The sequence below is a fragment of the Octopus sinensis genome, linkage group LG17 (genome assembly GCF_006345805.1).
Source record: "Octopus sinensis linkage group LG17, ASM634580v1, whole genome shotgun sequence".
In the NCBI taxonomy this organism is placed as follows: Eukaryota; Metazoa; Mollusca; class Cephalopoda; order Octopoda; family Octopodidae; genus Octopus; species Octopus sinensis.
In genome coordinates, this window is record NC_043013.1 from 25,528,747 (window position 1) to 25,795,659 (window position 266,913).

The 266,913-nt window shown below is 38.8% G+C and overlaps 3 protein-coding genes and 1 long non-coding RNA gene across 6 annotated transcripts; 2 read left to right on the forward strand and 2 right to left on the reverse strand.

The window, feature by feature from the left end:
- The first annotated feature begins 35,476 nt into the window (after positions 1 to 35,476).
- On the forward strand, positions 35,477 to 146,199 carry LOC115220779 (protein virilizer homolog). 2 transcript variants are annotated; one of them, XM_036510461.1, is made up of 42 exons: positions 35,477 to 35,628; positions 47,263 to 47,375; positions 52,802 to 52,888; positions 72,625 to 72,673; positions 76,568 to 76,712; positions 77,837 to 78,868; positions 82,365 to 82,453; positions 83,900 to 83,980; positions 86,225 to 86,314; positions 94,862 to 95,010; positions 96,846 to 96,925; positions 99,486 to 99,646; positions 101,840 to 102,184; positions 102,971 to 103,059; positions 103,404 to 103,647; positions 104,273 to 104,370; positions 106,686 to 106,866; positions 107,763 to 107,880; positions 109,418 to 109,573; positions 111,192 to 111,368; positions 112,434 to 112,637; positions 114,643 to 114,728; positions 115,434 to 115,580; positions 118,942 to 119,037; positions 119,836 to 119,902; positions 120,424 to 120,560; positions 121,219 to 121,327; positions 123,517 to 123,607; positions 125,288 to 125,494; positions 127,716 to 127,827; positions 128,659 to 128,733; positions 131,432 to 131,592; positions 132,133 to 132,391; positions 133,469 to 133,571; positions 134,694 to 134,973; positions 135,779 to 135,846; positions 137,215 to 137,396; positions 138,603 to 138,723; positions 140,923 to 141,039; positions 141,097 to 141,181; positions 144,808 to 145,062; positions 145,977 to 146,199. In XM_036510461.1, exons 1-42 carry the CDS (start codon positions 35,566 to 35,568, stop codon positions 146,038 to 146,040), a joined length of 6,573 nt encoding a protein of 2,190 aa, XP_036366354.1. In that variant the 5' UTR covers positions 35,477 to 35,565; the 3' UTR covers positions 146,041 to 146,199. The 2 variants fall into 2 exon arrangements, with proteins under 2 accessions (XP_036366354.1, XP_029646787.1); XM_029790927.2 differs by having other exon boundaries at positions 140,923 to 141,181.
- On the reverse strand, positions 66,571 to 77,750 carry LOC118766757. The gene is made up of 3 exons (XR_005002670.1): positions 77,736 to 77,750; positions 69,477 to 69,481; positions 66,571 to 66,746 (listed from the first exon to the last, which is right to left on the reverse strand). It is a non-coding gene; the product is annotated as an uncharacterized LOC118766757 (long non-coding RNA).
- A 1,525-nt stretch (positions 146,200 to 147,724) lies between the features above and the next one.
- On the reverse strand, positions 147,725 to 215,505 carry LOC115220842 (GPI ethanolamine phosphate transferase 1-like). Its single transcript, XM_029791021.2, has 30 exons — positions 215,316 to 215,505; positions 212,905 to 213,171; positions 207,688 to 207,809; positions 205,852 to 205,950; positions 203,860 to 203,966; positions 200,158 to 200,282; positions 191,921 to 192,051; positions 190,822 to 190,941; positions 187,501 to 187,541; positions 184,189 to 184,248; positions 182,742 to 182,834; positions 181,560 to 181,615; positions 180,481 to 180,502; positions 177,912 to 177,968; positions 175,445 to 175,524; positions 173,435 to 173,622; positions 171,041 to 171,113; positions 170,102 to 170,204; positions 168,742 to 168,834; positions 166,322 to 166,413; positions 165,108 to 165,158; positions 163,662 to 163,713; positions 162,129 to 162,237; positions 159,954 to 160,056; positions 158,282 to 158,381; positions 156,255 to 156,344; positions 155,592 to 155,647; positions 153,748 to 153,823; positions 151,251 to 151,367; positions 147,725 to 148,477 (listed from the first exon to the last, which is right to left on the reverse strand). Exons 2-30 carry the CDS (start codon positions 213,126 to 213,128, stop codon positions 148,310 to 148,312), a joined length of 2,808 nt encoding a protein of 935 aa, XP_029646881.1. The 5' UTR covers positions 213,129 to 213,171; positions 215,316 to 215,505; the 3' UTR covers positions 147,725 to 148,309.
- Positions 215,506 to 215,703: 198 nt separating this feature from the next.
- LOC115220970 (cytochrome b-245 light chain) lies at positions 215,704 to 235,721 on the forward strand. Of its 2 annotated transcripts, XM_029791180.2 has the most exons (6): positions 215,704 to 215,851; positions 223,275 to 223,344; positions 227,331 to 227,405; positions 230,595 to 230,678; positions 232,876 to 232,957; positions 235,064 to 235,721. In XM_029791180.2, exons 1-6 carry the CDS (start codon positions 215,794 to 215,796, stop codon positions 235,199 to 235,201), a joined length of 507 nt encoding a protein of 168 aa, XP_029647040.1. In that variant the 5' UTR covers positions 215,704 to 215,793; the 3' UTR covers positions 235,202 to 235,721. The 2 variants fall into 2 exon arrangements, with proteins under 2 accessions (XP_029647040.1, XP_036366355.1); XM_036510462.1 differs by lacking the exon at positions 230,595 to 230,678.
- The last annotated feature ends 31,192 nt before the right edge of the window (positions 235,722 to 266,913 follow it).

The following is a 266,913-nucleotide window of genomic DNA, read 5'->3' on the forward strand; positions in this document are numbered from 1 at the left end:
AATAAAGTACTCGGATTTTGTATAATCCGTTTTGCTGAACCGCTAAGTTATGGGAGGGCATACACAATTTAGTACGGGTAATTAAGCAGTGATGCGAGACGAACATACATAATCACATACACACGCATATACATGCACACACACACGTACATACACACACACATACATACATACATATATCATTATCATCATCATCATCATCATCATCATCATCATCATTTAACGTCCGTTGTCCATGCTGGCATGGGTTGGATGGTTTAACCAGAGCTGGTAAGCTGAGGGGCTGCATCAGACTCTTGTATGATTTGGTGTGGTTTCTATGGCTGGATGCCCTTCCTAATGCTAACCACTCTGAGAGTGTAATGGATGCTTTTACATGCCAGTTGTGTGACACCATTATCTGCCATGACTACAATTTCACTCGGCTTCATGAGTCTTCCACTTAAGCATGGCATATTGCCAAAGGCCTTGGTCACTAGTCATTGCTTCTGTGAGGCCCAACAGTTGAAGATCATGCTTCACCACCTCGTCCCATGTCTACCTCATCCAAAGGTTCCCTCCACAGTTAGAGATTAGCACTTCTTTATGCATCTGTCCTCATCCATACACATCACATGACCATAATGTGTCTCTCAGGCACATTATGTCTGATGCCTCTTATGCCTAATCTTTCTCTGAAGATGCTTACACTCTGTTGTACATGCACAATGACATTGCCCATCCAGCGAAGCATCCTAGCTTCATTTTTTGCAAGCCTACGCATGCCCTCGGCAGTTACAGCCCATGTTTCACTGCCATGTAGCATAGCTGTTCACACACAGGCATCATGCAGTCTGCCTTTCAGTCTGAGGAGAGACCCTTTGTTGTCAATAAAGGCAGGAGTTCTCTGAACTTTGCCCAACCTATTCTTATTCTTGCAGCTATTCTCTTAGAGCATCCACCTCCACTACTGACTTGGTCATTTAGATAATGGAAGCTATCAACTACTTCTAGCTTACCCCACCTGGCAGTTGATGGAGTCTATTTTCTGTACTCTTTTAGTATTTAATGTACCTGTGCACCTTCCACACATGAAAATTATTTTTCCAGTTAACCTTCCTCTGATATTAATGCATCTCTTGTGTGTCCATAGCTTGCACTGGGCACATTTATATAATTTCTACCTAGACCTTTCCTACAGATAGAGCAGAGCCATCTACCTGGTGGCATTTGTGATTTGTCTGCTTTCCTACTTACTAAAACTTTGGTTTTTGCTAGGTTAACTCTAAGGTTCTTCTATTCTAGACCTTGCTTCCACACCTGAAACTTCTTCTCTAATTCTGGTAGTGATTCAGCTACAAGAACAAGGTCATTAGCATAAAGGAGCTCCCAGAAGTAGCCTATCCTAATTTACTCGGTTATTGCATGGAGGACTATGATGAACAAGAGGGTGCTGAGGACTGATCCTTGGTGAACACCTACTTGTACCCTGAATTCATTGCTATAATTGTTGCCAACCCTCACCTGACTGACTGCATCCCGGTACATGACTTGTACAGCTCTCACCAACCACATGTCTATCTCTAGTTTCTGCACTGATCTCTAGATAAGGGAACAGGGAATCCTTTCAAAGGCTTTCTCCATGTCAGCATGCCTCACTAGAAATATAGCATCAGTGGTGCTTCCACCTGGCACAAAACCAAACTGCATCTCATCTAGACTAACTCTCTCCCTAATTAGTTGGGCTACGACCTTCTCCATGACTTTCATCACCTGATCCAACAATCTGATACCTCTGTAATTATTTCTATCTAAGGCTTCACCTTTACCTTTGTAGCAGTTCACTGTTATACCAGTCATTGTGTATGACTCCTTTGTATACAACCTGATAGACTGTACAGGGAATGAGACCATAACCTGCACCACCAGATATTTTAAGCATCTCAGGGGTTATTCCTGATGGGTTGGGGCTTTCCCCATCTTCATATCTCTCCTGGCTTTGTCTACCAAGCTACTGTCTTCAGATAGCTGGTCCCTCTGATGGTTCTACCTTGGGCAGACTCTCCTTCTCCCATGTGTTCTCAACATTTAGTAGCCTTTCATAGTGGAATTTTCAAGACTATTTCTTTGCAGAATCACTAGTGAACCATCATCCATGTGAACACACTTCTCTCCCACAACATCACAATTTTCCCTGACACATTGTCTTGCAAATCAAAATACTTCAAGTCACTGGTCCTCATGCTGCAGAACATTTGCAAACTTCATCCTTTCTGTTTTACCCCTGGCTAAGTATACCTGCTTCCTAGCTTCCCTTCTAGCTGCCTGATACAGCTCCTTGCTACCTGGACACTTCCATTCTTTCCAAGCCTGTTTCTTTGCTCTACTGGCCTTGCCAACTACATTGTTCTACCGCCAATGTCATCCTAGGCCTGAGTGGGGCCTTGCACCAACCACAAATTTAGTCTGTAGCTCTTAGCAAGTTGTCTCTTACAAACTTCCAGTTATCCTCTTTATTGCAAGTCTGTAACACCCCCCCGCTTCTCATCAAATACTTCAGTTAGGAAGTCCCTAAACCTCTGGCTATTTGAAGGATCCTTAAGCTTCCAGATCCTTCTTTTCCAAACTGGCTTGCTTCTTGGGTTCTTTGTGCCTTTAGCTTGAAGTCATTAATGAGTAAGTTATGCTGAGGGGTACATTCTTCATTAGAAAAGGGCTTTGCATTTAAGAGTAATAATGAATCCTGTTTTCTGGTGAGAATGTAGTCAATTTGACTTGAATGGTCACTGGATTTGTAGGTTATCAGGTTACTGGCTGGCTTTCTGAAGTTGGTGTGACACATCATAAGGTCATTTGCTTCACTGAACTCCAGCAACCTTGTTCCCTCCTCATTTCAGGAACCAATTCCATGGTCCCCATGCACCTCATGAAATATATATATATATATACATATATATATAAAAATTAAAAATGAGTTATGAGTATCATAGGATAAAATCCTATATAAATCCAACTAAGAGTTTAAAAATGGAGAAGAGAAGATGTTAAAAGTTTTTATAAATTTTTAATCCATACGATCGTTTCGAATGATAATACTGACATGTAAGAAAGCATGGAAAAAATTAAATTAATCATAATAATAATCAAATTAGATTAATTTAATTGTGTTTTACCATTCTCTTCAGTGGAAGAAATTAATAAAACACCAAAAAAAAGGTATTAACAAAAGAATATTATAATAAAACTACAGAGAGCCTGTGTTGGATAAAGTTGATTGGATATTCATAACAGGAATGTGAAAGAGGAAAAAGGAGAGATAGGAGCATGTTAATGTTAGTTGGGTTTATTTAGAATTTTATCCTATAATACTCGTAACTCATTTTTAATTGTCATATTTTCATATTTTAAATACTTGCAATAATAATACCAAGTTACTACTTTGATATGAAGAATCTTTATTAGAAATCTAACTTTTTGGGACCCCCCCCCCCAAGTTCAAAATGTTCTACTTGAACTAATTTTTCTCTCTCTCTCACACACACACACACACACACACACACACACACACACACATATATATATACTTACAAAGGCTGTAGTGGGAAACATTTGCTCAAGGTACCATGCAGTGAGACTGAACCCAGAACCATATGGTTAAGAAGCACATTTCTTACCACACAGTCACATCTGTGCCTAATTCTAATAGAAACAAGAAAAGGATGACAGGGGAAAAAGAGGAATAAATTATCTTATAGGAAAAGACATGGTTGTGTGGTTTCAAGGTTCCAGGTTCAGTCCCACTGCATGGCACCTTGAACAGAAATCTACTATAGCCCTAAGCTAACCAAAGCCTAGTGAGTGGATTTGATGGAAGGAAACTGAAAGCCCATTATATATAAGTTTTTATCCAAAATAGAGACAAACATCCTTCTTCCATGTGATCCTCTTGAAAAATTGTTAAGGTATTAAGATATTTTCCTTAACATGAAACCATTGGTAGCCTTAAAATATAAATAAATAAATTCTGTCCACCAATACAGTGTTGAGCATTCATTTTTATAGTTTGACATTTACGTGTATGTATATATATATATATATATTATATATATATATGTAAATGTAATATGTGACAATTATTCCGTAGCCAAGATAAAACTCAGAGTTTTGGATGCTGAGGTGGAAATCCACACCACCATCTCTTCAGTTATCCGGCCATCTACCGAATAATTGTCACATATTTACAGATAAATTCCTCTATTTATAATATTGAGGTCTCTTTCTTTCTTTTGTTATCTTACCGTTTTTACCAATATATATATATATATATGTATGTATGTATGTATGTATGTATGTACATCATCATCATCATTGTCATGCTGGTGGTATGTAATAAGCACCATTCAATTGTGGGTCGATGCCAGTCCCCCTCTGACTGGTTCCTGTGCTTGTGGCACATAAAAAGCACCCGGTACACTCTCGGAGTGGTTGGCATTAGGAAGAGCATCCAGCTGTAGAAACCTTGCCAGATCAGATTGGGGCCTGGTGCAGTCTCCTGGCTTACCAGTCCTCAATCAAATCGTCCAACCCATACCAGCATGAAAAGCAGGCATTAAACGATGATGATGATGATGTATGTATCTACTGTGTATGTTTTTGTCAATCACCATCACTTGATATGTGGTGTTGGTTGGTTTGTGTCCCTGTAACTTAGCAGTTTGGTATAAGCGATTGATTAAATAAGTTTGCTTCTATGTTTCTAGGATCATGGTTACATATAATGATAAAGGGGTGGATGTATGGTTAAGGAGTTCACTTGACAACCACATGGTTTTGGATTCAATCCCACTGCTTGGCACCATGGTAAATGTCTTCTACCATGGCCCCTTGGCCAACCAATATCTTGTGAGTGGATTTGGTAGACGGAAACGGAAAGAAGCCCATCGTGAATATGTGTGCATGCATATGTGTGTGTGTGTGTGTGCACATATGTGTGTGCATGTGTGTGTGTATGTTTTCCCCTCCCATCACCACTTGACACCCAGTGTTGGTTTGTTTACTCTCTTGAACTTAGCAGTTCAGCAAAACACACTGATAGAATAAGTAACAGTCTTAAAAATAAGTCTTGCTCAACTAAAACCCTTCAAGGCAGTGCCCCAGCATGGCCACACTCCAATGACTGAAACATGCACAAAATAAAAAACATTTACCATTTTCCAAAAGGATTAAGAAATGTGATTAAATTTTCTCTCAAGACTAAAAGAATTCTTCAATATAGTGCCCCAGCATGGCCACAGGCTAATGACTGAAACGAGTAAAGGACAAAATATAAAAGACAATCAGAATTCTTTCTTCTCCACTGAAGAATGATATTGATTGCAGCTCAAGAAGCCTACAAGCTGGTGACAGTTACTTATGAGATGCATTCCAGAAATTTTGAGACCCAATTAGGAGAGGCAGAAGCTGTTACAACTGTCCCTGGATTTTTGCAATTTTAGTACAACATTACTATACATCTAATAAGCTAACCTACCAACTTTTGTTATTCCAGGGTGGAAGGAACAGCTGTAACAGCATTTTGAACACACCCTGCAGAAAACAGCTTGTTACAGCTGACTTGTTTGCAGAATGCAGTTAAGCGTGAAGACAATTTGGAAGCTTGCTATGCTGTAAAGTTTTGTTCTTTTAACCATATCATTACTGTATTTCTGTTGAGATGCTCTGTGTTTCTTTCAATTAATTTTAAATATAACAAAGAATTTAGTAAAATAACTTAGTTATCATTAAGCTAGTGTTAGGAACATAAATTGTGACTAAGCTTTGGTGGAAGATTTTAATTCAAAACTTATGAAAACAAGATATTTGTATTACAGAGCCAAAGCTTGTTTCAGACGAGTTGGTAACAGAGTTAAACTGGGCAGAAATGCTGCAAGAACTTGTGAAATGCTCCAGACTACTTATGGATTAACTTGTATGAGCTAAGCAATTGCTTTTCATTAGCACAAGAAGCCAGATAAAACAAGTCCACCAGAAAGCTCATGATGATCCCCTTTTTTGACAGCAAGGGCATCATCTACATCCACCAGGTCCCTTCTTGTCAGACAGTCAACAGCAAGTACATCATGAAAGTTTTGAGGGAGTTCAGGAACAAATTTCATCACAAAAGGCCAGAGCACTATTCGACAGTCAAAATCCCATCCTGGTAACCAACTACTTGACAGAAATGGGTGTGGAAACTGTCCCCTCATCCTCCCCACAGTCCAGACCATGCTCCTTGTGCCTTTTGGTTGTTCCCCAAGCTGAAGGAGAAGATGAAGAAGGCTGTGGCAAGGGTCCTGGACTCCTTCACTGTGGAGGACTTCCATGGGTCCTTCACTAGTGGGTGAGAGTGCTACAATGAGTGCGTTGAGGTCAGAGGATCCTACTTTGTATTTCTTTGGAATTAATGAATGTCTCTCCTGAGAAAGTCTCAAAATTTCTGGAATGCACTTTGTAAAATGTTATTTACAGAAAGAGAATATTTCATAAATTATTAAAATCTACCACAGAGAATAGATAATAAAAGAATCTTTTATTGTTATTTAATGAGGATTTTGGACAGTAAAATGGCAGAGATAGATGTGTGACCTTCTTTGTTTAATTTGTGTATTTGTGTGTGTGTCTAATTGTTAGTGTTTGTCTGCCATAACTGCTTAATCTGAATATTATTTTCTACTCTATGCAGAAGGCTCAAAATTTTTGGGGAGGTGGGGGCCAGTTGATTAGATTGACCCCAGTATGAAACTGGTACTTAATTTAACTGCTTAATCTGAATATTATTTTCTACTCTATGCAGAAGGCTCAAAATTTTTTTGGGGGGCGGCAGTCTATTAGATTGACCCCAGTATGAAACTGGTACTTAATTTAACTGCTTAAATCTGAATATTAAAGGGTTAATCACATCCCTTTGCCTGTTTTAAGTTCAAATACCACAGAGGTCAACCATCCATTAGAGGAATGATTGGAATGGGTTGAGAAAATAAAAAGAAAGCACAAATCAAAATTGACCAACCTTTTACCCCCAGAACCTGAGACCAATTGGTGTTGTGCCAAAATTAACAGAATAAATTCATACATACTAAAGACATTTTTTATGTGTACCACTGAGAGACTTGGTAGTGTCAATTTCATTATTAATCATGTCCTTTTGCACAGTGAGAGCAAGTTAAATGGAGTGAGCTTCCTAACCTATACAAGCTTTTGTTACATGTGGAAAAGTTGGTCTTTTTTCTCTTGATTATGTTTAGCTGTATGTCTTGCTGACATACTTACTTTCTTTTAAAAGCATTTCAATTTGAGCTTTGCATTTCAACACTCTGTCACCAAAAAATGATCTATGGTCTATCATACATTGGTTTTGTGCATTTCATTTCATTTGCAGTTACATTAAAAAAAAGAAACAAACTTATGTTTAGAGAAGAGAGAATGTCAACCAGTGTACAAACCAAGGAAAGTAAAATATGGAACTGATGTCACTCAACCATCATATTTAATTATTAAGAACAAGATTTACTTGCAAGTAAGAAACAAAACAAAATTTGAGGTAAATTATCTAATGAGGAAAAAACAACAAAAAATAAACAAAAAACAGTAAATCTTTCATTTAATGTTTGTTTAATCACCTGTTTAAAAAAAAACTCTTTATGCTCTTACAGACATGTAGATGTGCATGCACAGACGTATACACCAGAGTATATATTAGTTGTTATTGGTTATATTTCTATACATATGCACATATGGAGGCACAATGGCCCAGTGGTTAGGGCAGCAGACTAAGTCACAGGATCACGGTCATGAGTGTTTATTGAGGCTCCAACAGGGAGTGGTGGTGAACCCTATTGTATTCTTTCACTACAACTTTCTCTCACTCTTTCTTCCTGTTTCTGTTGTACCTGTATTTCAAAGGGCCAGCCTTGTCACACTGAATCTCCCCGAGAACTACATTAGGGTAGATGTGTCTGTGGAGTGCTCAGCCACTTGCATGTTAATTTCATGAGCAGGCTGTTCCGTTGATTCCCAGACCAGGCGTTGTGAGTGTTTATTGAGTGAAAACACCTAAAGCTCCACAAGCTCCGGCAGGGGGGGGGGGTGATGAACCCTGCTGTACTCTTTCACCACAACTTTCTCTCACTCTTTCTTCCTGTTCCTGTTGTACCTGTATTTCAAAGGGCCAGCCTTGTCACACACTGTGTCATACTGAATCTGCCCGAGAACTACGTTAAGGGTACACGTGTCTGTGGAGTGCTTAGTCCACATGCATGTTAATAAATGAGCAAGCTGTTCCGTTGATTGGATTAACTGGAACACTCATCATCATAACCAATAGAGTGCCATAGTACATATACACATACATACATAATACACACACAATGGCTGAAAACTCATGTTTGAGTATTGCCATTGCCTAATCAAAAGTCCCACACATGCAAAGACTATCACCAGCCATTTTTATGATAGGTCTTACTTTTTTTTTCAAGTGATGCCTGTGCATGATGACTTTTTTATAGTGGGGAAAGGATTTTCACAAATCCAATCCCACTCTATACATTTGGACAATACAAACTCGAAAAGAAGAACTAGTCTACATCATCGAATATTGTCAGTGTCGCAGGTTTTCTCTCTGAGTTTCCCTCTACTAGAGAGATGATATGACAACAACAGAGGGGCCTTCCACTCCCAGTGGGCCAACTGCATACCCAGATATTTCCGTGTCTCTCCGCATAAACACATGCATACATACATGAAGGCTGGAGGGTATATCAGCCAAAACGTTGTGTTAACAATAAAACAAGATGAGGACAAATATCCATCAAATGTAAATAATGCAGATGTTTTTTGTTTTGTTTAGAAGAGGAGAAATTTTTTTGTTTTTTTTTTGGAGAAAAGGAGAAAGAGAGAAAAATAAGGAGCAGGACAATCAAGAAAGAAAAGCAAAGAGGGGGAAAAAAGATAGACAGAGAGAGAGAGAGAGAGTTTCTTTTCAATTATATTGTTTGTTTAGAAGGGGAGAAAATTTTGGTTTTTGAAGAAAAGAGACAAACAAGAAAAAAGAAAGCATATTTTTGGGAGCAGGACAATCGAAAAAGGAGAAGAAAAGCAAAGTGGGGGCAGGGGATAGATAGAGAGAGGTTTCTTTTTCTTCTCTTTTCTTATTTTTCCCATCCTACTTTCTAAAATTGACATCTTGAAAAAATTTATTTAGCCATTTCTTCCTACTATGAGAAAAATGCATATATTTACAAATATGTCGAAAGGTATACAATAAGAAGGGAAAAAGGAGAAAGAGAAAGAGAAAAAATACTTTGTAATGATATTTCAATGGGTTGATCACATCAAATTGAAAAGAAACCTCTCTCTCGCTCCTTCTTTCTCATTATCTATCCTCACCCACCCCACCTTTGATTTTCTTCCTCTTTCTGACTAAAATCTTCAATGCAGTGCTACAGCATGGCCACAGTCCAATGACAAAACAAGTAAAAGATAAAAGATACAGATATCGGTACAGGCTTGGATGTGTGATGTTTGGGGTTCAATCCCACTGTGTGGCAGTGTGGCACCTTGGGACGATCAAAGATTTGTGAACGGATTTGGTTGATGGAAACTGAAAAAAGCCTGTTGTATATATATGTTTAGGTGTGTATATATTTGAGTCTGAGTTTGTCCCCCACTACCATTTGACAACTGGTGTTGGTGTGTTTACATCCTTGTAACTTAGCAGTTTGGCAATAGGAGCCAACAGATTAAGTACCAGTCTTTAAAAAATAAGTTCTGGGGTTGATTCATTTGACTAAACATTCTTCAAGGCGGTGCCCCAGCATGACTGCAGTCAAATGACCTGAACCAAGTAAAAGATAGAAAAACCGACAGATAATATATTCTAAATAGCCCTAGACATGAGGGTAATAGCTGCAAAGCCTGTAACTTCTAAGTCTGTTACATCACAATTGAGTAGGAGCTAAACAATAGCATCATCCTCATCACCATCATCAAAATTCTCATGAAAAGACTTCCCTGTAAAACCTTGTCTACGTCATACCAAACCTGCATGACACAATGGATTTTTTTTTTATTCTTTAATCCTTTCTTTCAAATGCATTTCTAAAATTCCCAAATGAAGGTTTCTCCATCTGAGAAATGTGGAGGACTTTTTACTGTATTTTTAATCAAATGCTTTATAGTAAATACATTGAAAAGATTATTCTGAAGGTTGTGGTTGTTCTTGTTGCTTGTGTGGTTGTTGCTTTACATGGATTTACTTTTAATGAATAGACATTCTCACGATCACCTTCTCATGTGTATTTTTCTAGCAGCTGTTGTTCCTTAAATTACGGGGTGTTCACAAATTTCCTGTGTACAGCAGCTATTATAATAATGTATTCTTTCACTTTCTATCTAAAATTCCAGTTTACCTTTTCAAAGAAGAGAAGCCGGATCTATTCACCTTTTAATAAAAGCATAAATGCTAAGCAGAAAATTTTGATTGGTCCAAAGGAAAAGTTAATATAAATATTACAACTGTTTCCACAAAAGATATTTGTATACATGTACATCTATCTATTTCTATATGTATATTTTTATGAATATATATGAATATGTGTGTTTATATATCGCCAAAACATTGTTTTATTTCTGATCCCCCCCCCCAATCATGTGGTTCTGGGTTCAGTCCCGCTGTGTGACACTTTGGGTAAAAGTCCTCTAATATAGCTTCGGGCCAACCAAAGCCTTGTGAGTGGATTTGATAGATGGAAACTGAAAGAAGCCTGTTGTTTATATCTATATAAATAAAAGAGAGTTTGTGTGTGTGCACGCACATATGTTCCTTATGCATTCGAAAACTGAGTTGACGATTTTGATGTATGAGGTATAAAAAGATTCAATAATCTTTTGGGTACCAAATAAACTTTATTTTCACTTACACATGTGTGTGTGTGTGTGTGTGTGTGTGTGTGTTTGTGTGTGTGTGTGTGCATGTACCTATTTTCCTTATGGATTCGAAAACTGTGTTGCCGATTTTAACATATGAGGTATCAAAATATTCAGTAATCTTTCTGCTACCAAATAAACTATGTTTTTGGCATAAAAATTCTTTTTTACTACTAAAATAATCTTGGAAATGAGGTCGGGTTGCACAATTTTGAGGTCATTTTTGGGCAATATTTCAATTTGCTTCTAATGTTTCACATGTACGTATAATTCTACCCAGACAAACATTTATGGAAATGCACATAAAAATATTGTATTAAAATAAGCCACAAGCAAAAAACATTTCATTAAAAGATATCCATTTCTGTATATGGTATGAGAAATTACAGTCCCTCACTCTCTCTCTCTCTCTCTCTCTCTCACATGCACACACACACACACACACACACACACACACACATAAATACAAGAAAGATATATGCATATGTATTTATGTACGTGTATATGACAGATGTTTGTCAGAGAGAGAGAGAGAGAGTGAGTGCCACTTACACATGCATGCAAAAAAATACATATATAACACACACCTTCACTCATGCACTCTTTCTCTTTCTCTCCCTCTCAAACGCACGCACAAACGTGTACTGCACACACACACACACACACATCCATTTCATATACACGTACATACAGCTTTCACTTTCTCCTCTCTTTCATTTTCTGTTCTCTTCAAAGCATAAACAAATAAAGAATTTTTGTGGAAATTAAGAAACGATGCCGACGACCGCTCGGTTCAAAGTTAATCTTGACCAGAAATGGCCTGAACTCTTTGCATGAACACCACCCTGTACATAACTCCATGTCCCCCTACATGGCCTTGCTTTTTGCTTTTTGAGCCGAAAAATTAACTTAACTTAACTTATATGATCCTGTGGGATGACGTCAGCAGCCGGACGTCAGCAGCGGGGTGCGTCGACCGGAAGCTGGGGCAAGCGGAAGGGGTCAGCCGTCAAGCGTGCGCAGGGGGCGGAAGTTGACCTTTCCAACGTGGGTCGTGTGAGCGACTTCCTCGCACGTCTTGTCGCCCGCACGACCCACGTTGGAAAGGTCAACTTCCGCCCCCTGCGCACGCTTGACGGCTGACCCCTTCCGCTTGCCCCAGCTTCCGGTCGACGCACCCCGCTGCTGACGTCCGGCTGCTGACGTCATCCCACAGGATCATATAAGTTAAGTTAAGTTAAGTTAATTTTTCGGCTCAAAAAGCAAAAAGCAAGGCCATGTAGGGGGACATGGAGTTATGTACAGGGTGGTGTTCATGCAGATCCAATATGAATTACCATATGATTGAGTTGACAACTTTGCTGCTTCAAACGAAAGAATGCCATAACATAACTTTCTTTGGCACATACATGCTCACACACACACACACACACACACACATGCATACACACACACACACACGCATGCATACACATACTCACACACACTCTCTCTCTCTCTCTAGGTAAAACTTATGTACAAATTATGTTATTTCTTGCTATGTGTATACGCAAAATTACAGCTCAAATCCAATTGAAATAATCTTTTTCTATTCTGTAAATTGTGTTTGCGATGAGTATATTTAAAAACTTGATCTTCAATATGAAGTTAAAAAGAAATTTTCCCAGAAATCCTATCCTTTACCTGTTGTTTCCAGCATATCTGAAGTGACATTTGCACCACCACCACCTTATTTTTTTCCTAAATTTCCTCCAATTCCCATGCTTTCCAAAAGGATATCAGCCAAAAAACACGTTTTCAATAATTTTCTCCCTCCCTGCCCTAATTTCATTTCTTACTTTTTTCCAAATATTTTTCTTGGTATTCCATGGAGAAAAAAAAAAAAGAGAGAGTATGAATCTTTAAGAATTCTCTTCTTTTTTCTTAAAGAAACACTAAAATCTCATTCCCAAACATCTATCCATCACCTCACCACTTTCAAAAAGCTACAAACACCCAATGTTTCACTTTTAGGTTTTTGGAAAGTGGGGAAGTTTCTTCAGAAATAATGTTGTTTACCTGTTATTTCTAGTATATCGGGCTTTCTGGTAATGGTCTGATTATTTTTTACGTCTGCTATTTCAGTACAATTCTATGCATACGTGAAACATCAGACAAAAGTGAAACATTGGGAGGTTTTAGCTTTTTGAAAGCAGGTAGGGGGTGGGTAGGCAAGGTAGGGGAAGGGGTACTGAGTTTCTTTAAGAAAAATTAGATTTAAAAATATATATTTTTCCCAGATTCGTGGATAAAAACAAATTTGATAAAAAGTTACAAATTAAGAAATTGCAGAGGGGACAGGAAGAAAATATGATTTCTGGGCAAAAGCGTATTAATCCCCTTTTATATGATGAAACAATACATAGTTTGTGATTCTTCTCAAGAACAAAAAGCACTTTCATGCAAACCAATGCAAATTGTACCCTCCCCCCCCCATTTCATTTTTAAACAAACAGTAACTTCCATTACACTAGTAATCCAGTTTACTAAATGTTAGCTGTGCCAAATATGCTCCATAAGAAAGGAACAAATAATTCAATGTGGCTGTGGGTCATAACACCCAGGCAAAGCCAGGATGCATTGCTAGTGTGTGTGTGTGTGTGTGTGTGTGCATGTGTGTGTGTTTGTCCCTCACCACCACTTGACAACTGTGTTGGTGTGTTTATAAGTCCTAGGTGTGATTTATTTGGCTAAAATAACCACTAAAACAGTGTCCCAGCATGGCCACAGTCTAATGACTGAAATAAGTAAAAGATAAAAGATACGTATGTAGACTTTCAACAATATTACTTTAATCCTTTGAAGATTGATAGAAATGGTTGAATTTTTAGAAAATGTGTAATACCCAATTAACTGATTCCCATGTTTAATTAATTAAAACAAGGCAAGTGATAGCTTTCTCTGTGTTGTTTCTATATTTCTAACTTTGACTTGAAGTTATTTTTAACTTTCTGTGTGAAATGAGTCAGTAATATTTTCTTTGATCTCCAGTGGCCTACCATGTCAAAAAGAATTGAAAATTACAGATTTATAGTATATATATGTGGATTTATGAGTCCATATGTACTCTCACAGATATATCATGACAACAACTTTCCCCTTTCACTGGTGTAACTCACTCAAATCTGGGGGTAGAGTGTCAAGGTGGATGTAACTTGAAACATTTTTATATCCCACCCCAGCACCCACCGCTAAAAACACAATTACAGATTTAAGTGATGAATGATATTTAGCTTGCAAAATCCTGGGAAATTCTCTTCAACACATGACTGTTTCAACATATTGGTTCTTCACTTCCATTCTACATACCTACACCATTCGTCCTAAACCATGATGGATGAATGCCACTGCCTGAATGGTCTCAGTGAAAAATGACCTCTGGAATGGAATACTATTTCTGTGTAAAGTGTGGAGAAAAGATCTGATGACAAATGAGAATTATACACAACCCCACCGTTAATAAGGAAAATTTAATGTTTTTAAGAACCAGCCAAAAATTTTCTACATGACCTCATGATTTCTTGCTGGGAATCTCATTTCCAAAATCTTCATTATTATAATACATCATTAGTGGTAAGCTGGCAGAATCGCTAACACATCAGGTAAAAAGCTTAGTGGCATTTTGCCTGTCTTTGTGTTCTGAGTTCAAATTTCGCAGAAGTCGACTTTGTTTTCCATCCTTTTGGGATCGATGAAATAAGTACCAGTTGAAAACTGGGGTTGATGTAGTCGATTTAACAGCTATCCTCCAAATTGTTAGCCTTGTGCCAACATTTGAAACTAATATTATAATAAACTTTTCAGGTGGTAGTGAGCTAGCAAAATGCTTAACAGCATTTCATCCATCTTCATGTTCTGAGTCCAAATACTACCAAGGTTGGCTTTCATTTGCAGCTTTTTTGGCGGGTGGTGGGGGTGATTGAGTAAGTACCAGTTGGAAACTGGAGGGAGGTCGATGTAATTGACTACCCCTCCCACCAAACTGATGGCCTCATGACAGAATTTGAAGAAAAAGGACATTTGGTAGTGTTGTTTAAGCTATACTCACTATGCCAGATAAAAAGTTGGGATGTTCATGGTTAGAAGGCTTTTTTCTCACAGATCAACTAGATCAGAGTTGACCAGGAACTAAACAACAATATCATATCTCTGGTATTTTGGATAAGGTTTTTCAAACAAGTCTTGCAATACATTATTGAAGAATTCTTTTTATATCAGCAATCTAAAACCAAAGTTCTAATAAGTAGGAAGGTAGACAAATCACAAACACCCTCAGGTAGATGGCCCTGCTCGATCTGTAGAAAAGGCGTAGGTAGAAACTCTATAAGATGCACCAAGTGTAAGCTATGGACACATAAGAGGTGCAGCAATGTCAAAGGAAGGCTAACTAGGAAAATAGTTTTTGTATGTGGCAGATGCTCAGAAGTAATAAACACTGAAAATACACAGAGACCATCTTCCGCCACATTCCAGGGAGAAAAACTAGAAATAGTTGATAGCTTTCGTTACCTAGGTGACCAAGTCAGCAGCGGGGGCGGGTACACTGAAAGTGTAACTGCTAGAGTAAGAATAGCCTGGGCAAAGTTCAGAGAGCTCTTATCTCTGCTGGTGACAAAAGGCCTCTCGCTCAGAACAAAAGGCAGATTGTATGACACATGCGTACGAACAGCTATGCTACATGGCAGTGAAACATGGGCCGTGATAGCTGAGGATATGCGTAAGCTTGCAAGAAATGAAGCCAGTATGCTCCGATGGATGTGTAATGTCAGTGTTCATACTCGACAGAGTGTAAGTACTTTGAGAGAAAAGTTGGACCTAAGAAGCATCAGTTGTGGTGTGCAAGAGAGACGTTTGCGCTGGTATGGTCATGTGGCGAGAATGGATGAAGATAGTTGTGTGAAAAAGTGCCACACCCTAGTGGTTGAGGGAACCTGTGGAAGAGGTAGACCCAGGAAAACCTGGGACGAGGTGGTAAAGCACGACCTTCAAACTTTAGGTCTCACCGAGGAAATGACTAGGGACCGAGACCTATGGAAGTATGCTGTGCATGAGAAGACCCGTCAGGACAAGTGAGGCCATAATCCCGTGGCCTACACCTGGGATGTAGCCAGCCCACTTATGCATTCCCTTCCTTCTTGGGACACAAAACTCCACTTGTTAAGACCCGTTGAGGCAAGTGAAAATCAAAATCATAATCTATCAACATCAATGGAATTTGTAGCTGTGATATCAGTGCCGGTGGCACGTAAAAGCACCATCTGACCGTGGCTGTTGCCAGCTTCGTCTGATCCCCGTGCCGGTGGCACATAAAAAGCACCATCTGATTGTGGCCATTTGCCAGCCTCGTCTGGCATCTGTGCCGGTGGCACGTAAAAAGCACCCACTTCACTCACGGAGTAGTTGGCGTTAGGAAGGGCATCTAGCTGTAGAAACACTGCCAGATCAGACTGGGCCTGGTGCAGCCTTCTGGCTTCCCAGACCCCAGTTGAACCGTCCAACCCATGCCAGCATGGAAAGTGGACGTTAAACGATGATGATGATGATGATGATGAATCCCCAACCACTTTTGCATCATGGACTGTTTTCATGTCAGACAATTCCATGTGCATAACAAAAATTTAATAAATTATTTATCATATAATACATTTTATAATACATATATATTATATATATATTACATATATCATAGCATCATAATATCAACCAGACCATCAGATGCTGTAATACACCACTGGTCACAAAGCGCTTCCAATTCTGTCTTGATTGCATCATTCTTTTCTATCTTGACCCAAACTGATTGACTGAATCATCTTCCCATCATAGGGGCCTTCTAAGTGCCCTTTTTCCAATCTCTTGGTTACCAATTGGCAACTGCATGGGTCCACCAGTTGCCTGTGAACCTTGCAGCATGCCTGGCCCAGTGGAACCCTTACTTTTGGTATTCTGTGATTACATTATTCATTCCACTCCATTCTCAATTATCTCATTTTGAATACAATCTCTTAATGATGATCCTAGCATGGATCTTTCTGTGGCCCTTTGCATCATAGCTAATCAATGTTCTGTCCTTCTCAAAGAGGATATACTATATATACAGGGTGCATAAGATATTTGAGGACAGACTTATGTTTATAAAAAAAACCCAGATATATATAATAACAGATAACTTTATTTATCAAAAAATGCTATAAGGATAAAAATAAACTTTCTTTTCTATAAATCTATTCAACAAAGCCACTTTCAGCTTCAACGACTGCTTTTATATGAGATCTAAATCATCTACATGCTCAAATCAATTGGTCCTGGTTCATTTTGGACATTACTCTGACCATGGCAGCTTTCATAAAATTTTTGGTGTTATGGGCATGTTCATTGACCTCTCTCTCAACAACACTCCACATGTAATAGTCCAATGGATTGAAATCTGGGGAATTAGGAGGCAAATATTAAGGGCTATGTGATCATGAAAATTTTCAGCCAACCATTCCTGTGCAGAGTCTTACTGAAACACATATAGCCTTCCATTGCATACACTGTCTATCCAGGGCTTAATTATTTCCAGGACCTCAATGCAGGTGGCAGAGTTAACTCTAAGACCTTGTGATAAGAAGTAAGGAGGTGTTACATGTCCTTCATTGCTGACAACCCCTAAAATCATGACAGTTGCAGGAAATTTTGTATGCATAAGACTTGGAACTTCAGAAGGGTCTGCACATAACCATCTATCATTTATTCTGTTAACTTTTTGATCTTGGTTGAAGTTTTTCTTGTTTGAGAAAAACCAAATCAAATATTCTTCTGCTGGATTTTTCAGTTTGTTTAAGAACCTTTTAGATCTGATGTAGTGATTCTTTTTTGCTTTTTCTGACAAATTGACCTTTCTTCCTCATATAAGATGTCTTCGTGGACAACATTTCTGACTGTTCTTTCTGACACATGGAGATCTTTTGCAATTGACCTCATGGACTTTCTGGGATTGTAATCAATGGCATGTTGAACTTGTTGGATAAATTTAGGTGTTCTGATGATTTCAGAGCGTTTAGAATGCTTTTTATGCTTTGATAATGGTGATACATTTCCATCTTCAGTCTCTGGCACCTTACAAACTTTGTAGATGAAAGATCTGGCAACTTTTAAAAATTGAGATATTTCTAAATTGCTATGCTCAGCCTTTATAATCACAACAACAGCATGCCTTTTCATTTTTTGAGCAAGCTGAGGGTCTGTCATTATTATTTTCTGAAACAAAGATTATACAGAGTTAATAAAAAATGCAGTAATGACCCAAAAAGGTATGTCCTCAAATACCTTATACACGCTGTATGTTATACATATATAACACATATATATCACATGTATGATACATATATTTTATTACAAAAATAATGCACACACACACATATATGTATGTATGTACGTATGTATATTATTGTTCAGTTTTATTTCAAGATTTCTTGCCAATAGAGAAAGAGCTGGTTTCTAACCTAAATTCAAGGCTCCTTCATAGGAATTTCAACATCAACAACAGGGTATTTTTATTTGTATGTATGTATATGTGCAGATTTGTATGCTTTGCTTTATGTATGTATTCTCATGCATATAGTTGCATATCTAGACTTGCTCATATATATTTAAATGATAAACTTCTGGAAAGTTTTACAGATTTTACAGTTCCAGTGATGGATTGGATCTGTAGTCTTTGAATTAGATTTCTCCTTTCTGGTTTTGAGAAGTCTAATTTCTCAAGATTGGTATTTAGGCAGTGTGTTACATATCCCAGGACACCAATAATTACAGGTATAAACCTGAACTTGGAATTTGGATAAAGTAACTGCAGATTTCTCAATAGTTCAGCATAGGTGTTCTCTTTTTCACTGATCTTCAGCTTTATGTTACCATCTGCTGGACAGCTAATTTCCACACCTGTGCACAGTTTCTCTTCTCTATCTCAAACCATTATATCAGGTCTGTTGTGCTTACATTTTATTGAGGTCTTCACTGGTACATTCCACCAGTATTCCTTTTTATTATGAGTGGCTATGGCTTCTTCCATACTGTGGGTTTATATTTCTTTGTCCTTGGGATTATCCTTCTAACGGATTTCATTATAGAGTGTCCTAGCTTCAACTTCATATCTCATTGGTAGATAATACCGTGATGACATTTTCAGATGCTGTTTTTAGTGTGGGTGATATCTTCAGAGTGAACTCCACAAAGTCAACATCAGTTGTCACATTTTTACGGCTTTTCCCGCATCTCTATCCCTTTTGTGCATCAGGTACTCAGTTGATATTTCCTGTTCCTGGATTGCAAACACATACTCTTCAAAGTGGGAGGTAGTAATCCTGCTACTGGCCCAAGATAAACTGCTTTGATGACTGATGTTACTATCATCATGGAGCTTTCTACTAACAGATCCATGCATAGTCTTCTGCTTATATAAGTCCATCTTTTCATCTGATGATATGTTGTGGTAGAGTTGTGCAGCTTCTATGGGCGTGTATTCTAGGTTATTGAACAAGGAGTGTTGCTCAAGGAGCTGCCTTCCAAGTCTTATGATGTTATCAGTCTCATGTATGCAAACTTGGTCAAGGGATGTTTGTATGTATATAAGTATGTATCGAGATTGAGAGAATCAACCAATCTAAATTAGGGATAGGAATAAACGTAACAGTACAGGGTTTAGTAAATTGATTTGCGATCTAAAAGACCACAATAAACAGTTTAATTTAGATTGGTTGATTCTCTCAATCTTGATACCTTATGACAAAGGCAAGGAATTCTGTCTTCTCTGTAATTCTGAACTATTTTTTATTCTTTTTTTCTAAAAATCCCCTAGTAAACACAGTTATAGAGTGTGCATACCGTTGTAAACATTGGCAAAAACACACCTTTAGTTCATATAAGTGATATCTATCAATATATATCATTTAAACATTAAATTTCTTACATTTCAAATTCACTAGATATATCTTTTTCCAAGTCTATATAGTTTTATTTAATATACATATAGTTATATACTTCTCATTTATTTAGTTTTTCTTTACTTTATCCCTCCTCTTTCTATAGGCTACCTCTGACATTATATCCTATAACGTTTTTTTGAAACAATATTAATAGCATTCAGTTAATCACTACACATATCCATCATTTTCTGTTAAAATGTCTTATTGACAAGTTTCATTTCTTCACTTCCCTGAAGAGAAGATTACATTGTTTTACACCATTTTATTCCTTAGGAATAATATCAGTGATATCTTCGAAACATGTGTCAGAAGTAAAAGAATTTGAATAACACCTGCGATAAACTCCATTTATTTATATATGTATATATATATATATATCCAGCTGTAAAAACTCTGCCAGATCAAGACTGGAGCCTGGTGCAGCCATCTGGTTGCCAGCCCTCAGTCAAAACCGTCCAACCCATGCTAGCATGGAAAACGGACGTTAAACGATGATGATGATGATGATATATATGTGTGTGTGTGTGTGTGTGCGTATGTGTGTGTGTGTGTGTATGTGTGTGTAAGTGTTTGTGTGTTTTTGCTAATGCTTGGTAAAATAGATTAATCCCCCAAATTTAAAATATTCCAAAGGCCATTGTTGTGGCTGCTTTTGTTGCTGATGTTATTGCTGTCGTTTTTGTTACTTAACACAGGTTGGACAAGGAAAAGCAGTCATATGCCCAAGACTATCCCTAGTCACTGTGACTATCCCTAATTTTGTTTTCCTGCGGAAATTGTTGAAAGAACCTATTCATCAAAGGATGTTAACATTTTAGCTGTATAGTGTCAATGTCATGATAATACAATCAAACACTTTCCAATTGTGTATTTAAAAATTTATATTCACCTTAGACTAGAGTGGGATATAGAGAAACAGATGTACACACCTTTTGGTGTATAAAAGAGGTGAAGTTAAAAATTTGATTGGACAGGAGAAAGAAATAATATGAATGTGGTTTTATAAGTTTCTACAAAAGGAAGATGAAGAAAAGAAAATAAAAGTGGAAAAAAAGAGTACAGGAAAAAGAGTAAAAAGAGAAGAAAGAGAAAAATACGTCAATGCAGCATAAAGTGCTTCAATTGGTTGCACACCACAAAGTTCAACGGAATCTACTGAAGCGAGTCAACATGCTTGTGGCATTACGATGGATGATGGCAAGACTAAGGCATTGGAAAAGCCAAGCACCCTCACGGGTATCACCTGACACATTTGTGAGGCGAACTGCCTACAATGACAGGAACTTCAGTTAGTAGCCCAGTCACTCCAAATGTCTCAAATGCCACAGGCTAGAAGAGAGAGTTCGTTGCCAAATCCCGATACTTCAGAGTTCTGTTCCATTTGGCTATGGATGCAGTGACCCTCACATTTACCGCCGAGTCACAGACTGTGGTGTCCCAGACGAGGCACCTACTTCTAACACAAGGACAGAAGGTAAGACCATCTGGTCTCTTTCCATCACTTCTGGATAATCCTGCTGGCTCCAGAACTGAGGGGATATTAATCTGAGCCATGGCCTGCTTAATAATTAAGGTTATGTCAGTGTGATGACCATAAAGATCTGTGGGATCAAGGGATCTAACACAGTAACATCTCAGTCCCCTATAGACTTCAGCTCCCACTCTGAGTGCAATGGAGATACAGAGCTCATGTAGACTGAGTTGCCCTGTAATGTTTACCATAGGCAGGGAATCAATCCAGTCCCCCGAGAATTTTGCACTTGCTGAAAGTAGACGACATCTTGAAAATTGATCAAATTGATTAAGGAGAGAGTTGAAAGTGGGACCTGAATGCAGATTGTCCCATGCTCTCTGCTTCTGTCTGTCCTCAATTGACAAACCCAGCTCTCTCCACAGTAGAGCAGAGAGGATGTTGTCCACCAAAGGAGAGCAAGCATGGATGGAGGAAAGAAAACAAACAGGGAAGAGATAGAGACATGCACTTACGCAGACTTTGACCCCCAAACCATTTGAGCAAGGTCGCAGGACTCCTGGGGGAGAGTTTGACATTGACCAAGCATTCAAGTTTCCTGAAGATTAGGTCATGAAAGCATTGGAGAGATGACAGGAATCTATAAGAGGGACTAACTCTCAGAAAATACAATAGCTTAGGAATTGACAATTCCTAAGTATAAAAAAAACCTTGTGGTGTGGGACTCAATTACCACAAGGTTTTTTAAAAGCTGTTCCGTAATAATTTTAGCAAAATTTCTATGTATGTGTATATGTGTGAACATGTGTCTATTTATATATACATGTCAGTGTGAATATACATGTAAATCTATCTGTGCACCTTTTATGCTTTATCTTTAACCTTTTTGATATCAACCTGGCTGAGACCACTTCTGGCTTTGTAGGACAAATATCTTATTTTCCTAAGTTTTGAATTAAAATCTTCCACCAAACCTTAATCACAATTTATGTTCCTAACACTAGCTTAATAACTAAATTATTTTACTAAATTCTTTGTTATATTTAAAGTAATTGAAAGAAACACAGAGCATCTCAACAGAAATATGGTAACAAAGGGGTTAAAATATATAATAGAGAAACAATTCTTAGCTCTTTTGATACAACCTGGCTGAAACCACTTCTGGCTCTATAGTACAAATGTCTTGTTTTCAAAAGTTTTGAATCAAAATCTTCCACCAAACCTTAGTCACAATTTACATTTCTAACACTAGCTGAATGATAACTAAGTTATTTTACTAAATTTTTTGTTATATTTAAAATAATTGAAAGAAACACAGAGAATCTCAACCGAAATATGGCTACAAAAGGGTTAACTTGTTCCTGTCATTGCACTGTGGCAATTCTGGAGCAGTGTCTTGAAGGGTTTAGTTGAACAAATCTATCCCAGTAATAAATTATAAGTCTCTTTGGCTAAACCCTTAAGACACGTACAGAAATAGCTAAATAAATTGATACATGCATATCTACACACACACACACACATGATGGGCTTCTTTCAGTTTCTGTTTAATGAATCTATTCAAAAGGCTTTGGTGGGTAGGAAGCTATAGTAGAAGACACTTGACCAAGTTGCCATGTAATGGGACTGAACCCAGGACCATGAGGCTGGGAAGCGATCTTCTTAACTATACAATCACACCTGTACTTCACAGCTGTGCCTACATCTACATGTGTGTGTGTGTGTGTGTGTGTGTGTGTGTGTGTGTGTGTGTGTGGTGTGTGTGTGTATCGACCTTGTTAGCCCAAATGGCCAAGTGTGTTTTAACTGACCTCAATGCATAACACATTATAATTAGCATTTATCAAATAATATTTTACTAAAACAACACATGTGGAAATCTTGTACAGGACTTCTTTATTTTCCCTTTACAGACAAGTTTTAAAACCACACACACACACGTGCTGTTACACAGCTGTTGTTGGATATTAATATAGTGAAATGCTCAGCAATTAGCAGCTGATACTAATGCACAGAAATAATTGTAGTGATTTACATTAAATCCTGTTTGTTCCATCTTCTTGTATTATAGATTTTTTGGAATGAATTTTGTAGATATTAAAGATTTCCATATGTGTATCATGTAAAAGGAGAATTCCTGCTTTATAATGACTTATGGTAGCCAACACCTGTTGAGGAGATTTGCAAAGCACACTGTAAGGTTATTATCCAGATGATGTTATATATATATAGCCATGAGCTTTTACATATATATTACATATATTACAAATGAGTTATGATCTTCCAATTGACTCCATGAATACAGAGGAAACCCTGGAGTAGCATGAGATATACGGGAGCAAAATAAAACTGTACTTTCTACCAGGGTATTGAGTACTCCTGTTCTGACACTCAAGACTACATGAATATATGTAATATGTGTATACCTACATATAGCCACAGTGACAACAGCCAAAGCAATGTCACTGGGCCCACGATGGTAGCGCCAGCAACACTGGTGGCAACAACAACCTCTCCAGGCCCAAAGCCAACTGAAGATGTGCCAATAATGTGATCACAACTAACATCCAAGCCTGAAAATACATTGGGTCAGCCAAGCTAGCCTTCAAGCAATGCCTGCACAACCACAGGTCCTCTTTCAGGATTCAGGAAAGACAATTCATCACATTCTTAGCTAGCCATGTGTGGAGCCTCAGACATGAAGGGGCCCCATACAATATCAAGTGGAAGATCTTAGAGAGGTCAGGATCCTACATTAACAGGAGTGAACACTGCAAGCAAGGATACTCAAAGAATCCCCGAAACCTGGATAACTGAACACTCACCAGGAAATTTACAGTCCTTGCATCCATTTCAAGTGCTACCTGCTGCAAGAATGGGATTCTCTATCCACTGATTAAACCCAGAAGGGTCCTTACAATCCATAAGCCGCCCAAGGGATAAATCCCTTGTTCCCGCCTTTTCTGACCCACAGAAAACTCGTCTAAGGGAGTTAACCCATCCTAACTGAACCCCAGATTATTTATTCTTTGGTGACAACTGACCAAATGACTGTATTGAATTTCTGCCTCCCAGAGGTGAAGAATTAGATTTATCTGTAGCTTTAGAGCCTGAAGAGACGTCCATGAGGCTAAGGCCTTTGTGGATGCAAAAGCATTGGTTAATCTATGACTGTACATAAGCTTAATTACTTTTAATATATATATATATATATATATATATATTGGCAAAAACGGTAAGATAACAACAGAAAGAAAGAGACCTCAATATTATGTAAATAGAGGAAATTTATCTATAAAATAATATGTTACATTTACTCAATAGTCAAGATAAAACTCTGAGTTTCAGATGCCGAAGTGGAAATCCACAACACCATCTCTTCGGTTATCTGGCCATCTGAAAAATACTATGAAAAATACAGTGGCCAGATAACCGAAGAGATGGTGTTTTGGATTTCCACTTCGGCATCTGAAACTCAGAGTTTTATCTTGACTATTGAGTAAATGTAACATATTATTATATATATATATATATATATATATATATATATATATATATATATATATATAAATGTGTAAATAATTAAGATTCAGTTGAATAGGTATTTTTTCATAGCGTTTTTCAGATGGCCAGATAACCGAAGAGATGGTGTTGTGGATTTCCACTTTGGCATCAGAAACACAGAGTTTTATCTTGACTATTGAGTAAATGCAACATATTATTTTATATATATATATATATATATATATATAAATGTGTAAATAAATTAAGATTCAGTTGAATAAGGTACTTAAGTTGAAGCACCAAGCCAGTCTGGTTTTATCCACAGTAAGATGAATGAAAAGCAAATTAGTAACAAGATGTAAAGGTGGTAAAGATTGTTTGCCAACATAACACGGCAGTCCTGGTTTAGGACAAATGTTGCTATAATTTAGCCCCAGCTGGCTATATGACACGATCTGTGTCCTTATATTTTTGCAGAAGGGAATCTAGCACCTCCCTCCACTCAGCTCTTGTTTCAAAGTGAGAGGAGAAAGTGAAAGATGTATGAATGTGTATATAAATGGACATGTGTGTGTATGTTCTACCTTATAATAATAATAATGAAATTATTGTATACAGTGCTCAGGTATGTGAGAGAGAGAGAGAGACAGAGAGATGAAGTGTGCCACTTGCACATACATAAGAACATACACATTCACTCACTCACACATTCTCTGTTTCCCTCTCTCTCTCATACACACACACACATGCACACGTACATACAAAAAAGATGTACACATATGTATTGATGTATGTACATATACATGACAACACACCTCTTCACTCACTTTCTCTCTCTTTTCTCTCTCTCCCTCTTTCACAAACACAGGTCCATTTCATATATATGTACATGCATCTTTCACTTTCTCTTCTCTTTCACTTTAAAACAAAACTAAAAAGACAAAATTTTTTTACAGAAATTAACAAAATCTACATGATGAAATCATATTCTGTTAAATATATTTCTAAATGATTAAAATATTGTGTATGTCAAAATGTCAACGTTTTTTTTCCTTAGAGAGCACGAAGACAATGTGTGTGTATATGTCACAGATGGTGAATGTGTGTTTGTGTTGATTGACATGCCATGACATTCATTATATGTGTGTATGTGTGTATGTATGTTGACATAAACTTGGCGGACATGCATCTCATACCCAAATCTTCAGTGAAAATGGAGTGAACTAAACTAATTAATCTGCACATCCTCTGATAACTCATGGATGGTGATTCAATGATTTCTCCTTATGGAGCCTGGTGCAGCCAGACCTCAGTCAAATCGTCCACCCATGCTAGCATGGAAAGTGGATGTTAAACGATGATGATTATGATGAGGTGCACACACATCTGCAATGTTGTTCTTAGTTCTGCTTGTTGCAGGTCTCCAATGACATTCGCCAATAGCGACATTTTTTCAGCCATCTTAGAAATGTTTGAACCATTCATTCGCTTGTATGCATCTCATACACTCCTCTCCATACACTTTCTGCAATGTTGACACAATTGAGGAGCCAGCTACCCGAAATGACAGTACCCTGTAGATAAGGCAATTAAGGATATGAAGACAAGGAATGACCCCCGGCTCATGAGGAATCACTGCTGAGATGTTTAAAATATCTGATGGTGTGGGTTATGGTCTAGTCACTCATATTGTAAATCAGGTAGTTCACGAAGGAGTCACACCCAATGACTGGTGTAGCAGTACCATAGTCAACTGCTACAAAGGTAAAGGAGATGCTGGATAGAAGTGGAGGTTCACTAAGGATTAGTCCTCAGCTCCCTCTTATTCATCATACTCCTCCAGGCAATAACAGAGGACTTCAAGACAGGTTGCCCCTGAGAGCTCCTCTATGCTAATGACCTTGCTCTAATAGCTGAGTACTACCAGATCTAGAGATGAAGTTTCAAGTGTGGAAGCAAGGTCTAGAATTGAAGGGTCTTAGAGTCAATGTAGCAAAAACCAAAATCCTAGTAAATAGGAAGGCAGACAAATCACAAACCCCTTCAGGTAGATGGCCCTGCTCAATCTGTAGAAAAGGTGTAGGTAGAAACTCCATAAGATGTACCCGGTGTGAGCTATGGACACATAAGAAGTGCAGCAATATAAAAGGTTAACAGGGAAGATAGTTTTTGCAGATGCACAGGGCAATAAACACTGAATAATGATGATAATGATGATATATATATGTGTGTGCGTGCACGCACACATACTCACACACACATACTCACACACACACACACACACTCACACACACACACACACACACACACACACACACACACACACACACACACACACAAGTGCAAAGCTCAAGTTGTGGAGGGAACATGTGGAAAGAGTAGACTCAGGAAGAGTGGGATGAAGTGGTGAAAAAATTCTTCAGATGTTGGGCCTCACAGAGGAGACAACAAAACTTCTGGTGCTTTGCTGTACTTAATTTACTTGTCAAGATAAGTAAATACATGGCCATCCTTACATATAGGCATGTCTCCTGCATTCCTCTTTGGCTGAGTGTTCCTAATCTTGCAGGCTCATGGGTGCCTGTGCCATGTAAAACACCTGTGCTGGTGCCACAGAGAAGCATCCAGTGCACTCTGTAAAGGGGTTGGCATTAGGGAGGGCATCCAGCTGTGGAAACCATGCCAAAACAAACATGGAACCTGGGTAGCTTTCCAGTTGGCCAGCTCCTGTCTAACTGTCCAACCCATGCCAGCATGAACAAAGGACATTAAATGAAGCTGATGATGATATATATGTATAAATATGTGTGTATATGTGTGTGTATGCATACATACACATATACATGTATATATATATGTGTATAAATATATATATATTTCTTTTATTTGTTTCAGTCATTTGACTGTGGCCATGCTGGAGTACCACCTTTAGTTGAAGAAATCGACCCCAGGACTTATTGTTTCTAAGTCTAGTAGTTATTCTATCGGTCTCTTTTGCCGAACCGCTAAGTTACGGAGACATAATCACACCAACATCGGTTGTTGAGTGATGGTGGGGGATAAACCCAGACACACAAACATACACACACACACACATATATATATATACGACGGGCTTCTTTCAGTTTCCATCTACCAAATCCACTCACAAGGTTTTGGTTGGTCTGAGGCTATAGTAGATGACACTTGCCCAAGGTACCATGCAACAGGACTGAACCTGGAACCATGTCGTTGGTAAGCAAGCTACTTACCACACAGCCACTCTTGCACTTATATATACACACATACATATACATGCATGTGTATGGTGTGTATATATGAATATCTATGCATATATGTATCTGTGTGGGTTTGTGCATATGTGTGTGTGTATACGCATGCATATGTTTTGTGTGTGTGTGTGGTGTGTGTGTGTGTGTGTGTGTGTGTGTGTGTGTGTGCGTGTGTGTGTGTGTGTGTGTAAGTAAATGTCACAGTCACAACTTTCCACCTTTCCCTGTCATAACTCACTCAAAGCTGAGGTGGAGGGTTTGGGGTGAGTGTCACTCAACACATTTTAATACTGAAATACAACAGTAAAGTGATGAATGACATTTAACTTGCAAAAAGCTGGGAAATTCTCTGGAATTCTCTTCTGTTTCAACTTATTGATTTGTCTCTTCCTTCATACTTAGCCGTACTTTTCCTCCTAAGTCCATGACCTGTCATGGCATGAATGGTTTGAATGAAAGATGACCTCTGCTATGGAATAATGCTGCCTTGTATGGTGTGGAGAATAAATTTGATGACAAATGACCTATTCTCTCCCTACCATCACCACCACCATCAACAGCCCTCTATAAACCACCACCACCTCCAACAACAAATAAAAGAATTCAACAACGTAGTATGAACTGGCTAGGGTCTCTAAATATTGATCTGCTAGAAATAACAGCCAAAACCTCCAGCAAATTTCACCCTCACTACTAATTGGGGAGTAAAGGTGATTGGATGTTGTAGTCCAAAGTAAACACACTATCATCATCATTATCATTTAGCGTATATTTTCGATGCTGACATGGGTCAGACAGTTTGACCAGAACTGGTAAACTGGAGAACTGTACCAGGTTTCAGTTTGATTTTGGCTTGGTTTCTATGGCTGGATGCCCTTCCTAGTGCCAACCAGTCCAAGAGTGTCACAGTCACAAGTGCCATTTATGTGTCACCATCATGGGTGCCATTTACTTGTCACTGGCACTGTTTGCAAATATGATTTTACTTGGCTTGATGAGCAATACATACACATACATGCAACTTTTAGAAGGGTGAGGAAAGGAATGGAAGGTGGTTGATCATTTGTCATCACCTCTGTGATACCCAGCATCCGAAGATCATGTTTCACCACCTCGTCTCATGTCTTTCTGGGTCTATCCTGGTTCAATCTGTCCTTTAGTCTAAATATAGCAATAAATGTAATAAGCTAACCCTGTCATGAATGGACAAACAATTCCCACTTGATCATAAATAGCAAACTATTCACTTGCAACAGCACAAAATTTTACCTACAGCTGCATAATAAATGTAAAGTGTATTATAAATAAACTAAATCAATGTCTTAGAAAACATACAACATATAACTGAAAGCAATGCAACTCCAGTGGACAAAGACCTTGGCCATTAAGAAGAAATTGCCTAAAAAATATAGCCTATAAAGGAAGAAAGAAATAAAAAAAAAAAACTTCGACATAGATGCAAGAAATAGAACCTTTAAAAACAGATATAGACAACACATGCTTACATTCTGGAATGCAAACAGAAGAAATACAACTTCTGGGATTTGAAGGAAAATAACAAACATAAATATTCTTTTCTACTCTAGGCAAAAGGCTCGAAATTTTGTGGGAAGGGACTAGTCGATTAGATCAACCCCAGTACACAACTCGTACTTAATTTATTGATCCTGAAAGGACGAAGGGCAAAGTCAACCTTGGCAGAATTTGAACTCAGAACGTAAAGACAGATGAAATACCACTAAGAATTTTGCCCAGTGTGCTAACATTTCTGCCAGCTTGCCGCCTTAGATATAGACACAGATATTCTTTTCTTTTCTACTCTGGGCCTGAAATTTTTTGGGAGGGGACCAGTTGATTAGACTGATCCCAGTATGCAACTTGTAGGCAAAGTCGACCGTAGTGGAATTTGAACTCAGAACATAAAGACAAACAAAATACCACTAAGAATTTTGCCCTGCGTGCTAACATTTCTTATTTCTTCATTGCCCACAAGGGGCTAAACATAGAGGGGACAAACAAGGACAGACCAAGGGATTAAGTTGATTACATCAACCCCAGTGCGTAACTGGTACTTAATTTATTGACCCCAAAAGGATGAAAGGCAGTCGACCTTGGCGGAATTTGAACTCACAACGTAACGGCAGATGAAATACTGCTAAACATTTTGCCTGGCGTGCTAACATTTCTATCAGCTCGCCACCTTAGATATAAACACAAATATTCTTTTCTACTCTAGGAACAAGGCCTGAAATTTTGGGGGAGGGGACTAGTCAATTAGATTTACCCCAGTATGCAACTAGTACTTAATTTATTGACCCTGAAAAGATAAAAGACAAAGTTGACCTTGGTGGAATTTGAACTCAGAACATAAACACAGACGAAATACTGCTAAGAATTTTGCTCAGCATGCTAACGTTTCTGCCAGCTTGCTGCTTTAGGTATAAACACAAATATTAAATGGAAAATTATAACCCTGTGCCCTGTATATAAATGCTTCTTGAATTTGACCCTTTATGGTGGTGGCTGCCCCCTCGTTATCGAGTATGGCCATTGCACGAAGCTTAATCAATGTTGTTATCATGCAATGCCTGTGCAAGAAGATTTTTTTTTAAAGTGAGGAAAGGCTGTGCACTGAGTCAATCCCACTCACTAAGCAACAGTAGCCCTAATCTGAAAAGAAGAACAAGTCAACATCATCGGTAACCACTGAGCTGCAGGTTTTATGTCGGAGTTATCCCAGTTACCTGAGTTACCTTCTCCTAGAAAGATGCCCTAACAAAGGCTTGGAGTCCTTCGCTCCCAATGGTTTAACCGCGTGATCGGGTATTCAGTCCAATTATTTCTATGTCCCCGCGCATGATACAGCCTTAAGACATTTATTGTAACCCAGTACAACCTGTTGCATGGTCGGGTTGTCGGCGACTAAAATGGCAACCCTACCAAGCTTGCTTGGAGAGGAGGGTGCTTATTGGACACCCTGCAGGATGAAAAACAAATCCCATCAAAGGGCAGAGGAACTCTTGAGAATCAACGGCCATCCAATAAATGTCTTAAGGCTGTACCCTTTATACATCACAGAAAAATACACCATAATTAACACCAATCATACAATTGCTAAATGCTAGACATTATAATAAATTCCACTTCAAAAAATGGTCTGAATTAAAAATGATAGGATAAACAAGCAAGAATGCAAAAAGGATTTCTGCCTTTCGAGCCAGGGTCATTGAGGTGTTAAGACGGGTGAACACGTTGCTAAGGTTGGGTGAAGCAGCTGCTATCTCTAGCGTTCGGGTCGGGCTGTGTCGAAGGATCTGTTACCACTGAAGGGTCTCCATCAGAGCGAAGAGAAGGTCGGTGCCTTTATTTCAAATCTCTCGCACACACCACAGTGACATCACTGGTGCCAAGCTGTATTGGCCTTTGCCTTTCTCTTGGATAACATCAGTGGTGTGGAGAGGAGATGCTGGTATGCATGAGTGACTGCTTGTCTTCCTTAAACAACCTTGCCCGGGCTTGTGCCTCGGAGGGTAACTTTCTAGGTGCAATCCCACAGTCATTCATGACCGAAGGGGGGCACCCAATTAACAAGTGCATCAAGGTGGTGGTGAACTGCCAGAATCATTAGGATGCAGGGCATCTTTATGTTCTTGAGTTCAGTGCCACTGAGGTTGACTTTGCCTTTCATCCGTTTGGGGTCAATGAAAAAATACCAGTTGAAAACTGGAGTCAATATAATCAACTCAGCCCCTCCCCCAAAGTTGCTGGCCATCTACCAATATTGGAAACCAATAATTCACAGGTATTTCACCTGTTTCTAAATAACTTTGCCAGTTGGCAAAAAGGAAACCAAACACTAAACATTAATTCTGTATGTCAGGTATGGATGTGAGGCTAAGAAGCTTGCTTTCCAACCATGTGGTCTCAAGTTCAGTCCTAGTGCATAGTACCTTGGATAAATGTCTTCTGCTATTGCTCTTGTGAGTGGATTTGGCAGATAGAAACTGAAAGAAGCCCATTGTATGAGTGTGTGTGTGTTACTGCTCCATTTGCCTTGACATCACATGATAGCTGTAAATAAACTTTGCCATCATCTAAGCAGAATCCTTTGTTACTAAATTTCCATAAAAACATGTCTAGCCTTAGTGAAGTATTACCTTACTTGGAAACAGGTGAGTGGTAGAAACAGGCAGAGCATCCAGCTGTAAAAATCTGCCCCAGGAAAGTTATGCCTGTCCTATGCAAGCATGGAGAAGTGAACATTAAAATGATGATGATGATGATAATGATTGTTATTAACCCAAACTGGAATGTCTTAAGTTTAAAAGGTTTTAATCAACTAAAAATACAGTAATCTGCAATACAAAGATTGTTAAATTGTAAGTAAGACACAACGCAATAACAGTTTTATGCAGAGAGTTGCTACAGTTTCGAGTAACTGAAAACTAACACTGAACATGTTGTGCCGTAAACAGAACTCTACACAGTTGCACTGCAGGCAAATAACAGCAATCAAGACAATCAAAGTCACGTGATCAAAACTAAAATCACAACAATAATAGTGACAATAACTAACTTCTTGTTTGAAATAGAAATTTTGGTGTATTTTATGTAGGTTCATTTTGTATAGACCAATGCATAATTATGTTAATTTTCAAGCACTAATTCTCAGTGCCAGGATGGATAATCACCAGCTGCTCATTAACAACGAATTTACCGTGTAAAAACTATTAAATATTGGTTTCAAATTTAGGCACAAGGCCAGCAATTTCGGGGTAGGAGGTAAATCAATTACATCAACCCCCAGGTTCAACTGGTACTTATTTTATCAACCTCTAAAGGATGAACAATAAAGTCAGCCTTGGTGGAATCTGAACTCAGAAGCTAAAAACAGATGAAATGCAGCCAGGCACTTTGACATGTCATGCTAATGATTCTATCAGCTCACTGTCTTAACCGTTTTTGTTACTGCATTTTTGTTGAGATGTTCTGTGTTTCTTTCAATTAGTTTTTAAATATAACAAAGAATTTAGTTGTATGCACCCTGGCTGAGAATCTCTCATACACAAAGGGGTAAGGCTGAGAAGTTCCTAGCTTTGGGTAAAAGAAAATATAGGAGGATCAATTAATTATGATTTTATTCAATACATTCCCCTCTCAGATTACAGTGGTCCTTAATTTTTTGTAAGCCCTGTGAAAGAACTCGAAAGTTTGAGCCTCCAATAAGGCCTTTTGTGATACTCTTAAAGCCAGGAACATTTCAGCAGCCCCTTGTAGTGCAAGATATGCAATACCTGTAAGAAGGACAAGATGGTCATGACTGAAATACCTTTGATTATAGTTCTGTTCAATCTGACTTACAATAAGCAAGAATAACAGAAATACTCTATGGTGTTCCTTACAGGAATCATCATCATCGTCATTATCATCATTGTTTAACATCCATTTTCCATGCTGGCATGGGTTGGATGGTTTGATTGAGGTCTGGAAAGCCAGCAGCTGCACCAGGCTCCAATCTGATCTGGTATTGTTTCTACAGCTGGATGCCCTTCCTAACGCCAACCACTCTGAGAGTGTAGTGGGTGCTTTTTAACAAGGAAGTAGAACTGGTTGTAGTATATTAGTGAAGGGTAGCAATACTGGTGCTCTGTCAGTTATGAGGACAAGGATTCCAATTGATCTGATCAGGAGAGAAGCCTGTTTGTGAAATTAATTTACAAGTGGTTGAGCACTCCACAGTCATGCATCCCCTTAATGTAGTTCTCAGGAAGATTCAACATGATGTGGAATGTGGCAAGGCCAGCCCTTTTTATTACAGGTACAACTCATTTTTGTCAGGTGAGTGGACTGGAGCAACATGAAATAAAGTGTTTTGCTCAAGGACAGAATGCACCACTGGGAACTGAACTCATGGCCTAATGGTCCTGAGTCGAACATCCTAACCCAGTGGTTCACAACTTGTGATCTGTGGACCCCTGGTGGTCTGCAAAGGTAGAAGTGGGCGGGGTTGTGGGGGGTCCGTGAACATGTTAAGCTGACAGACCTTTCAATATCCTGGGGTGCTAGGGAAAACTCATTTAAATAAAAGGGGTCCTTGGTAGGGAAAATGGTGACAAAGAAAGGACACACCTACGCTTTTGATGAACATTAGGCTTGAACTCAGAGAGCTGATCAAATGTTGAAGGGAAATAAAATTCTTGAATTTTAAAAGATATTATATTCTCTTCTACTCTAGGCACAAGGTCCTGGGGTCTCAATGCTTTCAATGGAGTTTTCTATGTCACAACCTATTGGGTCAGACTGCTTGCTTTTGATGATTTTCAGCAAATGTTCAGACTGAGCACTGATCACATTCATCTCAACAACTGAGAGAATCTGCAAAAATCATGGATGCTGCTCATCTTTCTCCTTTGACTGACTCATTGAAAAAAAAATTGTATAACAAGTTGCTATTTTATTATTAGCATAACCTTAAACAATTGCATGTCAAATTGGTTTCACATTTTGGTGTAAGGCCAGCAATTTTGAGTGAGAAGTGGGAGTGGGGAGAGTCAATTACATTGACCCCTTAGTATTCAACTGGTACTTATTTTATTGACCTTGAAAAGCTGAAAGGCAAAGTCAACCTCGGCAGAATTTGAACTGAGAACGTAAAGACATGAAATGCTGCTAAGCATGTTGCTTCTAACAATTCAGGCAGCCCACTCCACCACCACCACCAGCAGCAGCAGCAACAGCATTGCCACAGTCTAATGATTGAAATAAGTAAAAAGTGAAAAAAGTGTTAAAAATAATTGAAAAATATAACTGTGAGGCTTTTGTCCACTTTCACACTTTAACTATGAGGCTTTTGTCCGAGGGGCTTTTGTCCTAGAGGGATTTTGTCCTAGGGGGCTTTTGTGCTACACTCATGCCTATTTAGAACTCTTTATGTAGATCTCTCTCTCATGAGGTAATTTTCCTCAGCTGTATTGTTGATATTTATAATGAATATTTCTAAATTACCGCGATTTCTCTCTCCATACACATTGGATAATCTTAGTCTCAGTGACTAGGCAGAATATACTTTACCAAAAAAATCTAGTGAAGCTTAAAATACGTCCGTTGCTTTTATGGGCTTCAAAGGACAGATTCACTACAATTGTCTACATTATCCAAATATTTCTGTTAAACTATATTAAATTTATCACAAGCACTTGTCATTTTCAGGTTTTAAACACGGCCAGAGGGCATTTTTGCATAGTTATTGTTAGGATAACCTCAGGTGCACGCAGTTATTTTAAACCCTGTTTTACGTATTTGGAACAATATAAAACAGTAGAATCCTATTCCTTTGGCACCGTTTACAAAGGGAGATAACTTTATATTAAAAATGGCGGATTCTACTCAAGTGGAGTTGCTGTTTTTTGATACATTTTCTCATGAAAATATCGAGGTAGGATATTTTCTCGGGTGTAAATTAGCTTTTCATATGTTGTCTAAATAATTTTTTCCGATATTGTAACATGTTCTTTCTCCAACTGAGAAAAACATTTAGTTTTATATTCGTTTTAAACAATTAGACAAATGTCATATACACTTTACAGTCTCGTATTTAACAATTTGAAGACAATGTTTATTATCAGAAAATTTATTCAGATATAGTGCTTGTTCGGACTCAATATGTATTGTATGATGTATTTATTCTCTTTGCATTTTAAATGCTATGTTATATTATGTTTTCAAAACATCTATTCGCAATATTTGACATCTTACTTTGCTTAATTTTTCGAAACGTGCATCTTCCTTTTGTTTTGGTTTTTACGAAATATAAACATTTTGCAACGATTATATAAGCTACCTAATAAATAATAATAACAATGTTATTGTATTCTGATATCGAAAAAGCAATTATAGCATAATGTTCAATAGATTTTAACAGAAACAAACATAAACAACATATGCAATTAACCGATACAACTTAGAAAACCAATAACTTAAACAATATATTGTTTCTAATAATTTCTGGCATAGGTACAATACTTTTTTGTGGAGAGAAGACAGTCCATTATATTAACCCCTGTATTAAACTGGTATTTTATTTTAATCAATCTCGGAAAAATGAAAGGTGAAGTGGACAGCGATGAGATTTGAACTAGGAATGTAAAGAACTAGAATGAATACTACAAAGGTTCTTCCGTGAGAGCTGTAGTTTGCAGAGACAGTAAAAGCCTGGACTAAATGCCCTCCTAGTATTTGTAGTTAGTTTCACTCGCTTCCGCAGCAGCATATCTACAATTGCTTCGGACTTGTTTTCTTTTTGCACCGGTGAAATTAGAAGAGGCGTGTTTCCGGTGTCGAACAAGTAGATTAATATTTACTTCCTTCATTTGGAGGAGAGAAAGTTTGTTTAATTGCTTAGTAACAATTTCAGATTCTTTCACATAACCTGATGTCTTTTTATTTACCTTTTTATTCCTTCATGCACAGCACAAAACCATAGTGTGTGTTAGTTAATTGACAGGTGGGGGCGAGGAGGCTAAACTTCGTTAGATATAAGATAGGTGTCAACAACAACATTAATATCTAGTACTGAACTCTCCCGTCGAAAACATCATATAGATCCTCATTAAAAGGAGCACTCCATCGGTTACGACGACGAGGGTTCCAGTTGATACAATCAACGGAAAAGCCTGCTCGTGAAATTAATGTGCAAGTGGCTGAGCATTCCACAGACATGTGTACCGTTAACGTAGTTCCCAGGGGAGGTTCAGTGTGACAAGGCTGGCCCTTTGATATACAAGTGTTACTCATTTTTGCCAGCTGAGTGGACTGGAGCAACGTAAAATAAAGTGTCTTGCTCAAGGACACAACGCCTCGCTGGGAATTGAACTCACGACCTTACAATCGTGAGCCTAATGCCCCTAACCATTAAGCCACACGTCTTCACAAATCCTCATTAATAAAGGATAAAATATATTGGCATAAGGCCAGCAAATTAGGTGGCGGGGCAGAAGAACAAGCTGATTATGTTAGTCCCGCTACTTAGCTGGTACTTATTTTATTGACCCCAAAAGGATGAAAGGAATTTGAACTTAGAATGTAAAGACGAACGAAATGCTACTAAGCATTTTTTCCCAGCATGCTAACCATTCTGCCAGATTACCGCCTTGAGAAATCATCATCATCATCGTTTAACGTCCGTTTTCCATGCTAGCATGGGTTGGACGGTTCAAATGGGATCTGGGAAGCTAGAAGGCTGCGCCAGGCCCAGTCTGATCTGGCAGTGTTTCTACAGCTGGATGCCCTTCCTAACGCCAACCACTCTAAGAGTGTAGTGGGTGCTTTTTATGTGCCACCTGTGCAGGTGCCAGATTGGCCTCCGTGCCATCGGCACGGAGGCCAATCGGGGCGGCACTGGCAACGGCCACATTCGGATGGTTCTCTTACGTGCCACCGGCACTGGTATCTCAGCTACAATTTCCATTGATGTTGAAAGATTTCGATTTCGATTTTCACTTGTCTCAACAGGTCTTCACAAGTAGGGTTTGTGTCACACGAAGGAAAGGTATGCATAAGTGGGCTGGCTACGTCCCAGGTAGAGGCCATGGGTTATGGTCTCACTTGTCCTGCCGGGTCTTCCCACGCACAGCATACTTCCAAAGGTCTCGGTCTCTGGTCATTTCCTCAGTGAGTCCTAAAGTTCGAAGGTCATTCTTCACCACTTCGTCCCAGGTTTTCCTGGGTCTACCTCTTCCACAAGTTCCCTCAACTGCCAGGGTGTGGTACGTTTCACACAACTATCTTCATCCATTCTCACTACATGACCATACCAGCACAAACGTCTCTCTTGCACACCACAACTGATGCTTCTTAGATCCAACTTTTCTCTCAAGGTACTTACACTCTGTCGAGTATGAACACTGACATTACACATCCATCGGAGCATACTGGCTTCATTTCTTGTGAGCTTACGCATATCCTCAGCAGTCACGACACATGTTTCACTGCCATGTAGCATGGCTGTTCATACACATGCGTCATACAGTCTGCCTTTTGTTCTGAGCTAGAGGCCTTTTGTCACCAGCAGAGGTAAGAGCTCTCTGAACTTTACCCAGGCTATTCTTACTCTAGCAGTTACACTTTCAGCACACCCGTCCCCGCTACTGACTTGGTCACCTAGGTAACAGAAGCTATCAACTACTTCTAGTTTTTCTCCCTGGAATGTGACAGAAGTTGGTCTCTGAGCATTTTCAGTGTTTATTGCTCCTGAGCATCTGCCACATACAAAGACTATCTTCCCAGTTAGTTTTCCTTTGACATTGCTGCACCTCTTATGTGTCCATAGCTTACACTGGGTACATCTTATAGAGTTTCTACCTACACCTTTTCTACAGATTGAGCAGGGCCATCTACCTGGAGGCGTTTGTGATTTGCCTGCCTTCCTACATATTAAGACTTTGGTTTTAGCTAGGTTGATTTTAAGGCCCTTCGATTCTAATCCTTGTCTCCACACTTGAAACTTTGCCTCTAGTTCTGATAGTGACTCAGCAATTAGAGCAAGGTCACCAGCATATAGGAGCTCCCAGGGGCATCCTGTCTTGAATTCCTCCGTTATTGTCTGGAGGACTGTGATAAATTGGTGGACCCCTACCTCTACTTTGAATTCTTTAGTGTACTTGTTGCCAACCCTCACCTTACTTACAGCGTCTCTGTACATGGCTTGCACAGCTCTCACTAACCATTCATCTATCCCTAGTTTCCTCATTGACCACCAGATAAGGGATCGGGGGACCCTGTCAAAAGCTTTCTCCATGTCAACGAAAGCCAGGTACAGGGGCTTATCCTTGGCTAGGTATTTCTCCTGCAGCTGTCTCACCAGAAATATGGCATCAGTGGTGCTTTTTCCTGGCATGAAACCAAACTGCATCTCATCCAAGCAGACTCTCTCCCTAATCAGTTGGGCTATGACCCTCCCTGTAACCTTCATTACCTGATCTAACAGCTTGATACCTCTGTAATTATTTGTATCTAAAGTGTCACCCTTACCTTTGTAGCAGTTGACTATTATGCTGGGTATGACTCCTTTGTGTATCACCTGGTTAACTATACGAGTGACTAGGCTATAGCCAACACTGCCAGATATTTTGAGCATTTCTGCAGTAATTCCTGATGGGCCCGGGCTTTCCCTGTCTTCGTGCTACTAATTGCCTTAACTACTAAGGAACTGTCAACTCGGATAGCTGGTCCCTCTGTTGGGTCGACATTTGGCAGACTCTCTTTATCCCATTCATTTTCCTTATTTAGCAGCCTCTCATAATGATGTCTCCAAACCTCTCTCTTTGCATCCTCATTTAGCACAAGTGAACCATCATCCACGCGAACACATTTCTCTCCTACCACATCACGATTCTCTCTCACACACTGTCTTGCAACACGGAATACCTCAAGTCTTTGGTCCTCACGGCGCAGAACATTGGCAAATTTGTTCTTATCTTCTTCCCCTCTAGCTAAATAAACCTGTCTCCTAGCTTCTCTTTTAGTAGTCTGATACAATTCCCTGCTACCACCATTTTTCCAGTCCTTCCAAGCCTGTCTCTTTTCTCTAATGGCCCTGTCTACAACATTGTTCCACCACCACGTTATTTTGGGTCGAGAGGGGACTTTGCACCAGCCACAGATCTGGTCTGTGGCTCTCAGCAGGTTGTCCCATAGAGACCTCCAGTTATCTTCTATCCCATGTGAAGCTATATCCCCTTCTACTTTGTCAAAGGCTTCAAGTAATATGTCCCTAAGTCTCTGTCCATTCGCAGGATCTTTAAGCTTCCAGATCCTTCTTCTCCATGTTGGTCGTCTTCTGGTCGTCCTCTTAGTCCTGATCCTAAAGTCACTAACTACCAGTTTATGTTGTGGGGTACATTCTTCACCTGGGAAGGTTTTGGCATTTATAAGCAGCCATCTTTCCCTTTTCCTGGCAAGGATGTAGTCAATTTGGCTGGTATGTCGGCCCGATCGGTAGGTGACTAGGTGGCTGGTAGGTTTCCTGAAGTTAGTGTTGCAAACCATAAGATCATTTGCATCACAGAACTCCAGCAGCCTGGTTCCCTCCTCGTTGCGGGAACCATAACCATAGCCCCCATGTACACCATGGAAGCCCCCGTCCAACATGACTGTTAAAGTCACCAGCCACAAAGAGAAGGTCTCTGTCGTTCGTCAACGAGGTAGTCTGCAGTAGGGTGTCATAGAATCGGTCTTTCTGTCCATCGGGTAGCCCCGGCTGAGGGGCATAGGCTGATATAATGGTTGCTAATCCATGATGTAGCACTAATCTAATCTTAAGTATTCTGTCACTTACTCTGATTACCTCTATTACCTTATCTACCCATTTTTCAGCTAGAAGTATACCCACGCCCCCAAACACGTCAGTGTTCCCTGTCCAGAAAATCTTGTACCTGTGTTCTAAAATATATTCTTTTCTACTCTAGACAAATTGGGAATTTTGGTGGGTGGGGGTGGGTGAGGGGCAGTCGATTAGATTGACTCCAGTACACAACTGGCACTTAATTTATCGACCCTGAAAAGATGAAAGGCAAAGTCGATCTTGGTGGAATTTAAACTCTAGGCAGACGAAATAACTCTAAGACTAAAATATATAGAAAAAGGAAGGAACACCTACACAAAGCATTTGTTTTAAGAGGAGTAAGTTTGTGTAGAGATTATCTCATTTCCTCCTAATTGAGGACAGCTGTATAAAGAAGTGCTGATCTCTAACTGTGGAGGAAACCTGTAAAAGATATAGACCCAGGAAGACATGGGACAAGGTGGTGAAGCATGATCTTTGAAATATTGGGCCTCACAGAAGTAATGACAAATGACAGAGCCATAGCAATATGTCATGCTTGAGAAGACTTGTCAAGCCAAGTGAAATCGTAGTCATGGCCAATGCCAGTGTCTTGTAATTGGCACCAGTGCTAGTGGCATGTGAAAGACATCCATTACGCTCTTGGGGTAGTTGGTATTAGGAAGGGCATCCAGCCATAGAAACCATACCAAATCAAACTGGAATTTAGTGCAGCTTTCTGGCTAACCAGTATCAGTCAAACTGTCCATCCCATGCCTGCATGGAAAGCAGACACTTATGATGATAATAATGTGTAACTTGAACTGGTGCACAATATGCACCAGGCACAGAACAACGTATTAAAGGGAAATTAGTTATGCATAATCCAAACAGATCGATGCTGATCTGTCCCTTACTATTGTTGTGCATATCGTATGGAAAGCTGAACTAATATTGCTACCAAGCAGATTGCAGGCAGAGCCTGGAACACACAGAATATCCACAATGCAACTTATCAAACTGCATGCTGACATTTTTGAGATTTTTCCTGCTTTGCTCTCGTCTACTGCGAAATGGTCATCTATCTTTTCTGACAGGTCAGATTTTCACCTTGTTAAGTGTTTAGCAACCCTCCTCACCAGGTCAACCTCCTGGTCAGGATGCCAGTATAGTTGCTGATGGCATGTAGGTGACAAGTTCAATTGGATTGTGTTACAAGTTGCATTCAGAGTGACCTGGTGTATGATCTATGTACATATTGTTTTTTTTAATCTCTTTCTTGTTTCAGGCATTTTGCTGGGGCATTGTCTTGAAAGGTTTTAGTTGAACAAATTGACCTGTAGATTTATTTTTTTAAGCTTAGTGCTTATTCTATTGGTCTCTTTTACTGAACCACTAAGTTATAGGGATGTAAAAACATCAACACTAGTTGTCAAATGGTGGTGAGAAACAAACACTGACACAAAAACATACATATATATATATAATATATATATATATATATATATATATATATATATATATATATATATATATATTATCATCATCATCATCGTTTAACGTCCGCTTTCCATGCTGGCATGGGTTGGGCGATTTGAGTGAGGACTGGTGAACCAGATGGCTGCACCAGGCTCCAATCTGATCTGGCAGAATTTCTACAGCTGGATGCCCTTCCTAACGCCAACCACTCCGAGAGTGTAGTCGGTACTTTTACATGCCACCGGCACGAGGGCCAGTCAGGCAGTACTGGCAACGGCCATGCTCAAATGGTGTTTGTTACGTGCCACTTACACAGGAGCCAGTCCAGCGGCACTGGCAACAACCTCGCTTGAATGTTTTTTCACATGCCACTAGCGCAAATGCCAGTAAGGTGATGCATATATATATATATGTATGTATATAAGCACCATGAGCATGGCTGTTGCCAGTACTGCCTGACTGGCCCTCGTACCAGTGGCACGTAAAAGCACCCACTACACTCTTGGAGTGGTTGATATTAGGAAGGACATCCAGCTGTAGAAACTCTGCCAGATCAGATTCGAACCTGGTGCAGCCATCTGGCTTGCCAGTCCTCAGTCAAACCGTCTAACCCATGCCAGCATGGAAAGCGGATGTTAAATGATAATGATATATATATATCTCATCATTTAATGCCCACTCGCCATACTGGCATGGGTCAGACAGTCTGACTGCATCTGATAAGCCCCAGAGCTTATCAGATGCAGTTTGATTTGGCATGGTTTCTGTGGCTGGATACCCTTCCTAAAGCCAATTACTCCAAGAGTGTAATGTGCGTTTTTATGTGCCACCAGCATGAGTGCCATTTGCATGACATCAGCAACGGCCATGACTATGATTCACAGGTGCCATTTACATGGCACTGGCAACAACATATCTACATCTATCTATCTATCTATCTATCTATCTATCTATATATATATATATATATAATATATATATATATATACACACACATATATATATATATATGACAGGCTTCTTTCAGTTTCCATCTAGCAAATACTCTAACAAGGTTTTGGCTTGCCCAAGGCTATAGAACATACTTGCCCAAGGTGCCATGCAGTGGGTCTAAGCCCGAAACCATGTGGTTGGGAAGCAAGCTTCTTACCACACAGCCACACCTACACCTATATGAGTGTTGGTTGAAAAGTTAATAGGCTGACCAAGATACTTTCTTGGAATGTGACGAAATGAGGTTTGTTTTTCAACACAGTCCCCGTTGCAGTCTGCACACTCCTTCCATCGGTGTTACAGTGGTTGGATGCCATTGGCGAACAACCCTTCATCAACAACAGATATGTCATCTTCACTGTGATACTGGTTCCTAGCCAAACGATTTTTCATGTTGGGAGTCAGATGATGTAATCAGATATGGACAAATCCGAAGAATAGCAGCCATTGAAACCAAGGGTTTGGGTGCTGGAACATTGTACTGATGAAATAAGATCCCTTTTGTTTGTTTTCCTGGGCAGTTGATCCTGATAGCCTTTTGTAACTGCCTCAGCAAGTTGGCGAAGCACTTTCCATTTGAAGACATTCAGAAAACGCAATGCCTTTTGCATTAAAAAAGTACAGGGGCTATCATTTTCCCAGTAGATGAAATGAACTCAGCCTTCTTTAGAGCAGATGAGGAATGGCATTTCCACTGAATAGATTGTCTCTTTGTCTCTGGTTCAAAGTGATGAGCCCAACACTCATCTTGGGTTAGGAAACATTCAAGGAAACCAACTGTATTTGCCTCAAATAATGCTAATGTTATCAGCCTGATGCACTTTTGATTAGGTATCAGAAGACACAGTACCCACCAAACAAAAACCTTCCTTATGCCAAGTTCATTGCACAGAATATTCTCCACTCTCTCATGGGATATGCTTATAGCATTCGCTATTTGATTTATCGTCAGTCACCTGTTATCCATCACCATGTAGTGAACACTATGTTTTCCTTGGTGATGTCAGTTGCACGATGTCCAAACTTTGGCTGATCTTCAAGACTCTCCCTTCCACTCCTAAATTCAGCTGCCCACTTTTTTGCTCAGTTGATAAAGCTGGAATGTTATTCCCTAATATAGCAACTGTGTCAGCCTGAATGTCCTTAGGGGCTAAACCCTTTTTCTGCAGGGACTTGATAACACTGCAATGCCAAATTTTGTTCCATTTTCAAGAGAAGTTACTACTAGTTACTTTTTGAAGTCTTCTTAATAAGAAGAGGTGAAGTTAATGTATGCAAGATTTCACAGCTCTAGCATCACTCATTCATAGCCAGCTTATGAGCTTTTCAGCCCACCCTTGTAGAACATACACGAATACATGTATACACAAGGACATGAGCATACATATACACATTACCATCTGTACATCTATATATATGCATGTATAGAGGGACACACACACACAAATGTCATCGTTTAACATCCGCTTTCCATGCTGGCATGGGTTGAACAGTCTGACAGAGGGCTGGCAAGCCAGGGGGCTGCACCAGGCTCCAATCTGATCTGGCAAGATTTCTACAGCTGGATGCCTTTCCTATATATGTGCATATATATCCTTTCTATTACAGGCACAAGGCCTGAAGTTCTGGGGGAGAGGACTAGTTGATTACATCGACCCCAGAATTTCACTGGTACTTTATTTATCGACCCCAAAAGGGTGAAAAGCAAAATCGACCTGGGTGGAATTCGAACTCAGAACATTACGATAGGCAAAATACTGCTAAGCATTTCATCCAGCGTGCTTACGACTCTGCCAACTCACCACCTCAATAAGTGCATATATATATCAATACAATAAATGGTAACACACTGAATAAAGCTGCATGGATATGTAACCTTGGATGAACTTATAATGCATTTAAACTGACAGGATGCAATATCTTTGGATACCTATGCAGTAGAAACACAGAGATTTAAATGTATTGTATAAAATACTGTAACAAGCAAGCTTTTGAGGATGTATAATTCTCCATTCTTTTGCTGCGTGGCAAGTAGATTGCTTCCCAACCACATGGTTCTGGGTTCAGTCCCACTGCATGGCACCATGGGCCAGTGTCTTCTATTGGGTTGGTGCATAATTATTGTGGATTTTTTTCAACAACTTTTATTCAACAAAATAAATAGCTATATTTAACAAAAACAATCTTTAAATGACGTATTTGAAGTAGATGGTGAATATGCTCTGGAATAATGATTTAAAGATGTTTTTGTTACACATTGTTGTTTTTGTTGAATAAAATTTGTTGGAAAAAAGCCACAATAATTATGCACCAACCCAATACTATAGCCTCGGGCCGACTAAAGCCTTGTGAGTGGATTTGGTAGACGGAAACTGAAAGATGCCTGTCGTGTGTGTGTGTGTATACATAATATATATATATATATCAGGCCCACTGCCAAATCTGACTGGGCCTGATGAAGCCTTCCAGCTTCACAGACCCCAGTTAAACCGTCCAACCCATGCTAGCATGGATAACGGACGCTAAATGATGATGATATATATATATATATATATATGTGTGTGTGTGTGTCTGTGTTTGTACCCCTACCATTACTTGACAACTGATGTTGGTGTGTTTACATCTCTAACTTAGCGATGCAGTAAAAGAGATGGATAGAATAAGTGCTGGGGTCGATTTGTTTGACTAAAGGCAGTGCTCCAGCATGGCCGCAGTCAAATGACTGAAACAAATAAAAGAATATACTTATATGTACACTTGTTCTCACGTGTGTGTGTGTGTGTATTTATATATCATCATCATCATCGTTTAACGTCCGTTTTCCATGCTAGCATGGGTTGGACAGTTCGACTGGGGTCTGGGAAGCCAGGAGGCTACACCAGGCTCCAGTCTGGTCTGGTAGTGTTTCTATAGCCGGATGCCCTTCCTAACGCCAACCACTCCATGAGTATAGTTTGTGCTTTTTATGTGCCACTGGCACAGGTGCCATGGGAGGCTGGCAACGGCCATGATCGGTTGGTGAATTTTACGTGCCACCGGCATGGAAGCCAGTCAAGATGGCACTGGCATTGGCCACGTTCGGATGGTGCTTTTTACATGCCACCAGCACAGGTATCACATCTTCTCAATGAATCTCACATTACTATATTCGCTGAGGAGGTCTAAAAAGACTGAAATATGTCGAGTTGTTGCAGTTGCTGAAGTATTTAAAATTGTATTAGTCATTTAGCTAATACCGTTTCTTCACTGCATAATTATGTCTAATTATATTTTTGATGTATATAAATATGTGATGGACTAAACAAAAAATAAATTAGTGAAGTTTGTCATAAGCAAAACATTAGACAATTCAAGTTCTCTGGTTGGGAGATTGGAGGAGATATTCTGAAAGATATGTCAAATGCAATTTCATGAATAATAATGATGAGGATAATAACATTTTGAAGAATAATGATAAAAATATTAATCTAATATTGCTGTGCTTGAGAAGGCCTGTTGAGTCAAGTGCAGTCGTTGTCGTGGCCAATGCCAGTACAGCCTGCCTAGCACCCGTGCTGGTGGCATGTAAAAAGCACCATTTGAGTGTGGTCAATGCCAGTGCCACCTGACTGGCTCCCACTCCAGTAACACGTTAAAAGCACCCACTGTGCTCTCGGAATGGTTGGCGTTAGGAAGGGCACCCAGCTGTAGAAACTTTGCCAGTCGTCAGTCAAACTGTTCAACTCATGCCAGCATGGAAAGCGGATGTCAAACGATGATGAATAAACTCCAATTTAGGGGCAAGGCCAGCAATTTTAGAGGGTGGGGATGGGTTGATTGCATTGATTCCAGTACTTGACTGATACCTTATTTTATTGGTCCTGGAAACATGAACGGTAAAGTTTACTTCAGCAAGATTTGAACTCAGATTATAAAGAGCCAGAATAAACATTGCAGAGCATTTTTTCCAACACTAATAATAATAATAATAATTTTAAATTTTGGCACAGGGCCAACAGTTTTTGAAGGAAGGAGGAAGTTGATTACATTGACCCCTGTTCCTATTTTATTGACCCCAAAGCAATGAAAGGCAAAGTCAACCTCGGCTTCGTCTTTCATAATATCAAAATAGACAGAATGCCATTAGGCATTTTGTCCAGTATGCTAATAATTTTGCTGCCTTTATTATAATGATGATGATAATCTATTTCTACTAAAGGCACAAGGCCTCTAGTAGAATAGTAATAACAACAACAACCACATCACTAAAATATTTCGATTCATTTTAAACTGTTTTAGGAACTAAATCTAGATCTTGTGAAGTTTTCCCGTCCAGCTGTTCTCCATGAAGTTCATGTCGTTCCACTTGGCACCAAAGTTCAGGCTGAAGTACCCGGAGGTACTCGTCTTGGGTATGTTAGAAAACAATTTCTGTTCTGTGTTACTGTTTCAGATTTAGTTTGTATTCATTAACACCATTGTTTTACATCTGCTTTCCATGTCAGCATGAACAGGACAATCTGTCATGGTTCAAATCGCTTTTTATTCAAAGCTATTCCCATCGGAGATAGGATGGAAACCCACACTTTTATTCTACTTTCCATATTTGTCATGATTTCTTCAGCTGGATGATTTTATTAATACTAATCACTTTAGAGGTTGTACTGGGTGCATTTTATCATGACATCATCACTAAAATGGCTGTTGAGTCCTTGGGAAGACTGATGGGTCTTCTCAACCATGTATTGTGTCTTTTCATTGCCAGCTTCTTTACTGAGTGTTCTAGGTGCAGAATTTTATTGAGCACCATGGCACTAGTGAAGCTGCCTTGCACACAAGTCGAAAGAGATTGCATATATTTGATAGTATCTCCATTTAAAGTGAAAAAAAAACCCATTAAAAATATAAAAGATTCTGCTTGATTTGAGCTGATCCTTAGTCACTACATCCCCACTATATTCAAATAATTTTTGTTTTTTCTCCAGATACATACATTACATGCATGCACACACACACACAATCTTTCTCTCTCTCTCTCTCATATATATATATATATATCAACATCATTATCGTTTAACGTCTGCTTTCCATGCTAGCATGGGTTGGACGATTTGACTGAAGTCTGGCAAACCAGATGGTCTGCACCAGACTCCAATCTTACCTGGCAGAGTTTCTATAGCTGGATGCCCTTTCTAACGCCTACCACTCCGAGAGTGTAGTGGGTGCTTTTACATGCCACTGGCATGAGGGCCAGTCAGGCGGTACTGGCAACGGCTACGCTTGAATGTTTTTTCATGTGCCACCAGCACTAGTGCCAGTAAGGCGATGCAGGTAATGATCATGCTCAAATGGTGTTTTTTATGTGCCATCGGCATGGAGGCCAGCTTCTTGCTCTGGCAACGATCATGCTCGTATGGTACTGTTAGCGCTCCTATAGCATGGATGCCAGTCATCGAATTTGATTTCGATTTCATTTCCCTCAACAGGTCTTCGCAAGTAGAGTTTAGTGTCCAATGAAGGAAAGGTATGCATAAGTGGGCTGGTTACACCCCTGGCATAGGCCACAAGGTTATGGTCTCACTTGAGCTTGCCGAGTCTTCTCAAGCACAGCATATTTCCAAAGGTTCTGGTCACTAGTCATTGCTTCAGTGAGGCCCAATGTTTGAAGGTCATGCTTCACCACCTCATTCCAGGTCTTCCTGGGTCTACCTCTTCCACAGAGGTGACTAGGCTACCGCTAGGGTGTGGCACTTTTTCACACAGCTATCTACATCCATTCTTGCCACATGGCCATACCAGCGCAGTCGTCTCTCTTGCACACCACATCTGATGCTTCTTAGGTCCAACTTTTCTCTCAAGGCACTAACACTCTGTCGAGTATGCTCACTGACATTACACATCCATCGGAGCATACTGGCTTCATTCCTTGTAAGCTTATGCATGTCCTCGGCAGTCATGGCACATGTTTCGCTACCATATAGCATGGCTGTTTGTACACATGCGTCGTACAGGCTACCGTTTACTCTGAGCGAGAGGCCCTTTGTCACTAGCAGAGGTAAGAGTTCTCTGAACTTTGCCCAGGCTATTCTTATTCTACACTTTCAGCGCACCCTCCCCCACTACTGACTTGTTCACCTAGGTAACGGAAGCTATCAACTACTTCTAGTTTTTCTCCCTGGAATGTGGCGGAAGTTGTTCTCTGCACATTTTCAGTGTTATTTATTGCTCCTGAGCATCTGCCACATACAAAAACTATCTTCCCAGTTAGCCTTCCTTTGATAATGCTGCACTTCTTATGTGTCCATCGCTTATACTGGGTACATCTTATAGAGTTTCTACCTACGCCTTTTCTACAGATTGAGCAGGGCCATCTACCTGAAGGGATTTGAGGTTTGCCTGCTTTCCAACTTATTAGGACTTTGGTTTTAGCTAGGTTGACTCTAAGGCCCTTCGATTCTAATCCTTGTTTCCACATTTGAAACTTCTCCTCTAGTTCTGTTAGTGACTCAGCAATTAGAGCAAGGTCACCAGCATAGAGGAGCTCCCAGGGGCAGCCTGTTTTGAATTCCTCTGTTATTGCCTGGAGGTCTATGAATAAGAGGGGGCTGGGGACTGAACCTTGGTGGACCCCTACCTCTACCTGGAATCCTTCACTGTACTTGTTGCCAACACTCACCTTAGCATCCCTGTACATGGCTTGCACAGCTCTCACTAACCATTCATCTATCCCTAGTTTCCTCATTGACCACCAGATAAGGGATCGGGGGACCCTGTCAAAGGCTTTTCCCATGTCAACGAAAGCCAGGTACAGAGATTTATCTTTGGTTAGGTATTTCTCCTGCAGCTGTCTTACCAGGAATATAGCATCACTGATGCTTTTACCTGGCATGAACCCAAACTGCCTCTCATCTAAACTGACTCTCTCCCTAATTAGTTGGACTATGACCCTCTCTGTGACCTTCATTACCTGATCCAACAACTTGATACCTCTGTAATTATTTGTATCTAAAGCATCACCTTTACCTTTGTAGCATTTGACTATTATGCTGCTACACCAGTCATTGGGTATGACTCCTTCGTGTATCACCTGGTTAACTATATGGGTGACTAGGCTATAGCCGACACTGCCAGATATTTTGAGCATCTATGCAGTAATTCCTGATGGGCCTGGGGCTTTCCCTGTCTTCATACTCTTAATTGCTTTACCAAGGTACTGTCAACTCGGATAGCTGGTAGCTCTGTTGGGTCGACATTTAGCAAACTCTCTTTCTTCCATTCATTTTCTTTATTGAGCAACCTTTCATAGTGGCATCTCCAAACCTCTCTCTTTGCAGCCTTATTTAGTGCAAGAGAACCATCATCCATGCAGACAAATTTCTCTCCTACAACATCATGATTCTCTCTCACACACTGTCTTGCAACACAAAATACCTCACTATAAATAAAATATATATATGCATATATACATACATATATGTACATACTTACATCTATATATATATATATGCATATGTGGGCACAGGACATCACGATATGTGTACAACAAAAAAGTACGGAGCATGAGTACATGGAACATGAACTATTCTTTCGAACAACAAGACACAAATGGAAAACAAAACAAACAGCATAAAGAACGATCCTCCATCAGTTGTTGGCTGTTTTTCTTGTCTCATACATACATACATATATATATATATATATGCATGCATGCATGTATGTATGCATGCATGTATGCATGCATGTATGCATGCATGCATGCATGTATGCATATATGCATGCATGTATGTATACATACATACATACATACACACACACACACACACACATGCAAAGAGTTATGTGACGAAGCACAAAAGAGAACAGACTGTCACTAGATCTGTAGAAATGTGATCTCAAGATTCTGGATTTATTATAATATTCACTCAGACATAAATTGTTGGGTAGAGAAAGATTTGGAGAAATTAATAGTCCAGAAAGTAATTAATCAAACCAAGAGTGAATGAAAGTTCATGTCAAGTAGAGACTTGTACAAAGTTGGTAAGGACAGCAGTTACAAATGAAATCAAAGAAGAAGTAAAGCATTGACATTCTTCAAGTGTACTGAGGTGTGAAACAGCTGAAATGTAGAGAAGAAGAATGAAAAGAAAGATACTTAGAAAAACAACCAATTATATTAACCACATGCTAAAATGTGTTCACACAGGATAAATATGTACCCACAACATGCTCTGGTGCCTTTGCATGTGCACATGTGTGAGCCGGTCATTATGTGCACCTACACTATTGCATACAAAATATACCCATACATTTGTGCATATACACAATTACATACACGGCTATGCAACTATTCCTCATCCCATCTGTCTGTCTGGCTCCCTTCCTCTCTCCGCCCATCTATATATATGTGTCAGCATGGAAAGCAGATGTTCAGTGATGATGTACACAAATATATAAATAAATATAAATGTACCGGTGGCATGTAAAAAAAAACACCAAATGAACGTGGCCGATGCCAGTACCCACTGACTAGTCCCCATGCCAATGGCACGTAAAAAGCACTATCTGAACCTGATCGATGCTAGGCCCACCTGACTGGCTCCTGTGCTAGTGGAATGTAAAAAGCACCCACTATACATATGAAGTGGTTGGCATTAGGAAGGGCATACAGATTGGAGCCTGGTACAGCTGCTGGCTCTCTGGTCCTTAGTCAAACTGTCCAACCCATGCCAGCATGGAAAACGGACGTTAAATGATGAATATGATGATGATGTAACATGTATACATATATATCTATATATGTGTATGTGTATACATATATATCTATATATATATATATATATATATATATATATGTGTATGTATGTGTGTGTGTGTATACATATATATATATATAATATATATATATATATATGTATACACACCATCATTATGTGGCACCATCACCAGTGCTAATGCATATATATATATATTATATATATATATATATATATATATATATATGCATTAGCACTGGTGATGGTGCCACATAAAAAGCATCCAGTACACTATAAAGTTGTTGGCATTAGGAAGGGCATCCAACTGTAGAAACTAAATCAAAACAGACAATGGAACCTGTTGTGGATCTTTCCAGCTCCTTTGAAACCATCCAATGGATGCCAGGAATGAAAACAGACATTAAATGATGATGGTATTGAGGCAATGTGACTTGCAGAAAATGCCAATTCTATTTTTTGGCAGATATTGAAGTTCATTCTGGAATCATTATTTACTGTCTGCTTTCCATGCTGGCATGGGTTGGATGGTTTGACTGAGGACTGGCAAGCCAAGAGGCTGCACCAGGCTTGAATCTGTTCTAGCAAGGTTTCTACAGCTGGATGCCCTTCCTAATGCCAACCACTCTGAGTGTAGTGGGTGCTTTTTATGTTCCACTGGCACTTGCATTGCCCATGCTTGAATGGTGCCTTTTACATGCCACCGGCATGGGTGCCAGTCAGGCAGCACTGGCATCAACCACGCTTGGATGGTTGCTTTTTATGCACCACTGGCACAAGAGCCAGTCAAGTGGCACTGGCATCAGCCACACTTCAATGGAACCTTTTTATGTGCCACCGCATGAGTATCAGTCAGGTGACACTGGCATCGGCCATGACAACAATTTCACTTGACTCAACAGGTTTTCTCAAGCATGATATCTAATTCCACTGTTAAAAGGTTAAAATATAAAACAGCAGGGTTTGTGTTTTGCATGTAGCCTTTAACCTTTTTCAACTCAACTTGAACACTCCATCCTTAAAATGATTTATAAAATAATTTATCTGTAATTTTCTTTTACTTTCAGAGCAACAAACCCATCATCTTTCAAACTCGAGTTTTTCGTCAATAATCTGCGCAAACCAAATGCTGCTACATTTGAAAAGTTGGGAATGTAAGTGATTTTCCTTCTATTTTTCATGTTATTTCATTCACTTAAAAAAAAAAAAAAAAGAAAAGGCTATAGGTTCAGGTCTGGCTGTGTGGTAAGAAGTTTACTTCCCAACAATATGCTTCTGGGTTCAATCCTGCTCAGGTCAACCAAGATTGAAAAAAAAACACCCATCATATATATCAGCTTAACAGTTTCCAGTCAAACTGCCCAACCCATGCCAGCATGGAAAACAGACGTTAAATGATGATGATGATATATCATAATCATCATCTGTTTTCCATGCTGGCATGAGTTGGATGGTTTGACAGGAGTTGGTCAGTTGGAGAGCTGCTTGGGCCCCATGACTGTTTTGGCATGGTTTCTATGGCTGGATGCCTTTCCTAATATCGAATGAAGCAACCTCTTCAATGCTGTAGTGATTCCACCAGTCTACAACCCTTGGGTGGTTTTTCATTTATTGACCCCAGAATGATGAAGGACAAAGTTGACCTCAGTAGGAATTGAACTCAGAACACAAAAGAAGCCAAAATAAATACTTCAAAGTATTTTGTCTAATGCTTTCGTACTTCTACCACAAAATATTTACTTGCAAATATACAGCATTATCATCATCATCATGAAATGTCACTTGACCATGCTTGCATGGGTCAGATAGAGTTTATTTGAAGCAAATTTCCTATGGCTGGATGCCCTTGCTGTTGCCAACCCTCACCTGTTTCCAAGCATGGTAATATTTCCCCATGGGTAGGAATGTTTTTCATAGAAATAAATCAATAACATTGCATGGATGATAATAATGATGATGATGATCAGTTACTTTATAACCATCACATGATATCAAGACAAGGGCACACATGGAAGGTGGACATTAAACAATGATGATAATGATGGTGATATATATATATAATAATATTAGGGAGTATAACTCCAAACTTACAAGGAAAAATTCAATTTAGTATTAAATCAAATTCCACAATATAAATAATATATAAATTAGAGAAAACCCCCACTATTATGCAATTCAAACAATGATAGACATAAAGCAAATCATAAATAGAAAATGAAATATATTTTTATAAAACATATAACTTGATCACAAAATGTATAAAAATGAATAATCAATATATAATAAGTAAAAAACTATGGCTATAATTAAATTCAAATTACAATTAAATTTAAATTTAATTGAAAATCAATTCAATTTAAAATTATAGTCACTCTTCAGGTTAACAATAATAGTTAAATAAATAAGCAAATAGAGTTAAACAATATTTATTAAAAAATAAAATAATGATTTTTCTTATAGAAGAAACTCCATTAACTAAATTTGAAACTTAAAACATTAGGATCAGTTGCCTACAATACATTTATTATGTTAAATATTTAAGGTAAAAAAATAGAGTAAATAGATAGAAAAATGTATTTATCTGTGAAGATATAATTTAGCTTAATAAAAAAACATTAATAAACTATAGAATATCTTTAACCTGGTTATACTGTAATATTTAATTACCAAACTATTTTACAAAACAATCACTCTTAATATTATTAGATTTTAGTTCACATATAATAATTATAAAATAATAAATATATAAAAAATAAGTATCTAAATTATAATCAACAAATATAGTAGTTAAAAATATATATTTTTTCTATCAATAAACATATAAACAATAAATAAATTAGTCCATTATTACTTACATAAATATTATAGATATCTTTTGAAAATATTTATGAAATAAAAAATAAGAATAGGAAAATTCCAAAGTAAAAACGTATAACTTTTTATTAACCCTTTAGTGTTCAGAATACTCTGTTAAATATAATACTTTTTTTCTCAAATTGTTTTGAATTAATCATGCATTATCTTATAGCTTTGAGGTTTCAATGATGTGATTGTTTATTTTCAGAATGGCATTGTAGGTTAGGAGTGAGAGGCTAGATATCGCCAGTTTGAATATAAAACATGTAGAATATATTGGGCCAGATTTGGCCGGTTTAAACATTAAAGGGTTAAACGTATAACTTATTATAAAATACTTATTATTACTATTATTATAATAGGACTAGAAATATAATAAGAACTTTTATTTAAATTAAAACATTTTAACGATCTAGATCCCAAAGTGACTAACTAATATTCTAAAATGTATGTTCAGGTATAATAATTATAAAATAATAATAAAAATTAAATAAATATACATATCTAAATTATCATTAACAAATAAAAAAATTTAAAATTCATATTTAACAATTAATACTTATTTAGTAAAAATTGTAAAAATTGCAAATAATAATCATGGTTGTGATCCAGCATGACTGCAGCTGCATGGCTGAAACGAGTAAAAAAATAAACGAATAAAATATGAGAAATCAGACTAAGTTGAAATTTCATTGATTAATATCTTCTTCTATAGACAACCATACAAACTTGATATATATGTGTATATGAGGGAGAGTCAAACCTTATACGCACTCTTATTTTTCAATGTCATCATCATCATCATCATTGTTTAATGTCTGCTTTCCATGTTGGAATGGGTTGGACGGTTTGACTGAGGACTGGTGAGCCAGAAGGCTGCACCAGATTCAATGAGATCTGGCAAAGTTTCTACAGCTGGATGCCCTTTCTAACGCCAACCACTCCGAGAGTGTAGTGGGTGCTTTTACGTGCCACTGGCATGAGGGTCAGTCAGGCAGTTCTGGCAATGACCATGCAGAAAAGGTGTTTTTTATGTGCTACCTGCATGGGAGCAAGTCCGGCGGCACTGGTAATGACTACACTCGAATGTTGTTTTTCACGTGCCACCGGCACATGTGCCAGTAAGGCGACACTGGCATTTGAATGCTGCTTTTTCATGCTACCGGCACGGGAGCCAATCTGTGGCCCTGGCAACGATCACTGTTGGATGTGCTTTTAACATCCACTCACATGAGTGCCAATCAGGCGGTACCGTCATCGGCCATGTCAGTGATTTTGATTTGATTTCACTTGCCTCAGTAGGTCTTCAAAAGCAAAGTTTATTGTCCAATGAATGAGGGGTACTCATAAGTGGGCTGGTTACACCTGAGTGCCAATCAGGCGGTGCATGAGCGCCGATCAAGCGGTGAACGAGTGCCGATCAAGCGGTGAACGAGTGCCGATTAAGTGGTGAACGAGTGCCGATCAAGCGGTGCACGAGCGCAGATCAGGTGGTGAACGAGCGCCGATCAGGCGGTGCGCGAGCGCCGATCAGGGGGTACATGAGCGCTGATCAGGCGTTGTGCCAGGGAATAAACAAGTATGTAATTTTTCTATATAGTCTCCTTCCTTTTCAATGCACTTGTTGCAGCAATCCACAAGCTTGTGTATTCCCTCCAAGAAGAAGGTTTACTGTATGTCATGCAACCATTTATGCACTGCTTTCTTCACATCTTCATCTGTAGGAAATAGACAACCTCATAAACCATCTTTGAGCTGTCCTTGGGTGTTCCAGCACCTCAAAACCCAAATGCTTAATGGTTTCAACAGTCTGGGTAGCCATGTGGTGGCACGTTGTGCAATAACAAAGCTTTCTTCGGCAATTGTGTATATACAACGGGCTTTTTTCAGTTATATGTTTAAATTCATTCACAAGGCTTTAGTTGGCCTGGAGCTTGAGCAGAGGGCAATTGCCCAATTGTGTCATGCAGTGGGACTGAACCAGTGATGACATGGTTGGGAAACATATTCCATCTGACCTATACAAACATGGAAAAGTGGACACTAAAACGATGATGATGAGGGTATATACATACATACATACACACAACATCTGTGTGGACACGTGGGAGGTAACAGCTGCTGACCGCTCTGCCTGGTGTCGGACAGTGAGGAAAGGCGTTTCCATGGCTGAGGAAAGGAGAGCACAGCTGTGGTCGGACAGGCGGGACAGGAGGAGGACAACTGCAGCAACACCCCACACGTACCCATCGATGTTCGTGTGCAGCAACTGTACCAGGGACTGCCACTCTAGAATTGGACTGTTCAGTCACAGCAGACGCTGCTCATCATCAAAGTAGGCCCCACCCTTGGCGCGACCCATTGTCTATCAAGACAGACGGGATAAAAGAAAAAGAAAAGAAGATACATACATATGTACGTCATTCTTAAAATATCATTCTTAATCAATCACATAAACTTGAACCTATGAGATAATGGTTGACAAAACAATGTGGATATATAAGGATTACATTTGTCAAATAATCTGGATGATAAAGGGATAATTATGGATATTCCTGCCAAGTTTCAGTATAACAAAAGTAGTTCTTGAAAAATTTCAGCATATATTATAGGCGCAGGAGTGGCTGTGTGGTAAGAGCTTGCTTACTGCGCATGTGTCATTGTTAGTGTTTTCTTTGCACTGCTAGGAGTCACGTTGCTGTACACTAATGTTGTGAATTATTGAACAAGTGAAGCACAACTACCAGGTAAGACTTTTGGGTTTTTTTTGGGATTCAGTGGGGGTTTGTTGCTCGTGTTTGATTATTTTGTCGAACAAGAAACCTCCACTGAGTTCCACGCATTTGTCTGCCTGTAGTTGTGTTTAAAGTCTCACTTGGGGGTGAAAAGTGTGTTTTGGGGCGTATCCCTCCTCCTATAATTGTGCTTATTTTTTACCATTTTTGTGTGACTGTTTTGTGCCCTTACCAAGAGGCTTACCGAGTTGGCCAGGAGTACCAGGATGGCCAGAATAGTTTGCTGTGTTTTGGAACTGTTTCTTGTCTTCTTCCTTCCTTCCTGCATTGTTTTTTGTGAACCTTTTTAAAAAAAAAAAACATGGCAAAAAAGACAAACAATACCGCATTGGAGTGGGAGATTGCCCCACCTAAACTGTGGATGAAAAATTTTGAAGAGAGGACAGTGGTGTTAAGGACTTACTCAAATTTGCTCAACACCATCGCCCTCTTTCAAAAGACTCAGATTTTAAAAGAGTTGGCAGAGTATTTGCCAACTATTAAATTCATCTCTAGCGGGGTCAAATATGTAACGGTGAGGTTGCTATTTGACACCCCTGAGGAGGCTCGCAAATTTGCGAGCCAGCCCTTAGAGGGCAAAGAGATTTTGTTTCTTCCCATGTATGGTGGGAAGAAGTTTACAAGAGCTTGGGTCTGCAGGTTGCCACCCGGGATAGAACCCAAGTGGATAGAGGACACTATCCGCCAGGGTCTGGGTAGCAGCGGATCTAAGCTGCTTAATGTTAAAATTTTGCCAGTGTCTGATTGGGTTGGGTCAAAAGCTGTTTTGACCCTGTGGACCCAATCAGCCAAGAACCTGGTTTTTCTGAATTTTTTGAAAATGGCTGGTTGCAGGTACCTGGTGATTCTTGAGGGACATCCCCCACCCCCAAGTATCACCTGTGTCTGGAACCAGGCCACATCAAAAAGAACTGTACCCAGGACGAGAGTAGGGTTCTGGAACAGTTGGTTGTGGAAGAGCCCCCACCTCCTCCTCTGGAGGGAGAGATGGAGGTAGTCGAGGAGGTAGGGACCTCCCCGGAAAAAAAGTGGGCAACAATGGTTGCTCACCAAAGGACTCTAAAACTTGGGAGGGAGTGATGATCCTCCAGTTAAAGTGAAGGAACCACCCCCTCCTGTATCAAAGACAAAAAAAAAAGAAAAAGAATGGGACAGTGCTGGCAGTTTGCAGTACACTGCCAGCATGTTCCAGAACCTCATCGGTGGGAATTGTGCCACCAATGAAGGAAACTGTGGCTCCTCCCAGTGTAATAAATGAGGAATTTGTGATTTTCTTTCTTAAGGGAGGGGCTGTAGAGAACTTTGAGGAATTTTGAAGGTCGGGGAACAGTCAGTCCTAACCTGCATCGAAATCCCAGATTGGCTGCGGAGGTCATAGAGGAAAATTACTTCTATAGGGTGATGGATTCCTTTACTAAGGAAGAATATAATTATCTTTTTTGGGACCCTGGCTTGCGACTGCAGGATTGCCTGCAGGTGGCAAGAGACTTAATCGGGGAGGCAGAGTAAGAGGTCTTAGTGCCTCGATTAGAACTTGGAGATTGGTAAGAGGCTTAGCGCCTCAAGTTGAATATTTGCTGAACTTTTTCAATTGCTTAAGAGGCTCAGTGCCTCAATTTGTAATTATTGTATGAGATTCAACACCTCATTTGTGTTTTAAAAAGGAACAATGTTATCGGGAAGTAACAATTGGCGGGCGTTGGCTGCTTCCCCCCACCAACCATCTCTTTTTTTCATTTCATCATCATCATTGTGTCTGTGTCCAGCCCGCAAAGCTTCATCTGTATTATGCCTTTATGACAAATATAATGAAATAAAGAAGTTTCATTCCCACTGTGTACCACCTCGGGCAAGTGTCTCCTACTATAGTCTCAGGCTGACCAAAGCTTTGTGAGTGGATTTGGTAGATGGAAACTGAAAAAAGCCCATCTCTCTCTATACACACACACACAGATACATTGTGTGCCTGTGTTTGTTACCCCACCATTGCTTGACAACCGATGCTGGTGTGTTTACGTCTTTGTAACTAAGCAGTTTGGCAGAAGAGACTAATACATTAAGTACTAGGCTTACAAAGAATAATTTGTTTGACTGAAGGCAGTGCTCCAGCATGGCTGCAATCAAATGACTGAAACAAGTAAAAGAATAAAAGACTATAAAAAGGTAAAAAAAATTTTTAGATTGTGTGTATTTGATGGCGTCATCACAAAAATGCTAATGTCAGCTATTATATTGTTAAAAGTATTTAGAATTTTTTTCTCTGCAGTACCTATGTCCATGGTCACAGCCTCAGAGGTACTGGAAAAATTTTAAACACTATAAAAGTACTAGATTTTCTAGGATAAAATGATGACATCAGCGACATCTTTGTAATGTAGAAATGTTTGCTTATTAATGTGCCAAGTTTCATTGTCATAGTATTACTGGTCCCGTAATAAAGTGGCGATAGGAGGATCTGAAAGCTCCACCACCCATGCTTATGGAGCACTAAAACTACCTGGTTTTACAGAGTTAAGATCTACTACCCATAAAATATAAATGAAATATAAGTAGAAATTTAATCCAGTTTTGTCAAGTGCCATTACAAAGTGGAAATGCGCGTGGATGTAACTTTGCAAGTGTGTCTGCCACATGTTATTCAGCTTGTTTTAAAAGCTATTATTTTGTGCAAGCATATCAAATGTTATTAAAGATTATGCAAATTAGGGCTTTGTATATGTACATATGTTGAGTATTACATATTTCCACAATGCTTCTATTAATGACAATAGACCACAAAAGAACTCAATGCAAAGCTAATTTGGTATGAGCAGAAATTTGCTGTCTACATGATAATAATGTTATAGAAATAAACAACTGAAATTAATTGCACTGTCATTAAATATAATACAATTAAATACGCTTGCACACACACATACGTTTTTGGGTTTTTTATTTTTTATTTTTTGTAAAGTGTTTCTTTTTTTAAAGCCAAAACAATGGAAGTTGAAAAAAAATGTTAAATACTGGTTAACAGTTAGTATTGTTCTGCAGTATTTCACTATTTCAGGGTAAGGACTCCTTCTTCAGGAAATCTAAGAAAAAAAGGTGTTGGTAGCCAACTTCTCTGAAACATTGAAATACTGGGTAACACTATTAACCAATGACCTGTATTTTGAGGTTTTAATTTGTTTTGGCTTTAAAAGAAAACATGTACAACAGTTGACAGGAGCCAACCAGGTAGAAAATCTACCCTGGGTTACTGTGCCAGTTTTTGTGGGGATTTTATGACTGGATTCCCTCCTTAACACCAACCACCATTACTCCCAGGTCTGTTTTGGCCCAGAACAGTGTTACTGCCATTTTTTGTTAAATAATAGTAACTATTGGAGCCTTATATATTGTAAATATGAATTTCACAAATTGGATTGAAAAGATAGTGGCATATGTAGGAATAAAGCATCTTCTATAGTAAGCAATATTGCTTCAAACAGCACATCCTCTGTAGGGTTCTCAAAATTTGAAGGAAGTGTGTTACCTTAGTCCACTGATCATGGACAGCTGACACTTTGCAACCTTCTCCAGGGAAGTTGATATGATAAAATAATAATAATCATAATGTTTCATTCATCATCCTTAAACAAATCTTATTCAGGAATCTTTTGAGCAAAATGGGCTACTCAACCTGACACAAGACTTTGATAATGTACTTTACTTTAAAGAGTTGAGAGAAACTTCATAGTCTCCAGCTGACAACACATGGTCTGTCGTATAGCCAGCTGGAGATGATGCCTCCTGGGGCTAAATTACAGCAACATTCATCCTAAACCAGGACTGCCATGTTATGTTGGCAAAAATCTTTACTCCAAAGTACTGTTGCTGAACATCTTGTTGTGAGATTTAAAAATAGTAATTTTCTAACTTAGTAACCATTAAGCTTGTGTTAGGAACATAAATTGTGACTAAGGTTTGGTGGAAGATTTTAATTCAAAACTTATGAAAACAAGACATTTGTACATTATTTACATTTGATGGATATTTGTCTTCCTCTTGAATGTTGTTAACACAACATTTTGGCTGATATACCCTCCAGCCTTTATCAGGTGTCTTGGGGAAATTTTGAACCTGGGTTCTCATTCCTAAGGTATTTTTCGATGTTGTTATTATTATTATTATTATTGTGGCTTATGGCATATTGGTTAAGAGCGTGAGCTACTAACCCCAAGATTCTGAGTTCAATTCCAAGTAGTGACCTGAATAATAATAATGATAATTTTGAAAAAAACCTTAGGAATGAGAACCCAGGTTTGAAATTTCCCCAAGACACCTGATGAAGGCTGGAGAGTATATCAGCCGAAATGTTGTGTTAACAACAAACAAAATGAGGACAAATATCCTTCAAATGTAAATAATGTACATAATTCCTCATCTCTTAAATATAGAACTGTAAGATATTTATACTCAGAGCCAGAGCCGGTTTCAGCCGGGTTGGTAACGAAAGGGTTAAGCCAGCATGGAAGAGTGTGGCTGATGAAACAAGCATGAGGTACACTAGCCATTAACATTGATTCATATAATGGAGACAATTGTCTCATGTAAGTGTGCCATCTTCCGCAGGTGGAGAGAGAGGGTGGGAAATGAAGACGAATTACTATTCATTGTTTTAGTTTGGGTAGCCACTATGTACCTAGCATGTTAGGCAATGTACCCCTGATCTGGTTACACCTCCATCAGGTGTCCTTTTGTTTCGTATCTCTTACTTGTCTCAGTCATTAGACTGCGACCATGCTGGGGCACTGCCTTGAAGAATTTTAGTCAAATCAATTTGATCCCCAGTAGATTTTTGTTTAAGCCTGGTACTTATTCTGTTGGTCTCTTTTGATGAACTGCTAAGTTATGGGGAAATAAACACACCAACACTGGTTGTCAAGCAGTGGTCACATACAAACACACACAAATACAATGGGCTTCTTTCTGTTTCTGTCTCCCAAGTTCTCTTGCAAAGCTTTGGTTGATTGAGGCTGTAGTAGAAGACACTTGCCCAAGGTGCCACACAGTGGGACTGAACCAGGAACCATTTGGTTGTGAAGCAACCACTTCTGAATCTACATTATGTGTGCTTCTCATTACTTAAGCCCTTGACCATCAAACACAAAACTAATTAAGTTCTGGAAATACTGTTTGTTTATTTATTCTTTTGAGTGGGGAGGATCATTTCAAAAGGTTAATAAACAGCAAGTAGATAATAATTTTTTTATTTGACTAGATATATTTTATTGTGTAATATAAATGATAATAGCAGTGCATTTTCAGTTGACAATTAACACGATTTTTGACACTAAATACAATTAAACTAGTTTTATATTACCTTTTTATTATAATTTATTTAATTTTGTTTTGAATACAAAAGTTAGGATGTTTATACAGGATATTCATCCACTTTTCTTAAGTTGTGTAATTCTTTCCGATCATTTCTAATTACCTTGATTTTGAGTTTCTTTTGTTATATTTCTGCTCTAATTCGCACCAATTGCCAACCACCAGCCTATTAACATCCTCATTTTTCATTCTCATTCAAAGTATGTAAATTCCACACCCCACTTATTACCATCACATCATCATGTAATATATTATGTTCAGTTTTAGTTCTTCTTTCATGTCAAAACACAATTTATTTATTACTAAATATAAAATCAACAACATAATAGGTTAAATGGATATTTTAAAATCCTGGTTGAGTTAACCAAATTTTCTTTTCAAATACTTATGATATTAAAAATTGTTAAGTAGACTTCACCTTTTCTAGTTTCTTTTATACTCCTTCAATCCTATTGATAATGGGAGTGCATTTCCAGTTGACTATTTACACAATTTTTGACAATAAATACAATAAAATTAGTTTTATCTTACCTTTATTTAAGCCATTGAAACATCACTGAAGTTTAAGAATGGAGTGCAGAAAACATTCAACTTCAAAACTTTCAGGAATTATAATTAGATTCCAAGTTCTGATAGATGAGTATAGAAATCTTCTGTCCAAAAACTGTGCATCTTGGTATTGATAAGTTATACACAGGCAGAAATACGTTGGCCTTTGGGAATGGTGACTTTTATACTGTAGCAGAAGCATTCCTTTCAGTTTTGATAGCCTGTAGCTTCTGTGCATTTTGTGGAGCAGTGTCACTTCAGCAACATGTCTCCTGTGTTGAAGGAGGCAAAGAGGGAGTTATTGTATGGTCACTTGAACTGCTAGAGATAGCAGCCATTTAAAAATAAGTAGGACACATTGGATAGTGTAGTTCTGGACATATCTGTACAAAGATGGGATTGTTATGGCTAGAATATCTTTGATCATAGGTTTGCTTGAGCTGGGGCTAAATGACAAAATATCTTAAAAGTAGTGCTGTGGAGTTGGTACACAAAAACTTCAGTTCAATCTCAGACTTCTCAATTTATTACAATAGCATCACAGACTGCAATTCTGATTGTTCTATTTGTAATTAGACTAACTTGTTGGGTATGGCTGTGTGGATAGGCACAGGCATAGCTGTGTGTTTAGGCACAGGTATAGCTGCGTGGGTAGGCACAGGTATAGCTGTGTGCGTAGGCACAGGTATGGCTCTGTTGAGAGGCACAGGTATGGCTCTGTGGTTAAGAAGCTTGCTTCTCAACCAAGCAGTCTTGGGTTCAGTCCCATTGTGTGTGGGACCTTGGGCAAGTGGCTTCTATTATAGCCCTAGACTGACCATCTCATTGATGGAAAGCACATACAAGGTGTGTAAGATATTTGAGGATAGATTTATGTTTATAAAAAACACATGATAACAGATAATAACTTTATCTATCAAAAAATGCTATGAGGATAAAAATAAAACTTCTTTTCTGTAATGTTATTCAATAAAGCCACTTTCAGCTTCAACATCTGCTTCTATATGAGATCTAAATCATCTACATGCTCAAATCAAGTGGTCCTGATTCATTTTGGACATTACTCTGACCATGGCAGCTTTCAAAGAATCTTTGGTGTTATAGGTGTGTTCGTTGACCTCTCTCTCAACAATGCTCCACATGTAATAGTCTAATGGATTGAGATCTGGGGAATTAGGAGGCCAAATGTTAGGAGTTATGTGATCATGAAAATTTTGAGCCATCCATTCCTGTGTTACTAGAGTCATGTATGATAGTGATGAGTCTTACTGAAACACATATGGCCTTCCATTGCATACACTGTCTATCCAGGGTTTAATTATTTCTAAGACCTAAATGTAGGCGGCAGAGTTAACTCTAAGGCCTTGTGGCAAGAAGTAAGGAGGCATCACATGTTATTCATTGTTGATAACCCCTAAAACCTTGACAGTTGCATAAAAGTTGGTATGCATAACACTTGGAACTTCAGAAGAGTCTACACATAACCATCTGTTATTTCTTCTGTTAACTTTTTGATCTTGGTCAAGGTTTTTCTTGTCTAAGAAAAACCAAATCAAATCTTCTTCTGTTGGATTTTTCAGTCGGTTTATGAGCCCTTTAGATGTTGTGATTTTCTTTTGCTTTTTCTGACAAATTGACCTTTCTTCATCATATAAGGTGTCTTCATGGACAATATTTCTGACTGTTCCTCCTGAAATATGGAGATCTTTTACAATTGACCTCATGGACTTTCTGGGATTGTAATCAATGGTCTGTTGAACTTGTTGGATAAATTCAAGTGTTCTGATGATTTCAGAGCATTTGGAATGCTTTTTATGCTTTGATACTGGTGATACATTTCCATCTTCAGTTTCTAGCTCCTTGCAAACTTTGTAGACGAAGAATCTGGCAACTTTTAAAAGTTGAGATATTTCTAAATTGCTATGCTCAGCCTTTATAACCACAACAACAGCATGCCTTTTCATTTTTTGAGCAAGCTGAGGGTCTGTCATTATTATTTTCTGAAACAAAGATTATACAGAGTTAGCAAAAAATGCAGCAATGACCCCAAAAAGGTATGTCCTCAAATACTTTATGCACCCTGTATACTCAAGCAATATGAACCATCAGGCTATTTTTTAAGCACCCTTACCTGTTAAAGTTTAGGCTTATGGCCCTGACAATTACCTTAACATAGTTCTTAGGGAGATTCAGCATGACACAGAGTGTGTCATAGTTGAACCTTTGAAATACAGGTACAACACATTTTTGCCATCTGAGTGGAGTGGATCAATGTGAAATAAAATGCCTTGCTCAAGGGGCTTAAACTCCTGATCTTATATGTGTGAGCCAAATAACCACTGAGCCATGCACCTTCACTCTTGGTTTACCATTTTCTGTATCACAACTGATGGAAGGACTTGATTAACTGAGCAACAAAACCTAGTAAACTGAAAGTTAGAACACAAAAGAAGCTGCAAACTCTTGAATGCCTAAACATATTTCTGTCATTAACTAACAAGCCTGTCTAATATAGCGGAAAAGTATTTACAAATTCCTTGCTCTTCTATATTCTTTTACTGGTTTCCTTCATTGGCTTGCGGTTAGGCACCATCTCCAGAGGTTTTTAGAGGGTGATATTGCTCTCCACTACTTGTTTCAGTCATCATCTTACTCATCGTTCATGTTGGACAAGTTTGATAGGAACCAGCAAAAAGCCAAAAGACTGCATCACCAAACTGCAGTGTTGGTGATGGCATGGCTTCTGCAGCTGGATGTCCTTTCTAATGCCAGCCACTTTACAATGTGGACTGGATGATTTATATGTGACACCAGCTCCAGTGAGGTTACATAGCAATTTGCAGGACAAGACCCCATCCTCAACTAAGGGGGAGAGAGAGAGAGAGAGAGAGTATTGTTCATCCAAAATATTCCTGTCAGAATTTGTATGAACTGTGGTACATTTTGAGATATAAACAACACCTCAGCTTCATAACCAGGTCATAGATAATCCTGTGGTACATCCCTTCTATAATGGTTCATTTTCACAAGGCCGAAACTCCCTTATTATTGTGTTGTTATTCCCATTCAAACCTTCAGGCCAATAAATGAAGTCCTGATGAACTGAAAAATATTGACTACATGAAAAGGGCTATAAGAGAAGAAACTTGCCTAAGGTACTGCACAATGGAATTGAACCATGGTTGGGAAGTGAACATACTTGTACATTTGTATATATTTGTATATGCACTTATGTATGAGGGTGTGCTGTGAAAAACCTGTTTGGAGGCCCAACCTTCTGAGTTCTTTTACAAGGCTTAGAAAAACTGAAGGACTATTGCAGTATGTGAGTGAATCAGAGAGGGGAATATGTTGAATAAAATCATAATTAACTGATCCTCCTCTATTTTTTTTTACCCACAGCCACAAACTTTTCAACACTCCCTCGTATGTATGTGTTGGTGTATTTGTATGTCTGTATAATTATCATTGCTGTCTCCCTGTTACTGCATCTCCTCATTATTTTTCTGAGTGCATTGGGTGTTTCATCCAGTGTTGTTTATGGTAGCTGTTGACTTAGTGAGTGTGTTTCTCACGCTGCCCAAAGAAGTGACTGACATCACTCATGAGCAATTAACAGAAGATTTTATTGTTGCACTTAGAATTTAAACTGTGTTGGTCTCTTGCGAATAATGACAGCAATAATTACAGACTTGGGGAGATGGGAAAACTGAACTACATTTGAAGGGTGTTAGGACAATTCTTTCATTGTTGGTTAATTTGTCCCTGGTCAATTCGTCGTTGATCAAGTCATCCCCAGGTCAGTTCACCACTGGCCAATTTGTCCCAAAATTATCTTAAATGTAATTTTCGAGGTGAAGTTTAGAACAGTGACTTTAGAATTGAAATTGTTGTTGGACAGTTTTAGGTAATCTTTTTCCCTTCTTTAACTCCCTCCCCCCCACTCTCTCTCAAGTATCTGTACTGAACAGTTTACGAACAAAGATTTTCAAGCAAATCAAATTAAATTTATTGAATACGCCCACATGACTACCTGCAAGATCATAACTTCAGAGAAAGGAAAAAAATCAAAGTGGTCGATCAAGAAAATTATATATACACAAAAAGTAAGCAGAATGCAGATGGATTGAAGATATATTGGAGGTGCGAAAATTGTGTGTGCAAGGCGAGACTTCAAACAGATGAAAATTATAAAGAGCTTAAGAAGACTTGGATCCATAATCATGCTTCAACTGCTGCAGAGGTAAATGCAAGGATAATAGTTTCAAATATTAAAGTAAAGTCTGTTTCATCGCGTGATGCCCCTCACTCAATTATCGCTAGTGAAGTTCAGAATTTAAATGACTGTACATTGTTGCAAATAGCTCTGTTTGCACAGCTTCATAAGAATATTAGACGTTGGAGGCAAGCTGATTCCAACTATCCTGCCACCCCTTTTACAAATGTTGGGTTTTCCATTGGGTGAATACTCCTACCTTGACAACGATGAAACATTTTTACAGTATGACAGCAGGATGGAAGATTCAAAATGAATACTAATATTTGCAAGTGACGAAGCACTTCAGCAGTTAAAACAGCACAAGAACTGGGCAACAGATGGAACATTTAGGTGCTGCTGTAATTGCACACAGTCTTAAATTTTAAGAAAAATATAAATACGTAATACAGCAAACCTTAAAATAAACGTTTTTTAATTCAGATATTTGTTTGTCCATTTTCCTTGTGATCTTGACTAGCTGACCTGGGGACTAATTTACCAACGATGAATTGTCTGGGGACAAATTGCCGTCAACGAATTGACCGTACACCATTTAAAGAAGTTACTTATGAGATATTGTGTGACTGTTTAGTTTGGTCTGTCCAAGAATCTGGAGATGTCTGCACAAATGTTTGGCAGGATTGGAGCTGCATTTTGCTCCACAGCCTTCCAACATTCTGCTTGGCAAGAAGTGAGATGTCTGGCGGAGTTGGCTGGTCTCAACGCTCTGCAAAGAGTTAAGGCACCAAAAAGCAGCTTTATATAGGGTTCAGACAGAAGATTCTAGAAGATTGAATCCTGCAATTGCTTGACATTGACTGGCTTATGTGAAACTATTGTGGTTTGGTCATGATGTCTGACCAGGTAGCCAGAGATTTAGTTTCAAATCTCAGTAACACTATCGATGTCTCTTATATTTCACCTTCCTTTTATACACCATCAGCCCAGCCATTCTTCTTGTGATACTCTCTTTCCTTTCTTCTGCTCAGTCTACTTCATTGTCTGCAGTCGTGTCTCCCTTCTACTCACTCTTGCTCATCATTATCCTAAAACAATGGAGACAAAGTAGATGCAGGAAGGAGTCCTTCCTATCATTCTGAGTGCAAGGCAATTTCACTCATCCTTTATTATGGCCAGGTTCCAACCCAGGCCACAGCAACAAAGTCCACCCACCACACTTCTCTGGCCAACATCATTATCTCGAGGTCCTGGATACATTCTTGGCCAGTGTCTGCAATTAAGTTGTTGATGTGTGTCAACATTTTCCTCTTCTTACATCACCATGAAATGGGTTCCAGAAGACTAATTTGGATGCTTCCAGTCCAGGGTGGTGCATGCAGTGACCAGATATTCGCAAGTGTCTTTGTTTGATCTTCTTGCTAACTTTCAGCAGGTCTCCATAAAGGCATACATTTGTGATATGTTGCTGCCACTTCACATTTCAGGCATCTTTGCACGATGATAAAATGTACAAGGGTTATTGAATGAGCTAAGATATCACTGGGTTGAGCGGATCTTAGTCTTGTCTTGTCAAGGATACGACAACCTTTCTAGTTCTGGTGCTATAATAAAATGCATCCAACATACTCTGTAAACAGGTTAGTGAATGACTGGAGATAGCATAGGGTTGGTGGTATAACTCTTTAATCTTGTCTTGTTGAGGATTGTAACTCAACTCCAGTGGTCGAGGTATCATGATAAAATACACCCAGCACACTTTGAAGTGGTTGGTGTTAAGAAGGGCATCCACCTGTAGAAACCATGCTACAGTGAAACATATGAGTGAGTTGTGGTCTGGAGATTACTTTCAAAGTGGAAAAACAGATATAATATATTTCTGGGTATGTGTGTATTGTGAACAATTACCTGTCTACATATCATCATCATACATCGTTTTCCATGCTGGCATAAGTTGGACAGTTTGACAGGAGCTGGCAAGCCAGAAGACTTTTGCAAGCTCTACTGTCTGTTTTGGCATGGTCTCTTACAGTTGGGTGCTTTTTACATGGCACCAGCACCAATGCTTTTTATGCAATAGCCAGTCACTAAAATTTGTAGCTAAGCAATTTTAATTACAAATTCACACTAAAAAAGCAAAAATGTGACTCTTTTGATGTTTAAATATACACAAACCAATGTTCCCAGACGTAACATGGCATGTGTTACACTGTGAGGACAGAGTGACATAACCCTTTGAAGTTCTGCAAACAAATATTCATGTTTATTGAAGTTTTATTACCTTTGGAATATAAACTTGATTCATTCCATATTTATTCAACAATGTATATGCTCTCAGTATGCGGCTAAATAATTGTTATGCATACTTTGGAAGCAAACCTAGAAACTTATTTATCATATTAAAAAATTGTCTGTTCAGTTAATGTTTAATGTCTGTCTTTGTTTGTTTGTTTCTTTCTTTCTCTTTTTTACTGACTGTATTGAGACACCCTAGAGTTTTAAAATTCAAATCCTGTTGGAGTCAGTTGTTACCTTTTGTCACTGCAGGTTTAAAATGTTAAAAACCAGTAATGCACAACATTACTGGTTTTTCACATGCCTTGCTTAAACATTCTGACTGAAAATGCAAGTGAAGAAAACACAAAGTCTTGTATGTGAGCGTTGTTCAAATAAATAACTATTGTTTACATAGGTACAACATTTATGTTCTACATACTGATGGTTCAGGGCCCCTTACAATCTGCAATAATTCCTCTTGTTGCCAGACTAGTTTACTAGTACCTTACACAGTACAGCATTAATAAATTTGTATCATCATCATCATCATCATATGTTTGCTTTCCATGCTGGCATGGGTTGGATTGTAACTCAAATGACTCCACCAAACTCTATTGTCTGTTTTGGATTGATTTCTACAGCTGGATGCCCTTCCAAATGCCAACCACTTTACAGAGTGCACTTGATGCTTTTTATGTGACACCATCACCAGTGCTTTTTACATGGCACTGGCACAGCTTATGTGGCACCATCACCAGTGCTTCTTACATGGCACTATCACCAGTGCTTTTTACCTGGTACTATCATCAGTGATTTTTACATGACACCATCACCTGTGCTTTTTATGTGACACCAGCACTAACAGGGTCACCAAACAACTTCCTTTTAATGCCCAAGGACATGTATTTCATTTAATTATTTAAATGAAATTTAAGATTTGCTTAATTTAGAGTGTGTTGAAAATCTATGTTGTACCTGTATAAGAATCTCTGCTACTTGTTTTTCTTTTTCCTTTTTTCTCCATTCACTTAAACAAGGGGCTGTGTTATAAATAAATCATTGAAACCCTTACTAAATATTAAGGTTTTGAACTAAAACTTCCTTGAAAGACTATGTTGCTCTTTCACCCCAGACTGGCCTCATTGATCAAACCTTTTAGCAAAAGCAATCCAGATCTGACCATCTTTTATAGTTTATCTTTCTCTTTTACTTATTGTGGCCATGCTGGAGCACCACCTGGAAGAACTTTTAGTCAAATGAATCAACCCCAACACTTTTTTATTTTGAAGCTACTTATTCTATCGGTTTCTTTTGCTGAACCACTAAGTTACAGGGACATAAACATACCAACAATGATTGTCTGCTGATGGTGGGGACTAACAGACACAAAGATACCCCCCCCCCACCACACACATGATGGGCTTCTTTCAGTTTTTGTCTACCATATCCACTCACAAAGTTTTGGTTGACCTATAGCTATAGTAGAAGATACTTGTCCAAGGTACCATGCAGTGGGACTGAACCTGGAACCATGTGTTTGGGAAGCAAACTTCTTCCCACACAACTATGTCATATTGTATTGTTTTTGGAGAAGCAGGGCACTATTCAATGTATTTCTCTTTCTTAACGCCATTAATTGTGAGATGAAGGAGACTTGGCTACTATTTCTACCATGTCAGTTAATTTCATAGAGCAAGTGTCAGCAACCTCTTGCCTACTGGTAAAATTTTAGTTCTGTTTAAATTTGAAACTAAAATCTTTAAAATATTTAAAAATAAAATTAAAAAAGCTTTTCAGTTTTAAAAGCAAAGTAGTAAGACCAACCATATTTGGCCCAAGTATTCTACCTGTTTTATGTTTAAACCAGCCAGATCTGGCCTCTCCTACTGATTTTACAATGTTGTTCTAAGGTCATCGTCAAAATCTTGATGCTATTGATGGATTTGGTTAACTGAAACCGAAAAGAACTTATGTGCATGTTTTTTTTTTTGTGTCTCCTTGAAAATTGTAAATGAGAATCACTGTCTTACAAGCAGTGTCACTCATTTCCAATATTCTGTGTAAACATGTTTGACCATCAGGAAATATTACCTTGCTTGGAAATTGATGAGAGTGAATGACAGGATGGATATCTGCCATAGGAAATCTATTTCAGTCAACCCTGTTTGACTCATGCGAGCATGAAAATGTTGATGGACATGAAAATGTTGATGATGAGTCGTATCTCATACTAAAAAGTTTCCGCTTCTCCCCTGTGAAGTGGCTCTTTCATTGGTTTATTAAGGCTTTTATAGTTAAGGAATATGTTGGTGAACTTGTACTTTTTTTTGTTTGTTTTTGTGTCCTTTATTTCATGCTAGCCTGAGTTAGATGAACATATTGAAGCGTTCTTGTCATTAACCTTTTTTATATTTTCCATGTGAAGGATCCTTTATTTCACATGTTTTTGAAGGTGCAAAGCCAGCAGATGGTTTGTTGACAGGAGAAAGGACAGCAGTGTCATTGCTTGTGGGTCAGTGATTTTTGGAAGCGTACAAATGTAAACAAACATAGACACGCACATGTGCATGCCCACACACACACACACACATACTCTTTCTCATACATGCATATGCGCATACATTCACATACACACACATTTTTACGATTAGCTCCTCTTAGTTTCAATCTACCAAATCCGCTGACAAGGCTTTGGGTAGATCTGAGACTATAGAAATCACCTGCCCAGTGAAATTGAACCCCACTAATGATGTGTAGGGACACAAACTTCTTAACCATGTCCACAATCACTTTAGTAATGTACCATGTTAAAATTGTTTTTTGTTTATTCTTGGATTAGGTTGGAATACAAAGATAATAAAGACGTCATGTTCCTTGCTGAAGAGTTGGTGAGTTGCTTTTCTTTATGTTTTCTTTTATTGCTTGTTATGATATATTCTATGCAATAAACCTGGCACTGCATGTTTGAACTAATTAAAATTAATTTAATGCACTGAACATCCATAAATGCTTGTTTGTTTATTTAATCACACTGTGGATGCTGTAATTTCGGTCATCATTATGATCTCATCAGCAGCTGTTATTTCTTTATCTTAACTGTTTACAACAAAACTGTATTTATAGTTTCTGTCAATTAAATCAGATGTACCAATTTATCTTGCAACTGATATGCTTTCGGTAAACACTTAAATGATTGCATGCAAACTTTGGAAACAGACAGAAAAACAATCTTTATCGTGTAATGGTCAGCTGCTGTTCAATGACATTTTTTTTCCCACTTTCAAATCATAATCTGTTTCCTTACAGCTTTAGGGCTGTCCTATGGGATGCCCTAGATGAAACACAGTTTTTAGTCTTGTCCTGTTTTGAATTAAAATCCTTTTATTCGGTTTGGTACACTGACTGCTTTCATAAATATTAGTTATAATGTTATTTATTTAATAATCATCATCATTGCAGGAGTGGCTGTGTGGTAAGTAGCTTTCTTCCCAACCACATGGTTCCAGGTTCAGTTCCACTGCATGACTCCTTGGGCAAATGTCTTCTACTATAGCCTTTGACCAAGCAAAGCCTTGTGAGGTGATTTGGTTGACGGAAACTGAAAGAAGCCCATCGTGTATATATATAATATATATATATATATATATATATATATATATATATATACATACATATATATATATATATATATATCCGAATGTGGCCGATGCCAGCGCCGCCCTGACTGGCTTCTGTGCCGGTGGCACATAAAAAGCACCATCCGAACGTGGCCGATGCCAGCGCTGCCTCGACTGGCTCCGGTAGCACATAAAAAGCACCATCCGAACGTGGCCGTTGCCAGCGACGCCTTGGCTGGCTTCCGTGCCGGTGGCATGTTAAAAGCTCCAACCGATCGTGGCCGATGCCGGACCCCCCTGGCACCTGTGCAGGTGGCACGTAAAAAGCACCCACTACACTCGCGGAGTGTTTGGCGTTAGGAAGGGCATCCAGCTGTAGAAACTCTGCCAGATCAGACTGGAGCCTGGTGCAGCCCCTGGCTTCCCAGACCCCGGTCAAACCGTCCAACTCGTGCTAGCGCGGAAAACGGATGTTAAACGATGATGATGATGATATATATATATATATATATATATATATATATATATCTATCTATCTATCTATATATATATATATATATATCTATCTATCTATCTATATATATATATATAATATATATATATCTATCTATCTATCTATCTATCTATATATATATATATATATATATAAGTAATACTAAGCAATAAGGGTTTAGCAACGAGTTGCCTTACCACATACCGAATTTAGAAATAGCAGTCAAAGGGTTATAGCTATTTCTTCTACTAAAAAGGGAGATCTCAGTAAAAACAGCATTTGGAAGGCACAAACAGGTAAGAGAGAATGAATTGACTGCAATCTATCATACATTTTTTTAGTTATCCACGGACGTACGTTTCGAAATCAAGTTTTAAGGAAAGCATACGAATTAAATATTAAATATTAAATAATAAATAATTCTATCTTACCGAAACTTCTTTTCTCTTCAGCGTAGAATACTATAATCATAAATGATTATATATTGAATTTTGAGATACCAGAAGGCACCAACTCCACTCAGTATCAGAGCGAGCTAAAACCCGCAACTGGTATCACCGAATTCAATTTGTGAATGAAACGATTGTGTCAACAGCCCCTTCCCACCCGCGTGTAGCCAAAATAAGATGCTGTGGTCATCTACTGAGATAAAATATGGTTATCCGTAATAATGAAGGGTGAAATTAATTAATTTGGAAAAATTATCAATTACACCAAGTAGTCTTCGGCATGTAAAAGCCTCATTCGAGGAAAATTTAAGTAATACTAAGCAATAAGGGTTTAGCAACGAGTTGCCTTACCACATACCGAATTTAGAAATAGCAGTCAAAGGGTTATAGCTATTTCTTCTACTAAAAAGGGAGATCTCAGTAAAAACAGCATTTGGAAGGCACAAACGGTAAGAGAGAATGAATTGACTGCAATCTATCATACATTTTTTTAGTTATCCACGGACGTACGTTTCGAAATCAAGTTTTAAGGAAAGCATACGAATTAAATATTAAATATTAAATAATAAATAATTCTATCTTACCGAAACTTCTTTTCTCTTCAGCGTAGAATACTATAATCATAATGATTATATATTGAATTTTGAGATACCAGAAGGCACCAACTCCACTCAGTATCAGAGCGAGCTAAAACCCGCAACTGGTATCACCGAATTCAATTTGTGAATGAAACGATTGTGTCAACAGCCCCTTCCCACCCGCGTGTAGCCAAAATAAGATGCTGTGGTCATCTACTGAGATAAAATATGGTTATCCGTAATAATGAAGGGTGAAATTAATTAATTTGGAAAAATTATCAATTACACCAAGTAGTCTTCGGCATGTAAAAGCCTCATTCGAGGAAAATTTAAGTAATACTAAGCAATAAGGGTTTAGCAACGAGTTGCCTTACCACATACGAATTTAGAAATAGCAGTCAAAGGGTTATAGCTATTTCTTCTACTATATATATATATATATATATATCTATCTATCTATCTATATATATATATATATATATATATATATATATTATATATATATATATACATACATACATATTTGTTTGTTTGTTTGTGTGTGTGTGTTTGTCCCCCAACATTGTTTGACAACCGATGCTGGTGTGTTTACATCCCAGTAACATAGCAATTTGGCAAAAGAGGCTGATAGAATAAGTACTACACTTACGAAGAATAATTCCTAGGGTTGATTTGCTCAACTAAAGGCGGTGCTCCAGTATGGCCACAGTCAAATTGCTGAAACAAATAAATGAATAAAAGAAATTAGTGTCCGTTGTCCATGCTGGCATGGTTGGACAGTTTGACCAGGGCTGGCAAGCTGGAAGACTGCACCAGACTCCAGTCTGATTTGGCATGTTTTCTATGGCTGGATGCCCTTCCTAACGCCAACCATTTTATGGCACATAATGGATACTTATACATGCCACTGGCATGAGTGCCATTTGCGTGACACTTGTATCTGCCATGACCGGGATTTTACTTGGCTTAATGGGTCTTCTTCTCAAGCAGAACATAATGCCATGGTCTTGGTCATTACCTCTGTGAAGCTAAATAAATAATATAATAATGTGAGATGCTTGACCTAATTATTAAATTGTTGTACTCAAAATCACAAGTGCTGACATTTTGCTCTAACGGCTCAAGCATGGCTGTGTGGTTAGAAGTATACTTCCCAGCCACTGACTTTTGGGTTCAGTCTCACTGCATAGTACCTTGGACAAATGACTTTTACTGTATCATTGGTCCGACCAAATCCTTGTGAGTAGATGTGGTTGATTGAAACCGAAAGAAACCCGACATGTGTGTATGTGTGTTTGTATCTCCTTGTCATTTCCAATATTCTACAAAATCATGTCTGGCCATGGGGGAAATATTATCTTGCTTGGAAACAAGGTATGGGTTGGTGACAGGAAAAGCATCCAGCTGTTGAAAAATCAGCCTTGATAAACTGTCTGACCCATCCAGGCATGGAAATGTGAAATTTCAAATGATGACAATGATGGTGGTAGTAACAATGATGAACTAATTTATGCCATTAATTTCTACTCTTTGTTTATGAATTTCTGAAATAATCAAAGTATAAAACTGCTTTCTTTTGAGTATCTGTTGGTTGCCAGGGTTAAATTTTACCATGTAATCTTATGTTTGAATGCTTCTTTTCCAGGTGCCAACCAATGGTCTCATTCTTAAAGGATGGTATACAACTATCACCATCGCTGCTTTTGGAAATGTGGCAACAATTGAAACCATATCCCCACCACCTCCACCGCCTCCTCCACAGCAATCTGTGCATCGTATAAAAGGACCTGGTAGGTTTCAGATGAATCATTTCACTTTCCCTCTCCCCCTCATCTCTTGATTAATTTATCATACAGCTGCTGTCCTAGCTGTATGAAGAACATTATCACAGGTAAACATCACCAAGAGACCACTTCCAATTGTAACTGTTGAAACCCTAAAGCTTGCCCACTTGACTAAGTGTGTATGATAAACTCCATCGTAAATGTGACAGAAGTAGCAGCAATGTTTCAAGATAACCTAATTCAAAAGGATGATTACATTGGGTTGTGCAAAAAGGACTTTAAAAAATGTTATGTAAACCACGTATCATCTTCTTTCCGGTGCATCAACAAATGTAATGCCTCTAAATTGGTCAGCCACGTATGTAGTTTGAAAACCAACTCCATACCATATACAATGAAATGGAGGATCATGGAGAAATCTAAGCCATAGGTTAATGGATCTAAAAAATGCAACTTATGTGTAGCAGAAAGATTGCATATTCTTTTTAGATCCCAAAATTCCACCACACTGCTTAATTCCAGATCTGAATCTTTTAGCATGTTCAGGTTTCTTTTGTTGAACTGGAGGACACCAACCACTCCAAATTGGGTAGCTGTCTTGCCTGCTTTGGTCTCCTTTCTGTTTTATTGTTCTGCATCAGTTACATTAATTATGGTTTCTACTATCAAAATGGACAAAAATATTGGTTTTCTAACTTTTCTTTTTTTTTTGTCCACCAGCTGAGTGGAGTGGAGCAACATGAAGTGTTTTGCTCAAGGACACAATGAATTTCCCAGTTCAGGAATCAAAACCATAATCTTAGAATCATGAGTCCAGCACCTTAACCACTAAACTATGCCCCCTCCTCTGCATACATACATGTTTTTCAACATGTATCTTGAGATACTTTTGAGTTTTTCTCTCCTTATCCTTTCTGTAGAAGAGCAAATGCTTGAAATGTAAAATGCTTTTCCTTCTATTTTTTCCTTAGCATAAACCTAATACACTGATTTTTTTAATCTTGTCTTCTTGTTTTTTTTTCTCTCTACTACATGTGTGTGTGTGTGTTTGTATTTTCCAACTTTGCCAGCTTTGATTAATATTTGTTTGTTGTATATTAATGTTTCTGCTTGTATTTTTACATGTTCAGCATTGGAGAACCATTCACAGTCAGACAAACAGTCAGAATGGGAACCTAGGCAACAACATCCTTTGGATTACATCCAACAACAGGTGGAACAACAGATGCAGCATCTTCAACAACAGCAGCATGCACAGCAGCAAGCACAACAGGCTCAGCAGCAGCAAGCACAAGCACAACAGAAGCAGCAGAAACAACAAATGGTGCAGCCAAGCCAACAGTCTAAAGCAGTTCAACAAGTGGGCCAACAAAGTGGGCAAGGGCAAACTCAAGTGCCACCGCCGTCATCTCAGCAACCGAGCTCCCAGGTACAGCCGAGCAAGCAACCACAACAGCAACAACAACAGCAGCAACAAGTGGCATCATCTCAGCAGCAGCAACAGCAGCAGCAGAAGACACAGCAGTCGAGTACAGTTGTCCACCCTCCATCCCAGTCACATACTGCACCCACCCAAACCCCTCTCTTACCCCTTCCTCACAGATCTTCAGATGTCTATCATCAAACTGAAGAACTCTTTGATCACAGACCTTCCTCTTCACAAGATATTCCAACACAGGAATACTCAGCCAGCCAAAGGGAATTTACTGGAGACAGCCACAAGGCTTTTAGTCAAAGAGATTCTACAGCTGATCAGACTGACAGAACCTACCGAGGAGACTTCAACGAACTCTGTTCTGAATCGAAAGAACCCATTGACACATCTGATTTCTTTGAAGAGCAGCATCGTAGCAGAAGTTCATATGAGCGTGAGGTACATCATCGTGATGGGCGTGGCACAAGAGAAGCGGACACTGCACGGGAGTTTGATAACCAACGTGATGGCTCTCGAGAGAAGAATGATAAAGATCCTTGTTCTCGGTCTCCCACACGTGAACGTGACTGGGACCAGTTTAAGGAGAGAGACCAAAGCAGGGACTTAAGTGATCGAGAAACTCGTGACCGAACAAAGTCTCCTCGTTGTCGTTCTCGTTCACCAACAAGATCACGGTCTCCACCTGCAGAGTCTCCAAGACAGGATAGAATTGAAGATCCTGATTCTGGTAGGTTCTTTTTATTGATAAATCTCGTATCAAATATTTAATTTGATTTATTTGATTTTTAAAATTCATCTACATTTGAATATAAAATGCATTTTTAAAATTGAATATGGGTATGTATTTAAGGTCTACTTCAAAAAGAAGCAAGAGTCAGTACCCAGAAGGTCTTCATTTTTGGTTCTATTGGTTGGTGCGTAATTATTGCGGCTTTTTTCAACAAAAACAATAACAATATTTAACAAAAACATCTTTAAATGATGGTCTGACCATCTGCCAAGCAAATGAGAAGCAGTAATTGAGGTAGATGGTGAATATGCTCCGGAATAATCATTTAAAGATGTTTTTGTTAAATCTTGTTTTTGTTGAATAAAATTTTATTAAAAGAAAGCTGGAATAATTATGCACCAACCTAATATTTCACGTTTCCTCTGTGTGTATATACATCATCATCATCATCATCATCTTTTAACGTCCGCTTTCCATGTTGGCATTTGGTGGACAGTTTGACTGATAACTGGTAAGCTGGGGCTGCACCAGGTTCCAATCTGATTTGGCAAGGTTTCTACAGCTGTATGCCCTTCCTAACGTCAACCACTCTAAGAGTGCAGTAGGTGCCTGTTATGTACCATTGACCTAACATCAGCCAAGTAAGACTACAGTCTTATTTGGCTTCATAGGTCAACACAAGCACAGTTTATCTCCAAGGGTCTTGGTGCCTGTCACTGCCTTTATGAGGCCCAACGCTTTTTATGTGGCATTGGCCACGACTACAATTTCACTCGGTTCAACAGGTCTTCACAAGCACAGCATATTGTCCAATGATTGAAGGGTGCTCTTAATGGGCCAGTTACGCAACACTGGCATCGGCCATGACTATGATCTCACCTGGTTTGACGTTACTGCCTCCATGAGGCTCAACGCATGAACGATGTGTGTTCACTATTTCCTGTGGGTAGCCCCTTCCCCATCACTGTCTTTCACTCCAAATCATTTCTATCTTTCTCTCTAACTCTCTCCCACCTCCCTCCCCTTCCTTGCCCTACTTGGGTAGCCAAATATCTCCTCTGTAGTAAGACTGCTATTCCTGTTCCTCTATCATACTCCAACCTTTTGCCTGGCACACGGCCACTTCTTTTGGATGCTCTCCCTCTTACAGATGAGAGGTCCTTTTCTTGCAAGCTACCTTAGTGACCTTGCAGGTGCTGGTTCCGCATAAAAAAGCACCTATGCTGGTGCCATATAATGAAGCACCCAATAAACTCTGTAAAGTGGTTGGCATCAGGAATGGCACCCAGCTGTAGAAACCAAGCCAAAACATGTGACTGGATCCTGGAGCAGCCCTCTGGCCTTGTCAGCTCCTGTCAAACTGTTCAACCCATGCCAGAATCAAAAATGTATGTTAAATGAATGTGATGATAATGATGTTCTCATCATCATCATCATTGTTTAACGTCTGTTTTCCATGCTAGCATAGGTTGGACGGTTTGATTAAGGGCTAGCGAGCCAGATGGCTGCACCAGGCTCCCAATCTGATCTGGCAAGGTTTCTACAGCTGGATGCCCTTCCTAATGCCAACCACTCCGAGAGTGTAGTGGGTGCTTGTTACGTGCCACTGGCATGGGAGCCAGTCAGGTGGCACAGGCATTGGCCACATTTGAGTGGTGCTTTTTACGTGCCCCTGGCCAGTTGGAATGAGAGCGCTGGCATTGGCCATGTTCAGATGGTGCTTTTTACATGCCACCGGCACAGGAGCCAGTTGGGGCGAGGGGACTGGCATTGAACACATTTGGATGGTGCTTCTTATGCACCACCGGCGTAGTGAATTTCATTGCAGATGATAGTAAATGAGATCCAATGATTGTGTGAAGATAAAGTACCTCACTAATAGCCGTTGGTGTTTATCATTTGGGGAAAAGTTGGCTGCAGTGCCAACACCTTGATGGTTGTTGAAGAGTTTAAACAAACTCTTTTTACTTTTTTTTTTGTTGATTTGAAATTAAGAAGGAGATTATATGTTTAACATTGTCTGATATTCTGTAGTGGAATAACTCAGATTTGCTTTCAGAATGTGTTTTGACAAAATCCCTCCCTGTTGTTAATCCTGATTGTAGTAGTCTCTTTTGTTTTTGTCCTGTATCAACAATTCCTCTCAAGTTATTTGGACTAATCGCTCATTAATGGCTGCATGATACTGGTTGTCTCGATTTCCCCCTGCCTCATGCCAATAACATTACATCTGTCCTCAGTATAACAGTGAAACGGTTATGTGCCTAAGGAACTCAACTACAAGCCTAAACATCTTTGCATCAAATATATTACAGAGATTTCATTGTATATTTAGGCAAGTACACTTAATTCTCCTTCCTACTGAATTCTTAGGAATAATTTTAAGGTGCTCTGGCAGTGTTGCTTGCATTATAGACTGGCATTTTGTCCAAGAGGAGATTGATCACTCATCAAAACTGTGAAACTAGAAGCGAGCTGGTTTTTAAATCCCAATTGGACTCAGGAGACATAATTGCAAACACTCACTCACTGTTCCTATCTACAGGGACACTGTCACTTCACTTTCACTCTACAGCAGGTGGCATTGGCACTACCATCTCCATATCCAATTAGTAAAACCACCACTGTTAGAGATTTGTCTGCAAGCCTACCTCTTGATGGTTTGTCTTGCTAGAAATAACAGTCAACTCCCTCTCAGATGACACTTTACTATCTTAAAGAGCAGAATACAATGGCTAGTGTGATGAGATGATCTTGGCTAGAATACTTTTCGATCAGAGATGACTTTCAGGTAAGCAACAGCTTCTCTACACTGTTGTGGTTAGAGTTTTTCATCTTATCACCTAGCTGCGTACCACCTCCTCTCCATCTGGCAAATCCGTCTCTGCTTTCATTTTGTCTTCTGTTTTGTCTTCCACAAACTATGATTCCTTTTTTCCAGTCTTTCTTCCACAAAGTGTCAACCCACTGGAATTCCCTTCTTGGCCACATTTAATCCTGTTAGACATCAATTTACACATGTTCAAACTAAAGATCAACCGAGTCAATCTCATTAGTATTGAAGGGTCTGTAAAGATCAAAGTTATACCCTTTCTTCCTGACTAACTCCTAAAAACAGAATTGTAGAGGAGACAGGAAGGCATATTTATTTCACTGGTGCCACATAAATAGCACTGGCTCTAGTGCCTAGTAAAAAGCATCTAGTACACTCTGTAAAGTAGTTGGCATTAGGTTGGGCATCTGGCTCTAGAAATTGATTTCTAAAACAGACTATGGAACCTAGTGTGGTCCCTGGTCTTGCTGATTCCTGTCAAGTCATCCAATCCATGCCAGCATGGAAAACAGACATTAAATGATGATGATGATTCTTTTCCCTTGCATTGTGTTGAATTCACTTATGTATTGAGGCCTTGTGGTGATGTTTCTAACAGATTTTTCATTATTTTGCCTAACACTTATTTCTTACAATAGATTGGTTTATTTCTTACTCTAGAAACCTTACCTATGAACCAAGATGACCTGTATTGCCTCACACCTGTCCACTCTCCAAATGTGATATTTCTTTCAGATGCTGAGAATCAGGTAAGATTTCAATAACTCCTCTTAATCTGTTCAGTGTTTTGTCTCTCCATCATTATTTACATGTCATTTAATGAGGTGGGTTCGTCTGATTGGTAGGTGGCTGGAAGTGGCATCAGCTGTCACGGGGCCCTCCTGCTATGTGTTTTACCTGTTGATTTTATCATTTCTTTCTTTCTCACAACAAAGTGGAACACACTACCATTGATTAAATACAGAGTGTGGCAGAATTAATGCCCTCTTTTATTTAGTAATTTTAATAGTACAAAAATTGTTTTCTTTATAAATTCTATTATATAAAAATTTATTACAGGAGTTAACAAAATGGAAAAAAAAACAATTAATGAAAATCAATAGTTGCAGTAGTTTTATGAAATTTATAAAGTATTGTTCCATGAAAACAACGTAATTCCTTATGATAAAAAAAAATTAAATTAATATGTTCAAAAGGCTCCCCTTTGTTTTCAGTACAATGCTGAACACTACCAGCAACATTACTACACACATTTCAACATATTTTTCCATTAATCATAGAAAATTTAACAGAAATTGCTTGTTTTAATTCAGGAATTGTTTTTGGTTTCAGGGAGTAAAGAAGATTTTCCAATACACCCCACAAGATAAAGTCAGATGGTGTTAAGTCTGGTGATTGTGATGGCCACTTAGTTGCTCCACGTCGTCTTATATATACCTCCCCTCAAAATTAAGATTTAACCATTCCCAAACGTTTAGCCCACCATGAGGCCATGCACCATCCTGTACAATGTAGAAAACTATAAAAAAATACAAATAAGAAAAGGCATTACTTCTGCTGCACCCTGTATAAAGTCTGTATACGAGAGAATGTGTAACCTGGTTGTTAGAGTGTTGCACTTGTGATTGCTAGATCACATGTTCAATTCCCAGACCGAGCAGCACATTGTGTTTCCTTGTGTAAAACATTTCATTTCACATTACCCCAGTCCACTCAACTGTAAACGGGTCCATCCTGCAATGGATTAGTCTTCTGACCATGGGGGAATGTTGGCCTGCTCGCCTAGCCAGAAAGGTGGCTAAAACAATGCAAAGTGTGTTGTAATCAGCGATGTATAACAACATCTGATAGTCTGATCGATCCTGTAATCATGTGATCTGATAATATATTTAGTGTCACTGTAAAGGAATTTAGAGGTGAAAGCCTAGAGAGAGAGAGAGAGAGAGAGAGAGAGAGGGTGGGTGGGTGGGTGGAGAAGTGTGTGAGTCAGTCATTGAGTGAAAGAGAGCAATTGGTCAGTAATAAGAAAATTCTGATTTCAGTTTGGAATCAAAAGTTTGGTAAGAGCTCAAGTGGAACCATGTTGTGTTGATAAGGATTCTTGTGAAACGTAATGCTAAATAGATATTTCTTATTTTTTCTTTTCTTTTTTTTTGTTAAACTTATTGAATTACTCTGCTTTCCTTTAATTACAGGATGCTGATGATGGTTATGAAGACATCAGTTCTGATGATGACGATGATGGACTTATATGTGGTGATGACAGTGATATGCAGGTATTATATGTTCTTGTCATTATTTCTCAGCTTTCTCTAGTAAATGTCGAGGTGTCTGGTAAATAATAAAAATATCTTGGAGGGAACCTGTGGAAGAGGTAGGCCCAGGAAGACAGGGGACGAGGTGATGAAGCCTGATCTTCAAATATTGGGGCCTCACAGGGGCAATGACAAGTGACTGAGACCTTTAGTGATATGCTATGCTTGAAGAATCATCAATCCATGTGAAATTGTAATCATGGGTGATGCTGGTGCCACGTGACTGGCACCTGTTCCAGTGGCACATAAACGTACCCATGCTGGTGGCACGTTAAAAGCATCCATTACATTCTTGGAATGATTGGCATTAGGAAGGGCATCCAACTCTAGAAACCATGACAAACCAGACTGGAAGCTGGTGCAGCTCTCCGGCTTACCAGTTCCAGTCAAACTGTCTAACCCATGCCAGCATGGAAAGCAGATGCCAAATGATGATGATGATGAGGAGGATTTATTATGCTATTTAGAGAAGCTTTTCGTTATCATCATAATCATTGTTTAACGTCCTCCTTCCATGCTAGCATGGGTGGAATGGTTTCACAAGAGCCAGCCAGGCAGAAACCTGCACCAGACTTCTGTGACTGTTTTGGCAGGATTTTTACAGCTGGATGCCCTAGTCACGTCAAAACCATGAACAGTCTTAGTCATGGCGACTGACTGCATTGAAATTCGTATCATATCTCAGTATCCTGTTGGTATGGTTACAAGAATTTCAAGAAATCTGCAGTAGAATCTTCTTTTTAAATGTTACCAAACAACCAGCAGTTATTGTTTAGTGCCACTGTGTCATTCTTGTGTGGGCAGGCATAGAACTAAAAATGTTTCTTTGTGTTTTTCATATAATTTAGCCCTTTTGATACCAATCTGTGTGAGATCACCCCAGTTCTATGATGCAAATATACTGTTTCAAATGATATTATTATATATAATTATATAATCTTAATATAAATTTGAGCAATGTTTCTCTGTCTGTTACATTTTTATGTTAACTCCTCCTAGACTGTTGGTGCAAGGACAACGAAATTCAAACCAGCAACTCCCCTAATCCCATGGAATATTCTAAGGGGTACTATTTTTTTAAGGGTCACCTAATTAGGGCCCCATTGATTCTCCCTCCTTATTTTTACTGCATTTTAAACTAAATACATGGCATTGGTGACCAAATTTTATACCATGAACTCCCAGAGAGTATTGTAAGGAGGTTCAATTTCTGAAGGGCAGCTTAAATGGGGCCCCACTGCCCCACTATTTTTACTGCATTTTCCTCGCTCCTACACTTATTGATTAAACTATGATCAGGATCAGTGCTAAGTACATTTGCAGAAATAAGTTCCATTACACAAGGGTAGAGAGCCATGAAGCGGCCCGATAGTGGAGCTGAAGGCCACAAAGGTGCCCTCCACAGGAGCTAGCCTGAATGCTGCCTAAAGGGTGACTTCAAGGCTAGTAGATAATATTTTTATATATTATATATTATATTTTTTTAATGATATTTGGCTGGAGCACCAGAATGACTTGAGGGCCAAAGTTTCGTGTGTTAGCACTTATGAAACTTGTTACAAATCATAAGGTTATAAATTTATATGCTGGTGATAATGGTATTTCCCTTCATAGTTCTAGAACAAATTATTAAAAACAATTACAAGGTTATGTGGATAATTTGTATTTTTCAAATAGTTTGCCTGTTATACCATTCAGTAAATAAATTCTAATGTAATGCTTACATGCAATGATGTTTAAAAATTAAAAATCATTTCGGCTTCCCCGTCTTTTCAATTTTGTTGCTTTCTTCTCATAAAAGCATAGCATTTGAAATCATCATCATCATTCAGTGACCATTTACTATGCTGGCATGGGTTGGATAAGTTAACAGGAGTTGACAAAACCAAAAGACTGCACCAGGCTTCATTGTCTGTTTTGGCATGGTTTTTATGGCTGGATGCCCTTCCTAACACCAACCATCTTATCAAGAATTATTGATTAAAGGTGTTATACTGCAAATAAATTAAATAAACAGTTGGTGTTATTAAATAAAGTATGCTTTGTTTTTAATTAATTTAATAAGAATAGTTTTTTTTTCTTCTGTTTTACTTTCTCCTTCAATTAATTTGTTTTTTAACGTTATTTCATTGGACAACCACATAACATTTACAACTGATTCTAGAATCTTGCCTCTGATGTCTTGATACTTTTGTGTTCTTCCAGAATGTTGAATTCTTTGATGTCGCTGATGATTCCTGGAATTTTGCCACATCAAGTTTCAACCCTTTTCAGTGTTATCTTGCTCCGCTTGCTGTAAGTATTGGTCTCATTTCTTTTTTGTGGTACAGTGTGATTATTATTTGTTTTAGTGGGTATTTTAAAAAAAAAATTAACTTGATGTAATGATTCCAGTAAATTTGAAGAATATGGCTAAATTCCTCCTTCCCAAATTATTATGAGAATAATAAATCTGGATGCTGTGTTATTTCATCGCATGGCAAGACAGATAACATGACAATTTTCTTGTTCTCTGGTTGTAGGCCCCTTATCTGGGATACCATATTTTGTGACACTTTCTGCAGCAGCAACCTGATGTATTCAGCTTGCCACCCTAAGCTTTGCTACTCGCCAGGCTGGGAAGGGCAAACTGTCGAAGTATTGACCTCCCTCTGATAGATTTGAGGTTGATCCTCTGGCAGTGGAGACCTCCAGTGTCCTTGACCCTGCTCACTGTTGTTGGAGTGGGCATGATTATCCCCAAGTCTGAACACTGTGAGTCTGGTTGTTCCCGCATGTATCCTTTGCCGCCTTCTAGGGCAACACTTTTTCCATTTTGGCTGCCAGGACCATGAGAAGGACTGACCAGTTCATAAGGGCAAAGTAAAATAAGAAGTATTTCTTGTATAGAGGTAGAGGCACAGCTGTGTGGTTCAGGAGCTTGCTTTGCAATCATGTGGTTTGCCCAAAAATCATGTTTGAAAAATTTTAATCCCCATCGTCCCAGGTTTCTTAATTTAAAACATTTTTTTAGAATTATTTTTTTTAATAAAAGTACAGAGATAATGAATCTCGGAATTTTTTGTTTTTTAAATTTCAATTTTTCTTTGGGCCTTACAGAGGCAATGACCAAGACCTTTGGCATTAATGTCATGCTTGAGAAGAAGACCCATCATGCCGAGCAAAATCAGTCGTTGCAGACCGGTTTCATGCAAATTGGCACCTGTGCCAGTGGCACATAAAAGCACCCATTACACTCTCAGAGTGGTTGGCATTAGGAAGGGCATCCAGCTGTAGAAAACATGTGCCAAATCAGACTGGAGCCTGGCACAACTTACCAGCCCAGTCAAACCGTCCAACCCATGCCAGCGTGGACAACGGATGTTAGATGATGATGATGATGGTGAAACACTGAAGGCCCTTTCCCCCCACTGTGGCCCACCCATCACCTCCCTACTTTCAAAAAGCTAAAAATGCCAGATGTTTTACTTTCGTCTGATGCATGGTGTGCACACGCTTCACCTTCGACCTTTTCACTTCTGGTTATATTTGCTAGTTTTGTTATAAATGTATTGCTTTTCTTCTTGGATATTTAAATTCTTTGTTGCAAGTTTATTTGCTGTTGCTTAGCCCCAGGTTAATTTGGGTCAAACGACCCCTACAATTGGTTGAATTTCCAGCCATGGCCATCCTGTCTTTTATTTTCAGCTACAGTGTATTCTAGGATTACATATTTTTAAATATGCTGGTGTGTTGAGAGAGAGTGTTATCATCATCATCATTGTCATCATCATTGTTGTCATCATCGTCATCATTGTCATCATCACCATCTTCATCATCACCATCACTATCATCATCGTTGTAATCATCATTTAATGTCCATTGTCCCTGCTAGTATGGAATGTCTAGTGATATTTGTAGTGAAGGCATGTGGCACAGTGGTTAGGGTATTCGGCTCACAGTTGTAAGGTTAATTTTTGGCAGTATCTTGTATCCTTGATTAAGACACTTTATTTCACATTGCTTCAGTCCACTCAACTGGCAAAAACAACATGTACCTGTAATTTAAAAGGGGACTGCCTTGTCACACTGAATCTCCTTGAGAACTGCATTAAAGATATGTGTGTCTGTGGAGTACTCAGCCGCTTACACATTAATTTCACGAGCAGGCTGTTCCATTAATTGGATCAACTGGAACCCTAGCCATAACTGAATAAGTGCCAGGCCATATTTGTACATGTTAGATAACTAAGGGTTTTCCTTATGGGCTTATTTATTCATTCTTTTTACTATAGAGTAAGATCTTTCCTATCTCGTGGCTCATTGATCATTCACCTTTCAACTCTCCCCAAATTTTACCGTCACAGCCTGCTTCCCCATCCCCTCATCTCTTCCTTGTACAATCTTGCAAACCGCCTACTCACCTACATCAGCTCACCTTCAGCCTTGAGGAGTCACCTGGGTACCTCGTCACCATCATCTGTCTCTTTGTAGCTCCTACTGACCATCTGTCTCTTCTCTTTCTCCCCGTCTCCTATCAAATGTGTGTAGCCATGCAGATTGTCTACAAGAACCTGTCCTGACCCCTCTACCTCTCTTATTCTTTGAACCCTTCATCCCCTAGCATGAAGCTGACCTGCCCTTGTTTTTGTAGTCCTGTGAGCTGCATGCCCCCCCCCCCACATTAGTGCTGATGGCATGAAAAAATAAAAACCTGTACACACTGTTATGTGGTTGGTGTTAGGAAGGCCATCGGAGTGTAGAAACCATACCAAGGCAGACACTGGAGCACAATGCAGTCCTTGGGCCCATCAGGTCTTGTCAAACTGTCCAACACATGCCAACATAGACATTAACTGGTGGTGATGGCAGTGGTAGTACTGAAGTTAAAGACATTGCAATATCTACTACATGCTCATGTTTTCAAATTCAATGCAGACATTGTGTTAAGTTCTCAGACAAAGCAAATATCTTTATCCTCTGTAACTACCAAGCTGAGAATAAAATGTCAGTGCTTCGTCATTCTTAAGTCATTAATATTAGGGCAGCAAAATGGATGTAAAACAATAAGAAGATAAAACTCCATATTAATAAGTTATTGTTTTTATATACAGGTTTTAGTGCAGTCTGCTATTATAAAAGTTTATGGCCATAGGTGCAAGCGTGGTTGTGTGGAAAGAAGTTTGCTTCCCAATCACAAGGATATAAGTTCCATCCCACTCTGTAGCACCTTAGGCAAGTGTCTTTTGCTATAGAAGTTTCTGCTTTCAAAAAACAAATTTTTTTGGTAATTAGATGTATTCAAGCTGTTTTTATCACAGCTAACACCATCTTTCATTTCATTTTTGTACCATGGACCGGAGAAGATTTATTTACAAACAAACAATGATTTCAGCTACAAGTCCTCCTGGCCATCCCTCTGTTTTCACATTGACCATTAGATAAGTTGTCAGGAAGTAGCATTCCTGAACGCAATTGTCTGTCATCACCAGTGACATTGTCACTTCATTGTCAATGACCTGATTATCAGTCTTGATAGAGATGTTTGTTTGCAATTTACAAGGTGATTTGATGATGATAGAGAGAGAGATTAGGTATTCACTACAATATGATTCATATTCATGATTCATATTGTTTATAAAAAAAATACTTATCACCATCATCACCATCACCATGATTTAACGTTCACCTGGTTGGATGGTTTGGAAGGAACTGGTATCAAACCCTGCTGACTCCTTTGCCATACTTTCAACAGACGGATGTCTGAGTGTGTTCTCTGTGCCATTTTCATGGCACCAGCAGCTGTGAGGTCACCTGGTAACTTGCAAGGTGAGGGAGTGGTACGGGGGGACAGAAAAGGTTTCTTGCATTAGAGGAAAAACATGGTTACCTCCAATGGAGAGAAAAAGAGAGAGAGAAGGGGATGTTTAAGATGTTACGGTGGTGGTGGGGTGTCCATCCAAGTTAGGGGTGGGTGGATATAGTGATGTGGGTTGGGGATTGAAGTGGGTGGATGAGTTCATAAGATTGCTAAGGAGAATGGTAGGTGAAGGGTGAGGGATGTAACGAGTGGGGATAGGAGAGAGGGAGGGGAGTATTAGGAAGATATGGTGTGGGAAGAGATTCAATGGAGGACATACTAAGTGCAGTAGGTATGTGAGGGAGAATGGAGGGGATGTTGGGAGGATGGGTTGTTGGGGAGGTTTGTAGTGGGGGGTCATGGACATAAACAGCACACCTTTACAGCCATAATTTTACATAGCTGGATAGGCCTTCTCAAACACAACAGATTGCCCAATTGCCTCAGGCCTTCATCATTCCCTCTCCAAGGTTCAGCATCTGAAGATCATTTCTCACCACTTCATCCAGCATCTTCCTAGGTCTTCCTCTTTCAGATGTTTCCTCCACATTTAGAGATCAGCATTTCTTGATGCAGCTGTCCTCATCCATACCCATCAAATCACTATACCAGCCCAGCTTTCTCTCTAGTACACTTCTGTCCTGCCATCCATTTTCATTTTTATGATGGGAATTATAATGTGAAAGGAAGAGTAATTGACAACAACAGGTGAGCAAAGGTGAGGTGGGGTAGGGTTAATATCAAGGTAAGAATTGGTGTTGGCTGATAGTAGAGGTAATCCAGAGGAGAATGGGCACTGAGTGGTAGCGCATCATCAACATCATTTTAATGTCTGCTTTTCCAATGCCAGCATGAATTTATACGGCTGGATGCCCTTCCTGTTGCTAACCCTCACCTGTTTCCAAACATGGTTAAACATGCTTTTATGGAAGACTGGAAATAAAGGACATCATTTGTATAACAGTTTGTATGACACTCATTTGCAACTACCATGCAATATCAGAATAGAGGGACAAACACATACATGCACACTCATGCATACACACCCTCCCCGTGTGTGTGTGCACGAATATATATATATATATATATATACAAGGGGTATGAGAGGTATTGGTGCCTAGAAAACCCAAAGAGTGTTGGGTAACGCTAAATAAGTGTTATGGACAGACTGGTTAAACTCTTGGTTTGATAATGATATGAGTGAGGAGTGTAATGTGGGTCTTGTATTAGCATACATATATATATATATATATATATATTATAGTCAGAATGAGATAAAAAAAGCCAAGGCTGTGAGGAGTTTTCAAGACATTTATAATGAAATAGTCTTACAGCTGTTTGTGGGATATTATGGAGATTAGTATTAGGCTTTAAGAAATTAAGTCCTGGGCTCGATTTACTCAACTAAAAATTCTTGAAGGTGGTGCCCCAGCATGGCCCCAGTCTAGTGACTGAAACGCATAAAAGAAACTTCAGGCTGACCAAAGCCTTGTGAGTGGATTTGGTAGATGGAAACTGTGTATTTGTGTTTGTCCCTCTCCACAACTTGACAACTGGTGTTGGTTTGTTTACATCCCTGTTAAGTAGCAGTTCAGCAAAAGAGACTGACAGAATAAGTACCAGACTTGAAAATAAGCTGTAGGGTCAGTTTGTTCCACCAAAACTCTTCCAAGTGGTGCCTTAGCATGGCCACTATCCAATAACTGAAACAAGAGAAAGATAAAAGAGAATTTCATTTAACTCTTTACCATTCGGATTTCTGTGTCAGATGTAATCCTTATCTATTCACATTGTTTTTAGTTAATCCTAGATTATCTCTCATAGCTTCAAGATTTCTACAATGTCTTTTTACTCTTTTATTTGTTTCAGTCACTTGACTGCAGCCATGCTGGAGCACCACCTTTAGTCGAGTAAATCGACCCCAGGACTTACTCTTTGTAAGCCTAGTACTTATTCTATCGGTCTCTTTTGCCGAACCGCTAATTTACAGGGGCGTAAGCACACCAGCATCGGTTGTCAAGCAATGTTGAGGGGACAAACACACACACACACATTTAAAATTAATATAGGGTAGGAAAAATTATAGAAATTTTTTCTTCCAGTGGCCTAGCATGTATACAAAGTCAATAGACATATTTTCATATAAAATTTAGTGTACATTTAGTGTAAATTTAGTGTACATTTATACACAAAGAGGCAAGCCATAACAGGTTGCCTAACATACTAGAAAGAACAGTGAAAAAGTCCAAACTACAATTAAGAGCAATTTCAAAGGGAATGAAAATAACAACCGTGTTTTACAGCCGGACCTCAAGTTTCGAACTTTAATTAGCAAATAAAATAATTTGCAAGGCAAAGTTCTCATCAGCGGATACGCCAAAATATTAACATAGAAATTAGAGACCAAATAACATGTGTCTCATCCTTATATATTATAATTTTTCAAATCTACCACACAAGCACAGTTTCAATCGGCAGCAAATAAAAATTCCGATTAAACTTCAGAAATTGCTAAAATCATTTCTTAAAATTAATACTGGGTAGGAAAAATTATCCGCCGATGAAGACTTCTCCTTGCAAATTATTTTATTTGCTAATTAAAGTTCGAAACCTGAGGTCTGACTGTAGAACATGGTAAATGTTTTTATTTTTCATTCCCTTCGAAATTGCTCTTAACTGTGGTTTGGACTTTTTGACTGTTCTTTCTAGTATGTTAGGCAACCTGTTAAGGCTCTCCTCTTTGTGTATAAATGTACACTAATTTATATATATATATATATATATATATATATATATATATACACACACAACACACACACACACATTTAAAATTAATATAGGGTAGGAAAAATTATAGAAATTTTTTCTTCCAGTGGCCTAGCATGTATACAAAGTCAATAGACATATTTTCATATAAAATTTAGTGTACATTTAGTGTAAATTTAGTGTACATTTATACACAAAGAGGCAAGCCATAACAGGTTGCCTAACATACTAGAAAGAACAGTGAAAAAGTCCAAACTACAATTAAGAGCAATTTCAAAGGGAATGAAAATAACAACCGTGTTTTACAGCCGGACCTCAAGTTTCGAACTTTAATTAGCAAATAAAATAATTTGCAAGGCAAAGTTCTCATCAGCGGATACGCCAAAATATTAACATAGAAATTAGAGACCAAATAACATGTGTCTCATCCTTATATATTATAATTTTTCAAATCTACCACACAAGCACAGTTTCAATCGGCAGCAAATAAAAATTCCGATTAAACTTCAGAAATTGCTAAAATCATTTCTTAAAATTAATACTGGGTAGGAAAAATTATCCGCCGATGAAGACTTCTCCTTGCAAATTATTTTATTTGCTAATTAAAGTTCGAAACCTGAGGTCTGACTGTAGAACATGGTAAATGTTTTTATTTTTCATTCCCTTCGAAATTGCTCTTAACTGTGGTTTGGACTTTTTGACTGTTCTTTCTAGTATGTTAGGCAACCTGTTAAGGCTCTCCTCTTTGTGTATAAATGTACACTAATTTATATATATATATATATATATATATATATATATATATATATATATATATACACACACACACACACACACACATACAATGAGCTTCTTTCAGTTTCCATCTATGAAATCCACTCACAAAGGCTTTGGTCAGTCCGAGGCCATAAGTAGAAGACACATGCCCAAGGTGTCACACAGTGGGACTGAACCCGGAACCATGTGGTTGTTAAGCAATCTACTTACCACACAGGCACTCCTGCGCCTAAAAGAACAAAGTAAAATTAAGTGTTGGGCTCGTCTGGGATTTGAACATAGAACATCTCGCACCTTAAGCGAAAATCATACGCCTAGACCAAAGGGCATTGTAGGGTAGATGTGAGAGGCCAGATCTGGTCAGTTTGAACATAAAACAGGTAGGATATTTGGGCTGAATATGACTGGTTTCAATGCTAAATGGTTAATGCAGTCATTGTATGAATCCCAGTTTCAAAAGATCGGGGAAGATGCAATGGGAAGTGGGGTGGGTTTCAATAAAATAAATTGTTTACATTCCAGTCAGGTATTAGAGATGGTTTTGCATCTCCATCAATGGAAACTGCTGAAGTTAGAGCAAGCAAGACTCTCTGTGCTCACTGAACATGCTAAAAATAACATTGAAATCTCCCTCAGATTCCATCTTAACCATTTATTGGTCAGTGTAGTCATAAATTATGAAATGTCTCTGGCCTCATAGTGTAGGTAGGGGTGGTGATGGTGGTGATACCAGCACCACCACCCAACAGCAACAACAAAATCTACAATTTCAAAACTGTTGCATTCTTGAAGAATTAATGTGTCTAGACTGGTCTGTTATGTCTTGTGTAGTTCTTTGCAAGGTTTACTGGAATATTAGCGAAACATTGTCAGTGAAAAACGAAAGATGATTGTGTTGGTGGATGTGAAATGAAGATGATTGTGGTGAAGAGAAGTAGGAGGAGGATAGCAGCTATTCTTCTTCCTCTTCCTACAACACCACCACCACCACAACCACCACTATCATCATCATGACCATCTTCATTGCTGCCGCCGCCACCACCACCACCATCTCCACCACCACGATCATCATCTTTCCTTAGAATCTCTTTAGAATTGTTCTTGTTGAAATTTTGCCAGTGTAAATGAAACAACAGATCCCAGAATGTTGATAATGGCTGCTGTAGTAGCAGCTTATTTGCATATTTATTTATTCACTCATTAATTTACGGTAGACAAATGTTAGGAAAACTCTATTTTAATCAACAAGCCAAGGTTTTTTTTCTACCTCTTAATTTTTGTGGGGGTTTAAGGAAAATTGATAATATACTTGTGAGCTTTTAGGTCCATTTGTTGATATTTTTGTATTCCAGACTTTCTTTTTCTTAATTTTTCTTATTAGTTCAAGGGTATTGCAAAACATGGAATTTTGTTTTGTAATTGATTTTAAATTCTCATCTATTTTGTCTTCCATTTCACAGCATTTCTTGGATCCATCCCTAACTCCATTTGAAGTTGAAAAAGCCCAGTGGCAGCAATCGGAGTCCGGAGCCAACGCTGAGATGTGCCAAGAAGCGAAGACATTGCTTGAATATATAGAGACGTTTGCTAATGCTGAACACCAAAGAAAGTAAGTTTTTCAGTTTCATTTAGGAAATAAAAATTTTCACAAAATTTTGACAAGGTGCCAGATAGTAATCTTGGTTTTTTGTTTTGTTCTGCATAATTCCTGTCTGCTACTTCATATAATTCTCTTGATGATTTGGCTTGCCAACAGTTTTATTGTTTTCATTTTATGTAACTTTATTAAAATATTGAGAGAATGTCAATATTTGGAGCAGGCATGGCTGTGTGGTAAGAAGCTTGCTTTCCAACCACATGGTTCCGGGTTCAGTCCCACTGTGTGGCACCATGGGCAAGTGTCTTCTACTATAACCTTAGCCAACCATGGATTTTGTAGATGGAAACTGAGAGAAGCCTGTTGTGTGTGCATATGTGTCGTACCCAATAAAATCTTTTACTCATTCCATCCATTTTCCTGCAATAAATCTACAGATAACAACAGGTAATCGAAACTGTGCCAGTGCTTTAATCATCATCTATTTATACATTTTGTATAATTTCTCCATTTTATATATATATATTTATATATATATATATATATATATATACACACACACACATGTATGTATATATCTGTGTGTTTGTGTTTCTTTGTCCCTCACCACCACTTGAGAACCAGTGTCAGTGTATTTACATCTCCATAACTTTAACGGTTCAGTAAAAATGATTGATAGAATAAATTGCAGGCTTAACAAAAAAAAAAAAGTACTGGTGTTGTTTCACTCGATTAAAAATTCTTCACGGCAGTGTCCCAGCATGGCTTGGGTCTAATGGCTGATACAAATAAAAGATAAAACATTTCTCCAGTAGGTTCCTGTTGTCATGTCTATAAAACTATTCTTATTGACTTTGAACTGTTGGAGCATTGGACAAAATGCTTTGCAGAATTTCTTACGTGGTTTTACAGTGTGAGTTCAAATCCTCCCAAGGTTAATGTTACCTTTCATTTACACAGTATATATATGCAGGCGTGGCTGTGTGGTAAGAAGTTAGCTTCCCAATCACTTAGTTCTGGGTTCAGTCTCACTGCATGGTACTTTGGGCAGATGTCTTCTACTATAGCCTCAAGCCAACTTAAAGCCTTGTGAGTGGATTTTGTAGGTGGATACTGAAAGAAACCTGATGTGTGTGGGCGTGTGTGTCCTTGTGTCAGTGTTTGTCCTCCCCACTACCACTTAACAACCAGTGTTGGTGTATTTACATCACCATAACTTAGTGGGTTGGCAAAAGGGACCAATTAAATAAGTCTTTTGAAAAATTTAAGTACTGGAGATGATTTATTTAACTGAAATTCTTTGAGGTGGTACCCTAGTATGGCCACAGTTTAATGAGTGAAACAAGTAAAAGATACATCAAATCAAGTGCTGGGTTTTATTTACTTGAGGAACCTGTGCCTCAAATTGTATCTTTGTCAGAATTGATTACTCAATTAAAAAAAAATAATTTCTAGAATAAACTTTCTTCTGTTAGTCTCTGTTTCTTTTTTTTTTTTTTTTTTTTTATAGTTAAGAACACATTCTGATCATTCTTGTAGAATAGAAAACCAATTTTGTTTCTGTTTCTACAAAACTGATACAAAACTTCATCAACATCTTATGGTGAATAACTCTCTAGTACTTAGTACAATTGGTTCCTCTACCAATTAGTTGTATTTCAACACTATCACAGTTGACTAATTAATACACAGGATATTATGAATTCAGTTTTAAATATTTCTTTCTCGTACAAGACCTGGAAGAAATAATGTTGAAAGCTAGTTTCAACTGATAACCAGTGTATTCAGATTTGACTGTGAAATATGTTCAGTAAACTTAAAATATCAGATTGGTTATTTATTTTCAGATGGATAGAAGCTGTTGAAATAATACCTTCCCTTCTGGATAAAGGCCTTAGCTATCTTCTCTATAAAGAAAATCGAGAAGGTAAGTCATTTTCCTTTTATTTCTGAATTTAAAGATAATTTAAATATAGAGTAATTAAATTTAAAAATCAATAAAGTCTCTAATTATTTCAGTTACCGAAGTAGTTTTAGCAAAGAGTTTGTATGATTCATTGTAAGTTGATTAGCTTCAAGTATTTTTACACCATAGCTTTGTTACTGATTTCTTTATGCTGCGTTCTGTGAAGAATAGTGCACAGAAAGGGTGATCTATTTTTTGTGATCTAGATTTCAGGTCTTTCTCGAGACTGGGACTTAAAGATAATTGTAATTTCAACCAAAATAAGCAAAATTGGTTTCACTGACATTGTTGATATCCTTTTATGAGTGAAATTAGATCACATAAATCTAGTTCAACTCTAAATGACTGAATACAATCAATAAATGATGAGATACAAATTGATGATGCTTCAGCCAAGTGACCAGTAGCTTAACCATTCCACTGCTGATGCTTCAGCCAAGTGACCAGTAGCTTAGCCATTCCACTGATGACACTTCAGCCAAGTGACCAGTAGCTTAGCCATTCCACTGATGATGCTTCAGCCAAGTGACCAGTAGCTTAGCCATTCCACTGATGATGCTTCAGCCAAGTGGCCAGTAGCTTAGCCATTCCACTGATGATGCTTCAGCCAAGTGACCAGTAGCTTAGCCATTCCACTGATGACACTTCAGCCAAGTGACCAGTAGCTTAGCCATTCCACTGATGATGCTTCAGCCAAGTGACCAGTAGCTTAGCCATTCCACTGATGACACTTCAGCCAAGTGACCAGTAGCTTAGCCATTCCACTGATGACACTTCAGCCAAGTGACCAGTAGCTTAGCCATTCCACTGATGACGCTTCAGCCAAGTGGCCAATAGCTTAGCCATTCCACTGATGACACTTCAGCCAAGTGACCAGTAGCTTAGCCATTCCACTGATGATGCTTCAGCCAAGTGGCCAGTAGCTTAGCCATTCCACTGATGACGCTTCAGCCAAGTGACCAGTAGCTTAGCCATTCCACTGATGATGCTTCAGCCAAGTGGCCAGTAGCTTAGCCATTCCACTGATGACGCTTCAGCCAAGTGACCAGTAGCTTAGCCATTCCACTGATGATGCTTCAGCCAAGTGGCCAGTAGCTTAGCCATTCCACTGATGACGCTTCAGCCAAGTGACCAGTAGCTTAGCCATTCCACTGATGACGCTTCAGCCAAGTGGCCAATAGCTTAGCCATTCCACTGATGACACTTCAGCCAAGTGACCAGTAGCTTAGCCATTCCACTGATGATGCTTCAGCCAAGTGGCCAGTAGCTTAGCCATTCCACTGATGACGCTTCAGCCAAGTGACCAGTAGCTTAGCCATTCCACTGATGATGCTTCAGCCAAGTGGCCAATAGCTTAGCCATTCCACTGATGACACTTCAGCCAAGTGACCAGTAGCTTAGCCATTCCACTGATGATGCTTCAGCCAAGTGGCCAGTAGCTTAGCCATTCCACTGATGACGCTTCAGCCAAGTGACCAGTAGCTTAGCCATTCCACTGATGACGCTTCAGCCAAGTGGCCAATAGCTTAGCCATTCCACTGATGACACTTCAGCCAAGTGACCAGTAGCTTAGCCATTCCACTGATGATGCTTCAGCCAAGTGGCCAGTAGCTTAGCCATTCCACTGATGACGCTTCAGCCAAGTGACCAGTAGCTTAGCCATTCCACTGATGATGCTTCAGCCAAGTGGCCAATAGCTTAGCCATTCCACTGATGACACTTCAGCCAAGTGACCAGTAGCTTAGCCATTCCACTGATGATGCTTCAGCCAAGTGGCCAGTAGCTTAGCCATTCCACTGATGACGCTTCAGCCAAGTGACCAGTAGCTTAGCCATTCCACTGATGACGCTTCAGCCAAGTGGCCAATAGCTTAGCCATTCCACTGATGACACTTCAGCCAAGTGACCAGTAGCTTAGCCATTCCACTGATGATGCTTCAGCCAAGTGGCCAGTAGCTTAGCCATTCCACTGATGACGCTTCAGCCAAGTGGCCAGTAGCTTAGCCATTCCACTGATGACGCTTCAGCCAAGTGACCAGTAGCTTAGCCATTCCCCTATACTGCAGTTCCTTATTTTCTGGATTAAACATTCAATTTGTAGCATTTAATTTACCTGCTAAAACCTCATCATTGCCAGTGTTAACAAGCCATGCCAAAAAAATTAATAATATTTCATTGCCACAAGAGGCGAGCTGGCAGAATCATTAGCATGCTGGGCAAAATGCTTAGCAGTATTTTGTCTGCTGCTACATTCTGAGTTCAAATTCTGCCGAGGTTGACTTAGCCTTTCATCCTTTTGGGGTCAATTAAATAAGTACCAGTTACACACTGGAGTCGATGTAATCGACTTAATCCCTTTGTCTGTCCTTGTTTGTCCCCTCTATGTTTAGCCCTCTGTGAGCAATAAACAAATTAATATTTCATTACCACATAATCTAGCAACCAGACTAATCTTCACTTTGTAACCATAAAACACATTGATTTTTTTTGTTTCATTCTTTGTCTCTGTTCATTTTTTGCAGATGTTCTGACAACGTTATTGGATTGGTGTATCGAAGGGTTGGATTTAAAGAAAGCTATTACTCAACAAGAAACAGCTTTCAAAGTACGGTATCTGAAGATGGGAATCCGTCTTGCTAGCAGTCTCTGTTGCTGTGATTCGTTTGTTGCATCAAAAGCAGTTGTAAGTTGATTAGCTTCAAATATTTTCACACCATAGCGTTGTTACTGATTTGTATATGCTACATTCTGTGAAGAATATTGCACAGAAACTGGCGATCTATTTCTTGAGATTGGGACTTAAAGATAATTGTAAATTCAGTCAAAATAAGCAAAATGCATGATAACAGCTAAAGTGGTTCTGTTTCTGTTCTTTTGTAGCTCTCATATCCTTTGGTGCAACATGCATTCTCCAAACATCCCAACTGTTCGCTTTCCTCTTAGCTCCACTTGGGCCAACTCCCATCACTATTTTGTCATCCCAGAATGTACTGTACCACATCTTTCTTGGTCTTCCACTCGGTCTCTTTCCTCCTTCTGACATCCACTCCATTACAATGGCAGCATATCTCTTCTGCAGTAACGGAAGCTCATGACCAGTAAACCCTACCCACTGCTTAGTCACCATGTCCTGCAAACTTACCGTGCCTGTTCTTCTCATCACCTCCTTGTTTCTCACTCTATCCCAGTAAAAGATACATTCTCTACTGATCAGTAAATGAATTCAACTGTTACACTCTATATCAACTGCTATAAATCATCATCATTTACTGTCTGTTTTCCCTGCTGGCATGGGTTGGACGGTTTGACTGGAGCTAGAGGCTTCATTTTTGGTTTCAAAGATACAACACATTCACACACACACACACACACACACACACACATACACACACACACACACACACACACGCACACATACAAAGATGAATATTAGATTTGATAAACAAAATGTTGCTCTAATTGATTGGATTGAAAAGTGAGGTAGGTCACAGCTGTTTCTTGCTGTTACCATGAACCTTCTGCTGCTCTTATTGAAGTTGCGTCACCGGCATTTGTTTCAGGAATTAATGACCTACAGAAGTATTGGTGCCAGCTGGTATAAGGGTGGATTTGGTCATCAACAAATTTGTGGATTTATGTTTACATTATTAGCAGGCCACTAATATAACTTATATGTTACACCTGCTTCAACTATCTTTCTTCTGTCTGTCCATTGCCACCCTTTGTTCCTGGGAGGGTTACAGGAGTAGAGTCCTTAAGCACTTCTTCCATAAGATCCTGTCAGAAGTAACCCTCATTACGTTTTCTGATTGGATTTCCAAATGTGATCTACTGAAAAATGGATATTATCCAACCAACCACCACTTGGTCTACCCTTAGGTTTCAGCTTGAAGAATCCATCTTGAGATTCTTTCCTGTGACATTGTAATCACATGTCCGTAGTACCAGAACCGTGACCTCTCAAAGTAGAGGAATAGCTGCTTGACCTGGAGAGGTTCAAATTATCTTGATCCGCTAAATAAAAATGCTCAACTTGTCAGATCTCTTAGATATGTGGAAAATGTTTATATAAAATGAATGGACTAAACTTTAAGACTGTTTCCTTAAAGGGAGACTTCTAGAATGTTTAAATTCTTGTGGCCTCATTTGCTAGGTACATATTAAATAAAAATAAACTCAAATATCAAACACCATTTAAGCGTGGTCAATGTCAGTGCCGCCTGACTAGCTCTTGTGCTGGTGGCATGTAAAAAGCACCCACTACACTCTTGGAGTGGTTGGTGTTAGGAAGTGCTTCCAGCTGTAGAAACCTTGCCAGATCAGATTGGAAGTCTGGTGCAGCCTCCTGGCTTGCCAGTCTTCTGTCAAACCGTCCAACCCATGCCAGCATGGAAAGTGGACGTTAAATGATGATGATAATCAAACAATAATGTTCCATAATTTATTTAAGCCATGACAACGGTTTTCATCAGGCAACTAGGCTGCACCAATGGTAATTGTATCAGCTGAGGTCAATACTCAGTGTATGACGATGGTTTGGCATATATTTATGTCAACTGTTACAAAAACTGGTATGGATAAGACTGTTCATAATTATACCATCTTATTTAAAGTAAATACGCAGCAGGTGTAAATTTATGTCAACCAATGCTATTCTGCAGTTTGTTCACATGCATGTTATAAGCAAATAGTCTTACTGTGGAATATAGTTTAGATATGCTGTTCCAAATCCTTGGCAGTACAGCAAGAAATTCCACAACTGTTTAAAGGATTATAAAGCTCATCTTAATTCATGCATTTGTTTGCCAACAATCTCATTATGGTTTCGTATTTATGTTTAGCAGAATTATTTGATGGCTTTGGTTTCTTCTTTCAGGAACGGAATATCCAACATTACTTACTTGATTTGTATATTTCCCCCAATATGTCTATGTCTCTGAAATTACAAATTTTGCGTACCCTGGACCAAACAACTCGTCTCCAAGAAGGCTTGCTGTGGTTCACTGCCAGTCATCCATCAAAACAGAAACGGCAGAGGCTGCGACGCAGGCTGGTCAGTGCAAAACAAAACGAAGAGAACGAAGACACAACTGAAAAGAAAATGTATGACATTGATGAATATCTCCAAGACATTGATGAACAGGAGAGAGACAAGTTAGATGGCATGAGTGAAGGATGGAGTTGTTACCAGAGATTGCTCGACATAATGATGACAAAGCAGGTTTGTTTGTTCAATATTTCTCAATCATCTTGCAACACCTTCATTGTAAAACCTGTTTTATGGCTGACATCTATAGCATTCCTTCGCCTGTTCTAGACCATTTCTTACTCTTTTATGTTCTCTGTGTACATTTTAATTGTTTATATAGTAGTTACGTGTACAGGTGCAGGAGTGGCGGTGTGGTTAACAAACTTGCTTTACAACTATGTGATCTTGAGTTCAGTCCCACTGCATGGCACCTTTGGCAAGTGTATTTTACTATAGCTCCAGGATCACCAATGCCTTATGAGTGGATTTTGTAGATGGAGATTGTGTGGAAGCCTGTCATGTGTGTGTCTCCTTGTGGTTGTCCCCTTCCCACTATCATTTGACACCTGGTGTTGGTTTGTTTACATCACCCATAACTTAGTGGTTTGGCAAAAGAGCCCAATAGAATAGGTGCCAGGGAGTGGTGGGGATGGTGCGAGTTGTTCAAATGAAAGCCTTGAAGCTGGTGCCCTAGCATGGCTGCAATTCAATGACTGAAACAAAAGATAAAAAGTAAAGGGACCAGTTAAACCACCACCTCCACTCACTTTAAACCTCCATCACCATCGTCATCATCATTTTGTTCACTTCTATCATTGCTGACATTGGTCTGACGAGACTTACTGAAGAAGCTGTATTCTATGACTGGATGCACTTCTCTGATGCCAGTCACTCCTAACCATTGTCTTTCAAGTAAAATATTCTTATTCCGTTGATTGTTGAAATCATTATCAAATGTTTTTTTACTTAATTCTTCAGATTGTCCGAGTTGCAGTTGCTGGAACGGCTTTATTACGTAAAATCCATACATTCGAGGTTCTTCAAAACTTCTACCTGATAGTTGAGCAGTAAGTATATGCATTTTATTTTGCTTTGGATTTGTTAGGTGTTTTGCTAGCAGGATTAACAACAACACCATTGAGTCTGTGGTGTTAATGTTGAATCTGTCATGTAGCTCGAGTCAGTGCTGTTACAAATCCAACCCTGGTGTACTTTACCTTTCATATTTCGGTGGCTGATAACAAATACCAACGGATAAAATCTACCAGGGTTGATGCAAGTGACTTGAACTTAGAAAGTACTGCTCCAGCATGGCCAGAGTTTAATGATGGACGCTGGTAAAAGAATGAAAAGCAATTATTAAGATTGTCCGTTACTTCAATTATATTCATAGTTTTGTTTTCATTTTCAGGTTGATTGAGAATATGCCTTGCTTTGAGGAAGGTGACTTGAAGAGCGGCCAAGAGGATGTTGTCAATGGTGGTGGAGGAGGAAGTAATAATAATAATGGAAGCGGTGGAGCAGGAGGGACTGAAGACAGTGATGTTGATCCTGTTGCGTCAGGTGTTGCAAGCATCAGTGATGTCAATGCAGACCTCTTGATCACTTATTTAGAAGAAATAACCAAAGTTATGACACAAGCACCGTTCTTGATAGTATGTTTTAATTGATATCTCTCTCTTTCTGCTTCTCTCTCTCTCTCCCCCTACCTGTCTCTCTTTCCCTCTGCTCCTCTCTCTTCTCTCTCACTCTTTCCTATTCTCTCATGTGCACACACACACCATCTTCATTTCCACTGCACCCTACATGTGCATGCAGATGCAGTTGGTGATCAATACAAGCAAGATAGATCCAAAGGCACTCAAGACATGAACAAAGAACTGCATTATTGATCTTCAATGATTGAATTCCGCTATGGTGAATGGTTTGTTCACTCTATTGCCTGCTGCACTCGGCTTCAAACTGTCATACACCCTTTTAGATAACTTTTTGCTGCAAGTCTTTTAAGATCTTGGTAAGAATCGCATAAGCAGTGAGGATATGCTTCAGTTGATTTCTCTTAAACCTCAACTTGTAAACGGAAACTAGTCTCACCTGGTAAGTCTCAAGACAGACCAACCTAGTTCTGATTTTCATAAAAGAAGCTCACTCCTAATGCGTAGATCATAAATTACAAAAATGCATGCATGCTACAATTTCCAATTTTCTCCTTTTCCTCTGAAATTTCAGCACAGACAGAAACCAATATCTCAAAGAGTGCTTTGACTTTTGTTTTTCTAGGCTCAGCCACGCCGATCCTTACCTGGCAAAGTGATATTCGAACTACGTCAACAGCCCCTTGATATTTATCCAAATCTTTTTGCCATTTGTTACTCTTGGTGAGTGATTTTTAAGTTTGTTTCATGTTGTTTTTAAGACAAATATCTAATGTCATCTTCATCATCATCAACATGTCCAGTGCTCACACCAGGCTCCATAGTCTGTTTTAGCTTGGTTTCTACAGCTGGATGCCCATCCTAACTCCAGCCAATCCACAGTGTACTGGGTGCTTTTTATGTGGTACCAGCACCCAGATCAATGCTTTTTAACAGGTACCTTACGTAACCAGATTTTCCAACATACATGTTAATGTCTTATATAATGTAAACATCAAAACATTGTCACCATCTCTTCAAATCTTGCTGCATTTCACATGGAATTTGTGGTCCTTTAAAGTTGTCTTTTATAGTACCAGCCACAAAATTGATTTTATAACTGGTACTGTATTGATTAGCATTTCTTGGCTCTGATGAGGGGCTCTTTGTACCCAAAATTTATAAAGCTTATTAAACTTCTTCCTTATCACACTGTTAGAAGTTCTTCGTTTACTATTTTATTTCTTTTTTTTAACCCTTTAACATTCAAATTATTTGATCAAGTTTAATGCTTATTTATTCATATTGTTTCAAATTAATCATGCTTTTTCTCATAGCTTTGAAATTTCAGTGTGATTATTTTTAGAATGATATTGTAGAGTAGGTGTGAGAGACCAAACCTATCCTGTTGAACGTAAAACAAGTAGAATATTTGGGATGGATTTGGCTAGTTTAACTGCTAAAGGTTTAAATTGATTTCAGTTAATTAAAATTTTGAGGGTTTCTCCTTTTTTTCTTCTCCAGAATTGATCATTAAGCTTATAATGATTCTTTCTTGTTACTGTGTCTACAAAGCTAATTCATTAAAATTTCATTGCTTACAACATTAAGTATGTTTGCACTGACCTTACCATTAGGTATACAGTGTCTGCATACAAAGTTGGGAGGATCACCTATTTTTTCTATCAGAGCTCATCTTGATCAGACTTGATCTTATCATCCCCCTCTCTCCCCGTCCCTCACCACCATTGTTGACAATAAGTTGCTAGAAATGGTATTGCATTTGAATGAATACATCATCATCATCATTTAATGTTGGTTGTCCATGCTGTCATGGGTTGGGCAGTTTGACCAGGGTTGGCAAGCGGGAAGGCTGCACCAGGCTCCACTCTGTTTTGGCATGGTTTTCTATTGCTGGATGCCCTTCCTAATGCCAACTGCCATGACCTTAGTTTGACTCGCCTTGGTGGGTCTTCTCAAGCACAGCATAATGCCAAATGGTCTCAGTCCTTGTCTCCGTGTGGCCCAACTCAAGCACCACAGTCATCATTTAATGTCCATATTTAATGCATGCCTGGGTTGGACAGTTTGACAGGATCCCATAGGTCCAAGGGACTGCATCCTGCTCCAATGTCTACTTTGCCAAGTTCTTCCTAACATCAACCACTTTACAGTGTGTATTGAGTGCATTTTCTGTGCCACCATCACCATGAAGCTGTCATTACAGCTCACAAGGTTATGGACCCTGGTGAGAGGTGGTGGTTAGCCTTATGCTACGAGAAAAAGGGTTGAGGTATGAGAGTGTGGAGGCAGAGTAGGTTCTTCCATTGGGATTTGCATGGGGGAGGGGAATAAAGAGAACGAGAAATGATTAGTAGGAGCTGCAGAGATATAAAGTATTTATATTTAAGCTTCTCTCTATATTTGGAATTCTCCATCCATGTTCTACTGGCGTTCAAAATTCCCTGATCTTGAAATATTCAAGAGTCTTATTCTGGTAAGTTTGGCAGAAATGACCGAGAAAATGAAAAAAAGAATATTGATTTCAAATTTTGGCACAAGGCCAGCAATTTTTGGGAGGGGCTAAGTCAATTACATTGATCCCAGTGTTCAACTGGTATTTATTTTATCAATCCCTGAAAGGTGTTCTAACAATTCTGCCAGCTTACTACCTTCAGAAGAACACAATATTAAATGCATTTAGGGTCACCTCTCTGAACTTCACGTTCAAATCCTGCACAGAATCCTACTTACTGGGGATTGAATTAATCACTTGTATTTTCGTATTTGCATTTGAATGACAGTGCATCACTTGTTTACATCTTCTGTAAACAATCTGTTTTGTAACTTGGCCATTTCATGCATAGACCTATGAAATAAAAGTACCTTACTTGGAAAAACAAGTAAGGGCAGGCAATAAGGTGGGCATAGACGACTGCCTCTGCAAGTGTTGTCAAACCATGCTTACATAGAAGCTGATGTCAAAATGATGATGATGATGATCTCAATCAAAATATTGTTTTGCTTTTATTAATTTTTGGTGTTATGTTTTCTTTCAGCCAACTGTTAGAATGTTTGTTTGTTCTGCTGTCATCTCCAGCTACCATAAACAACTTTGGCTTGTTTGTAGCGATTAGAGATTTTTTACAGCAACTTCTGGAGACCCAGAAAGGACTTCTCTTTCTTAGTGCCAAACCAGATGCAACAAATGGAATTCTCCGAGCTCTTGTTCAAATGGGTGTAAGTGTTTCTGCTTCCTTCTCTTGCTTCATTATTACCATTTTACTCTTGAAGTATTCCATTTCCCTACATTTTACAAATGTCGTAGATTTCAAATGTAATCTGATTATTGTAATTATATCCAATTTTGTTTTATTACTACTTAATTATTTGTTAGCTTTTATTATTGCTGTTGAAAAATTATCAGTTTAAATATTTTAAAATTCAATTTCACTTTCATTTCATTTCAATTGAAGTCGCCAAATTAGAATAATTCCTGTTTCATGCCATTTAGTCTATCTTGAATTAATATTCAAGTATATTTTTAATTATTCATTTCAGTGTACAGAACTGTAATATTTCGTTAAAAAAATAATTCCTTCAGTGTATTATTTCTCTTATGTTCTAAGCTGTTGTGCATGATGCAGTCTTGTTTGTATTTCAAAAAGTAACTCTTTGCTAGTGTCAATCGAGAGCTTTGAATAAGCAAAATTTCATGTAGTATAGAGACAGTGAAACCAGTCAGTTTTATTCTAATTTTACAGCAAAATGTAAATACATACATTATAGACATGCTTTTGATGATGAAATATATATTTAACTTTGACCACCTGATAATGGTTAAGGAACAAGCCAGGTGAAATATAGTGTAAGCCAGTGGTTCCCAACCTGTGGTCCACAGGCCCCTGGTGATCTGCAAAGGTAGTGCTGGGGGCCCATAATCATGTTAAGCTGACAGACCTTTCAATATCCTGGGCATCTCTGGGTAAACTCATTTGAATAAAAGAGGCCCTTGGTGGTGAAAAGGTTTGGAACCATTGGTGCAGATGTTCATGTTTATCAATAACAATTAGGTTAATTGCCTGTAAAGTTTTAATTGTTTTAACAGTAACTCATCTTAGCTATTTAAACTTCAGGATTATAACCGTGAAGAAAATAGTGAAGAAAACCCTGCCCAGCTGCTAGGGTTACAGCTGACCTATCATCTTCAGACATTGCAGTATGTTGACCAACTGGCTGACTATCACAAGAAAAGTAAGTTTGTCTCTTCATTAAGCATGTAATTACATTTAAATTTTAATTTGATACAAAGAATTAGGTGCAGGTGTGGTTGTGTGGTAAGAAGTTTGCTTCCCAACTACTTGGTTCTGGGTTCAGACCCATTACGTGTTACCATGGGCAAGTGTTCTGCTATAGCCTCAGGCCAACCAAAGCCTTATGAGTGGATTTGGTAGATGGAAACTGAAAGAAGCACATTGTATCATCATCATCATGTAATGTCTGTTTTCCATGCTGGCATGGATTGGATAGTTTTACTAGGGATTGGCAAACCAGGAGGCTGCACCAAGCTCCAATCTGATCTGGCAATGTTTCTACACCTGGTTGCCCTTCCTAAAGCCAACCACTATCAGAGTGTAGTGGGTGCTTTTTACATGCCACTGGCATGGGAAGCCAGTCAGGTGGCACTGGCATTGGCCATGTTCGAATGGTGCTTTTTACGTGCTACTGGCACAGGGGCCAGTCGGGGTGGTGGGGGCTGGCGTCGACCACGTTTGGATGGTGCTTTCTATGTGCCACCGGCACGGGGAGCCAGTCAGGTGGGACTGGCAACAACCCACGCATGAATGGTGCTTATTGTGTGTGTATATATATATATATATATATATATATATAAATGTGTGTGTGTTTGTCCCACACCAACACCTGATAACCAGTGTTGGTGTGTTTATGTCCCCCATAATTTAACAGTTCAGCAGAAGAGACCAACAGAATAAGTACCAGGCTTAAAAAGAATAAGTACTGGAGTTGTTTCATTTGACTCGAGGCTATGCCCCAGCATGGCCACAGTCAAAATGACTGAGACAAGTAAAAGATAAAAGATAGAATTGCGTAATTAATGTCATTAGCTTTGTTGTCATCACTGTTGTCTTTTCATCTTGTCCTCTATCTTCCTCTCCATTGGTTGATGAACTCTGTGAATATGCTGCTACATATTCTAGCATTTGAAATAATTGCTACATTTAAGGTGAACCAGCATGTTCACCATCTTATACCACAATTTCTTAACCTGCAAAATCATTCAACAACATCTTAGCATGAAACCAGCAATTGTTTAATTCAAAACTAACTACGGAATTCTGGTACCTTTCCACAACCCTCTTGGTATCAACCTGCCTGAAACTACCCCTGGTTCTACAATACAAACTCTCTGTTTTAAAATGGTCTTATTTAAAGTCATCATCTAGAATTTCATATTTTACATTTCAAACAGCTTAATAACAACAAAGTTATTTTCAAAAATTCTTAATCATTTTCAAAATTAATTGTAATATGGTAACGAAAGAGTTAACGAGCTATTGACACTTTTCCTTCTTCCTTTATCATTATAGCTAAGTGAAGGATGCTGACTGATACGATGTATCAGTGAAATGGTTTATTTATTATTATAAAGTTTCTCATAATGTACAAATAAAATATCTTCGCAGCATCAACAGAATTATGAATTCTTGTTTTTTTTTCTTCTTTAGCCTTTTTTACTTAATTTACCTTGATTTCATTTTTTGCTGTTCAGATTCTTCAGAAAAGGACATCGATGAAGCTGAACCCCTTGGCGTATTACACAGCATGTACTCTATGACAATTAACCCCCTGGGAAGAGAGGCTGTCGTCCATGTCCTTGGTTTGGATGAAAACCTTGGAGTTCTTCTACCATTTGTAGAATCAGTGGGTAAGTACAGTTCTTTTATTTTTTTTGCAGTTATTTCACCATATTAGCATGGATAGGAATTTTTTTACCATAAATGCATGCTGACAAACTGAGTCTGTGATGATGATTGAATTTCTGGTTTAGTAATTTTCTTCTTGCTTCTTCCTGTCTGTGAATTTGCAACTTTTAACCCTTTCTGTATTTACTTTTGAAATATTTTCAGTATAAATAAAAGGGTGATCTCCCAAATCTACCTTTTCCAATCTGCTCAGGGGTTAGAATTCAATGAACAACTAAAGTAGACATTGCATTAACCCTTTCATTTACTGTATTTCTGTTGAGACGCTCTGTGTTTCTTTCAATTGATTTTAAATATAACAAAGAGTTATCATTCAGCTAATGTTAGGAACATAAATTGTGACTAAAGTTTGGTGGAAGATTTTAATTTCTGAACTTTTGAAAACAAGGTATTTGTACTCAGCCAATTTCAGCCGGGTTGGTAATGAGAGGGTTAATCAATAATATTTTCCTTGACACTTTGTATAAAAAGAAATAATTGATGTATCTCAGTGGTCTTTGACAATTACATGTTTTCATTTTGTTTCTTTCCATTAAATGTGGATACGAAGAACATTGAAGTAATAAAAGACAGTGGGTTATAAGCTTCACCATCTTTTATCATTTGTTGTTGCTCAACATGAAAACCGACAAATTCTAATGAAATTTATATTAATATTTCTTATTTATAAAATGCACAACTTACTGAATTGGTGAGATGATGAATAGTCCACAATCTGGTTTTCCTTTTTGTTACTGTCTGATAATTCATGGCTGAGATATTCAAATGTCCTCATATATTAAGTAGTTGTATTGTAATGGGTGTACTGTTTGTTTGAAGTTTAAACTTTAATTCATCCTACACATGTAGCTTGAAAGGTTTCATTAGGTTGGCTTGATTAAAATATACTAAATGAAAACTATTCATGTGGTACCTGAGCAATCTAGTGGACTATTGGATTAACTCTGAGATCAATTTTTCATTATTTTCAAAATTAATTGAAACAAAGGCAGGGTATTTCAACAGAAATTATATTAAGAAAAGGATTAATTAATTTGCCTGTTTATTGACAACCAAAGAGGAATGTTTTTTTGTTTAAGGCAATAAATTTGCGAGAAATTTGATATGTTAAAATGTGTTGGATATAAGGGTTGACTATACTTTATATGGTATTGTCCAATGCTTGTATGCAAAGATTGATTGCGGTAGCATTAGCATAAGCGATATTTGAGAATTGGAAGATATTTGAATGAAGTTTGAAACCACTTCAAGAGTATGGATAAAAATATTATCATTTATGGTAATTCTGTAGCCTTTTATAGCTATAATTTTTAGAAATTGCAGCATTAGCTTATAAATAATATTTAATGGGAATTTATGCAAATATAAATTTATGCAAATATAAATCCTAGACTTACATTTGAAATTAAAAATTGAATATTTAAAAATGTTTTTATTGAATTTAAAAGCCTGCTCATAGTTTGAACTGTTTCAAAGAAAATGTGAGAAAACATATTTTGAAAATGTTTATTTAAACAAGAATTTGATGAATACTATTTCTTTTCTATATCATTGCTACAGGTGATGAGGTGAAAGATGCCCGTGTGAAGAAGTCAGTGTGTGCTGGCTATGTTTCTGAGTTATTGCTTCTAGTCATTCGCCAATCAGACAACATGGAAATGCTGCAACACTTTGCTCCACAACTGCTTACAATGAGTGAAGATGGCAAATACATTGTCACCCCCTCCGCATCAGATCGTAAGTGGTTGGCACATGATGGCTTTCATTCCCATATTTTTAAGAAGGAACAAACCTTTAATAAACTGGGATGCCTAATGTTTGTTAGACAGGTAATGTGTGTGTGTATATAAATGAGTAGTATAAGGTGTGAGTTCAGAGAGTTGAATGGTTGGTGTAACCATGATGTCCCAGTAATCTGATAAGCTAGCTTTTTTTATTCCCATTAATTTGTGAATTTCCAATTGCAATGTATAATGGTAAGCGTGCATGGTAATGTAAACATGTATGCATAATTTATTCCCTTCTGAAATTAATGAAATACACGAACATGGTTGTGAAACAAATAGATATAGATTCACCTCTCATACCTCCTGATTTTATGGATTGTGCCGGTGGCACGTAAAAAGCACCATCCAATCGTGGCTGTTGCCAGCCTTGCCTGGCCTCCGTGCCGGTGGCACGTAAAAAGCACCATCCGACCGTGGCCGTTTGCCAGACTTGTCTGGCACCTGTGCAGGTGGCACGTAAAAAGCACCCACTACACTCATGGAGTGGTTGGCGTTAGGAAGGGCATCCAGCCGTAGAAACATTGCCAGATCAGACTGGGCCTGGTGCAGCCTTCTGGCTTCCCAGACCCCAGTTGCACCGTCCAACCAATGCCAGCATGGAAAGCGGACGCTAAACGATGATGATATACATATACAGGGTGGCCCAAAAGTAGGTTTACAGTTATCACGTAGGCACTTTAAATTTTTTTTTAAACATTTTATTACATTTAAGTTTCTATCTTACAAACTGAAAAGGGAGCTTGACAAAATTAACTAAATTAGCATAGAATAATAGTTTCATAATTTTTATATAATTAAGATCTAAACTGTTATTATAATTATAATGAATGCGAAAGAGATAGTTAAATAACCGTAAACCCACTTTTGTGTCACCCTGTGTATATTTGTGTGTATTTTATTTTTTAGATCATTTCAAAATTAATTTCAGTCTAATTATTATCTTGTATATTACTTTACCAAAATTGATTATACTTTGTGGTTTTTGTCCTCTGAGCTGTTGCATTCTTTTATTCAGAAATGGCTACAAAAATGCAAGAAATACAAGAATGGTTGTGCCCAATTAAAAAAATTACAGCCTTCTCTCATGAGGTTCTGCAGTCTTTAATCTTACAGTTGAAAATGTATGCTGATGACGTGTTGAAGTTACCACGAGGGTTAATTACAATCCTGAGAGTGCTCAACTTCTTGGCAGTTCCACCTAAAACTAAATATGCTGAAGGTAAGTTGTTTCCATCAACTAAAAATCTATTGTATTGTTGTGTGTGATATGCTTTGCTCTTATGTACCTCTAGTTTGCTCTCTCATAGGAACTACCACAGCAACTAGCAACTGGCTCTCTGTTGGAACGATGAGGGTTCCAGTTAGTCTGATCAATTGAATGGCTTGCTCGTGAAATTATCTTGCAAGTGGCTGAGCACTCCAGACACTTGTACCCTTAATGTAGTTCTCAGGGAGATTTAATGTGACAAGGACGGTCCTTTGAAAGACAGGTACAACACATTTTTGCCAGCCGAGTGGACTGGAGCAGTGGGAAATTGAGTGTCTTGTTCAAGGATACAATGCATTGCTGGGAATTGAACTCACGACCTTACGATTGTGAGCCAAAGAACCCTAACCATTAGGCCATACATCTTTACGGAATGACCAGATCACTTCTTCACTTGAAGATCCATTTTCCATCAATGTTTGTTGTGTTTATTAGAATTCACTGGACACTATTAATTCCACCTACTCATCTTCATCTGTCCGTGTAAATAAGCCTTCTAAATTTGAGTTAATAACAAAAATACCTTTACCTGGCTATGTGGTAAGAAGCTTGCTTCCCAACCACATGGTTCCAGATTCAGTCCCACTGTGTGGCACCTTGGGCAGGTGTCTCCCACTATGGCCTCAGGCTGACCATAGCCTTATGAGTGGATTTTATAAAGAGAAACTGAAAGAAGCCCATTGTGTGTGTGTGTCTTTTTGTTTCTGTGTTTGGCAGCTCAGCAAAAGAGATTGATAGAACAAGTACTAGACTTACAAAGAATAAGTCCTGTGGTTGATTTGCTCTACTAAAGGTGGTGCTCCAGCATGGCCACAGTCAAATGACTGAAACAAATTAAAAAAAAGAAAATGGTTACTAGAACCGCCAGTCATCAGGGTTGGTCATATGTCTGTCTTTTTTTGCTCAAATCTTGGCAAAGTTTTTATGTAAGGCCAACAGCTGTCAATGTATGCAAGCTTATCTTTTTTACAACATTTGTGTTAAATAAGGGATAGGCTTTTCTTAAAGGCATCAGTGTCAGCACAGGTATTGCCATCAGAATGCCAAGAACAAGTAAAAATGTCCCAAGGCATCTTTATCTGGTGTTCTGACACTTCCACTAATCCATTATCCTGGATTGGGATTTTTTTCTTGATCCCCAGAAAGGATAAAGTGCAACATTGCCTTCAATGGGATTTGAACTCTGAGTATCATGAATCGAGGTAAATGCCATGAATCAGCCTGTCCAGTGCTCGCCCGCTCACTTGTCCACTCACTCGTCCACTCACTCACTCACTCTCTCTCTCATGTATATATATATATATGCAAGTTTCTCATTGAAGATGGAAGGAAGGGTCTATAGGAGTTCTGTGAGAGCTGCAATACTGTATGGGAGTGAGACATGGTATTTGAGGGAGAGATGGCAATTTTGATAAGAACTGAGAGCAATGGTGAGAGAAATGTGTGGCGTGAGGCTGTTTGATAAGAAGAGGACTGAGGACTTGATGGGGATGCTGAGGCTGGAGGAATCAGTGGAACAGTTCGCAAAGGTGATTGGAGTGCGGTGGTATGGGCATGTGTTGAGGAGGGACGAGGAGCATGTTCTGAAGAGGGTGCTAGAATTTGAGGTAAATGGACAACGAAAGCAAGGTAGATGGAGGAAAATGTGGAGGGGACAGGTGGAGGAGGAGGAAATTGGGAGGGTTGGCTTGGCTTAATAAGCAAGGACATTCAAAACTGGGCAAGATGGTGAGATGGTATGAGAGCAGTTGCTATGGCATTGGGCTAGATCCGGCCATCCCAATTTACAGAGACAAAACCCAGATTCAAAATGGTGGATGATGATGATGATACACCCACATATCCATTTATACACATGTACAGATAGCACATGTGGCTCTATATATTTAGTAATTATATAAGAATATTTGGTTTTAGTTTTTGTTCTAATTCTTTTGGTATTCTCTCTCTCTCTCAGAACGGCCAGTAGAACTGAAGTACAGTTATATCATTATTGAACTTCTCAGTGCCGACTGCTTCCGTCTTTTTGTCGTCTTCTTACAGGTATGTTGTTCACTTTTAATGATTTCTTTCCTATAACATTTCAGTATTTCTTTTTGTCCCTCTTGTTTTCTGTGTTTCAATCCCTGTCCAATTCGACTACTGCTTTAATTTGCTTCTTTACCAAAATCAGTTCCAGTAAAATTCTGATGTCGATTTGCTAGAGTCTGTGTATCCTTTTGGCTGTGTGGTAAGAAGTTTGCTTCCCAACTACGTGGTTCCAGGTTCAGTCATGCTGGAAGACACTTGGGCAAGTGTCTTTTTCTATAGCCTCAGGCTGACCAAAGCTTTGTAAGTGGATTTGGTCGACAGAAACTGAAAGAAGCCCATCATATTTGTGAGTGTGTGCACGTATGACATAAGGAAATCTTACCTTATTGGACAAAGATGATGGTTAATTACAAGTGCATCCAGCTGTAGAAAAGTCGACATTTCTGTCCGACTCAGGTGAGCATGGAAAAGATGCTGTACAGTGGGACTGAACCTGAAACCATGAGGTTGCAAATTGAGTTTCTTAACTACCCTGCTATGCCTGCACCTATGCGGGAAAAAAAAGAAAGGAAAACCCACATAATGCAGAATGAGAGGAAAAGCAAACAAAATTATAAAATTAGTCCAACCCATGCCAGCATGGAAAACTGACATTAAATGGTGATAATGATGATGGTTAAAACTCTAATTTTTGGTTGTTTCTTTTCTTTTCTACAGAGACTTGCAGATCGGATGCAGCGGCCATGGCAACAAGGAATCCCACAAAGCAGCAGCCAGTTATCAATTGTTTTGTCTATTGTGAAACCCGCACTAAGCATTATCAATACAACATTATCATTTCTGATCATGTCAAGGGGGTCAGAGGTAAGCAGTGAGCTGAATTCTTTCTCTTTCAATCTCAAATTCTTCACGGATGTTTAGGGTTCAACAACAATACATACCTTTGGGAGAAGAAGAATATAGATTTTTATTCTTTTACTTGTTTCACTCATTTTCACTGTGGCCATGCTGCAGCACTACCTTTTAGTCAAAGAAAGTGACCCCAGGACTTATTCTTTGTAAGCCTGGTACTTATTCTACCAGTCTCTTTTTGCCAAATTGCTAAGTTACAGGGCCATAAACACACCAACATCAGTTGTCAAGTAATGGTGGGGGGGGGGGACAAACACAGATGTTTGTGTGTGTGTGTGTGTGTGTGTATATATATATATATTATATATATATATATATATATATATATATATATATATACACACATACACACACAACGGGTGTCTTTCTGTTTCTGTCTACCAAATCCACTCACAAGGCTTTTTTGGCATGAGGCTATAGTAGAAGACACTTGCCCCTGGTGCTATGCAGTGGGACTGAACCCAGAACCATGTGGTTGGGAAGGAAGCGTCTTATCACACACCCATGCCTCCACCTATATATATTTACAAAATATTTGATAGTGACAAACAATTTTAATACCAAAAGGTAGTATTTTATCCCCACTTAAGGCCAAGGAAGGTCAAAACCAGTTGATCTGGTAGTCCCGGCAGCAGCAGTGGTGGTTGAGTATCTCCTGCTAGCAATATAAACAAGAGTGCTTATATGCACCTCAAATCCACATGAGAGGTTCTCTCGTGGTAACTATCACAGTATTCTGTGTTCTAAAACAACATTCATTTTTAAGCGAGGAGAAATATTACCTTTTATCATCATCATCTTTGTCGTTTAACATCTGCTTTCCATGCTGGCATGGGTTGGATGATTTGACTGAAGGCTGCACCAGGCTCCAATCTGATCTGGCAGTGTTTCTACAGCCTGATGCCCTTCTTAATGTCAACCACTCCAAGAGTGTAGTGTGTGCTTTAATGTGCTACCAGCATGAGGGCCAGTCAGGCGGTACTGGCATTGACCATGCTCAAATGGTGCTTTTTACGTGTCACCTGCACAGGAGCCAGTCAGGCGATGCTGGCAATGAACACACTTGAATGGTACTTTTAACATTCCACTAGCATGGGTGCTAGTCAGGCAGTACTGTCATTGGCCATGACAACAATTTCACTTCACAAGGGAGATTATTGCCCAATGCTTGAAGAGTACTCTTAAATGGGCTGGTTATGCAACACTGGTATAGGTTGTGGTTATGGTTTCACTTGGCTTTCTGAGTCTTCTCAAGCACAGCATATCTCCAAAGGTCTCGGTCACTTGTCATTGCCTCGGAGAGGCCCAGTGTATTTACATTTTCTTGGTAGTCTCTCGTAGTCTGAGAATTACGGTCCTGTAGTTTCTTGCCGAACAATCTACACAGATGACTAGCGGCTTAAAGCAATTGGATGTCTTTTGCTGTGCATTAGCTCACTCCCTCTGTCAAATCAACATTGCCTACACAGGTGCATGGTGTGCCACATATCGTGTTGAAGTGATTGTAGTGTAATGTGAAATAGCGTTTTACTCAGGTGTACAATGCACTGCCTGGCCTAGGAATGGAAACCACAATCTCATGATATTTGCATTTATAGTATTTCTTATGTTAAATGGGAGTGAATGTCATTATCATCATTGTTTAACATCCGCTTTCCATGCTGGCATGGGTTGGATGGTTTGACTGAGGACTGGCAAGCCAGGAGGCTGTGCCAGGCTCCAATCTGTTTTGGCAAGGTTTCTATAGCTGGATGCTCTTCCTAATGCCAACCACTCTGAGAGTGTAGTGGGTGCTTTTTATGTGCTTCAAGCATGGGGGCCAGTCAGGTGGTACTGGCATCGACCACGCTTGAATGGTGCTTTTTACGTACCACCAGCACGGAAGCCAGTCAGGCAGTACTGGCATCGACCACTCTGAATGGTGCTTTTTACATGCCACCGGTTAAATAAAACTCATTTAGAGAAACGTTTCGAGTTGGCTAAAATACTCTTAGTTGTTTGATCATCTCTGAGGCTACATAAAAAATGGTAATATTCACCACACTTAACAGATTAAAAGTAAATAAACCCACATTGGCATCGAATGATTGTGGAATTACCATAATTATTATTATCATCAACATGATGGATTGGCTGAAGCATTAGAGCATCACACAGAAGATGCCTGTCGTATTTACCTACAACTCTTTATATTCTGAGTTTGACTTTACCTTTCATCCTTTCAGGGTCAATAAAAATAAGTACCAGTTGTGTACTGGGATTGATGTAATCAACTTATCCTTTACCCCTAAATTGCTGGCCTTATACCAAAATTTGAAGCCATTATTATTATTATTATTATTAGTAGTAGTAGTAGTAGATCTGGCAAGCCAAGTGAGACCGTAACCGTGGCCTATGGTTGTACAGCATAACTGGCCCATTTTAGAGTACTCTTCAACCATTGGGCAATAAACTGCACTTGCGAAAACCTGTTGAGGCAAGTGAAGTCATTGTCATGGCTGCTGACAGTACCACCTGATTGTCACCCATGCCAGTGGCACATTAAAAGCACCATTCAAGTTGATGCCAGTACTGCCTGACTGGCCCTCGTACCGCACATGAAAAGCACCCACTACACTCTAGGAATGGTTGGCATTAGGAAGGGCATCCAGCTGTAAAAATTTGCCAGATTGGACTGGAGCCTGGTGCAGCCTTCTGGTTTGCCAGCCCTCAGTCAAACCGTCCAACCCATGCCAGTATGAAAAGCAGGCATTAAACAATGATGATGATTATTATTAGTAGTATTATTAAGAAGGCGGCAAACTGGCAGAAATGTTAGCACACCGGACAAAATGCTTAGCGGTATTTCATCCATCTTCACATTCAGAGTTCAAATTCCACTGGGGTCAACTTTGCCTTCTCATCCTTTCAGGGTTGGTAAATTAAGTACCAGCGAAACACTGGGGTCGATATAATCGACTCACCCCCTACTCCCAAATTTCAGGCCTATAGTCGAAAGGATTATTATTGAAGGTGCTCTGATGGCAGAATTGTTAGCATGCCTGGCAAAATGCTTAGCGGTATTTCACCTGTCACTATGTTCTGAGTTCAAATTCTTCTGAGGTTGACTTTACCTTTCATCTTTTTGGGGTTGATAAATTAAGTACCAGTTGTGTATGGGGAGAGGGGGTTTCGATGTAATTGACTTATCCTCTCCCTCAAAGTTGCTGCCCTTGTGGTAAAATTTAAAACCATTATTATTATTATTATTATTATTATTATTATTATTATTATTATTATTACTAGTAATGTTATCATTAATTTTATATTCCAGTTTCGAGATCTGACAGCTCTTCCTGTTTTGTTTGAACTTCACACTGTAATTTGTTCTGTCCCCAGTGCTGCTCCTTACTTAAATGACATCCAACAGGTGAGTTGTTGTGTGTCCCTGCACTTGATCTGAATTTTTTGGTATCATAAAAATAAACTGATGGGACCGGCTTGGTCCTGTTGTTTCCCTAAACAGACATTTACAAAACTAATCAATCATTTAAAATACTTTTAAACTGAGAAAATATTTGTAAATACATAACTGTGTTATAAAATAAGAGCAAATAAATTTACTTGGATGAGCATCATCATCATCGTTTAACGTCCATCTTCCATGTATGCATGGGTAGGATGGTGGACAGGAGCTGGCCAAGTAGAAAAACTACCCAAGGTTACTCCATTTGTTTTGGCAGGAATTTTACAGCTGGATGCCCTTTCTAACATCAACCACTCTGCAGAGTGGACTCAGTGCCTTTTATGTGGCACAAGCACATGCGAGGTTAGTTTTGGCATGATTTTTACAGCTGGATATCCTTCCAGAAGCCAACCATGTTACAGTGTGGACTGGATGCTTTTAACTTGGCACCAGCACTGGCAGGGTAACCAAGGAATTATAAGAGGGATTGGGCATTTGAGGGGGGAAACAAAATATAGTATTTCTAAGGAGAATTGTATGAATATGAGGCAACACTTGTAATTACTGCCGTTGTTGTTGTTGCCATCCAAGGAAAGTTGATGACACAGTTGTAGGAATTATAAAGTTTGAATCAGGATATTTTGGGGACATATATTTCTTAATTTGGTTTTTCAGTTAGTCATGGAAAGTTCATGTCCCTGCTCTCTTAAAAAGGGTCAAATCAGGTTCAACAGTCAGTTTTCTTCTGTTATCTTTTTCCAGATCCAGAAAACTATCATAGACACAGCCCTGTGTTACACACAACCAACACTTTCAGAGAATGAAGAAGGTAATTCAAAAGATCTCAAGTTCTGTGAATGAAGAATCCTAACTCACTCACGATACAGAATGCTTTATAATTGGCATTTTCACTTGTTCAGTTTAAATAATCACTTCACACTGTCTGTCTGTTTGTCTGTCTGCTTGTCTGCCTGTCTGCTTGTCTGTCTGTCTATTTCTCTTTCTCTCTCTCTCTCATGCACAGTCACTCAAATTTGGATCTTTTTCTTCTGCTTCTCTCTTCCCTCTTCAGTCAACTGTCTGCTTGTTTGTCTCTTTCTCATCCCTCTCCTCTCTTTCCCCTTTTCATCTTCCCTGCTTTCTCTCTACCTTTCTCTCATGCTATCAGTCCTCCTCCTCCTCTATCATATTTGTTGAAATGGTCTGGAAATCCAGACATTTCGTTAACGAGCATCATTATCATACAAGCAAGATGACAATGATGCTGATGATGATTGTGTCACAATTTGTGATGAATTTGTGTCAGTAAACAATAATGAATATTGAAGACACTGAAATCTATAATTGCAGGTCTTAGCCAGAGCCTGTGGACATTGATGATCAAAGAATTACTGAAACACTCAATGACTTCACCCTATCGGTACCTCAGTGGTTTGCTGCTTCTCTCTGAACTCTTACCGTTGCCTTTACCAATACAAACAAAAGAGGTTTGTACTATATTATTTGTTTCCTATTAACTCTTTCGTTACCAACTCGGCTGAAACCACCTTTGGCTCTGAGTACAAATCTCTTGTTTTCCTAAGTTCTGAATTGAAATCTTCCACCAAACCTTAGTCACAATTTATGTTCCTAACACTAACTTTATGATAACTAAGTTATTTCACTAAATTATTTGTTATATTTAAAGTAATTGAAAGAAATACAGAGCATCTCAAAATAAATACAGTAACGAAAGGGTTAATTCATTAATCTTTTTTTTTTTCCATATTGATCTACAGCTGTGGCTGTGTAATTAAGAAACTTGCTTTTCAATCACCTGGTTCTGGGTTCAGTTCCACTGCATGGTACCTTGGATTAGTGTCTCCTTCTATAGTTCTATGCAGACCAAAGCCTTGTGAGTGAATTTGGTTGATGGAAACTGGAAGAAGCCCATTGTATAAATGTATGTGTGAATTTGTGTCTCCTTGCATTGACCTCGTGTGAGAGATGTAAATGAATTTTACTGTCATAGAAGCAGTGTCATTCATTTCTAACATTCTGCAAAAAAAAAAAAAAAGAAAAATGTCTGGCTATGGGGGAGTATTACTTTGCTATAAACAGGTGAGGATTGGTGACAATATTTATTTTTGTTAATTTATTTTATAGACATTATCTGATGAAGAACTGTCTTTAGTTGTTAATAATCGGAAGCTGTGGAGTGCTCACCTTCATCCTGTTACACCACACATACACGAAGTAATCCAGTCTTTGTCAGGTAATATTACTAAACATTTTATTTTCTTCTAATACTCTTAAAAACTTACAGTTGGCTTGTTTCTCTTTTCTGTCTCAAATTGGTTCTTTATTTATCGTTTTAGATTTAACCATTGTTTTTTTCTTCTTCTTTTTTTTTTGTTTAAAGAAATTCTTAATTCAACTATAGACTTTGATTTTCAACCATTATAGAACTTCAGTTCTGGATTTTCCATAATTCCTTTTGAAAACTTTTTCAGTTTACATGCATGCATTAATACTCAGGAAAAGAAATCAACTGACTCACTTGCACATGACAAATACAACCTGTAAGAGGAACAGTAAAAATATGCAAGACTTTTCTCAAGTTTAAGATGTAACATTGTTTTCATAGGCACAGGAGTGGTTGTGTGGTAAGTAACTTACTTACCAACCACATAGTTCCGGGTTCAGTCCCACTGTGTGGCATTGTGGGCAAGTGTTTTTACTATAGCCTTGGGCTGATCAAAGCCTTGTTAGTGGATTTGGTAGACGGAAACTGAAAGAAGCCCATCGTATATGTATCGTATATGTATGTGTGTGTGTATGTGTGTGTCTGCAACATCACTTGACAACTGATGCTGGTGTGTTTATGTCCCTGTAACTTAGCAGTTCAGCAAAAGAGACCAACAGAATAAGTACTAAACATGTCTGCTACTTGTCAGTCGATCTCTTCCATCATGATCTAAACTAGTATTTGTACCAGCTACGCAGCAATGAAGATTGTTGTTTATAATATAATTCAAATGGAAGGAAGGATCGTTTGTCTTGCCAATGCTGTCCCAAGTTGTTGTCGTCTGCTGACAGGTTTTGTGTGTGCTTCTTTTATTTGAAGTGTTTGTGTTTTATTTCCTATCATATTGATATGAACTCAAAGCTGCATATTTTGTGAGAAGAGATTGCTTTAATGTATCACCCCTGCTGCTCTGGTTTGGTTTATTTTATTTTACTGACCTTAGAAGGACGTGAGGCAAAGTTGATTTCATTGGTATTTGAACTTGGAATATAAATGAATGAAATCGGACACTGTGTGACTGATGCTCAGCCAGTTTTGTTTCATAAACCTTTTGTAATATTTAATATTTCTTATTAAATGATCTAACACTTCTTATTAAGATAATCACTTAAACCACAGGGCTAGGCTTTTCCCACAGCTTGACAACCAGTTTTACCCACAATTCACAATGTGTGTTGATGTTTACGTCTCTGTGACTTAGTGGTTCTGCAGGAGAGACTGATAAAATCAGTACCAGGCTTACAAAAATACTACTGGGGGTCGATTTATTGGACTAAGAATTCTTCAAAGTGGTGTTCCAGCATGGCCACAGTCTAATGACTGAAAGAAGTAAAATATAAAAGATGATCCTGCATTATCTCTTAGCTTTGAGATTTTGATGATGTAATGGTTTGTTTTTAAAACGACATTGTAAAGTAAAAGTGAGAGGCTGATTTGAACATAAAAAGATAGAATATTTGTGCTGGATGTGGCCAGTTTAAATGCTAAAAGCTTAATTCAGATTTCTCTTGTTTCATATTAATAGTTGAACTTTTGAATTCTATTATTCTAGTGAAGAATAATTTTCCTGAAGGTTTCTGGTTTTGGGCCTCATGGAGGCAATGACCGAGACCTTTGGCTTTATGTTATGCTTGAGAAGACTCATCATGCCGAGCAAAATCACTGATGTGGCAGATACCAGTGTCATGCAAATGGCACCCATGGCGGTGACACGTAAAAGCACCCATTACACTCTCGGAGTAGTTGGCATTAGGAAACCATGCTAAATCAGACTGGAGTCTGATGTAGCCTCCCAGCTTTCCAGCCCTGGTTAAATCATCCAGCCCATGCCAGCATGGACAATGGACGTTAAATGGTGATGATGAAGTCCAAGACATTGCAATTATCTGTTTGTAGTTCAAGGTTCTGTTTCTCTGGTTTTTTTTTCTGAAACAATCAGGTCCTATTAGTCAGGCTTAAGTAATCCTGCTTGGGTAGTCTTGACTTTTGACTCTGTCTTCCAAACACTAAGGCCAACTAGTTATTATTGACTCTTTGACTCTTCATATCTAATAAAATAAACAAATGAAAAATAATCACCTTTCTGTTTAAAAGTTAATTTTGAAAAAGTAAAAAAAACAAAACCCCATTCAAAATGTCTCCATTTTCTTCTTCAGTCTCCAGTTGTATTCCACTTCAGCAAGCTTTACGTCGAGTCTGCTGGCAAATTGCAGATTTAGCTGCTCCATCTGCTTGTATAATAACAAAGTGAGTAAACTCTTTATATTAGTTAAGTGTTAGTATAACATTATTTTACAGTTAGTGTCGTTACTATTTATTAACATGTACAGTATTAAATTATTTTCTGATTAGTTGTTAGTTGAAAAAGTATTTTTTGTTTTGCTCACTTTCCTCCTCTTTTAACATTTTTGTGTCCCTGTTATTGAGTTTGTTTACAAATTGAAGCAATTAGATGACATCCATCACTTCTTGGAGTGAATCTTTTCTGCTGAATGTTCTTGTAAACCTTTCCATTATAAGATGAGAGTAGAGGTCAGTACTTGCATTGTGACTGTGTAGACTGAAGCAGGCCTTGTAGTGTTTTAACTGCTTTTAATATGACACTCATTAACAACCTGTGACCCATAGGAATTTCTAACTGGTGTGTTTAATGAAAAAGTACCTTGAATTAAGTTCTGTGGCCCACCTGATGATGAATAGGAGTCTCTTGGGGGTCTGCTTCTCAAACAAGGTTGCCCACGTCTGATATAAGACATCTACTAGTCAAGCTGTCATCCCCTAAGAACATCATAGGAAAATTGGTTCATTTTCAGCAGGCAGAAAAATATATTTTATAAGGCAGAGGAGGAGGAAATATGAAGTTGTGGTGATCATGACCCCCCCACCCCCCCAAAAAAAACCCCGTTAGTGGCATAAGTTAAGTGAAATGAGGACCATGCCATCTTAGGAATCCTAACTTCTAAGACAATATGCTCTATATTAACTGTAGAATGGCCATGGATAGAAATCTTACAAAATGTTTCATTCAATCAGCTACTTGTCTATTTTAGCTCTACTGAAACAGAACTTACTAGGTTGGTCCAACAACTAAACCAAACCACTTAGAATTTATAGAATATGTATTTATCTTCAAATATCCATCTTAACTGAACGTCTTGTATTTATGTCATAAAAATGGAGGGTCATGGTGGTAGCATCCCCAGGTACCTCCTCCATAGTGTCTTGTTGGAAGCAACTGTTATTTCACTTTCTGGTTGCATTCCCAAGCATACCCTACTGAGACCGTGGATGTTATGCAACCATCTCATTCCTAGTCTATTCCTAGGTTCCTTACTAGTTGTTGGGGTAGAGTCCTCAGGCACCTCTTCCATATGATCCCCTCAGAAGCAACTGTCATTAGACTTTCTATCTGGTTTTCTAAATGTGACTGCCTCAGACCATGGATATTATTAAAATCACCCCCATCCCCCCGGGATGGGGGTGATTTTAATAAATGCCAGTAGCATGTAAAAACATCATCCAAATATGGCTGATGCCAGTGCCTGACTGGCCCCCGTGCCATTGGCATGTAAAAAGCACCCACTATACTCTCGGAGTGGTTGGCGTTAGGAAGAGCATCCAGCTGTAGAAACCACGCCAGATCAGATTGGAGCCTGGTGTGGCCTCCTGGCTTGCCAGTCCCCAGTCAAACCGTCCAACCCATACCAGCATGGAAAACAGACGTTAAATGATGATGATAATCATATTGTTGGTCTACTTTCAGTTCTCCTGCCAGATGGCTTGGCTTGAAGAATCCTTCTTGCAATTCTTTCATAAGTTCCATTATATAAATTTTACTTTATTCTATCTTGAATTGTTTTAGAGCAGTGTCTTTTTGTTTTTGTTTACCCAGCATGATGGCCTTCATAAATTGTTTTGTTTTTCTAGATGTGTCTACGAGATGTTGATTGATAATTTGACAGCATCTGGCAACAAGGAAAAAAGTGATGAGAAAAAAGATGGCGAGAAAGAAACACCAGAAGAAGAAGAAGACAAAAACAATTGTTTACAAGTCATCAAGATTTTGAGTCTCTTGGCCTATTTGTTATCTCATCCTTCTGTCAAAGCAGCCATCCTTTGCCAGCTTCGGTCAAGGTAACTTTGAGTAGAAATACTTTGGTCACTCTGTATTCCTTTTCTTTATTATGTCTTCATAAATGGTTTTCAGTTATCAGTTAACTGAAGGGCATCCAGCTGTGGAGACCATGCCAAAACAGACAATAGAACATAGCATAGGCCCTCGTCTCGCCAGCTCTTGTCAAACCAGCCATCCCATACCAACATGGAGCGTGGATGTTAAATGGTGATGATGATGAATTGCAATGATGAATGTTAATTTATTCTGCTACCATGCAAGAGTTTACTCAATCGTCTCCATTGTAGTATATTTATTTCATCCATTTCTATTTGCTGAACTGTTAAGTTACATAAGATGAAAGAACACGGACATAAACAACACCAGTTTTAGACCATAAACCTAAGCACAGACATGTACCTACATATTTATTAGTATTTGGGAGTCTCCACATATCTCAAGAAGCTTTGCAGCTGCACCTGGAAAGTACCTTTCCATGGCACAAGCGTGACCAAGGACTTTTCTTTCTATAGCAGGAATGGTTGTGTTGATAAGTCACATGGTCTTGGGTTCGGTCCCACTGTGCAGCACCTTGGGCAAGTGTCTTCTGCTATAGCCCTGGGCCCAAAGCATTGTCAGTAGATTTAGTAGGGAAAAACTGAAAGAAGCTGGTTTATATCTTGTACTAATGTGTTCTTTAATAAGTTTTAATTTTTTGGAATATTAATTTTATCTTTAGAAGACCCAGCAACCAAAGTGAGATCCCAGCCATGCATGCCTGGCCCTGTTAAGAATATCATTGATGTATCGGGTGATATGATATGCTTGAGAAGACCAGTTGAGTCAAGTAAAACCAATGTTGTAGCTGTGGCCAGTGCTCCCTGAGTTGGCCTCACACCAGTGGCACACAAAAAGCACCCACTACACTTTGAGTGGTTGGCGTTATGAAGGGCATCCCACTGTAGAAACATTGCCATATCAGATTGGAGCTTGGTGCAGCTGCTTGCTCTCCAGACCGCAGTCAAACAATCCAACCCATGCCAGCACGGAAAATAGATGTTAAATGGCGATGATGATGATGATGCAAACATTTATTTAATATCTATTTGCTTCCATTTCATTTGATTCCCAATTATCATTAAGGGCTTTATTTTGTTTGATGATAAAATACTTTGTATGTCATCTACGTACGTAGCTCTGAACGGGATTTGAAATTGAAACTTATTATAATAAAAAGTCTTATCGAGTTGACCACTGTTGTACTTTCTGTATCGTTTGCTGGAGGAAATCTGCTATTAATGGTCAACATGTTCAAATTTGGCCATAACATCATTGTCATTAACATAGCTTTATTCCCATAATTGTGGTCAACGATAGGAAAAAAGGCAATAATAAACCTTAACCCACCAGACCTTACTCAACAACGAATCCCCTATGTGGTTACATGACCAGCTAGAAATAGCAGCCAAATATCTATCATGTCAAATCTTGCTGATCTTAAATATTTGAAGGACTCTTTAGATAATGTAGTCCTTGATGCACTGAGATACCTCCCCCACAAAAAAAAAAAAGAGAAAACAGTTAGTTTTGTGCTCCTAAAGCAACCTAAACAGAAAAGGCTAATTCAATATTTAATTTAAAAAAAGATGAATTTGCTCATAGTTGTGTTGTTAGTATAACATTTGAAAGAAAAGCTGTTACTTGGTCTCATGCACATATGTGCATGCATGCGGAGAGACAGAGAGATATACAGATGGACAGAGAGGGACACAGACAGAGAGGGACACGCCCACAGACAGACAGGGAGGGACACGCCCACAGACAGACAGGGAGGGACACGCCCACAGACAGACAGGGAGGGACACGCCCACAGACAGACAGGGAGGGACACGCCCACAGACAGACAGGGAGGGACACGCCCACAGACAGACAGGGAGGGACATGCCCACAGACACAGGGAGGGACATGCCCACAGACAGACAGGGAGGGACATGCCCACAGACAGACAGGGAGGGACATGCCCACAGACAGACAGGGAGGGACATGCCCACAGACAGACAGGGAGGGACACGCACACATTCAGGGAGGGACACGCACACAGACAGGGAGGGACACACACACAGACAAGGAGGGACACACAGATAGAGAGAGACAGACGGGGAGAGGGAAGGAGAGAGAGAGAGCGAGAGCGAAATTCATTGTTGAGCTGCAAAAAATAAACTCCTTGAAATATATTTACAGTTCAAAGTTGGAAGACAAAAATCAGGATCTGCTCACCCTGCTTATACAACTTCTGAATTCTTCAACCACAGAGAAATCATCTCTACGGGTTCAGGAACAAGAACAAATATTGGTAAACTAGATATTTTCACAATTTCATTTGCCTCTGTTTAATCCATTTGATTTTTTCATTCCATAAATCTGTGTTGCCACCTTTGTCATTTTTCTCCTCCTCCTACTCTTCTACATCATCATCTCCAATTATGTCTTCTTTCATACTGCTGTCCATGTCATTGTTTCTTAACAGTTTATAACAATTAAGCTGTCAGCTTACCATTCTCACTGCATAGTCAAATGTATTGGTGCCACGTAAAAGGTACCGTTGCTGGTGCCACGCAAAAAGCACCCAGTACACTCTGTAAAGTGTTTAGCATTAGGAACAGCATCCAGCCATAGATACCATGCCAAAACAGATGACTGGAGCTCTCTGGCTTGCCAGCAGTTGTCAAACTGTGCAATCCGTATCAGCATGGAAAACAGATGCTAAATGATGATGATGACGACTATGCTGTGTTGTGTTAAAATGGTATGTTTAGGTTGAGTCTGTTATGAGCCAAAGGACTCACAAAGCCGGAGCATAACCTGGTTTATAAAGCATACAAATGAATAAGATTACAACATTATCCCCCTGGATGAGATGCCACTCCTTTGCAGGGTTAACTTCACAGCTATAGTTATGGCGAAGTAGGCTGGAACTGTGTAAAATGAAGTATATTACTCAACAACCCACTGCCCAGTCTGGGAATTGAAACCATGATCTTGGAATTACAGGTGCAACACACTGACCACTTGGCCATCTGCCCTCACTATGTTTTTGTCATGTAATTCTATGTGTTGTCTTGATCGATATTATCTTAATGTTTGTTTCATTCCTGTGCTTTCTTCCCCTTTTCATATTTTCCAGACCATTCTTCAAAACTTGTGTGACCCAGAAATAACTCTTGTTTCTCCAGATTCAGCTCTGTCTTTCCAAGAACAGGTATGGAAGCAAATTCTTATTACTAATTCGTGTTTTGCTTTGACATCTAACATTGTGTATGTGTATGGTGGTTGTTGTAGTATGGCCCCAGATCAGCTCCAATTGGACAGAAATATTTCAGCCATAACTGTCCCTCTTTATTGGATATCCAGAACTACTTATTAATGTTTACTTCTTTTTTAAGATGAATGGGTGTAATTTGAGGGAGATTTGGTTGCTATTTCTAGCAGATTGAATGACCAATTAGCAGCTCCCATGCTGGCTTGAGTGGGGTTGTAGAAATTTTGGGAGCAAGACCATTTGACAGACTCTTATTGAACACAAAGAGAACTTCTAGCTGTCACCACCTGAAAACCATATCAGATGAAAAAAAATAGCCTTTTTAGATTATTATTATTATTATTATTATTATGCCAGTGCCGCCTGACTGGCTCCTGTGCTGGGAATATGTAAAACACCATTCGAGCATGGTCGATGCTAGTGCCACCTAACTGGCTTCCATGCTGGTGGCACATAAAAAGCACCCACTATACTCTCAGAGTGGTTGGCATTAGAAAGAGCTGTAGAAATCTTGCCAGATCAGATTGGAGCCTGGTGTAGCTTCCTCGCTTGCCAGTCCTCAGTCAAACCGTCCAACCCATGCCAGCATGGAAAGCAGGTGTTAAACGATGATGATGATGATTATTATTATTATTATTATTATTATTCAACATTGTCGTCATTTAAGGTTTGCTTTCCATGCTGGCATGGGTTGGACAGTTTGACTGAGGACTGGTGAGCCAGAGGCTGCACCAGGCTCAATCTGATCAGGCAAAGTTTCTACAGCTGGATGCCCTTCCTAACACCAACCACTCCGATAGTGTAGTGGGTGCTTTTACATGTCACCGGCATGAGTGCCAGTCAGGCAGTTCTGGCAATGACCATGCTGAAAAGGTGTTTTTTACGTGCTATCTGCACAGGAGCCAGTCTGGCAACACTGGCAATGATCACAATCGAATGTTGTTTTTCATGTTTTACGTGCCACTGGCATGGAAGCTAATCTGTGGCCATGGCAATGATCACGCTTGGATGTGCTTTTAACGTTCCACTGATACGAGTGCCAATCAGGCGGTGCTGTCATCGGTCACGTCAGCTATTTTGATTTCACTTGCCTCAATAGGTCTTTGCAGGCAAAGTTTATTGTCCAATAAATGAGGGATTATTATTATGTTGTTGAAGTCGTGACTAATATTCTTTTTCTATTGGGTTGTGATGAATAATGTATTTGGTTTATATTTGATTTGTTGTATAATGTATTTGGTTTATATTTGATTTGTTGTATAATTTTATTCAGTTATATTTGTTTTATGAGCCAACCTGTTCTGTAAGTTTCATGTTGGTAAGCAAAGCATCAAACTATTGATGACATTTCCTCAAGACTTGGCATATATGTTGACAAAAGCTAAATAAATAGTCACATAATTAAATTCTCCAGTGGCAGCAAAATCTTGCAGGAGAATGCAGTAAACTGTTGACCCATTTGGCTATTTTACTGTTTTTACATATTTTCTTGCCAATATTAGACAGTTTGATTCTCTTTATTCCTATCACAAATGTTTTTGTTTGTTTAATCCCGTTTGTTACCATATTTCTGTTGAGATGCACTGTGTTTCTTTCAATTAATTTTAAATATAACAAAGAATTTAGTAAAATAACTTAGTTATGATTAAGCTTGTGTTAGGAACATAAATTGTGACTAAGGTTTTGTGGAAGATTTTAATTGAAAACTTATGAAAGCAAGACATTTGTACTACAGAGCCAGAGGCGGTTTCAACCAGGTTGGTATCAAAAGGGTTAAGCTGCTCACTCCCTGTGGAGCAGAGGCCATTGATGATTTTCCTCAACTCAGGGCTGAGTTTTTAAGTGTCTTTTTGGTTTTTGGTTTTTAAGTGTCTTTGATTCTTCTGCAACTTTTTTTCTTTTTACTAGGTAAGGGTGTTAGCCCTACTTAGAAACCTATTTTTACATCTGGGAAGAGGTGGCCCTTATTAGTCTGGCTTCTAACCATTGACCTGTCCAATACAGGAGGGTCTACTATGAACTTCTGCTCCACTGGCACAGTGTCCAAGGTCATTGAGGCATGCAAGCCACTACATCACAAGGACTAGACCTTGTGGTGAATCTCAGTTATTTAGCAAGAAAACATTTGCATCTAAACCTATGAAATTTTAATATTTCTATCTTGTAACATCAATTTTCACAGTAATTTGTTTTTGTTATTGTGTTAATGGGAGGATCAGCTTGGCAGAGCAGAACCAAAGTATCCAAATGATACCAGGTTTGCTATTCTGAAGCAAACCTTTAACCTTTCAGCAGTTAATCCGACCAAATCCAACCAAAATAATCTGTTTTATCTTCAAACCAGCCAGATCTCGCCTCTCACATTTACCCAACAATGTTATTCTAAAAATAAACAATTCTATCATTGAAATCTCAAAGCTTCAAGCTATAATGCATAACTAATTCATATCAATGGGGTTAAATAAGGATTACATTGGATCAAGAAATCTGAATGCTTAAAGGGTTAAGACATGATTAACAGCCTTGAAAATATGAGAGTTATGTTAGTTTGTGTTTTACACTGTGTGACTTCAATTTTTATTTCTGCCAGTGCTAAGGACATCATGTGTTTAATCTCTTTTTTTTTTTTCTTTTTTAGCTGTCAAATGCTCTTCCGGTTGGTGGTCAGTTGTCTCAAATTGCGTCTGGACTTCTGGAACATCTTAGCAATGCAGAAAACAGTTGCAGTACACATGTGTCCTGTTTACGGACACTCGGACTGTTGTGTGAACACGACTGGGGTTTCTATCATATAAAAAGGTATCTTTTTATTATATTCAACCATATATTTGTAATATGTGACTGTCTGTTTGAAATGTTTTTTTTTTATACTGTTGCATTGGTTGGAGGATTTGGTATATGTGTCTGTATGTGTAATATTTGTACATGCACAGTTAAATTTATAATGTACCATATTTTAATGTGTATAAGGAACTCTTTCTTTGTCAAAAATTTGTTTAAGAAAATATGGGAATTTCTTATACATGGATAGTATTATAATCCCTTACAAAACCCTTTTTCCAAATTTTAAACCCCACCAAATTAGGGGATTCCTTATACACAAAGGTTCCTTATACATATTAAAATAGGGTACATTTCTACTCAGCATTCAGCTAATTAATTGCTTTGTTGGTGCTTTAAGGAAATGTCAAGGCAATGAAACTATCTTAGGAGCTAATTACCTTTGACGCTCTTGTCATGGAGAGAGAGAGAGAGAGAGAGAGAGAGAGAGAGAGAGAGAGAGAGAGAGAGAGAGATGCTGTTGCTTAGTTTTACCTGTGAGTTTCTTTTCTTTTGTAGCTGTTTGGAGAAACAAGACCATGTATTCTACAAACTCCTCACACATTTACACAGCACATACAATAAAGACAGTGCTGACTTCCTCCAGTTCCTGTCTGCAGCTATTGAATTCTTGCGTCTTCTCTTAGCTGAAAACTCTGAGGAAGAGAGTGAATTTGTTCGTACCTACATACTCACAGTTCCCGAGTTGCGTAAGTTCATCAACTGGACAATACGAGATGAATGCCATCCACTCTATGAACTGGAGAAACTTTTGGAGGTTGGTGCTATTTATTCTATCTTTCATATTCTTTGTCTGTTAATCAATCTACACGAGGAAATGCTATGAAGGAGTCTCCTTCTCTCTCTCTCTCTCTCTCATATATATATATATATATATATAGGGAGAGAGGGAGAATTTGGTTGCTTAATCAGCTTGAAATAGCAACTAATTTTCCTCCTGTCATCTTGGACTGAGCAACAATGCTAGTCATTGCTGTCATCAGTTAACATCTATTTTCCAGACTGGCATGGGTTGGAGATGGCTTCACAGGTGTTGGTGGACCAGAGCACTGTGCCAAGATCCAGTGTTTCCTTTGGCATTTTATTTTACGGTTGAATGTCATCCCTAATGTCAACACTCTTTATTGTATGTGCCTTTTATGCAGCACTGGAACTAGTGAAATCGTAAACAAGATCCACCTCCCACCAGCACTTCAGCTGAATGTGATGTGATGTATCGAAGGAAGTGGTTTAATGCTGGGTGGTGAGAGATTAAGGTATGATAAAGGGACAGTCTTTATAAAAAAGAAAAGGCAAAAGGACACTATGAAGTATATTTGCCACCTAAATGTGGCTAACCCTTAAGGGTTAATGCTACTGTAGCCCCAGGAAGATATCTCCTCCAGCTGGCTATTGACACTCTTTCTGTGCCCTATCAGTGTTTGCAAAGGGAAGTCATCTTTCTTATCTCCAGCCTGATGTGATACACACAGACCCGAGTTTCTGGGTATTGACCCATCATCAGAAACTCGGGTCCATGTGTTTCACGTCAGGCTGGAGATGGGAAGGATGACTTCCCTTTGCAAATACTAATAGGGCACACATAGTGTGTCAATAGCGAGATGGAGGAGATGTCTTCCTGGGGCTACAAGCTACAGTAGCATCAACCCTTATGGGTTAGCCACATTTAGGTGGTAAATATACTTCACAATGTTGTGCAGCTACTGTTTATATCTCACTCAGAAAAGGATACTAGTCCATGCTTGTGCTTTGGGTGGGAAATTTCTTGTAGACACTTTATTTATAACAAAAGACAAAGACCACCATCGATATAAATATTTCTATATCATTTCAGGAGTGTGCAAAAGAAGAAGAAACTTTGGATACATTAGTGGAGAGTTTTTCTGCTTTGATACAGTTAATAGAAGACAACAAGGCAGAGGCTTCTGAACCGAAAGGTATTATAATCATTATCATCATTTAATGTCCATTTTCTCTGCTGGCATGGGTTCGACGGTTTGATTTGGGACTGGCAAGCCAGGAGGCTGCACCAGGCTCTAATCTGATCTGGCAATATTTCTACAGATGGATGCCCTCCTAACGCCAACCGTTCTGAGAGGTAGTGGGTGCTTTTTACATACCACCGGCACAGGAGCCAGTCAGGTGGCACTGACATCGGCTACATTTTGAATATTTTAAACTCTTACTCTTTTACTCTTTCAGTCATTTGACTGCGGCCATGCTGGAGCACCGCCTTTAATTGAGCAACTCGACCCTGGGACTTATTCTTTGTAAGCCCAGTACTTATTCTATCGGTCTCTTTTGCCGAACCGCTGAGTAACGGGGATATAAACACACCAGCATCGGTTGTCAAGCAATGCTAGGGGGACAAACACAGACACACAAATACACACACGCATATATATATATATATATATATATATGACGGGCTTCTATCAGTTTCCGTCTACCAATTCCACTCACAAGGCTTTGGTCAGCCCGAGGCTATAGTAGAAGATACTTGCCCAAGGTGCCACGCAGTGGGACTGAACCCAGAACCATCTGGTTGGTAAGCTAGCTACTTGTGTTTTTTTTTTTTTTTTTTTTTTTTCTTGAAGCATTTAGTCCACGAATGATGTGGTGCAATGCATGCAGCCTTTCAAGGCTGTCACAGACTGGATTGGGACAGCAAGAAAATATTAATGTAGCTAGTATTTGATGTTAGTGTTTAAGTAGGGTGTTGGGGTAACATTTGGATGTGGAATTTTAAAGGGGTGCAGTTTTGGCAGGGAAAATATTGGATGGAATCTAAATTCTCTTAGGTCTCTTGAGTCAGGGCTGATTTAGGTTCAACCCCAACTAAATTTTAACACTAGTTTCTAGCAATAATTCCTGAAATTTCTGGTATTTTAATAAATCTCCTTTAATGAGAAATAAAAAAAAAAAAAGTCTTAAAGACCTGAAAGGAGTTGTTTAAAATTATTTTGAAAGTATTAAAACCAATAAAACATTTGTCTCTGTCTAACTATGATCGACTCCATCTTATAATATTGTAACTTTCATTTCATGTCTATTCCCAGAATTTGTGGAACCTGTGATGCCAGAGGGTGAAACTCTGAATTCCTTATTTAACCATAGAGCACTATTTGTTCTTACTGATTCCGAAGACGAACGTCTCAACACTGCTTACTGGATGTCCCCCGCAAATTCCGATGATATAGATATAGAGTTGGATTTGGTACGTTTTAACCTTCAAGAGTTGGTGGCCAAATACTGCCCTGAATTTAACTTGGAAGAAGAATTAAAGAAAGCAACTGACACAACGCCATATGAAGGACCACCAAAACCCAAACGAGACAGGTTGGTTGGTCGGCTTGTTTCTTTAGTTTATTTTTTGAAAATTCTTTTATTCTTTTACTTGTTTCAGTCATTTGACTGTGGCCATGCTGGAGCACCGCCTTTAGTCGAACAAATCAACAAGACTTATTCTTTGTAAGTCTAGTACTTATTTTATTGGTCCCTTTTGTTGAACCGTTAAGTTACAGGGATGTAAACACACCAGCATTGGTTGTCAAGCGATGTTGGGGAACAAACAGACACACAAACTTATACACACAAACACACATATATACGACAGGCTTTTTTCAGTTTCTATCTACCAAATCCACTCACAAGGCTTTGGTTGGTTCGAGGTTATAGTAGAAGACACTTGCCCAAGGTGCCACGCAGTGGGACTGAACCTGGAACCTTGTGGTTGGTAAGCAAGCTACTTACCACACAGCCACTCCTATGCCTATTGATGAAATATTTTGTTCTCAGAGACAAATTCAGTGAACCAATGAAGGCTTCACTACATCTTTGGGGAAAAGAAATAAAGTCTTGAAGTGAAGAACTTACAGACTGTCTCTCAAAGACTTGGCAAACACTGTAATTGTGAAATGGTAACAAAGAACCTGTCTAGTACAGAATGCTCTGAGACATGTCTAATATATGTTGTTTGTAATATCCTCAGGTGTTCTGTTATTTTCATGCCATTTAAATGCTTGTATTTATAATTGTCTTGACCAAGAAAATCATAGAACAAATGGAAGATAAAACTAATTGAAAGAAGTCAATTAATTATTCCCTATTAATTGTATTGTTCCTTTCTTCTTTTTTTCATTAGACTGGGTCGTCGTAAGTCCTCAGAAGGTGTTCATTTTCCTCGAGGTAAAGGAACTAAACAGAAATTTGGTAAGTTGATGCTATTTTCTTCTGTGCCATAAGTTAATGACATTATTGATAGGTAATTAAAGCTTTTCATTATCGATCAATAACAGATGCCATTCTTGCATGGTAGTATGGATCTGACAAGTGTGTTTTTCTTTTCTGTGGCTTTTAGACGTCCGTTTCAATTATCTTGCATTATGTTTCCCTTGACAGAGAAGTCCTCTCAGCTCTTGTCTAAATGCTTCTTTCCAGTTGACACTATTGTTTTCATTTGTTAAACGATGATGATGTATCCATTCTTCATTACATACCCATTTCTTTATTACCCACAAGGGGCTAAACATAGAGGGGACAAACAAGGACAGACATAGGTATTAAGTCGATTACATCAACCCCAGTGCGTAACTGGTACTTAATTTATCGACCCCGAAAGGATGAAAGGCAAAGTCGACCTCAGTGGAATTTGAACTCACAATGTAACGACAGATGAAATATCGCTATGTGTTTCGTCCGGCATGCTAACATTTCTGCCAGCTCGCCACCTTCAAGGGGCGATACCCATAGGAAGATAATGCATGTCTGAAAATGTCTTTTATAAACACCACACCCTTGTTGACACCATGTAAAAAGCACCGATGTTGGTGCCACAGAAAAGACACCCAGTACTCTCTGGTATCTGGAAGGGTATCCATCTGCAGAAACCATGTCAAAACAGATGACCAGAGTCCAGCTTGCCAGCTCCTGTCGCACCATCCAACCCATGCCAGCATGGAAAATGGATAATAATAATGATGACAATGAAGCAATTACCTTCTCAGGTTTCCTGCAAGCAATGTTGCTAGACTTCTTTGAATGTCCTACAGTTACAAAATACATTCACCTTTGTCATATTTATCTTCTCTTTCTCTCTCCCAGCTCACATCTTCAAGTTTTCAATAAATTTCTTCTATGAGAATTGGGTCATCTGCATACCCAAAGTTCCTGCAGTTAACCTGTTGTCAATGCTGGCACATATTAGGACTTCTCTAAAATATTTCTTGTAATATCTTGGATTGTTTGTAATGTCTTATTGTTTTAGCTTTGAGTCGACCCTGATTGGGCAAACCTATTAATCAATGGGATTCCAGCAGTGACCATCATGCCTTTTCAGCAGTCTCTCAGATTATATTTTCAAATATGTCTTTTTTTTTCTCTCGTTAGATGTCATTTGAAGGATATTTAGCTGATGTTTCTAGCAGTTTGAGCAACCACATCAAGACCCATGTGTTTATTTACTTGTATATTAATTATAATTGTCTTTATGAATAAAATGCAACTATTTTCTGCTTCAGACATATTCTAACCAAATAAGAGCTTGAATATATATATATGTATGCATTTGTATTTCTGCAGGGGCATCCATCAGAGGTCGAGGTGCTTCAAGGGGTATGGCTTCAAATCGTTCAGACCCTTTCCGCTCTCGGCCCCCAAATACAAGCCGACCACCTTCCATGCATGTTGATGACTTCAACAAATTACAGAAGACAAACCAACAGTTGATGGGGCCAACAGGATTGAACAGAAGACCAGATAAAGTTAGTTTTTATTAATGTTGAATTATTTATCTTCAAATACTGTAAACCCTCTCCACTTATTTTCTAGGTTCTTGGTCACATTAGACTTCAAATTATTGTTAGTTTATAAATGTGTATTTGTGTGTATATATACAGGGTGCAGTGAATAAATTGTCTAAATTACACAAAAATGAAAATAACACTGATATCTCATTTTAAAAGATGTATTTACCAAAATTACATAAAAATATTGTGAAATATTAAGGAGAAAATTTATTCAACAAAATCGCCATTGGCTTCAAATCACAGCCTTCAGACGACTTCAGAATCTCCTGCAATTCTTCTGGACGGTCTCCTTGTTTAATTTGGTGAATGCTGCCATAATTCTTGCCCTCAATTCATCTTTAGTGTTACAAGGAGTTTCGTTGGTCTCTTGCTCAACTGCAGTCTGAGGAGTTAGGTGGCCAGATGTTAAAGGTAATGTGGTCGCAGAAATTGTCTGACAGCCATGACTGGATTCTCCTGCTTGTGTGGCATGGTGCAGTCACCCTCTTGACCCAGGGCAGCACTGCCCCCTCCAGGTACTTGATGTAGTCCTCCGTGTTGAGTCTGAGGCCATGTGGGAAGATGAATGGAGGCATAACATTGCCATCAGTAGTGATCACTCCAAACAACATGATGTTAACTGGATGTTTGATTTTTATCACTTTTAATACATGATTTGGAGACACAGCAAACACTCAGATTGATACTCAAACACTATGAAATATTTGTATTGGATTTCTGGAATGAATACCCTGCAGTACAATATGTGGTTTCCAAATTTCCAAGAGAGAGCATTGTGTCATGGTGCTGTATTTCTTGCCGACAGTGCCCAACTGACCCTACTTTACTGTATAGTCGACAAAATCAAAAACAATGTGCATGCACGAAATTAAAAACATAAAATAGCGACAATTTACCCTGTGTATGCACACACACACATATATGTGTTAACAACAAACAAGATGAGGACAAATATCTGTCAAATGTAAATAATCTCTTAATTTATATGTTCCCCCCTTTTGTCCTGATTCTTGGTGATGCTGACCACCACAAATTGTGATTGTTCTTGCAATTGTAATTAAGTTTTAATTCTTATAAGTGATCTCATTTGCCAAATTCCCTTTCAGAGAACTTGCCTTGTTTGCTTCTTCCAAACTATTTCTACTTCATTAAGGTTTGTAGGCTTTCTTTTTGCAGGAAATTGGCCGAGGCCGAGGCCGGGGTTTTGATCGTAACCAAGGCTTTAGTCGAGGGCGATTCTTTACTCCTCCAGGCAACTACCGAAGAAATCCTGGACAATTTGGTGAGTAGCCTGTTTTCTCTTCATTGGATTGGTGGTCAATATACAACACACACACACACAAAATCATATCCTGCTGCCAACACATTTTAATCATTTACCTGTTCACTGGAGTAAACCATCTGTTACATCAGAAAAGTAATCTATGTTGGGTTGGTAATTCTAAACTGGATCCATACCACTCTGTGCTACATGACAATAATGAAAGATTTATTTGATTTCAAAACTTTAATTTATTTTAATTTTAAGCAATTAACCCATGCAGATTGGTATTAGGTTACATGAAATTACTCAGCCTATGTTTCACAGCTGGTTATGTTAATTTTATTTAGTCAATATCATATGTTCACAGCTGGGTGTGTCTAGTGATCACAATGTGTTCACAGCAGCGGAGCATGGGCTGTGACTGCCAGGTACAGGTGATGGCCTGAAAGAAATGAAGCTAGTACTTTGCTTTGCTGGAATGTGCAAAGTCAGTGTGCATGTATGACAAAGTGTTACACATCTTGAGAGAAAAGTTGGGCATAAGAGGCATCAGATGTGGTGTGCAAGAGAGACAACTATGTTGGTATGGTCATGTGATGCGTATGGACAAAGACAGCTGTGTAAAGAAGTGCCAGTCTCTAATTGTGGAGGGAACCTGTGGAAAGAGTAGACTCTGGAAGAAATGGGACGGGGTGGTAGGTGGTGAAGCATGATCTTTGAATACTGGGCCTCATGGAGGCAATGACTAGTGACCAAGACATTTGGTGATATGCTGTGTTTGAGATGACCTGTCACGCAAAGTGAAATCGTAGTCATGCCTGATGCTGGTGTTATAAATGGCACCTGTGCCAGTGGCATGTAAGAAGTACCCTTTGAACATTGGGCCTCACGGAGACAATGATAAGTGACCGAAACCTTTGGCAATATGTCATGCTTGAGAAGATCTGTCAAGCCAAGTGAAATTGTAGTTGTGGAGAATGCTGGTGTTACATGAAAAGCACCCAGTACACTCTGTAAAGTGGTTGGCATTAGGAAGGGCATCCAGCTGTAGAGACCATGCCAAATCAGATTGGAACCTGGTGTAGCCCTACAACTTTACCATCATCATCATCGTCATTTAGTGTCTGTTGTCCATGCTGGTATGGGTTGGACGATTTGACCAGGGCTAGTAAGCTGCACCAGACTCCAGTCTGATTTGACATGGTTTTCTACTACTGGATGCTCTTCCTAACACCAACCACTTTGAGGGTGTAACGGGTGCTTTCATGTGCCATTTGCGTGACACTGATGTCTGCCATGACTGCGATCTTGCTCGGCTTGATGGTTCTTCTTCTCAAGCATGACCTAATGCCAAAGGTCTTGCTCATTGCCTCTGTGAGGCCCAACACTCAAAAGGAACTCAGCCACTTTGCCTCCGTGAGGCCCAACCAGTTTCACTCAAACCATCCAACCCATGCCCACATGGAAAGCAGATGATAATAATGATGATGATGATGATGAGCAACGTGTTTGCAGCTGAAGATGTTCACTTTTAGTTTCCATTTTATGTTCATTTTTAGTTAACAATGGCATTAGGAAGGGCATCCAGCTGTAGAAACTTTGCTACATTAGATTGGAGCCTGGTGCAGCCTTCTGGCCTGTCAGCCCTCAGTCAAACCATCCAACTCATGCCAGTATGGAAAGCAAATGTTAAACGACAATGATGATGATGATTATACGCTCACAGCCTTTGTTCACTTTTAGTAAACATCTTTAGTTCACTGTTGGTAATGTTTACTCAATTTCCAATGATGTCATTGCTTTAGTTGGCTCACTACTTGACCCCATCTTGTGAGGCTCGACTTAGTGATTTCCTTCTCTATTTTTCCTTTCCATATCAATTATCTCTTGAAGTTTTGGTTTTTTTTTTCCCTCAAGAATTCCAGCCGTTGAATACTTTTAGAGTGTTTGTTGCTAACCATCCAGCCATGGAGTTGAAATGGATCCTATTGTCAGTAATCCAGGCAAACTGAGCCATAGACATGCTGTGTGGCTTCCCCAGAGACACAGTACAATGCCTGTGTCAAAGAAATTTGAATTCATAAACCATATAAAAATATCCAACATTTATTCAGTCATCGTATTTCAGAGTTGAGATCATTTTGAAATTCAGGGCGTGTTAAAGAGTTGCCCTTTAATCTGAATCCGGTTCTTATTGTTGCTCCTTGCATCTTTCAGGTCACAACACCAACAAAGCCACACTGCCCTATTACCCTCAGAACACTCGTGGCGGTGGCAGTGGTGGTGCCGGAATAGGTGGCGGCAGAGGTGACGGTGGTGGCGGCAGAGGTGACGGTGGTGGCGGCAGAGGTGATGGTGGTGGCGGCAGAGGTGATGGTGGTGGTGGTGGAGGTGGCAACAGTGGCGGTGGTATGAATATCTACACCAACAGAACTAATGTCAGTTTCAACAGTCCACGCCAGTTTATCAGAGGAGGGTAAGTGATATTTAATCCATGCCCATCACTACTGATTTTTTTTCTATTCTCTTTCTTCACTTTCTCCACATTTACCTTTAGGTTCTGTATAAGTTCCAATTTACAGTTTTCCCCACTGTTATCTGTTTATTTCCTCTTAAGTGTGGCTGTGTGGTTAAGAAGTTTACTTCCCAGTCACATGGTTCTGGGTTCAGTCCCACTCTGTGGTATTTTGGGCAAGTGTCTTTTACTATAGCCCTGGGTAATCCAAAGCCTTGAGATTAAATTTGGTAGACAGAAACTGAATGAAGCCTATTATCTCTCTCTCTCTCTCTCTCTCTCTATATATATATATAATATATATATATATATATATATATATATTTGTGTGTGTGTGTGCTTGTGAAGACTTGTCGAACCGAGTGAAATCATAGTCATGGCCAATGCCAGGGCCATCTGACTGGCACATAAAAAGCACCGTTCACGCATTGGATCTCATGGAGGCAGTGACAGGTGATCAAGACCTTTGGCGATACACCGTGCTTGTGTAAAGCTGTCAAGCCAAGTAAGACCGTAGTCATAGCCGATGCTGGTATCAAGTCATTGGCACCCTTGCCAGTGGTATGTAAAAAGCATCCATTACACTCTTGGAGTGGTTGGTATTAATTAGGAAAGGCATCCAGCCATAGAAACCTTGCCAAATCAGATAGGAATCTAGTGCAGCCCCCCCCCCCCCCCCCAGCTTACCAGTTTTCAGTCAAACCGTCCAACCCATGCCAGCATGGAAAGCAGACATTAATGATGATGATGATGTGTGTCTCCTTGCCTTGACAACATATGATAGTTGTATGTATGTGTCATTCATTTCCAGTCTTCCAGGAAAGCATATTTAGCCTGTAGGGAAATATTTTCTTGCTTGGAAACAGGTGAGGGTTGGTGACAGAAGGGCATCCAGCCATAGAAACTCTGATCCATGAAAGCACAGAGAAGTAAGTATTAAAAGAGCAAGAACAATGAATGATATTACAGCCTGATGCAGATAATTAGTATTGGAGCAATGTTGTTGTTGTTTAGATGCAAGTGTGCATTGCTTAAACAGATCTGTGACCAAAGGTATTCTAACCCTGGCCAGCTTTTTCAATGAGACATTGTGCATCTAAGATGGCAGGGTATGCTTTCATTGCTATATCTAGCAAGTCAGTCTCCATGCAAAGTCTGCCTCAGGGTCCTTCCTATCATCAAACAATCAACTTTCAAGTAAGATGTGATACTTTTGTCAGCCAGACAGACTGAGGCAGTCACATGATTCACTTGCTAGATATAGCAATGAAAGTGCACCCTACCTTCTTGGATGCACAGTGTCTCATTGAGAAATATGGCCCTTGGTCACAGATCTGTTTAATTAATGCACATTTGTGGCGAAACAACAACATTATCTGCATCAAGCTATAACATCATTCATTGTTTTTTTTTTCCCATACTTTCATGGATCAGATAAAGTTGTGGTAGATTTCCTATGACTGGATACTCTTCCTGATTCTTAGTAAGGTAATAATCTCCCCATGGTTGCAAATAAATGACATTAATTTACAATAATCACGTCAACACACACACATCACATCTTATACTTGGTGTATTTTCACCTATTTAGTGAAGGTGCACGACTCAGTGGTTAGAGTATCGAGCTTACAAATGAGAGGTTGTGAGTTCAATTACCGGACTGGGCTGTGTTGTGTTCTTGAGCAAGACACTTTATTCCTTGTTGCTCCAGTTCACTCAGCTGTAGAAATGACTTGCAACATCTCTGGTGCTAAGCTGTATCAGCCCCTTTGCCTTTCCCTTGGATAACATCGGTGACATGGAGAGGGGATGCTGGTATGCAAGGGCAACTGCTAGTCTTCCATAAACAACCTTGTGCCTCGGAGGGGGAACTTTCTAGGTGTAATCCCATGGTCATTCTTGACCGAAGGGGGGTCCTTCTTTTTTACACCTCGTACTTTGTCTTACAGCAAGAAATTTTCTTCATTACAAAATACAGTGAATGGCTTTCTTATAGCTTTGAATATACCTCAAGAGCTTATTTGAACTGATACATATTGCTGTTAAGCACTTCATTTTCGTGTGTGTGTGTGTGTGTGTATATGACAGGTTTTTTTTTTCCCAGTTTTTGTCTATTGAATCTAATCTCCAGGTCCAGGGCTAAAGTAGAAGACAACTAGCTTCAGATGCCATGCCAAAGGACTGAACCCGGAACCATGTTGTTCGGAAGCAAACTTCTTAATCACTGTCATCTATGCTTTGGAAGCAAATGCAGAACAGTTGGCAAAAAATAAAATCTGGCCTTAAAATAATCTGAACCGCAAAAGAAATGCGAGACGTGTGTAACTGTGAAATATGTTTTAATTCCATTATGTCAGAGATAAATTTTGATAAATCTCAAAGTCAATTTCTTGGATGCACTTTGACCACAGTCTATGGGTTGTTGTCATGTGTTCTGGCAATGGGTGGACCCACCACATTGAGATTGTAGGCTGTGACATGTTCAATACCGTGTATGCCCTCTCTGGGTGTTCAAAACGACCATACACCATTGGTACATGGAAGTTCATGAGGCAGTTCACAAAAGCCATTGGCACCTGTGCCCATACCCTGAAGAAAGCTGCCTCCAGTTCCACATCAGTTGTCAGCCGTCTCTAGATTTCATCCCACAGGTGTTCAATTGGGCTCAAATCTGGGCTGAGAGCTGGCCATGGCATGGTTCTGATGTTGTGCTGATGCAGAAAGTCCATGGTGACCCTGGCCATGTGGGAGGAAGCATTTTCCTGCTGGCTATGGTGTTGTGTGAAGAAGAGCACGATGTGAGGTCTTAGGTTCTGGTCATTGTAGCACTGTGCTGTGATGCCATTCCCTCTGCCTGCACCAACATTTTGAAATACATGGGGCCCCAATTCTGAATCAGGCCTATAGCACCTGAAACCATGCGGGCATGATCTGCAGTGCTGTTGTATCACTGTTGCAGGCAAATAGATGGCGCTCACATGGACATTGTAAGCTTTCACAACAACCAGGGCATGCTGCCCTGCTTGCAATCAGCCAATAGCTTGTTCTTTCTATGCTACTGACAGTCAAGTCGTACCTGATGTGTCCAAATTACAAATGCCAGGAATGCAGTTCAAGTTGATTTTTATACCCATAACCTCCACGAGATGCACATGTATTTTGGTTTTCATGACAATTGTTTGCAACTTCCACCCACGACATTCAACACAGTTGCGTTTTGGTGACTCATTTCAGGGAAAGTTAAAAGGTAACCTGCAATTTGGGTCTCAGCCTTAAACCAGCATGTCTTGGAATATTTACACTTACATCCCCAAAATAAATTTTCAGAATTTACCATATAAAGATGACATTTGAAAAAAAAATCATGTTTCTTTTGTGGTTCAGTGTAGCTTTTGAATTTTTTTTAAGAAAACAAAAAAAGCATATAACACCTTTTTTCTTTAAAAAAAAAATTTTAGGAAAATAATTTTACATAAAAAGTAACTTCTGCATGTAATATCTACAATTTTTTTTTAAGGTCTTTTCTCTTTTTGTGCCAGCAAATACAGTGTGTTTGTACATATATTTTTCCTTTCTTGCATTTTTAGTCTTGACAAACGTACAACTGTTGATCGCCGTGCCGGACGAGATAATCGCTTTTCTCTCCGAGGTGGTGGTCGTGGAGGAAATAATCTAGCCAGTGGCAGTCTAGGGGCAGCATTGCTGAGTGCAGCAGTTAGTGGTGGTGCAGCTGGATTAACTGGTCCCGGTGGTGGTGGTGGTGTTGGTAACAATGCTGCTGCAGCTGCAGCAGGCAGCAGCAATCACTGGTTTGCATCGAAAGCTAAAGAGTTAGACATGAGGTAAAAATATTTTCTAATCACTTAATGTAATAATCATTACATTGATAACAATCTGGAATATACTTCCCAATAAAACATGTGTATTTTAAGAATTAACCTTTTACCTACGAGAACTTGGAGTATATTTTGCTGCAAGATTATTTAATTGGAACTGAGATAAAAATGTTAAAACAGGTTTTCAGCTCTGGGACTTTAAAACAACTTGAGATCTACTGATAGAGCTTTGATACAACTTATTAGATAATTGCAGTTTCTGACCACACTACAGAACATCTGCCCTTTCATAGCATCTAATTGAATGTAAATTTTTTTTTTGTTTTAACTATTTTATCTCTAAATAATTTGCCAATCATCTTGTACTAGTGTCCATTATATTTTGAGGAAGAAATGTGACAACAGGTGCTCTTTAAATGTAATTAGTGATGGCCACCTGGACAGTATTTGGTTTAAGTCATGGGTGAGCTTGCTTGCTGGTGATGTCTAATCTCAGTAGCTAATTTTTTTCAGCTATTTTGTTTTGTTCTCAGAACAGTAGAGAACTGAAGGAGAGTGGAATGAGGGAAAGAGTAATTTCCTAAAAAATCTTATTCAGTGTCTTTTCCCAGGGTGGTGTGAATGTAGTAACTAAAAGTAGCTGTTGAAAGTCAGTCTTGGTCACTAATTTGGTGAAGGTGTTTTGACATTTTGCAATGTCTTCATATTCTGACTGAAAAGAAATTGCTTTTAAAGCAGATCTTTTATCCTAAACAAAAGTTTGCTGGAGATAAATGACAAAGGAATTTACTAAACAAGCCTTCAGCAACAGGAAAAATGGTACTAAAGGTAATGATAATAATGTAGATACATATTTTACAAACAGCTATGAAATACTCAATCCAAAAGTTTAATATATCTTAATATTTTTATATTTATAGATTCCAACCAACTTTTAGAGGAAGAAGAGAAATCAGCAGACATTTCCGTTCTTTCACAAAGTAATTCCTTCTCATAAAAGATAAAAAATAATAAATTAACATAAAGACAGTTGAAAATTTTATTCAGAACCCCGCAAGAAAAGCTGCAGGAAAAATCCATTCTTTGTAAATAATCATAAATTTCATTCTTGATCTTTTAAGTAAAATTCATCAATTTCACAAATTTCTTTCCTTCTGTTTACAGTCTTTTTTTTTTTTTTAATTAACTCAAAGAATTGAAAGTATTTTAATGCAATCAAAATTAATTTACGAAAATATATTTACAAAAATATATATTTAATATATCTTAAATGGAAGTTGACAAACATCTGCATGTCTTAGAAGTCATCTTGGTAAATAAGAGATTGGGAAGGTCTTGTCTGTAAATGAGAAGCGATACCAGGGTGCAAGGTGGGGCAAGTAAAGACACAACTGGACAACCTAACAGGGCCATAGCAGTAAAATCATGGGTGGGAGAGGTAGGGGATGGTTTATTTCAGGTCGTTTTTATCTCTGAAAACACTGAATGTTGATAATGGAATGTCTCTGATCATAAATGCTACTAATTCACACTACCAACAGCATAAAAGGGAGCTACACACACGTGTGTCAGGCAATTATCAATGAGAATTACAGGACAACTGCAGTTGAAGCAGTCATCAGAAATGTTGCATAACTTAAAGGAACAAGAGATCAGTTCGTTTGTTCAATATTCATTTATCCATACGAGCATGGGTTAGATGAGTAATTATTTGAGGCAAGATTTTACAATCTTCAAGTAAGAGATTTCATTCCACAAATTTTTGAAAGGGAGGGGGGGGCTGGTGATAATGTCAACTTTATCAGCTTTGTTTGAGCAGTGACAAATGTGGGACATCGACATTCACATACACACCCACATATATCATCATCATCGTTTAACATCAAGTCTTCCATGCATGCATGGGTGGCTCCTGTCAACTGTCCTACCCGTGCATGCATGGAAGACTGGACATTAAATGATGATGTATATATATATATATATATATATATATGCATGCTTCCTGTACTTTCTGTCAACCAAATACAGTAATGAAGCTTTGGTCAGCCTGAAGCTATATCAGAAAAACACTCAAGGTACCATGTGCTGGGATTGAACCTGAAACCATACAGCTCCAAAGCAAACTACTTAACTACACAGCCATGCTACCTAATAAATAATGGTTTCAAATTTTAGCACAAGGCCAGCAATTCTGAGTGGGTGGGGATAAGTTAATTATATCAACCTTGGTTTCCAACTGGAAATTATTTTGTCGACCCCGAAAGGAGGAAAAGCAAAGGAATTTGAACTCAGAACCTAAGGGACAACGAAATGTGCTGGCAAAGCATTTTGCCCACTGGGCTATCCATTTTGTCAGCTTTTACTGCCTCAATAATAATAATCCTTTCCACTGGAAAGGATTAGGCTTCAAATTTGGGGGAAGGGATTAAGTTGATTACATTGACCCCAGTGTGTAAACTGGTACTTATTTAATCGACCCTGAAAGAATGAAAGGCAAAGTTGACCTCAGCAGGATTTGAACTCAGAACATAGTGACGGGGGAAATACCGCTAAGCATTTCGTCCAGCATGCTAACAATTCTGCCAGCTTGCTGCCTTTTTGGCATTGATAATAATAATAATAATAATAGAAGTTGTATAAAAGTGTAGTGAAGTTAAAAAAAAATTTCTTTTTTAAATATCGATATTTGATCCTTTATCCACAGCCATAAGATTATAATTAATTGAAATTATTCAAAGTCTTCAATTTTATAAAGAAATATTTATTTCCTTTAAGGACTTCAAGAGAGATTTCTTAGCTTCAAAATGATTATGAAGATATGAAAGCATTGTCTGTTCTGCTACTAACCACCCCAACAAATAGTGACCCATCTCAGACTCTGTATCCCTGTTGGAAGGCTTGTACATTTGGTACTTGGACCTCTATGTAAAGTCCCCCCCCCACACACACACCATTTTCATTGCATACAGTCACATGCATAATATTAACATATCGATACACATCCCATCTGAGTTAATTGAGGGAGTTGTAAAGATTCTCAACAAAAAGGAGCTGGAGCCAGGGAAAGGAGCTGAAACCAATAACAGCTAAAAACACTGTCTTAATTATTCCAATGGAATGAATGACTAACAATCATAAAACCGAAGTAATAAAAAATACTTTGAAATCTTTATGAAATTACCATCAACAGGATTCCATCATCATCCAACATTTCAATATTGTGGACGGGTGGTGGTAGCGGTGATGTTGATTTTTATGCTGTTTTGAAGGTGGTGAGAGGAATGTGTAGTGTTGTGAAGCAGTGACAGATGACGTCCAACAACAAAATAAATATTATGGTAGTCATAGCAATTACGTAGTGACTGATGCTGCTGCCTATCTCCAGCCAACTGCCAAAGTCTTGTACCAGGAAGAAAAATTGCTGTAAAAAAAGAAAAGAAAAAAAAAACGAATAAAGATATATATATATATATATATATATATATCATCATCATCTAACGTCTGTTTTCCATGCTGGCATGGGTTTGACAGTTTGACTGAAACTGGTAAGCTAGGGAGTTGCACCAGGTTCCAGCGTTGATGTGGTTTCTACAGCTGGATGCCCTTCCTAATGCCAACCATTCTACAGAGTATGTTGGGTGCCATTTACATGACAACGGCCACGGCTACGATTTCACTTGGCTTGATGGCAGATTTTAATTCTGAACTTATGAAAACAAGAGATTTGTACTACAGAGCCAGAAGCAGTTTCAGCCAGGTTGGTATCAAACGGGTTAAGAATTGTTTCTCTATTATATATTTTAACACTTTTGTTACCATATTTCTGTTGTGATGCTCTGTGTTTCTTTCAATTACTTTAAATATAACAAGGAATTTAGTAAAATAACTTAGTTATTATTAAGCTTGTGTTAGGAACATAAATTGTGATTAAGGTTTGGTGGAAGACTTTAATTCAAAACTTATGAAAACAAGACATTTGTACTACAGAACCAGAGCTGGCTTAGTAATGAAAGGGTTAACAGCTCTCTTTCTTTCTTTCTCTCACCTATGTCCATTTCTTGTTATTTGGACATCAGTTATTACCAGTTTAGTGAAAGAAATTGATATTAGTCATTACAGAATGTATTAGGAAGGGCATCCAATTGTAGAAAATCATGCCAAATCAGACTGGAGTCTGGTGCTGGCTCCTGGCTTGTCAGCCCTGGTCAAACTGTCCAACCCAGGCCAGCATGGACAGTGGATGTTAAGTGATGATGATGACTCTACATTACTGTATTGACTAAACCATTGGCGGCTGTCATTACACACCACTGGCCACAATGCACTTCCTTGCATTGTTGCAGCCTTCAAATGATACCACCCCACAGGCTAGGTGGACAGGCCAGCAACACTCTTGAACAGAACACCAATGCTTCACAGGAATACCCATGTACAGCTGAGTGAAATGAAGTGTTTTGCTCAAGGACCCCAATCCATTGCCAGTCATGGGATTGAAACCACAATCTTCTGATCCTGAATGCAACCTCCTAATTGACAGCCATACACTTTAACATGAAACTCAACACAGAGACACATGATACAGATTTCATTAGTAGGACCGAAGAACAGAATACTTTGAAATGATGTTTGTTGTGGCAAAACTGTGCAGAAGACACTTTGGGTCCAAACTGCTGGATCAGAACTTAAGGTTTCAGGTGAGATCAGAGCAAAACTGTTGTGAAGTAACCAGCAACTGATGCTAGCATGCAGTACTAAACCTTTGAGGTGAGGTGGAAGTTGAAACCCTTCTTTATTTACTTTATTTTCACCTTATTTCTAGTTTATCTTTTATTTGTTTCAGTTATTAGGCAGTGGTCATGCTGGGGCACTGCCTTGAATAATTTTTAGTCAAATGTATGACACATGACAGTGAAACATGGGCTGTGACAGCTGAGGACATGCGTAAGCTTGTAAGGAATGAAGCTAGTATGCTCCACTGGATGTGTAATGTCAGTATGTATACACAACAGAGTGTAAGCACCCTGATAGAAAAGTTGGACATAAGAAGCATTAGATGTGGTGCGCAAGAGAGATGACTGCATTGATATGGTCATGTGTTGCATATGGATGAGGACAGCTGTGTGAAGAAGTGTGACACCTGAACAGTAGAGGGAAACTGGAAGAGGTAGACTCAGGGAGACCTAGGATGAGGTGGTGAAGCAGAACCGTTGAACGTTGGGCCTCACCAAGGTGATGACAGGTGACTGAGACCTTTGTGGATAAGCTGTGTTTGAGAAAACCAGTCAAGCCAAATGAGACCGTAGCCTTTTGCCAGTGCAGTACAACCAACCCATTTTAGAGTACCCTGCAATCATTGGGCAGAGGCAAGTGAAGTCATGGTTGATAACAGTACCGCTTGATTGACGCCCGTGCCGGTGGCATGTAAAAAGCACCATTGGTGTGGTCATTGTTAGTATTGCCTGACTGACTCCCATGCTAGTGGCACGCAAAAAGCACCATTCAAGTGTGGTTGATGCTAGTACTGCCTGACTGGCCCTTATGCTGGTGGCAAGTAAAAAGCACCCACTACACTCTCGGAGTGGTTGGCATTAGGAATGGCATCCAGCTGTAGAAACTTTGCCAGATCAGATTGGAGCCTGGTACAGCCTTCTGGCTTGCCAGCCCCCTCAGTCAAACCGTCCAACCCATGCCAGCATGGAAAGTGGAAGTTAAATGATGACAACAATGATGATGATGAATTGACTCCAGTACTTTTTAAACCTGAAACTTATTCTATCTTTTGTTGAACTGCAAAGTTACAGGGATGTAAACACACCAACACAGTATCTGTGTTTGTCCCTCACCATTGTTTGACAACTGAAGGTACATGTGCTTGTGTGTATATATGGATATATAGCTGACAGTTTTCACCTACCAAATCCACTCACAAGGCTTTGGTTGACTTGAGGCTATAACAGAAACCATTTGCCCAACGTGTCACATAGTGGGATGGAACCCAGAGCCTTGTGGTTGAGAAGCAAGCTTCTTACCATACAGCCACACATTTGCCGTCTACAAAAACAGAAAAATGATGACATTGCCAATCTGGATTTGATCCCGTGGTACTCCAGCTGATTTCTTAACCACTGATTGGTTTTATTGATTTGATAAACATTTGGTCCCACTTCTAATATAATTATCAAACAGTAACTTACCAATCCCATCACATCCGAGATAATTAAGACATTCAAAAATAAGATACTTTTCGACGTATTGGTGCTGATGCAGAGAGTGTCCAGAGCACAGATCACAATGAAGAATGGTAAAGCAACCTGAAATCAGAGAGAAAAACGTTCTTTTATTATCAGAATCCTAAAGCAATTCTCTGTTAGAGACGTCTAGAAGACAGGATTGTTAGTATTCTTTTACTTGTTTCAGTCATTTGACTCCGGGCCATGCTGGAGCATCGCCTTTAGTCAAACAAACCGACCCCAGGACTTATTCTATCAGTCTTTTTTGCTGAACCGCTAAGTTACAGGAACATAAACACACCAACATTGGTTGTCAAGCGATGAGGGGGGGGGGGGCGCAACAGACACAAACACACACATATATGACGGGTTCCTTTCAGTTTCCATCTACCAAATCCACTCACAAGGCTTTGGTCGATCCGAGGCTATAGTAGAAGACACTTGCCCAAGGTGGCATGCTGTGGGACCGAACCCAGAACCATGTAGTTGGGAAACAAGCCACTTACCACACAGCCACTCCTGCGCCTATTGGAAAAAATAGCTTGTAGTTTTTAGTTACTTCCCATACATTCTGAGTTCGAATCCCTGAAAGGTCAACTTTACCTTTCATCCTTCCAAGGTCAATAAATTAAAAGCAGCAACCAGTTATTGGTATTGACCAATCTATTCGGTCTTCCTGAAATAATGTGTTGCCAATGTTGGAAATTATGATGTTAGTATTATCCCACTAATCCCACATGGTGGAGAAAAACTTGCAGTAGAGAGGAAGATAGGGCAAGACTACTTCCAGATTACTGCAAGTAACGTTCGAGAAGGTCAGAACTGTGGCTGATGAGAAACATAAACAAAGGAAAGACTTGTTGTTGTGACCCCTGTCCATCTGACCAAGCTTTTACATATTTACTGCAAGAGCGTCACAGCCCGTTTGAGGATTGGTTTACATTGCCACTCAAGGGCTTGCCATTCTTCCTCATAATCTTCAGACATGAAGGACCATCATCCTCATCATCCCACTTGAGGGAGGAGAAGACAACCAAGAGTGAACATCACCACACAAAAGACATAATACTTTTGATTCACTACTTTGTCAGAGAAGGAAGGGTAACACCCACTAGAACTTTTTTACAGGGCAATGGAAAGGGGTGGAGAGATAGAGAGGAAGTCATCTGTAAACTGGAGACCTGGCCTGAATGTTTGTTATAGAATGGACCCTGTTAGACATACCACAAATGATGGTGGTGTTATTTTATTTTTTTTCAGTTCTCTGCAGGAAGGAGCAATGCCAGTGGCGCTTTTTACCTTGTTTCAGTCATTAGGCAGTGGCCATGCTGGGGCACTGTCTTGAATAATTTTTAGTCGAATGAATTGACTCCAGTACTTTTTAAACCTGAAACTTATTCTATCTTTTACTGAACTGCTAAGTTATGGGGATGTAAACACACCAACACAGTATCTGTCTATGTCTCTCACCACTGTTTGATGACCAAAGGCACACGTGTGTGTGTGTGTATGTATGACCTATGTGATGCTGTTAATGATGCTCTTGAATTATTACAAGTCAACAGGAGGGGGCACAAGACAAGAGTAGAGAAGTTTCCAGGGGGATACGATGCCTTGGGAAGGAAGGAGCAAGTACAGTGGTTACTGCAGGGTCAGGACAGGGAGTGGGGACAGACAAGGGGGTTGAGAATGCTTGGGTAGAGTTGGTATAAACCTAGCCAACCTTGAGGAGTGGAGGCCATTGTTCTTGAGCAAAACACTTCGTTCCCCCTTTGCTCCATCCTACTCAACTGTAAACAAGTTGTAGCAGTAGTTGGGAAGTTAACTCTGCAATGGACTGTCATCCCATCCAGGGGTGGGGAGTGTTGTAATCTTAGCAGCCACTTATAAATGCCATGGAAGCCAGCTTAAACTCTGGCCTTATGAAAAGAAGAAAAAAGTTTCACTCATAAAGCACTTTGATTGACCTAAGACTAGTTTCATCAGTCATTGTCTTAAGTTCTAAACTGACTAGAATCAATGCTAAATGGTGTTGATTCAAGCAAATACAAACCACTCCCTCTTCTACTCTCTACAGAAATTGGTCACCTCTCATCATCATCGTTGTCACTGTCATCATTTAATGTCCATTTTCCATGCTGGCTGGCATGAGTTCGAAGGTATAACAGGAGGTGGCCAGCTGGAGAGCTGTGCCAGACCCCACTGCCTGCCCTTCCTAATGCCAAACACTTTACAGAGTGAACTGGGAGCTTTTTATGTGGCATCAGTACTGACAGGACCAGCAAGTACCTTGCAAAATAGATTCCTCAACTGGGAAGGGGTGGGGAAGGGTTTTGTGCCAGGTGATGAGAGATTAAAAGTATAGAGAGATAGAGATAGGTGTCTTGCTACAGAAGAGATACATGGATGCTCCAGCTGGGGAAGAGAGGAGAGTGAAAAAATAGATTTAATATCATCTCACCTTCAGCAGTAAGAGAGTTCCCATAGAGAAAGGATGGAACACCGTAAGGAAACAATAAACTGAAGCAGGATCAAAGCTGAAAAGAAAGAGAGAAAAAAGAAAGAACAAAAATAAGACTTTGGTAGTTGGAAGATTGACCGGAAGAAATGCGACTGGGGATTGACTGGAGGAAATGCGACTGGGGACTGACTGGAGGAAATGCGACTGGGGACTGACTGGAGGAAATGCGACTGGGGACTGATTGGAGGAAATGCGACTGGGGATTGACTGGAGGAAATGCGACTGGGGATTGACTGGAAGAAATGCGACTGGGGATTGACTGGAGGAAATGTGACTGGGGATTGACTGGAGGAAACGTGACTGGAAGAAATGTGACTGGAGATTGACTGGAGGAAATGCGACTGGGGATTGATTGAAAGAAATGCGACTGGAGATTGACTGGAGGAAACGTGACTGGAGATTGACTGGGGATTGACTGGAGGAAATGCGATTGGGGATTGACTGGAGGAAATGCGACTGGGGATTGACTGGAGGAAATGCGACTGGGGATTGTCTGGAGGAAATGCGACTGAGGATTGACTGGAGGAAATGCGATTGGGGATTGGCTGGAGACTGACTGGAGGAAACGTGACTAGAAGAAATGTGACTGGAGATTGACTGGAAAAAATGTAACTGGAGATTGACTGGAAGAAATGTTACTGGAGATTGATTAGAATAAATGTGACAGAAGATTGATTGGAATAAATGTTAATGAAGAGAGAGAGAAGCATTAGAAATAGCATCTTCTTAATGAAATTCAGCCACAGAAGGACGTTAGATGTGTGGTTGAGTACAGGAGGGAATTTCAAGACCCACAAGTGAAGCTGCATTCAAATATCAGTTCATCGACTCAGACCCTGGGTGGATTTGCACTTTAAGTATTTACTTTTAATTCTCTCTTTTCTAAGTCAGTTGTTGCAACGTTCCTACCATTTCTGTCATGCCACCACACATTTACTGATGCTACCACTGCTCTTTCTCCTCCTTGTTGTTGATGCCTACTGCTCAATATTCAGAAGAATAATTATTTCTAAGTGTGGATGAAATTTATATTTGGCCTTTAACTCTCTTGTCCACCCATACATTTATCACCATCATCATATTTGATGCCTTTTCTATGCTGGTGGCATGGGTGGATTGGTTTAACAGGATATGATGAGTCAATGTCCACTTTAATGTGGTTTTGTATGGCTGAATGCCCTTCCTAACACCAACTGCTTTAGAGTGTTTTGGGTGCTTTTTATGTTGCACCAGCACCAACAGGGTCATCAAGGACCTTGCAAGACAAAACCCTCTCAACTGGGAAGGAGGGGGAGTAGTATTGAGGGGGTATGCCTTTGTTAAAGGAATGGAGAAACAGACGTAGGTGTCTTGCTGTAGATACATGGAGACCTCAGTTGGAAAAGAGAGGAGTTAGAGAGTAAGATAAAGAGAGCAACAGTGAGGGAGAGATGGAGAGGAAGAGAGAGAGAGCGAGAGGATGGTGAAAGTGTGTTGGAACATGCACTTGAGAGACATGGGGCAGGAGGTGAGAATAGGTGAAGAGATAGAAAGGCTTGGGCAACATGAGTGACTGTGGCAAATTGTGGAAGGAAATATATAAGATTCTTTATAGTGTAGAATCCTAAAGAATGTGAACACACAACCATTCTTACAAAACTTTAAAAAAAGGCAAGAAATTTCATTACAAGACATTTAATATGGAATAACGAATGGCCATGGACATTAAGAAGTTAAAACAATGTTCTGGAAAGAAATAGCCCCTGCACAAGAAGCATAAAATAAAAAAGGGTGAATAAGCTTACCTGTTTATACTGGCAATGTTACCTGTTCCAAAAAATGCTGTATACATGAAAAATATCTGAAGAAATTAAGAAATCATAACCAAGATATGGCAATATGGTTGGTTGTATAAGTTACTGTCTTGTGAATTAGTGATGGGAATTGAAAAGACATAAATATTTCTTTACTATAAGAACCAATGCCTCTAGACAAGTAGTTCTTAACTGCAGATCCCAGGGCCGCATGTGGCCCTTGAACATCCTTCTGGCAGCCCCCAACAGGTTTCCCTCTATAAATATAAGATTTTTCTTTAATTGACTCATGTTTTACTTTTTTGGTATGAGCCTCTAAAAAAAAAAAATCCAGGTTTTGGATCTGGTCTGGATATTTGAGAACCCCTGCTCTAGATGGTCTCTCAATCTGCTAGAAATAGTTGTCTAATCTCCCTCAAATTGTGAGTCATTGTGTATACCCTCTCACTATCAATTGAAAACCAGTGTTGGTTTGTTTATGTTCCCATATCTTTGCAGTTTGGCAAAACGAGACCCAATGAATAAGTACTGGACTTTAAAACAATAAGTTCTGGGGTCAATTTATTTGACTAAACCCTTCAAGGTGATGCTCCAACATGGCCACAGTCCAGTGACTGAAAGAAGATATAAGACAAAACAAATGAGAAAAGATACAAAAAAATAGGCCCTTCGGGTGTCTTCTTTTGAAATTCGAATGTAATTGTTCTCTTCTTGGAGTTCAGAGCCAAAATGTAATGTTCTCACCTGAAAAGATTTAAAAATTTTAAAAACTTGTAGAGGAAAAACAAAATATTAAAAGAAAAAAGGAAAACAAAATAAAAAAAGAAAAACCAGAAAAGGAATAAAAAATTTAATCCTGATTAGAGTAAAAATTAGAGCAAAAAATTTAGTTTTCTTTGCTAGTTTATACAATAAAAGACTGTAAAATAGATATTTTCTAAATATAAGAAGGCTATTTTAATTTATGTTCAAAAAGTCCATTCTGCTGAGTGGTTGGTGTTAGGAAGGGCATCTACCTGTAAAAATCTTGCCAAAACAGTTACAAAACTCTGGTGTATGCTTCTGCCTGGCTGGCTCTTGCCTGGTGCAGGCTTCTGCCTGGCTGTCTCAGCATGGAGGGCAGATATTAAACAGTGATGATGAGGAGGATATATTTATAAGGAGAAACACAGATCTACCCACAAAATGTATGTGTGTATCATCATCGTTTAATGTCTGTTTTCCATGCTGGCATGGATTGCATGGTTCGACTGGGGTCTGGAAAGCCAGGAGGCTGCACCAAACTGGATGCCCTTCCTAACGCCAACCACTCCGAGAGTGTAGCGGGTGCTTTCTATGTGCCAACAGCATGGGAGCCAGTCAAGGTGGTGCTGGCATTGGCCATGTTTGGATGGTGATTTTTACGTGCCACCAGCACAGAAGCCAGTCAGGGCAAGGGAGCTGGCATCGACCACATTCGGATGGTGCTTTTTACATGCCACCAGCATGGGGACCACAACTACAATTTCCATTTGATGTTGATGTACTCGACTCAATAGGTCTCCTCAAGCACGGCATGTTGCCCTACGATCCAAGGGTACTTTTGAGTTGGCTGGTTATGTGACACTGGTGTAGGTACAGCTATATATATATATATATATATATATATATATATACATACACACACACATGCATGCTATACTGGTGCCACATAAAATGCATCCAGTACACTCTGCAAAGTGGTTGGCATTAGGAAAGGCATCCAGCTATAGAAACCATGGTAAAATAGACAATTGGAGACTGGTGCAGCTCTCTGGCAGGCCAGCTCCAGTCATGGAAAATGGATGTTAAATGATGATGATGATACACACACACACAGAAGCTGACAGACCACCCTCTGGGTGGTTTTCTGCTAATCGTTAAAAGATGTCCAACACGAGTAAACCGAGAATAAAAATGGGTGTTGGAAGACTCTGATGTGTTAGAAAGGAGCAGTTGGACTGATCTGAACATGTGATGCATTTGGAGGATAAGATTTGGGTCAAGTGCCAAGCAATGCAAGTAGAAGAAACTTGTAGAAGATGGAAAACATGAACAATGTGGGAAGATGCACGGTGTTATCTCCTAGCTTTGAGACTGTGCTGATCATCATTGTTAACTATCCACCTTCCAGGCTGGCAGAGGTGGGATGGTTTGACAGGAGCTGGCCAGGCAGAAGCCTGCACCAAACTTCTGTGACTGTTTTGGCAGGATTTTTACAACTGGATGCCCTTCCTAACACCAATCACCCTGCAGAGTGGACAAGCACAGGAGAGGTCAGTTTTGGCAAGGTTTTTACAGCTAGATGCCCTTCTAAACACCAACCACTTTACAGTGTGGGCTGGGTGCTTTTGAGTGGCACCTGCACTGACAGGGTCAACAAGTACCTTGCATGACAGAAAAATCTTTTGAGAGGGAGGAGGAATTGGAGACAGAGAAACAGCAACATGTCTTGCTGTAGAGGGGTTACAAGGTTACCTGACCGGAGAGAGAGAGAGAAAGAGATCAGGAATGAAGACAGGAACAGGTGTGTTACTGCAAAAGAGATGATTACCTGGCCAGTTTGAACATAAAACAGGTGGAATATCTGGGCTGCTAGACATGGCTAGTTCAAATGCTAGACTGTTAAGGAATAAGTGTGAAATATCTGAAGCAATACTTACATCATCCAGTTGGAAGTGCAGTGAAGGGGTGACAATACTTTCCAGCCACACCCAGAAGAAAAGTGAACAACAAAAAGAAAGAATGAAAAGACATTCGTGACTGGAAAGAGTTAAGGAGACTTTTACATTGGTTTTCAAATTTTGGCACAAGGCCAGCAAGTTCGAAGGGAAGGGATAAGTCAATTACGTGAGCCTGTGTTCAACTGGTCTTTATTTTATCAATCCTGAATGGTTGAAAGGCTAAATCGACCTTGGTGAAATTTGAACTCAGAATGTAGTAAAGACAAATGAAATGTTGCTAAGCATTGTGTGCAGCATGCTAACGGTTCTGCCAGCTGGTCACCTTGGGAGAGTTTTACATTAAGAAGACATCTAACAATTGGGTTTATCTAATGCTTATGAAGCTGATGTTAACCCATTGCCTGCCATGAGCCCCATTTAGGGATCTGCTAAAAACAGTCTCACTTCCGGTTGTTTTTTGATTTTTTTTTTTGATTTTTCCAGTTTCAGCTAATGAGCTGTGGCCATGCTGGGGCACCACCATTTAGTTTGTTGTATTTAAAGTGAATTGCTTATGCACATTGCATTTGCAGAGGTGTGTTTAACAATATTTAGTTGTTAAAGTTTGTCATTATTAGCTCTGGCTAATCTAGAGGACATTTTAGGTCATAAATCGCAATTTTTGAACCACAAAAATATTGTATTGACTGTTATGAAAACGTTTTCTTTTTTTCATACACATTCGCATTTGATACTATAGTTTCAAAAAAATTAAAATGTTTATTATTGCAATTGAATAGAAAAGGATAAATGTGCTTTTTTCTAGCAATCCCCATTTGGAATTAGACTCTGAACAGCTTAAAGGGTTTCTATTTGGTGCTATTTCTTTTCTTAATTCAAAGTTCATTTCCAAAATTTTGTTTACATTGATCTTAAATTCATTGCTTTATCATTTTGTATCAATTTTTATTTTATATCCTGCAATATTTTATGAGCAGTAGTGTTGTTGGTTATAAGCTTCTGGCAGGAGCCAGTCTTTGGCAGTGGCCAATCTCTACTTCACTGCAATTCCAATGGCAAGAATTACAAAACAAGGTGCCATGCAGTGGGACTGAACCCAAAACCTGCATCTATTACATATTGTTTTTTCTCTTTTACTTATTTCAGTCATTTGACTGTGGCTATGCAGGAGCACCACCTTTTCACTGTAAGCCCAGTACTTCTATCAGTCTCTTTTACATATACACACACGTGTGTGTGCATGTACACACACACACATGCACCACGACGGGCTTCTTTCAGTTTCCACCTACCAAATCCACTCACAAGGCTTTTGTTGGCCTGAGGATGTAGCAGAAGACACTTGCCCAAGGTGCCACGCAGTAGGATCGAACCCGGAACTGTGTGGTTGGGAAGCAAGCTTCTTACCATACAGCCACGCCTGCATCTATTATATATACATGTATGTTTTAGTAAAGCCCCCAATCCGCATCAGGACAATTACCCCTAGGACAATAACCTTCCCCCCCCAAATATATTAAGAAGTTTTAAATCATCATCTGTTGCCTCAGGGGCAATTGTCCTTGCAGGGTTATTGGGGGGTAAATGTCCAAGACTCGCCCAATCATAACATTAGAAATATGGTGACAAAAGAGTTAATTGAAAAGGATACGATGTGCTCATCAATGTATATAATGTGTACAAGGATAGGAGGATGGAGTGAAGACGCTCAATAACAAGCTGGCTGCTGAAGAGTGGCAAAACAAATGTGGAACCTTTCAAAGACAAAACAAAGAAGCATGGTGAATTAATAGCGTCAAATGGTAAACTTGTAATTAGTGTTTTAAATAATGAATACATATCTCGTTAATTAAAGTACAAAGTGACTATGAACTAATTATGCAAAATCTTTATTAAAAATACAGTAAACATGACATGTCTGGTATTTTCTTACCTAAAAATTGTTGCTTATAATAATGTCTAATATATTCTTTTCTACTTTAAGCACAAAGCCCAAAATTTTGGGGGAGGGGGCCAATCGATTAGATTGACCTCAGTATGCAATTGGTACTTAATTTATCAACCCCGAAAGGTTGAAAGGCAAAGTCAACTTCAGAGGAATTTGAACTTAGAGCGTAAAGACAGATGAAATACCGCCAAGCATTTTGCCTGGCGTGTTAACGTTTCTGCCAGCTCACCACCTTAATGTCTAATGTATTGTTAAGTTAAAGAGAGGGAGCACGAAGCAGTGACAAGTGAAACTGTAATGCTATTATCAGTCTGAATATGCTTGATTCATGTTTGAAATGGGGAATAAGTTACTTACCGCATTTTGTCAAAGAGAATATATCTCGCTTGTTGACAAATGGTGTATATATGTAAAAAGTATCATTCGAGTGTGGTCGATGCCAGTGCCACCTGACTGGCCCCCGTGCCAGTGGCAAGTAAAAAGCACTCACTACACTCTCAGAGTGGTTGGCATTAGGAAGGGCATCCAATTATAGAAACCAGATCAGATTGGAGCAAGGTGTAGCTTCCTGGTTTGCCACTCCTCAGTCAAACTGCCCAACCCATGCCAGCTTGGAAAGCAGATGTTAAATGATGATGATGACAACACCTAGATCAGCCTGCAGCACTACCTACCTACACTGTGAGATGTTAACATTTCAGAGTAATTGTCTCCTCATTGGTCACTAAGCAGATGGCACTGCGAGCTGAATTAAGAGATTACCTCTCTTATACTTTACTTAAGGTGAGCTGCTGTATAGTGCTGCCAGCAACCATACGATGACTGGAAAAGCATAAAAGAGGTTATCTCTTAATTCAGCTTGCAGTGCTGTCTCCTCAGTAGATATATTCTCTGTGGCAAAATACAATGACTAGCTTGTTACCCAGTTCAAATGTGCCTCAATCATGTTCAGACTGATAATAACATTGCAATCTTGTTAAGTATCCTGTTATAATGATTTCAAATTTTTACCACAAGGCAGCTTGGGGGAGGTGGGGATGAGTCGATTACATCAACCCCAGTATTCAACTGGTACTTATTTTATCAACCCCGAAAGGATGAAAGGCAAAGTCGGCCTCAGTGGAATTAGAACTCAGAATGTAGTGACGGGCAAAATGCCACTAAGCATTTCATCCACCATGCTAACGATTCTGCCAGCTCGCTGCCTTAGTGTCCAGTTATAATGATTTCGTTTTTTGTTGTAATTATTTCAAGTAATTAGCACAAGGCTACAGATTTGTAGAAGCATGTGGTTGTCTAAATCTACCCCCAGTGCATAACTGGTTAATTAGTTAACTAGTTCAAGAGAATTTGCTGTGTCAATGTGTCACTGCATCTACCATTTGTTAGTGATTCCCTACTCCGCTTGGGCGATGATGCCTCTGTAACACACAGACAACTGTACCCCAACCTATGAGTCAGCTTGGGTAGTTATTGTTGGTGAGGGTTTTATGAAGTCAGAGAGCAAATCCTACATTATCTTTTAGTCACCTTTTATGACATGTAGAGGAAATATCGAGTCTATTCTTTGACATGCCACTCCCCACTCAGTACTAGAGCAATATAAAATAAAGTATTTTGTTCAAGAACACAACACACTACCTAGTATGGGAATCGAATCTACAACTTGGCCATCATATGTGCAACACCCTAACCACTAGGCCACATGCCTTCCCTAGTTAACTCATTGATGAATATTAACAAAAGTCAGTGAAACAGAACCAGTGTGTGTGTTGTTATTGGCAATATGACCCTCCCAAAACACAAATGACATCTGCTTCAACACATGATTTTACAAGAATTTTGTAAAAATAAAATAGATATATATTTTTTTCTTACCTAATAATAGCCAACTTATGCATTGGTTAATTGGTTGTAATCCTTGATTAACTGCAAGATTATTAGCAGTTGAATGCACAATATAGACAGCTAATCCAATTAAGAAAACCTTCAAAAGAAATACAAAGAAAACATCATTAATTTAATGAATGTCTAAAATAAATATTTTAATTATATACTCAAATGTAGATTTTTAAAGACAATTTTAGGGGGGCAGTACTCGTTTCATAGATATTTAACTCCATCAAGATGAAATATGATAATTTTTTTCTAAAATTAGAGCTAATCTTTACTCACAAATACAAAGGTAGTCTTCCATCGTATAACACTGTTATACTCCACTGAGTGGAGTATAACATTATAAGGTAACACATCATTGAGTGAAGCTTAACATTTAACACAACCGAGTGGGGTATAACATTGTAAGGTAATACATCACTAAGTGGAGTATGACACTGTATGGTAGATTACTGAGTGGAGTATAACTTGTAAGGTAACATCTTTGAGTGGAATATAATACTGTAAGATAACAACTCTGAATGAAGAGAAAACACTCAACACAACAGTCTGAAGTTTAAGTGTAAGATATTACCTTTGAAAGGGGGAATAAAAATACTTGTTTAATCGCAAGTCAACCTTGACTTCCAGCTAACTCATGATCAAAGTTATTCCAACTGTGACCACCCACTTTCCTTATGAGTATGTAGGACAATTTTGATGTCTCTTCCATATTTAAGACAGTCGAGTGTGGTTTGAGGGAAATGTGGCTGTGACTTCCAGCAGGTCAAATGACATGGAAGCTCCCTTGTTATAGAATTGGTAGATTAGGGATGGTGACTGTTGCAACATTAGACTCTACTCCACCTCATGGAAGACCAATACACACACACACCTTTTGTTTCTGTTATTACTACAAATCATCCCCATTATCACTTTCACTTCTATAAAGTATCACTCATCAATCTTCAGTCAACCTCACTGTCGCGAAACTGTATAAGCATTAAATGAAGTCACACTGCTGCCAAGATCAGTGTTTCTAATTAACTAAAACTGAGCTAAAGTAGATTCTATGTTCTTACAGCTCATTATTCATCATCATCATCGTTGTTTAACGTCCACTTTCCATGCTGGCATGGGTTGGACGGTTTGACTGAGGACTAGCGAGCCAGAAGGCTGCACCAGGCTCCAATCTGATCTGGCAAAGTTTCTACAGGTGGAATCCCTTCCTAATGCCAACCACTCTGAGAGTGTAGTGGGTGCTTTTACATGCCACTGGCACAAGGGCCAGTCAGGCAGTACTGGCAACAACCACGCTCAAAAGGTGTTTTTTATGTGCTACCTGCACAGGAGCCAGTCCAGCGGCACTGGCAATGACCACGCTCAAATGTTGTTTTTCACGTGCCACCAGCACATGTGCCAGTAAGGCAATGTTGGCAATGATCACGCTTGAATGGTGCTTTTTATGTACCACTGGCACGAGAGCCAGTCAGCGGCCCAGGCAAAGATCAATTTCTGATTCCAATCAATGGTTACCTGGAAAAGTCCAAACTTCCTTGTTTTCATTAAAGACTCTCTTGGAAACATTCTACAAAATATAAATATAAGAGTATCAATTCTATATTTAAGAGATGAGCAATTATGTACATTACTTAATTTACATTATTTACATTTGACGGATATTTGTCCTCATCTTACTTTAAATATAACAAAGAATTTAGTAAAATAACTTAGTTATCATTAAGCTAGTGTTAGGAACATAAATTGTGACTAAGGTTTGGTGGAAGATTTTAATTCAGAACTTTTGAAAACAAGACATTTGTATTCAGAGCCAGAAGTGGTTTCAGCCAGGTTGGTATTGAAAGGGTTAAGCAACTGTTCTGACTGTTCTTGTATAACCCGTCTACCTAGTTAGCTCTGATTCAGCAGACCTATGATAAATGAGTTTCCAGCCATGACCATTCTGTCTTTTGTCTAGGCATAATATATCAAAGACAACACTATTTAATGTTTACTTCTTTATTTTAAAGGCAGTAATGTGTTATTTGAGCTACTATTTTTAGCAGATCAAGTAACCATGTAGAAACACCATCATTGGTACAATGATCATTTTGTTGTTATTTAGTTCCTTGAAGATGGTAATCTGGCAGAACTGTTAGCATGCCAGAGAAAATGCTTAGCAAGATTTCTTCTAGTTTTCCATTCTGAGTTGAAATTCTAATGAGGTTGCCTTTAACTCCTTTCATTGTTGTTGAAATAACGAACCAGTCATTAAATATAGGGATTGATGTAACTGACTCCCACCACCTCGAAAATTGCTGAACTTGTGTCAAAATTTGAAACCAGTATTTTTTAGTTCTTTGTCAATAATGATGGCATAGATCTATGACCAAAGCAATCCAACTATGACCATCTAGTTTTTTGATTCTGGACACTACATTCAGGGCTACATTATCCTTAATGACCTTCTTTTGTAAAGCATGGAACAGTTTAACTCTTTCATTAACATATTTCTCATGAAATACACCACCTGTGTATTGAAAATAATTAAGAATTTCAATGTATTTCATGAAATAACTAATGTTTTTGGTGTTTGAGTTTAACTTGAAAAAATATTCTTTGTTAAAATTAAATTAAATTTAAATTAAACACATCCATCACAATTTTAATAAGTAAATGGTATGTAGTAGTTGTTTCTAGCAAACTGATCAACCACATACAGGCTCCCTCAATGCTTCACTATTCTCATTGTGAATAAAGTAGGAGCAGTACTGAAGATTTAGTATTTCAATCAGTATATTTGGACTGTGTGAGCTTGACAAAGCCCATTCCTCATCTACAAGCTATACTTATGGTAACTATTCCTAACAGTTCAAGTGACCACACAGAGACTTCCCTTGTTGGTTTGCCATTTGGTACACTGTTCACTCAGCCAGCTATGTCCCCAAAACACCAAAACACAAAAACAGAAAACAGACTTACTTATGTAGACTGTATGACCCCAAGAAAATAGCTATAACTCCAGCTGCTACCCTGAAATATTCAAATTGAAGACAATGCAAACAGTAATGTCTGGAATATCATGGTGCATTTGCTTTATTCACAGTTCATACTGTCTACTAAATGCACATAACAAAATAGTTCTTCTAATCATGCTAATTCATATATACCTACACCCACACATCCACACGAACATATAACAATGGTTTAGAAAATTGTTGATTTGATGTCAAGAAATTTAACAAATTCTAGCAAGATTCAGAAAAATCTCCAAGCTCACTTAGTGAAGGTGAGACAAAGTCTGTAGAGGGAATGGCTTAGTCCCTTAATCATTGTATTTCTAATGAAATTCAGCATCTTGCCATCGTTCTCTCCACTGTGTTAACATCTGTTCTTCCATGCTGCCATGGTACAGATGGAATTTGTTGGTGAAGATTTTTCTATGGCTGGATGCCCTTCCTGTCACCAACCTTCACCTGTTTCCAAGCAAGGAAATATTTCCCTATGGACTGACATATTTCTCACAGAAGACTTGAAAGGAACAACCTCACTTCTATGAAGATGACAATAATACTCATTTACAACTATCACATGATATCTAGACAAGGGTACAAACACACATACACATATATACATATACGCAATACATGATGGGCTTCTTTCAGTTTCCTTCTTGCAAATCTACAAGCAAGGCTTTGTTTGGTCCAAGGCTATAGTAGAAGACATTTGCCCAAGGTGCCACACAGTGAGACTAAACCCAGAATCGTGACTGGGAAGCAAGCTTCTTAACCACACAGCTATGTCCCTCAGTAATGTTGTTGGGATTTTAAGTTGAATCCTAAATGGATCCCATAGGGGTGGGCTGTTTTCATTCCATTCTTCATACGAAGGTTTTTCTCCTCCTCCTCCTCCATTGTTTTCCTGCATGTGATATCACCTGAACCAGCTTATACAGCCATTAGAAACAACAACCAAATAAGTTCAACCAACACATCACACACACATAAATATATATAGTTATGTCTATTACATACATCAGGCCATCAAACAAGAGTAAATCAGCTGGGCTTTAATAGGTTTTGGGGGCTCGTTAGTAGCAATTATAGTTATTAACAGTTTTCATCAAGACATACAACCGGATGCAATCATCAATAATGGACAAAATAGAGTTTGGTAATAGAATATGTGATACTTACACTAATTTGTAATTTCTATCTTTGTTTACTGTTGGCAGGAGAGGGAAAACGGCAAGCGCTAGGCAGGAAATAACCCAGCCTAAAATTGGAAGCTGCAAAAAATTTTTAAAATGTGACATATTTCTTATCATCACCGTTTAACGTCTGTTTTCCATGCTGGCATGGGTTCGAAGGTTTGACTGGGGACTGGCAAGGCAGGAGGCCACACCAGGTCCCAATCTGTTTTACAAATTATTTCCTTATTTTGGAAGTATTGCATGGTACCTTGGGCAAGTGTCTTCCACTATAGCCTCGGGTTGACCAAAGCCTTGTAGATGGAAACTTAAAGAAGCCTGTCGTATATATATATATGTGTGTGTGTGTGTGTATTTGTTCCCCCACTATTGCTTGAAACCAATGTTGGTGTGTTTACGTCCCCGTAACTTAGCAGTTCGGCAACAGAGACCAATAGAATAAGTACTAGGCTTACAAAGAATAAGCACTGGGGTCGGTTTGTTTGACTAAAGGCGGTACTCCAGCATGGCCACAGTCAAATGACTGAAACAAGTAAAAGAATACAACATTTTGCTTCTCTTTTCTCCAATTGTTTATATCTCTATTCATACTTGAACCGCTCACCACCTGGCACAAAGCCATCTCCCTCAATATCACTGCCCCTCATCTGTCTCAGCTGAAGGATCCTTGACTGATGAAGACATTCAGTATTCTTTCAGTTTCATGTTAAATTGATAATATACATATATACAACTTGACATAAAAACAGCCACTGGCACTCCTCATAGCCATCAAGAGGCCCAAGCACTGGCAACAGATCTATTACTCGGATACAAGTTGACAACGCGTGTATATATATATATATATATAGCCCCGAGCTGACCGGAGCTTTGTGATTGAATTCGGTAGGTGGAAGTTACTGCCGTGTGTGTATATGTGCGTGTAGGTGCTTGTGCCTCTCCGAAAGAGAGAGAGGATATATATATATATATATATATTGGTGCAGCTTTCGGGCTCCCCAGACCCCAGTTGAACCGTCCAACCCATGCTAGCATGGAAAACGGATGCTAAATGATGATGATGATGATGATGAAATAAGAAAATGGAGAAACAATTTAGTTGGTTCATCAGCTTTCGGATATTAGAATGTTGAATTATTTATTCATTTAACAAAATGAGAACCTTAATAGCATACATATATACCTTATAATTCAATACATATACATATAGACATACATGGCTGTATAAACCTTTTCCATTCCATGTTTCTGGAAGAAGAAAAACAGTGAACTAAATGAATATGTCCATGCTACTTTTACAATTTGAAAAAGTTTGAGAAAAAATGGAAAACAAAGGATGCATGCATGCATACATACATACATGCATGCATACACACACACACACACACATATGGCTGTGCGGTAAGAAGTTTGTTTCCTAACCACATAGCTCCAGGTTCAGTCCTATTACATGGTATCTTGGGCAAATGTCTTCAACTATAGCCTCAGGCCAATCAAAGTCTTGAGTGGATTTAGCACACAAAAACTGAAAGAAGCCTGCTGTATGTGTGTGTGTGTGTCTATCTCTCACTACTGGTGTTGGTTTGTTTGCAGCCCTGTAACTTGATAGTTTGGCAAAAGAGACCAATAAAATAAGTAATGGGTTCGATTTGTTTGACAAAAATTTCCTCAAGGACTGGAACAACAACTGGAACAAGGAAAAGAATAAAAGACTGTCACTTGTATGACAGTGATGCTCACTTGCAACCATCCTATAATGCCATGGCAAACAAACACATACACACATGGGATTCCACATAGTTTCTGTCAATGAAATCCACTGACAAAGCTTTGGCCGGCCTGGGGCTTGAGCAGAAGAGACTAGCCTTAGATGCCATGCATCTGAAACTGTGTGCTTGCAAAATGAGCTCGTTAACCAGCACACAGCTGTGCCTGCACCTACACACAAGGCAGCTGTAAATTACTATTACAACTTGAAAAATTCAGAGAAACAAGAAAACGAGAATAACTCAGCGGGTTGGTGCAACCAATGGAGCCCAAGTGGAAGTGTTCGGAAGTTTCTTTAACAAATTGACTAACAAAGAAGAGATGCTGAACCAGTGTGTGTGTGTTTATTATTATTGGTGTCATGACCCTCCCAAGTCAACAACTTTGTTTCAACACACAAATTCACATCCAAAATCTCACAAACCAAATACAGAAACTCTGCTGAGTTTTCCATTTTTACCCACCAAATTTTTCAAATTGTAAAAGTAACATATGGACACTCTGCATATTCATTGTTTTGCTTCTCACAGAAACATGAAATGGAAAAGGTTTTTTTTGGTTTTCGAAACAACAACAACAGTTGACCCCCCCCCCCCAAAAAAAAAAACCTAAAGTTATTCTGTAGTGAATGTAGCTGACCTTATTGTAATGCCAGTTAAAGGAAAGTGGTGCCCACAGTGCCATCAAGATGAGACCAATAGCGATTGCTTTCCTCTCAAAGAAGCTGTAGACCTGTGGAATATAAACAAGGACAGTACCAATAATTAATCAATGATTTGTTATGATGTAGTGGAAATATCATGTTTATCTTATCAATACATTAAACCAGTTGAGCCCTAAGTCAATAAGAGAGCCTGTATGTGGTTGCTTGAACAGTTAGAAATAGCAGTCAAATCTTCATAAATTACAAGATTACAGTCATAAAAAGGGAGAGACACATTGGATGATATAGTCCTAGGTGCACAAAGCACAAGGACAGGATGATCACGGGTGTAATGCAGCCAAATCTAAAAAAACCATACCTCACTATATATTAACCTTTAGCACACTGCATTTTCCTGTCACTACCCTGTTACTACTGGGGAGAAAATTCATACAGTGACATGATGCACTTACAGTGTGCTAAAGGATAAAAGTATGGAATGCTTTGGGGAATTGTAGTGTTAAATACAATGTATGGAGAAAGATGGAAGGGCCAAGGCTGGAATGCTTTGGCTCATAGATCTATTAACCTGGTGTTCAACAGCAAACACTTTAAATGATACATCAAAGGTTTCTTATATTCTTCTCTGCTAAAAATAGTCTTTGGTACAAGTCAGGAAATATTGCAGTCTTAAAAAGAAGTAAAGTTGCTTCCCAACCACATGTTTCTGAGTTCAGTCCCACTGTGTGACACCTTGGGCAAGTGCCTTCCACTATAGCCCCAGGATGGTCAAAGCTTTGTTAATGGATTTGGTAGACAGAAACTAAAAGAAGGATGTATATATCATCATTTAATGTCTGTTGTCCATGCTGTCATGGGTTGCATGGTTTGACCAGGGCTGACAAGCTGGAAGGCTGTACCAGACTCCAGTCTGATTTGGCATAGTTTGTGTGGTTGGATGCCCTTCCTAACACCAACCACTCTGAGAATGAAATAGGTGCTTTTATGTGCCAACGGCACAGATGCCATTTGTGTGACACAGGTATCTGCCATTAGTGCAATTTTAGTTGGCTTGAAGGGTCTTCTCAAGCACAACATAATGCCAAAGGACTCGGTCATTGCCTCCACGAGGCCAAACACTCGAAAGGAGCTCGACCACTGATGTTGGCATGCTTATGTTCCTCTACTTAGCAGTTTGGCAAAAGAGATTGGTAGAGTAAGTACAAAACTTAAAACAATAAGTACAGGGGTCGATTCATTCAACTAAAAAATCCTTCAAGATGATGCCCCAGCATGGGCTGCAATCTAATGAATGAAAACAAGATAAAATTAAAAACAAAGGTATCAAATTCTTACCAAAATCTCCAACCCTATAAAAGTAACAATCAATTCCAGTCCAACTGAGTGGAGAATATGATTTTCATAAGCAGCCTTGACAGCAGCAAATACAATATCTTTCCTGGAAAAATAAAGAGCAATATGAATCATATGTAAGGAGAGGTTCTGGGTAGCTTGCTAGAAATGTAAGGACACTGGACTTCAGTGACTCTAGTCCTGAGTTCAAATCCCACCTTGGGAGTCATATTCAGTTTTTATCTCCTGAGGTTTAGAAAATTGAAGCACCAATAATATACTGCAGCTGATTTTCTCAGCTGTACTCATTCCCTGTGAAAATTGGCCCCGTTTTTAATGGGAAGAAAGCATTAAATTACTGATGGGGAAAATGATGGATGTTAAAGAAAAAGACAAGAAACAAACAATGGGTTTAGAACACACACACTCACAAATACTTAGTGCTTTCAGTTCTATTGAATATTTACATCAATTGGATACTACAATATATTAAGCAGTATCTTTTATCTTTTACTTGCTTCAGTTATTAGACTGCTGGGCAACAGTCTTGAAGAATGTTTAGACAAATGAATCAATCCAAGTACTTATTAAGTTTTTTAAGCTTGGAATTTATTGTATCAGTTCCTTCTGCCAAACTGCTTTTTTACAGGGATGTAAACATACCAACACTGACCGTCAGGTGGTGGTGGGGCACAAACAAACACATGGGCTTCTTTCAGTTTTCATCTACCAAATCCTCTCACAAGGCTTTGGTTGGCCCAAGGCTATAGTAGAAGACACTTGCCCAAGGTGCCATGCAGTGGGACTGAACCTGGAATCATGTGGTTGGGATGTAAACTTCTTACCACACAGCCACGCCTTGTATAACTTGGAATGAAATGATTAGGTGAAGGTGTTTGAACACCTGCATCCAATCACAATAATGATGCAAAAAACACTTACCTGTGAATAACACTTCTCCACATTAGAACTGGTAAAAGCAAGTACATGTAATACATGAGAGGTGATGATGTCACTGTAAAGAAAACAGAACAAACCATTGTTATTTCTCCATTGTTTTTTTTTTTCATTTCACATTTGTATTGTTAGTGTGTGTGATGTAGTGACATGCATGCCTTTGGTAATTGTGTTAGAGACATGAATGAAGTAGTTCCAAGTTAGAAACAAATCCTGGTTCTATCTTCAATAAGATAGAATTAAATAAATCTGTCCATGAGAAAGTATTATCTTGTAATAAAAAGCACTCGGGCAGGTATCACATAAGAAGCACCTGCACTGGTGCCATATTAAAAGCACCTGTGCTAGTACTTGGTATACTCTGTAAATTGGTTGGTGTTAGGAAGGGTATCCTGTTGTAAAAACCATGCCAAAACAGGTAACTAGGGCCTGGTGTAACTCCCTGGCTGGCAAGCTCCTATCAAACTGTTCAACCCATACAGATGACAGATGTTTGATGATGATGATGGTACTCTAGCATTAGATTTAGGGGCAACATAGTCAAGTCATCATCATCGTTTAACATTTGTTTTCCATGCTGGCATGGGTGGGATGGTCTGACTGAGGTCTGGAGAACCAGTGGCTGCACCAGGCTCCAATCTGATCTGGCAAGGATTCTACAGCTGGTTGCCCTTCCTAATGCCAACCACTCCGAGAGTGGGTACTTTTTACATGCCACCAGCACAGGAGCCAGTCAGGTGGGCCTGGCATTGATCACATTTGGATAGTGCTTTTTATGTGCCACCAACACAGGGGCTGGTCAAGGGGTACTGGCATCGGCCATATTCAGTTGGTGCTTTTTACGTGCCACCAGCATGAGAGCCAGTCCGTGGTACTAGCATTAGCCATGTTTGGATGGTGCTTTTTATGTGCCACTGGCACAGGAATCAGTTAGGTGGACTTGGCATGGTTAAAGTATTAGGTTGACTTGGGAGCTCACACATAATTTTCTTCTGTTCCTAGGCAAAACATTTTACTTAGAAATCAATACGTAAGTATTAGATCAATCAAGTTCAAACTTAGGTTAAAGTCAATAATCACCAAGCTACAGAGCCATTGGGTCTGAACTCTGGATCTGGTTATAGGCTGCATACTGATTGGAAATAATCTATTAGTCATCATGACATCCACTGGGAATAGAATATCTATTTTGGTCAAATAGCATTCTCACTACAATGTAATACAGTAATCTCTCGCCAAATCGCGGTTCATCTATTGTGGTTTATTATTTAAGCTTACATCAATTCGTGGTTTTGTTTTGCATTTATAATAAAATAACTATATACAAATTATAAAAGTAATAATAAAAAATATACAGTACTGTTTCTATTTTGTGGATTTTAACCTAACGTGCGGGGGAGGGGTGTGTGGAACATAACACCTGCAATAGTCAAGGCATTACTGTAATAATAATCCTTTCTACTCTACGTACAAGGCCTGAAATTTTTTGTTTGTTGGGGGACTAGTCAATTACATCGACCCCAGTGTGCAACTGGTACTTAATTCATCAACCCTGAAAGGATGAAAAGCAAAGTCAACCTTGGCGGAATTTGAACTCAGAAGTAAAGACAGACAAAACATCGCTAAGAATTTTACTTGGCGTGCTAATGTTTCTGCCAGCTCGCTGCCTTAATAATAATAATAATAATAATATAGTAATAATGGCAGTGGATTGGTAGAAACGACAGAGCATATTTTGTCATACTTTTATAGTCTGAGATTGATTCTTATTGAGGTTCACTTTGCTTTTCAATCTCCTGGAATTGGTAAAAGTATCAGCCAAGAATAACAATGGATAGAATTGATTTCCTCATCCTAAAGTGTGCAACCTTATGCTTAACTGAAGAATCGTTGAGAAAGAATTTATCCATATAGAATAACAAGGAGAACATACTATAACATTACTTTGAAATGGTGAAAATGTTTTAATAAAATATATTAAAAGCCCTCTTGTCTTGGGGGAGCCTAGAATTTTTCGGAATCTGCTTTAAGAAACACTGTTATATCTTTTATGTTTTACTGGTTTCAGTCAATAGACTGTGGCCATGCTGGGGCACCACTTTGAAGAATTTTTAGTTGAATGAATCTACCAGAGTACTTATTCTATTGGTCTGTTTTGCCAAACTGCTAAGTTACAGAGATGTAAACACACCAACACCGGTTGATAGAATAAGTACCAGTTGAATGCTGGGGTTGATGTAATCGACTTACCCCTCCCCCCAAATTACTGGCCCAGTGCAAAAAATTTTGAAACCAGTATTTAATGGAAGCATTTGGCGTTTTGTCCTCCACAACAGATACAAAAATAACAGAAGAGAAAAAAAACAAAAGCTAACTTACCAAAGAGGAAACCAATAATAACACATATGATTACAAGAATACTAATGTCGATGAAATTCTTCATTGGCCACCAACGCAAGTTCATAATATGCATTTGGAAACTTGTCGTCATCAAACCAGAATGCTTTTGTAACAAAAGGCAGATGACAAAAAACATCCAGCCAACAAAACTGAAAAACACACTCGTACTGAAATAGAAAAGTTGTAACAAGCTGTTAACGAAACGGTTCAAATACAAGAATAGATTTTGTTGTCTTGTGGCATAAAATAGTAAAATCATAAAAAGGAGGCCGATGCTGGTGTCAGGTCAATAGCACCTGTGCCAGTGGCATGTAAAAAACATCCACTACACTCCCAGAGTGGTTGGCATTAGGAAGGACATCCAGCCATAAAAACCTTGCCAAATCAGATCAGAATGTGGGGCAGACTCCCACCCCTCACCTCCGTTTACCAGTTTTCAAGTTAGACCATCCAACCCATGCCAGCATGGAAAGCGGACGTTACAAAACATGATGATGATGAAATGAAAATTATGAAATGATAAAAGAAATGAAAAACATAAAGTGAGAGGTCACAGCTCTGTGATTATGGAGATGTGGTGAGAATGTCAGAGGAAAGAATTGCCAGATGGATTCTTCAAGCCAACCAGCATGTGACCTAGGGTTAGGACTAAAAACAAGATAGTCACTGTAGTGAGATTGCAACCGTGGCCTATGTCAGTGCAGCATAACCGGCAGTGGCACATAAAAAGCACCCACTAAACTTTTGGAGTGGTTGGCATTAGGAACGGCATCCAACTGTAGAAACCTTGCCAGATCAGATCCGAGCCTGGTACAGCCTTCTGGCTTGTCAGTCCTCAGTCAAACCGTCCAACCCATGCCAGCATGGAAAGCAGATGTTAAACAACGGTGATGATGATGATGACAGTTGGTCATGACTGGGATTCTAGCCAGAAAGTGTAATGATAGTTGCTTCTTGTAGGAGCCAATGGAAGAGGTGCCTAAAGACTTGTTAAGTGAATGAGAGATGACAATATTCCTTACATATTGGACAGTGGTCAATCAAATGTATTTGAGATCAGAGGGCAAAAATGAGGTGAACTGATGTGTTATGTAAACTATTCGAAACATTATAAACACTGATTTAGAGGGAAAAAAAATAATGGAAAAACTCCTCAAGAAGCCAGATGATGGGGTTTGAACCAGTAATCTCTCACTCGGTAAGTTGCTGCTTTACAGATTCTACCAGATGAATCAATTTGTGATCTTTTTTCCTTTCACAGAAGATTGGAAACAAATCACAAAATTATTTACATTTGACGGATATTTATCCTCATCATTGTTGTTGTTAACACAATGTTTCAGCTGATATACCCTCCAGTCTTCATCAGGTGTCTTGGGGAAATTTCGAACCTGGATTCTCATTCTTAAAGTATTTTTCGATGTTATTATTACTATTATTATTCAGGTCACTGTGTGTGTGTGTGTGTGTAGATAAGTTTCTTTCAGATTCTGTCTAGCAAATCCATTCATGTGGCTTTGATTGGCCCATGGCTATAGTAGTAGACACTTGCCCAAGGTGCCATGCAGTGGGACTGAACCTGAAAGCATGTGGTTCTCAACTACAGACCACAGTTTTGCACTTAAGCCACAGCTTTCTGATGTTATTGGCTCTGTGTAGATCTAATATTTGTGTAATTTTGGTTTTTGGGGGCACATTTTTATGAAGTTCAAATTGAGGCTTCTTCTGAATTGCTTGGCAGCAACAATTCCGAGACAACACATCTGGACTAAAATGAAGATGAGGAGTACTTTTGAAAGTAATTTTTGAAAAATAATAAATCCTCATAAACCTGGGCAAGGCTGGGTCCTGTTCCTGGTTACTTGTGTAACTTTATGGTTAGGTGAATACACACACACACTGTAATATATGCATATTTAGGTATAAGGGGCAGAGTGGGGAAAGGGAGAAGGGAAATAGAGGAGGGAAAGAGAGAGAGAGAAAACTTACCCCAATAACATTCTGTTATATGTTTGATAATACTGCAGCCCTTTCAAACTGAGATCTATTAATCTTTTCCCTTCTACAATCTGAAAGAGAGAATAAAGTATGTCATATTTTTCCAAAAAAAAAAAAAAAAAAACCCCTTCAAATGAAGATGGCAGGCAGTACCCTTGACTCCCTGCTTTAGAATCATGAATTTAAATTCCATCAAAGTCAACTTTGTCTTTCATCCTTCAGAGGTTGATTAAAATAGTACCAGTTATGCATTGGGGTCTATGTAATTGATTCCATCCTCCCTTCAAATTTAAGTGATTTTTAAAATATCAAATATTAAATATATATGATAGCATTATTATAAAAGAGTGATAGCAGTTATTTACTTCCACTTTGAGTACAATATTTGAATAACATGGCAGCAACACACTTGTTACTATCGTATTTTAGCCTCTAAACGCTTGGCACAAAGCCACCTCCCTCAATACTGCATTCCTAATCTGTTGACAGGGGTCAAGTCTTGCAAGTTATCAGGTGACCTCACTAGTGCTGGTGCAGCATACAAAGAAAGAAATAAAAAAAAAACACCCAGCACACTCTATAAAGCTGTTGGTCTTAGGGAGGACATCCAGCCATGCAAACCATGCCAAAGCAGGTATTGGAGTTCAATGCAATCCCTTGGCTTTTTCGATACTGTTGAACCATCCAACCGATGTAAGCATGGAATATAGATGTTAAATGATCGCATGGTTCACACATTTGCTTCCCAATTGTATGGCTTCAGCTTTAATCCCACTGCAAGGCATCTTGAGTAATTGTCTTCTACTTTAGCACCCCCACCCCCGAACCTTGTGGTTGAATTTGAATATGGAAACCGAAAGAAGCTCATCATATATTGTGTTATCCCATAAATAATGCAGTTTTTTTTTAATACTTTTATTTTTCAAAATTAAGCTAAAGTTCTTTCTCAATCTAAAATATACTATCCTTCATTTTTGACAATGCTCTTCCATCTATCTGATAGACTTGAAAAGCCTCTCTTCCAAAATTCACTTATCTGTGATGAAAAATGCTCCTCCAGTACCGTCCAAATGATTTTGAAGTCTGTAGAATAAATGATAATCAGATGGGGCAATGTCAGGCAAATATGGTGGGTGGGGCATCATTTCCCATTCAAACTGCTCCAGCCTTTGAAATGTCATCCTTACTGTATGTGGCCAAGCATTATCCTGATGGAAGAACACTGTTCATCTTGAAACTAAAAATGGTCATTTTTCTTCTAGCACTTACTTAAGCTGCTCGCAGTAGATCTCCTTTGTTATTATTTAGCTTGGGTTTAAAAGTTCAAAGTGGACTAAACCTTTCATATCCCACCAAGCAGAGAACACCTTACGTGGGTGAAGACATTCTTTAGCCTGGGGTGCTGGTGTTTCTCCTTTCCCTACACACTGTCTTTGGTGCTTGACATTTTTATAGAGAACACATTTCTCATCACCAGTCACTATTCGGTCCGAAAAAAAGGTTCATTTGCGATATGTGACAGCAAAGAAGAGCACACATTCAGTCTCTGCACACAATTAGACTCAGAAAGTTTGTGAGGAATCCACTGACCCAATTTGCCGACTTTACCAATGGCACACAAGTGTCGATGGCTGGTTGAATGACCAAATCCAAACTTCTCTGTTAGTTCCTTAACAGTTACAATGGGATTTTGTTCCACAAGGGTCTGCAGGATGTCCTTGTCGAGCTCTACAGATCTTCCAGGACAAGGCTCGTCTTCTAGGCTGTCATTTCTGGAACCACCGTTGACCCTGGCTTATGCTTACTGTCTGACCCCCATATACTGCATTAATATTCCTTGCACTTTCCGTTGTGTTGTTGACTTTATTGAACTCATAAAGCAAAATATGCCGAATATGCTTCATTGCCACTTCCATTATAGCTTTGAAAAAATACCTGTTCAAATCAAATTGCATTCTTCAAAACTTGCACTAAGAATAAATACAAAGTAAAATTACAACCTGCTTTCATTTTAGTTCATGCAATTGAAAAAATCCGCATAATTTATGGGATGACCCAATATGTATATGTGTGTATGTGTATATGAGTGAGTTCATATTTCCTAGAGTATTCATTTGCTGATTGTAAAAGCCATTGTTTGCAACAATGGCTTATTGACATGTCATGACATTGTGTGATCTCTGTAAACAAAAGGCTCATTCATCCAGTGTTGCTTGTTCCCAGTTCCACATGCAAAACATGTTCAAGCTGTTTCATCTTTTATAGACTGGGAGATCATTAGTTCCCTTAGAAACATGTGAAGGTGGGTGAGAGGTAAGGCATCTGGTTGCAGAAAATTCTGCCCCAACAGACCCTTATCTCATTCATGCAAGCATGGAAAAGTAGACACTGAAAAAAAAAGAAAAGAAATTACGAAGAGGAAAATGTGTTTTATTAGAAAGAAATCAAAATAACTTACTGCTTCTTCATATTGGCCAGCATAGATAAGATTCTGAATATGTTGAATTTTCTCGGCCTGAAATGTAAAGAATATTTTTCATAGGAAGTCACATTCTGATTTTACATAAACCACATTAAACACTCTCATCCTATTCTTCTATTCTTTTTTTACTTGTTTCGGTCATTTGACTGCGGCCATGCTGGAGCAACACCTTTAGTCGAACAAATCAGTCCCAGGACTTATTCTTTGTAAGCCTAGTACTTATTCTATCAATCTCTTTTGCCAAACCATTAAGTTATGGGGATGTAAACACACCAACATCGGTTGTCAAGCAATGTGTGTGTGGGGGAAGCAAAAACACAAAAAAATTCATACATTCATGTATATATATATAAGACCTCTTACTCTACCTCCCCAACTAAGTCTCTTGCTGCCTGCAGTCACAAGTCGGGGTGCCATAAGAGATAATTGTATTCAGCCTTGGTAAAGGAATCCACTATCCTGTAGAAATCATTTTCCACCATGACCTCCGCAGCTACCTGCAGAGGCCAATCCAGGCTTTCAGTGTAGGACAGGACCTCCTCCTCCTGACCTTCCAGATTCCTCACAAAGTTCTCTACGGTCCCTGCCTTAAGAAAGATAATAAATTCCTCATTTATTATACTGGGAGGGGCCACAGTTTCCTCCATCGGTGGCACAATTCCCACCGACAAGGTTTCAGGACATGCCGGCAGTGTACTGCTAACTGCCGGCACAGTCCCATTCTTTTTCTTGTCTTGATACGGGAGGGGGTGGTTCCTCTGCTTTAACCGGAGGATATTCCCTCCCTCTTGCAGCTTCGGGGGTCCTTTGGTGGGCAACCATTGTTGCCCACCTTCTTCCATATTTTTCAGGGAGGCCTCTACCTCCTCAAATGTCTCCATCTCTTCCTCCGGAAGAGGACCCTACTCTTATCTTGTCTTATCTTGTAGTTGTGCTTCACTTGTTCAATAATTCACGACGTTGGTGTATGGCGTCGTGACTCCTAGCAGTGCAAAAAAAAAACACTGACCAATGTATGCGTTGGGAAGCAAGCTTCTTACCACACAGCCACTCTTGCACCTCTATTAGCATCAAAAGTCATAAAGTTCATTGGTTACAACAAGTCTTCCAATCCATCAATAGAACAGCCTGCTTGTGAAATAAACATGCAAGTGGCTGAGAACTCCACAGACAATGTAGTTCTCAGGGAGATTCAGTGTCACACAGAATGTGAAAAAGCTGGTCCTTTGAAATACAAGTACAGCTCATTTTTGCCAGCTGAATGGACTGGAGCAATGAGAAATAAAGTGTCTTGCTCAAGGACACAACAAGCCGCCGGGAATTGAACTCATGACCATACAATTGTGAGCTAACCCCTAAACCAAGCGCATTCTAAAAGAAACATTTATTTATTCCAAAATATTTAATAGTGAAAACCATTAATTACTGAGTAGTATAGTTGTGTAGTTTGTGGGAAATACTTGAATTGCATAAGAGAGAATTAAAAATAAAATTAGAATCCTTAGTGAGAAATTAAAGGTCCTTTGCTCAAGATTCTTCTCCTTCAGTGTAATCCTTCAAATTTCCTGGGATGAAAGAAGGACCAGATTACATGTCACAAATCACTTGTTTCCTACTTCAAAGTCTAGCTAAGTGGTTTTCAACTGGGGTCCACATGGCCCTTAAGAGTCCATATAAGACTTTACATTATTTATATTGGACGGATATGTGTCCCCATCTTGTTTGTTGTTACCACAACATTTTGGCTCATTTACTCTCCAGCCTTCATCAGGTGTACTGGTAGAATTTTGAACCCAACCCTGGGTTCTCATTCTTAAGGTATTTTTTTGCTGATGCTATTATTATTATTTATTCAAGGTACTGTCTGGAATTGAACTCAGAATCTTGGGGTTAGTAGCCCTCGCTGTTAGCCATTATGCTATGTGCCTCTGAGAAATTGTAACAACAAACAAGATGGGGACACATATCCCCCAATGTAAATAATGGACAGAAATCCTCAGAACATATAAGATTTTGTTGTTTATCTGCAATAAATTGGTTATGCTCCTACAATATGCAAAATATTTTAATTATTTTTATACAATTCCTAACATTTAATTATGTGTAACAAGATTTTTTTAAACACGGAATGGTTATTTGAGTCCACCCAAATAAAATAGGAATCAAAGAGTCCATAGGTAAAAAAATGGTTGAGCCATTAGTCTAATTTCTTAAGACATCCAGTTCCTGTCAAACTGTCCAATCTGTGCCAGCGTGGAAGATGATAGACATTAAGTAATGATGATGAAGACTGGACAAGGTAAATAGCCTGAAGGTCAATATGGTCAAATCTATGGCACTGGTGTCCTATAAAATACTCTGATGTATGGCAGTTAATGAAATGAAGACACAACTGAACAATATATGTGAAGTAAAGTACCATTTGTTGTGGATAAAATGAATTGATTTAAACCCTCGTCTAAATATTATTCCCAATCTTTAATTTACTGAGAGGTTAAAACTAATAAGTTCAGAGGTAGTTATCATTGATAATGTGTATAGTTACCTGTATTGAAGAGGTTAATTCACTGAAAGAAATGGAAAGGAAAAAAAAATATTTGAAAATTCCTCAATGAAATCAAGTATACAATATCTACTAAAAGACTTCGTTAAACACTATAACATTAATTTATACTAAGCATCTAACAAGATTTACATTTTCCCTATTTCAATGCACACCCACCTGCACGCATACATGTGTATATATATACATGCATATATATATATATATATATATATATATATATATATATGTACATGTGTATCCATACATATATGAACAGACACATGTATTATATGTATATAGTCCACTTTGCTGAGTGGTTGGTGTAAAAATCCTGCCAAAACAGTCACAGAAGTCTGGTACAGGCTTCAGCCTGGCCGGCTCTTGTGGTACTGTCCCACCCATACTAGCATGGAATACAGACGTTAAATGATGATAATGAATGTTGATCAGCTGTAATGTAAAATGTGTGAAAAATTTCAAACTGAAGTTAATAGCCTAGCAAGGTATCCGCCATCAGTTTGGAATGTTCTCAACGCACACAACAATGATGCCTTTTCTGGAGAAATGGTAAAACCGTTTTTTTTAAATTTCTCTGTCTACAAAGGAACATGTAAGATCTCTCCTAGATGTTGGTGTCATGTAAAAAACACCTGTGCTGGTGCCATGTAGAAAGCACCCAGCACACTCTGCAAGTGGTTGGCATTTGGAAAGGAATTCAGCTGTAGAAATTTTACCTAAGCAGGTAGTAGAGCTTGGCACAGCCTTCTGACCTGGCAAACTGCCCAGAATGGAAAACAGGCGTTAACTCTTTCGTTACCAACCCGGCTGAAACTGGCTCTGGCTCTGTGTACAAATGTCTTGTTTTCATAAGTTTTGAATGAAAATCTTCCACCAAACCTTAGTCACAATTTATGTTCCTAACACTAGCTTAATGATAACTAAGTTATTTTACTAAATTCTTTGTTACATTTAAAATTAATTGAAAGAAACACAGAGCATCTCAACAGAAATACCGTAACAAAAGGGTTAAATGAGGATTATGATGATAGTGTAGAGAAATACAATATATTTTATCTCACCTGAATGGTTTAAATGTCATGGAAAGAGAAGTATTTTGGGCAAGCATCATCTTTACCTAAAATGAAAAACACTGTCATCAGGTAAGAATAGAATAAAAAAGGACAAAATGGGAATTGAAAATGTGGAATGAAAGAAAAGATTTGCTTAGAAGTTTAAACATTCAGAGAACTCTAGTTTGATGATATTGAAATTTGGTAAAGAATAACATGGCAGAATGTTTAATTTGAGAGGGAGAGATGGGAGAGAGGGAGGGGGAAATGAAGCATTTTTTTTTTAGTCTTACAAGATTACATGGCTGTGAACTTTGTAGAGTACCACCAGACAAAGTGGCATAGAGGACGGATAGTTTGCCATACCGGCAGTCTTCATTTCTCAGCAACTATAGGACAGCTAGTCCATAGACAGGGAAAATACAATGGAAACTTAGCTCTGGTCTTGCTGCATCATCATCATCATCATCATAATAGAAAAATATTGATTTTGAATTTTGGCACAAGGCCAATTAGACTGACCTCAGTGCGCAACTGGTATTTATTTGTAGTAAAGATTGTTTACTAACATAACATGGCAGTCCTGGTTTAGGACAGAATAATTGTTCGGCTAGAGGTGGTACTGCCAAATTCCCATTCGAAATATACAGTTTTCGAAGTGATCTATTAAATTAGAAAATTACTATTTGTAAATCTCACAACAAGAGATATTCAGCAACAGTACGTTGGTGTAAAGATTGTTTGCCAACATAACATGGCAGTACTGGTTTAGGACAAATGTTGCTGTAATTTAGCCCCAGGAGACATCGTCTCCAGCTGGCAATACAACACGATCTGTGTCCTTATATTTCGAACAAGGGAATCTAACACCCCAGCTCAGCTCAAAACAATATCTGTGTATTACGATTTCCGGGTTATTTCCCTTCATCAGCACAGAATAATTGTTCGGCTAGAGGTGGTGCTGCCAAATTCTCGTTCAAAATGACAACTAGTCACTGATCTATAAATTAGAAAATTACTATTTGTAAATCTCACAAAGTGAAATATTCAGCAACAGTACTTTGGAGTAAAGATTGTTTGCCAACATAACGTAGCAGTCCTGGTGCTGATGAAAGGAAATAACCCAGAAATCACGATACACAGATATTGTTTTGGGCTGATTCGGGGTGCTAGGATAGAAATCAAACTTACTGTGTACTGGGCAAGGATTTGTTTAGCATTGGTAAGTAGATTCTCTGCTTTATAACCAAGATCACCACTCAGATATTCTAGAGGTAATTTTCCCTGTAACAAAAAAAAAATGATAATTCTTAATGTAATGAACATTAATTTCAAGTATGAAGCATAACTAAAAGATAACAAAAGAAAAATATAACTGTGCATGCATGCATGCACACACACACTTTGAATAAGACTTGACTTGGTTTTTGAAAACCCGTTCACCTCAAGCCAGTGTGATAAAGTGGGCAGACAGTTAGAGATAACACATAATGTGTGTACGTGTGTTGTGTATATCATCATCATCATCATTGTTTAATGTCCGTTTTCCATGCTGGCATGGGTTGGACGGTTTGACAGGAGCCGGCCAGGTAGAAGACTACCCCAAGCTGTGTCTGTTTTGGCAGGATTTTTACGGCTGGATGTCCTTTCTAACACCAACCACTCTGCAGAGTGGACTGAGTGCTTTTTAAATAGCACCAGCACAGGCAAGGTCAGTTTAGTATATATGTGTATGCACGTGTGTGAACAACATATATAAACACACATATATGATCTATATGAATAGTTTTCTCTCTCTCCTTGTGTGTGTATGTGTGAGGTGTGTGTATGTATGTGTATATATATATATATATATATATATATATATACTAGCAGTATCGCCCGGCGTTGCTCGGGTTTGTGAGGGAAATAACTATATAAGCATTTTTAGAGAGTTACTTCCCTTATATAATAGCAAAAAATGCATTAAAAATGGGAAAAAAATGATGGTAAATTTTTTTTTTTAATCGTAGACTCATCGTAGACGCGCACTAATACCCAGAAGGGCTCGATATGAATCATGACTATAAGATACCCGCTTTTGGTCAAACTGCACTGCAAAATGTGGGAGTAGTTACGAATCTAAATCGTAGGAGACAGACACACAACTTCACTTTTATATATAAAGATATATATAGTGGCAGCAGAATAAAGCATGTCTCCATTAACAGTAGGTTGGAGCCAATAAAGGACATCTCATTATCCCCATGATTTTGCTCTGTCAAGATACTACTGGTTCATTCTCACTCTCCTGACGCCAACCACTTTACAGAGTGTATCAGGTGCTCTTTTAGTGCCACTGGCACTAGTGTGGCCACCATACAGCTCATAAGTCTACAAAATCAGAGTTGTGGTGGTGAGCGTTGTGCTAAGTGGAGGTCATGGTACGAGAGAAAAGATTGGGGTTAAACAGGTTCTTGTTGCAGAGGAGCCATGAGGCTTCTTGGATTGGAAGGGAGAGTGAGAATGAACCAATATCTCCTTGGACCCATAGCAAATGTCAAACTGTCCAACTCATGTCAGCATGGAGCAGAAGACATCAAATGATGATGATATTGTGTGGAGTGAATGGAGGAAGAAGAGGATGAAACAAACTTACCACAGAGTTCATTGGGAAGGGGACGCCTATCAACGAAGACATCAAAGGAGCAATATCAGCCTACAAAATAAAAATAAAATCATAGTTACATAAATGGTAATCTGTGTGTGTTTGTGAGTGCATGCGTACTTGCGTGTGTGCATATGCTTCTACATGAAATTTATAATAATAAATGGCAAGTTTATGTGTTTGTGAATTTGATACTTTAACTCCTCCAAGTCTATCCAACAGACCTTCATGAAACTTGACACGTGTGTGGGACTTATGCCTATGTGGTCACTTACACACTTTTAAAAAAATCAATTCTTAATCAGCATCGATTTTTCAAAAATTGTAAAATTCCAGCATTTTTCGCCATTGTGACATCAATGTGATGAAAAATGCCAAAATTTGACAAAAAGTGTTGCGTGGGTATAAACATACAACTTATTAACGGTAATCTACTTAGCATTTGCTAATTCTTCATTCCAAAGTGAATTGTTTTGATTTGCCAAAACTTATTATTTCAATTCCACAGCGTTTCAGGTTTTGATTAGGTAAGAGCATTTTATTTCTTAAGCAAAATATAGGCATTTTGCATACTAGCTGTCGTGACATCAATTTGATGAAATCTACCCCAAAGCGTAAAATTTCGCCATTTTACGCACATGCACAAAAATGACAACATGGGTTTGCACTCCACACAATATCATCATCATCATTTGATGTCTTCTGCTCTATGCTGACATGGGTTGGACAGTTTGACATTTGCTATGGGTCCAAGGAGATATTATTGGTTCATTCTCACTCTCCCTTCCAATCCAAGAAGCCTCGTGGCTCCTCTGCAACAAGAACCTGTTTAACCCCAATCTTTTCTCTCGTACCTTGACCTCCACTTAGCACAAAGCTCACCACCACCACTCTGATTTTGTAGACTTATGAGCTGCATGGTGGCCACACTAGTGCCAGTGGCACTAAAAGAGCACCTGATACACCAGACCCTGCTCGTTTTTACATCAAATTGGTCCTACCCATTAATATAAATTTTAAATTTTTGAAAAATGTTAAAATTTGATGAAAAATGTTTCATGGCTATAAACAGACATCATATTAATGGTAATTTTTTTAACAGGTATCTCAGCTAGTGGCTTCTAACTGTTAGAATATTGAGCTGTAAGAAACTCAAATGAATTCTGCCTGAGAAACATGAAACAACAAAGAAAGGTCGTCAATGGTACATTACTGAGCTACAAGGTTTCAATAGTGAGGGCTGGTAACTAACTTAAAGAATGTTATGTTTTATTTAATTTAAAGGAGAGATGCAGGGCCTATTACTTTCACAGGTACCCCTTGATTGGTGGTGGTGCTGGGTTTATGCACAAGTTTTGCAGGGAAATTTAGTATAGGCGTGGTAAGAAATTTGCTTCCCAACCACATGGCTCTGGGTTCAGTTCCACTGTGGAATACCATAGGTAAGTATCTTCTATACAGCTTTGGGGCAACCAAAACCTTCTGAGTGGATCTGGTACATGGAAACTGAAAGAAACCTGTTGTGTGTATATAGATATAACTTGGGTGCCTTTGGATGAAGCAGGAAACATTTATGGTGGACCTGTTTTTTTTACTGCTCTCTATCTGTTTTCTCTCCTCATTGCATTCTCTAGAAGAGCATAGGCTCGAAATGTCAGACATCTTTCATTTTTCCTGAGCGTCAAACTAATACACCCTGTTTGTTGTTCCTTCACCTCTGTCTTTTGATATTTATGTTTTGTAGATATAGGTGTGGGTGTGGCTGTGTAGTTCCCGGTTCAGTCCCACTGCCTGGCACCTTGGGCAAGTGTCTTATACTATAGCCTCAGGCTGACCAAAGCCTTGTGAATGAATTTGGTAGAAGGAAACTGGAAGAAGCCTGTTATGTGTGTGTGTGTGTGTATATATATATATATATATATATATATATGTGTGAGTGAGTGTGTGTCTGTCTCCCCACCATCGCTTGACAACTGGTGCTGGTGTATTTATGTCCCCTTAACTTATTGTTTGGCAAATGATACTGATAGAATAAGTACTAGGCCTACAAAGAATAAGTCCTGGGGTCGATTTGCTCGACTAAAAGGTGGTGCTCCAGCATGACCTCAGTCAAGTGACTGAAACCAGTAAAAAGAATAAGGATTATCATTTCCTCATTTTGTGTGGGGGAGCAAAAAAAAGTAATATCATTGTCCTATCATTAAGGGGTCATTTGTGGATCCTTCAGAATTACTTTGTAATAATTCATCATCATCATCATCGTTTAACGTCCGCTTTCCATGCTAGCATGGGTTGGACGGTTCAACTGGGGTCTGGCAAGCTCGAAGGCTGCACCAGGCCAGTCAGATCTGGCAGTGTTTCTACAGCTGGATGCCCTTCCTAACGCCAACCACTCCGAGAGTGTAGTGGGTGATTTTATGTGCCACCGACACACCCTATTATTATTATTATTATTATTATTAAGGCAGTATGCTGACAGAATTGTTAACATGCCAGACATAATGCTAAGTGGCATTTCCTTTGGCTTGATATTCCGAGTTCAAATTCTGCCCAGGTCAACCTTATCTTTTATTCATTCAGGGTTTCATGAAATAAGTAATGGTTGAACATTGAGGTTGATGTAATTGACTTATTGCTCCCACCAAAAATTTCAGGCCTTGTGCCTTTATTATCTCTGCCTTAGCGAAGGTATTGTTTTCAGTTGTGTTTGTTTGTCCGTGGAAAAGAACTGCTGGATGGATTTGAATGAAACTTTCAAGAATGTTTGGCCTTGTGACTGGCATGAATTGATTAGATTTCGGGAACAATCTAGTACCAGACACGGATTCTGGATTAGTTTTCTTGTTTTTTTTACTTAATTCTTGAGAGCAGTCAGGTTCATTTTTAGTATTCTCGTTTGTGAGAGCAATCAAGTTTATTTCAGATATTTTCATTAAAAAAATTTCTGGCTAATCGTTGAGAGGACATTGGTGTTACCTTGGTGGAGGTTTGCACTCTCAGAGTGTTGTTGTTGTTATTATTACTATTATTATTATTATCATTATTACTGAAGGCAGTGAGCTGGCAGAATCGTTAGCACTCCGGGCAAAATGATTAACAGTATTTCGTCTGCCGCTATGTTCTGAGTTCAAATTCTGCTGAGGTTGACTTTGTCTTTCATCCTTTTTGGGTCAATAAATTAAGTGCCAGTGAAACTCTGGGGTTGATGTAATCGACTAGTACCCTCCTGCCAAAAGTTCAGGCCTCGTACCTTTAGTAGAAAGGATTGTTATTATTATTATTATTATCTAAAACTATACCAACCTGTTCAACATCATTTCTTAAAAGATGACTAAGAAACCAATCTGAAAGTAATAATAATAATAATAATGATAATAATAATAACAATGATGATAATGATGATGATGAAAATGATTTTCTTCATTGCCATGAACAGGAGGTACAATGAGGATGTATTACAAAACAATGCAGGCTTTACATCAAGTATGGAAAACAAATATAACCTTCCCATCCCAAATTTAAGTATTTACCATAAATAAGGGGACAGGTACCTAGGTCCAATCAAGGATTCTTACTGAGCTCAAAGAACATAGATGAGAGAGTGAGCTATTAAAGGACTAGGAGATACTACAAGTTATTAATGGGAGGGTGCAGTTAAGAGGGGTGGTTAGGGTGTTAAAGAAAGAAGCTATCCAGAAGCTCTATGTAAAGAAAGTACTAACATAATAATCAAAGGTCAAACCTATGTTAACGGAGTAAACTTAAGTAAAGTTAAACAAGTAAAGTAGGAAATTAATACCAAGAATCACCCCACCCCCATGGTACACTATGGAGTAAGTCTAAGTCCAGCGGTCTCTACATTGGTGAATAACAATTTAAAACAATTTAATTTGTTAAAACAATTCACAAGTTAAAACCGTTACAAAGGGTTTTTTTTATAGATAAACAATAATAACAGATACTGATAGTATATATGGATATCTTATCCCTTAGTTGGTCACTACAAACATTAAGAGCATCATCCGAGCATGATCGCTGCCAGAGCAGCTGACTGGCTTCTGTGCCGGTGGCACGTAAAAGGCACCATTCAAACGTGACCGTTACCAGCATCGATTTACTGGCACGCGAATAACATTCGAACAAGGTCATTGCCAGTGCCGCTGGACTGGCTCCTGTGCAGGTGGCACATGAAAAACACCACTTGAGCATGGCTGTTGCCAGTATCACCTGACTGGTCCTCGTGCTGGTGGCACGTAAAAGCACCCACTACACTCTCGGAGTGGTTGGTGTTAGGAGGGGCAACTAGCTGTAGAAACTCTGCCAGATCAGATTGGAGCCTGGTGCAGCCATCTGGTTAACCAGTCCTCAGTCAAATCATTCAACCCATGCTAGCATGGAAAGCGGATGTTAAACGATGATGATGATGATTATACATATATATATATACTAGCAGTATCGCCCAGCGTTGCTCGGGTTTGTAAGGGAAATAACTATATAAGCATTTTTATAGATGTAAATAGAGTTACTTCCCTTATATATGCCAAAAATGCATTAAAAATGGGAAAAATTGAAGGTAAATTTTTTTTAAATCGTAGACTCATCGTAGACGTGCACTAATACCCAGAAGGGCCTGATGTGAATCACGACTACAAGATACCTGGTTTTGGTTAAACTGCACCGCAAAATGTGGGAGTAGTTAGGAATCTAAATCGTAGGAGACAGACAGCACACAACCTCACTTTTATATATAAAGATATATATATGTATATAGATATCATGGACTCTCCCATCATTAGATAGCATATGAGGCTTAGGCAATTTCTTGTCAAACAACCACACAGATAATTTGTTTATAGTGATCAAATGTTTATGTACACATAAGCTCACTCCTTTCATTGATATATATATATATATATATATATATATATATATATATAAATGTTACCTTCTCGAACCATTCCAGGCTCATGAGGGTCGGTTTCCTAATTTCAATGACATACATATTCCCCACCTGGATGGGACGCCGGTCCGTTGCAGGATTACTCATTTTTGCCAGCTGAGTGGACTGGAGCAATGTAACATGAAGTGTTTTTGTTCAAGAACACAATGCACTGCCCAGTCCAGGAATTGAAACCACAATCTTGTGATCATGAGTTCAACACCTTAACCACTAAACCACATGCCTCCACTTACATATCTATATATATATATATATCATGTGTGTGTGTGTATGTGAGCACGCTTGTGTGTACCATTGTCTAGACATCATGTGATAGTAGTAAATGAGCATCATTGTTATATAAGCAACAACGTTCATTTTTGTATTCCATAAAAAACATGTCTGGCCTCTGGGAAATATTACTTTACTTGGAAACGAGGGTTGGCAACAGAAAAGGCATCTGGCCATACAGTCTGTAATATGGTTGACATTAGAAAGGGCATCCTCTCATAGAAACCATGCTAAAACAGACAATTGGAACCTGGTGCTGTCAAACCATCCAACCCATGCCAGCATGGAGAACAGGGATTAAATGATGATGACGTCTTATCATTGGATGTCTACAGAGTCACGGCCTGAATTCTGTTAATGTTCTTACCCACATAAGAACACTGATGTAAGTACATGAGTCTGTGCCAGTGGACAAGTTGAAAAGAACAGCCATCTCTCTCTTAAGTGATTATCACTTGCTAGTGTTTACCACGCTTTTGTTAATTGCTTTAGGTGGCCATGTTGTCATGAATACACTTTCTCAACCCCTAACCCAGTGGAATACTTGGAAGTGTAACAGCTAGATGGAAAGAGGGTAGCACCAGTACTAGGCTAATATTCAGTCTCCAATTGAATGAATTAAAGCAATGTGAAATGAAGTGCCTTGCTCAAGGACACAATGTATTGCCCAATGCAGGATTTGAGACCAGAGACTTACAAATATGAGTCTAACATCCTAATTCCTAAGCCATGAACTTTCACATGTGAGCAATGTGACACTTCATTGATAAAGAAATGTTCCAAGTTCAAATCCAAGAACAAGAGACCTAATAACGTACAGGGATTAAACTGAGTGAAACATCATCATTATCTAATATCTGTTTTCTGCGCTGACATGAGTTGATTGTTTGACAGAAGCTGGCCCCAGACTTCAAGTCCGTTTTGGCATGGTTTCTACGGCTGGATGCCCTTCTTGATGCCAATCACATTACAGAGTGTGCTGGGTGTTTTTTAAGCAGCACAAGCATGGGGGCATTTACGTGGCACCGATACAGGTGCTTTTTATATGGCACCAGCAGCCATGAACCTGCAAGGGTAGGAATGCAGGGGACAAGCCTCTATACTTTTATTTAGTTTGATGGGTCTTGTCAAGCACAGCAAATTGTTAGGAGTTTTGTTTCCTTCTCATCCTCTTTGCCAGTCCAAGCATCTGTAGATCCTTTCTTACCACTTCGTCCCAAGTTTTCTTGGGTCTATTCCCTCCACAGGTTCCAAAGTCGAAATATAGATACTGTAAATATATATTCTAAAGGTGAAGGTAATAGTCAAGAAAATAGTAATCTTGTTCGAATGGGAACATTGAAAAAACATTGCAAAGAGAGATTCTTTGAAATATAATAGCAAAACAATGATACCTTCAGAGAAATTATCAGTAAAGCCTGAGTGTTTTCCAGCAGGCATTGCTGTACGAATCCCTGCACCCCATGCAACTAATGGAGTCAATGTCTCATGTGGGTTACCAGCTCCATGGGAACCTGTGTGGAGAATGTAATAAAAAAAAAAAAAAGGTAAACAAATTAACAATAAAAAAAATAGTTTAAAATCAACTTCTGAGATTGAACATTATAATAACGATTTAAAATTTTGGTACAAGACCAGTGATTTGGAGGGAGCGGGGGAGTCGGTTAAATTGACCCCAGTGTTCAACTGGTATTTTTATTATAAAAGAAAGAAAGACAAATCAACTTCAGCAGAATTTGAACTCAGAATGTGAAGAAGGATGAAATGCTGCGAAGCATTTTGCCTAACATGCTAACAATTCAACCAGCTCACTGCCTTGATAATAATAATAATCCTTTCTACAATAGGCACAAGGCCTGAAATTTAGGGAGGGGGACTAGTTGATAACATCAACCCCCAGTGCTTGACTTGACCCCAAAATGATGAAAGGCAAAGTCGACCTTGCACAGTTGTATATGCAACTAGGGCTAACTTTGATAATGCAACAGTAATGTGTGTGTGTGTGAAATATATCTTTTACTTGTTTCACTCATTAGACTGTGGCCATGCTGGAGCACCGCCTTGAAGAATTTTAGCCAAGCAAATTGACCCCAGGACTTATTTTTTGTTTCAAAGCCTAGTATTTATTCTATCAGGCTCTTTTGCTGAACTGCTAAGTTACAGGGATGTAAATACACCAACACCAGATGTCAAGCAGTGTGCATGTGTGTGGGTGGGACAAAGACTGACACAAAGCCATATATGCATAGATACATACATACATATGTGTGTGAGCGTGAGTATGACAGGATTCCTTCAGTTTTCATCTTCTAAATCTACTCACAACGATTTGGTTGGCCTGACGCAATAGTAGAAGAGACTCACCCAAGGTGCCATGTAGTGTGACTGAACCTGGAACCTTATGGTTGGGAAGCAAACTTCTTACCACACAGCCACAAATATATATATATACATATAAATAAAAGAATAAAATGATATAAAACTGTTTCCTACCCCAGTTAGTCATACCATGATCCGAAGTGAGAATATAGGCTGTTTTGCCATCATTGTTATAAAAGTTATCAATAACATGAACCATTTCTTTGATTCCTTCATCAACAATTTGGATATTTTCTATGTATTCTCTGCAAAATAATTCAAATTGGTTTACAATTAAGAACTGAAATCTAAAAGAAAAACACACACAAAAAGTATTCTTTGAATTTCATTTTGTCTTTTATTGGGGAGGGAGAGAGAGAGAAAATCATAATTGATTTTATTGTTTTATTTTGCAACCATGAGATTTTGGGCTCAGTTCCACTATGCAACACCTTGAGGAAGGGTCTCCTACTATCAGTCCCAGGCTGATCAATGCTTGGTGAGTGAATCTGGTAGACAGAAATTGCAGGAAGTCCATTATGTGTGTGAGTGTGTGTGTGTGTGCATGTCTGTATATATGTGAGTGTATGTGTGTGTTCATGAATGCCAATATTCCACATTTGCCACTAAGCAACATGGTAATAATGTTGGCATTCCCTGTTGATCTGTGCTTTCAGTAGCTGAAACACACACACAAAAATAAATAAAAATACAGGTTGGTGACAAGGAGAGCACCAGGCCTTAAAAATTTTGCCTCAATTCCCTATTTAACCCTTTTTAGCATGGAAAAATGAACATGAAATGAATGAGGGAATGAAATTATAAAATCTCAACTAAACTTCAAAATTCTCATTAATCTATGCAAGCATGGCTTGTCTTGGTTTGGGCAAACCATTGTAAAATATGGTGGTGTGTCTTGCATTTAAAATCTGATGAAGCCCTTTTTCTATGCAGATCTGACCTCATGGCCAGTGTCTTCCAGAAAGAGAAGAATGGACCCTCCACCACACCTCAGTACTGGGCTGGAAGAATGAAAGGTAAAGTTTTCCTTGGGAGATATTGAACTCAGAACAAGAGAAAACTCACACAAATAGTGCAAGGTATTTTATCCAATCTTCTACCAGTTACTGCACAAAGAATGAACCAATGAGGTTGCTGCTTCTTCAGGTCTGGTTGACCTGCTGCAAATTACTAGAAATACTGGTTTGTTAGCTCTGTTTGCCAGACATTTCAGCTGCTTAATAATGTTTCTCATAGATGGCAAGGAGACCCCCACCACCTTCAGGATGGGGAGAGGGATATGAAGATTGAAAAGGGGGGCAGACAAAATATCAAATTTTCATAAAATGAAGATGGCTTATTAAACTTTATATAATTGCCCAACATCACATAGGAAAATGAAAAAGGCATGAGCACAAACAGAGTAATATAGAAACCTACATATACATATACACACACGCAGACAAGACATACACATTCCAAAAACATAAATGTGCACATAGATACAGACAGAAATGCATGTGCAAAGAAGGATACATTCCACAGAAAGACAATTCATGATGGAATACGAGACAGGACAAAACTAGAGAGGAGAGAAGACAGAGAGAAGAACAGGTTGTCACTGAAGAGGTCACAGAATGTGTGAGGAAAGGACTCTGATAAATTAACTAATAATAATAATAACAATAAAACTAAAGTGAAGATCAAATAGTGTGTGTATGTATGTACTTGTTGGCAAAATGACCATCCCCAAATATAACAAAATCTATTTTGTTTTCTCATTAATAGTGGCGCTGGGAGGATGGTAATGGGGGCAGGAACACAAAATTTCACTAACATTTTTTGGTGTTGCGAAGAGCATCAAGCTGTAGAAACCTTGCCAGATCAGATTACAGCCTAGTGCAGCCTCCTGGCTTGCCAGTCCTCAGTCAAGCCGTCCAACCCATGCCAGCATGGAAAGTAGACATTAAACGATGATGATGATGTAGGGCCCTGGTATTTATGGGGTTGAGAGTCAAGTAAATGAAGGAACCTCCACTTGGTTACTTGATTTGCAAGAATTAGCAGCCAAAACTCACTCAAATTATACCCAGTCATCTTAATAAGAGTGGGACACATTGGCTAATGTGTTTCTAGATGTGTGATGCTTGAGAGATGGACAAGAAGATTGTAGCCAGAACATTTTTGAAAAGAGGTCTGCTTGTCTGGTTGGGGCTGCTTTTCAGTAAAATAACAATGGCTATCGTACAATGAAAATTTCTAACTTACCAGTAACATTTTTAAAACATGTTACTAAAAAAAAGTAAAAAGTTTCTTTAATTTTAAGAAGAGGTAAAGCAAATTTTATCTGTTTCAAGATAACCAAAACAATATACAAATGACGAGGACATGAAAGGGATTTTTAAGAGGCAAAGAATTTTTAACAGACATTAATTGCCTCTTCAAAAATAAATGAATTACAACAAAATTTGTTTAACCTATTTACTACCAGTCATGAATACTCTGGCATTTTTTGTGAAAATTACTGAATTAGTGCAGAACAGGTTTAATCTATTTACTACCAAATCAAGACATGCTTGTTTTTTTTTTTTGTGGTGCGCAATAACTTTTATACACGCATCAGCAATTGTAGCACTTTGCAGCACTGGAGATGTTATAATTATCTTTTAATGTTAATGATGGTTTCAAATTATGGCACAAGGCCAGCAATTTTTGGGGAGGGGGTAAGTTGATTACATCCACCCCAGTGCTCAACTGGCACTTATTGGTCCCAGAAAGATTAAAAGCAAAGTTGATCTCAGCAGAATTTGAACTCAGAACATAAAGACAGACGAAATGCTGCTAAGCATTTTCCCTGGCATGCTAACAATTCTGTTAGCTCGCAGTCTTCATCATCATCATCATAATAATAATAATACTGGTTTCAAATTTTGGCACAAGGCCAGCAATTTTGCAGAAAGGGGTAAGTCAGTTATACTGACCTCAGTACTTTCGACCTTGAAAGGATAAAGGGCAAAGTCAACCTCAGAATATAATGACAGACAGAAGCTGCTAAGCATTTTGCCCAGCATTCTTACGATTTTGCCAGCTCTGTTGGAAATGGTTTGTGTTCACGTATAGTATTGGAAGGATTTGGTGCACATTAGTATTGACATTTAGCAAAAGATCTTGCAATTTATTTTAATATGGGAGAGTCCATTGTCTGCTTCAAAACCTTAAAATGTAAATGAAATGACTTCACTAACAACTTCTAGACTATTCCAATTATCACACTCCAGAAACTAATAATGCCCTTCCTGTCACCAACCTGGCTTCCCAGACCCCAGTCGAATCATCCAACCTATGCCAGCATGGAAAACGGATGTTAAACGATAATGATGATATATACACACCACATATGACCTTTTGAGCGTTGGGTCTCATGGAGGCAGTGACATATGACTAAGACCTTTGGCAATATGCTGTGCTTGAGAAGACTCATGAAGCCAAGTGAAATTGTAGTCATGGCAGATAACGGTGTCACACAACTGGCACTTCAAGAGTGTAGTAGGTGCTTTTTACGTGCTACTGGCACAGGGGCCAGAGGAGGCTGGCAATGAGACCACGATCGGTTGGTGTTTTTTATGTGCCACTGGTATGGAAGCCAGCCAAGGCTGCGCTGGCATCGACCACATTCAGATGGTGGCGGTGCTGGCATCATCCACATTTGAATGGTGTATATATATATATATATATATATATATCCACCTTAATGTGGATGTTTTGTTAACATGCCAAATGCTGTGGTATTCACCTTGATGAGGACCTCTCATAAGGATGCATGGTGCATAAAAGCACTCATATTTATATTGTTGGCAGATGAGAATCGTCTGCTACAGGTGCAACTGCCAGATCACAATATTTTGACCAATCATTCTTATAGAAGGTAAAATGCTACTGAACCCTGACAAATTACAGCTTCCATTTGGGTTCCCTGTGCTTGGAAATTCCACAGAACTCAAACACTTCAAGGAATTAATTCAACATTATTCAAAACAGATGAGAAGTTCTGCTGAAATGGCAGTTCCATTATTGTCTAAAATGCAAAATAGGAGACCAATGTGTTTTTATTCAAATAGACTGAATAATGAAATAAAACCCAAAATAAATAGGTAAGGAAATAATTTTAGTCTCAAATGCAGGTTAATGCTAATAATATAGCATGAACAGAATAAACTATCAATATTTTGCAGAAAAATCTGTCAGCAGCCAGTCTCATGGCTGGCCACTGACAAAATTATTTCCTTATCTTTCAAAACATCTCAATGCTAGTAAAGCAAACTTTGTTTCTTGACTTTCAATCATCATCATCATCATCATCATCATTTAACGTCCGCTTTCCATGCTAGCATGGGTTGGACGGTTCAACTGGGGTCTGGGGAGCCCGAAAGCTGCACCAGTCCAGTCAGATCTGGCAGTGTTTCTACAGCTGGATGCCCTTCCTAACGCCAACCACTCCGAGAGTGTAGTGGGTGATTTTATGTGCCACCGACACAGGTGCCAGACGAGGCTGGCAGACGGCCACGCTCGGATGGTGTTTTTTATGTGCCACCGACACAGTGCCAGACGAGGCTGGCAGACGGCCACGCTCGGATGGTGTTTTTTATGTGCCACCGACACAGGTGCCAGACGAGGCTGGCAGACGGCCACGCTCGGATGGTGTTTTTTATGTGCCACCGACACAGGTGCTAGATGAGGCTGGCGAACGGCCACGATCGGATGGTGTTTGTCATGTGCCCACCGCACTGACTACGGCACTGATGGATTTCTTGTGTGCCACAGGCACTGGTACCACAGGATACAAATTCCATTGATGTTCATCTATTTTGTCTATTTTGATTTGATTTGGTTTTCACTTGCCTCAACCGGTCTTCACAGTGTCACAAGAAGGAAGGTATGCACAGGTGGACTGACTAGTCTTGCCGGGTCTTCGGAAGGTGTTTTTTATGTGCCACCGACACAGGTGCCAGATGAGGCTGGCGAACGGCCATGATCGGATGGTGTTTGTTACGTGCCCACAGCACGGAGGCCGGTCGATGCGGAACTGGCTACGGCCACGTTCAGATGGTTCTCTTGTGTGCCACCGGCACTGGTACCACAATGTGTGTGCCACCGGCACTGGTACCACAAAGATACAGATTCCATTGATGTTCATCTATTTTGATTTGTTTTGATTTGATTTATAAACTGAATTTAACATACAATAGCGTTTTATAAAGCTAGATATATATATCCTAAATTTGTGGAAGAATTTGTCATTGGGGCAGTTTAGCTTAATGGTAAAGCACTGGACACGCAATCATAGGGATGTGAGTTCTAGTCTCATGGCTGGCCGCCGACAGATTTTTCTGCTAAAAATTGGGATAGTTTATCCTGTTCAAGCTATATTATTAGCATTATCCTGTTTGAGAATAAAATGATTTCCTTATTTGTATCTTTCAATACATCTCAATGCTTCTAAATCAAACTTTGTTTGTTGACTTTCAACATAAGTTGAATTTAATATATGAAAATAAAGTTTTATGTAGAGGTAGAAGCCATTACAACAGTTAAACCAATTTAAGAAGTGCAGTATCATGTCTTTAACAACAATAAATTCAAACTTATTACAGGTCAATAGGCAACAGCTTTCCTTTATGACTGTTGACCCAAATCTACCATGAAAAGAAATGACTATGTTGTAGGAGACTAACTTTTAGGCTTTTCATATAAAATGCAATAATGTATGGCAAAAGAGAGAACTTGGCTGCAGGTTCTTTATGTGGAATTTCTGCAATTGAAGATATTGAGTCAATGTTGAATGATGAACGGAGAGATGAAACAGGGAAAATTCATGAAAAAATGGGACACAGCAGTTTAGATAGATAAACTGCATAAGTGAAAATATTCAATTATAATAATCTAAGTATATTACAGATGAAATTAGGTCATGTGATATGTATCCTAGGTCAAAACCTCATTTCAACAAATTAACAAATGACCAACTTATACTATTAAGGAATCTGACAGCAACTGTCACTTGATATTGCAGAAGCAAAACCAATATCTAAAACATGCAACAGTTATGAGTTACCCTTTCATGTTCCTCTTCAGAAAAGCAACTTCCCAATTTATTAACCAATTCTTCATTACTTTGTTTGTTTGGTGCCCTAGGCTTTGTATGTAGTGACCATTCTGCAGAGTGGTTGATATCAGGAAGGACTTCAAGCTGTAAAAACCATACCAAAACAGACAGTGGAGCTTGGTGCAGCTCTCTGGTTTGTCAGCTCCTGTCAAATCATCCAAACCATGCCAGCAAGGAAGAAAGACATTAAATGATGATGATGATGGCCATGGAACTCAATTTGAAAGCAATGAGTTTTGGGAATTTTTAAGACTAAGATGATTCCCTATCATAATCCATCATCAAATGGGCAAAATGTGTGTTACAATGGAGTCATGAGGAAAACTACTCGGTTACATCTCATGCAAACAAACAAGATACTAAAACAATGTGGTTAAGAACTGCCATTGGCTCTAATCAATGTCAGATGTCTGCCTTCTAGATTTTTTAAATATCTCATAGAACAATACTTCATTTTAGACATTCTTAATTCACTGACACTGACAAAATTACCTCCTGCTTGGGATTCCTTTGAAAAACATCTAGCTCCATTTTCATCTAACTCCTTTAGATGAAAAGTGATTGAAGAATTCTTTTTCCACTGCATTCCATCAATTCAATTTGCATCAAAGAAGTATAATACAGTCCCAAAAAGTCATTTATTTGGAGCTCCTGAGTTCCATATTCAAGACAACTTTGATGAAAACTGCAAACCTTTGGACATCCCATATCTCTTAAGAAGATACAACTGTCATCATTATTTTAATGTCCACTTGCATGGGCTGTTAGCATTTGTTGAAACAAATGCTCTACAGCTAGATGCTTTTCCTATCACCAACTCTCACCTGTTCCAAAGTAAGGTGATATTTCTCGATAACTGGGCATTTTTCATGGAAGGATTGGAAACAAAAGACACTGCATGTATGACAATGATGTTTTATGATGGTGAACAGTAACATACACATTTACACATACTTAAATGACGGGCTTCATTCAGTTTCCCCGTACCAAATTCACTCACAAAACATTGGTCAACCTCAAGCTATAGGAAAACACTCTTCTAAGGTGCTGTACTGTGGGACTGAACCCCAAAACCATGTGGTTGGGAAGCAGACTTCTTAACCACACAGCCATGCCAGCAACTTAATACAAAAAAAAAAAAAGCTGATGATAAAATAACTTGGGGGAAAAAGTAGACAGTGAGGAGGACATTCCAAATCATTAACTTAATTACAGCTAATTACTGTATCAGGCCAAAAAAGAACAACAAGGTCACCTCTCAACTGGAATGATTCTATGTCGTAAAGACAAGCAATGACATCTTTTTTGTTAGATTTTGAGTTGGAGATTACTAAGTTTCGGTTTTATTCAAAACTTACTCAGCTACCTTTTTCACATTTCTCTGAAATGCTGGGTTTCTTTTATCATGCAGAGAAATGTAAAACTAAATATTCTGTAATTATTATTATATTGTAATGTAAAGAATTATGAGTGGAGAAGTATTTTGGTCATTAGGCTGTGGCCATGCTGGGGCAATGCTTTGAAGAAATTATAGTCAAATGAATCGATCCCAGTCCTTTTTGTTTCTAAGCCTGGTACATATTCTATTAGTCTCTTCTGCCAAACTGCTAGATTATGGGGATGTAAACACACCAACACCCATTGTCAAGTGGTAGTGGAGACAAAACAGATACACATACATACATCTGTGTGTGTGTATGTATATGTATATATATACACCGTAGAAACCCATGTAATTTATGCCCTCTTTTTTGTAAAAATAAACTTTAGTGGGTGTGTAAATTATGTGAGTAGATCGTTGTTGGAAAAAGATGTACAAAACGTAGACATTTGTACTGGAAGTTGACTCATTTAATGTGAGAATAGGTATTTACAGAAAAAATAATGACTTAAATATAATGAAGCTGACTTTTATTTATGCTGGACAGTATAATGTTTACTTTTTCTGCATAAATTTACTAAAACCATTAAATGCCTAACTACTTATTGAAGTTTGACGTTCATGCTGGTAAACATATGGTCTCCATTTTACAGATTGTAAGGAAGGAGAACATTGGAGATCATCTGAAGGGGATTCCAAAATAAATAGAATTTCACCAGTTTCAGAGAACCTGCAAAGGCAATCAGTACAGTGCCTTCCACAAGACACAAAAATGAGTGGCAGGCCTAAGATTGCGTAGAAATTTGCTGAAAGCACAGGTTTACTTACTTAGAATGTGGATGATGAGAATGTCCATTTGTGTCAATACCCAACAAATGTAAGAAGAAAACGATTTTATCACTCATCAACTTCTTCATAAGGTCTGGATCTTGCTTGGCTTGATGAAAGAAATTCTAGAAAAGTGAAAAATGAAGCAATTAGATTTTATACTGTTGGTAGTATGCAAACAAAACAACCAACCATACTAGTGCCAAGTAGAAAACACCAATGATGCTATCACATAAGAGGCAGTCTTTTGATGGTGCTGTGTAAAAAAGCACCCATGCTGGGGCCATGTACAAAGCAATGGTACCATGTAAAAGCACCCAGTTACACTCTGTGAAGTGGTTGGTGTTAAGGACAGTGTCCAGCCGTAGAAACCATGCTTAAACAGACAACTGGAGCCTGGTGCAGCTCCTGTCAAATAATACAACCCATGCCAGCATGGAAAGCAGATGTTAAATGTTGTCGATGACGATGACGATAGTTTTTTTTATAACAAGTTTCCAGTTGGCCCAGCATTGGTTCAATGCATTTCATATGAGAGAGAGAGAGAGAGATAGAGAGAGAGAGAGCTGCACAACAAAAGCAGTGGAACTCATTAGAAAGCACTGATTCATTAGCTTTTTGCAATTTTTTTTTTATTTTGAAGGTGTTTGCACCTTCCACTAATAACCACAAATACATGTATAGATAGGGTTCCTACAAAAGAGCAATCTCCCTCAATGGATGGTGTAGCACAGAGATCAGAGAATCTTTCATGGTTGAGCTGTTTGTTTTTACTTCTCTGCACTGAGAAGTCACAAGCTCTGGTACTACGGACATGTGATTACAATGTCACAGGAAAGAATCTCAAGATGGATTCTTCAAGCTGAGCCAACCAACAGGAGACCAAGTAGGGGTAGACCAAGAATGAAATGGTTGGATGATATCCATAGTTCCAGTTGGTCACGTTTGGGAATTCAGCCAGAAAGCGTAGTGATGGGTGCTTCTGATAGGATCCTACCCACAAAATCCTCCTTGAATAATGGGTAGAGCATATGGTTGGGTGGTGGTATATATATATATATATATATATATATATATAATATAATTCGAGACAAAACCACTATTTTAAAACCAAACAAGGAAAGACTTAATCAATACATAAAATTTTAATATAAATTAAATAAACCGCCACTACAAATGTTTCATGTCTGCTACCGACAATCTTCAGGTGGATTTTCGATCTTCTAATCAGTATCAAATTTTTACTATAAAATTGGATTTAACCCTAAATCTGATTTTTCCCTGTAATTTTGGATTCATTCCCTAATATTTATTATATATATATATATATATATATATATATATATATATATATATATATATATATACACATACATATATATATAGTAGTATGGGGGTATGTGTTGTACAATCACCATCACTGCATCCATTTGTTGGTGATTCCTGATTACTCTTGGTTGATGATACCTTTGCACAACTCAGATGACAACCTCACAACCCATGGGTCTGTTTGGGTAATAGTTGCTGGGGAGGGCTTTATGAGGTCAGTTTAGTACTTTAATCTATCATCATCATCATCCACCGACGTTTACTTTTTCATGCTTGCATGGGTTGGATGGAATTTGTTGAGGCAGGTTTTTCTATGGCTTGATGCCCTTCCTATAGCCAACTTTCATCTGTTTCTAAGCAGGGTAATATTTTCCCATGGCCAGATATGATTGCCATGAAAGACTGGAAATGAACAACCTCACTTATATGACAAGGATACATACAAATATATATTTTATATGATGGGCTTCTTTCAATTTCCATCTACCAAATTCACTCACTAGGCTTTGGTGGTACGTAAAAAGCACCCACTACACTCTCGGAGTGATTGATGTTAGGAAGGGCATCCAGCTGTAGAAACCTTGCCATTCCTCACTCAAACTGTCCAACCTATGCCAGCATGGACAACGGACGTTAAATGATGATGATGATGAAGACACTTGCCCAAGGTGCCACACAGTGGAACTGAGCCTGGAGCCATGTGGTTGGGAAGCAAGCTTCTTAACCACACAGCCACACTCGCACCTATTTCCAAAACAGAATTGAAACAGGTTCTTTCTTTTTTACCATGTGGTAACACTCATTAATCATATTAGTTCTGCCTACATGTTGTTTAACCCCAGGTCATCAATCCTGACTGAACAGAATTATGATCAAAAGTATTTCAGCCATGAATATCCCAATTTTTTTGTGTAGTGGTGATGGTGGTGGTATCAAGGACTACATTATCTAATATATTGTTTTTTTTTTTTTTACCATTTTTTAAGAAATGAAAAATGCTTTGCTATTTACATTATATTTATTATATTTGGAATAGTTTGCTCTTCAGTCATCTCTATTTTTTGCCTATGGACCCCTTTGGTTCCCATTTTACTCTGATGGACCCTCAGGTTTAAAAAAAAAAACCTTTATATTTTTATGATTAAATATTAGGAATTGTATTAAAAGAATGTTAAAATATTTGTGCATATTGGTCATAAACTTTAACAACAAAATCTTATATTGACCCTCCCCCCCACTTCAAGGGTTACAGGTACTTCCCAAGGGTCTTATGGACCCTAGTTGAGAACCTCTGCACGAGGCCATTGACACATACCCAGATTCACTCTACCTGATTTCACCATGAAAAAGAAATCCGGTGAGGATCCTAATCAAGTAATAATAAGTTGTTTACATCAGTTTTGCTCTGATTCACAACTTTGAAGTAAGATGTTCCAGAGACATTATGTCTGGGAACAAGAACAACAACAAAAAAACATGGTCACAGTTGGAATGCTTTTGTTTACACACACACATGCTTATTTAGAGTTAAATTCAGGACATATAACACCAACAGCCAAATGTATTTTTGCTCTGCCGTTTTTCTTCTCTGTGATGGAAGACTTTTCCTCACCAACACATAGTGAGGGTGTCAGAGTTTGTTTAAGAGGTGTATGCATGGTTGTGTGGTAACAGGTTTGCTTCCCAATCATATAGTTCTGGGTTCAGTTCCACAGTGTGGCATTTGGGCAAATGTCTTCTACTATAGTTCGAGGCTGGACAAATCCTTACGAGTGGATTTGGTAGACAGAAACTAAAAGATGCCTCTCTCTCTCTCACACACACACACATATGTATGTACATAACTATGTGTGGAAGTATATGGCTTAGTAGTTAGGGTGTTGGATTCAGGATCATAAGATTGTGGTTTCAATTCCTGATGCAGGCAAATATGAGTAACCCTGCGAAGGACTGGCATCCCATCCGTGGGTGGGGGGGAGATGTGTATGTTACAGAAACCAGGAAAGCAACCTTATGATTCTTTATGACTTGGGAAGGAGTTATCCTTCATTTTTTATTTTTTACATTTATGTATGTTTGGTCTTATTGTTTGTGTTTGTCCCCCACCATCACTCAACAACTGGTGTTGGTTTGTTTACATCCCCATAACTTAGCAGTTCAGCAAAAATGGTTTGATAGAATCAGTATCTAACTTTAAAAAAATAAATACAGGGGTTGAATCATTCAACTAAGATTTTTCAAGCCCCAGAATGGCCATAGTTCAATGACAGAAAGCAAAAAAAAAAAAAGATAAAAAGATGAAAAGTAACAGTTTCTTTGTTCTGAAGCACATTTTAATTAAAGGTTGTAATTAAAGCCAGTCATTATGCTTACCTTAACACTGGAGAAAACATAGGTGTCAAGCCTGGATGGGTCAGTGCCACCGAAATCTATTTCTTCCTCTGCATACATTGTCATGTAAATGTGTTTGTAGGAATCTCCTGCCAAGGAAGAAATAAAGGAAAGACTGAAAACTGCCATTTGTAGAAAGCCTTAATTTCTTGACTCTTTTTCTTACCACATTTCTGTTGAAATACACTGACTTTGTTTCAATTACTTTCGAAATAATGAAGAATTTATTAAAATAGATATGTTGTTATTAACCTGGTGTTTGGAACATAAATTAACATGAAGTTTTGATGGAAAGTTTTCATTTAGATCCCATCAAAGAAGAATGAAGAACCAGGGTTAGCCTTGGGTGGGTTGGTATGAGAAGGGTTAGATATCAGAGCAGAATGACTGGACAGCAGATTAAGGTTCAATGTCTACCAGAAGATTAGATTATAATAGAGAGATAGAAATAGGTGTCTTACTATAGAGGAGATATTTGGCTACTCTAGCAGCAAACGACTGGAGAGGATGGAGACATAGAAAGAGAGAAAGAGAGGGAAAGAGAAACAGATGGTGTTGGAGCTACATCAGGACCTACGCTTAGGTAATAGTGGATGGGGGAGTATAAATAGTAGAGAAGGGATCAATGAGACACTGGATGAAGATTGGAGATCAAATCAACTGAAATACATTGCAAATGTTTTAAGAATATTTCATTTCTAAGGTTAAGAAATTCTGATGTTATTAACAAAGTCTCATCTCGTACCTTTAAACATTTGAGAAATTTGTTGTTATATCTGTCGTGTGAACATGACATCATGTCAAACATAAAGGGTTTTAAATCTTCAATAGGAGACAAGTTAGACATACCTGAAGGAACAATATCATGAAGTTATCTATATATCTGTAGCAGGAATATTCAGCAATTGAACCTGGATCACTGTGTCTGATGTGAAAGTGCAATTCAAGAACACAATCAAGATTTACTTGAATATTACCAATGAATTAAAAAATCTGGCCATTCAAGACTTCATGTAGAACTGGATCTAACAACAGTTCAAAATTCCACTCGGACACACCTGATGAAGGCTGGAGAGTACATCAGCCGAAATGATGTGGTAACAACAGACAAAGTGAGGACACCTATCTGTCATCGTCACTTAACTTCCGTCGTCCATGCTGGATGGGTTGGACAGTTTGACTGGGCTGGCAAGCTGGAAGGCAGTGCCAGGATCCAGTCTGATTTGGCATGGTTTTCTACACCTGGATGCTCTTCCTAACACCAACCACTCCGAGTGTAATAGATGTCTTTATATGCCCCCAGCATGGATGTCATTTGTGTGACACCAGTATCTGCCATGACTGCAATTTTGCTTGGTTTGATGGGTTTTTTCAAGCACAACATAATGCCAAAGGTCTTGGTCATAGCCTCCATGAGGCCCTACATTTGAAAGGAGCTTGGCCACTTTGCCTCCATGAGGCCCAATGCTTGAGAGGAACTCAGCCACTTTACCTCTGTGAGGTCCACTCAAAAGGAACTCAGCCACCTCGCCTCCGTGAGGTCCAATACTCGAGAGGACCTCAGCCACTTTGCCTCCGTCCAATGTAAATAATGCTGATATAATATGTTTTACCATTGTACAGATGAGAAACTTGTCTCAAGGCAAATTTTTCTACAGCAAAAACGTTTATAGCAGAATTTCCTATAACCTCACAGTTGGCAATGTCAAATCACCAGCATCCAAACAGCTGTACCCAGTTGCCTGATTCCATTGAAGCCATGGTAGCATCTCATCACTCATCTTGCACCCATAAAACAACTGAGAGACACCAGCGCCAGCTTTGCTGTGCATGTCTTTTCTCTTGCTTTGATTATGGCTGTGTGGCTGGTCCACCCCTTCCATCTCCAATCAGTTCACAGTACGTTATTGTGGCACCAGCATTAGAAAGGTTTTCACCAAAAAATATATATAAACAAAATATAAATAACAATACCTTTAGCAAATATTGGAAGTATATCAGGGCTGCCCCAACACCAGGTGGAAAAGCTTTCGTTAAAAACCGAGTCGAACTCTACTGGGTTCTCTTTCCAACCTAAAACAAAAGATTTAAGAAAGTTTATCAAAACAGACTGTCAACACTTGTTTCCAACGTGAAATAACCAGTTTATCATAGATTCATCATCATCATTTAGCATCTGGCATGGGTTGGGTGGTTTGACCAGGGCTGGAAGGCTTCACCAATCTAATGTCTGATTTGACATGGTTTTCTATGGTTGGATGCCCTTCCTTATGCCAACCACTCCAATAGTGTAATGGGTTCTTTTACATGTCACCGGCACAGGTGCCATTTGCGTGACACTGGTATCTGCCATAACTGTGATTTTATTTGGCTTGATGGATCAGCTCCTCAAGCACGACATAATGCCTAAGGCCTCAGTCATTGCCTCCATGAGGCTCTACACTAGAAAGGAGCTCAGCCACTTTGCTCCCTTGAGGCCCAATGCTCGAAAGATGCCTTTTACCTGCAAGTTATGTGACACCAGCATCAGCCATGACTACGATTTCACTTGGCTTGACCAGTCTTCTCAAGCACAGCATATGGCCAAAGGTCTTGGTCACATATGTTCTTTTGCAACAACTAAAAAAAAAAGGCTGAAAGGGTAAACATCTTTTGGTGTAGTGTAGTCCACAGCTTTAACTGATTTTTACTTGTTTCAGTCACTAGATTGTGGCCATGCTGGGGCACTGCCTCAAAGAATTTTAGTTGAATGAATCGACCCCAGAAATTTTTTTTGAAAACTTGGCACTTATTCTATCAGTCTCTTATGTCAAACTGCTAAGTTACAGGGACATGAACACACCAACACAAGTTGTCAAGCAGTGGTGGGGCACAAACAAAAACACAAAGTCACACACACACGACAGGCTTCTTTCAGTTTCCTCTAAGAAATCCACTCACCATGCTTTGGTCAGCCCAAGGTACTGTGCAGTGGGAATGAACCTGGAACCATGTGGCTGGAAAGCAAAATTCTTTCTCATTAAGGTGGTGAGACGGTGGAATTGTTGGCACCCAGGCAAAATGCTTAGTGGCATTTTGTTCATCTTTACATGCTAAGTTCAAATTCCACCAAGGTCAACTTTGCTTTTCATCCTTCAAGGGTACAAGAAATAAGTAGCAGTCATGTGATCGACTTACTCCCTCCCTTAAAATTGCAAGCCTTGTGCTAAAATTTGAAACCAATGTTCTTTCTCATTTAAGTAGTTATCTTGGGTTTCCCTTGAGCTACAGGGACGCAAAAGGTCAGAGTTTAACCAGGTTTCCATGGTGTGCAAGTGACTGAAGATTATGACACACTCCCATTGAATAAGATGCTCAACTGTCTCAGGGTTAACTGCTAAACTATTGCTGGAACTCGTTTATAGCTGAATAGCTTAGAGCAATGGAAAATGAAGTGTTTTGTTCAAGGACAATGCATTACCTGGTTCAGGAAGCGAAACCACAATCTTGTTACCAGGAGTGCAACACCCTAACCACTAAGGCCACGAGCCTTCACTCATTTAACCCTTTAGCATTTAAACTGGTCATATTTGGCCCAAATATTCCACTTGTTCTACGTTTGAACTGACCAGGTCTGATCTCTCACACCTACCCTACAGTGCCATTCTAGAAATAAACAATCACATCATCAAAATCTCAACGCTATGAGATAAATCAGGATTATATATTCAAAACACTGTGAAGAAATAATGATTATGTTTGACAGAGGAATATGAATGGAAAAGGGTTAAGAAATAGAAAGAGAATAATGGAAACAAAGAGAAATGTCACCTTTAGCAATGGAACTAACATCTTCATAAAATCCTGCAATGATGGCAACATGCCCAGGACGAGATTCTGTTGGTACTCTGGTATGTGAGATGCCAAATGAACCATTCTTTTCCATGATACTTCTGAAAGATATAAAGAAAGGAAGTATGTTGGTTTAACTTCCTTGTTTTACTTTTAATAGAGGGGTTTAGCCAAATAAACCAACATTCATGTAACAGCGGTAGTTATTTGATAAATCCTGGAAGAGTAAAAGGCAGAGCCAAGTTTGGAATGATCTTTCTTTTTTAATTTACTGTTTCCCTCTTATAGAAAACTAGCAGCATAGCCTGGCGTTGCCCGGGTATGTAAACGCCTCTAGTAGGCCACAACTAATCCCAATCTAGTCCTTTCCCTCTAGGGAACGAAGGCGCATGTGTAGGTTGCAATGTCTTCTCTTCACTCCTAAATAACTATCAAACAGCTATCGATAATTCAACCCAACCAATTCCTACCAGGAAGAAATTACATTCGAGACTTTACCCCCAACATCGCCACTTCTGCTAATAGCTGCTGCAGCCGCAAGTTATTCGAATACTTTTTTTGTTTACACTTTCTTTATAACTACCACCCCAAACGTTTTACCTTAAATTTTTGACTTACCCTAAGGGTCCTCGGACGCTACTTGCAAACTCTTGGTTTATTATAAACCGCTTTTGTCGTGTGCACCAAAAAACCTTTTCCATTCGTTTGTTCAGTTTGGTCACTTTTGACTTTTTTGTTGTAACTCACATTGCTGCTCGCTTTTTTGCCGTTTTTGTACATTTTTATACAATTTGGGATACTTACCCCACGTGTTCCGAGAGTTAAAAAGGTCGAGTTGCGTCCCCTAGACAGTCTGGAGAAAATGCGTTGCATATAAAAAGCTTAGATTCTCGACCCATGTCGAATTCATCGATTTTTTTTCAGAACTGGGGGAACTTTTCAAAATTTTCGCTGCGTTAGTTTTGAATTGACATTGGACTATGTGTGTGTCAAGTTTCGTCAGAATCGGTTGAAAGCCGTGGTCAGGGTGAGGGTACAACCTGACAGACAAACTGCCGTTTATATATAGAGAGATATGTTGAATGTTACTTGCAGTTATGAACATTCAACATATTTTATATAAGAGTGAAACACAGCATAATTACAACTAGGCTATTGTAAAAGTACATGTATACATATGCTACCATGTACAAGGGGGTACCGAAAAGCTTCTGGCTTTAAGAGTATCGCAAAAAGCCTAGTTGGAAGCTCAACCTTCTGAGTTCTTTTATAGAGCTTAGAAAAAAACTAAAGGTTTGCTGCAATATGTGTGTGAATCTGAGAGGGGTATATGTTGGATAATATCATAACTGATCCTCCTGTATTTTCTTTCACTCAAGGCTAGGAACTTTTCAGCATCCCCTCAAATACGATAGACATCTGAATTTTTGAATCTAAATTGTTTCAAAAAAAAATTATGAATACCAGAGAAAAACAGAGGTTTACACAACTGCTCCAAAAGTGCTGTAATCTGATTTATTAGTCTTTAATATTTCACTGAATGTAAAGGCAGTGGAGCTGACAGAACCCTTAGCACACTGGACAGAACGCTTAGTGACATTTCATGTCTTCATCCTTTTGGGATCAATAAAATAAGTACCAGTCATGCACAAGGATTGATGTAATTGTCTAGTCCTCTTCTAAAATTGCTGGCCTTGTACCAAAATTTGAAACCAATATTTCATTCAATGTAAAATAAATTAATGTGATTAAAATATACAAAAAAAATAATAAAGCTCTCTAACATAATCATTTTGTTTTTCTTGAGAAAAGTAGAAAAAAGTAAAGACTCCCTTCAGTCAAGAACGACCATGGGGCTACACTTAGAATGTTCCCTCCCTAGACACAAGTTCAGACAAAGTTGTTTTTGGAAGACCAGCAGTTGCCCAGGCTTACCAGCCTCCTCTCTCCACACCATGTTTTGTACAGAATAAAGGGGAAAGACCCCCTTCAGTCATGAACGACCATGGGGCTGCACTTAGAATGTTTCCCTCCCAGGCACAAGTTCAGGCAAATACCTTGAAACTATAGTCCGTATGTATCACTTAGGTTTTCGAGGGAGGATGACCTCCCTTTGCAAATAACACAAGGGCACTGAAATTGTGTCTAAGGCCAGCTGGAGACGTTGATCTCCTGGGGCTAAAAGCATCAGTAACACCCCACCCCCAGTGGCTAGCCACATTCAGATGACTAGTACACTTTACGTTAAAGTTTAAAAATTTTTGTTTAAAACTCTGTTCAAAACATTTTATTTAAGAATAAAAAAAAAAAAAAAGAAAATAAGGGCATGTTAAGTATTCGAGAAGGAAGTGAGATGGAAATGTGTTTTGGTGAGATACACCGCAAAGAACATGCTACATATTTGTGTATGTGTAGCAATATTAATTGAGAGGGATGTATATAATAATGGTATATAGCGCTATTTAATAATGGTATATAACAGTGGTTTCCAATCTGGGGTCCGTGGACCCCTGGTGGTCTGTGAACTTAATTCAAAATTTCATATTCTTTTATTCTTTTACTTGTTTCAGTCATTTTGACTGTGGCCATGCTGGAGAACCGCCTTTAGTTGAACAAACCAACCCCCAGGACTTATTCTTTGTAAACCTAGTACTTATTCTAACGGTTTCTTTTGCTGAACTGCTAAGTTACGGGAATGTAAACACACCAACATCAGTTGTCAAGCGGTGGTGAGAGTGGGAGGGGGCAAATACATACATACATATGACAGGCTTCTTTCAGTTTCCATCTACCAAATCCATTCACAAGGTTTTGGTTGGCCTGAGGTTACAGTAGAAGACACTTGCCCAAGGTGCCATGCAGTGGGACTGGACCCGGAACCATGTGATTGGGAAGTGAGCTTCTTACCACACAGCCTATATATATATATATATTATATAAAAGGGCTTAGTAAAATAAATTACTTTGCCACATACTGAACTCATTAGAAATAGCAGCTAAAAAAATTTTTTTAAAACTATTTCTAATACTTAAAGAAAATCTCTCTCATATAGTGTTTGCTCAATTCAACTCACGAAAGTATGGGGGTAAAGACATTAAAAAATCAAATGCAAAGGTTATTTGAGAACGTACGTTTCTAGATTAGTCAAATCGACATTTCTTTCGTCAGCTCAGAACTCCTTGGTTCGGATCTTTACATATATATATATATGTAAACATAAAGATAAGTATATTAAAAGATTTATGAATTTCTGTTGCAAATTTCTGATGTGAAGTCGTGTGTTCAAACCGATGTATTTCAGGATGGTCCTTTTTGTTTTGTTTTTATCAAATAAACACCTGCACTATATATTTGTTCTTCACTCGTTTATTACTGTCCTTATTCTAACTCATGTCCATTGTCTAGAAATCTTTTGTCACACATCTGTGACCTCCTCAGCAACACTTTCCGTCTTTGTGTGTGCTCTTGCTCTGCTTATTCTATTCTGCGAGAGTGATGTGGAGTTTCATGGTGTTGACATGGAAAAACTGGGCCTCCTCCTAAGTCAGACAAGTGACAATGGTTATTTAGTTGAACATGACTTTAGTTGTTTCTGCCCTACTAGGTCAGTAAGAGATAAAGCAAAGATGGAATGGAATAAGCTGAGCAAGAGCACACATGAAGATGGAAAGTGTCACTGAGGAGGTCACAGGTGTGTGATGAAACATTTCTGGAAAATGAACATGAGTTAGAATAAGAACAAAATCAAGTGAAGAACGAATATATAGTGTGGGTGTTTATTTAGCAAAAAAAAAAAAAAAAAAAATAAAAGACCATATTAAAAGGGGTCTGTGGGAAAACTCATCTAAATAAAAGGAGTATTTGATAGTGAAAATGTTGGGAACCACTGGTACATAATCATTGCAGAGATAGGAGAGGATAGCACAATTAATACTGTCAAGATGGATGATAGATTACAATACCTAATAAACGACTGATAGACACAAGGTCAGGTAGTAAGACACCTAGAGTTATGTAATGCAAGCTGTCATAATTTATGCTGGTTATATGCTTTCCCCATCTAAACAGGAATAGCAGGCAGGAAGACATATCCTGATAACATCAGTTTTTGCTAATTCGGATTTTAATCCAAAACAATCTTTATAATAACACTAAGAATATCCCTACATAACAAGATAGTGTCCTCGTAACCCTTTTGATTGTAAACATAAGGCCTGAAATATTATGGGGAGGCGGTAGTCGATTATATTGACTTCAATACTCATTTTGTACTTATTTCACTCATCGACCCTGAGAGGATGAAAAGCAAAGTCAACCTTAGTAGGATTTGAACTCAGAACATAAAGGCAGACAAATTGCTGCTAAGCATTTTGTCTGGTGTGCTAACGATTCTACCAGCTCACTACTTTAAAGATGGTATCATCATCATCATCATTTAATGCCCATTATCCATGTTGGCATGGTTTGGATGGTTTAACCAGAGCTGGCAAGCTGGAAGGCTGTACCAGACTCCAGTCTGATTTGGCATGGTTTCTGCGGATGCCCTTCCTAACGCCAACTTCTCAGTGTAATGGGTGCTTTTACATACCACCAGTATCTGCTACAACTGTCATTCTACTTGGCTTAATGGGTTTTCTTCTCAAGCACGATATACTGCCAATGTCTCAGTCATTTGTCATTGCTTTCATGAGGTCAAACACTTACTCATAATAAAATATTTCAATGGCTATGTCAGAAAAACAACAGGAGATCTTGGTGCAATCCTCTGGATTGCCAGTTACTGTTGAACTATCCAACCCATGCCAGCATGGAAAACAGACAAACAACAACAATCGTAATGGTTATCAGTTGAAACTTGGGTCCCAAGACCAAGTTGTTCCATTTTATAAGTGCAAATATACAATTACTGTGAAATCTGAAACACTTCTGGTTCCAAGTATTTTGGATAAAGATTTATCAACTATGCTAACTTTTTATTAGAAAGCTCAAAGAGTGTTTTATTGGTTTAATCACACTACATCATGGATACTGACTGATGATAAATAAAGTTGAATCTAGTGTGATTTGAAAGCAGAAACATATGGCACCAAATTAGAAAATGTGAGCTATTGCTCCGGTGTTTATTTATTTATTTATTTGCATTAAACCAAGGCAAAATAAATATCAAATCAAAGAATAAGAAATGGAACACCAACCTTATAAATGGTGATCTTGATTTGCCATCTTGTAATTCATAGAACTTATCGGCTCGTAAGCCATCAGCAACAAACAATACAAGGCGTTTAGCAGGAGGTGAAGTAGGACTGGAATGTGGTGTCATACCATGAACAATTGGAGATTTAAAGTAGATATCGAATATGGAATAAAAGAGAATCAAGTGAACTACTAGTCCAAGTAGTAATAATTTCCAACTGAACATACTTTCAGCAGTTTACAGGTGACCACATAAATTGCTTCCCAATCTGAAATAAACAAAAAACTGAAAACATAAGCATCAGTATTTATGAAATCTTAATGACATGGGGAAGTTTCCTAGGAATACCTGTCACATGAAGAATGTATATAGAAGTGTGGGTTAATATAAAGTAATGAGCACTAAAGAATTTCAAATTGTGTTCAAATTATGCTCAGAATGAAAAGAAAAAGCAATAGTCATCATCATCATTGTCGTTTAGCATCCACCTGCCATGCTGGCATGAGTGGGACAGTTTGACAGGAGCCAGTCAGTTAGAAACCAGCACCAGACTTTGGTGACTGTTATGGCAGGAATTTTACAGGTGGATGCCATTCCTAACACCAACCACTGAGTGCTTTTTACATGGTACAAGTACAGGAGGGGTAAGTTTTGGCAAGGTTTTTACAGCTGGATGCCCTTCCAAATACTGACTTTACAGTGAGGACTGGGTACGTTTAAGTGGCACCTGCACAGACAAGCTCACCAAGTAACTTTGCAAGACAAGGAATCTTTGAGAGTGGAGGGGATATTGTGCATGATGATGAAAGGGTAGTGCTAATGGTAATTCTTCTCAAAGGCAAGAGAGACAATTCTGAAATTCAAGAAATGGATTCTCTAATGAGTGCTGCATGGCAAGGATGAAAATAAATGCTGCAAAGACTGAGACATTGGTCCTCTCAAGAAAGTGTACTTTCCATGTTAGTGGAACATCACTGAGACAAATGGCAAAGCTAAAGTATCTTGGGGTTGTAGTCACAAATGATGGGAAGCAGAAGGCCAAGTTGAATGTGCAAGAATTGCAGGTGTTGGTATAGCATCAGCAGTCAATCCTCAGAAGAGAGGAGATTGGCAAAAAAAGCCAAACTTGCTCTTTTCAAATTGGTTTGCATGCCTATTCTCACCTTAGGTCATCACTGTTTGATAATGACCAAAAGAGTATGTTCATGAATCCATGACCAAAACGGGATTCCTCTGAATAATCGTTGATAGGCAGTCTCTTCCAGTTGAGCTGCTGCTTAAGAGGAAGGATTTCTTAGGCAGAGAAGCACAAAGGTTTCATGGATGGTTCTTTGCATTCCTTCAGTCGTTGTTTAACTGACCAATAATCAAAAGTATTCCTTCCTGTCTTTTCAGGGATATCTAGGATGCCAATTTAATGAATAGTGATGGGAATATTTAGTGTGGTTTCTGATATTTGGGCTCCATGCAAGCATAGTTGTGGAAAGTTCATAACTTGAAATTATAGACTTACTGGCTACTTAAAAGCTATCAGGCTTTTTGAAACAGCCAGAGATCAATGGGGTAATGAAGCAGGTAATCAATAGGGTTTTGGAGCAAGTCAGTTCATATCAATGGGGAAAGACTTCAAGGTATGAATTTTGAATAGGAGACACTCTTCATTCTGGCATGTCAGTATGGTGGATTCTTTCACTGCAAGTCCTATCCTTTGTTGTACTGTTCTTTAGGGTTCTGCCGCTTTCTCAGCAGGACAAAATTATTTTTAAATACCCAACGTCACCTACCAACGTCATATTTTCATCCAAGTTCTTCTAAAATCACTTGTATTCGCAATTCTTTGACAGGGTCGTTTTTGTCCGACTGGTTTAAGACTTAAGACGACGGAGGAAACAGCAAGAAAACACATGGTTTCGTGAAAGAATCTGACTATCCATTAGTCTAAGAGATCCTACTAGCGTCTTCTCTATTTTAAAATTACTATGTGCTAATATTTTATGTAAGTTATCATTATCTAACTATTAGTAAGGTGTAATATATAACGAATAACTGAAGGAACTAACAAGATATCACTTTGACTCTCGTCGAAACTATCTCCAGAGAAACGCAAAGACTGTTTGTATTTATTTGGATAAAACAAATTACACCACAAAAACCCAAACAAACAACTGAAGTAAAACACGTGGCGATAGATAATAAACAGTTCTTGCATCCCTTTTAATATATTTCCTTTTCAAATATAAAAAAAAAACAAAAAAAAAAAAACACGCCGAGGTTCTGGCTGTCAAAAGAAAAAGAAAGAACTTGAAAGCTAAGACTGAAAATTTTACGCTGCGAAAAAATATTTTCATTTCTTTAACTAAACATTACCGGCGTTTGGGAAAAAGTCTTGAAATATTTCAGAAGTAAACTTACTGCTTAGCTTTTACCGGGATTTAAATAAGTTTTCCACTTGTTCAGAACAGTTATTTTTTTAGACGAAATTTAATCCGTATACTAGAACTTATTATTCAGTAATTTTCTTTTTAAACGTCTTTAATTCAAAAAGAAACAATTTCCGTAATTAAGAAGACGAATTGTTGCTATTTATATCTTCATCTCGAAAATCAAATGGCTGTTTCGTATTATAATTATCAATTGTGATTATTTACTATTATTGTAATTAAATATTAATTAGAGTGGTAAATATATTACAGAAAAATATTAAGCGAAAATTTTAAAAGGAAATAATTTCTTTTTATTATTTAAATTTTGAAATGTTTTATTTCTTTATTTATGACAGTGTATTTGTGTTGACATGACAATATATGATAGCTCTGTATTATAGTGTCATTACAGCTGATGATACGTGTTGACCACTTCTCTGATCGGATCGTCACATCTGAACTCAACCATGGGGCAAATCGAATGGGCTATGTGGGCAAACGAGCAAGCAATCGCAAGTTCATTAAGTAAATATCTTTTTTTATATTCATTTATTTATTTCTCCCATCATTGTAATGTATAATCTATTCTCGTTTTCTATTTATACTAATTGGGCATTATTCAATGTTTCTGTTTCTGAGATCGCTTTTTTTTTCTAAGAACCCATTACTCTATATCCAAAGAAAAAACGGGATGGTCATTGCTGGAATGCCGGTGAAATTCTGCTTTAAGCACGCCATATAACCCCTTTTAACTTTTTTTCGAAATTAAAAAAATTTTTTGAATTTTTCGAATTTTTTAAAAATCACAGTCTGAATTTAAATCCCAGCAATAAACCATTAAATGTGTTTATGGGGACAAAGATATTGGAAAACAATACACGTCAGACTGACAAATAAACGAGGGTATGGGTGGTCGTGAGATGTGCTAAAAATGACAGCTAAGTAGTCCTTAAATCTTGCACTAAATTTTGTTTGTTTTTGCATAGTCGTATGAATTCCCGTGTATAGAACACAAATTTACAAAAATGTTTGGAAAATTCTAAAAAAATAGAATGCTATGAGGAGTTATATTGCACAATTCCGCCAGAATACCTTTGATCATCGACCTGCTCGATCGTCGATGACGCGAGCAGGTTCTCCGAGAGAAATTTAGCAAAAGTAGCTTTCGGAACACTCGGAGCGACGGGGCAGGGTATTTCTTTCAAAATTAAAAAAAGGGTAAGGAAGTATTTTTTATTCAATTTTTTTTTTCTTTCAGGGAAGGGCTCAACGGATAGTTACGGGTCCTTCGGCATTCCTGGCCACGGACCGATGTATCGGTTTAACCCCGCTCTCGTAGGAGTCGGATATAAGATAAACAACAGTAGATAAATGCATTGTTTTGACGTAGTTGATTAGAATGAATGTATTGTATTTTACAATGGATTAATTGTTTTTATATTTGCTCAACATTTACCGAAAGAGTGTCTACTTATAACGATTAACATCCGTGTTGTACATATAGTCTGTTGCCTGTTGATTAGCTTTAAGTTGCATATGCGATATTTTCTGCTCCTTGTCTCAATTGCCAATTTTTTTTTTCCCAGACATAAAAACAACGGATGTGGGTGCGGGCTATTAGACTAAATCTACTTTGCACTAATTTCTCATTTAATTTGTTGGCAGTTTTATCGCGGATGCAAATAATATTAGCAAACACAATGTTACCCACTCTGTCCCACTCGCACGTATCATTTTACCTGCGTTTTACATCCAGGCAAGGATTGGACGGACCGACACAGCCCGTATCAGTTCTTATTGGGTGTCACTGCTCTCATAGACTGGGAAGGTTTTAGTTGAATAAACCGACCCCAGGACTTATTCTTTGTAAGCCTAGTACTTATTCTATCGGTCACTTTTGCCGAACTGCTAAGTTACAAGGAAGTAAACACACCAACACCAGTTGTCAGGTGGTAGTTGGGGACAAACACAGACACAAAGACATACACACACATATATATATATATATATATATATACAATAGGCTTCTTTCAGTTTTCATCTACCAAATCCATTCACAAGGATTTGGTTGGCATGAGGCTATAGTAGAAGATGCCATGCAGTTAGACTGAACCTGGAACCATGTGGTTGAGTAGCAAGCTTCTTACCACACAACCATGGCTATAATATATATGATATGTGTGTGTGCCTTGTGTCAGTTCATACAATGTTGCAGCCAATCATTGTTATTAACCACAACCATCTGTGCTGCCACATGTGGCCTTATCTGTTATACTTGGCTTGTCCATTTTTACGTTCTGAGTTCAAATTCCGCTGTGGCTAACTTTGCCTTTCATCCTTTCGGGGTCAATAAATTAAGTGCCAGTGAAACAATGGGGTCATCTAATCAACTAGTCTCCTCCCCGCAAATTTTAGGTCCTGTGCCTTTAGTAGAAAAGATTATTATTTGGTCGATCCCAGCACCCCTGCCTCGAGTGACTCCTGTGCTGGTGTCACGTAAAAAGCACCATCTGAGTATGGCTGATGCCAGTGCCACCTGACTGGCTCCTGTGCTGGTGGCATGTAAGAAGCACCCACTACACTTTCGGAGTAGTTGGCATTAGGAGGGGCATCCAGCTGTATAAACATTGGCAGATCAGATTGGAGCCTGGTGTGATCTCCTGGCTTGCCAGTCCCCAGTCAAACTGTTCAATCCATACAAGGATGGAAAACGGACCTTAAACGATGATGATGATATTGTTGTTGTCATTATTGTTGAAAGCTGCAAACTGGTAGAATCAAATGTTAGGCAACATTTTGTCTGTTATTACATTCTGAGTTCAAATTCTGCTGAGGTCAAGCAACTTTATCTTTCATCCTTTCAGAGTCATCATTGTTTAATGTCTGCTTTCCACGCTGGCATGGGTTGGATGGTTTGACTGAGGAGTAACAAGCCGGGAGGTTGCACCAGGCTCCAATCTGATCTGGCAATGTTTCTACAGCTGGATGCCCTTCCTAAAGCCAACCACTCCGAGAGTGTAGTGGGTGCTTTTTATGTGCCACTGGCACAAGAGGCAGTCAGGCAGGCCTGGCATCGATCACGTTTGGATAGTGCTTTTTATGTGCCACCAGCACGGGAACCAGTCAGGGGGCACTGGCAGTAAAATAAAATACCAGTTAGGTACTAGGGGTGATGTTATTGACCATCCCCTACTCTACAATTGTACCAAAATTTGAAACAATTATTATTATTATTATTATGAAAACACAATATCATAGTCTTATTGTATTAATAAAATATAATGATTCTATTGTTTTTAATTAATTATACTAAAGACCCATTGTATTAACTAATATGTGAGTGCCTGTTTTTTCTCACACATGAAATATTAGATAACATGTATATATACACACACAGCTCTCACTGTGTTCTATATATACATGTTGATGCTTGTTTCTATGTTGTTATAATAAACACAATTAAATATTAAAATGAAGAAATACTCAATTTTTTTTTAGTACATATCATAATTTTGCAAGAAGGGCATCAGTGACTTCAAAGCTTCGGCCGGCATAGCTATGTCGTAAGAAGCTTGCTTCCTAACCACATGGCTCTGGCTTCAGTCCCCTTGCATGACAGTGAGAACACTTGGGCAAACATCTGTGTCTCCTACTATAGTCTCAGACTGACCAAAGCCTTGTGAGTGGATTTGGTAAATGGAAACTGAAACTTGACTGAGCCTGAATCATTTGAGGCACAAACCTGAGTACCAACTGGTAGAGTTCCGCCATCAACTGGAACCAAAGACTTCAAAGTCACCAGAAGAGGAAAGGAATTAGCATTTTGCTACTAATATAACCCTTTCTACTATAGGCATGAGAACTAAAATTTTGAGGGAGGGGGATAGTCAATTACAGGGACCCAAGTATTCAACTGGTACTCGTCTTATTGACCCCGAAAGAATGAAAAGCAAAGTCGGTCTTGGTGAAATTTAAACTAAGAATATGAAGATGGATGAAATGCCACTAAGCATTCTGTTTGGCATGCTAACAATCCTGACAACCCGTCACCTTATTTTGCTACTAATATAATAAAGTATTGTGCCTTACCATTATTCCAAATGACTAGAAAGAAAGCCATCAAGTGGAAGTGAAAGCAGTAGCGACAAAGGGAGTTATAAAAGGATTCTGTTATACAGTAATCTTGATGCTTTAAAAAAAGTTTGATTTAGGAGAGAAATTCAGTGATATTTGGAAAATGTTTGCCATGTCTAGTTAGAATTAAGGCAGTGAGATAGGAGAGTAATGTTTAATGGCATTCCGTCTGTCTTCACATTCTGAGGTCAGATTTGACTTTCATCCTTTCAGGGTTGAAAAAACCAGTACCAGTTATGCACTGGGGTTGATGTAATTGACATACCCCTTCCCTCAAAAATTGCTAGCCATTTGCTAAAATTTGAAATCAATTTCTATAGATAGAATAAAATTAGGATAGGCACAGCTGTGACTGTTCTCTTAAATGTTTGAAAATCACTTTTCATACATTTCATACGATTTTTAACATTTTTTGTGACTGTGAAGGACAACAATGAAACTAGATGCAATGGGTTGCAATGCTCATTCATATGAAAACTGAAGACTGGTATGATGATTTGCAGAAAGTGCAACTCATGTTGTGAAGCTTTTTCTGACTAAAGAGGACTTTTTCTTGTCAATGTTAAAATAACTAGTAAAGCCTTCAATACTGGTTTTCTTTATCAGAGAAAGCGATCACACTCTGCGGTAACATAACAAAACAGATGTTCAAGGTCGATGTAAATAGCTTTTCTGGGAGTCCTTGCCTGTCAGGACTTCATTTTGAAAAGTTCCAAAAATTGTGCTACACTCTCAGTTGGATGAAATTAAGGTCCCTCACTTCAAAAATGTAAGAGTCTTTAAGGGATGCATTAAGTTTAACTCTTTAACATTTAAACTGACCATATCCTGCCAAAATATTCTACCTAATTTATGTTGAAACTGGCTATACACAGCCTCTCACACATGCCCTACAATGTCATTCTAAAAATAAGCAATCAGCCATGCAGTGGGACTGAACCCGGAACCATATGGTTGAGAAACAAGCTTCTTACCACACAGCCACACCTGCGCCTTATTGTTGTTTATTTTTAAGTTTAAAAAACGTAAGATAAACTGCTATGAATAGTGTTTCTTGTCACGGAATAAGTCAATCCTATTGCCTTCATAGAAGAGTCATGAACTTTATTGTTTGTAAACTGGGTTGGACTGTGTCTCTTCTCATTTAAGACTCAAGTACTTGAAGTTAAAAGGTTCAGATAACGATCAAATTTTCTTTCAACAATTGCTAGATGTGTCTTACTTTTGATTTATTGTAGAAACTCCCTGTTCCACATCATTTGTCATCAGTGAATGAGTTCATGTATCATGTAACCACTTGTAGTGTCCTACACACACGCACGCACACACACACACACACACACACACACACACACAGAGTTATATTTGGAGATGGTAATTTTTTTGCCAATAAACACATGAACTATATATTTGATCTTCACTTAAACTTTATTCTTCTTCTTATTGTTGTTGTTATTATTTATTATTGTTATTATCATTATCATTACTATCATTGCCTTTGCACAGCTTCTAATGCTGGAGATGTGTTACAGTGTCAGCTGTTCACTACCAGTGAACTAAGGTAACACTTCTTATTTTTCGAGCACCTTCTGGAGTATTCGAGCTGTTCCAAACAGTGTTGTTTTCTGCAAGTGCTCTATCCTTATTGCAGCCCCTATTTATTCCACATACTTCTCAAGATTTTTGCTCACTGTTCCCAGGGCCCTGACAACTATTGGTACTACTACCACCTTTTTCATCGACCACAACTGCTTAACTTCCAAGCTAATCTGTCATATCTCTCAACTTTTCTTTCTTCCTTATCGCATACCTTGTTGTAAGCTGGGCATGCTATATCTATGATCCAGCATAGTTTGCTTTCTTTCTCAATTAAGACTATGTCTGGCTCATCATCATCATCATTATTATCATTATTGTTGTTATTGTTATTATTAGATTTTTGTTAGGCTTCTTTTGTTACATGCTGAAAAAGGAATAGACGGGACAAGAGGAGACACAGAATGTGTGACAAAACTCTGACAAATAACTAATAATAATAATAGTTTCTTTATTGGCCACAAGGGCCGAACACAAAACACATAGGGACAAATATGGTTTAGTACAAAGTCTTGTAAAAATAACAATTAACAATAAAATTAAACTATAAAATCCTCAAAAGTGTTGAGTTCATCCCAAGGACAACCACACATCCTGGTTATCCCAACCACTAAGTGAACCTCAGCAGATGCCTCTCTCCTTCACAACTCCTCCGGTTTACAAACGAATGTTCAGTCTAGGCCCATTTACACAGGTCATCTTCATCACATTCACCCACCTTTCAACAAAAATACTGGGAGCAGAACTTCTATCTCCACCCTTACTTTCCTTTTTAATTGGAACTTGTAAAAGTCAATGAGGGTTTGACTGGAGAGGAAAATATTTGTCTTCACTCCTTTCAGTCTTGTCCACCACACTAACTCCTTCGCCACCAGACAGGAAAACTGTCTTTCCTTCCTGGCCAAAGCAAGGTGACAGGACAATCTTCACAATAGACTCAGCTGATAACCAGATCCGTCCTACATACGTCAACAGCTATTCGACAAAGCTCCATGAGTCAGTAATGCTCAAACACTGGATGAGTATATGTAGGACAGTTTTGTTGCCCTACAAACATCTTGGACAGATGTGTCTGAAGAGCTTGTCTTGAACCAGCAGAGCTCGCTGGTAGCATTGTCAGGCCAGAAATTTCTGGAAGATTTCCATTGTCCCTGTCCCAAAAGTCTTCTGGAAAAGACTAGCTAATTGATCCCTCCCAGGGATGTTGTCACTCTTACCTACCACTAATTTCCTATAGAAATCTATAGTGGAACTTCCACCGACTTGACAGAATGCTGTGAGTGCTTGCCAACACTCCAGGAGCCTAGCACCCATTCTTGGTCTATGCTTAATCCAGAACTATAGCTCTGTCAATGAGATGAGCTGCAGAAAATCCTGTCTCACAAATGGCGACCATGCTTGCTCACTGGACATGTCTCAGCCTCAGCACATTGTTAGCCAATAAACACATACCCACACACACACATATATATATATATATGATGGGATTTTTTCAGTTTCTTATTTCTTCACTGCCCACAAGGGGCTAAACATAGAGGGGACAGACAAGGACAGACAAAGGGATTAAGTTGATTACATCGACCCCAGTGCATAACTAGTACTTAATTTATTGACCCTGAAAGGATGAAAGGCAAAGTCAACCTCTGCGGAATTTGAACTCAGAACATAACGGTAGATGAAATACTGCTAAGCATTTCGCCCGGCATGCTAACGATTCTGCCAGCTCACTGCTTTCATATTTTTTCAGTTTCTGTCTACCAGATTCATTCACAAGGCTTTGGTTGGCTTGGAGCTACAGTAGCAGATACTTGCCCAAGGTGATACACAGTGGGACTGAACCCGGAACCATGTGGTTGGGAAGCAAACTTCTTATAAGCTACTGCTTATTCCATTGGTCTTTTGTGCTGAACTGTTAAGTTATGGGGATGTAAATGGACCAACACCTATTGTCAAATGATGGTGGGGCAGACACATACACACAAATGTGCACACACACACCCTGGGCTTCCACCCAGTTACCTTTTACCAAATTCGCTCACAAGATTTTGCTCATCTAGAGGCAATGTCAGAAGACACTCGTCCAGGGTGCCTTGCAACAGGACTGAACCCAAGGTTTCATGGTTGGGAAACCAGCTTCTAAACCATGCAGTCACACCAGCACCTTTGTTTTTTTTGTTTTTGGTTATTTCTAATATTGTATTTTCTGTTTTATTTCTAGTTACAATTCTTGGTGGAATCATAGGCATTGTTGGATTTTTCAAGAGATGGCAGTTTGGGATTTATGGCGTGTATCCTTTTAATGTGAATGAAGTCAAAAAGATCTGTTATTTTTTAAGGAATTATTTCATTTATATATCCATTATCAGGAGATTCCCTTCTCTTTTTTTATTCCAAAAGCAATGAGCAAATGTGTTTATATTCTTATATTTCTATATTGCAGAGAATCTTTTTAATACTGTTCCATATTTTAGAGATGAGGAATTATGTACATTAGACAGATAGGTATCCTCACTTTGTTTGTTGTTGCCACACTGTTTCGACTGATGTACTCTCCAGCCATTACACCCTTGGAATGGTTGGTGCTAGGAAGGGCATTCAGCTGTAGAAAGGGTTGGGTTCGAAATTCCATCAGGATATCTGATTAAGGCTAGAGAGTACATCAGCCGAAATGTTGTAGTGACAACAAACAAGGTGGGGACACATCCGTCCATTGTAAATATGGCTTTTTAATATTCAAATTTATTTCAGTCTTTCTGGTTCAAGCTATTTTATGCATAAAATGTTTATTCAGTACTGTCCTACTGGCACCCGTGCTGGTGGCATGTAAAAAGCACCATTTGAGTGTGGCCGATGTCAATGCTGTTTGACTGACACATAAAAAGCACCCACTACCCTCTCAGATTGGTTGGAATTAAGAAGGGCATCCAGCTGTAAAAACCTTGCCAAATCAGATTGAAGCCTAGTGCAGTTTCCTGGCTTACCAGTTCTCAGTCAAACTGTCCAACCCATGCCAGCATGGAAAGCAGACGTTAAATGATGATGTATGTGTGTGCTTACAAAGTTTGATCAAAGAGTATGAAAGCTGTTGCTATGGTAATGGAGCTAAAGTATACAGGGTGAAGCTGCTTGGCACAGATCGACTTTGAACTCTGTCACACATGCACACTAAGTTCTCTTCTGCCATTTATAGCAGTGCTTGAACGTAAAGTGCATAGAGTGTGGTTGACTCAAAAAGAAGATCAGGTTTCAGCTGTGCAGGGTCTCTTTCATTGTGTTGAGGAAGATGAAGACTTTTTGAAAACGGTCATAACAGGTGATGAATTGTGGGTCTGTGGCTATGACCCCAAAACCAAGGCTCAGTCTTCACAGTGGAAGACCCCTGCAAGATATCAACATGTCAAGGAAATCCAAGAGAATACAATGAAACAGTTGCTTGCTGTCTCCAAAAAGGAGTTTCAGGGATGCTTCCACCTATGGAAACAATACTGGGTAAAAATGTGTGGCTTCGGAAGGGGACTACTTTGAAGGAGGTTAAATGCCAAACTGATATGTGTTGTAGCTGTCTTTCCATAGCACCAGTCCTGATACTATTTGATCAGACCTCGTATGTGTGTCTCTACTATTTTTTAATTATTATAAATCTTCCACTGAGGAGGGAACCAGTTTCTGCCAAGGATACAAAGCTCCATCTTTGAGATGTAGTTAACACAGACAAATCCACATTTGGAACTCGAGAAAAGTCTTGTATATTTTTACTGTTCTACTCACAGATTGCACTTGTGATGTATGAATCAACCAGTCAATTTCTCTTTCTGAAAATCTCAGGTTATCCAGATTCTCCTTTAAGCATTTACTAACAAAACCTAGTTCTCCAATTATTATTGGTATGAATATAAATTCATAGTCTGGATATAGAAGCTGGAGGTTTCGAAGCAGTTGTCAATAGATATCCTCTTTTTCTTTGATTGTCAAAGAGATATTTATATCTGCAAGGCAGTTGACCTCTATGATGGTACATACCTTTGCCCCTCTGTCCCAAACAACAATATCCAACCTGTTATGTTTACATTTGACAGAAGTTTTGATGGGAATAATATTCCACCAGTATTCCTTGAGTTGGTATTTATGAATGGTATTGTAAATTGAGCTGCATAGGGAGGTAGTACCGTGATGACATTTTAGGACAGCGTGATGTCTTCCACAAAAACATGACATAGCCTAAACATGCAGTTGCACCTTGGGATTACAAGAACATCACTGTCTCTCTTGTTCACCAGGTATTTTGTGGCAACAATAAACTACATCAATAAAATACAGGGAGAAAAACGAGTTTGCACCTCACCAACTCTACCTTTGACAAAAATTAATGAAACTTTATGGCAACTCTTCACACCAAGCTCTTGAGGGAAAGCTAATCACTTTAAAACATGAACTCAGGACAATGATACTATGTATGTATGTAGATTCGGTTTTGTTTTACGTTTGTATTCTCATGCATATAGTTACGTATCTAGACATGCTCATATATATTTAGATGATAAACTTCTAGAAAGTTTTATAGATTTTTACAGTTCCAGTAATGTATTCAATCTATAGTCTTCGAATTAGCTTTTACCTTTCTGGTCTTGAGAAGCCTAATTTCTCAAGATTAGTATTTAGGCAGTGTGTTACATATCCCAGAGCCCCAATAATTACAGGTATAAACCTGAATTTGTAATCTGGTTAGAGTAACTGCAGATTTCTCAATAGTTCAGCATAGGTGTTTTCACTGATCTTCAGGTTTATGCTAATTTCTGCAACTGTACACAATTTTTCTTCTCTATCCCAAATCATTATGTGAGGTTTGTTGTGCTTACATTTACTAATGTGTGTGTGTCTGTATATAGGTGTAGATATGTCCCAGGTATGACTTTAAATTGCATCTGGTTCTGGGATTTCAGAGTTATGCAGTGTGTGGAATAATTTCTTTGCCACTGTTGTTCCCAGGTCTGCTCTGACCTGGAGAAGTAACACCTGTTAAGGTCCCAGCTATTAGTTAAATTTCAATGAGTATCAGGATGTACAAATACCCTGGTTGGTGTCCAAACGCACAGTAAACTCATTGGGTGTGAGTTAAACTTGATCTTTGTTAAGGCATCCTTCGAGGAAAAAGCTAACTTGTATATAAAACCTGCTACTCTGCTGAGCTGGAAGATCTTGCATTTTGCTTATCTCTGTCTTCCTTGGTATTGCTAGTGGCAGGAAAAACCTTTGCACAGACATTGTTGATACTACCTGTCAGTGATGATCATGCTTGTCTAACTAGTTGACAACCATCATGTGTAGATATGTGTGTATGTCTTTCGCTTATGTATATTGGCAAAGAATGTAAATATCCACAAGAAGAAATGCTGCACCAACTTACAGACATTTCTTTGTTACTTTGTTCTTAGGAAATACAGTGAATTTATTGTTGGCTTGTCAAGATTCTTTAACCAATAATGCTGTAGTTTCTCAACAGTGATGTTAACAAAACAAAATGATTAAATAATAAAACCCACCCTGCATCTGATTTGAACATCTGAACTGTGAGGAGGTATTCTAATACTTTATCCACTGCTCCATCTTGTCTCTACAACTGAAGTAAAAGTGGGAATACAATTTTTCAGTTGTTTTCGTTGTTGCTATTTAACACCTGGTTCAGCTCCAACCTTGACTCTCTTGGTCAGTGGATTTTGGTGTTAGAATTTATGTGCAACAGATTCATAATATTTCTACAACCCACAAGATATTTAAATGTCTTCTACAGTTCTTCATAATATTTAATCATAAAAGTATAATGGAGATTTTAGAATCAAATGCCTATGAGTAAAATAGGAATCAAAGGGGTCCATAGGTAAAAAATATTTGAGAACCACTGAACTAGGGGCTTTTCCTTGTTTTTATGACTTGTGCCTGTTTATATTAACCCTTTTGTTACCATATTTCTGTTGAGATGCTCTGTGTTTCTTTCAATTACTTTAAATATAACAAAGAATTTAGTAAAATAACTTAGTAATCATTAAGCTAGTGTCAGGAACATAAATTCTGACTAAGGTTTAGAGGGAGATTTTAATTCAGAACCTTTGAAAACAAGACATTTGTACTGCAGAGCCAGAAGTGGTTACAACCAGGTTGGTATCAAAAGAGTTAATCTCTCTCTTTCTCTCTCACTGATGTTTTCAAACACCTTTTTTAAAACTCTACCAATTTGATATGTTTTATGATTTCCAAGTTTTTCCTTAGCACTTCTTAGAGCAGCAGGTGTTTTTATTTTCTTGTTTGAATACCCACGCAGTCTGCGAGCTAAAGGGAAAAGTTCACCCAGAAAGTAAGTATTCATTTAGATGGTAAACTAATCTATTAATTAGGCAGTGAGCTGACAGAATCATTAGCATGTCAGGCAAAATGCTTAGTGGCATTTCATGTTTTTACATTCTGAGTTCAAATACCACAAGGTCGACTTTGCCTTTCATCATTTTGGGGTTGATAAAATAAGCACCAGTTAAGCACTGGGGTCAATGTAATCAACTATTCCCCCTCCTCTGAAATTACTGGCCTTGTGCCAAAATTTGAGGCCAATATATTAATCTATTTCCTGAATTCACATCTTCACCACCTGGCATATAGGGAGCCCTTTAGCAAACTCCAGTTTCAGGCTCTTAGGAGAAATTTCTGCTGATATAAAGGTAACTTCTGTCTACTCGACTAGGAGACCCTGATAAGGCTCGTGGCTAATGTCCTTCATTTGAGTAAACCATAAGAAAATATAATTGAATTGCTTCACTACCAGTTATACCATGCTGTTGATTTCAAAAAAGAACGAAATCATGCCCTATTGTCTTACAAACGAATGACACATTAAAAAAATGTGACTCTGGGCACTAGTTTACACTGTATCGGGGGAAAATGACGGGAGGGTCATAGATGGAACGTTTTTAATCATCAAAGCTGATATGAGGCTTAACAACTACAACTATAGGTGTGCGAGTTCTTGTTCCAGAATTAACAAGTAAATTCTATTACAGACACCGAAACAAAACACTGCACTACACGAGGAATACAGCAGAACTGCACTCAGTGGTGCAGTGAAAGCATGCAACGAATATACGTCTTAATCTTCCTTTCTACTAAAGGTAGAAGGCCTGAATTTTTTGTGAGGTGGAATAAGGCGATTATATCAGTTCTAGTGCTCAACGGGTACTTATTTTACCGACCCCGAGAAGATGAAAAGCAAGGTCGACTTCGGCGGAATTTGAAACCAGAAGGTAAAGTCAGAAGAAATGCTGTGAAGCATTTTTCTTCCCGATGCTTTAATGGTTCTACCACTTCAGTCTTAAATTGGTATTATTGTCGTGACAGAGTTGTTTCCCTTGCATTAAAGAAAACGTCAAATAGAAATACGAGCAAAGGGAAAGAATTCATTTAAAAAGTTTTGTTCTGTTGATATACCAGATCAGAACTGATTGAGATCAACATGAAAGACATTCCGATCGTGACCATCACTGCTTTTTCTATTCCAAGCATAATTTATCTTGTCTTCTTTAACCAACATCTTTTTCTTTCTATATTTTAACTGTACCAGTCTCTTTTATTGAATCGTTAGGTTACGGAGCCGTAAACAAACCAACATTGGTTGTCAAGTGGCGGTGTGGGACAAACATACATACACACATACCTACAAACACACGATGGGCTTCTTTCAGTTTCTGTTCTTCAAATCCACTCACAAGGATTTGGTCGTCCCAAAGCTACAGCAGAAGACACTTGCCCAAGATGTCATGCAATGGGACTGAACCCAGAGCTATGTAGTCGGGAAGCAAGCTTCTTACCAGACAGTCACAACACTAAGGATTTTTTTTTATAACCTCTAAATAATTTCTAATCGCTATTTGGTGAAATACTGTAATTAGAAAAAGTATTTAGAATTAATATCATTTTCTAAGCAAAGGCGAGCAAAATGTTTTGTGGCATTTATGTTCCGATTCCAAATTCTACCAGGTTCGACTTATCAGCCTTTCGGTGTTGATAAGATAAGATAATAGTCAAGCGCTGAGGTCGACTTATCTCAGCCGCCCAAATTGCCGACTTTAAGCTAAATTTTAAAACCAATGTTATTCTCGGATCTAGTATGCAAGGGAAGCAACTCTAGATATTTTGCTTCTGTAGACTTCATTGAGATGAGTATGGCCTTCACAATCGTTTGATGGTCCGGTCGTAACTAGCTTAATGCATGGAAATGTTTACAGCAAAAACTATTACATAGTACCCGGAAATGAGATTGATTTATAATTTAGTTCGAAAGGACATTATCGTCATTTAATGTTCATTTTCCACACTGTCTTCGGTTGGACAGCTTGACAAGATCCAGCATGAACATGGGGCCCTACTGAATACCAGTGTTAGTTTCAGTATTGTTTCTACGGATGTATCCTCTTCCTAAAGTCAGCCACTTTATGGAGTGTACCAGGTGCTTTTTTTTTTCATGCTGATGACAAATTTACAGTCTAAGTGAGCAATTAATAGATGACAAATTTACAGTCTAAGTGAGCAATTAATAGTTTACAAATTCACACGAACAATACATCTTCATCATTGTTTAACGTTTGCTTTCCATGTTGGCATGGGTTGGACGGTTTGACCGAGGACTGGCAATGTTTCTACAGCTGGATGCCCTTCCTAACGCCAACCATTCCAAGAGTGTAGCAGGTGCTTTTTACATGCCAGTTTGGCAGCACTATTTTCATTATTTAAAAAAATACATCGAGAGACAGTATCTAACTTAGAGCTTAAGTCTTTGATTCTCATGACCACGTTATAATCTGTTAGAGTGTTATAAACTCGTGTTGTGCTCAGTGGACAAAGCACCAAACTATATTCGCCTCAGTTTTGATTGACAAGTTATGATTACTTTGGGGCAAAATGGTTCGCAGGAGGAAGGATATTAAACTGTAAAGAAAACTTAATTAAATACTGTGTGATAAGAAGTTTGCTTCCCAACTATATAATTCTTGGTTCGGTCCCACTGCATGGTATCTTGGACAAGTGCCTTCCTCTATAGCCCTGGTTAGGGGCTAGTGTTAGGGTTAGCGTTAGGTTAACTGAGGACGGTGAAATGGATATAAAATTAATAAGCAAACTAGTCCACATGTTGTAGATGCTCTGCTAATCTTAAGACATACCTCTGCCTACTGGTTCTTGATTACTTTCAATAGGGTTTACACTGTTACAAACATCTAGGCGGGAGGTGCCAAAGCTAATTCACTATCTTCAATTCAGTGGTAGACTGCACCAGGCGCCAGCTGTCTGTTTCGGCATGGTTTCTATGGCTGGGTGGCCTTCCTAATGCCAACCACCTAGTATACGGGCTGCCTTTTACGTGGTGGCAGCATGTAATAATAATCAAAATTTACATAAAATTTATAATTTATTATTAATAAAATAAATATGCTGTATTAAATCTTCCAGTCACTTGATGATAGAGCTACTCCAAATATACTGAAATTCTTTCCATTTTCAGGTGCCAGTTTCCATTTACAGTTTTTGTCAACCTATTTGGTCCGATTGCAAGAATATATTATTTTCGGTTTGTCCTCTATTTCTTGTAAGTGTACCAACCATTTCTTGTTTGCTTCCTTTTTTAAAGTTTATCTTTTGTGTTGTTCTGCAAATCAGTTCTTCACTTCATGATCTGAGTAGAATATCAGTTTTTCAATGAGAAGTGTTTGCTAGTCGCTTGCTCAACCTATTTCATTTCAAGAGGAAGAGACACTGTGAATGGTTCCTCATGATGCTTATCATGGCACAAGTTGGCCATTTTCTGAGAGAGAGAGAGAAGAATTGGTCTTAGTACTTGATTGATACTTTATTCATTGACCCTGGGAGGATATAAAGAAGAGCTGGCTTTGGCAGGATTTGATCTTGGAATATTCAGAACACAGAGAGCTGGAGCAGATATCACAAGGCATTCTATTCAGTCAATTTTTTGCTTATTTTAAGGCGGTGAGCTGGCAGAATTGTTAGCACGCTGGGTGAAATGCTTAGCGGTATTTCGTCTGCCATTATGTTCTGAGTTCAAATTCCGCTGAGGTTGACTTTGCCTTTCATCCTTTCGGGGCCAATAAATTAAGTACCAGTTACGCACTGGGGTCGATGTAATTGACTTAATCCGTTTGTCTGTCCTTGTTTGTCCCTCCTGTGTTTAGCCCCTTATGGGTAGTAAAGAAATAGATATGTCATCTGTCTTTACATTCTGAGTTCAAATTCCGCCGAAGTCGACTTTGCCTTTCATCCTTGCAAGGGTCGATAAATTAAGTACCAGTTGCATACTATCTAATCAACTGGCCCCTTCCCCTAAAATTTCGGGCCTTGTGCCTAGAGTAGAAAAGAATTTTCTGCTTATTTCTCTTTTCACCCTTTAGCATTTAAACCAGCCATATTCAGTCGAATATGTTCAAACTGGCCATATCTAGCCTCTCACACCTCGAAATACTTGATTAATTCAAAACAATGTGAATAAATGAGCAATACATTAACCTTAACCCTAATCTGAATGCTAAAGGGTTAAAGAAGTCTTTGAGTTTGAATAATGTAGATATAGACATCTACTATTTGTACAAGTGTTGCAATTAAATGATGATGTATGACTATAGAAAGGTGCCATGAATTGATAAGTGAAAAGTATGGACTGTAGAGAAGCAAATCGAAGCACATTTGTAGAAGTCAGGAAAGCTATTTTGGTTGTTGCGGCATAGCACAGTTGCGCTATGGCATACTTCAGTCAATCAGAGCTGGCAGAAACGTTAGCATGGCGGGCAAAATGCTTAGCAGTATTTCTTCTGGCTTTATGTTCTGAGTTCAAATTCTGGTGAGGTCGACTTTGCCTTTCATCCTTTCGGGATTGATCTAATCGACTGATCCCCTTCCCCCAAAATTTTGGGCCTTTGTGCCTGGTGTAGAAAAGAATCAGAGCTGGGCACGTATTAATACGTAAAGCAGTTATCTGCTCTATAGATGAGCATGCGTTTTTAAACAGTCAGTAGAAGAACATGAAATGAACCACATCGATTCTCCAAAGACGAGACCTGTCTTTTTGTCTTTCTCACCAACTTAACGCTGCAAGCATCTGAATCATATTAAGCTTTCACGCTGACCACATTATTGACATCCTATTTCGTTTTTGTCAACTTCGCCTTGCAAGTACCTATTCAGTTAGTCTATATCAACACAGCTCCACCTATATCATGAGTAGCTTATATCAGTCTCTGCTAGCTTTTAATAGCTTACAACCAAATCATTTATACAGTCATAAGTTTAAACGCTTTTCTCTGACTCTTACACATACGTCCGCTTCACTCATCACTTTTCAGCTCTCATTACTATTTGAATAAAATTACAAAGTTTTGTTGAAAAGCTGCCTTCTGATATTCGTTTACACATGCTTCTCAAAAGCACATTTACTGGACTTTTCCACAAACACTTTCATACTTTAAACCACTGACCACTCTCACTAAATTGCTTACATATCACATACAACACAATAATCTGTAGTAAAAGCAATCTGGAGAATGCTGGGCTTCACAGAATAAGGTGGTAAGAGACTTTTGTGAGAGCTCAATAGCAGGAAGTCTTAAGAGAAAAAAAGAGGTGATGGTCACGGCTGGAAAGCTAGACCAAACTAACCTCAGATTAAACAACAGGTAATACAGATTAGTAAAAATGTATTTATTGATTATTAAATTTTGTAATAATAATTTTTCTTGCTAATTTTCTTTTCTTTCTTTTTAAATTCCTTTTTATAGAATGTGTGTTCCACTTGTATTTATTTTACCAACATTCCTTGGTGGACTTTGCCTTCTGTTCACAAGCGCACTTTATTTTGTGGTTAGTAAAGCACATTCATTTTTACATCCATATTTTGTCTGAGTTCTTAGTCAGTGTCTTTTATTTTATATTCTTGATATTCAAATACTGACCCACCTGCCATAATTAAACCTGTAACATGTCAAATATGAGTGGGGCTGAAAAATTCCTGGCTTTGGAAAAAAGAAAATACAGGAGGATTTTATTCAACATATTCCCCTCTTAGATTCACACACTTATTGCAGCTGGTCCTTTTCATAAGCCTTGTAAAGGAACTTGGAAGGTTGGGCCTCCAACCAGGCCTTTCGTGATACCCTTAAAGCCAGGAACTTTTCAGCACCCCCTCGTAAGTAGCATTTTAAAAATTATTTACTCGTATAATTAAGTGGCAAGCTGGCAAAATTGTTAGCACAATGGAAAGGCATGCATAAGTGGGCTGGGCTCACTTGTCCTGCCTGGTCTTCTCACGTACAGCATATTTCCAAAGGTCTCGGTCGCTGGTCATTTCCTCAGTGAGGCCTAAAGTTCGAAGGTGAAGCACGACCTTCGAACTTTAGGCCTCACTGAGGAAATGACTAGCGACTGAGACCTTTGGAAATATGCTGTATGTGAGAAGACCAGGCAGGACAAGTGAGCCCAGCCCACTTATGCATGCCTTTCCTCCCTTGGACACAAAGACCTGTTGAGGCAAGTGAAGTCGATATAGAACCTCATCCGACGACAGGCACCCATGCCAACCCCCTTTGCTTGCGAAGACATGTTGGGGCAAGCGAAATCGAATTGAACCAGCCAGGATCCCTGGTCTGGTGGTACGTAAAAAGCACTATCCGACTCGTGGCCGATGCCAGCGCCGCCTCGACTGGCTTCCGTGCCAGTGGCACGTAAAATACACCAATCCGACCGTGGCTGTTGCCAGCCTCGCCTGGCACGTAAAAAGCACCTACTACACTCATGGAGTGGTTGGCGTTAGGAAGGGCATCCAGCTGTAGAAACATTGCCAGATAAGACTGGAGCCTGGTGCAGCCTTCTGGCTTCCCAGATCCCCGGTCGAACCGTCCAACCCATGCTAGCATGGAGAACGGACGTTAAACGATGATGATGATGATGATGAATGGGAAAGAGTGCTCAGCAGCCTTTCTTTAGGCTTTTTATTTTTCTGAGATCAAATTCAGCCGAGGCCAGCATTGCTTTTACTCTTTCATAGCCACTAGAATAAAGTAGTTTTCAGGTAGAGGGGTCGATGTAATCAACTTGCCCTGTCTCTTTGAAAATTGCAGGCCTTGTGCTGAAATTTGAAAGAATTACTTCCTTCAATAATCAAAGTAAGTGGGTATCTGTCAGTTTTGACAGTGAGTGCTCAGTTGTTGAACCAATTGAATTAGAATATAGGTGGCTGAGTACTCCACAGACGTATGTGTCTTTAATGTAATGTAATGTAATTCTCTGGCAAACTCAGTGACAAGATTTCTTGAAAGTAGTGCTCCAGCATGGTCACAGCCTAATGACTGAAACAAGTAAAAGATAAAAGATTGACCATAGGGGAAGAAGTGCACAAAATACTCAGTGGTGGGGGATAATTAAAACAGAAGATTAACCCTTTCATTACCAACCTGGATGAAACCACTTCTGGCTCTGTAGTACAAATGTCTTGTTTTAATAAGTTTTAAATTAAAATCCTCCACCAAACCTTAATCACAATTTATGTTCCTAACACTAGCTTAATGATAACTAAGTTATTTTACTAAATTCTTTGTTATATTTAAAGTAATTGAAAGAAACACAGAGCATCTCAACAGAAATATGGTAAGAAAAGGGTTAAAATATATAATAGAGAAACAATTCTTAACCCTTCTGATATCAACCTGGCTGAAATCACTTCTGACTCTATAGTACAAATGTCTCGTTTCAAAAGATCTGAATTAAAATCTTCCACCAAACCTTTGCCACAATTTATGTTCCTAACACTAGCTTAATGATAACCAAGTTATTTTACTAAATTCTTTGTTATATTTAAAATTGAAAGAAACACAGAGCATCTCAAAATAAATACAGTAATGAAAGGGTTAATATCCTGATTTTGAATTTGGATTTCTATTTCTATTAATTAATTTCCAATTCTTATTGCAGGCTGCACTTAAAGGAGAGCATTGGCATGCGGATCTACCACAAAATGACAGTACTACAACTGTTGATGCCCCAATTACACCTGTTCCTCAAAGACGACCACCACCTCGAAGGCCTGAAGTTCCTGTTAATCACATGTAGCTGTAGCTTCTGCGACACCTTGGGCAAACATTTTTAATCCTGGCATCAAGTTCATAAAAATCTTGAGAATGAAAATTGGTTGATGGCTCTTTATGTGGAAACCTCTTGAATCTCAAAGTGAGAATTCCTATCTTTGGGTGATAGATTTAACCCATTAGCATTTAAAATGGCCAAATCCAGCCCAAATAATTCTACGCATTTAATGTTCCACCGGCCGGGTCTGTCCGCTCACATTTACTATGTCCTTCTAAATATAAATGATCACATCATTGATATCTCAAAGATTAGAGATAATGCATAATTAATTCAAAACAATATGATGATGATGTGAATAAACAGGTGCTATATTTGAGAGAGCAATCCAAATGCTACAATGGTTAAACTCGCATCAAATTTAAGTCTGCCACTTATCTGGCCCTTGGGTGTCTTTGAGATCACTTCATATTTCCAGTCTAAGAAAACAATTTCTCTTCTTCCATTTGCCAATCTCGGACCCTCTTCCTACTTCAACAAAACAAAACATAACAAAAAAAAAAAGAAAAGAAAAAGAGAAAATACTGCTGCTGCTCACATGTGATCCCTTTATCCTATTTTGCAATCAGAATAGTCACATTAAACATTCCCTTGAACTGTCTTCCACAAAATGTTTTAATTTCTCCAACCTTGAGAAATGTTTCCAGTTCCATTCAAACTCAACATTAAGCTTGTTGCAGCATTAAATGCAGTTCCTTTCTTTCTTTTTTTTTTTTTATAAATGTATATTTTTTATTCGTATATATTTTCTTTATATCTTGTTTTTTTAAAAAAGTTTTTACATATTTTCTGAAGCATTACATTGATCTGATGAACAGCATTTGTATCCCTGTCTCACTAATCACTTCCCACTCTGTCTATCTCTCACATATGTACATACACAAGAATATGAATACAGATAGGCAATTGCACACACACACACACTTCAACAACAAAACAACAATAACATGTTTTGCGTAAATTGTTCTCAAGAAACTCAGAGTTTTGAATGTAAGTGTCCCTTGCCTGTGTCATTTAAAATACATACACACATATATATTATTGTAACTTTCAAACAGAGACCATTATACTCACAGATATTTAATATCTGCTATTTTGCTATTTCAATTTCTCAAACATTACCATTGCCATATATATATATATATAATATAAGATATAAGTTAGAGGTAATTAAAACCATCTAAGGGATAGATGTATCCAAAGGCACTCCTGGTAATTACCTCAGTATGTTTGGTACTTGTTATAAGGTATACAGTAGTAGGTAATTCAAGAGGTAAACTGTAGTTTAATGTATATAAAGACGATAAGAAAATGCAGAAATAAGTAACAATGAGAAGTGGATCTTTGGTGTTATAAAGCCATTATTTAATTAAGATGAGATTATCTTAGAGTAACTCTCATCTTAAATAATGGCTTTATAACACCAAAGATCCACTTCTCATTGTTACTTATTTTTCCATTTTCTTGTCTTTACATATATATATATGGAATAGGAAGGGTTTAGGCCACTGATGGTCTAAACCAGAGGTTCCAACATTATTTTGCTTGTGGACCCCTTATATGCACATGTAAATTTTTGAAATAAAATATTTGTTTGTAGGTTCATAAAAACTAACAAAGAAACAATTTTGTTATATTCATAACATAAATTCCAAATGTAAATCTTGATAATTTCAAATACAGGTACCTCCCCTTATAAACAAAATTTATATATGGACCCACACATTACAATTTTTTACTCATGGCCCCCAGTTGGGAACCCCTGATCTAAACCAATAGGTACACTGCGTAAGTGGTGTAATTGGCAATCCATTAGGATCCAGGTTCACAATAGAGGCTCGAGCTAGAAATTCGTTGCAAGCTTCCTTGATAATATATATATATATATATATAATGTGTGTGTGAAGGTGCATGGCTGAGTGGTTAGAGCATTGATCTTATGACTGTGAGGTGGGTTTGAATCCTGGACCGAGCTGCATATTGTGTTCTTGAGCAAGACACTTTATTTTATGTTGCTCCAGTTCACTCAGCTGTAGAAATGAGTTGCAGCGTCACTAGTGCCAAGCTGTATTGGCCTTTGCCTTTCCCTTCGATAACATCGGTGGCGTGGAGCAGGGAGGCTGATATGCATGGGCGACTGCTGGTCTTCCATAAACAACGTTGCCTGGACTTGTGCCTTGGAGAGTAACTTTCTAGGTGCAATCCCTTGGTCATACGTGACCGAAGAGGGTCTCCAATATATATATATATATATATATATATATTGTTTTTAGAAAAACAAATCCAGAGAAGAAGCACACTCTAAGCAGAGCAGTCTATATTTTTCCCTGGTGAAGGCCAGTTTATGGGGTTACCCTGGGTTTCTTGTCCGTAAAGGGTTTAACTTTATGGCTATCATCAGACAGTTGATTCTAAAACTTCTTTAAAATATTTTAAAGCAGTCTTAGGCCAACAGATCTTGGAGTCTGATGATGCGCCATAAAGTTAAACCCTTTATGGACAGGAAATCCAGGGTAACCCCATAAACCAGCCTTCACTAAGAAAATGTATATGTATATAAAGGCGGTGCTCCAGCATGGCCACAGTCAAATGACTGAAGCAAATAAAAGTATAGAATAATAGACAAGCTGCATTCAAAAAGTATCCGTCATTATTTTCCCCACTGAAACCAATCCCATGTGGGCAAAATCCTTAGAGTGGGAGGTGATGTGGCCCTTCTTACATACATTGTCCATGTTTATAACATTCCTTCACTTCTCTTAACTGCAACAAAGTCAAGACTTAATTTCCAAGATGCTGAAATCCTCCAACAAATGGGTGCAGATATCGCTGATTTGGAACCACTTGGTTCTAGATTTGATTGCCCTCAAGTTGACTAATGCAATGTGACCTTGTGAGTGGAAACTGTGCAGAAGCCCAAATATCTATTTATCTGTCTGTCTATCTACCTATCTCTTTATCTGTCTCTCTTTCTCTCTCCCGCCCTGTATGTATGTATGTATATATATATATATATATGCTTATTTAATCATTAAATGGCACATGGTTTTAAATAAGGAAAAAAATGTGGAAAAATCACATGTATCTTTGTAAAGCTGTAATCAGTGAAACCAGACTCTGGTCAGTTAAATACAACCTTTTTTTAATACAAAGAAACCCCTTTTAATTGTGAAACTCAAATATGTATATATGAAGACCTTTTTCTATACAAAAGACTCAAAGCAACATGTAACTCCTGACTTTTCTTTGTTCTCTTCCACTTTTGTTATATATGTTTATAAAAATTGTATGCCAAATTTACATTAAGAATAAGTATACCTATATAATTTCAGTTGAACTATGATACAAAAACATTTATTCTATAAAAATGTATTGTTATATTTTTATTTTTCATACATATGAACTCATTGAATAAAGTTATTCTCTATATATTCTAAAAAGTTAAACTTGTTTTAATTATACACTATATACATACATACATGAAAATTACAGAGAGAGTTATATCTCAACTAATTAAGGATAGAATTAAACTAGATGAGATGCAGTTTGGGTTTGTTCCTGGGAGAAGTACCACATATGCCATTTTCATAGTGAGACAGTTGCAAGAAAAGTATTTGGCCAAAAGTAAGCCATTATACTTAGCCTTTGTTGACGTGGAGAAAGCTTTCAACATGCTTCCCAGCCCTCTTATCAGGTGGTCTGTGAGGAAGCTAGGAGTAGAGGAGTGGATTGTTAGAGCAGTTTAAGCCATGTACAGCAATGCTGTCAGTAAGGTGCGAGTTGGCCTTGAATACAGTGATGAATTTAACATACAAGTTGGAGTACATCAGGATTCAGTTCTTGGTCCACTCTTATTCATCATGGCTCTCCAAGCCATAACAGATGAATTCAAAACTGGATGCCCATGGGAAGTACAATATGTTCGTGATGTTGCTCTTATTGTAAAATCTGAAGTAGAATTGGAGAAGTTCTGGATTAGCTAAGACTAAAGTTGTTAGTGAGAACGGAGATAAGACTCTCATTCTGGCAGGCAAATTATCCTGTTCAATATGTAAGAAAGGAGTGGGATGTAATCCCATTTGCTGCACCAAGTGTAAGCTATGGACACATAAGAGATGCAGTGGAATCATGGGAAGGTTATCAGATAAGGTCACTTTCGTGTGTGGCAGATGCACAGGAACAATACGTACTAAGAGCACGAGGGACATAAACTCAAATGCCCAGGAGGCTCTCTTGAGGTAGTAGATAGTTTCTGCTATTTAGGTGACCAAATTAGTAAGGGTGGTGGATGCTCTAAAAGTATTGTTTCTAGAATAAGAATAAATGGAGGAAGTTCAGAGAACCACTACCTCTGTTGGCAGCAAAAGGACTCTCTCTCAGAGATTGTATAATGCTTGTGAGAGCAGCTGTGTTACATGGTAGTGTAAAACAAATACAGTCATACAAATATATATATATATATTTATATATCATCATCATCATCGTTTAATGTCTGTTTTCCATGCTAGCATGGGTTGGACGATTTGACTGAGGGCTGGTGAACCAGATGGCTGCACCAGGCTTCAATCTTGATCTGGAAGAGTTTCTACAGCTTGATGCCCTTCCTAACGCCATATATATATATATATATATGATGGGCTTCTTTCAGTTTCCTCTACCTAATCCACTCACAAGGCTTTGGTCAGCCCAGGGTGATCGAAGATACTTGCCCAAGGTGCCATGCAGTGGGACTGAACCTGGAATTTGGCTATATATATACACATGTATATATAATATATATACGTCTAATATGATATATATAGCCATGGCTATATATATATACATCTAATATAGTAAATGCAAAAACTAATTTCTGTGTGTAGGTGTGTCACACTTTCATCCCCCTCTCTCACTATTCAATGACACTTCTACTATTGCTCATGACAGTAATAGTAGGCATAGAGACCGTGAGGGCAGTGGCAAAGACAAACACACAGAGAGAGGGAGTGAGTGAAAGAGAGACAAAGAAATTTAGGGAGAGTTGATGTTTTATTAAAAGTAGTAGTGTTGATGGTGGGAGTAATAAGAGAGAGAGAGAGAAAGTGTGGGTATCAGAGAGACTGAACCAACATACTGCATGAACACACATTCAGCCTTTTTGTGATGGTAATAGGGTGATAGTAATAGTATGAGCAGTAGTTCTGATAGAGGCAGAGGTGATGATGGTGGTGGTGGTAGCTGAGGGGGTCAGGGATGACAGTGAGAGGAAGGAATGTGAAAGATAGTGGTGATGGGGGTGAAGGGGAAGGTGGCAAAGTCAAAGGTATTTATTCATCCTGGTTCATCACCCTCTCTCTATCTCTACATTTACTCGGCATCCTTCTATCACTGTAGCCCCCCCCCTTCACATCATCGCCTAATTTCTCATCAACAGAATCTTATTACAATGCTACTCCCCACCCCCTTTCTTTGTACTGCCACTCATTACTCCCTTCCTCCTGACCCACTCCTACATCCTTCACCTTCCACTAAACTGATATTTGCCACTGACCATTCTCTCCTCCTTCCGTTTGATCTTCACTGCATCTCCTATACCCCTACCTCTCGAGATCTGTTGCTCACCTCACACTCTTGTGAACTTAGCTGATTACCTGTTCCGCTGTGACCACCCCATCACAGCCACCTCCTTGTACTTTAACAATACATCCTGACATCACACCACCATCGACACCACTGGTTGGGTTAGCCACATATCTCCTGTCTTGCAAGAGCCTTGTTCCTATCCTTTTATCATATACTTGCCTCTCAACACCCGGAATAAGCCACTTCCATCAAGAAAGTTGTCTTACAAGCAACATGGTGGCTTCACTAATGCTGGTGCCACATAAAAAAGCAGCCAGTACACTATGTAAAGTGGTTGGCATTAGGAATGGCATCCAAACCATGCCACAACAGACATTGGAGCTTGGAACAGCACTCTGAACATTTAGCATTATGTTTCTATTGTTTCTGTCCTGTTGTTATGGAAGCAGTACTGGACGAACCATTAAAGCCCAATAAGCATGAGCTTAGAGCATCAAGACAAGATGGTGGTGGTGGTGGGGCACCACAGAAATGGCGAATGGTTTACAGCCCAAAATAAATCACTTTAAACTTGCTTAAATAAACATTATTGAGTGTACCTTTCCAAATATAGACATTGCCTTTCTTATATCTTTAACATTTTTGGTGAGTTGGTAGTCGCGTGTTCGAATGTAACAATGTATCAATATAGCATGGAAATATGCAGGTATAAATATCAGAAGCTCAATTTTGTTTTTAACCCATTCATGCCGAAATTTTTCTAGTGAATGAAATTGCCTGAAAATTCAGATACTATTATTTTGAGCTAAATAACTAATGAAAAAAAAACAAAACATTTCATTGAAAATCGTTTGATACAAACTGCATACACGTTAAGAACATGTTTCATTCTTTGATACAGATCATACACAAATCACAATTTGTATCAAGTACTTGTTTTATAGCCTTATAAATTAAGTGTCAGCTTAAACGGATGATTGGCATGAAAGGGTTAAAGTATAATAATTTATTCGAGAGTGTTGACAAGTGCTGAGCAAAGTGAGCGTGGCAAGACTTCCTCGGGAGGAAGTCTTTCCGTGAGCGTAGATATGTAATAGTCAGAGGGAAGCCATAAAAACTTACAATTGCACAATTAAGTTTGCAGTGCTAAGGATGTAAGAAACACAAACAGGCAGCAACCGGTGGGACGAAGGCTGGCGTGAAATGTCAAGATCTGTCTGCTGACGGTTGTGCAGCTCTCCTTGCAGATGGTTGTGGCATTAAAGTCTTCTGCCGACTGGCTGCATAAAAGACTGCTCTTTTTTTTCCTTTTGTGGAGATGGCGAGTCATGTATCTATGCGCGTGGTGATACGTTTGGCCGCACACTAGCCATATCACGCATAAATATAAGACCACTACGCCAGAAGAAAGTAGTTCCACTACACATTAAATGGTCACAAATTACTTAGGCGAACATTCATTTTTTCAGTTGAATCATCATCATCATATATTAAAACCCATATCAGAACAACCATGCAACAAAGCAGGCTGGATGCTTTATCTCTACTAAGTATAGAAGCAGATGTGTTATGTAAGATTAATTTTGATGATCTAATCAAAGACTTTGCAATTAAAAATAGGAGGAGAAAACTTTTCAAATATACATAAAGCAGAAATATACAAAAATAAACATTATTTTCCATCTTACTGTTAGTTTTTTTCATCATGAATGATAATTTATTTCCAGGTTTATTATGCTTTATATTTAAAGGCGGCAAGCTGGCAGAAACGTTAGCACGCCGGGCGAAAAGCGTGGCCGCATTTCGCCTACCGTTACGTTCTGAGTTCAAATTCTGCCGAGGTTGACTTTGCCTTTCATCCTTTCGGGGTCGATAAATTAAGTACCAGTTACGCACTGGAGTCGATGTAATCGACTTAATCCGCTTGTCTGTCCTTGTTTGTCCTCTTTGTGTTTAGCCCCTTGTGGGTAGTAAAGAAATAGGTATTTCGTCTGCCGCTACGTTCTGAGTTCAAATTCCACCGAGGTTCGACTTTGCCTTTCATCCTTTTGGGGTCGATAAATTATGTACCAGTCGCGCACTGGGGCCAATGTAATCGACTTAATCCCTTTGTCTGTCTTTGTTTGTCCTCTTTGTTTGTAGCCCCTTGTGGGCAATAAAGAAATAAGAAACGTTAGCACGCTGGGCGAAATGTTTACCGGTATTTCGTCTGTCTTTACGTTCTGAGTTCAAATTCCGCCGAGGTCAACTTTGCCTTTCCGGGTCGATAAATCAAGTCCTAGTTGCATTCTGGGGTCGATCTCAACAACTGGGTCCCTCCCCCAAAAATCCGGGTCTTGTGCCTAGAGTAGAAAAGAGTATTGTTTATATTTTGAATTACATATACATATATGAATTGCCAAAATCTTTTAAGAGCTTACGTCTTCTATGGGTTTTAATCCAGCCCTGCAAGAATGGATAGTTTTTCTTCTTTGATGCCATTAACTTTTGTTTTGCTGTCTTATACCATACCAAAGACCCTTCCACTGAGAGAAAGAAGGGTCTGGAGAAAGGTGCAATGTCTGTGACCGTTGCATGCCTTCACTGACTGGTGAGATTGGAACTATTAATGTTCTTTTAATTTCAACACTTGCAGGAAAGATATGAGCGGCAGGGAAATTCCTGACGGTCTCTATTCTGGGAAGGAAGAGCTGCTCATAGTGATTAATGAAGAAGCTAAAGGATTGGACGCAACAGGGAGAAAAAGAGAAGGAGTCACAAGTAGGAATATGAGAATATCTGATAGGAGGTGACGTAACCCTAGTCAACTTCTTCCTGAAGTGTGTGTGTGTGTATATACATATATATATATATATATGTATACGTATGTATATATATATATGTGTGTGTGTGTGTGTGTGTGTGTATATATATATATATTATATATATAATATATATATATATATAATATATATATATATATATATATATATATATATATATATATATATATTATATATATATTATATATATATATATATATATATATATATATAAAACTAGAAGGCGGTGAGCTGGCAGAAACGTTAGCACGCCGGGCGAAATACGTAGCCGTATTTCGTCCGCCGTTACGTTCTGAGTTCAAATTCCGCCGAGGTCGACTTTGCCTTTCATCCTTTCGGGGTCGATAAATAAAGTACCAGTTACGCACTTGGGTCGATGTAATCGACTTAATCCCTTTGTCTGTCCTTGTTTGTCCCCTCTATGTTTAGCCCTTTGTGGGCAGTAAAGAAATATATATATATATATATAATATGTGCATACACACACACATCAACATACTGCGACAGACATGTCCAACTCTTGTAAGAACAGATAAATGAACGTAAGGTGATGATGATGATGAGGAGGATGGTGGTGACGGTGTCAAACACTTTATTCAGTTTTAATGTATTTTTCATTATTTTTTCCTACTTCAGTTATTTGGCAATTTGCTTATAATGTGCTTCTTTTGCATAAATAATAACCTAGTGAGGAGGTGGTGGAGGGTCGTGGTGCCCCAGCAGTGTCAATGACCTTTGCAGCTTCTTTCACATCAGTGAGACTGATGCAGTTGATGCTAGCGATCAACCATTTACTGCTTAAGTTTTGCGGCAAAAACGTGTTCGAAATGAATGTAGGTGTTTAATCCATTCGCATTAGAGTAAATACAGCAATAAGTTCCCCAGGACCAAGTGATGCTATGAAACCAGGTAGCATGCAATATCTGCCACCTGGGGTTTATTTAAAATTTAATGCCCCCCCCCCCCCGATATATCAGTGTGCCATGTAAAAAGCACTGGTGATGATGGTTCCACGTAAAAGGTATCCTGTGCACTCTGTAAAGTGGTTGGTGTTGGGAAGGGAATCCAGCCGTTGAAACCATGCCTGAACAGATTATGGAACCTGGTATGGTTCCTGGCCTTACCAGCACCGTTCAAACCATCCAACCCATGCCAGCATGGGCAATGACGATGGTAATAGTGTTAAGTATGAACCAAAACATAATTCTAATGTGTAGTTATGTTACTTTATATCCTGATTTCTATATCCTATCAAGGTGGATAATACCTTTGATCCTCTCTGAGTCATTAAAACATAGGGCGATTTAATGAACGGTGTTTGCCCCCAAATTATCAGGTGCTTGTGTTGACCTGCCAAGCCAAGTGAGATCATAGTCATGGCCGATACCGGTGTCAGGTCAATGGCACCTGTGCTGATGACTCGTAAAAGGCACCCACTACATTCTCAGAGTGGTTGGCGTTAAGAATGGCACCCAGCCGTAGAAACCGTGCCAAACCAGATTGGAACTACACGTAGCCCTCCAGTTTACCATTTCCAGTCAAACCATCCAACCCATGCCTGAATGCAAACTGGACGTTAAACGAGGATTAACTTACAGGGATGTGTGTCGCTACTCGTGTCAAATATGGTAATTGCCAAATATGGTAATAGTGAAGACTAGATTGTAACAGATTGCTCCTTCAATTCGAGATGGAAATGCTGTAAGATCGAATCCAAGGAGTAATCTGTTACTATCTGAAGTCCATAGTGTTATATGTTTCATTCAAATATACGCAGAAATATGTAACGAGATCGTTACACAAAAAAAAAAAAAACGAAGAAAAGAAAAAAGAAAGAAATTATTCCAGTAATTGCCAAATGTATTTTGTCGCATAAATCATAATTTTCTAAAATTCATAGAACTCCTACCTATATTCTACAGCCACCTTAATTTTAATAAAGCACTAATTGAAACAAAAATTGTTTTAGAAAAACTTTATATACTGTTACGTTTATATATTTGTTTTGCAAGATTCTTGATGTGAAATCGTGTGTTGAAATAATATTTATATACTGTGTTTCTCGCCAAACAAGTCCATGTAGTAAATCGTGTAAACATGTGTAAATTTTCAACTAATGTTATTTTCTTTCCAAATCCCGCTGCATTTCATATGGAGTTTTTGGTCCTCAAAAGTAGTTTTAAAGTGTATGTCAACGTATCCTTTTTGGCAACAAATTTTGGTCCGAAAAACTCGACTTTTATGCAGGAAAACATGGTATGTAAATGACTAAAGCAAAATTATTTTTAAAATTATTTATAATTTTAAAAATAATAGACCAACGTCATTGGTTATATGTTTCCAATCGACCAATTCCAACATTTCTAACGGTAGAGTGACATGAGAGTCTGTATAGTTCGAAGTATTACCGAAGTCATTCCTAAAACAACGGTTACTTAGTTTTCTAATTAACTTGACTCCCCATCGATTTACTGTTCAATTATTGATTTTTCCTAAATGCTTCTCTAACTTAACTAACGTCATTGTATGGTCGCTATACACATAGTAAACTCACCTGAAGATCTGATTTCGATTCTCACTTGGTGTAGTTTCTATAGAATTTTATTAAAAAACATTTTATCTCACGGAACCCCAGATATTTTTCATGGTATTTTGGAGTTCTTAGGAACCCAATTTAAGAAACACTCTTCCGTTCTCTTTGTGAACACTCGTTCATTGAGCAAAGTTTATCGTCTGTATTAATGGTAATTTCTTACCTTGATAAAAGATGGCACATTTTAGAAGAGGACTGTACTGAAACTAATTGTCCAGAGTATTTTACTGGATCTGGTTGGATGAAAAGTAAATTCAATCTCATCGGTATATAGAGAAGGAGGGAGGGATGGAACTAAGTATAGTTTTTTACCATTCTGTCAGTCTTTAGTTGTCTTTTATCTTTTTCTTGTTTCTGTCATTAGGTTGCAGCCATACTGGGGTACCGTCTTGAAGAACCTCAATGCTTATTTATTTATTTATTTACTAGCAGCATAGCCGGCGTTGCCCGGGTATGTAAGAGCTCCTAGTAGGCAACGACTAATCCTAATCTAGTTCTTTCCCTCTAGGGAACGAAGGCGCATGTGTAGGTTGCAATGTCTTCTCTTCACTCGAATACTTCTATGTATACGATGTTCCTAGCTGTCTCCCGACAGAAAATGTGTTGCGTATAAAAAGCTTAGATTCTCGACCCCATGTCGAATTTATCGATTTTTTTCAGAAGTGCGGGAACTTTCCAAAATTTTCGCTGCGTTAGTTTTGAATTATGACATTGGGCTATGTGTGTGTCAAGTTTCATCAGAATCGGTTGAAAGCCGTGGTCAGGGTGAGGGTACAACCTGACAGACACACAGACACACAGACAGACAAACTGCCGTTTATATATAGAGAGATTTATTGAAGATCGGTACTAATTCTATGGTCTCTTTTGCCGAACTGCTAAGTTATGGGGACATGAACACACCAATACCGGTTGTCAAACTATGGATGGGGACACACACACACACACACACACACGCACACACATACACACACATAGACGCACGCGCATATACACACTCACATATACATATACACGACGGGCTTCTTTCAGTTTCCTTCTACCTAATTCACCCACAAGATAATTTGGTCATTTCGAGGCTATTCGATGCTATAGTAGAAGACTCCTGCCCAAGGTGCCACGCAGTGAGACTGAACTCGGAATCATGTGGTTCGGAAGCAAACTTCTTACCACACAGCCACGCCTGCGCCTGTAAGTGTTTGTTTAAAAAAATAAGACGCCTACAATAAATTTGCAATCACAACACCTCGTCGACCAAACCATTTAACTTTTACATAAATAGATTTGAACGATTGCCTATTTTTGTATGAACTTATTCATCGTTGAATGACGTGGAACATTTACTCTCTCACGGCTCTCTATTTTCTGCCGATGGCTTTTCATAAGAAGTAAATTGCCTGAGTGAATCGGGAATTTTGCATTGCCAGCTCATGGGGTGTTTATTCAAACATAACACAAGAGTTTCTTTGTATTTTTAGGACAGAGCACTTAATTTGAGATTGTCTTATTTGATCCGGTGAGAGTACAGGACGTTCACTTATCAGGTGTATTCTATTACATAAATTTTTCGCATACAAGTTCGTACGCGATACAACTGTACCAAATTTCCGATCTTAAAATAATCAACGAAAAAAACTCGGTTTCAAACAACAGGTAGACTAAAAATGACATCAAATTCAACATTTTATTTTCATACCAACGACTATATTGCGTTATTTACCGTGAGAGGGACTCTCGTATGGACACATAGAGCATAAAAACATCGGGCAGATCGAAATCACATGATCTGGCCGTTCCGTTATCCGTAACAGACGATTCAGGTTTGTCAACGATATAAATATGAGTGCTTTTATGCATCATGTGTCCATATGAGAAGTCCTCTCGAAGTAAATAACGCAGTATTCGATGTTCTAACAAAATATGCACGTTGGATTTAAAGATCACCTTATATATATATATATATATATATATATATATATATATATATATATGTGTGTGTGGTGTGTGTGTGTGTGTGTAACATATGGTATAATTATAAACAGGGCAAATTTTAGCTATTTCTCAGGAGACTGAAAAAATTATGAACAACCTTAATCGATTTTCAAACCTTATTGGGTCCTCATCAGAGGCGTCTACAACATTCTGGCAGTCTCCAGAGAAATAAGCAGCCAAACTGTTTATGTACTCAACAAATGCAGCATCTACTCTATGAAGGAGTCCCTAATATTTTATATATATATATATATATATGATATTTTCTACTTCCTACGGAGTTCAGAATTCGTTAATCTAAGTGTTGCTCAAAAGGGGAAAACAATATAATACAAGATGTTATCTGAGGAAATTAAGAACCACAAAAATAACTGAATAAATAAATAAATACAATAATGAAAAATATAGAATAAAAAAGATAAAGACATTTCGTTAACCATCAATTATTCCAGTGTTTATCTCTTATTTACAGCAGTGTACACTGACTTTTATCAATTGTTTACCTGCTGTTAGACATTACACTGCCTCCCACTCTCTCCAACCTTTTTATCTATCCACGCCAGTTACTCTGTGCTGAAAATACGAGAGCAGCTAACGATATTATATATCAAGGCACCTGGTGTTTTTCAAATTATACAATATCAGGATATAAACTAAATGCGATTTATTTTGTAATACGCCTTTTTCACTCAGATATATCCCTCTTTTCTAACTTTGTTCTTTGTTTTATTTCCCGTTACCGTCGTCTTCTTTGACCTCTGTTTTCTTCATCGCTTATACCTTATTCATTTAAAGTGATAGAGACTTAAAATCTTTTCAATCTGTAGCGGTCACCGTTGGTTACTGGGCTTATCATCAGACGAAAGATGGTGTGGGGTGGAACGGAAGAAATGGTAATGTTTGACATCATGCCAGTCAGTATTTAGCTACAACTAAGGCCTAAAAGAGAGGCGTTCAATAAGGAGATTGATTTGTGAGGCCTGCAGTATCAAGTGGAGGTCCATGACTATCTGCCGATGTCCACTCGAGAAAAAAGAAACCATAGCCTCACAGCTTCCTTGAATTTTAAGTCAACTTCTCGCTTCCAAGACACAAAAGCAGTCCTGTTTCGTCTGGTAGCAAAATTTCTCTGGTTACAACACCTCTTAATGCATTGAATTCTTCAAATGAAATAAATGCCACTTCGTGACAAATTTCAGAGTGGCCTGTGACCAATGTAAGAAATTGTTAGTTTAAAGGGAAAATATCACAAATGACCAAATATCTGGTTACTAGTCGAAGGTAGTTCCAAAGAAATCTTTTGTATGAGTCTATAGTTTGTTTCAGCTGTCACAGTTTAGGCCATGATGGGATATGGACTTTGGAGTTGAATGCCTTTTGTGTGTTTGTGTCATTTTTATATAAGTGCAGTGGTTTTTCTGTATATGGTGGATCAGAGAATTTGTGAAATCTGCTCTGCTTTTGTGGTAGCCTTTTGCAAGTGGCTGATCTAGAATGCAAGAGATAAAGTGATCCAGATGCGCTTTTTAAGTCCCAGGAAGTATTTTAGTCACGTTTTCGGTTCGTAAACCTTTTGAGAAGCAGTTATATAATCGTGGGTCTTTAAATGCCAAACAGTTGTCGTCATGGAAGACTTAAGAAGTTTAATGATCATTTCAATGCAGATAAGGTAGGAAAGGAACTTCGATTGCGTAGATTCAGTAAAAGGTAGGATATTAACAAAAGCCTTCGAACAAGTCTCCGAATAACTTTACGTAGACTCTATCCACGAAGTAGTCTTTTTCCTACTCAAGGATATTTTTGGACGAACACATTATGAAACTGGAAAAATATATTAAAGACATATTAAAGCTGTGATTGATGTGAAAGGCGGGGGGGGGGCAGCCTTTGCATTAAATAATAAAGTTTCCATTGGACAAGGTGTTTCTGTTATTTTGTCCAAGCGCTGTATGTACGCGCGTGTTTGTTTGTGTGTGTGTGTGTGTGTGTGTGTGTGTGTAATATCCTATTTTGTAATATTTCATTTGTATCGATTGGCAGAATCGTTAGAGCATCGGACAAAAGATCCTGCGGCGTTTCTTACCTTGCCTTACGCTCTGAGTTCAGTTCATGCCGGAGTCAACTTTGCCTTTCATCCTTCTGGAGCCGATAAAATGAAGTACCATACAAGCAGTCAACTACTGGTGTAGATATAGTTGACGATCCCATCATGCAATTTCTAGCCTTGTGCCTAAATTAGAAATTATATATAGATATAAGGTCAATTTTAAACACACACACATACGTATGTATGTATGTATGTATGTATGTATGTATGTATGTATGTATGTATGTATGTATGTATGTATGTATGTATGTATGTATGTATGTATGTATGTATGTTTATGTATGTATTAACGAATTTATATAACAGAATATCTGTTTATATAATATATGCTTTGTTTGAGAAAATATGAGGACTCCGAAATATGTGCAAATTTCCTTCACTTCTTGTAGATGTCATTGCTATTACGCTTAAAAAAAATTTCTTCTGCCAGAAAGAAAAATTGAACAAACGGTTTTTTTGTTGGAAGTGACCGACTTCAGAAAGCACCGTGCCATCAGAAGCAGATAAATAATCTCTAAACTCCTCATAAAGGACACTAACTACTAAAGAAACGACAATACAGCTGTCTGTTAATATGTTTACCACTGTCACAGAATTTAAGAAATGCATTTGAAGATCTGAAGATTGTTTTTGATTTACGTAAACACGAATGACCAATGAATAGTGCTTTGCTGATAATTGAGTTCCTTCGCTCGGAAAAGAATTTTATGACAGTATAAGCGGGTATCAAACGTGTGTTGTAGATTCAATTTCAAATCTTTCGGGGGTAGAATTCGCTTATCATCCTTCCTACTCCCCACCAACAACCCAAAATGGACCCATCCACAATGACCTATTCTTTATTTTGCAACTTAACTTTCATGATATTTTAATATTCTTTTCTACTCTAGGCACAAAGCCCGAAATTTTTGGGGAGGGTCCAGTCGATTAGATCGACTCCAGTATGCAACTGGTACTTAATTTATCGACCCCGAAAAGATGAAAGGCAAAGTCGACCTGGGCAGAATTTGAACTCAGAACGTAAAGACAGACGAAATACCTATTTCTTTACTACCCACAAGGGGCCAAACACAGAGAGGACAAACAAGGACAGACAAACGGATTAAGTCGATTACATCGACTCCAGTGCGTAACTGGTACTTAATTTATCGACCCCAAAAGGATGAAAGGCAAAGTTGATCTCGGCGGAGTTTGAACTCAGAACGTAACGGCAGACGAAATACTGTTATGCATTTCGCCCGGCGCGCTAACGTTTCTGCCAGCTCGCCGCCTTTGATAGTTTAATATCGAATCCATTATATCGTCCATACTCCTTCTTCTTAAAAAAGAACTTGGTATAGAACCAAACGAAGAGTTTTCAGCACAAGTTTCGCAGTGGTGTAGTAAGGGAACCTATCATGAAATGGAGTCACACACACACATTTGGTGGGCACACACATAACTTTATTAGCAGGCATAATCGGCCAGAAGAAATTCCGCATCTTTTCACACCAGCACCCAATCAGGAACTGCAAACGCACCACCTACCCCCAGTCTTGTTACACTTCTACAGGCACAACTTTTACAAACCCGTGATTCCGGGTTCGGTACTATTGCACAGCATTCAGTAAATACCTTCTCTAATGGCTTTGGATTAACAAATAGCTTTCGAATGGAAATGCCCCGATGCAGTACTAGGCAGTGGCTCTCATGGCTTCTGATCGTAACTGACTGAAAGTGCTATCATGTACATGTTTTGTCTTGGTATAAAAGATGGGCTACAGCAAAAATCTGCTCAACACTACGGATTTGCTTGTCAGTTGCTTGACCTTAACCATTTGAGCATGTCCTTTGGTGGCTGACGGTATGTGCATCTCTGATCATGAGCAGGAGTAGTAGGAGAGCATCATATCGAGAGGGTCTCTTTGGGGGTTTGAATAATTCATCCTTGGAAGCCTGGGTGTTTCGTTCTACATCCTTAAACAACCCTTATTCAAGGACCTTTTGAGCAGATGACCTGCTCAACTTGAATAGAATTGTGACTACACCTCACCTGCAAGGTCATGGGCTGTTTATCTTGATATGAAACTACCACGTTGCGCACATGTGGTTGTGATGCATATACCTGGTGTGCCCTTATGAGACGGGTAGTCATGTTGGGTATACTCGGCTTCATATATTTTTTATCCAAGTGTCACTTTGATGGCATGCGCTGCTCTCTCACTCAGTAATAATAATAATAATAATAATAATAATAATAATAAATAATAATAATAATTTATTCTTTTATTAGGCACAAGGGCTCGCATAAAAAAAACATTAAAAGACATGCAACAACATAAAAGACAAAAACAGCACGACTGTCCTTGCAAAAATCTAATACATTTTCAGAAACAAAGATTATGTCACAGTGAAGGTGTGGTATTTATAGAAGTAGCCAAGAATTTGTTTATACGAACACTGGCGCAGAAGGTTCAAGTCGGCGGCGAGAAAAACCCGAAAAAATTTTGCACAAAATTCCACGCAATATTTGTTCTGTATTGGTCACACTTACGATACATATATCTTTGGTTGTCTTTTTATGCTAGTTTAAAACAATTCCATAGAAGGAGGAGAAGAAGAAGAAGAAGAAGAAGAAGAAGAAGAAGAAGAAGAAGAAGAAGAAGATACAATGTCTGCTTCTTTTTATGTTACGAAATATATTATCATTTAAATCACGTTCGTTTATTGTTTATGAACGTATATGAAATCTAATCCTTGATAAACTTGTATATCAATTTACTATGTCATACAGCTTGTTGCTTCACTGAAACATCTCTCTTATATTCTCGCTCGCTCTCTCTCTCTCTCTCTCTCTCTCTCTATCTCTCTCTCTCTCTGTCCCACTCTCCTTCTACTCTCTTTCTCGCCTCCTCTCTCTCTGTGCTTACAGCAATTAACTTTCCAAGTAAGGCTACCGAATTAATTTGAATATATCTTTCAATCCAATACATGTAGTAGAAGCGGGATAAAATTCTTTATACTAACGACAGAAGACCTGAAATTTGGTGTGTCGGGGTGGAGAGATTACATGAACACCCGTTCTTAGCTAGAACTTGTTTGATCGACTCTGAAAGATTGAATGAAAGGCAAAGTCGATCTCAGCGAAAATTGAACTCAGAAAGTAAAGCCGGAAGAAATGCCACTAAGCATTTTATCCGGCGTGCTATCGATTCTGCTAACTCGCTGCTTTAGAAAAAGTATAAAACTTTAAGAGGTATCGTTGGAAATACGTCGTTGAAAACGTTTATTTACTGTGATATTTATTCAGAAATGAAGTCCTTTATGGACGTGCCTGTTTTAAAAACTACACACACACACACACGCGCGCGCACACACACACACGCACACACACACACACACAAACTCATACACATAAGAAAGACGAAACACAAAAATCCTCAGTAGCTGCGCGTGAGAATGCCAGTGGCATTTCGACCTCGTTAGGCCTCGTCAATGGCATATAATCCCAATCAACCACATGCTTAGACGAGATTTGTCACTTCTGATATATAAACAATAAAACAAAACATTCACAGGTATCGCAAATAGCCATCCTGTGAATAAAAATCCATTATATATAATAGAAGCAGCGTTAGATTAAAGGTGTTGTCTTCGGACGAACTCTGCAGTAAATTTGCCTTTCAACGATGTATTTAATTAAGTAAGATACGTAGATGGCTTTTATAGCTTTCAATATTTCAACCGCAGCATGTTTTACAAAATGCCCTGAACTCGGATTAAAAAGAAATGCAACTGCACGCTACAAGGATGCTTAGTTTCGTTGTTTCTCCATTCGGAACTCAAATCCCGATTGTGCGTTTTTCACTCTTCCGGAATCAAAACAAAAGTCGATTGAGGATCGCTTTACTTGGCTTCTCTCTACTTCTTTTTCCCAATTTGTGAATTTGCGCAAACGTTATTATCGAATGTACCGTCGAAGTAAATGCTTTGTAACTTTCTTCTCATTTTCCTCAACTTACTGAACGGAACTTTAGATGTTTTGGTCAAAAATATTTCAAATTCAAAGTTACTGTGCAACAATCAAACTTTTGTAACGAACAGCTTCCTAGACTCTGAGCCAAGATTCGAAATCTAAGCCTAGATTTTTCTCCGAGTCTTTTCCTGTTATTCTCAGCTTTTGCACTAGGAAATTTACGAGTGTCAATTGTTAACCTGTAACCTTTCGAGTGAAACTTAGATCAAGGTTGATAGAAAACGGAAGATCCTTTGTTCAGCCTGACCTAACTTAGAAAAAATATGAATACGGAACCCAAAATCCATTCTACCGATTTCACTTAACCCCTTGTCAGAAAGGCACATCTGTCTGTTTCTCAATGCATGTATGGCTTCTTTTCGCGCGACTACACAACTTTCATCCTTTCTGTTGGCTAACACAGACAGGTAGATTATTTTACTCTTTCTCTCTCGCATTTTCCATCCGTTCTCCTAGCAGTCAAAAAGAAAAAAAAGTGAACTTAACTACCTACAGAATGGATGGCAGAATGGGCAAATAATCTGTGCGTGATAACAACTCGAAGTTGTACCTTACATTGTAACGATAGAATAAAAAAGCCACATCAACTAATATTTTTCTTCCTCTTCATTTATTTACTACACACAAATCGTTACAATTTTGGTGACTTTCCGACTCAAGAACTACTTGTCTTCTCTACGAAATACCGCATAAATCGTTACACTTTCATGCAGCTTAACTAACAAACGTTTCGAATAAAAAATGCTTTCGTGAATTTTATTAAACGATATAATAAACAGCAAACATAAGTCGGCGATGGTTCAACATATATTTTCCTGATATACTTTGCCTTTCATTCCTCCAGGGGTCGATAAAATAAGCATTAGTTAATTATTAACTACTGATATGACAGACTGTTCTCTTCCGCCTCCTAAATGTGTGGCTTTGAGCCAATGCGATGAATCAATATTTGTTTACGCCGCCCCTTACGTTCTTATGAAAATATTGCTTTTTATTCTTTTGAGTTCGATAATTTAAGTAGAACAAGTTATACACTGATGTAGATTTGCTCGGCACCCATCCCCTTCAGAGAGGTGGCCATTTGCTAAAATTTATTTATTCATTTTTTTATATAACACTTTGTAAATATTAGCGTCGTTGGTTTTTAGGTTTCCAGCAGACCAATCACTGTTGCACTGTGGTTCTTACAACGAAAGTTAATACAAGGTTTCTCTATCTTTTTTTTAGACGACACACAAACACACATTATACGATATGCTTTCATATAGTTTCCGTTAGCGAAATTCCACTCCCAAAGCAAAGGTTAACCCAAGCCTACAGCAAAAGGCTCTTATCCACGGTATCACAGAGAAGCATCACGGGTAAATGTCTTCAACTGCGTGCAAAGTGAAGTTCTTAATCATACAACCACCATTACAATCATTGATTACAAACCAATGCTCCACGTCTTTAGTGGCGAGAACTGTGGACCACACAGCTTAACTCCTGGTTGGAAGCCCCTCTCATTTGCTCAATTTATGCTATAGAATAGTATATAAGCAACATGGCTTAAGTTTGTCATAACGCCAACTTAAAAAAAAAGACGAGTTACTTTATTTTTAATAATAATAATAATAATAATAATAATAAATAATAATAATAATAATAATAATAATAATAATAATAATAATGGTGGTCTCAAATTTCGGTACAAGGTGAGCAATTTCGAAGGAGGAGGTAAATCGATTATATCAACTTCAGTGTTCAGCTGGTAGTCATTTTATCGACCCCGAAAGGATGGAAGCCAAAGTCGACCTCGGCGGAATTTGAGTAGGGTCAGCAAGTTCGGGAGAGGGCCAGCACGTCCGGGGGACGGCCAGAAAGTTCAGGGGAGGGTTCAACTGGTAATTTTAATGACTCCGAAAGGATGAAAGGCAATTTGAACCTGGAACGTAAAGACGGACGAAATGCTGCTAAGTATTTCGTCCGTCGTTGGCCGTTTCAATATCAAATTGCCATTTCCTTATGATTTGGAGAAATATTTGAACTGATTGAATAGGCGGTAGAGCATCAAACAAATTATCTTGTATCTTGGTATTCACTATTTCTTTCTGACCCCTAATCATACTGGGGTTAACTTTGACTTTCGGTCTTCTGGGGTCGATGAAATAAAGTACCAGCCGAGTACTGGAGTCAGTTTACATTCCTATGATGTATTCTAGATTTAACTGAAATTGTAATAAACATCATAAAAGACTGAACATATATCCTAATTAAAACTAGCATCTATGCACAACTCTGCCAGTAAATATTCACTGGCATTTGCGTTCAGTGACGTGACGTGGAATATTAATGAAGCCTCACAGATAAATAAATAAATAAATAAATAAATGACTGTGTGTATATGTGTGTGTTTCAAAACAACCCGATCTCGTTTCCCAAAGCACACTTTAAGAATTAAGTTTTTATCTAAAGCCATGATAGTGTCTGTAACGAAGACAAAAACATTTAAATAATTTGTACACAACAATATTACATAATCCTTTCCCAGTCACTGGAAAAAGGCTGTTTTCTGGTACATATATTTTGTCTCTTGCCGAAACGCTAGGTCACACACACACACACACACACACACAAACACAAACACACACACACACTCACACACACACACACGACAGGCTTCTTTCAGTTTCCACCTACAATATCCGCTCACAAGGCTTTGGTCGGGTCCGAGGCTATAGTTGAAGAAACTTACCCAAGCTGCCACGCATATGCAGACGACGTCACCGTAATGGTGGTAGGCACCAAACGCTCTGAGGGATTACGAAGCGGTGACAGGAACAAAAACTGACCTGGAGAAGTCGGTAGAGCTCCGCATCCGGGGAAGCAGGTCCATGCTATCCGACAGAGTCGTGGGGCACTGGACGGACGTACCAGTTAAATTGCTCGAATTTTGTCTTGGTCCAGTCCTCTGAGTTGGCATGAACTGGAGCGAGGTGGCGGGCAGGGTTGCCGATCTCATGACTGCGCATTCATTATCCAGAACATACCCAGTCCTCCACCCAGCTGAGCTGAGAGGAAGTTATCTCTGCTGCGGGCGAGTAGAAGTAGCTTATGCCTACTCTGCATCCATCATCTACGACCGCTTAACTGTCGAATGGCTGACCAGCCAGAGACGCTTGCTCTTCCACTTTCTGTGGAAGGAGCGTGTTCTAATAGTCAGTGGGTCTACTTGCTCTCAGCATCTACATGGTAAAGTGGACATTAAGATGATGGTGATGATCAATAAAAGTACTTTAGACAGGGCATGTCGTGGCTAATGATGCTCACGCATGCGCTGAGGCTGCGACATTTCTTGCGCTTCCTCGACAGTGAACAGGCGTGGTAGCTGTTTGTTAGACCCACTTCTCTGCAACTTGTTTCTTTGACAGAGCTGCAGTACTACACCAAGTATAGACCGAGGCATAGTGTCTGGCACCTAGAGTGTCGCCAGGTGTCCATAGCCTCTGTCAGTCGGGCATTGCGGTCGCTGGAAGGTCTACCACGGCGTTCTATAGGGAATTATGGGTGAGCAACAGCGACGATGACCTCAGGTGGTGGGGTCAGGTGACGACGTCAGGTGATGGAGTGCTGGCTTCGACGAGAAACAACTGGCCTGTCTGGTACAGAGGACTTTCGATCCAGGATTTATGGATAATTTCCAGAAATTTCTGGCTTGGTAGTAATACCGAAGGGTATTGCCGGTTTGAGATAAACTCTACAGGTTTGGTAGTGCCGTTAACCAGACCTGATCGAGATGCAACTAGAGCGACGGAACTGTCCTACCCACGCTCGTACTGTGCTCCAGTATTGCTGATTTTTGGAGTCACACAGCGAACAACTGGGACGGAACCAGCTATCAGCTAATTCCATTGTGAAGATCATCCTACCGCTTTCTCCTCCCGGGAAGGGAAAACAGTTTTCCTCTGCCCAGTGATTATAGCGAAAGAGGTGATGTGGTGGACGAGGCAAATTATTCTGAAGACAGACACTTTCCTCATTGATTTCTTTAGGTTCCATTGAAGAGATACTTATTCGTCTGCTTTCTGTGGACGGGACTGGTTTCGTTTGTCAGACGATCCATTTGTTGTCAGCAGCAGCTGGGTGGAGGACTGGGTATGTTCTGGATAATGAATGCGCAGTCATGAGCTGAGGCTACGACACCTCCAGCGTTTGCTTAACAGTGAGCAATTGTCGTCGCCATTTGCCCGTGACTTTCTGTAGCTCCTCTTATTGAAGGAGCGGCTGTCCTGGATTAAACGTAGACCGAGAAAGGGTGATTAGTAGCAATCAAGAGCAACGACGCCCTCGGGAAAACTCTGGGCGTCGGTAGAAATCAGCTGATCTGTACAGAGGATTTTCAGGCCGGGGTCTATGGATAATTACCAAAAATCCCTGGCCTGGCAATGTTAGAGGAGAGCGCTGCCAGTTCGAGACAATCACAACAGGCACGGAAGTGCTGACGGACCTGTCCGAGTTGTGTGCCGAGCGATGAAACCGTTCTGCATGCACTCGTCCAGTGTCCAGGCATTACTGACTTGAGGAGCTTTGTTGGACAGCTGTTGTTGCGTGTAGGTTGAATCCGGTTACTAGCCGAGTCCAACGGGAGGATCACCCCGCTGCCTTCTTTTGGCCAGGAAGGGAAGGCAGTTTTCCTCTGCCTGATGCTCATAGTGAAAGAGGTAGTGTAGTGGACGAGGTTGAAAGGACTGAAGACAAATATTTTCTTCATTGGTCAAGCCATCATCGACTTTTTCGGGTGAATGTGACGAGGACAGCCTACTCTGTGCTTGCACCTGTAGGCTGGAGGGAATAGAAAGGAGAGAGGTGCTTGTCTAAGGCGCCCTTGGCTGTCGGGAGAGAGGGCCTAGGATGTGTGGGGTTCTTTGGTTGGCTCTGGGTGGAGCTTTCACTCTTGGGAGAATTTTATTGCTTGAATTTTTTTTTATTGTAGTTATTGTTCTTTTACTGTTTAAACGCAGTCCTCACCGTCCTTTGTCTCGTAACGTCTTTTATTTTGAGAGCGGCCCTTGCGTCCAATAAAGAAAAGATTATTATTATTATTATTATTATTATTATTATTATTATTATTATTATTATTGTAGACGAGAAGCTTCATTATAGATACGCACTCTTTCTCCTGTTTGTATAAATTATCCGATATATATATATATACATATATATAATATATATATATATATACACACACTCATACACACACACACACACACACACACACACACACACACACACACACACATATATATATATGGATATATACACACATATGCACGATATATAAGTATATGTGTATGTAGCTATGAATATATGTGTGTACGTAAGTATGTATGTAATGTATGCCTGCATGTATGCATGTATGTATGTGTATATATATAAATATATTGTATCATATTACATGATATTATATTATATTGTATCATATATTATATTTATGTATGTGTAAGAAAGAAATGAGAAACACGAAGGACGGAGTGAGAGGGAGCAAGAGAAATCTAAAAATATCCATCAGCAAATCTGGTTGCTAATATTAGCGCCAAGCTGTTGCAGACGATCTGGACACGCTGTCAAGATTTTGCGCAGTTTTAATCTTGACAGCACTTTTAGTACTACGGTGTTTGCTTGTATTATGTTCTATTTATGAAGAGTCTACGTCATAGCTACCAGGTGTGATGCTGTAGTAAAGAGCATTCAATCTGTTTACTTGCATAGATTCAAGCCACATGTCAAGCCTGCAACTTCAAAGGAGCAGGCGAAGGTGAAGTTGAGGAGAGAGTGAAAGTATAAAGGTAGTTAAGACGTGGTTTGGAACAATCGCTAGAGCGTCCGATACGATGCATTGCGGCATTCGCTCTGAAACTCAGCGTTCTGAGTTCAAAATCCTACCGAGGTCACCATTACCCTTTATCCTTTCGGGGTCGATAAAAAAAAATGTACCAATCCATAGCGATGTACTAGCGGAACTTAGCGGACCTTTTTCGAGAAGCGGGACGCATGGAACATGATTCTGTTATTAGGCACTACTAAGAAAACTAAAAGTAATTTTTCGTCAGGTGTGCCATTCAGACAGTCCCGCGGGCTGCAGTTTTCCCATGACTGTGTTAGAGGGTCAAACAGGATTGTTTTGGATTATCTGTTTTGGCTCTCTGCGATATGATGACAACAATTGCTGTGGGGGGCACTAGCACCAAGCTTTGTAGAGTTGTGATTCCCTTGAAAAATATAAGAGATTTGCATGCATGGGCAACATGTAGCCTTGCGCTAAACTCTTGCCCTGACCTGCACTTGATACAACTGTAAAAAAGAAATCCCTCAAAACCTGGCGCTCCATCGGTTACGACAACGAGGGTTGCAGTTGATCCGATCAATGGAACAGCTTGCTCGTGAAATTAACGTGCAAATGGCTGAGTACTCCACAGACTCGAGTACCCTTACCGTAGTTCTCAGAGAGATTCAGTGTGATACAGAATGTGACAAAGCTGGTCCCCGTTTGAATCACTGATACAACTAATTTTTGCCAGCTGAGTGGAACGGAGCAACGTGAAATAAAGTGTTTTGCTCACGGACACAATGTGCCACTTGGAATCGAACACATGAGCTTACGATCGTGAGCCAAATACTCTAACCATTTAACCACGCGCCTTCACTAAATACAACAAGATACAGGAGTAAATACAGCAAGGTACAGGAGTAAATACAAGGTACAGGAGTATATACAGCGATATACAAAAGTTCATGCCTTAAAATACTATGTGAATCTTCAAACCCCAAGTTTTTCCACTCCAAGACTCTAGAAAAAAAACCCGTCCTAGGTTTACTTTTCATGTAACCCTCAAAAAATCCTCCCCCCATCGGTCGTGAGCTGTACCTTGCTGTATTTACCCCTGTACCTCGATGTATATACTCATGTACCTTGCTGTATTTACTCCTGTACCTTGTATTTACTCTGGTACCTCGCTGTATATACTCCTGTACCTTACTGTATTTACTCCTGTACTTCGCTTTATATACTCCTGTACCTTATTGTATTTACAAGTTACAGGAGTAAATACAATAAGGTACAGGAGTATATAAAGCGAAGTACAAGAGTAAATACAGTAAGGTACAGGAGTATATACAGCGAGGTACCAGAGTAAATACAAGGTACAGGAGTAAATACAGCAAGGTACATGAGTATATACATCGAGGTACCGGAGTAAATACAAGGTACAGGAGTAAATACAGCAAGGTACATGAGTATATACAGCGAGGTACAGGGGTAAATACCGCAAGGTACAGCTGCAGATATATGATCAAAACCACGACCGATGGAGGAGGATTTTTTGAGGGTTACATGAAAAGTAAACCTAGGATGGGTTTTTTTTTCTAGAGTCTTGGAGTGGAAAAACTTGGGGTTTGAAGATTCACATGATATTTTAAGGCATGAACTTTGACATTCCTTCTTTTTCTTAGCAAATCCGGAATCTATTCTTTTCGATTACAGCTATTATCTTTTATATCTTATCTTTTTCTTGTTTCAGTAATTGGACTGCGGCCACGCTGGAGCACCACTTTGAAGGGTGTTTTTTTTTCAGTCAAACAGATCGCTCCCCCCCCACCCCCAAAGGACTTATTTTTTTATGTCAGCAACTTATGTTCTTTTGCTGAACCGCTAAGTAGTGGGTACGTAAACAAGCGAGTACCGGTTGTCAAACGGTGTGGGTGTGGGTGGGGCAGGTACAAAGACGCGCGTGCGCACACACACACTCACACACACACACATATATATACATATACGACGGGCTTCCACACAATTTCCGTCTACAATACTCATTCACAAGGCACTACTGTAGCTAGAGTGTGTGCCGTCCGGGGCTGCCATTCCATTTGCCGCTCCCAGACCCCATGAAAAATACATATTACCTACAGCAGACCCAGAAGTGGTGCCCCTTTAAAAGTGCCGCCCGGGGCGGACCGCTCCTACCGCCACCCACCTAGCTACGCTAGTGTCACAAGGTAGAGGTCGGGCAAGGGCTTTAGCGGAAGTCACTTGATCAAGGTGCGGTGCAATGGTATTGAACCCGATAGCATATAGTTGCAAAGCGAGTTTCTTAATTACTAAGTTTTAACATGTTGAGTGTTATTGTTAACATGCTTAATGCAAGGAACATAAAAAAAAAACTAACTAGAAATAAAATAAAATGAATAAATACATAAATAAATAAAGTTGTGTACAGTTCGTGTACAGTGTACAAAACAAAACAGGCTCTCCGTAAGTTACGACGAAGAGTACTCCTGTTGATTTGAGCAACAGAACAGCCTGCTCGTGAAGTTAACGTACAAGTGGCTAAGTACTCCACAGATACGCGGACAGTTAACGTAGTTCTGAAGGTAATTTAGTGTGACACAGAATGTGACAAGGCTGGTCCCTTTGAATTACTAGTACTACTCATTTTTGCCAACTGATTGAACTGGGGCAACGTGAAATAAAGTATCTTGGTCAAGGACAAAACGGAGGCCGGGTATCGAACTCATGACTTAACGATCGTGAGCCGAACACTCTAACCACTAAGCCACGCGCTTTCACGGTTCGTATATACTCGGATGTGAAAAGACCTTCGTTACAGAATCTTTCTCGGAGAAGAGAGTCTTTTTATGGACAATGTATATTGCATGAAAGTCGACGGATTTCTTTACTACCCACAAGGGGCTAAACACAGAGAGGACAAACAAGGACAGACAAACGGATTAAGTCGATTACAGCAACCCCTGTGTGTAACTGGTACTTAATTTATCGACCCCGAAAGGATGAAAGGTGAAGTCGACCTCGGCGGAATTTGAACTCAGAACGGAACGGCAGACGAAATACGGCTACGCATTTCGCCCGGCGTGCTAACGTTTCTGCCAGCTCGACGAATTTAGTATCTGCTTCTGGTGAAAGCCCAAAACACGGAATGACGTGTGCTACAACCCGATGATGTCATTCATATCTCATCTTGGCATGTTGTCACGCACATTTGTTTCTAAGGAGAATTTCTCTTCCGACGCAGTTTTCGCAGCCAAGGTCATTTCACATTCGACTGTACACAAACATGTTAAATATAACCGTCATCATCGTCGTCGTCGTCATCATCATCATCATCATCATCATCATCATCTCATCATCATCATCATCATCATCATCATTTAGCATCCGTTGTCCATGCTGGCATAGGTTGGACGGTTTGATCAGGGCTGGCACGCTGGAAAGCTTCATCAGACTCCAGTCTGATTTGGCATGGTTTCTACGGCTAGATGCCCTTCCTAACGCCAACCACCCCGGGAGTGTAATGGGTGCTTTTACGTACCACCGAGACTGGTGCCATTTGCGTGACACCAGTATCTGGCTGCGATATCACTTGGTTTGATGGGTCTTTTCAATACTTGGCTTAAAGGTCATGATCTAAAACAACCATCAGAAAGGCTTGTCTAATAGTAATGCCTGGACAATATTTTATAATCGATATCACTAAAAAGCTGACTTGGATCTTGCTAAAATAGGGTGCCTCGAATGAATTGAATAAATAAATATACCTTTTTAGAACAAAGGGTTTCGAAGTACATAATCAGTGGAACCCGATCATTTTTTCGCCTATGGATCTCTTTGGGTCGTATTTTACTCAGGTGGACCCCCATAGCTTTTCAATATTCTAAAAAAGTCAGGGCAGCGTGCTGGTAGAAACGTTAGCACGCCGGGCGAAATGCTTAGCGGTATTTCGTCTGCCGTTACGTTCTGAATTCAAATTCCACCGAGGTCGACTTTGCCTTTCATCCTTTCGGGGTCGATAAATTAAGTACCAGTTATGCACTGGGGTCGATGTAATCGACTTAATCCGTTTGTCTGTCCTTGTTTGTCCTCTCTGTGTTTAGCCCCTTGTGGGTAGTAAAGAAATAGGTATTTCGTCTGCCGCTACGTTCTGAGTTCAAATTCCGCCGAGGTCGACTTTGCCTTTCATCCTTTCGGGGTCGATTAAATAAGTACCAGTTACGCACTGGGGTCGATGTAATCGACATAAACCCTTTGTCTGTCCCTGTTTGTCCCCTCTGTGTTTAGACCCCCCCCCCGTTGGCAATAAAGAAATAAATTGTCTAAAAAATCCCTATGCTTTTAAATAATTAAATATTAGGAATTGTGTAAAAAAAAATTAGTGAAATATATTGTGTATTGTAGAAGTATAAGCGATTTTTTACAGATAAATTTTGACAAGGAAATCTTATGGAGAACCCTAACTGTTATGTGGACCCCGGCTGAGAAGCATTGCTATAAATACCAGCATGTAAATATTGGGGTGAATAGCTCTTTAGGACAGAAACAATCCAAGTCAACATTATGCGCCTCGAGATCCTTTATCCCATCAAAGAATTACAGTAATCCCTCACCATATCGCGGTTCATCTATCGCGGTTCACCTATCGCGGTTCACCTATTGCGATTCACCTATTGCAGTTCACCTATTGCGATTTACCTATTGCAGTTTATTATTTAAGCTTACGTCGATTCCTCCGCGGTGCTGTTTTGGGCAAGTGTCTTCTATATATATATATATATATATATATATATATATATATATATATATATATATATATGTATGCATATATAATTTTCGAACCCAATTGGGTTTGGTATCAACATCACTTGACCAAACCTCAGAGAAGCAAGCTTGCCAACCTGTTTTTTACATCCGCAACAAATCGACTCAACTCCAGAGAAGTGGAGTGACTAATTTGGCTATTATAAGTATTTAACCCTTTATTTAATATCAGCGTCTTATCAACGGGTATCTCAATCCACACAGTATCATGCTATAATATTTATTAGTTCGTCCGTCGTTGTCGACGATGACCAAGGAGATCACAAGGGAGAAGGAAACGAGGTACGGTGTGTCCAGATGTGGCTGATCAGTCCGATGCATGCTGGAAGACTCTGTTGCAGGTTGGGCATTGGAAATCTGTTGGGACTGAAGGCAAAGATTTGACTCTGAAGTTGTGTAGTTCGCGTTGTCTTTCTGCCCCTGTAGTTCTTTTCGGTTTGTAGAAGGTTTGCACACCTCTGTTGGCGCAGCTTTGTCAGGCAGGATGGTCTTGTGCTTGCGTATCCCATGTGTCGGGGTTGCGCGCGCGTGTGTGTGTGTGTGTATCTGTGTGTGTGTGTGTGTGTGTGTGTGTGTGTGTGTGTGTGGTGTGTGTGTTGTGTGTGTGTGTGCGCGCGTGCGTGCGTATGTGTGTGTGTGTAGGACGTGCGTACTTTAATTTTCTTTTCTACTCTAAGCACAAGGCCCGAAATCTTTTGGGAGGAGGCCAGTCGATTAGATCGACTCCAGTAGGCAACTAGTACTTAATTTATCGACCCCGAAAGGATGAAAGGCGAAGTCAACCTCGGGCGTACTTTAATATTGTTGCAAAACCTATTTCATACGAGATCGAGTGCAGTCGATCGAAGTTTCCTCTGTTCTGTTTCTCATCCTTTCTTTATTCGATCGATTCAGGAATGGGCTAAATGCAAATTTGACATAGCAATACCAAAACTTGGCAGAGGAATCGAAGTAAATGCTGCATGATTCTAGAACGATAAGCAACACACTCAATTTTATTCATGATCTTTACAGACACACTTTTTTACCCACCCAAATTTTCTTTCTTTCTTTCTTTCTTTCCTCCTCCTCCTCCTCCTCTTCTTCTTCTTCTTCTTCTTCTTCCTCATCCTCTCCCCTCCTCCCCCTTCTCTTCTTCTTCTTCCTCCTCCTTCTCCTCCTCGTCGTCGTCGTCGTCCTTCTGTTTCTATTCGTATATGGATGGGAAGATTTATTTACAAGACTTGGGAGTTCTTTTTAAAATAGAAACACCAATAATGGTTCGGTATGTCGATTTGTAGAACTTTTCTAGAAACAGCCTCTGAAACATATCAATCCTTTTCTATAATGAGAAACCGAAGTGGGATCACAAGACAACAAGGAGAAAAAAAAAAGAAGAAGAAAAGAAGAACAGGGTCAGTTGTGGTTATTTTTCTTCTCCAAAGACTGTTATCTCTCAATATAGACAAGAACAAAAAAAGATGAAAATAAAAAATCCTTTTTGTTTTGCAACACTTGTTTTTGATTTATTGGTTTTGTTGTTTCGTTTCGTTCAACCAGTAACCTTTCTCTAAAAGTACAACTTTCCACACTGCTTAGTGGAACAAAATGTTGCAGTTGTTTTATGACCCTCGGGAATTAGAAGCAGTTATTACGAATGGTTTATTTCGACCATAGAAAAAGAACAGACTGAATGGAATCGACTGTCAGAGAAGGAATTTCTGTTATCATTTGGTACGTATGTTCTGAACAGGAAGAAGAAGAAGAAGAAGAAGAAGAAGAAGAAGAAGAAGAAGAAGAAGAAGAAGAAGAAGAAGAAGAAGAAGAAGAAGAAGAAGAAGAAGAAGAAGAAGAAGAAGAAGGAGGAGGAGGAGGAGGAGGAGGAGAAGGAGGAGAAGAAGAAGGAGGAGAAGAAGAAGGAAGAGAAGAAGTAGGAGGAGAAGAAAAAGAAGAGGAAGAGGAGG

Bases quoted from the DNA above. Each gene is read 5' to 3' on its own strand.
- LOC115220779 (XM_029790927.2), top strand. From the start codon at position 35,566: ATGGCGGATTCTACTCAAGTGGAGTTGCTGTTTTTTGATACATTTTCT. The intron at 83,981-86,224 runs GTATTATATGTT...GTGTTCTTCCAG, and splicing joins GTGATGACAGTGATATGCAG to AATGTTGAATTCTTTGATGT. The intron at 107,881-109,417 runs GTAAGTTTGTCT...TTTGCTGTTCAG, and splicing joins GGCTGACTATCACAAGAAAA to ATTCTTCAGAAAAGGACATC.
- LOC115220842 (XM_029791021.2), bottom strand. From the start codon at position 213,128: ATGTTCAGTTGGAAATTATTACTACTTGGACTAGTAGTTCACTTGATT. The intron at 190,942-191,920 runs GTAGGAAACAGT...TTCTCCACACAG, and splicing joins TCATGGTATGACTAACTGGG to GTTCCCATGGAGCTGGTAAC. The intron at 162,238-163,661 runs GTAACCATTGAT...TTTCTTTTGAAG, and splicing joins GGAAGTTTGGACTTTTCCAG to GTTTTCTTAATTGGATTAGC.
- LOC115220970 (XM_029791180.2), top strand. From the start codon at position 215,794: ATGGGGCAAATCGAATGGGCTATGTGGGCAAACGAGCAAGCAATCGCA. The intron at 215,852-223,274 runs GTAAATATCTTT...TTTTATTTCTAG, and splicing joins AGCAATCGCAAGTTCATTAA to TTACAATTCTTGGTGGAATC. The intron at 232,958-235,063 runs GTTAGTAAAGCA...TTCTTATTGCAG, and splicing joins CAAGCGCACTTTATTTTGTG to GCTGCACTTAAAGGAGAGCA.